Here is a 250,549-nt window from a genome sequence, read left to right as displayed (position 1 = left end):
CATTTTCCATTAAGCCAGTGATAGGCACACATGGACCATTCTGTTCTTACAGTTACAAGCACATACTATATACATGCATGTGTCTGTATTCATATAATTGGTTAATATCAAGTTCTGGGACTGTTAATGGGTGTGTTCTATTTTTAAGGTGGAGCACAACCTCCAATGACTTTGCTCATGTGCATTTACACACCAAGAACAGGAGGCACTTTTTTACACCATGTGCTGTGGGTAAATGGAGAAAGCTACCCAGCCAGTTGTTTAAACTGATACCTTTGTCTTTGTTCAAGAAACGGCTGAATAAAACCCTTTGATCAATTAGCTACTAGCAGCCAAACAAATTAAATAGACTAAATGACCTTCTCTCATTTGTAACCTATCTAATGTTCTATGTTTTGAGCAGAAAGCTGTCATTAAATTACTCACAAAGGAGTGCGAGAACATTGTAAAATTTCACAAAGTAATGATGGATGACTTATAGTGGTTATCCCTCTCCATTGTGCAGAATTGTGTAAGGTTTAAAGAGAGACAAACGAGCCCTCATGCTCTGGGAATCCATGTATGACAGGGAATGCTGAAACCACTGAACATGTTTGACAGGATCATTCAAGCAGATGGGCCTCAAGTTGCAGGCTTTGCAAGTGACCTAGAAATTAGCCCATAACTGTTTTAAAAATCACCCTATTGATCACCCTGTTTGCATAATATGAAACCCACAGAGAGTTTGATATATTCATAACTTAGCATAACAGGTACTGACAATTAAAATTGAAAATAACACTTTAATATTGCTTATGTGCCTTCATGTGTCACAAGTGCAGTTCATTCGCAGTGTGATTTAATCCATAATCCCTCTGCAAACCTCCACACAGGCAGGCATACACTTCAAGTGATCCAAAAGATGTAGCAAGTGAAAAACTGGGTTTGCTGTACCTTTGAAGTTCCAAAAGAATACGTAATTGTACCAGACTCATAATGAATGAGCCCTGCTACACATGGGCAGCATGACATGCCTTTAACTGATAACTTCTGGAATCAAATGGCTTTTGAAATAAACCTTTCTTGATGTTGCCACTAGGATGTTAGCTGTCTCTTCCACTGTCACACTCAATGACATATTAAATGTAAAAGTGAAAAGTATTATAAACAGGCAGAATGAACATCACAAAATGTAGAATGTGTATTTTATGTGTTTATGTTGAATAATTATTTTCCTCACTGTGAGAAAATAATAAACAGGTTAGAAAAATACTAGATATATGGGCAAATGTATAGAATTTACACATAAAAAGCACTTCCACAAAGTGTTTGTTAGTGTTCTGTGGTTCGCATCTCATTCTGTTGATTCCAAGGAAGTCCACACAGTTAGCTTTGCCAACATCTTGAAGGACTTTGAATATTTTGCTCAGGTCCTATCTTGTTTGTTCAAGACTAAGTTCTTTTAGGCTCTCAGTGTAGTACATTCATTTTTACAAGGCATTTTCCCATGAAACCTTATTACAACAGTCTCACATTTCAACATGTTTAACATCTATCATTGAACTGAGTTTCTTGATTCTTTCTGGTGCCTCTGTGTCTTTTATTCATTTCAGTATTTGGATGGACAAAGCTAAACCTAATGTAAATTATATTAAAGATATGATAGTTTCTGTCAGTTTGTGAAAATATTGTTGTGACCAGCTAAGCAACCATCTTATTACAACCTGGTAAAGCTAAAGGTATTTCACAATACTAAAAATGATTTATGTTTTTATAACCTGGGGAAATTAAGAAATAACTGTCAGAAAAATGCACTATCTATAATGTGGGAGCTAAATTTATTTCAGAGCTAAGCTGGGGAACTACAGGGCTGGTCTTTTGTGTTACATGTAGAAATGAAGAGCCTGTCATTAAAATGGTAAGGTCAAGAGGGAACAGTAAACAGTGCAAACTGCAGCTGGATGGAGCTCATGTTCGGAACCACATTTTAGCCTGTGGTTAAAATACTTGTAGATTATTTACCTATTTGTTTTACCTTGTATATTTATTTTTTTTAATAAATAAATGCCTTATTTCCAAACTGGCTGTGGAAAAAAATGGAAAATGAAAAATAAGCCTCATAAGTGGCATCATTTCTTTTTGAGCTTTGGACTCGGATAAAGTAATTCTGCAGGAACATTCCAATACAACACTCAAATAAAATAATATTTTACCTGGACAAAATTCTTAAATATTATATTCCTTATTTTATTTTTCTCCAATAAATAATATTTGTTTGTTTATGAAAACAAAACTTGGGACAACTGTGTTCTACAAAGGTTTGGGATTTTCTCATGTTTTTGCTGTCCATTTTATAATTTATTAAGATTGGCCTGGTACTAACATGCATCACAGTTCTATTATATAACACATCAATTTCCCTACGGGATTAATAAAGTATTATCTATCTATATAAAGACTTTTTGCAATCATCACACATACCTTACATATAAAAGTATTTCCCTTTTAGTAATATGCAGTATACTAATAGTCAAGCAATCTTGCATGAAGAGTATAATTGTTTAAGAACAAGAGCAGCATGACACAAAATATCGCATCTGATAAGGTTGCAAACTGTATAGTATTTTTTTAACAGAGAACATAAGTATTATGTAGCAATATGAACCATATATTGAAATTTGAAATATATTAGAAATATCGCAATACTACGCCCTATGCTATCATTAACTGTGGCTGAAAAGCTGATCAACATATTTGTATTCTCTCGAATTGACTACTGCAATGCTCTGCTCCCTGGGGTATCTAAATCTACTCTGAACAAGCTGCAGTATGTCCAAAATTCAGCAGCCAGAATCCTGACCAGGTCTAGTGCAAGTGATCACATCACTCCTATCCTGGAGTCCTTGCACTGGCTTCCGGTCAAATTCCGCGTAGACTTTAAAATCCTCATGCTCACCTACAAGGCTTTACATGGCTTGGCACCTCAATACCTGTCTGAACTTTTATCGCCCTACTCCCCACCTCGCAACCTCCGCTCTTCAAATTCTGCCCTCCTTACTGTCCCCCAAGCCCGTCTACATTGTATGGGCGACAGGGCCTTCTCCTGCTATGCCCCCAAGCTCTGGAACTCTTTGCCCAAGGATATTAGAGAGTCACCTTCTCTAAACTCCTTCAAATCCAGACTCAAAACCTTCTTCTTCAGAAAAGCCTTTACTTAACTGGTTCCATTCTTCACCCCTCTGCTCTTCTTAATACCATCTTCCACGGTCTCCTCTATTGTTATTGTTGTATTGTTGTAATTATAATTGTGTCCTGTCTTGTGAAATTTTCTTATTTATTGTTGTAGTCTTCTTATTTATTGTTATTGTCATCCTGTAAAGTGCTTTGAGAAGCCACCTTTAAAGGCGCTATATAAAATAAAGTTTATTATTATTATTATTATTATTATTATTATTATTATTATTATATATAATTATTATAGCCTGTTGGTGAAAATCGTTGTGTTTTTGCTTTAATTGCAATGGATATGTTTGGATTTTTATAATTTTTCTTATTCTGTTGAGGCCATTCACAGCGAATATATTTGTTTTTGGTTGCATGACGGAAAGATGCAGATTTCAGTGTTTTTAAGAGAATGGTCGACTCGAACTTCACTTTATTGTGAAAATTGCTGCAAGGAGCAATTGCATTTTGTTACAATTAAATTCAAACAACACCAAGAACACCTCGCACCCGGGACGAACAGCAGGCAGCCCTCTTACTGCCGACCATGTAGTACAACGCACTACCATTCATGCAAACCGTTCAGAACACAGACGTGGGTCACACTGAACCGGGTAGCGCCCTCTGGTGTGCGATACGTGCCCTCCGATGTTCCCTTCTGTATGTGTGGGCTACCAAATTTCAGTACCCCATGGTACAATTTTCACGATGATTGCTGAATTATGTAATTTCACTTTATAACCACCCCCCACAATTAAATTTCAATTATGCCCTTATGCTACTGGTATATGTATCAGGACAATACAATAATGTAGTACTACCAGAAATATCCCGTGATACATTATCGTAGCGATACCTTAGGAATCCTGCGGTATTGCTCTGTTACAATAACTACATGCTATGCTGTGTCGTGACGTCAGAGCCCACTTCTGTGCGCCTCAGCATGATTACTTCCAGACTACCTTAAATGTTGAAGGTTGCCAGTTGAGCGCAGCTCTTGTGCGGCGCCAGTGGGGAATCTGCTAACAATGGGACTGAACCATTGACTGGCGGCGCCTCCCAAGCACACATCTCCCATCATCATTATCATCCATCCCTCTGCCCTGCAGCGACACTGACTGGCACCCATATTAACATACTGCACCTCCCCTACTGTCTAGGACACAATTACGTCGGCATTCTTAACTCACACAAGATCTCTGTCCACCCAGCCGCCGAGGCCGCTTAAAGGGCCAGTTTAATCATCCCGAATGAATACACTCTACACTTCGCACTCAGTTATGAAAAACCTTATACATACAATTTCGTTCCAGCCGTTATTATTTAGGGAAAAAACACATTAGAATTTCGGCTGTATCCATTTCTTTATAAAACACTGTAAAACGAGCCATTAAAATTGTGATCGCATATCTGTAAGCTAAATCTCTCGATTTGTTCGAAAATGTAAACCGGCCAGAAGTATCTTTTCAATGTGCCTACTCTGCTGTGCTACTTTGTTACTTTTTATCTGGGCGAGTTGCTGCATGGCGAAGGCTAGGTTACATATTATTATGAATCAGAATTATGTATTCCACCACTATGCAATTACTGGTATTTCGTTAAATTTCTGGTCTAGATATTATAGTTAAAAACGTGATCATTTTCAGAGGTCCAGAACACAGACGACTACTGTACAAAGAAGTAATCACGATTTTTGTCCAATTCAAACACATTTCAGGGCAGAAAATCTTCTTCGCACCAGTTTCAGTGTTCTTACGCTTTATCATACAGCACCTTCACACGACATGAAGTGAAAATACGTGAAATGCGTGTTGTGAATTAATGTGCGTCGATAGAATTTCTAAATTTTTGACAGTAGAAGTATTGTCTCTATGCATACGATCGCAAAATACTTATTCGTGGAAATACTCGGTAAACCACCTCGCACCTTCACTATAGCCCAATACAGCTAGACAATTACTAAGACGCAGAAAAAGAAGTACATGTGTAAAATACCCTCGCTCATCAGTAGCTGCTTCAGAGATGCGGTTTTCCAACATCTTGCGTATTAACAATTTCTGTAGCCTAGTTTCTCGAGTACACTATATCTGAAGTGCAGTTCAGCTTAAAGCGGTAAGGTAACGGCTACAGAAACGATTACCCACAAAGTTTCTATTCGTCTCTACAGTATCTCTCTCACTCTGGTGCAGTGAAATAGGTTAATGCATGCCGTCTTCGACTGTCTGTCACGGCACAATGCCAACTGTTCTGTGCATTCTGCTTTTTAAACCGTAGTTCATTTAAACTAGTCTCACAACCACATCATTTAAGTAGATAGTTTAGGTAAGAAGCGCGGGGGATGTCCCACAAACACGTCAGCTTTCGAGTACCAGAATAAGAACTGATGATTGCAAATTGATCTATGCGTTCGTTAACTATACACTGTAAATATACAGATACACAATTAATGAAGGGTGACATGGAGCCGATTGCATACACAGGAAATGGTTAAAAATGCTACATTTCATTGTTATAAGTGTAAACTAACGCATCGAATACTATACCAAATACAATCAGAAGTTGATATATATAAAATAACAATAAGAAATTAGCGAAACATGCTTCACTAAAATGAAATGTGTGTATCTTAAATTTGAAAGGCCGAAATTGATCCAGTTAAATAATTCTTCATTAATTTGATCAACACCTCTTTGTTATTAACCATGTATTGTCTATTATTAACCAGGTTTCAGAATCGCGTTTGCTATTGAAAAGTAACCTTGCTGTGGTGTTATTAATGTTTTCCAATTTAACTGCCCTATCTGCCACCTCGGGTTAAACCGTATCTGGGATTCGGGGCCGAGTAAGCCAAGTACAGACACACACTCGTCTTTCCGTTTATTATAACTTAGAAATTGACCCATTTTACATTCTCAGAGTTATAGTAAATATCAATTTACTTGACATAATAAGTCTCATCAACCTCAATGCAATTATACTGTATACTCTGATGGTATATATACACTGTCTATTGCTTAGAATCGGTCATTCTGAATGTATAGACGTTTCAAGAAATGCTAATAATGGTAACATTTTTAAAATGCGTGAACAGGACGAATATTAATTCCAAAGCCTAAATTACATCAAAAGTGTCATGTTAAACGATCCCACAATCATACCTATATTCAATCCCTCTCACACACTAAACATTTTTTAATATCTTGGTTAGCGAGAAAATGCAATACATGAATACATGGAAAAGCGGACACAATGTCTTCCTTTTGCTTGTCAACTTTCATTTTCCCAGTCAAACGATTTTTCATCAGCCCTGAGAATATGCAACTTTTTTTTCTTCCTAAGAACGATTTCTCTGGCTTTAAGTTACTTGATCTCTTGTTTGCGCAACACAATCACTTTTTTTTTAAAGCGACAGGGTGTCTAGACACCCACGTGATGGGGCGCGCCAATGCGCACTGGAGACAGAGCTTAGATCGGAGAGAGTCGGGGAGAGAGATAAGCAAGCGAGAGAAGGCAAGGGCACTTTGGGCAATTCACGTCACTTTCAGCCCTCTCTCCCGAAGATCGCATCACCTCTGTGCAGACTTACAATTTGGAGTCTCCTTCTTTGACGAGACGGAAACTTCTGCTTAAAAGAGGTCGGATAACGGAGAATAAGGAAATATAAAAGATACGGTGCTCGTAAAAAAGGGACGAAACCGAAGGGTCTGCACAGTATTATACTGGCAAAGCAAGTGTTCAGTACAAGACATTGCAAATTTGGACTGCCACTTCACCAGGTCACTCACGGATTTGCTAGAGTTCAGACCGGTTTGGATCTTTGGAAAAACAAACAAAAGCTTATGATTTCTTAAAATTAATAAACCTAATGTATGACCAAGAGTGCAGAACAGACAGGCGGATATAATCTTTGAAAGAAGAGAAGGGGGAAAGACAGTCTCAGCTAGTCCTGTTATTTAGCAATCGGATCAAGGATTGTGTGGATTAAATCTTAAGAAAACCAGGACAAGATTGGCTTTGGATGTATTTTCTCTCTGCATTTTCTACTTTTCGTAACATTTTTATTATCGTTACCATTGGCCACTGTAGTTTGTGGTTTATTTTTTTCACGTACTGTTTTATATTACGCTTTAAATATTGAAGGAACTATTAATGTAACGATTTTTGATTATTTCCTAACATTACCAATACCGATGAGTCCAGGTACTCCAGTTCGGCTGCTATTTTTGTGTTTTTGCTTGGTTGCATTGAATAGTATTACGCTAACATAACCTACTCTAGTTTCAGTTTTCAGTATTTATCATTGAAGAGCTAAATTGATTAGGTGCTCCTGACTTTTGTACCCCCAATATAAAGCTAATGTGAACGGGGGTTACACGGAAAGTCGTGCGCCTTTTTAATTGGATATTTTTTGTGGAATTTTGGTTTAGAAATAAAAGAGACTGGCGTATGCTACAGATTGCCTTTGCTGCTCCAAATCCTACGTTTTCCGTAATATTATTTCAGGCTGCTTGTCGTTGCCTGGACTCGGATCCCGGATTCTTCATGATTTGCGGACATCATGCTCGTTTTTTAGCCGGGAAACCCTATTTTCGTCCCGCATGTTCAGGACCAAACGATCGGGGCTCGTCCGGCGACTCTGGAGGAGCCGTGCGCCCGTGGAGGGCGACGGGGAGGCGGATACTCGAACGCATGGAACCGGGGGCTGCTGCATGGGGAAATCGGCTAAGGTTTCCAAATCTAACCGCGGAACGGAGGCTGAATTGAAAGCATTGACCCATTCGATACTGAAGAAAATCAAAGAGAAACAATTAGAGGCGCTTTTGCAGGCGGTGGAGTCAAAAGGGGGTGCCAGGAGCCCCTGTCTTCTCCTGCCGAGCAAAGTGGACTCCAAACTGGGTCAGCACACGTACTCCCTTCCTTTGCTGCTCTACAAAGTATTCAGGTGGCCGGATCTCAGGCATTCCTCGGAATTAAAGAGGCTATCTTGCTGTGAATCTTATGGGAAAATTAACCCAGAGCTTGTTTGCTGCAATCCTCACCATATGAGCAGGCTTTGTGAATTAGGTAAGTTGGTATTTTCTTTCTCCGGTATTTTTAAATAACGTGACAAAAGATAACAGGCATGCTAAATTTTAACTCAAGAGTCGAAAAATGTCTGGCCAGGCAATTTGGCGACAGTATTCGGACATTTTTAAGGGACAACTGAAAACCGTAATGCAAAGTTTTTGTTACCTAAAATCTAATCGATAACTTTGTGTGTTAGCGGTGGCAACCTGAAACGACCCAGTTAATTAAAATTTAAGACAGTAGGTAAACGCAAAGAAGCATTGTACCAATGTATGACAGACTTGTAATGTCTTTGTAACAGATATATCTGTACAAGAATCTGTAATACATATGCTTTGATCTCCTTTGTAAGTTTAATAAACTGCATTCTAGACCAAAAGGTAACATTTTTTCCGTGTGTAGTAAACGAAAAGGTGTGGTAAGAATATATAGAATTAACTGCATTTTGTCACGTTTTCAGTGCATTAAATTGTAAAATAAGTAAGGTGTCTACCTTTTTATTTTGATCGCCTATGTCTGTTGCATTTTTGACGTTCCCTGGAGCCAAAATTTTCAACACACTTATCAGATGTAACGAAGTGTAAATCGGATTATGGCTAAATTAAACGAGGCAGGATTGAGATTTTTTAAGTTACTTTTGATGGTCCTGAGAGAGGTCATTTTATATATATATATAAATTACACTAAAAACTCCAATCCGATAAAATCAGTTTTTAAGAATTAAATACACGAGGTGCTACAGGATAACCGGACAGTCGGGATCAAGTTGGTAGTTTCCAGAGACTGGAGAGTTTTCAGTTGAGCCAAAAGAGGCCCGTATCACACAGCCTGAGTCGCAGATAGCAAGGAGACTGGCGCCAGGCGGCCCCCTTTGTTTATCTGACTGCTAAATATCAAGGCAATCACCGCCTCGCTGCCCTGCCTCCAACCCTCGCAGCTAAGACAAACAGTTTTCTAAAAGAATGCCACTGTTATCATAAGTTTCTGTCTCCCCTTTCTCATGGCTCTGTCTTTTCTCTGCCGTTTTTCATTTCAGAGTCTCCCCCTCCTCCTTACTCCAGATACCCAATGGACTTTCTTAAACCACCTGGTGAGTTAAACTTGGTTTATTTTGCAATTTGTTTTACCTTAACAGTAATGGCTGGAGGTATATGTGAACCTGTCACAGCAGATTTATGTTTTGTTAATGGTTTGATTTTTAATGAACGTGTGACATTGTTTCATATGACTTTTAAGTAGTTGCTGAAATATTAATTGTACTTTATTTTGTTATTGATGTTGATTCACCACTGCTACGACTGATGATAGGCATTTCAAAGGCAGCACAAGGTGACAAGCAGAAATAATGATTCGATTGTTATAAGACAGCAAGGTCTACCTGTGACATGTAATGTACATATGGCTCTGTGGGGTATGAAGGATCTTTTGCCTCTTTTGCAAAATCAAGAGTCTCCATCAGATGTTTTGATTTATGGCAGGGCAATCAGAATGCATTTGTGTATGCCAGGCCCCTGTAATAGGATGGCCTGCAGCCAAGACTCAAGCCCATTCCAGGCTGGCACCAGCTCTGTAGTGGTTGTCTGCACAAACTTTTGGCTGGCGGGTGACCTGGCAGGCCAGATAAACAGCACTGGCAGCAGAGCACAGCGGGCTGGGGGCAAGAGGGGGGTGGGAGGGGGGCAGCGCTTGAGAGGAAATCGGAAATGCGGATTACTTGGTGGGGAGGGGGCAAGATATTTGGAGCCACATCTAATCTGGGGAAGGGATCTGCTGATTGTAGTAGACAGACACGGAGACACCTTGGGATGAGTTGCCAGTGCAGCCTTTGATGCAGCTTTGTTGTTTTCAAGTGAAAAGAGAAAAGAAGTCGGTCTTAGTGTCTAAACATGAGTTTGGCAAGTGTATTCTATTGCCTGTGCCATTACAGCTGGATTAGCTGGACATGAAATGCTGCTGTGTAGTTCACAGTTTGATAACGCATGAATTATCCACATTTTGTAAAGTTTGCCCTTTGTTGTACTGTAGTCTTAGTTCAGACTGGTATGTATTTGGCGCCAACTTTGTTTCCCAGCTAGCACTGGCATTCCGACCTCCCTGCTGGTCTGTTGTGACACAGATAATCTAATGTGTCTCGAGTTGGAAAAATAAAAGCACACCTCTAGCACTTTCACCCACTTCGTATTGGATGTTCAGTACTTTTCCACTGAATGTATCAGAGTTAAATATTTCACGTTTTGTGTATGTTTTTTTTCTCCACCACAAGATATCTTCCAACATGGTTTTAAGAAAAAAAGTATCTAAAACTAATACATATATTTAACCCTTCAGTATGGTTTTATTTACAAAAGTTGACTGGCTAGCCATATGTGCTGTTTTATATCTACTAATGCTAATTTGAAAGAATGTTTGAGTTGGGTCAGGAGAGATAAGAGTCATTTGTCCAAGGCTGCCTGGACAGTCAGAAAGGCAGGTTTGGATTCATATCCAGATACAAGCTCGGATCCTCCCAGGTCTAAGGTTATGCACTTTTATAGTGAGTCATAAAATAATTGGCGCTGGAGGATCTGAATTTGCAGTGAGCTTTTTGAAAAAGTATTTTCGAAGTGTAAAGGAATTTTTTTCTAGTGGCAGTGTATACAGTACGTTCTTATTTAGTGCTGTTTTAACTTTTATTTTAGAGTTATTTTTTTTTCTCCTGGTAGCTGCTTTTAAAGCTCTGGTACATTGTGAATGGGGACTGTGTGGCCACATTGCCTAGATAGGAAAACATATTTTGGGAAACTGCTTCCTTCAAGGATGCTTATCAGGGCCTCATTAACCTTTTACTACTCTTCCGGTGAGCTTGGCAGAGTCTCCTTTTTCTCCTGCATTCCCAATGAGTGATGCGGATTAATTAGCGCGTGCTGACCCTGACGGGTGGTAGCTGAGCATCAATAAACACAAAAAAGTCAGCAAATAAATGCACTGTGAAAATAAAAGTTCCCCACCATCAGCTGTGAGGAAGTGATTAATCCAAACATCTGTATAACTTGTAGAAAGGCTTTTTGGAGCTCTTTTGAAGGAAAAGCAGGAAAACTTCACATTGGGACAATGGGGTGTGGAGAGAAAGGACTCATTTATGGGGCTTTCGTTTTCGGCCTTGCCTCACAGATGTCATAACAATATCAGGTGAGCTTATCTGAAAGCATGTTTCGAGTTGGGTCAGGAGAAACACAACTTTTCCCAAGAGATTTCTGTTAGAAATGTCAGTCTCCACTATTGGAAAATTTGATTGCATTTTCTAAGTATTTTAGAAGCACAGTGGACAAAATTTTGAAAGCACTTTCACTATGTTCACATTTTTTTTCAAGGGCAGTCCTTGCAGTTTGACGCAAGGAATTCAAAGCTTCAGGCCTGGTAAAACGCATCCTTTAGGTGTTAAATTCTAGTCTGGTGAAAAAATTCGTAGCACCTCAGCTTTGTGGAGTCCTTATCAGAGCAAACCTATGGAGTTTGGTCAGAAAGTTGTTTAGTATGTGAAGCATTTTGTTGTTACTTGAAAACGGAATATGGGTTGGATAATAGCCAAAGAAACCCATCCTGTAGTTGGTTCACTGCTGTACCTTCAATGTAGTGTCTGCAGCCCCACTGTCAAGTGGATCAAAATTTTCTAGACAACTTCCAAAACTTTGTTTTGCTGTTTTCTGTTCCTTGATCTCCAAATAAAATACAAAACTTTGTATCTCACCAGATTTTTTAACTTTCTTAAGAAATCTGGGATCCAGTTTTGCTCTAGAATGTAAAGTTTTATCAGTCACCCTGAGCTTAACATAGATGCACAGCTGAAATGTCTGTCATTGTTTTAAGGAAAACAATACCAACATTCCTAACCACAAAACCCATGTATAGTTTGCTTTTGTGAGATTTGTTTTCATTTTATGTCTCGTTCTTTTCTCTAGAAAGTGTTCATTTCAATTTAATGGACTACTCCCTAGAGATGTAGGTGGAGGTGCAGATTTCTGGGCAAGTTGACTAGATTGTCATACTGAAGCATCTGTTGAGTGGAAAAAATAATTCTAGTGACATTAAGGTCTTTTTGCAAATTAAGGTGAAGCTAAAAACTAAAACAGTATTTAAATAGCAATATAAAGATAAATATTCAAATGGTGTCCAGCAATAAAGTATGATGAACTATGATTTATCTTGTATGTGTTCACTGTTATTTTGTTATTTCATTTTCCTCAAATGAAATAACAAATGTCAGGATGAATATTGTACCTGTGCTTACTGAGTTGAGCCCTTCAGGGATGAGAGGGGTGCATAAAGTGCCCCTATATCTCTTTGAGTCTGTAAAGGTAAAGAAATTAGCGTTTTGGTTCTCTACCAAATGAATTGTGGAGTGTTAGAAGTTAAGGATATGGTTCCTCAGCCTGCAAATTTTCTAGGACATTTTGGCTCAAAGATGGCATCACAGAGTTGTGGTCACTGATCTAGCCCTCAAAACCCAGCCTTAGACCCTGGAACCCAATCAAAGCGCACTGTATATGACCATGCATCTAGTTAAAGTAACCACCAGACGGCACAGGTACAACCACTCATCCAGATGTTAGAAATTCCAGCCTTGCCAATATGGCAAAAAGTTGTGTAAACAATAATGAGTAGTGAAAAGTTCACTCTGTCTTACATATACTTTATGGAAATCTTGTTTAGACTTTATTAAAAAACATTTTTTAATTAAGCCTGAGATTATTGAGCAAGTTTTAAAGCTTGCAGATTTGTTTAAACCTTAAGCAGTGAACTGTATTTAGTCCATCACACATCCAGATCCTCTATCATCCAGAAAGAGCATTTTATTGCTAAGGTAATTCTCTTGAAGAATCCACTTGAACCTCACTTTACTGTTGCTACAGTTTAAGACCTAAAAGGCTGTAATTTATCAGAACCCTTACTATGGCATCTTAAAATCTGATGCTGCAAAAGTGCAAGAAGTTATAAACTCTTCCAAATGTGCATGAAGCCACAGTATTTGCCAGAGAAAATCTCCACAGACATAATTGTTGTTTCTTTTGAAACACACTTAATTGTTTTCATTCTAAATCATCTAACAGAGCTGAAAACATGTACCAGAACAATTTAAACTGATTAGGCTACAGGGATATATAGAGAGAGAGCAAGCATACTTCCTTAGTTCACTAGAGTGCCATTAAGAAAATGTACTGTATACAGTTTTCAAGACTGAGGCCATTTCCGGTCTCCTTCATTGTTTTTGGTTTGATTAAGTGTATCCTGTTAAACTGTGTATTCCTATTATGGGCCGCACGCTGCGCTGATAAGTTCACAACGACATGTTTTAGGCATTCCCTTTTCTGTTACTTGTTTGTGTATTTTATGCTTCCATCTTGGAAGGAAATGTTACCATGTGAGAGTGCCCTAACCTGGAGAGTTCTGGGGAGAAAATATGCAGCATCGCCTCTCTGTTCTAGGTTCAGTAGAGTGAGTCTGGGTATTGTTCAAAAGGCAAGCTTGGTAGGTGGTAGGAGATGCTTAAAGTTTTGATGGTAGGGTTGTGGGCTCCATGGTCTTTTCACGCATAATACTAGAACAATTGTATCAGAGACATTGGGATCTTGTACACAGAAATAATTTTGTTTATGTTGTTCTCTTTTTTGTTTAAAGTAGCTTTTTTAGAAAGTGTATCAGAATGAAAGGGTAGAGCCGTAGATCCTGTTGAATGTATAGCTAGACATTTTGCCTTCCAGTAACAGTGGTTACCCTAAGTAAGGAAGGGTTAAGGCATCTGTGGTTATTCTTTTCAGGATCTGCTCAGAGGTTACGGTGAATTAACTTAGAGTTCAGCATCTTCATGCAGCATTGATTTCATACAGTGATTAATAGGCACACAGCTGCTTAAATGATGTTACTTTTCTCTCTCTCTGCAGATTCTCCAGACTCTGTGCCTTCCTCCACTGAAACTGGGGGAACTAACTTTTTAGCCCCTGGGGGGCTCTCAGGTAGGCCATGCTCTATTACATTGCTGCTTCACAGCATTCGTTCACATTAAGCATTTTAGTTTGGAGTTGTCACAAACCAGTTTTTCACAAAAGCACACAAGTTTATGATGCGGACCTACACATAATCGGTTTAAACTAAAAACAATGTGCACTGTTTTGCATGAATAAAGTAAAAACAAATGCTTTTGCAAAAAATACAGCATTTGCTTGTGAAACCAACATGGAGTCTTGTTACAAGATTGGGTTTTCTTAGAAAATGTGAAGGATACATTGCTAAATACTGAAGCTTACACGGGCACATTGTGTGCAATTTAAATATGATAATGAACTGAGCACTGTATTTAAGAGGGGAAAATAATTGGTCAGTTCGGGCAGAGTACAAGCACTTCGTTTAAATTTGCATATTTTAGTCCCCACAATATGAGACTGTACTTTCTCTGATGCAACAAGGATAGCGTTCAGTAAAACATCAAAGCTTCCTGCATCCCTAATGTGAGGGGAAAATATTTGGAACATATGGTACAGTTGTGAAGGAAATGTATTACAGCATTTAGTTTTCTGGCGTTTCTTACTGTTTTTCTTTCTTTAATGGTAGTCTAGCGTCAGTAATTGATGCCAACACAGAAAATTGTTGTTGCTTGTTGTTTGTTTCTGTGTTGCATGTGCAGGTCAGTTTTCCTTAGAAGCCTGTACGTGAACGGCAAGCTTCTGATTCTGTTACCTGAATTCTTGTAGACGGCTTACTGGCAGTTACCATTGTCTCACTTTTGCTATAATAAAGGCATGAAGCCCCCACCTTCCCATATGGGATGGGTCTCAGAGCTGTGACACCCTTAAGTGGATTTAGTTTTGTTTGTCTTCCACTACTGTGCACTGTTTTGCCTGTCAGAGATACAGTGACGTGTTTGTTCAAGAAGAAAGGACTGATCAACCAAACATAACCAGTATCTACCTGCTCTCTTTTTAAAAAATGTATGTGCAGTTTACTGTACACAGAGAACATTAATTACAAAATTACACATATTCAGCCCTTTGATGCTTTGTAATGGCTAGCACTGCTCAGTGAAACAGCCTGTAATGTATTTTGCCTCTCTTTTAGATTTGAGGGTACTTAGGAAGATATGTATTATGTCAAAGATGCATGTGCCCATTACTGTCGTCTCAATGAAGTGGTAAGGGAGTTAAAATCTGTTATTTTTTGAAAGTGTAGTCAGATACAGGTTTTTCACCGCTGCTGATAACTGTTGATGAGGATGTTGTGGAGAAGGTTTCTGGGGGTCAGGTTGAGAGATATCAGGGAGGTGGGGACTGAGTTCCTCAGGATACCGCAGCAAGGAAGCTGGAGCTATTAAAAGAGAGCGCTCTGAAAGTTTTCAGTTACTGATAACATCTCGATGTCTGGGCTGCTTGGAGAGGGAGGAGGGGGTGGGCGTGGTGGCGGTGTTCTGGAGGGAGGTGAGGGGGGTACAGGAAATCACAGTTCTTGTAGGAGTGACTGCCCAAGGGCCCTAGCTTGGGGAGCAGTTCAGCTAATAATCAAAAAGTATGGCAAGAGATTTAAAAAAAAAACAGTTACCTGACTGCTCCTTTAACGGGCCATGGTAGTCCCTTTAGCCTTGGGGCTTAAGTGTCTGTGTGTGCACTTCATTGGGCCTGTCTTTTTAACCCCTTTCTATAGGTTCAGAAGGAGCTGATAAGAAAGTATTTATGATGAGACCAGGTCAGGAGAAAAGTGGCACTGTTAACAGAAATTCAGCAAGGCCCCTCTCTCTCTGTTCATATTACAGATGCTTCTCATTACTGCACTTTAAAGTTTTTTATGGCAGTTGGTAAGCACAACCCTTTTTTCCCCTTTTGTTAAGGGAAGGGGGTGGGGTGCGCTTGGGGGGGTCAACAGTCTGGTATGTCTGACGTTTAAGATAAGGCCCATTTCTTTATACACATGTCAGTGGCATATTGAAATATATTGAAATAGTGCTGGAACTGGAAAGGGGAATTTGTTGGGTTGAGCTACTGTTTTTCACAGAAGAGAAAGACACAGGGTAGTGGCATTTCTGAAGAACATGAGGGGCAGATTTGAATTTTTAGAAAAAGTGGCTAAAAACCCGATCTGTCCATTGCAGACAATGTTCCATTGCAGTCCTGTTGGCTTTTTAGAGAAAGAGTGCCAAGTCTGTGGGCATTAACCTAAAACAGCCCCTCTCGGCTACACCCTGCTCTGTAATGAGCAGTTTATGAAGTCTGTAGTATTAACAAAACACACATTTTAGACCAAGTGCAAACTGTGAAATACTAAACTGGAGACTATCTGCACCCCCCCGCCTGCCATCCCCCCAAACATGCACACACCCCCCTGTTTTCCTTCCTGGCTGGGCCCGCGCCACACTGAGTCTGAGTAATGAATGAGGCTCAGTGAGGGGAGGGAGGAAGGCCTGGAGCCAGGGACTTGATTTCTCTGGCAGGGGAAGAAAACTTTAATCCCTCAGGGGCTCTCACAAAAGAAACAGGCTCCTCCTGGAGGCACCGTGTTGACCTTTTAATTCACTCACTCTGCCCTTTTTATGTTGCGCTCTAGACTTTGTATTTAGAGAAGAGAAGGGGAGGGTGGGTGAGGGGCTGGGGGTGTGTGTGTGGGGGGTGTACAGCACTCTTTCATGTCTCACAGGAGGAAAGGGAATTGGTGGACTTCTTTTTAAGAACAGATTTAAGAGTTTTGAATGAGTGTTATGTAGCTTAGTTATGTTACTTTGTTAGCATTGAGTATTTTCAGGGGAAAGTATTGGAAACGTTACAGATTCTACTCACTTCTGTTGTTGGTAGTGGAAACTTTAGTCTCCCTTGTTTTTGTTTCTCTCATTTTAGAAATGTGTTTTCATTTTGCGGATTTCTGTGTATCTTTTATGTTTATGTATAAAATGTACTTGTAAGTTGTGTTGATCATGGGAGAAACTCCAGGGAACTTTACAGACAAATGAACAAGATGGATATTTATTACGCAAAACATTTCTTAATGATATTTCTTCTTCACTATTAGACAACCAAGTGAAAACTTCTATTCCTTGATCTCATCCATCTGTGATGCAGAGTTCAAGGAAAAGAATGCCTTTTTTTAAATTACTTTTAACGCTGTGACCATAGTGAAATCTGAACTTAGGGATTTTAGTTGAACAATGGGTTGGCAGAGCTGTGAATCAAATATTTCAAACTAATAAGCTTTTAAAATGTAATTTGCCCCCCGCCCTTCAACTGTAGCCGGTATGTAAACAAGGAAATGAGGTTTTGGTCAGCCTAGGATTATTTTGTGCTGTGTTAAGAATCTCCTGTCTGTCTGTGCTGCTGCTGTTGTCCTGGAAAGCGAGGTTATTAAGAGTTAACCTCAATATGACAGTGAAAGGCTTTAATGCAAACTAGGCCGCCTGCCAGACTGGGAGCATTAAAGCTCTCCTCACACATCATCTGACTGGAGCAGAATGCAGCCTGGCCAGTGAAGTGGATAGAGACTGCGACTTGGCAGTATCTCCCTGTAGCTTTTGGCCTCTGACACTCTGTTCCAGTTCCTCCTTTTTTTTGAGTTAGGTCTTTCCTGGCAGACACTTTCTTCTTCAGCCAGGGTGGGCTGGCTCATGCAGGCTGAGGAATGGAAGGCTCTTATAAGACCATGGGTGTGGGGGGTTTATGTTCTCAGAAATACTAGGAATAAGATTTTCCTTTTTTCTTTAAACTTTTAAAAACTTTTTTTTTTCTATCCATGTTATGGTTGTGCATTTCAATAATACAGTTATTTTGTTTATGCCAGCGGAGAGAAAAATATTTTTTCATATATAGGATTCAATGCCAGACATCCATTCTAATTTCTATCTCCGCCAGATAAGTGCACATCTTTTTCCACTTACTGGAGCATGTAAATATTTAGGCCTTTGTTATTGTGCATGCTAGCCAGTGGGATCTGTGTCACAGGATTTTAATGATTCTGGAAGTGACAGTCCAGTTTTTAAAGCAGAATGGTATTTTTTGGATAGCCAAAGCTTGGAGAGTTGGGGAGAAAGGGTGATTGAGGTTGACATTTTAAAGTGGCACAGTGATGTGTGGCTTAATGTAAAGTTAATTTTTAAGGCCCCCTTTTTAATTTACTAGTGTTAAGTACTTACTTTTTGCTGTTAAAGGTAGTTACACTGTGAGCTGGTTTAACGGGATGTATCGGAGAAGGGGCAAATGGCGATCAGTCTTCTTCGTATGGTGGTGTGTGCGTGGAGGGGGGTGTTCAAAGACGTAGGTGGAATGCCTGTTGGTGCCGACTTGAAGTGACCCTGGAGTGGCTGTGTAAAAGAATACCATAAAATTGGTGCTGACAGCCAGTACCCACTTTCTCAAGCAGGATTGAATGACCTGCACAGGGACCTGGCTGCCTGCCTACTGTCACAGAGTAGCTTCCTCTGTGGGTTAAATTTAGGCTGAGGTGTATTATTAAACTGTGAGCTCCAGGCCTCAGGGTAGCTCCAATCTTCCTAGTCATTTGAGCTTGCGTTAATACATGGTTCATCATGTAACCTTTCGAGAGATTCTCTCACAGTTTTCTTGATGTGTAATTTCAGACGCTTCAGTGGTGCCCTGCTGGTGTTTCACTGCGTGTTAGATTTATTTATTTGTTTTGAAGTTACCAGTACTACAAGACCTGCTCTAATTTCTATAAAGGGCATTCCTTCTGAGACTGTCTGCTTGCTGGGGTTAGACTACGCCAAACTGGACAGCTGTCTTTCGTGGGTTACATCTCTATCAGCACACATCTGTCTTAAAGATAACATTTTAAAAAATGGAGAAAAACATATCCATTCAGCCCCATTACATTCTTGGATTATTTGGGTTAACAGGAAAAGAAAGGACAACACAGGAAATGACATCATGTCTTTGAGGAAAAGGGCTAAATGGTGTAGCTGTGGGCCTCCTCAAAATGTAAAACAATCTCAGAGAATGAAAGATGATTCAGTTAGAGGGCAGTAGTAGACAGCTTGAGAGTTTTTTATTCAGTTTTTTATGTAATAGTGCCTCTTTTTATTGAAGGAAAAAAAATGCCGGGTCAGCGGCAGTTCTCTTTAATTTTATTGCAGCCGTGTTGCTCAATTGACTGAGTGGGGATCTTTCATTACTTTCCACTTCCTCTCCAAAATATGCAGCCAAGGAGGCTTTTTGGCTGGGAGTTAATTTTGGTTTTGGCCTTCCACTGTTCCCCACCCAGTGTCATTATAATGCTTGAAATTTTGCAAAACAGCAAAAGAACGAAGGGAAAAGGGCAGGAAAGGCTGTTATCCATATATAATACTTGATGTTAATTTGTGATTATGTGCGTCTGAAAATATTGGGGGTCTTTTTTAGGGTATGTCTTGAAGCAAAACTAAACTGAGCCTTGCTCCAGGAGAAACTGTAAATAAGCTTCTTCAAACTTGACTACAGCCTCTAAAAATCAATTTGGAAACCTAGCTTTCTTAATATCATTAAAGAAGTGATGGCCAGGCACCTACTGGCTTGAGGAAGGAAGGTATGAGAGTTCTGTGACTGTGCTAGTCAACGAGCTTGACATTTGTTGTATAAATTTATCCTGACTACATTGTCTTGTTTGGGTTAATCTAAGCACCTCAAGGGTGACCAATGATGCCAGTTGGATAATGGATCTCTAGGCTGACAACTGCTGATCTGTAAGAATTTCCAGTTTATGCTCCTGTTGTCTAATCATTCTGGACATAATGTTCAAATACCAAAGATTAATATGGTTTTAGTGCTGTCTACACAGTTAAATTTGTCGCACCTTTGCTATTCATTTATATAGATTGCAAATGCATAATATGTACTTGTTAATCTGACACTGTAATGTATTACAGTACCTTGCATGTTGTCTAGGTTTAAAATAAAGTTGATATTTAATAATAATAATTTTAAAAGCCAAAAAGAGCTCTGCCAAGCATACTGAATTGGTTGTTTTGAAATTGCTAATGCAAGGTTCCCACGGAGATCCCTGACATTCTCGGGACAAAAACAATGAAGCCAGTTGTTCAGTCGGAGATGTGCTGTACCACTGTGGTTGGCTTTTGTGGACTGGAGATTGGTGGCTGTTTGCTGGGTAGAATGGTGTATGACATCACTGACTTTTTTTTTCACTGTTTTACTTATATTCATTCTTTCTGTTACTCCGGAGGAAACACTGAGCCTGAGGGTCTGGCCAAAATGAGTCTGTGTTAAAATAATAACATGGTGAGGTAGGGAGAGCCAGTGACCTGTGGAGTAAACTTTGTTTACTGTTCTGCACTGCACAGAGGAGTCAAACCATCCTAATGCTAATGGGAGAGTTCACAACTGGTGTGTGTAGCGGCGCAGACCCAGTTCAGATTCAGGTCATGCCAAGTTATTCAGACCAGGAGCTCCAGTAGAGAAGCTCAGGATTGGCAAAGCACTTTTAGAGTTACGGAGAGAGAGACTGAATTGAATCCTGAATCCTGGGTTGTCACACACAATGTTTTTTTCTTGCTATCGGGGTAACCATTGCAGTTATTTCTTTCTGAGATGCTAGGCTTAAGCGTAGGAAAAAAAAGTTTAAAAACAACATTTCAGAGTCTCAGTCTCAATAAAATACGAAACTTTTATGATAATTTTATAATTTGTAGATCCAAAGAACTGTGGTGTATGGAATAATCAATGCAACAACAGAAAATATTATTTTTCTAACCTTTGACCTGAAACTGGTCATTGAGTCACCTTGTCCTGTGTTGAATGGGCTTTTGGAAACTATTAAAAAATACTCTGAGGACACATTGACAGTCCTCAGGAATTACTTGGGTCACACTGCTTCTTGTATGGAATCCCAGTTCTAAAGGATAACATACTGCCAACAAAAAACAGTTTCTATCTTGATACAAAATTTTGTGCTTTTTAATATTGATTGATTCTCCTTGTTTGCTTACTCCAGAGTAGCATCACCTTATTTCCCATGTATTTCAATTGAGAAGCAAAATTGGGAATTTGCATTTCATTTTTAAGACACGTCTCCAAATTGGAATTGCCAGTTGCTAGATTAGACCAGCACAGGAAGAATGAGGACTTTATATCATTTGTCATGGGTCAAGTCCCAGAGAGCCTTCAGTAGTATTGGCTGTGGCTGGCAGACTGATGCAGCTCTCGCTGGTAGCACTACAAGCTCACCAGCTCACAGCAAGTTACAGGGGACAACTAGGTCATCTCAAGCTCACTCAGTTCCAGCTGTGCAATAACAATTGTGCATGTAGTCTTGGAGAATCCTAGCAATGGCAGCATAAATACTGTAGTCCAAGAACCTGGATGAAGAGACTCACTCTGTGCTTTGGGCAGGTGCTTTTACTTGTTGAATCACTCAGGATTCCAATTTTGTCCTGTTTTCCCCTTACCTCTGAACCTTTATGAAACTCTGTTAGCTTTGACAATTAGCCTGCCTTGTTTATTTCAATCAAAATATTCTAAGCCTTTTTCATTGTTTTGTTAGAAAATAAATATTTCTGATTTCTGTTTCTCATTGTATAATTAAAGCAGTCTTATATGCATGTTTTCCAAGCTCGGTTTCGTGGTTTGTTAACTTGGCCATCAGGTTAAAGTCGTTCTGTCTTTTCAGATTGCTGAAAACACAATAATGTGCTTGCAATGAAAGAAATTATTTAACATCATGAAGCATAGGTTCCAAAGTTCTTACGTGAATGGTATTCTGTTAAGTAAAAATTATTTGTTTGCTTGGTGTAGTTCAAAATATATTTTATGCATAATTGATTTTTGTTTTTTTATGACGTTGCCTATAAAATTTATTTTTGGAAAGGAAACTTGGTGTTATTTAAGAAAGCTAAAATCTTCAATTCATAATGTACTAAGTAGTTAATTTTGTTCATGATGTTTCAGAACTACATAGATATTCCTTTAGCAGTATGTTCTTAACACATTGGAAAAAGCAGTAAATAGGTTCTGCATTTAGTGACACTAATCTTTCGTTAGTGACCTCTAGACTCTGTACACAATTTCCCTCTATAATTCCAGTCAGCCGTAATGCCTTCAGTATTGGTTCCAGTCTGGTACTTTGCATAACCTGAGTTGTTTACAGTAAAACATCACAGTTCAACCTGAAAGTTCTGTTGGCCTTATTAAAATACGATTAAAAATTTTTTATAAAGTAACAATACAACTAGTTTAATTTCTAATCTGTCTGTCTGACTCTGTGTTGCGTAAGCTCTCATACAGAAACAAAAAAAAACTTTTTAGTCAGAAAAAAAATCAAAAAAGTTCCTTTTCCCCTTCAAAACTTCGACATTGAAGTTGGTAAGGGAAGTGTTTAAACCTTATTTTCTTCTAGCACTTTATTGTAAGGTAATGGACCAGACCAGGCAGGAGTGTGTGTGTGAGTGCGGTTCAATGAAGTGTGTGATAGCATGTTCAGAGCCTGTCTATGCCAATGTGTGTGTCCAGGAATAGAAACAATCAGATTATGAAGGCAGACAGTAGTAATCATTAACTTCTTCAGGCTACTAGCTGTCTCCAGTCTGGCGCACCATGCCCCCACTCTGCTAAACTCCCCCCCAGTAGAAGAGTCTGCAACTAGAGCCAGAATAACAGCTATCATGGATGGTTGTGGGGTCGTCACAACAGAACATCTAATTGGTGTAATACTTTTTTGCACAGTGAGTCAGTAAAAATTCCTTCATATTCCTCTGATATTCTGCTATCTCCTTAACATTCAGTTTAAACTTTGTTTTTATTTAAAAAAAATAACCAAAATCACACACATGAGTGGCAATATTGTGTGTCTCCATCCCAGTATTATTAAAATATACAGAATTTAATTTGTGTGGTCCTGAGTATTATCATGTCATATCTCGAACGTTGGTTTTTGACCAAGTGAGAAAGTCCTTGTTACTTCAGCTTACGTTTCGTGAATGTAAAGAGGAATTGATGGGCTTTACAAAGATCTATTTGAAGTAGAATAAGGGAAGATGGTATTGATTTGCTGTGAGGACACAATTAGTGTAAACTGTGTGAGGCTGGAAGGCAGAGGCCTGCCCCACCCTTGCCTGAAGCTTCACTACTGGGGTAACGATGTGGAATGAGGTCTGTAGCCGGAATGCAGCACTGTAATTCGCATGGACAATGAGGCCTAATGACTGGGGCCAAACTAAAACAAGATCACTACCCATCTCCAGAGATCAAAAAGTCTCATCACACGTAACGTACAAGGGACAGAGAGACACACACAACCAAGACTGAAAAAAACAGCTCCCCACAGGCTTCATGCATATTCTAAGCACTGAGCGACAACATAATCTTAGAGAGAGACAGACACACGGCAGAAATCAGAAATGTATTCTTGACATTTTTACTGACAGATGTCCTAGATGTGTATATAAACCAAGGCATGGACAAAGCACATGTGCGAGTTGTGTGGGAAGTCTGTCAGTTGCAGACATGCTGATACAACATGCACTAGGCAGGCATAGACAATGCATACATTAGCTCAAGTAAAGGAATATGAGCAGTTTTGTTGAGGAAAACAAGGGCATTCAGATGTTCACCAGCATCCTCAGGCACAGGAACATGTACTGTGTTTTGGCTTTGGTTGGGACTGAGAACCAATCTCAAAAGAGAATATGCTTCTTTCTACTGAACATATATTCTGAGTGTGTTTCCAGTAATGCACATGTGGACTCTTAATTCCACCTAAAGCCTGATACTGTATCGTGCTGTGATAACTGATATTTAGTATATATCATGACCAGGTGTTTCAGTTTACAGTGCCAATTTCAAGATTTTTATTGGTCTAGCAGATCTGGGAGCAGTATAGTGAAGTGGATAAGTCTGGCCTTTTTATAGACAGGTTGTGGATTCAAGTCCTCACTGCAGACACTGCTGTTGTACCTTGAGTGAGGTACTTTACCCAAGTTGCTCCAGTTGCTTGCTCCACCCAGCTGTATAAGTGGGGACCAGGATTGCTAGGGGTAATATTGTGATGGACTAGCATCCCATCTAGGCAGAGAGTCATATGCTCTCTAGTCTGTTAAACACTACAGAAACCAAGATAAATCTCTGGTCTGAAGAGTTGCTGTGGAAATTACCTACCAGTTGTGAGAGAAGACTGTAAATTGTCTTCCAGTTAAACCTGGTGAGTTGGAGGTGTTGAATAAGCACATGATAATCATATACTTTGGATTGCTATTTTTAGGAGGTAAAGCATACATGAAAAAGTTTGAAAGAAGAAAAAGGTACCTTTCTTGCATAGATTTAAAACCTTGTAGCTTAGCTCGGAGCCTAGCGATTTCTAGAATCTCATTTTAATCTTCACATTTTCTCTCTCTTCTTGTTAAGAATAATCTAATACTGTTACTCTGGAATGTGTTCTGGTGTTTCTGTCAAAGTTGCCTGCAGTGAACTCCTCCAAGCTTTCAGCCAGCCAAGTTGCATAGTCGTGGTTTTGAGATGAGACAAAACCACCAACAGCAAATGCTTGGGAGCGGTGTAAGTTTCTGCACTCTGCAATTGAAGTCTCTCCCTCAATCCACGCCAGCCTACCTAATTGTCATGTGAGGGTTCGAAATTGGCAGTGGTCTGACAACCCGGCCTTGGGATGGAGACCAGCCTGAGTGGGGGGTGATTATTAAACCACCAGGTACAGTGAGAGAGAGTCGAGCAATCAGACCTCTGCTCTTAAACAGGCACCGAACTGGCTGACTAATTCTTTCCTCCCTTCAGCTGCCTTGACAAGTCCCTGCAGGTAACCAATTAATGACCCACAGGCTTGGCGACACCTATTACTGTGCAAATAACACCCTGCAGTTCAAGAATCACTGGTGACCTCCAACATAAGACTTGATTAGGCTCCCGAAACAATAATCTTCTTGTAGCCAGATGAGCAAAATGGCAGAAACGGCTTGTTGTTCTTGGTAGACTCCATGTTCTTCTGTTCTCAGCCATGACAGCTAAGCAACATTTGTTCTGAAACTCAAGAAAATGAGGTGTGAGATAATTCCAAAACACACACACACATAGTGAGTGATTATGTGTGGGCTGCTGTATCCTAGTAGATTGCGATGACATGAAAGGAAAGGCTTCTTCAGTTACATTATGGAAAGAAGGTTTTGTTTTTAAAAAATATCATTCTCGTCACCATAAATGAACACTGGCTCATTTCCTAATAACAGGCTGCTTTTGCTTTAAGAGTTTTTTTTTCAGAGGTACTGCACAATTAACATAACTGAACAGTTCCCTCTGCCGATGTCTGCTTGAAAATTACTGGGTATGCTTGGTGTCCCATAAAGATGAAAGAGAAAAAGACGGGAAAAGGGAAAAAAAGCTACAATGCCGGTCTAAGGGATTTTGTTTGGAAAAAAACTTTTTTGGGGGGGCAACAGTGTGAAATGTTGAAGAAAATCAAACCAGGACTGAGTGAAAACTGCTTTTCTCTTTATGTGAAAAGTCTTCTTCACAGCAGTTCTCTGCTTGTCATTGTTATTCGATGCATCAAATGACAAAAGATTTAGGAGGTGGGGTAAACTGAAGAATTGAGATATAAATATAATCGAGTCCAGAGGTCTGTAGTCCCCTTCTCCCTTTCCACCAGTGTTCTGTGCAGTTCAGTTTCTTCTAATCCTCAAGGCAGCTTTAAGTGAAGGCAGATCTTAAGTGAAACTGTAGATATTCATACTGCACTGTACATGCAGTTATGCACAGAGAGAGAAGTTGTGTGAGTATATCATTTTGTACTTTATTTTTCACCTATCCTTTTTTGCGGGGGAGGGGTCTTTGGTCCAGAAAAGAGGTCAATCAACAAAACCTTTTGAGGCAAGCCAGCCAGCTATGAGTTCACTGTGGGTACATTCTGCCACTTTACAGAGCCATTATTCTCAGGAATGTGGCTTTTTCTTTCCTGTCATTAGGCAGTGGTGTTTGAGTTTGGGCCTTTTATTGGATTTTAGGATATAGAAAATCAAGGATGTCATGACTAATGCTGTCCGTATTTGTTGAACCATTTTGGGGTTTTTTTGCAGAGAAATAAACTTTGAACATTTTGTTAGAAAGGGGAGGCAATAAGACTTTCACAGTATACAAATTCCCATGTTCCCCCCTCAAAAATAATTAGACTGTTACAGACAATAGCTTCCTATTGTAAGATGAGGCAACCTATTATAAAACAATGATTGGGACAGATTTATAGCACACTTTGCGTCAGAACTTCAACTGGCCTGCAACAAAAATAAGAAACTCAGACAGCAGATAAGTACTAATGCTTATGTAAACAATGCTGTGTGGCTGTTTGATTTCCAGGGAGTTGGACTGCTTTCCTTGTTAGAATTCCAGGAATTCTTCTATATTTTTTTCAACATTAGGGATGCAAACGTTTATCCATGTAAGCGAAGGTCTTCGTTTGCCTGGATTTTGACGTGCACAGTGCCAAAACTAGCCTTTATCGAATATAGGGAAAATTTTGGTGTAAAATGTTTAATAAAATGTAGATCTGTTGTGAATAATTCTCAGTTAGCGCAGAAAAAAAAGCTTCTCATAACTTTCTAGGTTTTTAATACTCTAATATCTAATATTTGTTTGTGTCAAAAAATCTACTTCAAAAGTCAATTTCAGAAACTATCACTGACACGCCTGTATCATTGAATCAGATATACCATTTTGTGCTATTAGTAAAATCATGCATGTGTCCATGTGAAAGCTTGGCATAATTAAATAGGCATTTGCTTCTGGACTATATACCTTTTCAGTCTGGAGCATTGTGGTACTTTCTGTATATTATACTTCAAGGCATTTCTCTTTGTGCCTTGAATAGCTGCAGTACACTTCCACATTGTGGGGATGAGATTAGCAAGTAGAGGCGCCGTTCATTCCTGGCATGGAATACATATTCCGGGGTTCCAGGAAGTGAATGTAATGGAATATTTTCAAAGTATTTGTTCAGTATGTGCTCATAGTGTTTATGTCCTGTGAGCACTTTTACTATTTCACCACGGACCAACCTCCACATGTACAAAATCTGAATTAAGTGTTCCTTCACATTTGTTCGCTGGTCCAGTTTGGCAGTATCATTAACCAGCTCTCTAATTTCTTTGTCCCTCCAGATTCCCAGGCTCTGCAGGGGCAGGGGGATCGTGCGCACTGGTGCGTCGTGGCGTACTGGGAGGAGAAGACACGCGTGGGCCGCCTCTACTCGGTCCAGGAGCCTTCCCTGGATATCTTCTACGACCTACCTCAGGGGAACGGCTTCTGCCTCGGTCAGCTCAACTCGGACAACAAGAGTCAGCTGGTGCAGAAAGTGCGCAGCAAGATCGGCTACGGGATTCAGCTGACGAAAGAGATGGACGGGGTGTGGGTGTACAACCGCAGCTGCTATCCCATCTTCATCAAGTCTGCCACACTGGACAATCCAGACTCTCGGACGTTGCTGGTTCACAAAGTATTCCCCGGTTTCTCCATCAAGGCCTTTGACTACGAGAAGGCCTATAGCTTGCAAAGGCCCAACGACCACGAATTCACACAACAGCCATGGACCGGCTTTACTGTACAGATCAGCTTTGTGAAGGGCTGGGGCCAGTGCTACACCAGACAGTTCATCAGTAGCTGCCCTTGCTGGCTGGAAGTTATTTTCAATAACCGATAGCAGCAGATTTCCTACTCCGCGGAACAGGACTAAACCCCCCCTTTGTTGGGGGTGTAAAAAGAAGAAGAAGAAAAGAAAAAACTGAGGACTTGTTTAATAAATGAGTAAGATTTAATTAAAAAAAAACGAAAGTGTATTTTATGTTATATATAAATATATTATTACTTGTAAATATGAAGACGTTTTATAAGCATCATTATTTATGTATTGTGCAATGTGTTAACAAGAAAAAGAAAATAAGATGCACTTTGCTTAATATAAATGCAAAACAAAGAAATGCCAAAATTAAAAATAATAATAATAATGAAACACAAGATTGGTGTTTTTTTTTCTATGGGTGATGTCACCCAGTTGAATGTTTTTTAAAAGGAGTTAATGTTCTATTAAAAATAAAACTACACCTTTAAATGTATGTCCTGTATAGTTTTCTTTGTTAATGAGTAGTGGTGTAATTTCCACTCGTCTATTCTTTAAGCATTGTACACTATAGCCTTTTAACTTGATTCTTATTGACAACACACTACAAGCTAAAAAGACCAGCCTTTTAGCTTTAGACTGATGAGGGAGGAGTCGAGCACTCTCAGTCTGTTTAATGTTACAGAAACAGGGATTCACTCCTCCCTTATCAGCATCTAGAACTGAGTTTAGATTTTAGTCCAAACATTTACTTTTCAGACTGAAAAGTACCAGAGGTTATCAGCCTAAAATGTTATTTTTTATATTTTTGAGACATTTTATAGTTAATAACATATAAGTAGCATACTTTCTGCTATCCATGTGTTTCAGCACTATAGTTGTTTCTATGGAGATAACTTTCATTCTATATGAACACACTAGTATTTTACGGTTCTACAGGTAGACATTTTAGCAAGTTCATTTTTCAGTGTGAATCAGGGAATACCAATCCTGGTCCCTGGGAACCACACACCAGCTGGTTCTTGTTCCAGTTAAATAATTGAGGCCTTAATAGAGCTAATGGGAACTCTCTAATTGTGTTCAGTTTTTCAACCTGTTGGAGATTGTCTTTTAACTGCCGCTGTTCATAAGTAACTTAAGAACGCCAGTCTCTGCGTAGAAAGCTGGAGCAGTGGTTAGCTTTGCTGTCTCGTTGCTGGGGTCCTGGGTTCAATTCCTGGGGTGCTTTCTGTATGGAGTTTGTATCTTCTTCACGTGTTCATGTGGCTTTCTCTGGTCCCCAGCACAGTCCAAAGACATACTGGTAGGTTAATTGGATTCTGGGAAAGTGGGCCCTGATGTGTCTGTGTGTCTTTGTGTATCCTGCCTTGTGTCCATTGCTTACTGGGATAGATTTGACCCTGTAATGGATGAAGCAATTAGAAAGTGGATGTATCTCTGTATAGAATTTAAAAAAAAACTTGCAGATGTTCCAACCAACTAACTTCATTGGTTCAATTAAGGTTGATCTAAATCAAGAGCTCAGTTACAGTCAAAACCAGCAGGTGTGTGTCCAAGAATAGGACTGGGAACCTTTTGGTGAAACATTTTGCATTGGTAACACAGCCATAAGAAAGGTTGCAGATAACAGGAGGTTTTGTTTGGGCTTTAAATGCTTGCTATCGCACAATTCAATAGGAGACTGCAAGAAATTGTCCTGTACAAGGTTTACACTTTTCATTACTGTCTCAGGGCTCCCATCAATGAAGATTACTCATTTTATTCATAAAGAAACCAACAACTTTATTGTAAAACTATACATGAATGAGTTACAAGAAATGTTACAAGGGTTGAAACAGAGAGAGGTAAATAGAATAATGATGAAATCATTAGTAACAGCCTCTGTCCGTCCAGGGGAAGAATACTCAATTTTCCAGGTAATTATTTCTTATAAAGGGTATGAAAACTGGTTGAGGACAAAATGAGATGATTTAGATCCATTGCTCTGAAACACAAATTCCTTAATGTAGCTACAAAAAATACTATGGTTATAATCCATCTATCATTTGTCTCGAGATTTCAGAGTCTAAGGTGCTGATCAGTATCAAATGTCTGTATTGACCTAGATGACCTAATGACTACAAAGTGAGAGTCTGCAACCCACAGATTTCTGTGGCTTTTATTTTCAGATAGTTTTGATTTTAAGTGTTGTATCGAACCTGTAAGATGTCGTTTTTTTTTTACAGGAAGAGAAAAACAAAATGTCTTATAATATTCATGTTCCTTACTCAGCTACCTGTTGCTGGTTTAAAAGCACATTTTAAATACATACCTTCTTGAAGCGCAATATCCACTATACAGCATCTAATTCAACAGTGGATTTTTGTATCCATATTATTTCAAAACTGGAAAATTTAAAGAAACAAATCATTTGAATTATAGAAACTCCTTAGATTAAATTCATATGATAATTTGTACCTTCAGAGATGGTGTCCTCAATCAAAAATAAAAGCTTATAGATGCATTCCTAAAGGCTGTTTTAATGATGTTAAATTGCTGTGATGGCTTTTGTTTAGAGACAGAAGCTTTCAAAGGGGGTGGCAGATAATCTGTTTAGGTTCTGGTTTTGCTTCTTTCTTTACTGCCATTTCTACTACTTATCCCCTGAATGAATTTAACTAACTTAGCTAGGTGACAGCATTTATTATACAGTATGTGCCATATTGCTTGTGATTAAAGTTTAAAAAGGAGACAACAGTGCTCTAATTATGTGTTCAGGTGATTGCAGAAGAAGGCACTGGAAATGACAAGTTTGGTCAAAAGCACCTAGCTGCCAACACCTCTAGTATTTTGCGCAGAGTATCCCGTTCCTTTTCAAACAACAATTATTTTGCTCCTTGTCTCTTATTTGCAATAACTATTTTGGGAATATTTTCTCCTTCCTCCCACATTAACAGCCCCTGACATCACAGGAAGGAAGCCATAATAATGGCATTCAGCAGCCTATAAAATCAACAGGCCATTAAAACTTCAGAAGGTCCTGCAATACACAGACCCTGACAGACTGACAATTGCGCAACAATAAGCAGATGGTGTCTCCAGTCTAGAGGAGTTGAGGAGGGAAGTGAGGGCTGGCGCTGGAGAAATTAAGCACTTCAAAACTAGAAAGAGGTTTGAGAGCCCACTGTACCTTGTGTTTGACTGTCAGCTGTAACTTGAAAGAGAACTGGATTGTTCAGGTAAATAAAGGAGGAAGAAAGTCTGAGCAGGTATTGTAATTGTTTTTCACAACAGGAACAAGGGTTGCTGTGAAGTGAACTGGTACCCTTCATGTGAAGTAATGGAATTAATTGTTTCTTAGTGTACAGTTGCTTATCAATGACATAAAGTTTAATTGATTCATTCTAATGAGTGGTAAGAAAGAGATTCCAGATTTTACCTACAATGAAGTGTATTTTTTTTAATAAAAAGAAAAAACCTAAGTAGGAAAATTTGTCTAACGGTGCTGACATGGCAGTGTGATTCCCCACTGGACATGTACAAGTATAGTAGCCACATGGCAAAGAGGACATTTCTTCTGTGGAATCAAAGAACAACAACATGGATAATTCCTGGGTTTAAAGAAAAGTTTGCAGTACATTCTCTGAATCCTTCAAGAAATGGCTGTACAAGATCTTTGGGCATATAAACAATTATCATCCAAATAAGAATGGAGGGTTGAATGGCTTTTTTATTAAATGAGAATCACCAGATTAGATAGAATTTGTGTTCTATCTAAATGATTTGGAAAAAGCCAATTATGTGTCTGTCATGCCATGGCTGTTAGCTATGATCTCCATGACCACAAACTGGAAAATTAGGAAATGTAGGCCAACTACTCTGACCTGCCCTTCTTTAAGACACTCATCTCTTAACACGTCATAGTTTTTTTTAAAGACTACACAAGGTAAAGGTGTAAATGTAAAATTTTCAGATTGAGAACCAGAGGTGGTGGTGTTAATCACATTCTTAACAAGACCAAAGAGGACGGAGGACGGCAGCTGAAACAAATCAGTAACAGAGGCCTTTATTTATGTTCACAAAAAGATTTTAAAACACTGCTGTTTCCTCTTTAACCAACAATATTATTCTAAACATTTAATTGCAACATGAGGGTCATATGATAACAAAGGCTTTAAAAATGAATGGAAAATAAATTCACAGAGGGCTTCTTTGGTGGCTCAAACAGTATAGGTGGCACACAGGCTGAGACCTACGATCTAGACATCCTGGGTTAAGCCTTGGTCCTGTTACTAGCTGACTGGGACTGACATTCCCCTAGTACCCTAACAGCTAAATATTGCTGAGCATAGAGTTTGAGTAGAGTTAGCCAGAGCTCTCTGAACACACTTCCAACTCAGGTGAACATCACAAAAAATTAACATTCTACCTTTAAAACAAAAACATTTTTATATCAAATCCTCTGCTTTGTAAAGTTAAGTTACAGTATACAGAAAAAAGTGATATACAATGTTTAGGTGCACATTAAAAAGATGGCCTGCACTGAAGTTTGGGCAATTTCTGTCCTTAATTTATTAAGGATGTGGAGTAAAATATATTGTTTTCTTCTATATTAGGATCTTAACTTTCCACACCCGCCTCATGGAAAAGATGACAGAAGTGATGAAGGTGATAGAAAATGTTTCTACAGAGTTCTGTGTGTCTTTGTACTTTGGAATTGTGTGAGAATATTGAGTTTGAGGGGAAACTGACTTTAAATTGGGTCATGAAAGAAATAACACATGATCAGAACAGTGCTGATATGCTCAAAGCTGAATTTACTAAATATCTTTCAAATACTAATGTAGACTGACTTCTAGGTCTAACGGATCCAGACAAATGTGAGTTATGAATCTCATACAGATATATGGTTCTAGATTTCTAAAAAAAAATCTTTCACTGTTTCTATTGACCATTCTGGCCATACAACCATTCTGAGACGAGGAACCTTCGAATAATTATTTTCATAATGTTCATGAATAGACACAACTATATCCAGTCATGGGACATCTCTTTTTGAGTTTAAAACTAAAGAACCTTATGAGAGACCCTTTATCTTTTCTTGTCTGGCAAAAAGTGCCTTTAGGCATCTCTCTTCCAATTTCTTTCACATCCTTGGAAGTGCAAGTGGAACCACAGCAAAACAATTAACCTTCACTGGATACTCTGGAAATATCTGATATGAAAAATAGTTTTGGCTGTGACAAATACAGTATAGCTATCATTTTTTCTTATTATCAATCTTTCTATTCTGTGGGTAAAAAACATAAAGACATAATTATCTCACAACATCTTGATCACAACACAACAGTACATTCTATCCGAGCACAACACTGCCACATGACGAGGTATATCTGATGACTTTGAAAAACACAATTAAGTCCCCTCTGAGAGGAAATTAGGTACAGGCACATACCTTTGGGGATCAAAGCTTTATTTTATCTGTACTGTATATGTTGTATATATGTCTCATCTGTGTTCTTTGCTGTACTGAAAGCAAATTCCACCAACTATTGTTGTGTGGCAATAAAGAATAATCTAATCTATTATCTTCCAGGAGCAAAGCAGGACAGCCCAGATACAAGCTGTGAGCACCCATTTCCTTATGTTCACCTTTGGCACACCTTAGTGATTCATTCTCCAGAATGCAATCCTGAGGATAAGGGACATGTCCCTTCTTCCTCATGGAAATAGTTGTGATTCCATTCCTAGTGAAAGCTGAATTCCTAATACAGCTGGAATGGGTTGTGATCCAGAAATGAAAAAGCATCTTATGATGGTCTCCAAAAATCTGAGGACACAGAGTTGCAATGTTTGCATAACATTTGGTGTTTCATATCATTTTTAGAGAATCCATTAATTCTGAGAAATGGTCGTGAAAATATCAAGTAAGTCTTAATATAATATTAAACACAGTATTACCTTTCCCTTCTGAGATTTGATATGTTGAATCCCTCAGAAGTCAGAGCAGCAGTCATTACCACCTGAGTTCTCTTTGTGTAATGTCGCCAAACCGCTTTATACTGTTCCATATGGTGTCACAGGAAGCTGGAGCCTACCTGGCAAGCAACAAGCGCAAGGCAGTGTACACCCTGTACGGGGCGCCAGTCCATCGCAGGGCAAGTGCAAGCCAATCTGACATGGGGACAATTTGGAGGCCACGGTAAAGGCCGAGGGGGGGAAATTTGGCTCCTACACAGGGATAACTCCCTACTCTTATAAAGAAATGCCTGGGGATCTTTAATGACCATTGAGAGTCAGGACCTCGGTTTAACGTCTCATCCGAAAGACAGATCTCAATATGAAATTTAGATTTGCTAAAGAGAGGTCACAGCCAAGCTCACCGTGTCTGTTTTGCTGAGTAATTTGGGCTCCTCTAAGTGAGACCTATACTGTTTACAGATAAACCACACAGACCTTTGAACTCTTCTATAGGCTCCTACAGAAGGGTGATGAATCTGTTTTCTTTTCAATGTTATAGTACAAAGTTATATACCAAAAACACATGCAGTATAGGTCTACACATTTCCTTTTCCCAATGTTTCAACCAGGTTTTCTTTTTTGATTTATATATGATTCATCTCAGCTTTAGTATACATTCACCAGTCACAGTCTGTGAAGTACTATACAGTATGTCTTTGGCGGTTGTGGGTCAAGGTTTCGCTATCTCCCTCCCGACCTTTGGAATTGGAAGTTGCTGGAAGTCGGATGTTACTGAAATAACTACCCCATGTTAGTATCCAACTGAAAAAATGGGAACATGTACTCTGCTTGTATATCTGTAGTTCAATGTAAGAAGCCATTAGCATGGTCTCTTTTTAAGGTTTCTCAGCAGGCCAATTTGACCCATTTTGACAGAGTGCATGTGTGTGAGGGAAGGATATATGTACTGTAAAATCTGCAAACCAATTGGAAACGACAACAGAAATACGCTTGAAATACCATGTTTTAGGGAAACGAAGAGTCTGTGTTAAAATGAAGCATCACTGAAAAATGCAGAGGATTGATTTTGATATGTTCAAGCCTCCACAGCTTGGCTAAATTCTGATGCAGTTCCTTTATGAGAGATGCATCAAAGGCACCTTGAAGTCAGGTTTGACCCAGAGACTAATTTAATTCACAGCAACTTGTGTGCAATATACTTCTTGATGATGAAGGATGGATCGATGAATTTCTGCAGGTTTTCTTTGTACACAACAATACCAAATACACTTGAAATACTGGACATCATATGTCATGGTTGCCTTAGGTATTTTAGGCCTTAAGTCATTTGCAAATATTCCACTATTTTCATATACCCGAAAGAAACAGAGATTTTTAAAAATATTCTCCTGTAAGTGAATCTCAGGAATGGAATTGAGGTTTTTAATCTGTTTATGTAACAGATTCCACTATTTTCAATGTGTCTTAATTGAATGGATGTTTTGAAAGTTACTTTTTAACTTCAAGTACAAGTGAATGAGACATCATTACTCATTATGTAAATAAGCATGAAATAATAAGCTTGTTAAAAATTAAATAAAAGTGGCCAGGGATTTTCAATATTTTTATTATCAAGGCCATTTTTTCTGCTTGTAAATGCATGTCTTGTAAGGAAAGGGTGTTTGTTAGTTCACTAAATCTTAAAATGAGGAAAAAAAATAAACATGGCACCATTTAACATGTACAATGTACTGGAGACAGTAAATGCATGACATAATGTACTTATGCAAAATATTTTTTGTTGCATTAGGAGCAGAGACTGCACTATAATACAACTTTGACATTCATGCAGAAATCACATCTTACATTTTACATTTAATTGGTAACCTAAAATTCCTATTTCAAAATGCTGCTGTTTAGTAGGCATTGTAACACAGACAAACAATAACAACAGACAAATAATCAAATCCAACTTTAAAATTAAAAAGCCTACACAATTTACCATTTTATATATGCAATATAAATTAATGCATATTGTGTGTATTCAGGAATTTCACAGATTATATAGAATTGTGGATTCTATGTTATCACAGTATTTTAAACGTACAATGAACACAGGGATTAGGTTTTTTATTTCTGCAGTTTATATGTAAAGTACGTTTCAGAGGTTAAAATCTAAAACTATGTTTCATGTACAAAAAGCAATCATCTGTGTCTCTTTGTGAATCTAAACTGTATGATTATACTCAGCTGAGCTTTGTTGATGGTGTATCTGAGAAGAAAATTGTACATTCATGGTTGAAATATGTGCACTACCAGAAGGTATCACCTCAATGCAAAGTCAGTGGACATCCTTATCATATGAATAATGCAGATGATGATAAACGTTCCCTTGCAAATACTGAACGTTTTGTGCCATTATGTTAGGAGCTAGTTTAAAAGGTTGATATCCTTAATAGCTTATCATTTTTTCACTAATGAAAGAGGAGGGTATAGAAATGCTATTGTGCGAGTAGTAACAGAGAAATGAACCTTTAAAAAAAGGAGCTTTGTTGAAATTTCAAACTTCCCTTACAACAGCTTTTCCAAGACAGGAAGCACCACCCTGTATAATACCACAGACTGCAAACTATGGCGAATGAGAGCGAGTTTATTTAACAAGACTCGACACCATTGCTCCCCAGCAAGTCTTCTAGCCTTTTGCCTGGGCGGACAACACAAACTGAAAATGTCAGAGAAAACAACAAAAAATGCAATAGTAATGCATTAACAAAAATAACCTTGTTAATACATTAGTATGTGACAGGGCAAAGAAAATCAGTATCCACAATCAACACGGGTGTACTGTATATTGTGCTTTAAACATTTCACCTGGCATCTCTGCCCATGGACCTCATCCTTGGAAGTTGGAAGTTTCCTTGCCCTCTGTGCAACACTTCAAAGCCCAGCAATCTCCAGAAAGGGGCGGCTTATGTGCTACCCCCACCCAAGAAAACTGATGTACCCTGGGAAGGAGGGTGCAAGATCAAATACACAGCAAAACTGATTTTGAAGAGGCTATTCAACAATCTCTTATTTGCTATTTCCTGGGACAGTTTGTTTATTAAGTAATGAATGGCTGCTTGTTATTAATTCTCTGGGGGTTGATGCAGCTCTTTGAAGTTGGCCCCCCTGTACATGTGGTAAAGTGAACATACTGGCACAAGGAGGACATTGCTAACTAAACTTCTGCTTGATTTAATCAATTACTGGGGCTTTTATTTTAAGAATGTATTTTAAATGTGTGTTTTACCTTTACCTTGAAGTTAAATATAAGTACACAGCTTTAAACAGTATTCCATAATTTATGGTTATATAAATACATAACAAGTAATGAAACAGACATAACATGGCAATAATGGCACCTGTGTATGTGAGAAAACACTTGTATAGTATATACTATATATATATATTCATATAGGCGGCATTACACCTGTGCTGTGTCACATGTCTCATATTGTTCAGTAAATAAACTGCTAAAGATTCAATATTTCACTCTGGAAGATGTTTAGGATTATTTACAACCTTGTGTTAATTGTAAAGGTTTATGGGCTATTTTTCCAGAATCCACTTGTGTTTACTTTTTTACAGAAACAGACAAAGATTCTCTTGAGTTCTTAATTGCAAGGAATCTGGAATACCTTGCCTCTTGTTCAGCCATCCAGGCACAACAGGCCAATTAAGAGAGAAATACAATTATCACTGTATTGCTGATATGTTAACCAAACCGCGTTCCTTTAATCCGGAGATTTCTGGTTCAAATCCCAGCTATGCTACAACTGTGGTAGGAAGCTCCCAGGCACAAACAGCCCAAGTGTTGCCAGAGCTGGTTAGAGTGGATCCTGTTGATGGATTGTTGGCTTAACACACAACAAAAACTCTTCGTGATAGTCAGGCAAGTGCAAGTGGAGGGCAAGTGTAGGTTGTCTCATCTCTCTTGGGGAGCTGGGGGTGGATTGTAGCTGAACAATGATCAGCTGTTCCAAACTGGAAGGCATGAGAAGGAGAAAGGCAATTTCCAACTCGAAACAAAAAAAGAACAAGGTGGATAAAATCAAAATAAAAACTGCTGGAATGTCCCAATAAGTGTCCTTTCTCCAAGGAAGGGAGTTACTTAATTAAGAGACATTTGTATATGATATTGCTAATTACCACTGCATACCAATGAAGGTACATTCCACTGAAAAAGGGGGGCGGTTTGGCATGTTCAGTCAATGTGGGTAGGATTCCCCTGCTAAATTAGTCTCTGTGATTTGGTTTGTGTGTTCCAATTTGTTCTGGGAACACTTGGGGAGGGAAAGCACAAGGATTAAAAATTGAATTGCTGAGATAACTCACACTGGAATGGCTTTAATGATAATGAGCTGGGGTACAGTTAAATACAACAGCTCAGCTGAAAAGTGACGTGAGTCCAGTGTTGGGTGGGAATGGGTACCTCTCTATCTCAAAAGGTACGAGGAGTAGATTGAATTTGTCATGTTCTGTCAGGAATTAAGGAAACTTTCCAGTGTAAAGGGGAAATGTATAGCTACACTTTTTTTATTTTTACTTATTATTTTTTTACTTATTGTTATTACAAGTGAAAGCAGCACAAACATACCTTTATTTTCTGTAATGATGTCATGCCCTATGGCTCTGCCTTGTACAGGCCCATAAGGAATCAGATACTTCACCATAACCCAATCAGTTCACTATCACCATAAACAGACCAAACCACCATAAACAGACTAATAACTACAATTAAGAAAAAGTTACATAAAATAATCTTCATTCATGTAAGAATCACCACAAAGACAAGATAAAAGGCAAGAAAACAGTTAAAGTAATCTCTTATAAAATTCCAAATTATAGTCTAATCTCAAGAAAAGAAGAAATGACAGTGTTTAAACTTCTAACAACTGCTCTAATTCTCTGAGGCAGGGAATTTTATAGCTAAGTGTTAGTGAAAAAAGATACATTCCAATCATAAGGTCTTTGAAACATAATTGTAAAAATAAATGTTTCTCTCAGAATTAGGGAAGTACATTTATGTGCTTGTTAGTAATGTAGTCCTTTTTCCAACCATTGTATCTTTTGTAACTAATCTCACATAACTCTATATTGCCTGATTTCAGTAAGTGTGGACTATTCAGTTATACCTTCAGCTGGACAAAAACCCATCATATACAGGTAGGAATGGACAAACCTTCCCTTTATATATATATGTGAGTCATAGTATTATGTGAAGGCCTTTCAGGTCTTGAGTGCAAGAACACTCAGCATTACACCTTGACATTCATGGTGTATAGTTTGTTTTGATCAATTAAAAATAGAAAATTATTAGAAAAGGTAGAACCTTTTGTAATGTAAAGTGCCAGAACATATTAATGACACGATACTTTAGAATACACAGCCCAAAGGAAAGAACCAGGAGAGTTAGGCGACATGTTTTTCGGTTCATCACCTCTTAGAATCAAGCATTTTAGTTATATGTTTACCCTGTAAATATACCGGGCTCTCTCTTGACTCTCATAAGTTTCACAGTAAGTAATGGTAAACTACGCTTATTATTCCTTATATTTGTATACAATGTTCACCCCATACACACAGCAGCCAGTGTAAGCCAATGTAAGATAGATTACCTACTACACAGCACATCAGATAGATAAGTGAGAATTTGCTTCACCTGTTGAACTTAAGGGCAACTTGAAGTACTATCGAGGTTCAGGGAGAAGAAATGTAGGCTAAAACCATTTAGAGCAGCAACCTAGATTTTGTAGAGGTACAGCTTACGCACACTGTTGTGCAGGTATTTAAACACCTAAGTATTTTGAATAGAGGGCCCTGTGAGCAATATACTGTCAACCTACAACCTACATATTGCAGAGAATGGTATATAAAATAGATCTGCCTATAATCATTTTAGTCACATTAAGCACAATATTTTTTCAAATCACATATGCACCTGAGAGTCATTAAAAAGAACTTGTACATTGGTTGTCCCTCTCTGATCCTTATTTGTATTACAAACAATTGTGGAGTACTCTAGGATGTTCACATTATTTTTAACTTTGCTTTTCACATGTAATAAATATTTTACTAAGCTCAGGCCCAGCTTATGCACATTTAAGTGTTTCTTACAAATTTGTTGACAGTGTGAATTTCACAAGAGTCCACTTTTTACTCACTATTCTCACCACTGAATTCCAGATGTATGCTTCGAAATGGTAAAAACCACTTCTTTGAACAACTCTTGCAAGCTCCAGCAAGCTCCAGCTGTATTGATCTGTTCACACTCGCATTGTTGTTCTGATACAGTTATCTGGCATCTTATGATGAAATACAAATAAGCAAATTTAATAAAAAGTATAGCAGGACATTACATTTAAAACGTGATGCATTGCAGGTACAAGTTACATGCATAGATTATTATTTTTTCATCTTAAAATTTTATTATAATAATTTTATAAACAACAAGTTGAGGGTAAATAATAAAAAAAGAATCAGATACATTTATCTACATGGTATGGTTATACTTATAGTAATATGGGTAAAGTAATTTCCTCTTAAAAACAATTTTCCCTATCTTCTTAGTAATGTAAGAAGTAATAGCTCATAATGGGAATTGTAAATGTATTCAATTTTTTTTCTAATATGTAAACAAGTGCATTATTACATGCATTTTTATAGATCTGTATTGAAAAGACAGCATCAAATAGGCCTGGAGAGGGAGAGCACATTCTGGGAGCAACCAGAAGAGGAAATAAGAAAACACAATGGGAGATTTGTGAAATGGGTCTTAGTGTCCAGCTATTAAGGAGTATGTGCCTCTAAAGTCACCTGACCAAGTATTATTAATCATTAACCTGTTTCAGCATTTATTACAACATCATAATTCTCAAAAGTTTGTAATAGTTTTTGTTAAAGCAAGAATGTAGCAAATGTAGGAAAACATAAAGTACCAAACATATTTCACTATATATATGGTTACCTTTGTGGGAGCTGTGATATGAGTAATTTGAAGCATAATAACAACAGTTAAATGTTCTTCTATTTACTTTTAGCATTTTGTGTTGCTTCTAGAATTTTTGTTCCAAGGGAAAACATAGTCTGCTTAAGGTCAGAAAAGGCCTAAGTTCACTTTTTTCTTTTCCCCAGATTTTCCTTAGTAAATCTAGGTAGTGTGAAATGCTCTTTGAACAGTTTTTAAGTGAAGAAGAAAAGGAAGAAACACATTGCCAGAGTTAAAGAAAGTCACATACTTCAATTGGATTAGGAATGACTTGCACCCTGAAATACCTCTTCTCATTCTTAAGGAAGAAAGTTGCCATTCTAGGCACTGAAGGTTGATCAGTGGTTTAAATCAGACTTTCTGTTACATTATAAAATAAACAGCCCAATAATAGACTATTGCTTCAAAGTTAATCCTGATTAAATTATCAGTAAAGTACAGTTTTGACAGATTTAATATATTGTCTGAAGGAGTACATGCAAAGAAAAAATATTACAATAAATACTGTATATAAAACTATATATATAAGTTTCTAAAACCATTTTATTTCTTGTTTTTCTACTGTAACTTGTTTGTGCATTCCATAACAATTATGGGTAAGTGGTGTTTTTCATAATCTTGTGGCAGATTAACAGACAATTATCATCTGATCGATGGGTGTGGTTATTACAGAACTTGAACTGAAAATAAGTAAGACTGGAATCCATAAAAGTAAAGTTTGAACTACAGCCTGAATTGCCAGCTGACTCAATTTCTGCCAAAAACATGTACTGTAAATGTTGTTGGGGGTCAAAGAGATGGATGCAATTTGTCGTCTGTGGTTTATGAATACAGGTTACTAAAGGGCCAGCCTCTTTTGAGCTCCATTTCCTTGAAATACTTACTGTCAGACTTGTCCTTTTTATATTAATGAGTCCACAAAAGCTACCAACAGCAATATAAAACTAAACATTCCCCTCAATGTGGTTAATGATGTGGGGATCTGCAGTGAGGAAAACAGGTCACCAGAGCTTTGTATAAGTGCCAGATTTCTGTCTCAACACCTCTGTTTAGAATCTTTTAAACCTCAAGAAATAAGCACATGTTCAATGAAAAGGACCCGTTCCTTCTGTTTCTTTGAAGTCAGCCACCGTGCTGACTTAAGGAAAGTCAGCTGAGGTCAGGGGGCCTAATACTCACAAGAACTGACCATGGAAGACAGGTTTGTGGGCCTTAGTTTTGATTTGTTATTCTGACTTCAATGAGTATTTTTTTGCCCCTGGTTTGTTTGCAATGGCTGCAGAGTTTTCTTGAAATCAACCCAGCTTTTTTTTGTACTGTAGATTGGTTCAGAAGGAAAAGCTTAGAAACAGCCTTCCCAAGCCACCACAGAATTTATGTTGCTGTAATCTCTGCCAGGTAGGTACTGTATTTTGGAGGAGCAGGGACAGCAGAAGACTGTAGCAGAGCAGATATAGATTTATACAAGACTTGCATTTTTTATAGCTTGCTCCCATTTTTCAAAAGTCAGCTGTGCACCGTAGTAAATTAAGGGGAGAATGCTATAAGCCAATGTAAAAAAACAAAACAAAAATATGCTATCTCAGCACAAAAACACAACAGATAACAGCCATGCAAACAAAACCATACAAGATAAAACTGAGGAAAATATAACACTATTGAAATATCTGACCTGAAATGCACGTCCATATGGGGCTGTGAGGAAGTGGTTACAGTAGACATGAGGAAGGATCTGCTGTTGCACAAGGCCCCATGGGAGCTTCCAAACAGTATTTGAAGTTATGGAAAAAAATGAATCAATCCTCTCAAGTCGGACATTTTCCAGTTCAGCCATGATTGAGGTCACTTCTAGTTGTCTAGAACTTATAAGGAGCACTTTCAGGGATATGGTGCTTTTAGGAGCAAGCAGACGTCACTGTAAATTATGGAATATTTGTTTAAGAATCGGCTTTGACCATTTCCTAAAGTTAGGAAGCAGAGACAATATATTAATATATACTGTATGAAACAAATCTTCAGATACCACATGTCTGTTTTATAGTTAAATTGTTAAATGACCAGTGCTAATTAATACTCAAATTATCTATCATGGCTATAGAATATCAAATGCTATAAAACTTTAATTTGTAGACTTCGTGTTACAGTCTGCCAGATGTACATTTTTTCTGGAAAAAAACAAAAATAATTGTTGCATTGTTTTTACTACAGTAATGATGAAATTACAATTCACCTGAATATTTGAATACCTAATATTTCCTAATATTGAAGTATTACATCAAGCTGTATGAGCACATATTAGAAATCTCCAGACCCTTATAGCCACTTCGGTGGGGTGTCTTGAAAATGCTTTGCATGAAAAGGGTACATGCATGAGATGCTGCATATAGAACCTCAGCTATTAGATTCAATACAACATACTGTATGAGAGACAGATGAAAGGACTTACACAATTGTATTGTGATTCATTAATTGATTAATGTAGAAATGTATGATTTGCCAACTGACTGATTGCCAAGATCAGAGTTATGAGTAAGTCAAATAGCTGAGAAAGCTTAAACCCAGCGGGAAGCACACAACTGTACAAAACAGCAGAAATTTCCATTCCAAGAAAGTGAAGTCCTTGGAATGATATTCACCGAGAAATTTAGAGACCTCCCACGTTTCAAACAAAAGCACATTGGAAACGATAAAAAAAAGTTTTTTCACTGTTAATTTACTCTTAAGTGTTGATGTGGTTGCAATAGGATCACAGAGCTTTCCTTGAGCTTAGCCTAGTATGACCTTGGTGGCTGATGTACTTGTAAGAGAGGTATATTACAAAATGTTTAATTAGTGGCAGTATAATATCCCGTTATGTGCATTCCATGATACGTTTAACTGAAGTTTTATTTAATCATTATTTTTTATGCTTAATTCTGTCCCCAAAGAGAAATTGAGAATTATTTAATTAAGCATGACTGTAAAACTAAAATATTTAATCAAAGAAGGAAGGAGAACAATATACACTAGCATAATAATAACTGATTCAGTACTATTAACCCAAAGTCAAGTCATACTTCATTTGCAGTGTCAATTAATCAATCGATAAATGTACTGAACTCATCTCAACTCTACATAACTTCACATCATCATAAATGGAAGCTATTCACTGATTTGGGGAGGATAATAACGACAAGTTAATCACACAACTGTACCTACTGTAACTATCACTATGGAAATTAGCTATAGATATCAAACACAAAACACCTCCCTTCACATTCATCTCAAGGCTCTTCCATCCCATCTGTATCTCGCAGCTGCCCCTTGGCTTACTTTTTCTGAATAGGGTTCAAGTGTTCTCGTCCTATGGCCAGGAGGCTACCCATTAACCAAGCGGGATAAGCCAACTCTACAGTATCTCACCAAGTATTCCAAACATTCACAAAGCATTCACTTCTTGAACTTCTTGTCATTTAAGATCCCAGGGCGTTTCTTGAAGAGAGTAGCATTGTTACCCATGTGTCCTAGCCAAATTTTCCATTGGCCTTTACCAATCATTGTCTCCTAATGGAACAAGTAATAGGTTTATTCCATGCTGAAAAAGAAGAAAGAGAACACAACGTTTCGGCCGTGGAGCCTTCTTCAGGTGTCAACCAGGCTCCACGGCCGAAACGTTGTGTTCTCTTTCTTCTTTTTCAGCATGGAATAAACCTATTACTTGTTCCTTTGCAGCCTAAGCATGCTGACGCAGCTACCCACCTGGACTACTATTGTCTCCTAATAATCCCCATCTCTGAAATGGTTTCACCACTCTATTCTCCTCCCCACTGATAGCTGATGTGTGGTGAGCATACTGGCACGCGTGGTTGCTGTTCCATCTTCCATTTGGGGGCTTCACACTAGTGGTGGTGGAGGGGAGTCCCCATTACCTGTAAAGCGCTTTAAGCGGAGTATCGAGAAAAGCGCTATATAAGTGTAAGGAATTATTATCATAGAACAAATGCCCTAAAAACTTATTTGACAATGAAATCAAAGTATAATGATTTTATAATATAACTTTTAAAATGTAAAATGTAATTAGCAAACCTTATTCATGACCTATTAAGCATTAATAAAGCATTAGTTCATGTTTATTACAATATACATTAGTAAAGTACATTACTTGGTTATATAGCTTTACCACAATTCCTAAGGATATATATCTCAAGCATTGGGCAAAGCAGCTCTCTGACTCCTTGAAGACAGAGCTGGTTCCCTGGCAATACTGCATATGGTTGTAATATATGATCGAGAAGTTGGTTCACCCTTTGAATGGAAGGGAAAGTTTAGGAAGGCCAGATCGAACAAACCCCGAGTGGAATTTAGCCAGCAAGGACACCATCTTAGCCTTTTAAAGAGTGGGGATTTTTAATGACCAAATATTAAGAACCTTAGTTTAATATGTCTCCCAGAGGGTGGTACCCCCCGGAGCATGGTGCCCCCAGTCATCGTACTGGGGCCTTGGTTTGGAAATTGGTTCAGAGGGAAGAGCGCCACCTACTGCGGTGTCCCGGCCAAATTTCCAATTGGCCCTTACTAATCATGGCCTCCTAATAATCCCCCTCTATGAATTGGCTACATTACTCTGCTCTCCTCCCCACTGATAGCTGATGTGTGGTGAGCGTTCTGGCGCACTATGGCTGCCGTCGCATCATCCAGGTGGATGCTGCACATTGGTGGTGGTGGAGGGGAGTCCCCATTACCTGTAAAGCGCTTTGAGTGGAGTGTCCAGAAAAAGCGCTATATAAGTGTAAGCAATTATTATTATTATTACTGCCTAGAGCAGTGATTCTCAGATGCTTTGAAATGATGCCCCCCTTTTGGTTTTTACCAAAAACTACTCCCTCCTTCCCACCACATACAGCTTTTTTTGATTGAAATGGAACCCTTTGCACACATATTTATATTAGATTACTAAAGTTCATTTGCAGTTAGTTATTATGTGGTACTCTTTATTATATATAATCTAAAATAGATTTTGGATTATGTTTTATTGTGGGTTTTGTAATGCATTTTGTAAAATTTGTTCCTATATATTTTGTAACAGATTTGCAATATAGATCATATTGATCAGCTAACTATTTTACCAATGTAAATGGTGCAATTTATATAATGAGGAGATCAAATCCGCCGAGTGTACTTGTACACTCCATGGATACAGCAGTGCCCTTGCTATAATTATTAGTTTGTTGTTTTTTTTATTTGGATTGCATAATAGTAGTCCCTGACAGGTCATTGGGTACATATATATTAGGCTAAAATCTGGTGCCAGTCTGGCTCTGAGCTGTCAATTCCAATCCAACAAATCAAAAGCTATCTTTTCAGTCAGGCTGAGTCTCGCAGACACTAGATCCCCTGTCTCTGGGACTGATAAACAAGATAAAAGGCTGCAAAAAATTCAATTTTTAAGATAAAAACTTCCTTTTGCTTGTGGGTGGACTGTAGGAGTCTCTGCAGAATAGATATAACAGCCTGTTAGGAAAGAGTCCTCTGGGAATTTTACCACCACAGACTGAAGCAGCTGAGGAAAACCAAGGCATTTTTGTTTTTAAGGGGGAATAAACGAATCTTTGACCATGTCAAAACACTAAAGCGTAAATTTGAAATAAAACTTGGACATGTTTTATGGCCATGGGAGTTTTGAAATTGTGCATATAATTCTTATAACCACTGGAATAATGAAAATGCTGAATGAAGAATTGATCTGTGGGGATACATCCACTTTCACCCTTATTCATACAGTACTTATTTTGGATCATGATAATAGATGATCATAATAGAATACATGACATAATTTACTCAACAATTTCAACAAACCCTTTGAGCACAGCAGGAGAGTTTTAGACCTTAAACCTTGTTTGGAGATAGAATCCAGCCACACCTCTTGATATAACAACAGTATTTTGATTAATCTGTACAATTAATTTTATGACATTATAATATGATACAACATTTGATATGCATACAGTTAATCTTTATAAAGAACTAAATGTACTAAAATGTACAAAAAGATTAATATTTTGGTTGCATGTCCTTCTTATTTCTCCACACCCTTGATGAGGACATAGAGGAATTTATGTAAATACTCATATCCCTTTCATGTAGCAATATGTTCAGTTTATTTCTACATCCTTTACACATATCATTTTTAAATTGTTTGTCAAGCATCTGCTAAATCCATTAGTCAAAGTGTTTTTATACTTCCTTTGCGTGTTCTGTGTTTGCCACACCCTGTTTTTGTATCATTTGCAAATTGAACTAGTTTGATATATATCAGGCAGAACAAATGGATCCCAAAATGAATCCTTGCTGTACGCTGCCTACATCTGCCAAGTAAGAGGTGACACTCTTTAAGATTTCAAGTCACTGTATTATGTTAATTTCTTGTGTAACTGAATTATTTTGCTTGTATCACTTTATGCATTTTGCACGTTATAGTATAGTGTAGTATAGTTCTTTAGTAGCACCTGAATAGTAATTAGCAGATGTAATTATTGGTCAAATGTTTGAAAATAGGTGTTTATCAATAAAATAGCAACTGGCATTAGCAATGGTCACTTAGCAACTACATAAAAATGTTCATTATAGCAAGTTAAAAAAATTATGAGTTCTGTTTACCAAAAATAGAACCTCTTTTCCATGGTAACACTTAGAATCAGTCTCCAAAACTTGTAAGATGCATTTTATTGCTACTTGTTTTCTGAAATTAAACAAGTATCAGCCACATTTATCAATCAGGTATCAGAAGCACAGAATCAGAAATCCAGAAGCACTTTTTATGTCTTCATAAGTAACATTTTTTGTTAAACTAGCTGGGAGCACAGCTTATACATTATTATGCTCAACTGGGAATCGATTACCAGAAGCTTTTTTTTCCATTACTAACTTTACATGAATTTGAAAAATAAGGTAGCAGCCTCTCAAGATTTCAATTGTGGTGACTCATTATAATCTGTTCTGCACTAAGAACAGCCAGAGATGTGGTAGAAACTTAGACTCACACAGTTTCTGTTTTTTGTTTTGTAGAAAAAAACTTACAACAACACAATTTGTTTGGATATCATCAACTAAATGTTTCTTCATGTCTTTGCTATGAACCCTGCAATTGCACACAGGGGAGAAGACGATACTCAACCCTCCCATCTTAAGTGACCCAGCCAATTGTCTTTTAATACATCATATACACTATACAGTCCCATACTGGAGATTCAATGCTGATTGGAGGAGAGAAGCATCCATCACCGGCAGCATGGTGTGCCTGCAAGCACCCAGAGGGCTGCAGGAGTCATTGTGTTTGCTGAGAACCAAGAGAGCCCTGGTCAACTGATCTCACACTGGTCTTGACAAACCTGGGCAAGAGCTTTTATCACTTGAGCCATTTAGGGTGGTTATTGGCACTCTGTGAAATTAATTTCTATTACAATACAGGATCTTCAAATGGATGTTTAACATTAATACTGTTGGTTAAAGAGAAAACTGCGGTGTTTAAAATCCTTAATGAGGATAAGGATAAATGAGGCCATAAAACTTGGGTTTTTACTTTGCAAAGATTTTAAAATTAACTCTTTTGATTTCAGTGAAAACAAATTAGGTTAACAGAAATAAAAAGGGGTGTCACTTGAATTAAAAACAATATATACTTTACTCAGCCATAAATGCAGATGCACTGCCCTAATCTCCACTTCTTTTATGTCTTTAGAGAAAATGCCATTCAGATCACTGAGAAATATAATTTTTACTCTTTGTTGCTTTATTAAAAAAAAGTGTTTAATACCCCAGCTACTGTTCACCTCTGGCAAGACTGATGTAGACTTTGCTCTGAGTGTGTGTGTTTTGCTTGTGTTAATCTTGGATCCTTCCTCACACTGTATTATATTGTTGTGTCAGGAAGGAGAATCAGCAGGGGGTCTAGGGGGATACTGTCTCTCCCCAGTTAGTGCTGCTTGCTACTGCTGTTAATACACCATAAATCAATTTTCCACGGAGCCGGATTGGGGTTTCTTCAAGGAACTTCCTTTAATCCTGGTCTTTTATCTAATTAAACTGTCTGACAGAAGAGCAGCAGGGAGTCAGAAACATACCCCAGCCCTCCTCCTCTAAAAACACACACACACTTATCAGCATCACAGACCAACTCACTTTTACCACGTCTTCCCTTCTGTTTTAAAAAATTGTTATTGTGAATCTCTAAATTGTATTAGGTACTTTTCAAATGAATTAAAATGTTTATAGGAAGGATAACAGAGTTGTGAATGTTTCATGAAAACTGAGAGAAAATCACAAAAAATAAAAAAACACTCAGTTTCGCTTCATAATGAAATGCCAAAGCAAGTACAGAGATCAAAAAGGTCAGGCAACACGTGATCTCCAAAACAGGAGTGTTTTTTAAAAACAACTGTCTATGTTCTTATAGTTTTATCAGATAGTTTGGATGCTTTGTAAAAGTCTGATCCAGGAGATGTTTGAGAAAGTATCACACAATTGCTTGTGAGAACTTGTTGATCAAAATATATGGAAACAGGTCTCTTGATCAAAGGAAGTCTTAATCTGTGTTCGTCTGTACTGATAAGATGAATAGTTATATTCTGAATATAGAAAAAGCAATCAAAATATATTTTTTCTACCAAACATATAGAAGCATACAGTACCTAAATCCCTGAAATGGTTGTTGCCATCTTGCTTTATCCAAATGAACCAATAAAGTAAGAAGTGTATGACTCCAGCAATGCTACTGAACACATCGGCATGGTATGCAGGTGTAAAAAAGGTATTTTGGAAGCACTCAGTGATTTAACTTATCTCAATGATGTCTGTAGTCTTAATCACAGACTCTAAAGGCCTATCTTGGCTGTTGCCTCAAAAGTTTCGTCAAACAATTATGGCATTTGATTACGTTCAACACAGAAGTCTTCCATCAGCTTACGCTATTGTCAGCTTTGCAAGCCCTTACTTGCAAAAATCATCATTGAATAGATTGTTTTATTCTAACAGTATAAGATTTTTCAAGCAACAAAGTCAAACAAATGATATGAGGCAGTCTACCGATCTTTTGCCAGAACAGTAAAATACTTTTGAACATTCTATTTGAAGAGCTAATGGTTTTGTGCAGAATTTCATTGCAATAGATCAACTAATCAAAATTAGTATATTGTTTTTTTTAAAAACAATCTCAGTCTTGCCAAACAAGTTCTTAGTAAGAAGCGATTCCTCAAAAGGACAAGATCATCTCTACACTATACACTTATCTATGTTTTCCTTCTTTTGCCACTATAAAAGCAGAGAACTGTAAAACACTAGAATTTAAGGTTCCTATTCACGGAATCAATGGAAAACCACAACAAAGTATAGTAAAAGAATGTAAGAATGGTTTAAAAAGAGGGGTCTATTTTGGCCTATTTAACTTTGTTTAGTTACAAGTAGTTATATGATCCAAAGATATGATTCAACTGATTTTTGAAAGAGGCCAGAGTTTTAGTTTTATTAACATGGCTCAGTAGCTTGTTTCTACAAACCATTGTATAAAGAAATGTCTCCTTTTCTCAGTTTTAGGTGTACTATCTTTTCCATCATTTACACTTGGTTTGGAAGTAAGACCATTGGGTTGATTTTGTCATATCCAGTTGAGGATTTTAAATACTTGGTTCCCTTCATGGTTGTCACCTTTTAAGACTAAAAAAGGCAAATGGTGTAAGGATTGATAAACCATGTGAATCTTCATAAAGGATAGCCTTCACCTCTCTTAAGGCACTACTGTGCTTGTAACTATGTGCTGTTGAGAACGTGTTTGGATATTGTGAGGAGTTTGTTTAGAGGAAAGGACTATGTGTTCTGCCAGTGTACTGGTTTAGAGCACAATGCTTCTCGTCTTTGCTGCTCATTGTGAATATGTCTGGGTGACCTAAGGGGAACATACTGGCAAATTCAACTAAACATTTCTTCCTAATGAGGTTATAGTGTTGTGGGAATTGCTGGGTGTGTCTGGCTGTGTGAGCTGGGGCATTGTTATCCTGCTTACATAGGCATCTCAGATAGGTGCCAATGAATGACATGACCTTTACCTTTTGTCTTTTTCAAAACAGTTCTTGTAGTGGTCTTATAAATTGGACATAACATAACCAGATTGAATGCAATTATGGACACCACCAGCTGGTTTTTTAGAACTGTAACAGCCATTGTGCTGTATTAGGAACCATGCTATTTTGCAGGAGTGTCCATAAACATGCCAGTCATCTATATCTCCAATGCATTGTTTAATTTAATTGCAGTTGATGTTCTATAACTCCAGAATCGCTCTGCACTCCACTGGAATAGGTGATTTAAGAGCTGTCTCCATATACAGTTTCAACATTGGGTGAATACATGTTCAACCAGTGTTATGAATAGCTGTCTAGCCATGAATGAATCAGTAGTTGTTTAAATACTTCTGCTGGGAAACGTATTTTTGCATTATTTTTTCTTATGGATACACAACTACTCTCGCAAAATGTGTGCTCTGTCAAGTGACCTGCCACTGTCATTGTTTTCTGGAATGTGAGTCAAGGATACAAACAGCACATATTTTATTCCAGGGAAAGAAAAGTCACGGATCTCTCTGACAGCACCACAACCCCATCTTCTGATCAGTGATAAGAGAATTATTGTGCTGTCACTTGAGGGTCATCCAGCTGAGTTCCACTATAGAACAGCAATCAATTAGTGGCATAGTGGAATTGAACCAGCAGCTACCAATTTGAAAGTTCATCCTGTACTCTGAATAGGTGCTCTTAAAAGACACTACTCAGGAAAGCTAGTACCCTCTTTCGTCCTGCCATTGAATGCCACAGAAATGGTCATTGTACAGTCTGGAACAAAGGTTTGCCCAATAATGGGACTGCAATAAGTCTCCTGCAATCCTGTTCTGTTACATGATATTTAAGTACGCACAAATGCTTTGTTTATTTCAGACTCTTTATTTTTGGGAAATCTAGGTACAATAAACTAATTAACTTTTATCAAGTGTGTCGTTTTGACTATATGCACAGAATATGTGTGGCTGGGGTTTTTCTGTTAAATGTGTCTGTTGTCTGTTAACTGAAAGCTAAGTAACCATCTGCTTTAACTAACAGCTTTTGAAAAAGATGAAGGGGCAGCAAAACTATTACGTATAAAATACTGTGTGTTAAAGGTTAGGACTGTTGAGTCAGATCTTTAAAGAGCTAAAAACCACACCATGGTGCTGACACCAAACACAGTACATTTTAATTGAACTGGACACATCATCAAAATATTACACATACATCATATTTATGTCATCAAATCAATTTTCCTATACATGTGATTCACAGTGTATAGAAACCTTTAACGTGCAGGAAAATTTCAAGCCCTGATGGACTGAATGTACTGTTTTTGTAAAAAACAAATATTGTATATCTGGGTCATCAATCAGCAGGAGAATGGAGATGAAATCAACACTCGCTGGACTTGGTTACCAACATAAAACGAATGTTGTGCTTTCTGAAGGTATAAGAAAAAACACACCTCCTTGCTTTAATATCTTTCTATGCCTTGCTGTTCCCACTTTTGTACTTCTGAACAGTACTGCACTGAGGGCGTTGTAGTATGAGGGCATTTTTATGATACATTCAAAAACTGTGAGGTAATCTTAGGATCTGTTATGTCTGTTTTCCCCGGCTGAGTCAAGAGATTTGATTTCACCTCCTTTCCTCAAGTGACTTACAACCTAGGGTATGTACATTAAAATAACAAAGCAATTCTGATTATGTTGGCTATGATATTTAGAGAGAAGAAACAGCACATGAACAAATATGGTATGTGTTTTATTTGTTGTTAACTGGGCAGGGTATTTCAAACTCCATTAATTGATTCCACAGTTGTTGATAGACAAGTATACGTTGGGTTGCTAATTTAATTCTAAGCAAAGGATCTATAGAGTATTGAGCTGACATTATACAAAAAGAAATAGCTTTAATGATGGTTATATGCTGAATAGAAAGTGGGTGTCAGTACAGCTGAAGTTACAAACCACAAACTAATTGGAACGGAATGCTGAGAGACTCTGTGAATTTTTATTTCCATAAATCTCAGAAAATATTAGCCAGTTTTCTATAGTTCAAAGGATGATCTTGGATGTTGATATTAAGGAGAACTTCCTAAGAAGCTGTTTAATTTTTCCTTGTATGAGAAGTTCAATACCCTGGAGCCTCATTCATTTTATTTTGTTTGTTAAATCATTCAGCATGAAACAGAAAAGAATAACTAAAAAATGAAAAATAATAAAACAAATGCTTTTCTTAAAGTCTTTTCTATTATAAAGAACAGAACCATGTGCAAATTGTGCACGCTTTGGGTGTTATTTTGCTTCTTTAAAATCTATGTCAAGAAAGTATGACTTTGTACTTGCTGTAAGCTGTTGGAAATTACAAGGTCCAGACCCTTACTGTGATTCCTTGTCATTAGATGGTAGAACTACAGAGGTTCTTGTTATATTTTTTTTCTAATGCCTCAACTGTTTCTTGAAAGAAAGAATTGGTGATACTACAAGAGCATAGAGGTTCAAAAGTCACTGAACAGCAGGGTAATAGCAAGGCAGAGGTCACAGACAGACAATATATGTACAATGGTGCCGTAAAATTTAAGTGCTGTTAAGAATCAGTGAACGTCTCCCTCCCATCCCCTCCACCCCTCCTGCCAACCAAACATTCTCACGTTTTCTGAAACTGAGTACATATTTCCTGAAGTCTCTCACTACGGATGGAGACAGAGGAGAAGAAAAATGCTCTCTGACGTCTTTCCATGTTTTCTTCATTCCTGAGCACAAACACACCCCACTCCCTACAAACTAGGATAATTAGCTGCTTTACTCAAGTGAATCTAAAAGTCATGCTTATATCCAATCTTACAAACACAATGCGAGAAAAGCATGTTAACACCATCCTCCATCACTCCACAAGTACTCAAAGCAATGGTTCACCAGTTCTTTTGTGCAACTAAAGAAAATAATACACTGTTCTTTTCACTCACAGCTTTGTTATCTCGCCATCTTGCCTCCATCGTCCCGCTTTTCCCTCTAACTACAGCATTTCTCATCTCACACCTTGCTGCTTGCCATTTCTGCTGTGTTCTCTCTTACCTGATCATAGGATATGCTTGTTGATTAAAGTCTGTGTTAATTTCAGCACAGCAAAACAATGGTTTACTAGAAAACCTGCCCAAATCTATTGCTTTCAAAAGCAGAGCACTCAAAAATTATTCATTCATTTTCTAATCACTTCATTCAATTCAGGGTCACAGGGGAGCCAGAGACCGTCCCGGCAAGCAATGGGCACAGGGCGGAATATAGCCCTGAACTGTCACTCACTACATATTCCAGTCCATTGCAGGGCACATACAGATAAAAAAAAAGAAAATAACAACAATACAAGCTTTGAATGGGACATAACATTTTGGTTTTGTTCCTGGCTAAAGTTTGCAACCATCAGCTGACAATTTCAGCTGACCACCTGAGCTTGTGAATGTAAAGAAAATAAGCAGATGATCATGCGTGCAAACAAAAAGTGATCATGATAGGAAAGACAGAAGTAGACTGTCTTCAGGATTGTACCACTGCCAGTATTTGTGACACTAGACCCTGTGAGCAATAGGACACTATCACACTCACAAGGTATGAAAGAGCACAGTCATTATTCACATTAAAGCTTCTCAGTTACATGATGCCAAGAACACAGCAAAATTGAACAGGCGGTAAAGGTCTTGTAGAAAAAGTCTGGTCTGTAGAATGTGGGAAGACATCATAGCATCTGAAAAGAACACACATTCACATAGAGAAATGCTATACAAAAGATGTCCAAGACTGGACTTGAACCCACAATATGACTAAAAAAAGTAGAAGTATTTTTTAATGATTTTGCTTAAAGGAGTTTTTACACAGTTCTGGTGGAGTTCTGGTGTTCCAGTCAGTATTGGAAAAATTACTGCAGAAACTGCAGAAAATGATTTGTTCCATTGTAATGCATTGACCACACTGAGCATTGTATCATTTAACTCTAAAACTCTTTCAAAAATCAGAATGTACTGAAACCTGAGAAACAGAAGTTAAGATGTCAGTTCCTTTCTGAAACAAAAAATTAAGTTAAACAGATTTTCAAAAAAACAGTATCCATCTTTAATTTTATGGCACATTGATTAGTACAAATTGCACAAATTATTTTGATGTCAGGAAAACAGCATATGGCGAAACTATTGTTGAAGGCATATTCATTGAGAATTAGGAACTAACAGCTGTATTAAACATTAGATCAAAAATGTTTTGCAGGTCTCTGAAATGTTGTAATATGACTCTTATGTGGTCTAACTAGTATAAACTTGCCTAATTGTTGGTTAGAACTTCTGCCATCAAGACAGTTATTATGTAACCATGGCAACCCACCAACAAGTTTAAATATGGAGAGGGCATGAGGGTATCGGAAAGTCTGTGGCCAAAGTTCTATGCAATGACTGAAAATTCCTTCCATTTTCAGTAACTGATTAATTCTTAGAGGGTCATGCAGAGCTGGAAGCTTACCTGGGAAAGAATACAATGTAAAGTAAGATGACTGCTTGACTGGGATGCCAGTCCATCAAATGACACACACACAGTGTATATATATATGGGGTATATAATATATATATATATATGGGGCAATTAACCTACCCAACTGAGATCCAAAACCAATCAAACAAAAGCTCCTGCACCATAAGCTCTGTCAATGAAGAACTCTGCATTGATGTTATGGGCTATGGGTTCCCTGAGCCTCTGTTGGAGTCCTGTCAGCCTCACCTTTATGGTCAGTTGAGTTACTACAGACAACTCATCCAAGCGAGATATGCAAAATAAGTGCTAAGCCTATAGACATTTTATATAATTTGCAATAATTATATTTTGACCATAACATTGAAAGAGCTCTTAAAAGTCAATAATTCAATTAAAAAAATTAAATTCACTACAATGTTTGACTATTACTGTTGTTATCATAATCATAATATGTTTTAATAGTTGGAGCTCATAAAATCGGGGAGGAGAGTTCAAACATTCCTTCCCAGCATTCCTTGCTCAAAAGCAGTTCTGGTTTGTGAAAGGGGGTTTGAGTGCCTGATCTACTTGGCCAGGCCTTCATCCCTCAAGTCAAGCAGACTCAATTCCAAATACGTCGTAAACCTTTACCCATTTAATGTACTGTAAAGGCATTCACTTGTAGATGTCTGTATCTCCTGAATTTAATGTAGAATGTAAATAAATTCATATTTGCAAACTTCTGATTTGTTTAAACACAATTAGACATACAGCATTTAAAAATGCTTTCAATCTTGGCAAGGTAAGTGTGATTAGAAACTAGACAGGGTTTCACTTGTGTGATCAGTGACACTTAATAAATCTGACTGGGTCTTGGTGTCCTGTTACCTCCTTTTGAGGCAGCAGCTTGATGGAAGTGGGCATCTGTGCGCCAGATGAATTAATCTACCTGATGGATAGCTTAGATTGCCCAGTCTCTTTAAGCTGTGTTCCCTGCCAGTGTTTTACTCTCTCTCCTCAGTTGCATATCTCCTCACTCTTGCAGATATTAATTTGGCGTGGATTGCTTATACACCCAATAAACACTTAATGTGGCAACATTTTTGTTAATCAGTTTGGGGTTTACAACGCATCTTTAGGAAGAGGACAAGCTCCTGATTCTCCCTCCTCTACATAAATTAGAGACATCAGACTTCTTGGTTCTCTGATCAGTAGCCCTCTGCCATTCCCATCTTTGACACCATTGTAGCTTCCTTTGGCTTATATCATCAGGACAGTCAGATTGTGCCCATATAGTGTCAGCCATATAGTCAAGTGGGTTAAAAGCAAAGCTAAACACAGTAACTCCATGGTAATCATCTATATGGCTGAACATATGTTTTTGTCTATGAGGCCTTTATCCGTGATATACAGTAAGTGGTGTAGTGCCTTTACCTTTAGTATTCTTAGTGGTTCTCAGGAATCCTTTATTTAGGTTTCCTAGTGATTCTCAGCTAGAAGCAGTGGTTCTCCTGGAAGACAGACGCTGTATCTTCCGGTATTCTTAATCACCGAGCCTAATCGATCCCTTTATAATTGCATGAATAGATTTTGAACCAATTTCTGCACTCAGTTTCAAAAGTACTCAGAAACAGAACTGTTGTTGCAAATATATTTGCAATTCAATTCCATTCTCTTCTTGATTTGCTTATTAAGTGTTGTTGCCTTATTTCTGTCTAGACGACTTTTAATAGGTGCCCAATTAATGGTGTTGAGTCACTGTTCTAACCAACCAACCAAGTGGTGGTACAGTATTCTACATCTCTGAATAAGGGTCACATTCAATTTAAGATTCTTAGTAATCTCTTAGCTAGAGATCAGGAACTCATTTTAAATAACAGGCATACTCAAGAACAGAAGTTGAGAACCACTCCTTTAAACAATTGAAATACATCAAAATGTGACAGGAATAATGGGTCAGAACAGCCCTAACATTCAATCTCTCAATAGCCTTCATAAAACAGTCTCACATGTGTCTCTCTGCAGTTTAAACCCCTTGTTCTACTAGTCCCTGGACTACTCTGTCTTACTCCCTCATTTGGTTGAGGCTGGGGATTCCTCTTGTCCAAATAGTCAACCAGTTCTGTCTCACTGCCTGACCCATTCCCTATTGGTATGCTGTAATAGTCTGTCCCTGCACCCTGCCTTTATTCAACACGACCCAAATATCCAGGTGGCATGCACAGAACTGCACATCCTCAAAGACACCCATCTGTCAAGGTACCCCTGATACAACAGTAACACGACGTTGACACCCTTCTTAGGAAGCACATTCCTTCCTTGACATATCACAAGATCAATGAAAAGAGGTCCAGTTAAATGAAAAAAGAAAAACATTGACCTATACCATCTCATTATGCAGTACGTAAGTCAAGGCTTCCAACACCAAATCAAACATACTAGCACTGGTTTAACCTTGTCTTTGAAAAAACTGTCCCCTTTATTAACAGTATGGAGTTCAGCTTTTATAAATGCACCCTGACACTCAAAGAAGCTAAAGAAACAATGAAGATCATGCAATGGACTGCATGTTTTTTGTGACAGCTTTAAACATTGGAACGTGCTAATCCTTCGGTTGCCCCTGGGGATTTTGGCATGTGCTGAAAATCATGTTGATGTTGTGACAATAATTAAAGTGATTTAAACACCACAGACTGAAATTTAATCTCATTAGCTCAGATCACAAATTCCTAATAGTCACTTGAGATCAATCTTAAATTTGGGAAGAGCACTTTTTTTGTGAAACTGAAGAAGGGTACAGTTCGAAAACAATAATGCTATATACTGTAATTGAAGTGAAAATATTAAATCTAGTTAAGCATTGTACATTTCAGTTACACAGCGATTTATCATGTTGACAAATGTTTCTGATGATATTTTAAATTTATGGTGCAGTAAAAATTAAACTTTTGACTTTGAACTTAAAAAATCTGTCCATTTCATTCCTTTAAATATAAGAAGTTCAAACAGGTATATTGTATTGGAAAACTGATAGCAGACTGTTTAACTGCCTAACAGGATTATGTTCTTTTGTAGCAGGAGAATGACTTTCTGTTTAAAAATAAAGGACTTTTGTAGTATTCTTGCATCTCTTCCATATTGTTTTTCATAATAAGCTTGTCTCAAAATATGACTATTTTCTTGTTAAAAGAAAATATCCTCTTCGATGTTACTATTTAGATACTTACTTACATCTTTGTTTTGACTATATTTCACAGCCTTGCGCTGTTATGGATAATATAATGCATTTAGAAAGAGTATATGTCATAACAACTAAACTAATCCCTGTGTAATAGTTTTTAATGTAAAATTAAGTTAAGATGACATTTCCCTTTTTAAATACAATTAAGTGCAGTTTCTTCATTCCTTATTTTCTTCACATTGAACATTGAAAAGTAACCAATATCACTTATAAAAAAATAATACATTGTACTGTGCTTGAGGCTTTTTCTTGTAAAAGAAAAACAAATATATTTTTCAATATCAACTGAATGATCATCAGCCCCTGATGATTATTCTTTTCAGTCCATGTTGTTTGAAAACAGTGGACACTTCTCAGAATACAGCTGAGTTTAATTAGATATTCAGAAATGCTTAAGAGAGAAAAATGCATGAAGGTTTTCCAGTTGCCAAGCAACTGCTACTCTGAAAGTCTGTTTGGAGCTAAGAAGGGGAAGAAGGCCCATGTTTTAGTGCTGCCTCTAAGCATTTTTGTTCTGTGGTTTCCTGCAGTAGCACAAGTCAGAGACTGACCCTTCAAGGTCATGACCTTTGCTAGCACCTCAGTTTCTCCACTAGTGGGTGCATCTTACTGATATACTATTTGGACAAATTGGACTCTCTAAAGGTCCTGCAGGTGGTGTCTGATGAGGAAGACACCTATGGTGTAATGACTTCAGAACAACACTCACTCCACATTTGGACTATGTGCAGCTGCAAATTTAAAACAGCATAGATTCTCTGTATTGGTCTAGGCATGGTACGAATCTAATTTGATGTATTTGGAAAGCAATTAAGGTTTTGTTTCCAAATGTCAACCAGTCCATGATACATAGGGAAGATGGAAGACAGTATTATGTGAACTGCCAAAAAGCTACAGCTCCAATTTGTATGGTCATCACTGTCCTTTGGTCAAGGGATTGAGGTGGAAAGGTGAGTTGGGAATTATCCAGCTTACTCTAGTCTAATATATCCTGTCTCTGTGGCACCAGTGGGGACTCAGTCACAGGACTGTGTTTCAACATGCAACATCCAGACTTAAATACTCATGATAATACTCAACTTGTCAGTTTTGGAGGATTTTACTACAGGAACTGCTAAACCAACACCATTAAAACTTTAATTATCACTACCCTAGGCTTCAGCACTAGGATGCATAATCGTGGGGGAGCTAGTTTCTTTACATGATCTTATTGCACTGAGTTACAGGTTTAAAAAATACTCTGATTTCAAGAATATTGTGATGGCATTTTCTAGCTTTGAACAAATAAAAAAAAACTTTACGAACCTTTTATGGTGACATAACCCACAGTAGCTTGAAAGGCATTTCAAAACCCTTGACTGGTCTTTTGGCACATTGGATTAAGAAGACACATGAGAGAATGGCAAGTCAAATTATAAAATTAAATGATAAAGAATAAGTAGATTCCTGATCTTAAATTAAGAGCAATTTTAAATTTTAAAACTATTTATTTCATTTCATTCTTTTAGACACCCTTTTCAAAAATTAAGGGAGAATAAGCGTTAGCAGTCTCTTTCAGCTAAGAACATTACTTCTATTGCAGAAATGTTACATGACTATTGTACAGTAAATGTAGACCGAGCTTCTCGTTAACATTTTAAAAGATACTCTGCCTAGTCAATTAGCAAATAGGTAACTGAAGGTTTCAATAGTTCATTAAGGTTGAATTAAGGCATTTAGGCTAGTATCATAACCACTACGACTGTTGTGATGACCAAAGCTTCATTAGCTTCAATTAAAAAAGTATTTATTTTTTAGGTATGCAAGACAAATAGTTCCAATTTTTTGGTTGACAGCATTATAGCACTGTGTAAAAGCAACCTTTATCATAGTATTTATACATCTGTATCACCTTGTCGAGCATTTTGTTATAGTATTTCTGCATATAGTGAAAGAAATTGTCTTCTTAAGTCTTCCATGTCCTGTTCAAATCTGGCAGAGCCATGAGCATACAGTACCTGTACATCACATTAGTAATTTCTCATTTAAGCCTGGTTGTTGAAAGAACCAAACTGGATGTACCCCACTAAACCTCACATCTTTTTTTCTAACAGTTGCTTTGTTTGAAGGAGCAGTTTTTCACTGTATAAAAATCACATACAGGGACGTACAAAGTTAAAAGAGGCTGTGTGGTCTGGGATAGCTGTGCCAACAATCTGTCTCTCACAAAGGCAGAAAACCCTTATTCCTGTTGAAACCTGAGCAGAACTGCTGTCGTCTAAAAGTGAACCAAAGGACACTATTATCATTATAATAAAGATGAAATGTGAATGTGACAGCAGCATTCAACAGTATTCTGTGCTTCTAAGACTGAGAATACCCAGACAGAGAGGGAATTATTTAAATGTCTAGTTTTTTTTTGTTCTTTATTCTTATGCCAGCTTGTCCAACTATCCACCATCCAGCAGCCGTTAACCCAAAAGTGTAATTACTGTGCATAAAGTACACAGAACGTGGCAACTGACAATAAATCAAGAGCTTAAATTAAGTATAAGCTGAAACTTCATTTTAATTGCTAGTAAAATTAAAATACATTTAATTGCTTTTTTTGGCATGAATGGCAGAATTTTACTTCAGCAATTCATTACTCAGTTGTAGCAATACAGTTTAAAAGATGAGGGCAAAATTTCTTTTCCAAAGTCCAACAACCAAGAACTTATCAATAGACCTTGTCTGCAGGTAAAAGCAAGACTTGCTGTCTGTGTTCAAAGTTTGTCAGAGGTTTCTCATAAAGTTGTAAGACGGTGGAGGGTTAAAGGTGGAGTAGCTTATATCTTTCACACAATAATTGCCTTAGCCTTTGAAAGACCTCTATTATGAAGTCTGTACCAGAATCTAAGGCCAAGCTTTACCTTGGCTTCTAAGTCAGCGTTATATCTGGTTAAAGTCACCTTCATTAAGTCTTACACCTCATTAAAAACTTCAAATCAATACTGTCCCAGAGGAGGTGTTAACTGTGGGTGGAGTATCTGGCAACTCATTTAAAAAGAAAAAGAAAAAATATATTGGACCCCCTTTCATACCTAGTGAGTATTTTTTGAAAAGCAAATTTGGGTTTCTCTTTTAAAAGAAGGTCTGTAAAAACAAAGTTATTAAAGTGTGTCCGATGAATGACTTTTCTGTATTAAGTAATGCGAGCACATTAAACTGCAAAAGATCAAAGGCACAGCAGTGAAACGATTTCCCTATTTTCTGCTTCTCTCTCCTTGACTCGCTGCCATAGCCAGCGGAGGGGAGTATGTAGACATTTTCCTGTAATGAAATGTAATGAAGCCGAGAACTTCTATCAGTCTTTTGCGGTTTCCACGGTCACCCATCCAGGAAGGCAAGCTGCAGGGCTGCGACGCAGATAAACATTTGTATTTAATTAAGATGTTCCGCTTAAACTGCCACTGAACACAAGTGCTGATAAGTGTGCATAGTCTTACACTTGTGGGATAGCCCCTGCAGTCATTGTTATTGCTGAAAGATTGCTATGGCCAAAACATAATAATAAAAATACAATTTTGCCAGACATAAATGTGCCTAATTCTTAACAGTGGTAATGCAATGATTATATTTCTGCATTATCACCGAAGGTATTTATTCTTTTTTAAAATATAAACCAAATATAAACCAAAAATATCTGTGTAACAAAACCAACAGCAGAAACTCACAATGTAATCCATAGAATCCTGCACAAATGTGTCCTGGTGGCAGAATTCTGACTTACAGTATGTCTGAAAAAACTCACAGATGTCAAGACTTTTGCTAACATTTATTTCTGCAGCTGCAGCACTTCCACATTTGTGTTAAATTTGTGTTAAACCAAACTTGGCCGATTAAAAAAAGCAAACAGCCACCTCTCCTCCCCAAAAAGAAACAACAACTTTTTAAGCATGAGAATATTAAGGTTTTAATAGTCATAGACATGTTTGATGATTTCTATGACATTATATCATGATATAATTCTAGTAATTTTATCATGATTATTGAATAAATATGGATTCAGATATATTTGATGCATTTATATGAGAATGAAAGAAGGAAAATTTGAAAGCACTAATGTTACCATTCTGGAAAAAATATTCTGGAAAAAATAGAATAATTCAAATTCTTGATGTATTTGGCATTCAAAGAAGGATTTGACATTGAACATCTTTCATAATCTGATTTTTATTAAAATTCAGATCCATCAATTTCTCTGTCCTCCCTCCATCCCCCCACACGCAGACTTTTATGAGGAATAGTCAGTTATTATTCAAACCAATTTACTGCCGAGACCCCACTCCAGCTGGTGGAGATGAAGACAAAATGCATGTGTCTCCAGAGACCTATGCTTCATCAACATATCAAGCCTTCCTGCACTGAGCACAGACAGCAGACCATTAATGTTAACTGGACAGCAGGCGCAGACCTCAATACTTGGCCTATCTCAGGGGTCTCTTATTTGTGGTAAACTGTGAATGTCCCAACTCCATTCCGTTCATGCTTGGCAGCACTCAATCAATTGTGCCCCTTCAAAAACAATAGCCTAAATTTCATTAAGCACCCTTCAGGCACGCGGTGTAATTCTGTAGTCTGTTTTTTACCAGAGGAGCCACTTGTGTAGTGTTGTTAACCTTGCCTTAGGTTTAAAGAGGTCCATGAAAATAAAAACACAGTAATGTGAAAAGAGCCACACAGGCAACATCACACCTGCTTCTGAAAAATGATGTTCTTTCTTGCCTTTTCTAATGTTGAGTAGCACCTGTGAAGATTATTTTATATAGAGAGAAAATATCAAGATAGATAAACATATTTGCAGAACTAAATGGAGACTCAGCGAGAAACAAAGTTCTAAATTGTGAGAGCTGCAGTGAAGCAGAATATTTAACATGCGGTCCAGTTGAACAGCTCTGTATGGAGTCCCATGTGTGTGGGGGAGGTAGTGTGGGTGTGTGTGTGTGCGAGGGAGAGACATAGAAAGAAAGAGAGGTTGCTTCAGCACTAATTAGCATGGGAGCATTAAAGCAGCAATGGGACACTTCCTCAGTGCTGGCGACAGTGGTAGCATGTGGGGCCAAAGCCAGACGCGGCATCTGTTGGGTTCTGCTTTTTTTGTGTTGCAGATTTATTTCCCCTCCTTTCTCTCCCTTCATGGTTAGCCTTAAGTCTGGCTGTGACAGGCAATGTTTGTAAAATTTTAAATGACATGACCCTTGAAAGAAAGAAAAAGTGGGAATAATCCAGCTGGAATATGCTCATTAGATTACTTTTATTTTTTTTTCAATTTCTCCCATCTTTACCAGTAAAGGTGTAAAAGTATTGCAACTGTACTACAATATCTAAAGCCTTACCATTATATCAAATTTCTCTAACCTACCTACAGTAGATTCTAATATAGCTGTATGAATAATTCGCAATTTTGTTGCAGTATTGAGCAAATTGTGTGCATTATTTGTTGTAGAAATTAATAGCAAAGTATTGGATGAAACCTTTACTGAATGCTAATGGGTAGAAAGATATTAACAGGTATTTATTTGTCATTCTTGTTCCTGCTTTAAATGAATCATATGCAGTTTTTTGCACCTCATCAAAATGTAATATGTTTCGATATTCTTCCAGTACCATCTCTTTGATAGAATTGGAAGTGTGAAGAAATGTTTGCTACTAATCAATATCTAATCTAAACATTTCTCAGACATTGTTTCAATAGCTTGACAGATCGGTTTGGTTTAGATACCTATAACCCTTTGTGTTTCAATAAATCTTCTGTTTGTAATTCTGCATCCTATTTTTGCAATCAGCCCATATTTTTAAAGAGAGTTCTCCAGCCTGGTCATTTACTGTGCAGCAGGCTGTAATTATTCCTAGTATTCATTTGTATCTTAATGACTGATAACAGCAACTGCAATGGCCTCATATTGCCAGGTTATTTTTTGTTTTGCAAAGGGAGTGCACAGTGTTTCCAAAGTCAATAAAGCACACAAAATCATAAAATATGATGTGTTTAAACAGACAAAACGTTGATTCCATGCTTATTGAAGTTACATTCAACTGCTAAGAACTGGTGTCTCAAGAGGTTGCATTATGTATCGCTTTTAACACTTTTTGTGTGATACTAAAGCTTTAGTAAAACTGTAAAACTGTGTGTCTTTGTCCCTTGAGATATTTTGAATTTGTCAGTAACTGTAACTGCCTAGCATCATGTTTTCATGCATTTAGAAGTAAGTTAAGAAGTTGGTAAAACATAATGCTTAGAGATAATGCTTTTGCTTTTGTGTTTGCTTTTCTTGGAAAACATGCAAACGGCCCTCTGACCTTTTTGGTCTAGGGCGAAATTTGTGACTGCAGATAAACTTTACAATGATGGGGGGAAGGGGTGTCTGTTATTGCCGAATGTCTATCAAATCATGTATGACATGATTATATATACAATATGTCTGCCTTCTAGATTTTTCCCTAATGTTGCAATCAACACAGGCAATGAAAGTTGTTCCTGAACCTTTTTTATAGTAAATATACAAGTTCTTCATTGCATGTGTCATGAATATACTGTATAAAATTTTCTTAAGCATATAAAACACAGACAACACCCATCTTCATCAGTTGACCTACCCCTATAGGTCACCATTGATATTCCTGAATTTTAAACATATGTTGAATTTAATTCTACCTTGTTTATTATTTGTGGATTTCCCTGTTATTGTGAGGAAAGTCTGGTATTTCAGATTGTACACACAAAATTCAGCAGATTCAGTCCATTAAATCCAAAGTCCATTAAAGCGAGTCCATTTAAATGAGGGCTTTCTGTGCTTAGACTGTAAGAGTTTCTTACTAGATCTGCACCTTGAAACTTTTAAAAATATGTTCCAAAACTAGGAAGTAAATGTTTCTCTGGATTACAGTTTTTACAATCCTACTGTTTATCTCTTTCCTTTCAGAGGCTGACAAACAGAAAGATAAAGCGATCTTTTTTTCATTCAAATTGTCGGTAAAATGCAACATTTTTGGAGAAAGGGAGTTGAGTGTCACAAAAAGCTTGACGCAAACACCAGAGACACATCTGGCATCAATTACCACCTAATTTCGGAAGTCTGAGCTCAGACGACTTAAAGGGTTTAAGACAGGGAGATAAAGGAGAGATGTCTTGCTACAGCTTTAATACTTAAAGTAGTAATGGAATGTTACAGTGTGGAGGACTCAGTTCTTTTACTGTAGCCGACTTCTAGAACAGCTTCAGTTTTTGTAGAAAAACGTCAATAGTACTTTGCGGTCATCTCCAGTAGACTCAACTGCAACAAAAATTGTTTTCTTTGGAAAAAAGAGCTACACTGCAGTACAGAACCACAGTGAAACATTGGAATTCTTGTACTTTTCCCTTTAAGACATGATGTCTTGACCAGATATTGTGGTTCAAGAATCTCTATTTTATCATTTCTACAATAACACCCATGATTTATGCACATACTGTTGATTTTTCTTTTTCAGTGACTTGATATTGTGTGAATCAGTATTATTTGCAATGTTGTTACATTTTCTCAGTTTTCCAAGGGTGTGCAGTCAAGGCAAAACACTGTGGTCAGAGTAATCCAAAACATTCTGGTAGGTGCTGTTTGGTTAGAAATCACAGGGATGACTCAATATCCTCAACAATGCAGAGCTAGGGCTTTGTGGTTCAAGCCTCATTGAATGCTTCTTCGACAGGACTGACTTCAGAGCTAAACTTCCTTTTGGTAAACCACAGCAAGAGGGGGATATACCTCAAACCAAGGAATAATAGTGTTGTATGCAAGAACTTAACCCTCTGAGAACCAGAAAAATCAAAATCAATGAGTGAAACCCGAAAGAAAAACAAAATTACATTTAGAAGTATCCCTTGAAAAATTATCTAGCCAGATTCATTGATTCATAAGCTATCCCTTGTGGTTGAGGCTGATTGCCTGTCTCTGAATCAAAAGGTGAGTGATAAGCAGGGTCAGAAATGGGTGAAACTCATGCCTGGGCCCAAACTTTTAGGTTAGGTTTTTATTTAAAATATATTTTTATATTTAACAGAAAATACAAGATGCTTTTATGCATTCTACTTAAAAAACTAGAACTGATTTAGCATGGTATTAATACCGAGTTGTAATTTATTTATGCACATACTCTACTGGTGAAGCGCGCCAAGATGGTTACACAAGTTCTGGTTAGTTACTGCTTTTAGCTGCAAAAAAAACTTTGTATTAGCTAAATTTGCTCACTTTGTGCTACCACTAAGCAAAGTCTCTTTTGGAAACAAAGAGACAAAAATGAAGTCTATGGAACTCACTGAATTCTCTGAGAAATTTTAATGCCATCTGTGACTGCCTAATAATTGAAATGCAACGAAAGCACATAAAAAAAGAGTAAAAAATGAATGTTGCAAACAACTTAATTCTTTCAATGCTTGTGATGCTGTGTAGCTGCAGAAGATTTAAAATGACGCGTCATTTTGAAAAGCAGAAACTATAGCAATGACTACAGGTATGTATACTCTTAAGTATGGAGGACGCATGAGGGCACACGCCTTTGAATGGATGCAGAATTTCTCTAGATTTGTCACTCTACCTGTTTGGAGTGTTGTCATTAACTGTATTGTATTGTGTGCAAAATTGCCTCAGATCAACAGCAAAAAATAGAAAACATAATGTGTTGGCATTATTAGAGAATACGTTTCTGGAGAGTTTGCCAGAAACAGGCTTTATTAATGGATTATTGTGTATTTTAAGTGTCAGACTTATATTCTCCTTCATACTAAATTCAGTTCTTGCGAACAGTTATAGTAGGCTACACCATTGCTTGAGCACTGTTGTTTATTTCAACTTGGAGATTGAAAAGTGTTGTTAAAAGACAATTGTGCTACATTAATATTCCAACAGCTGTCTATCCTGGGAAGTAATGCATTAACTGAGAATTTTAAATGTGGTGTAATAAGCTGTATTAGTTGTAGAGTGTTCAGATTTATGGGGGATTTATGTTTGTGTAGCTCCTGACAGAGCCAGTAGGGGATCCACACACAATGGCAGGTTGGGCAGTTGTTGTCTTGGGGGATATCAGGTTGAGTCTATCCCTCTCATCCACTCTTTTATGTTTTCACTTGCTTCCTCATTTTGACAAGGATAAGGAGAGATATTGATGTTTCGTTTCTCCAGGTTTGCTTTCACAACATCTTTGATGGTAGCCAGGTTATAACCAATATTATATGCTGTCGATATTCTTTATATAACAGGGGCCATACTGTATCTTTTGTCCTGAGAGTTTCACTTGTCTCTGTCACTTTTTTTCCTCCCGACTCCTGCACATTACAGTATACCGTATATCAATCATACAACTTTAATTACAATCACCAATTTAAAAGATTTGTGTTATTTTTACTGAAGTCTGTCAATAATACAAACTAAGGAGGCTACGTGACTAAGAAAACACAACAGATGTGGCAGTAAGACTTCCTGTTTATCAGTCTTTTAGTCAGTGTTTTATGTTTAATTAAAAAATGCAAGCAATCATAGTCAGCCCTGCTATGACAAAAAAGTCTGGAAACTCTGCCACCCTAATCCACTGTGTAGTAGCATTTGGATTTGCTTTACCAGGGATTATTCTAGGCCCCCAGCATCCCTGACTTTAATGCTTTTCAGCTCCTGTTTGTTTTCTAAAGGAATTACAGTATTGACTCTAAGGGTGAGACCATTGTTTATGGATGCCATCTTAACCTTTAAGTGTCTAGAAAGTGCATCAAAACCATGGAGCTGAGTGGCTCCCTGTCTGAAGAAAGCAAAATGAGACTTATTTATTTCAAACTCACACCGTGAAGTGAGTATTTTAAATTTTCAATTAATTGTCTGAATGTTCCAAGATTGATTAAAATAGTAAAGGAGGGGTAATGTCATAGGGGTATCTTTGACATTTTTAAAATATTAATTGTAGAACATGAAACTCAGTCTCTTTTTTTAGTGTACAACTAGAACAAAAGGATACCTACAGAATAAACACACGTAAATAAAAGTACTTGCAAAACCAAGAGATGTAAGAAAGAATACATGTAAACGAACAAATGAAAAGGAATCAATAAAGAAACATTTTTGAAGCTTCAGAATAAAATACAGGAAGAGATTTTCGAAAGGCATAATTACACTAATGTACCTAACTGATTGCTTTGTGTTTACCTGAAATACCATAAGCAGAGCTGTTAAATAGCTTTGTTCATCCATTCTAACATGATTCACTTTAACCATTAAGATGCAAGTCCATTGTAGGACTCAAATGTACATTTGAATAACCCTTGAAACCTCAAGATTCCAATCAAACAATAAAATGAATCAAAAGGATTCAATACTTGAACATACTTACTGGCTAAATGTATAACTTGTATGTAATGTATGACTTGTCAATATGAGACAACTGTTACAATTCAAAACTGGATATCACTACAATAAATACATTTTAAAAATGAGCATCATGAAAAGGTGATGCTTATGCAATATCTTCACTGAAAAATAAATACATGTGAGAGAGAAAATAAAAGAGCCTGGAATATGTATTATTTACCTTGAAAGAGGAATTTGTCTGTTCAGTTATCTCACTGAAAAACTATATAACCGTGGCTATTTAAATCCCTAAGAAAACATAAGCTAAGAAGAATAGATCATTAGATGTGAATTTTAATAATGTCACTGTTTGTGTCTGATAACATGGACTGCATTAACATTAATTCAAGCTTATTGTCAGAATAAGTCCTTTTGAAATGTAATACTAAAATACGGTACTTTTTTCTATCTATAGTAGTAATATACTATCTACTATCTTGCTTTTTAATGTGTGAGGAGAAGTATACAGGTTAAACATATTTTACTGTAAATGCACTGTAAAGGTAAAGATTAACAGAAGTGATATCAACAGATTTCACAAGTTTTTGTTGTTTAAGTAATGAGTATATAGTAAGAAATGGCACAAGGCGTATGGATCCAAATGCTATCAAACTACTTAATTCATTCCTTTGAAGGATAAATTAGTATTACTACAGAAAAATGGTGGACTTCTTCCACATTCCAACTAAAAGTTTGTCTTGATAGCAGTGTTACCACCTTATAGCCCGATCTTGTCAAACTTTGAGTAGCTTAACAAGGCTTTTTCTGGTCAGTGAAGGGATGGAAAACCTCCAAGGAATTTCAGGTTCCTGCTGTAAGTAGTGCTAGTAGACAACTAGGAGACTTTTATTATTTTATTATACTTAGATTATTTGTTTCAAAAGAGAATTTCTAAACCAATGCCCAAGTATAGTGACCAGGGATACTGTGCTAAGGATGAAATATTAAACTCTGCTCTTTTTTGCCATTAAGTATCCCATGGCTCTATTTGAAAGAGTAGCAAACCATCCTTGCTAAATTGTACTTTGGGCTTGCACAACAAAACATACTGTACCTAAAGCCACCCCTTAATTAATTTGGTGTGTAAGTAATTCTCTATTTCTCACTCCAGCTATTATGGAGTATGTAATTCTAGTCCTGAGTTAAATAAAGATAATTGCTGAACAGTAGAAAATAGATGACTTCAGATGGATGTTCACCAAGAAAAATAAGGAATGCTTCATTACAATTCTGAAAGTGTCTACATTAACTTTACTCAGTAAAACAAATGACCGATTCATAAAGATGTAGTTGGTAGAATATAATTTGTACATGCTCATATGTAGTCACAGATAGCTATTTACAGGTAATGTGATGTGCAGAGGTGTCTTTATCAAAATTATACTTCCATTGTTTGACAGTAGTTTACTAAAAGCTTACATATTTTATTTTCCATCTCCTCATCTTGATATTGCTTAATGCTAATGAGTATACAACAGTTACAAGATTCTGCATCATTTTGAAGGAGACCTGAACTTCAGACACTCACCTCAAGAAAATTGCTGCATACTGTTACATTTGCTCTTGAATAAAAAAAAACAGTGCAAACCCAAATGTTGAAAATTTTTCTGTCTTCAGTACAGAGAGGCTTGAACGTCATATAATGTCAGCAGTATCTTTGTAATCCAAGCCACGCCTGAGAGTGTAGAGTAGAACAGAGGACATCTGTGTTGTCCCATCTGAGTGAAATACTGTACTCATGAAAATGGAAGTCTTCTTAAGACATCAGCCAAACCAGAGCTCCAGATAATTTGGTTAAATCCAAATTAATGTGATGTAGTGACAAAGTGAAAGTTTATTTCATTAGGAATTTCAGATAATGTAGTGTATTGAAAATATTTATTGAGTGTTTGAGTTTGAGTTTGAATTGATTTGACTTAGCCTCCTGGCCATGTAGAGATTGCGACAGTTGCTGCAAAGGTGGAGATGGGGTGGGGGAGAGATGAAAAAGAGGAGCATGATGGAGAGAAATCTTCCATGTATTTATAATTTTTAATGTGAGAAAATGATGACAGGATTGATTACGAATTAGGACTGTTGAGGCCGACTGAACTTAGCTGTTATCACCCCTGCTGACTTTAGTCATAAACTCCATTTGGTATAACTCACCTATCTGAGGGAATGACAAATGTACAGTAAGGCAAGACCTGACAGGACCCCTCCTGCATCATGAGGAATGAGCCAGGGAGCTGCTGCAAGGGTGAAAGTGAGGTAGAAGGAGGGGCGCGAGGGTACAAATGAACAGGATTACAAAATGACCTCCTTCTAAACTTATAAACATACCTTAGACTATTTTACATGAAAAAAGGAGAGTTGATATGAATGCATTTTGGAGTTGTAGGTTTAGGAGCCAAAAAAAAAATTACAATTGTTTCCTGGTAGAACAAGTTTAGATAATAACTGGAACCTGCTCATGATCTTAATAAGCATTCAGGGTTTGCCTAGCTGTACTGTATAATTATCATACCCATTCAGACCCATTTGAACTCACTGCACCCCTTCCACAATGCTGTTATAGAAAATTGTAAATAGTCTCTATCCTTTTACATTCAAATTCTGCTTTCATGTTTGAGTTTGAAGATTACTAATCCCAAATTATCTGCTTTCTGTCATTAAGTTCATTGTAAACAAATGTTTTTGGAAGCTTTTCTGTGATAGTTTAAGCAAGGGTTTTAGTCTTTTGACCTTTATAGAACAACACCTCAAAAACCTAACAGGAAATGTATTTATTTTTGTTCAGTGCAGTTTTTCACTGGATAAAATATTCCTGTTGTATGACATTGATATCATTGATTATCAAGCTAAGGCGTCTTCAGTAAATGACTTCAACAGATAATGCTGCTGTTCTTAATACAGTTTTCCAATATTTTATTGTATGATACATAAATACAACAGGAATTAAACAAATCTTGTCTATAACACATTAAATAAAAAAATCGCACACCCTTCTTCGAACATGGAAAGAAAATTGATGACTTAATCAGGTCTCACTGACGGTATATCAAAGAAATTCTGTTGCAGTACCAAGAAATGATCATGTCTGCTTTCAGATTGTCTAAACCTGTTTCTTTTTTAATCTGTTCATACCCAATGTCAACCACAAAGGAGGATGTAGTGGTTGATTTATCCTGCTCCTTCACCAGCTGTGTGATTGAGTGCGTTTGTGTGTTGGTGTGAGAAGTGCCCTTTGTGTCACTGGAGCACAAAGCATGACGCTGATCTTTTCAGCTGTTTCTATCTGTTTATAATTGGAAGAAAATGTCACATATTGTACAAAAGTGATACCAGCCAGACTTCAAGATGTCTCTACTATCCTCCTGTTATCATGTTGATATTTTTCTGTGACAAGAGCAAAAAATAGTTTGTTATTATTACATGGACATATACATACACTGCTATGAAAAAGCAGCAACCAAACACTGGCTTTATGACAGCATGTGAGGCACACTTTGGAAGCCTGTCTGGCTTTGTTACATCTTATTGCTGGGATTTACTTGATTGTATTTTCATTTGTTAAGGAATTTACACACTTTTTAAAAATGCATTTGTTTTAAATATAGCAGCCGTTTTTTGTTGAGTTGGCTTTGTGCATTTTGCACAGGTTGGATTGTCTGAGATGGCAGAGAGCTGCTGGTGTTCTGTAGGTGGCACAAACAGCATAGGAGAATGTACAGTAAGTGAGTTTGTAGATAATCTTAACAATGACATTCTAACTGCTTTTTTGTTTTTTTGTTTTGGTCATTTTGTCTCACATCAAACAAGCAGGTGACGTGGCAATCTAACACTTATTAGATCATATAGAACTGCTAGAACTTATTGATAGAATTAACACTTCCCAGTCCTCAAATCCCAGTCACCTACAATCTATAATTTGGCATTTTACTTTGCTTGTAATCAAAGGAGATTGCTGTCAAGAAATGCAAGAGGATGGTTTCTTACATGTCAGAAGGTTATAGAGGGAACATAAAATTAATGCTGCACCATGTTTAAATAGTTACACCTTCACAATACTGACTAGAACACCACAGTTTCATGGTATAAGTTGGACCATTTGGTTGAAACATGATACTGGCAGATGTTGCCGAATCGTAGACATAACTGAGTATGTAACCTATATAAACAAAACCAGACAGCAGTAACTATGTATTTTGTCCTTGAATGTCTCTCAAAGTGCCTCTTTAGACTTTTAGTCTGATCTGTGTTATTTGTATATTGAAAGCAGGATGCATACACTGTGAAACCTTTCAGTGAGTAGATAACATCACAGTGTTAACATAAAGCTCTGAAGAACAAGAAAAGCCTCCCATCTTCTGAAAGATTATGTGCTTTCATTGCAGCCACAGCAGCACATCAGGATTAAACCTCACCTCTAAAAGTTAACAGAGTCTGATTCAGATCCCCCACAAGCATTTCAATTAACAGAATGGCTCCCCAGCATACATTTCTGAACTATGTGTTAATAATTCTGAACACATTGACTGTCCTGGACTCTACTTGGTACTAATGTACTGTCACAGCAGGGTCTAAACATGCATGGAAGAATGATGTTGAACGGCTAATTATGTATTAATTTTAAAAACTGCATTAGTGTGCTGGGTCTGAAGACGCTCTTTGTAATCAGATTTCAAAGAAAATGTAGTCTTACTGGTATGTCCCAGCCTGCAATTTTTAACATGGGGTTAGTTCTTGTTTTCACCACTAAAATAGATGACAATCAGTAGCGTGGTTATCAAAATAGAAGTAATTTCAGGATTGTACCAATAATTCCACATTGAGTTCTTTCTTAACCATTTTGCAATTTTTACATTTTGGGGTTCGGGTGGGAAGCATGCAAAAAAAAAATTTCAGAAAACCTAAAAAACAACTACAGATTGATCTTTAGACAACTGCCATAATTATCCAATAATTTTGATGTAAACATAAAGTTTGAGTCAAGGTTAAGTTGTGCTCTCACTCTTCTTCGCTCTTAATTAAAAATACTTGCTGCTGTGCACCATTTTGCTGTCATCTTTTCCAGCATCTGTCCATCCACTCCATCTTCACCATTACAGCTGCCTCCCGGGTTCATTCTTGACCTTACTGCCATGTCACGATTGTAAACCCCTCCTCTTAAGGGTGCTCCAGCCTTTTCTTGTTTTGTACTCATCTCCTGCACCTGCTCCCTGTACCAGCCCCCTTTTCAGTTTCCCTTAAAAGCCAGATGCTGACGCTATTCCGGGCTCTGCATTGGTTTTCGTCCCAGGCGAGTCCGGGACCTGGCAGCGCCTGATCCCATTAAGGTTTTAGTTCCTGTATTTGTTCCTGTTCCCGTTCCCGTGCCAGTTCCGACCCGGTTCTTGTTTTTATCTTGTTGTCTTGGATGGATCGCCTGGCTTTGGACTTTTGCCCTGTTTTTGGATTCCCCTTTTGGACTCAGCTCCGGACTGTTTGCCTCAGCCACACCTCCCCTGACCACCAGCACATCATGGTCCCGCCCCCCTGTCTTCATTCCCGACTCCCTTTTTTCCCCGTGTTTCCTCACTCTACCCCAGATTGTGTCGTCTGCTTAGGGTCTGGTAAGAACGCCTTCCTGACAGGCCAGGGCGGTCATTTCTTCAGTCAGGTGAGTTAATGCTAAACGTTAAAATATTAAGCAGTTTTAAGCAATATTATCCTTTTACATTTGTTGTCTCTAGACATAATTAGAACTTGACCAGCCTACTGAAATACATGATGCCATGACCATTAGGTCTAATAGGTGAGGTCAGGAAACATGCTAGCCTTTAATTTGGGTGTTTATAGAACAGCATAGAAAAATATACAAAAAGGCAACCTTGGAGAATGATGTGTACTGTAGGTAAACTGTTATACTTTTTTTGCCTTCTTACCTGCAATGTAAACATCCCTCCATATTTAATGCAAAATAAAAATCTAAACAAATACACAAAGCCAGGAAGTGTTAACACAAGAATTCATGAAAAGCACACATTTTCTGTTGCTATGAACAATGGTACAATTGCAACAGAAATGTTAATTAGGCCACTGAGTCTAATTCATTAAACTTGTACACCATTACAGACTGCTATGACAAAACACATTTGACAAATTACTGTATACAGCAGCTCTGGCATGCAGCAGTATTATGAACCTCATGCAAACTCAGTCTGTATAATTCCCTGAAGACAACATTTGAATGGCTTTTGTACAAAGGCACTAGTCCATGGGTCATCAAATCACAATGAAACCTTAATTCTCCCATGAGTTTCTATGTAGTTTCCCATTTCTTTATGGTAAATGTCTCCACTAGTTAATCCTTGAATAATTCCTGCAGTAAATAAAATTTAGCCAGGAACCACCAATCTATTCTCCAGCCAGGAACATGTGTTTTCCATTAGTCATCAAGTACCTATACCATTGGTGATGCCATAGCTTAAGGGTAATCTGGTTCTGGAGTGTTACACAACAGAGGGCTTCATAGGCAAAAATTGTCATGGGCTAATGACCTGAAAACAAAGTAAATTTTAATGTGTCAATAATTTAAAAAAATCAGCTTCATAATTTGATATATTTTTTATATTATGATAATTATATCATATTAGATTTTTCACTTATTCATAATAGGTCCCTTTAATCTTCAACTACCTAATTTTAAGGAATAAAAACATATAAATAAATGATCCAGTATATTTAAAACTTTCAATAAGATAGCCTGGGGATTTTTGCACATTCATTGTTATATAAGTGAAGCAACTGGCATCACTAGGAAGACTCTTGGAGAATTCCTGTAGATTTGTTGCCAAGAACAAAACTTCAGGCTTTTGCCTGATGGGTTTCATCAACAAATTTTGTTTTTGATAAAAGAGCTAAAACTCAAACTAGAACTATTTCAGGAACCCTGCAATTCCAGCCCACATCTCTGAAACTAAATTCTCTCATTTTGGTCTCCTCACCACCCAGTGAAAATTAGCCTTTTAAAAATACCAAAAATCCAATCTAAAACGAATAATAAATTAAAGTCAGCAATAAACACAGTTGGGCAGTGGTTAGTATTGCTGCCTTTCTGTGCTAGGGCCATGGGTTAAATTCTGGACCTGGGGTACTATCCGCAGGGAGTTTGTGTGGGTCTCCCCCAAGGTGCTCTGAGTTTACTCCCACAGTCCAGAAATATACTGGTAGGTTAATTAGCTTCTGGGAAAATTGGCCTGGTGTTGTTTGCCTGTGTGAAACCTGCAATGGACTGGCACCCTGTCCATTCACTTGTTAGTGACAGTTTGATCCAAGAATCTCATTTGATTATTTTTGGAGAGACTTCAGGAAGAAAACTATAATAATATTGTGGAATATGCTGAAACAGTACTTTTAATGAATCTCTACAACTCATGTAATGGGAGGTGGCCTATTTTACGAACAGATTGAAAGACACTCAGCAAAAAAAGATATGGTTAATTTGTACTTCCTACAAAGAGCACTGTAGCTACCAGCCAGGTTCCCACCACATCATGCTTGTTTCTTTCCTGTATACAGTACATGACCAAACAACTCAAATGTAATTACATAGCCTAATTGAATGCCAGAGTCCCAGACTAATTCAATTGCTAAAGTTGCTTCTTTTCAGTTTACATTTGTTTGTTTGATGGTTTTGGTCACTGGAACTTCCATCAACAAAGATTTGACATTGCCTGAGAGCAGTAACCTAATGGTAGTTTTGAGCTTTATGAACGTAGCTAAAACAAATACAAATCTGATTCCAAACTGCATGCGTAGGAGCTATAGGTGGGATCCTTCTATTAATTCTTTAGGTTTGGGGTGATCTAATTAATGAAGTATCATAAGGATCTGTACTATGACCACTGCTCTTCTTAATTTATATCATTTATATAGATTCTGACAGTTTACTAGTTAGTAAGTTAGAATGTTTTAGTGAGTGTGCCATGTCAGACTCATTCATTTGCTTGTTAAAAGTGTATTTTAAGTTTATTTTTCAAATAAAAGGCACAATTCATTAAGGTCCTATGAGAATAACCAGGAGGAAATTACATTATATTGTATGTCTGAGAGTTTTCAAAATCTGAAAGGAAAGAAACAAGAGCAATGGCAATTAACCTCAGTAAGCAGATGCGGAGACCCTACTGGAAAAATAAGTACTGCACTACTAATATTTTTATACACAAAGAATTACTAAAGCCTGTAACTGATTACTATGCAGAGGTGTTGTAGGTATCTGGGTTAGCTGGATACACAATGATTTTTCATGATTTACTTTTTTGCTTGTTTTTTATTGAAAATTATTTTCTGAGACAATTAAAGGTGGTTGAAGGCAATAAACCAAGTATTGATGCAGTGAATGGGCTCTTTGCTTTTAAATATCATATTGGTCAAGGGAGATATGTAAAAAATATTAAGATGTAAGAAACTATAAGTTATTTCAAATGCTATATAGACTGTATATATTGTATCTCGTATGATGCATGCAAATGGGTAAGCTCATCCGCTGTTAATAGGAATTCTCCACACAAACGGTCTCACCCCAATCAAACACCAGGCAATCCCCTCAAACGTCACTGATCTACCCTTCTTCCAATCAGAGCGCCTCACTTGCTAACACACCCTCCACTTCCAAACCTACTTAAGCCTTCTCTGTTTCATTAAACATTGCTCGGTATTGTTAGCTTCCTCGGAATTTCTTGCCTCGATTGGACAAACCTTTGGATCTTGCTTTTAGATATTTGAACCCTGAACTCACCTTCGACCTTGACCTCGTCTAGCACTTTGGATCTGTCTGCCTTTCTCCTTTTGGATAACCTTTGGTATCGAACCCGGAATTCGCCATCGACTACGTCTCTGCCTAACGTTTTGGGATCACCAGAAATCTTTCCTGACTCGGCTCCCCCACCTCGGCATAGGGTTCTTCATTCGAACAACAACAACGCGCCGTGTTACAGCAACATTTGTTTTTGGCACTTCAATCATTGAACATGGAAAGATTTTGCTAGGAAATTAGGCGCTGTGGTTAGGTTTATAAGGCTGCTTCTAGCGTCTCATTAAAAAAGCACATATGCTGGACAACTTCTTGTTCTGACATTTGCTGAAACACGATGCTTGTCTAAGCCAGTGATTGACTATAACTTTAAATGTTATTCATCTACCCCCCATGTACTGTATATTTACTAGATAAATAGTTCAGGCCTGTTTTTTATTTTAAATTAACTTAACAAAACAGATATTTGGGTGGCACTGGGGAGCAGTGGTTAGAAGTGCTGCCATGCCGTGCTGGGGCCCTGTCTTTAATTCCTGTGGTGCTATCTGTGTGGAGCTTGTAAGTTCTTCCTGTATTTGTATCAGACAGTTCTTCTGGGTGCCCTCTTCTGCTCATACTGTCCAAAAACATACTTGTAGATACATTGGCTTCTGGGAAAATTGGCCCTGGGTGTGAGCGTGTGTTTGTGTGTGACCTGCAATGACCTGGTGTTGCGTCCAGGGTGTATCCTGCATGGTGTCCATTGCTTGCCAGAATAGGTTCCGGCACCCCCATGATCCTGTATTGGATATAGTGGTTAGAAAATGGATAGATGAAAACCATTATTTATCCACCTCAGAATGAAATGTTTATTTATCCTTTTCTTTAAGAGAAAATAACGATAGCCTTCTTATCTGTTTTATGGTTTGAGACCCTAAAGGGTTTTAGATTAGATCGTAATAAATCAAAAAAATGCCATGATATGGCATCATTTTATAACAAGCTGATAAAGTAATTAGAATGCGATAGAAAGAGATGAAAATGAAAAGGTCTGGAGTAAGATTCCATTTGCAGATCTATGAAGTTGTAAGCAACTGCCTTACAACTGTAATGTAACAAGTGCAAAAAACAATGTGAATTTCAAAGCTCCTACAAAGATTCCTTCTGCTCATGGAAATTCTGAATGTCCTGAGCTAGTTTTCTGTTTCTCAGATTGAGGCCATGTCTGATACTATACACACTCATAATTTTCTTTCTAGTAATAACCTTGAGCTGAAATTCAATTAATTTCCACAGAACAAGGTTTTCATAACATCAATAAAAATGAAAAAAAAAAAACTCTTCTGTGGAAATGCAATTTGAATTCAGCACAAGGCATTTGCCATGTTGTTTCTATTATTTCATTTTTTAAGGTCATTGTGAAAATTGCTGGATAAGGAGCACACCAACAAGCATTCCAGACTCAGTCATGCTGTATGCTGATTATTTAGTATGTTGTGAACAAAAGGTAAGTTCTGGCCATGTGTTTGTTTGTTTTCCCTAACCTCCAAGGGAAAAAAAGATCCCCAAAGACTTCCCATTCAGCCTGCTGTGCATCATAACCCCTGATTTAAGCTGTATTTTTTGGAATGTATGGGCTTTATTTACATCTTTACACCATACAGGACAATAAAACTCGTGATCATTCCTTTAGAAAGGATTTAACTAAATGCCGAGAAGTGAAGATTTGATGAGCTAAAATGTCTGCTTTATTCTTGTCCTTTCAGTCTGATGTTATTTTTATCTGTGTAGCCTAGGTGGGTGTGTTACAACGAACAAGGAAAAAGAACGTGGAAAAGGGAAGCTCCGAGATGTTTGTGCTAATTGTGGTGATGCTGATTGAGAATATACTTCCTCCCTCATCCCTTCTGTGTTCTGCACAGGAACCAATTCCTATGGTTACAGTGCTTTTTAATTGCCTGGCTGACAGATTTTGAAAATCTGCTTCACCTATAATTTTTACCTTGACAGAACACATTTATTTTCTGGGATCTTCAGATATTTAAAGTATTTTTCATTACCCCCAAAAGCTAGCTTTCATAATCAGATTTCTTAACTGGGAATTAAGAGGGATCCCACTGCAGCAGACCTGAAAGCATTTGTTTTTTTTTAAGCTTTACACAAATAAAGTCGAAGCTAGGTCATAAAGCATAAACATACAATCTTTGCAGAACTGTGCTTGACTATATAGCTGAGCTCTCTCAGCTCCTATTCATACAATATATGATACTTATTGATATTAACTACTTCCATTCATCAAGAGAATAAGTCCCTGCAAAAAAAGAGGAGAATGAAACACAATTGCCCACACACAGAGTCCCACACCATCACTGAATCATCCCCACAGTTGACAGCAGGAATTTGGCGCTTTGTATCATATTTCTAATGTGGTTTTTCACAACACCCACCACTTTAAAATATTATTGACTAAGATCTCTCCCCTCCATATTAGTCAAGAGCAGTACTTCATTGCTATCAGAGGAGCGGCAGTCCTCTCACTAATGTCAGAACCAGTTTTTTTCTGAATTTGCAATCATTGGCAATTAAAGCTAACGATATGTAACCCTCAGCTCAGATTCCTGAGGTTACAAGATTCCTTTTTTACGCTCTGGTCTAAAAGTAGCTTATTTCAGATAGAAAAAAGATTAAAGCTATACAAAATTCCCAGCCAAATAAGAATGTTTTGATAATGTTGCAAAAAAAAATAGAAATGCTTCACATGCTATAAACTGTGATTCACATCCCATTTCGTGTTAAAAACCATCATTATTTTTGGCAAGGACTTAAAGATACTGACTGACAAGAAGAGCTCTATAGTAGAGAATCTTTCCATTTTGAAATGATAGCTTTGGAAAATGGTAAACAAAGTACCAATAATCACAAGACACTTTGCACTAAAGTGGCTGCTTTCTGAATCAATGTGTTGGTACATGTATTGTAGCTAAAACATTTGGAAGGAATAAATAGGAACAAGGATGAGAATGATATGGTTCAGTTTTACTCACTAATCCTTGGCTCTTACTAACATCTTGGCATCCCTCAACAGAGAGCTGTCTCTTACTTAAATATATTCTTAAGACATTAATGAATGACAATATAAGATCTTTTTTAGGACAGATTTACAAGTGGGGAGGGGATATGTCAAACCCAATAAATCTACAGAAAATACATTAAATTAAATGCAGTATTGTGGTTTCTCTTCTCAGATAAATGTTTCCTGTTTTCATGATCTATCTTTCCCATTTGCACGTTAACATCCCACATACCATGCCATTAGTACCAATGCAAAATTACTGTATTACATTTTTATTTTTATTTTTTTATCACAAACAAGGATCAGGCAAATGGAGAAAGTCTTAGTCACTGCAATCCTTGTGGTATAATATAACGTTATTTGCTGAAACTGTTAAATGAAACAGTCATACTATAATACCAGTAAAATAATTAAATTCCAGGTACTGCAATTTTGGAGAAACCATACTCTACTCTAAGTCAAAATAAAGCCAGTGCTGTTTTCAGTAAATTCCTGTCTATGATTGACATCAATGCTTAGTTTTTGTTTCCACCTGTCATTAGGAAAAGCACACTTTTCTAAACTGTTGAGTTCTAATATTGAACATTGATACGGAAATAAAACAAATGAGAAGACATGGTACGAATTTACTTCAATTGTTACAGCTCTGAGACACATATGAGACATTGGTTACATAGTAAGGACATGAAAATGGCACTGGAAAGCTTAATATAATGGAAAAAACCCAATGTTGTCTTTAACTTTCTGTATTAAATGGAAACTTCAGTACTATCTCCTACATAAAGAGTCCATACCAGCCTGACCAGATACTGGAACAGTCTTGATTTCTTGGGATGATATTAAAAAAAAAGGCAAATCCTGTGATCTTTTATAAACAACTGTGGATCAGGGACTAAAAAGCCCCTATTTGTGCTTCTACTGAACAGGAAGCAAATTAGGGAATGGACTCATCAGTGCCACTACTTATTTATCCTGTAGTTGCCAGGGAGTGCTTCTGAAGTTCACTGACCACTTTGGAAGTGATTGTGAAAATGCTTTGCTCTGATTAAATGGTCCTGGGCAAGTGTCACAACTCTCAGCCATCTGCTCTGTGGAAAGTCACATGCTCGCCCCAGCTGCTTGTAAGTGTCTTTTGAGATCATAAACATTGAAATGTTTTGCAGTATGCAAAGTAATGAGTCTTACTGTATGCATCTTCAGATTCCTCTTAGCTCCAAACAACTGTGTCACTGGAATAATACAATTAACATTAACATCAGGTTTAGACTATTTACTGTTTTTATATCTTATATATCTCTAATCAAACAGAAAATATTTAACCCTAAACCTAGGAAACTTCAGCTGACGCAAGAGTGCCTAATGGCACATGCTGCACGTTCAAATGAAAGACTTAAAATGTCCAAATATAAAGTTATTCACAAGCTTTCAAACCCATTTTATTGACACAATGTTTAGTTAAAATACTGTCTTAAGGACATTCAAATATACTGGGACTTTTTGTTGGAGTTTATATGGCAGAAAATAGCATTTAAGGAACCTTTATTTTGCTTAAATTATACTTTATCTATTATGATCCCATTTTGTCAAGTCAGAAGGGGATCTGAGTTGTCAGTTCATCAGGATGGTGCTAGGCACTCTTTGTGGCAAATAAACAGTAACAGTATTAAATAGTATTACATTTTAAATAGGTGCAGACATAACATAAAATAGCTATGCTTTTGAGTTAAGCATGGTATTGTAACTTGTTGGATTTATATGGAAATACAAAAAATTGAGAAAAGTTTGTATTGAAGCAGAGCTACATAGTCCTGGTACTTAAGTCATATACTAAGAGCTGCTCTTGATGGAATATTTAGTATTCATACTCTATTTAGTAGAATAGTATTCTATTTAAGATGACCAGAAATAAAAAAACACAAGATATGAAGATAATCATCTGAGCTTATTAATATTAATTCTTATTAATATTTGTTCCCAGGATTTATAAAGACAACAATTTGTGTTTTAGTATGTGATCAGCAATTATATATCTCAATATTTTTATTTTAGCCTAGTTAACAAGAAGTAAAACAAACATTTTATTTCCTGACTTTTTAAAATAAGCAGATTTACTATACATTGCTCTGTGAAATAATTATATTTTGTTAATTTACTTACTTTATTTCCAATTCTGTATGCTACACTAGCAAATAGAAAAAAAGATTGCTGCAGTTCATAAACATATTATCCTCTTTTATGTTCATGTAATAATGAGGAAATATATTTATTGCACTGTAGTAATGCATATTTCCATAACATAAAGACCTTCATATTTTTTTCTTTCAAACTACACTTTTCATCACACATCATAAATATTTTGGCTGCCAGCCAGAAAATAGATACTTGTAGTTTCACAGCTTCTATCACACCTAATAATTGTCTCCAGATAAACAAAAAGCTCTATATTTTATCTGTATGTTTGAGTATTCTGGGTTATGAATATCCACCACCATTATTTTTTCTCCTCAGGATAATCAATGTAGTATTATTTTAGCAGAAACATACACTATACCCTGCAAGATCCAAGGACAACTGGCAGGTGTTAGAGTATTTGTGGAAACCTGAGGAAACATTTAAAAATTGTTTAGTTTTGTCATCACATGTTAACAGTAATGAATAAATTAAATATATCTACCTAGATTTAAATCATAAAAGGATTTGTCACATTAACTGAGTACAGAAAATGGTAAATAACCTTCACAAAGTATAATAACACCCAGTTAGAAAGGTGTTGTTAAGCAGATGTTCATGAGGAAATCAAAGTGTTTTATATTCATATCTTCCTTACTATATTTATAGTATTTATATTTATAAATTTATATTTATATTTATAGTACCCCAACAGCACCCTTGTGGCGGTCTCCCTGGTTCATTCTTCACCAGTGATTGGGATTTTGGTAGCTTTGATCTTATAGAAAGGGCTATAATTTCCTCAGCCAAGCAAGTTATTACCAAACAATAAACTATTAAGCATGCTACCCCTTTATATCCATTGGCTTGTTTTGTCATATTTCCAGTTTGACCAAACAACCAAAAGTGCCTTAAGTCAGGCAAATAGCGGTTTGGCTTAACCTGCTTGACTGAGGGTCAACCACCTGGCTGTAGGACAGGGAAGCTAGGATGCCCATTCAGAGTGAGCAGTTATTCAAGGAAAAGCTGAAAATGTGGAGATGGGTTGAAGTGTGATGTGGAGAGACAAATGAAAGGAAGAGAGGGGGATTTACTTTTACTTATAGCTTTTCAAGAAATTACTACATGGAGGATTAAGAGTAGGAGTAGCAGAGAAGAAGGAGAATTTGCTTGCTGTGTTCCCTGCTGAACATTTGTTAAAAGCTATATTTAAACATATATCAAAGAGTTGTGTGACAAAGATAAGGAACGCTATATATTTAAATTGGTCTTCTAAATGTCTTACAGCCCGATATATGAAAATTGTTGCAATAATTGGTAATTGTGGAATAATCATGATCAAATTTGGTAAAGACCGAAGTTCACCACACATTAATTAGATGCTGCTGCTCTGAAATGTTTTACATGCACAATATAGCTATAAAACCTGCACATTTTGTACACGGTAAGCTAGAGTTAGACTTAGTCTAAAATCTTGACTTTCGTTGATCTCTGTGGCCAGCCGGCTTTTTCATCCTTTGCACAGTGTCTCACAGATGGATTCCTTTTTCCCTCAGGCAGCCGCAAGCTATTCTAGACCAGGCCGTGGCATAACACTTAATATTTTATTAAGTAAATAAATTACATAAATTGAAGTGCTGCTTCAATTTATCATTGGAACCAGTTCCCTGATTCGTGCTAAATTCCTTAACAAACTTTTGACCCCATTATGTACTTCTCTGCTTGTCTGACACCATGTTTCTAGACAATGCAACTCTGTCCTTTTTGAAAATTGGTTTGCTACACATCATTAGCATCATTTTAGAAAGAAATGTAACAGAAACTAAATATAATTCATACATGATATGCAGCAGATCATTTCACAACACAATGAATCTGTCACAGTCTTTGTGGAGCATGGAGGAGGATCTGTTATGCTCATAGACTTGTTTGGATAGAAGGTGGAATTGATTCCAGAACTCTGAAAGTCCAAGGACCATTGGGATGATGACCTTTGGTGACAAATTGTTCTTTTCGCAGGATGTGAAAAATGTGAAGCAAACGTCCAGTTCTACAGCCAACTGGATTAAAAGAGAACAAGATTCAATGTCTGGAATAGCATTCAGAATAATCTGACTTTAGCCCAAAAGATAAAACTGTTATATAAACAGAAATTTGATCAACTCCCATGGAGAAGTGCCTGGACCTAGTAAGGAGATCTAAGCAGCATCTTTTAGAAGTTAAAAGACAAAAGAAGAACTACATTGCACTTTTGTATGAGGTTCTGGGGGGGATAAAATGCCTCCATTGTGTTTATTTTTATGCCTTAGCCCACCATTTAAGGCAAAAAGAGAGTATTCAGTTGCGAAAAACCCTTGTGCAGTTGGGTAACTGCATTATTAAATATGACTCCTTTATCACATTTACAGAAATTTCAGAACACAGTAAAAGTGTTTCAAATACTTTTCAATCAAATCTATTGTAAAACCCGCCATACTCATTACTAATATGTGTATGGATGTACATGACTGCACATGTATGACATTCTGGAGGGACTCTCCTTCATATTGGCAGTGATCATTAAGTGTTGAGTGTGGTGAGCTCATTTAAGAAAAAAACCCAACCGTAACCACAGTGACAATGAAAGGGGCAATGCCATTCACCTTCCACTCCCTCTTTCCTTTCAGCTTCTGATGACCAACCTGGATATTCACAGCCAGTCAAGCCACTGAGAATCCTAAAGCAGCTTAACAGTACTCTAAAAACACAGTGATTTACTGCAATAAAACTCAGGCCACAACAAAAACAAGACTGCCTTTCCAGCAGATGTAATCTGCATATAGTGTGATATTTAATGAACTCACAGTTATTATCCTGACAAATTTACAGTTAACACTTTGATTGGATCAAGTTTTAATTTTGTTTTGTGATTTCAGCTTTTTCTTGGTAAACATCTGGTTCTGTTTGTGGTAAGCTGATGTTCACAACATAATAGAATTGCTGTTTTTTTTCTTGGTGTACTTTAAACAGGACCATGTTCAACCAAACCTCATTTTAATCACTTACACACACACAACTGTCTATGCTTGTGGGCAGTGTGCAAAATATTCAGCTGCTTCAATGAGCATTGGGTGTTCTTCAAAACACCTACTTGTATACTACTTTAATGACTCCACTGGTCTAAGTCCTGGGACTGCATCACTTGTATTTATCATGTTTGTTTTTTGCTATCCTGGCACAGACCAAGTGGCCTGCAGAAACTAATCACATGCTTAGCAGGACACACACACAGGCAGACATGTCTATGTAGGCTGATCCCCCTGTGCTTTCCATCTGTCCCTGTGTGCTGAAGTCAGCAGTCCCAAGCCTAGCTCTCTGCCGTCTGTCACTTCAAGACCTGTGGAGCCGAGGTCATATCACCCCCGTTATGTGGTGCACAGCCGTTACCAGGCTGAGATTTTGAAAAATTGCTGGAATGGTAAATCAGCATCCCTGAACTGAAGCCTGTGACTTGGAAGTGTACAGTCATGAAAAGAGAGAGGTACAGTGAGGCTAAATGAATGAGCTAAGACTCTTTGAACAACACCACCCAAAAATATGAATATTTATCCTCAGTCAACAGTCAAAAAGTGTTTATTTATTTTGTATATCTATTAATATATTAAATATTTAATTGCCATTTATAGAGTAATAGTTCAGGTGGGTAGCTGCGTCAGCATGCGTAGGCTGCAAAGGAACAAGTAATAGGTTTATTCCATGCTGAAAAAAAGAAGAAAGAGAACACAACGTTTCGGCCGTGGAGCCTTCTTCAGGTGTGAGAGAGACAGGGCAGTAGGCAAAGGTAAAGTAGCAGGAGAACAAAGGTTGGGAGGGAGGAGGAGTGAAAGGCGGGAGCAGGGGACAGAAAGAGAGGCCAATCAAGAGGTGTGAAGTCAGAATGGGTGCAGAGAGGTGTGAAATGAAACTTCCAATGAATGGAGAAAATTTAAAAGAACAGTAATCTGTCGTTAAGGGAAGGGAGAATGTGTGATCCTAACTGCAGAATAATTTTAGTTTCGGTGGTCTTTCTGATGTATGAGTTCGGAAAACCGTCTTTGAGAACACAGACGGAGAGATTATAGTGGTCGTGGCCGTCAGAGGTGAAATGAGAAACAATGGGCTTGGAGAGATCTTTAATCTTCACAGGCCTGACGTGTTCTCTGAAGCGGTCTCCGAGTCTCCTTCCTGTTTCTCCAATGTAGATGGCTGGGCATTTGCAGCAAGAGATACAGTAAATAAGGTTGCTGGAGGTACAAGATGCTGTCTGGGTGATCCGGAATTGTCCTGAGGGGCCTTGAATGAGTGTGGTGGTGGCTGTGTACTTGCAGGTGATACAGCGAGCTCTGTTACATTTATAGAGTAATGTTTTTTAATTGTCATTGCCTATTGTTCTATTTAGGTCCTTTTTGCTAAAACGTGAGAGCAAAAATGACTGTGACAGCACTATGGAACTGCAGTAGTCTGTTGGCCATTTTTTAGCACCAGACATGGTGCCAGCTGTCAGAAATTCGTGAGGGCATATGTATGCGCATTTGGGGTTCAAAATTGACCAGTTCAAACCAGGTTATTTCTGAACACAGGGATGGGGTACAAACAAATGAGCTCAGAGATGAGGCAGCATCAGAAATTACAGCTAGAGGACAGAAGGAAGATTGGAAGAGGTGACTGATTTAGACTTCTGGGAAAAGATTAAGCTCCTAGCTCTGCGTGTGTTAGAGCACAGCAGCTAAGATCTGCAAAGTGATTCAGGATGAACCTCTGAGAGGGATAGAATAAACATTATGTCCCAAGATAGTAGAGTATAATGTCTTCCAACTTTCAGTAAGAAATGTATAATACGGCATTGATATACTGTACCTATTAAATAATTCATAAAACTGACAAATTATTAATTTTAGATCAAGTGTATTTCACAAGTCTTTTTTATCTATTTAAAAAAAAACAACTAAACCTATGCTAATTCTCAAATCCCCAGTCTTAGTAAAGGGCAGCAAGCAATGATGCCTGATTCCTAGGGAATGCCATTAACATCTGACTCACGAAATACTTGTAAAAGATACATATTTCTCATTTGCCTTTTGTATTTTTTACAGCCATTTCAACAACACTTCAAGAAAGTGTTTGTATTGAAGTAGATCACACAAAGTAGATTTAAAAAAATGTAGATTTTGCACAGAGCTCTACTTATATCCCACACCAATGCCTAAGTGACTTGAGTTAGAGATTAGGGACTGTGCTCTGTCTTGCCAGATTCAAAGTAGAAATGGTGGAGCATAACAGTTAACAATAAAATCTGGTTTTTGGAGTACATCAGTGGTTGTATTAAGGGGAGTCCCATGAAAAGCTTTATGTTAAATCTGCATTTACCATGATTACTCCACACATTTTATGCTCTTGTGCTATATTTTATCATTCTGGAACAACCCTTTACGTACAGTCTACTACTAAAGCAGTCATTCAAAATGGAACACTCTTTTTGTGTGGTGTAAAATATTAAACATCACAACAGATTTTCATGTCATAGCTGCTGTGAATGGGAGTTTGCTTCTGTCAAGACAGAAAAGAATGCTCTGTGAAAAAAACATCCAAATAGCACCACAAAATTGATTTGAAAAGCTGTCCATTTTTCAGGTAATTACAATATTCTTAACAACCAGTTTCACAAACTGCCAGTGTTCGTTATTTCAGAGACATACACACACAAAAATGGCTGTAATGACATGGGGTTTGGAGGGTTATGCTAATAAAACAAATGCATAAAGCAATCTAAGCCACACACCACATACCGTTTAAATTTAATCCTTCAGTGTTCCTGGTGTGCAGGACTGAATAGCTCGTACAGCAACTATGGATCATTTATGTGAATGGGACAGTAGGAGTGTGATAAATGAGTCATTGTTCATGTAGATGTCTGTTGTATTCAGTGCTTGGCTGTCAAGACTGCAGGGAGGACCTTGTGGTGGCAACTGACATGGTAAAAAATACAAAATGTAAGGTTTTGACCTTGGAATGCTATAATAGACTAACTTACAGAGAGATAGTAAACCACTGGGTAGTAGATCATTAGCTAAAATGGAGAATTCACAAATAGTTCATCCTTGTATTATTTTGTAAATGTTGGATTGTTTTGTGCTGTTTTCAAAAATTCCATTTTTTATATCTCAGGAGATGCAAAATATTGTTTCCAATAACAAAAGGAACATATCATTGTCACAGAAGATGCTGGAAATAGTAAAAACCAAGCTACACTAAGTTAAACTCATGGAAAAATATTCCAGCCACCCACCCTCTGAAATGTGCCTACACTATCTTGCATCCTAAGAGGGATCCTATTCAAGTCAATTCTTGGTGTGTCTACATCACCTTATCTTAAAAGGATGCCGAGTTGCATGAAGTCATGTCAGACGTGTAGGATAGAGACAGAGGAAACCATGTCAATTGTATTAAAATCCATCTTTAGCCCACCCACCATTGTCTTACAATGACAACACTTGTTCCCTTTGGCTCATAGCTGATTATATAACTAGGAGTGACTTTCTGGCTGTTGTGTAGATTCTAAATCATTACAGCAAACAGCTTTAAAAAGAACAGCAAATTAGATAATAAATTCAATAATAACTCACATAATTAACTGTTTAAACCCATATATGAAGCAAAGCACAATACAGCACTATACAGTACATTAAGGATTTTGGCCTTGTCTTCAAGGTGCCCTAGGCCAGAGCAACTCATCAATGCCTGACCAGACCAAGGTATGGCGACAATATAGCTGTCATCCCCTCTTAAAGATGAAGCCATTAAGCTGATGGGTAGTCCTGGGGGGAAACAGGATGTTAGAAAACAAAAGCTATTATACACATAATTACCCAAGCTTAATCACTATACAGTTCAAATGTAAACCTACATAGCTTCCAAATTATGTAGCATATATTCAACAGTTTAGATTTTTGGGGCTTTAAGCTAAATTACATGTATTATGCCGAACATACTGTACAAGCCACACTTTTTAAAAACGGTGAAAAACGGCATTGGTTTGCTAGCAAGAGGAAAACTGGTTAAAATCAAAACAATGTTTAGCCCTAAATATAAAAGGCAGAAAATGATAATAAGCACCCGCAACAATGAGAAGGTCAGGGACGAGAAATCTCTTTGCCTTTGTATGTCATAATTGCTGTTTTCAGAAGCACCACAAAAGAGCATTTTAGTTTTTTAGAAACAATCAGAGCACTGATGGTGCCCTTCACCAGTTCACCAGCACTGAGAACAGTTTGGGGTAGAAATGATGTCAGAATTTTGAGGCAGAATGTCAGGAAAGATTGTTGGTAAAAAGTTAGGTGGAAAAGTTAGTGTTAGCCTGTTAGTGTGTTACTGCTGTTTTTGAAATGTTAGGAACTGTAGACATAAAAATGTAATGGACAGAAGTCACGAAAATCAAAGAATACTTCTCGATCCTAAAACAGCAGAGTAGAGCTGAACACCTGAATATTAACAAGGGCTTCTTTCAGGTTGATTCTGCCCCTAGGAAACCCCCCATCTAAATCTGATGAGCACTGAAATAAAAAAATGGCAAAAAGGCATAAAAACATACTTGGTCGATGCATTTAAAATACAGTATAAACAATACAGTATAATTTAAACATTCTAATAAAAACATAAAAACTAATTTTCCATAAGAATGCATCTAAATTAATATAGGCGCTCAAAGTTAGCTTAATGAGTCACATAATTAGTGGAGTAGCCTCTGTCTGTCTATAATAATAGTGGTTCTCATGACTTTAGAATGATTGAGGTAGTGAATTTCAAGACGATACTCAACCTTTGAAAACTAAAGAGCTTTCAAATCAAGTCAGGTATAAAGTCATTGAAAAGCACTGTTCAGGAAAAGGGGACAAAAATATTGATGACTCCTCAAACAGAGTAACTTGGCAAGGTGGAAACCAGTTGAGCATGCAACTGTGAGGCCAACGATAACTTTAAAAGAGTTACAGGGTTTACTGGCTCATATCAGAGAAAATGTGCATTAGTCAACAGTATCCGGAACACTTCCTAAAACTATCCTGTATGGCAGAGATGCAAGAAGGAAGTCATTACTACAAATAAGTCATTTCAAAACCCGCTGGGAGTTTGCGAGAAAGCACCTGAGTAATCCTGAAAAACTGGGGTAAAGGGCGTTGAAGTCAGATGAGACAATCAAAATGGTCAATTTCAGCACAGCACAGCTCCCAGTCAACATCTTATACAGTCTAAGCATGGCGGTGGCAGCATTACACTATGGGGATGTTTGTCATCAGCAGCAACTGGAAAGCTTGTTAGGATTAAATGAAAAATGGACAGAGCAAGATACAGACAAATACCAGAAGAAAAACTGTTTAAGTTAAAGTTGTGACAAAAAATCACCCTTTAGCAGGACAAAGATCCAAAGTTATACTGGAATGGTTTAAGAATATGAAAGTGAATGCACTTAAGTCATAGTCATAGTCCTAACGTGAAGCTGTGGATAGACTGGAAAACTGCTGTCCATATGAGGGCTGAATACTTATGCAATCAGAGTATTTCCTTTTTTTCTTTTTAGGTTTTGCTGACAGTTACTTTAATTTATCTTGGAGCATGCTGGTTTCGAGTAAATACAAAAATTATAATTTCACTAAATGGGACACCAAAAGAAGTGTCTGAATACTTTTGCAGGGTACTTTAAATATGAAGGGAAGTCTATTGTTTGTGGAGGGTGGTAAACTCTGTGGAAAACGCATGAGTCACGAGGCCAAAGATTCACCAGAACTGCACAACAACAGTAGCTTTGGTCCTTTTACTCTTAATGAGCCTTTTAAATGTTATTTATTTTAAAGTCCCATAAGTAATATTCCAAGTAATGTCTTCCTTAATTATTAATGGTTTTTAAGCCATTATTAATTGTAGACTTTTATTTGTTTTATTTATTTGAATGATAAGGTTTAAAGTTCATGAAGAAGCCTGTGTGTCACTCACAGAGATGACATCCTGTATCCTATTCATTATTCATCCTGTAGTGCAACTAAGTATGCATATATTGTCACGAACACTCTGTCAGGTTGTGCTAATTAAGAAGCTGTGTTAATTTAGCCCCAGAAGAAGTGGTATATTATCTTGAGGTGCATTACATTTTTACCTGCATTAGTATTTTCTTAGGTATCAGATGTCTTTTTGCCACTGATAGTGTTTTGTGCTTGAAGTTTTTTTAGAGGTATTGCTACACAATGCATCCTACCATGGTGAAATATTTAAGAAAGAAAAACGAGTAGAGACTCAGTCAGAAGACAACAAAACTAACAAATAAAATGCCCTAACAGTTTAACATTAGTGATTTACATTAATAAAACAGAATAGAAAATAAAAGAAACACTGATGAAAAGTATGTAAAAAGTGACTGATGAGTATTTAGATAAGTACAGCAAATATTATTCGCCTGAAAGTGTCAGTGGTTCTGCAGGTGGATTTTTCAAATTGCAAAGCTTTTTCATATCTCTTAAGATTAGGTTGTTTTTTTTTACGTTTATGGAGTTTAGAAAACTCTGGAGTGGTTTTATAGTTTGGGGATAGGGTGAGAGTGCCTTAGGTGAGGCATTGTTGCTAAGCAACAGGCTTAGATTGTTCTTGAAGGCTGCTTGGGTTTAGTCCAATAACAGGGCGCTGTGCACCTACTGATCAATGCTAACGCACACTCTTCCTCATTGCTGTGTTGTGTGTCTCTTTGTAATCTACAGTTACACTAATGAGATACACATAAAACATGTTAGTATTTCAAAATTCTATAGCCCTCTTTTGTTTTTCTATTAACTGAATCACAGTTACCAATGGATTTCAACACAGTGTCCTGCTTTAAGGGCTGTGGAGTAGTTTTTTCCTTTCTGTCACCATCATTACTTCCCAGTGTTAAATAAACAAGGAAAAATAAACCAGGACATTCCTATAAATCTGACAAAAATCCACATGGTCGAAATCTGTTAGTGAAGGTGAAACGTTCAAATGAGATGTAAATATTCCACACTCCAGTAACATTAAGTATACAGTCAGTACAGGCATTTGGTGCAGTAGTACGGAACAGATATTAGAATTAAAGAATATTTGAATACAGTAAAGAAACTTCATAGAATACAAGGGATACAAATTATTTCACTGCCACATCTTGGAAGCGTGGCAACTAAAAGTCTTGGTCACAACTGTTTTGATGGTAGGACACAACTTCAGAACAATCACAAAATTAACCAATTTGAGGTCACAGACAAACAAATGAGAAAATAACTTCTGGACCAGAAATGTTATGCGTATGTGCAGCCTCTCTGTTATGCCCATTTTTAAAGTATTTTCAGAAGATGCTGATAATGAAAATTGTTCACTAAGCAGAACATGTCAGAAAATATACCAGCTTGCCTATGTGTTGAGCAGAAATGAAGAGGTAAAAGACTTTCTAGGAATGAGAACATTTTATTTTGTGAAACAAAGGTGATTTTTTAGTCTAACAGTTTTCAACTACTTTTTCTTTAGATCCAACTTTATGGAAAAAATACTTGTCTCTTCCATAAGATTAAAATAAAGGAATGAGGTTTACAAAATATGCTGTGCTGTGTGACATTGTTTTTTAATTTGTCACATAAATTCTAATATAATGCAAAAGTAACTGAACAATGCATATTTTTCTTAATTAAAGGTAGAAATATGGTATAACACTGAAAGGTAAGCAGGAAAGGTGGATAATTCAATATATTTTTATGTTTTTACTTAAGAAGTAAAAGTCCTTAAGAGTTTGGGAACTAAGTTCTGTTGAAACTACAATTTCTTTCCTTTTCTGCAGTTCGGAAATGGGCTCTTGGATGTGCTGACAGAGTTTCTGTAAGCCAGTATGAGTGTGGTTACTAGGAGACAGGAAGTAATTATTTACAGCATGCTAGTTCATGCGGTTGAGAGCCTGCTTGCATCACTTTGAATGCAACAGCAGAAATCATATCTGACAATATGGCAGCACATGAAAAGAAAGTAGTTTTGAAAACATGATTGCTATCTGTGTGGATTTAATGTCTTACGGAGACTAGTACATGTGCATTTTTCGCTAATAAAATCACTTTCATTTTAGTTTGAAATATCTTACTCTCACGACAGGTAGGAGGCAGTTGAAGACCTTAACATTTGATAAAAAGGAACATTTTCATTTTCTTTTATCTTATACAGAAATAGAATTAGGTTTTAAACACACAAAAGCTCAAAATGAAACAAAAGATAAAACTTGTAAAAAATACACAAGTACAATTACAAATAAAGGTCTTCAACATTATCAGCTTCTGTTTTCAGGAAAGTAAATAGGAATGGAAGGAATATAGGACAAAAAAGATGATGACTCATAGACCAAATCGCCTATTATTCAGTTGTTCCCTGTTATGGGACTTAAAACATTTCATTGCTCAACAGACTCACAATACAGGCTCTCCGGTTGGATATTTTAATTTCATGTTCTTAATTATTAAACAGTTTGTTTTTCCCCACAGGAAATCAAAGCAATTTTTTCCCAGTTGTTACATTTTCTTATTTTCATTTAGGCCTTGTGGTTTTATAGCTAAATCCACTCTGTAAATTAAACAATTTGCCATGCTGTTGGAGAAGCAACCCTGGCTTCTCTCAAGTAATGGCTGGATTTGCAGAATATAGCAGCTTTCTACCAAACAGGTTAAATGGGCGGAATGGCTTCCTTTCATTTTGTAACTATCCTTACTTTCAATGCAGGAACACTCCTGCGACCCCCTCAGGGCTAAAGCTGTGATGTGGGGTCAGGCTGTTCAGTGGAATTACAGCTCAATTACATTGATCAAGCACTTGCAAATAACTGGGATTCAGCCAGAGCAGCATATGCAGGAGCACTTAACCACTGCTTAATGAACACGAACAGGTGAAAAGCAAAAAGAAAACCTTGTGTTCTTTTTTAGAAAAAACATAGAATACTCAGAACCCAGATTGTGACTAAGAACGAGCATTGACCTTAAACCGTAGTGCCAGCTATAATGAAGTCCAACCAAACTGTCCACGTCAACGTGTGAAAGGTGATGTACATAAGCATTGGCTCTTCACCTTCAACAGCATGGACGTAGTGTTTGTTCCACACTGTTCCAGGAGGACAACAGTTCTGATTCTACATATATTATGAGGCATTAACTAAAGAAGGTAGTGGGGACGTCTGATTTTTGACAAAAATCTTGGCTTCATCTTCATCATTGCCATCACTCATTGAGAACAAATTGTACTGTTTTGAAGAATTCCATTGAGGAATGGATCTAATTACATTTGAACGAACCATAAAACAATATTACAAAGGTACTGTGATGGTACAAGGGTGGTTGTTTTGGATGCAGAATATCTCCATCTTCTTTTGTCCAAACGTTTGCTTTATTGGGAAAAAAAAGATTTTGATCTAAAAGATTTAAGCTGATTTCCACCCACCAATGGAAAATGATAGCATAGAAGGTAATGCTTGAAAAACAGAGCCAAAAAACAGTACTTATATGGAATGGTTGTCAATATGAAGATGCTTTTGTTATGAGTGTGGCTCACATTTTGATTGGTATTCCAGAGCCAGCTTAAGTGTCCATCTTTCTTCCAACAACCAGCACCAGCATTAGCATTTAGCCTCAGAGGATGTGCAGGCAGGCTCACAGTTAAAGACCTCTTTGTCAGTCGACCCTTTTAAAAGATGTAAAGAAATGGCCACACAAACGCTTGTGTAAGTAAACTGACGGAGCAAAAAGCACATTCTGTGCAGCTGACTCTCTGTGCCCACCAAAATTCCAGCCATCTCTTGAGAAACAATGTCAAACTGTGCAAAATGGAGACAGTACAGATTAGCGTATATGAGTAATATACATAAAAGACGCGAGTTAGAGCAGCAGAAGGCGGGACTGTGGTGAACCCCTGGCTCCAGACTTCTGGTCTTCAGAAAGGAAGAAGTACTGTGCAGTTTCAGCAGGAAAAAGGGGATGTGGAGTAGTAGACAAATCTGCACATACGATTTCGCTCATTGTTCTTTCCTTGTCTTCATCATGGGGTTTTTCATAGTCTGGTGGATGTCCTTACAGTACAGTCTTTCAGAAAGGAGAAGTCCAGACATGTATGCAGTGGTAAGAGCCTTTACACACGTTTTTAAGCCACAACAGTACTGCTGCGAATAATTCTGACATTTTGTGTATGCGGCAATTTTCAGCAAAACAGCTAAAGATGTGTAAATGTGTGGCTGGTGGCATGTGGCAAATTGAAGGTAAATTCTTATGACACAATAAAAGAACATTATGTGGAGCATTGATTTAAGACCTACAGCAACATAACATACAGCAATTATCTTTGGACTGGACATTTACCATACCACATTGCTTTGTGCTTTGACTTTGACTTGAAAGTTCTCAGACAGAAATAAAAACAAGAGCTCGCAGCTCATTGCTATATGCACAACTCTTAATAAGATCAAAAGCCATTAGATTTTGGGACTGAATCAAATGTTCAAAACATAATAGAAGGACAGATCAGAGCAAGAATATCAATGTTTTTTATTGATAGTTTTCTCCTGATTAGGTCATCCACTATTATTCTCCGAGGTTTGAGAACAGCTACCTCACTGATTTTTCACCATTCTTCTATATAGAACCACGTCCGCTCCTTCAGATTGTACAATCTGTACAAATAAACAGCTTTCTTTAGCTCTTACCAGATGTTCTGAAAACTGTGATTGCCAATCAAGAAAATTGATTTTTTCCTCCTAAATCATTTGGCAGTAGATATTATTTAAATGTACTTTATGTCCTTATCCTGCTGGAAAGTCCTTTTGCAATCACATTTCAACTACTCAGCAAGACCTTTGGATAAATTATTCCAATACACTTGGAAGCCACCCTTCCAGCTTATGTTAGGTTAAGTTCACCTCGGACGGTTTTGATTTTCTGTCTATATCTGGATTCTTGCAGATTAATACTTTGCTAAGTTCTTCTAAATTTTAGTGCTGTTGTAAATTTAGCCTGCAGATTCAGACGGTGTTTGAATTAGGGATAGAAATGGGCTAAAACACGATTTTAAAGTTTCCATGGCACAAACATTCTCATTATAAAAATAATTAACTAATGAGTATGTTTATATGGCTCTTGTGTCAGAACGGGTTTAGCTTCAATTTTTTTATGGTGGAACAGTGTTTTTAAGATCTGAGAGTATGCAGAAAGTGACGAGTTACACAGCTGAGACATGGCCATAATATTATAAGTGTTACAAGTTGTCTGCAGTAAAATTTCCACTTTATTTGCAAAAAGTAAAGTGAGGGTTTGTAACTGGCTGATGGATGTACAAAACAAGAGATACTACAAAAGTGCCATTTCTTTCTTCCAATTCCAAATAATAAGTAGAATATTAGCAATAATAAGTAATAGTAGCTCAGGTGGGTAGCTGCGTCAGCATGCGTAGGCTGCAAAGGAACAAGTAATAGGTTTATTCCATGCTGAAAAAAAGAAGAAAGAAAACAACGTTTCGGCAGTGGAGCCTTCTTCAGGTGTGAGAAGAAGGCCCCCGAAGAAGACTCCACCGCTGAAACATTGTGTTTTCTTTCTTCTTTTTTTCAGCATGGAATAAACCTATTACTTGTTCCATAATAAGTAATAGGTGGCTTGTAGATGAAGCATTTATTTTCCTATCCAATAATGATCTTAAAAGCACTGGCAGAGTAAATTTAATGAATAGCAAAATGTTAATATAATTGTTGTCTTAAACAATCTAGTAATGAAATAATAATGCATGTTATTGAAGAAGTGCTTTACCAACATCACTTGTACAATACACAAGAATCAAAAATTAGAAAATGAAGGGTCTATTGTTATATATGACTGGAGAGATTGGAGTAAAAGCCTTCTCAGCAATATTTCGAATCAAAGTCAAATTGCCAACAGACCTAAGGATCAAATAACTAAAAAAAAACCCTGCTCCTCCTGAGTGGCTCAACAGACTTCAAGCACTCAACTTGGACCTTAGGCTGACCACAACAGTCCAGACACTGACCTCTTGAACCTGAGCTATTTTATTGACTGTAGCCCATGTTTCTGAGCTTTGGCACACAAATATCTGTGCAGATCAGATCCAAATTATCTGTGTGTGCTTTAGGAGGAGAGGGGTTCATGTTGGAAAACATGTATAGTTAGCTAATGAAAAATAAAGCACTGTTCTTCCTTTTTCCAAACAAAAATGTATAAAACACTCCAAATCAACGGACACAAAACACTTTTTTTTCATGGCTGAATTGAATTTTAATATATGAAAGTTGTGGTCACCTTCACAACAATCCTCATAAATGGTAGCACTATTCAGCATCAGTCCATACGAAAACAAAAAAATGATAACTTTAAGCAATTTCATTATTTTGCATATATTAAAATGCATACATTTACAATAGCAAGATACATACAAATGAAAAATGTGCAAAAAATTAAAAACATTTCTTTTGTATACTGAGGTATTTAGTCATGCTATTAATGACGTCACGGAAAGCAAAAGAAAATGAGGGAAAACCCCAAACAAAACAGGAGGGAAGAAATGAATAAAAACTGGGTTCACTGAGTTCATCCTTTCATGAGTTCTTCAGCAGTAAAATGAGCTGGTTATGCTGCAAGCTTTTCTGCTGACTGTTTACTTTTGCATGTTGTTATAGCAAAATCAGGGCTGTCCAAACATTCTTAAGGGAAGAGCCACTTTGTCATCAAGTTGGCCTGATAGCCACAGAATAACAGGCATGGTGACATTTTTCTACGTTAAAGCAGAATTTTTGTCTAATTTTTTTTTGCAATCAAATTTGAAAATCTTTATAATAGTGGGGACAACAGATAATGGATTTGTGCCCTGTCTTGGAATGTTTCTTCATCATTAATAAACTGTCCTGCCTTTTTGATGACAACGTTTTGTCTCAGAATTTGCCCCACGCTGTTAAGCCTTGCACAACTAAAATAAAATGAATGAGGATCTGGACTTGATTAAATATGTACTGTAAATGAAACATATTTAGCAAAAATGATGTTAGGACAGCCCTGACCTGAAATCACTGATTAAATAAATTAGAACAAATTTTAATAACAGTAATTAAGATAATTTTGGAAATGGCTATAATTGAAATATGCTTAAAACCTTTGCACCACATATTGATGTATTTGTAAAGTAATAAGAGAAAAAAAAACATCTGCATTTGAAACTCTAAATATTGATTTTATTGCATCAAAAAAGTCTGTGAAGATGATGACAAAGACAAATTGTAGCCACATCATTATTTATTTGTACCATGAGGTGTCATTGGGGGTACAATTTCAACACAAACAAGGACATACCTTGTAAATAGCGAAGACACATTCACCTCTAGTGGCATGCAGTAGCATGGAGGTTTAAATACATTTGCACACGCAAAGCAGCATACCTCACACTGCACCCTGCTTTGTCAATCAGATGTATCCATTCGTATTATCCATGATGTTCTGTCAACACATCCTAAACTCTCAGTGAAGCCCAAGGTTTTAACTGAAAGCTAAAATCATACAATCTATTGTGCTTAACAGGCACATATCCTCAAGCAGCTCAGCACCTCACCAGTGTATGCTTCAATCCAGACAAAATAATCAACTTTTTTCCACCAACATTAATATTTACTAAGTATTTATTCAGGAAAATGTGTATTTTAACAAAACAAAACGTTTCACAGTGCATAAACTCTGCATGGATTTCTTGCTTGTATGCATTGAATGATTTTAATTGTTGTGTGCAAAAAATAGCCAGAATTATGCAATGTGTCAGACACACAAGTTTTACATTTTCATCTCTCAACAAAGGCTTGAAGAGACATTACTGCTGTAGTATGATTTTTTTACAATGAAAGTCTGGTAACAAATGACACCAAATAGTGACATTAACTGAAGTTACCACTTGTCTGGAGCTGAGCTTGCCATCATATATAAAGATGATTATTGGGACACCTTTTTTTTTTAAGGTTACTGTGCTTAATGTATGAAGCCCTGCAAAATCAGCCTTGTACAGCACTGTCTGCAATTACGTTAGCATGGGGATAAAGACAGATTTATGAAATAACGGCAGTGAGGGTACTCCAAGTGAAGTCCACTTGAGGGACTACTAGGCTGCCATTTTAGTAAGTAAGCATTTGTACAAACTCAGCGGGTTCCAAAAATGTTGTTCTATTGAATCTGGTAATTCTTTAAAAAAGTTATTTGTGATGCTTAACAATATCTGTAGAGCTCAGACAGAAGACAAAAAAGACTGAAGGGAGCCCCCTTTTAACCCATTTTACATTTCTTTATATGTGACAATAGTTAGCTCCACATTCAATAAACTCAATTAGTGTTTACAGGCATTTTCAATTTCTTCTTAAAATTGAACAACCTTAAAAAAAATAAAAACAAACCTGCCAATAATAGTGTCCCAATAATAGTTCAGAGGCCACTATGAAGTGCATCTACATGTTTTGCACTCCACTTCAGCTGACTGATATTCAAAGAGACACTTTAACCTGAAAAGAGAATGGCTTTAGAGTTACTCTCTTAATTTAGAAAATAACAATTTCAGGAGCAGCACCTCTAAAAACAGTGGTCTCTTTTTCCTCCACAAAATTTGAATTCCTGTTTTCCCCTTTTCCCAGCCTTCATTTTGGAAATAGATCACAGTCAACGGTGACTTCTGACTTCAGACTTTCATTGTCTGATCATGTCCTATATTTAAAAAAATGAACCAAAAGAGTAACACAAATTTGTCAGTTGTTGTGCTAATCTTCTAGATTATGATGAGGAAAATCCTGCCTTCTAAATTACAAAGCAAAACAAGCCACCTTATTTTTTAAAGCAACCATAGATCCAACTTAAAAAAAGATTGTTATTTTAATGTGAAAGAATACATTACATTGCTGTCCTCTTTCAAAACTGTAAATCTGGATTTTGATAACCTAATAGATAATTTTTGTGTACAAAAAGTGCCATATTTATCAAGTCTTTTGACCCATGGATAATGCAATGTTTGGAATCAAACAGCACTCCATGAGTCAACTTTATGCACTTCAATTTAAAGCAAATCTGAAAACTCCTTGTTTAAAACATTATGATGTGAATTTTGCCTGAAAATTGCACTTACAGTATTTTTAAAAATTCCCAAACTGACCATAATGTTAAAAAAAACCCAACATACTGCTCCCAAAACTGCAAAGTTACACTGAGTATGCACAAATAACTGGCAATTTCTAGCAAGGCCAAAAGAGACAAGCTAAAGATTGTCACTGAAGTTCATGTTGCCAAGCAACAGAGACAGTCAGGAAGTAGGGCAGAATGCTACAAGTGCTAGACAAGTACTAAAGTGTAGCAACCAACCCATCAGGTGTTACTTCCTGCTGTTAGTCTTAGAACACCTCAAACATTTCTCACTCTCATTGCAAACTGTATAAAGAAGACATGCTAATGCCATGATACAGAAATCATTTAATATAAATTTTGATTTGCTAAAAAAAAGACTGGATGGCTACCTTAGAGCTTCCAATATATGTATTGGAAAACCAAGTAATATAGCCACCAGTTTGTTACTGCTTAGTACATTTCCTAGTAATGTAGTCCCCATTTGTTACTGCATTTTTCTCTTTACTGTGCTTTAGCTGCTGGCTAGCACGGCGATTGGAGGTTGTTCTTCGAGGTCTCATTATGCAATGTATGGGTGGCAATGGCAAGTGTTACAGCAAGATTAAATTAACATTGACTTCCATCTCTAAAAAAAAAACTCAATGTTTATTTAGACATTAGACCACACATTTGGACACCCTGAATGGAAAACAGAACATTTGGTATGTTGTACCTACACACAGAGTGTATGGAATGGACCATAGTCTTCAAAGCTGCCAGTCCTGTACTTTCAGATACCTATATTCATAACCATCAAACTTTAATTCCATTGTTTAATAAATAATATACACATATTCCAGAAGGAGGGAAATTCTCTAACTGCAAGCTTTGAAGACCAGAACAGGATGAGGCATACATCCAGCTCAAAGCACCAGGGAACTCTCTTGCAACATCTATGTTAAACCTGGTGCTGCGTGCTGATAGTTTCCATAGTATAAAAGGACACATAATACAACGATATTATAGATGCATAACTTAAATGATGAAAAAAGTATTTAAAAAAACAAATCACTTAACGTTATACTCGCAACAAGAAGTGGGCCACGAGAAAACAGAAAACATTTCAACCTCCATTAAAATGTGTTATTAATTACTCTGAAAATGACCAATTTTCACAACATGCTGCAGATGAAGGGCTCACATTCAAACCAATTTGTAGTCCAAGCCAGTTGAACCAGAGGGTTTACTATAGGAATCCCTTTTGTCAGTGTTAGATGGCATAACATGAACTGGATACACTCTGCAGATGACACCTTTGGAGTTAAAAGGCCCTGCATTATGCTAGTCTGAAACCTAGGCATTGTAGTCCTTTGTTTCTATTAATTAGAATCTTTTGAGTCTGGCAAAGTAGGCAGACTTCAAACCTAACTTTCCACCACTGGAAAACACTCAACACATTCAGGTGCTCAACGCATATCTCAACATGGAAGAGACTTCACTGTGTGAAGTTCAGCTTTAGTCAGCAACTGAAACCCAAAGAATCATTAAACAGTTAATTCAGGAAGTTAACAGGTCATGACATCATTTCCTAGTTGCCATTCCAGGATGTGAGAATATGACTTTCTGGTTCCCTTATACTGTACATAAAAGCTCAGCTTACTTAATGAAATATTGAAATTGTTTTTGAAACAGAAATCATGTTTGCTGTCTTAACTAATATTACCTTGTAATTTACAATAATAGTAAGACTTTTGCCTTCGACATTACATTTCCCGGAATTTTTCTCTGGCAGCAAAAATAAAGAAAAATAAAAACTACTATTAAAAGGCTACAATCTTACTGTAACTGAAGAAAAGCAAAACCTTGAAGTCTAATGCTAAAAGGATTGCATATCCTGGTTTATCTGTCTTGGATAAGAACAAGGTTCTTGGTAGATATTAAAATGTCTTTCAGGTATACCATAAATGGCTTTAAAACTGTTTTAAATTATGTTCTTTCCATTTTTTTTTCTTATGCTTAAATGCAAGGCATCAAATTCAATTGATTTTGGATGCAACTTCATAATTGTCAAAAATGAAAAAGCAAACTACTACCAACTAGATTGTAGATAAAATAAAGAGCAAATTATTTTAGAATTTGAAATAATGGCTTTGATGATAAACGCAAGGAGAACTGATCCACCATCAGAAAGCTGATCCAAAGCACAAGGACAATTCAGAGACGGCAATCAATTCAACCAAAATGTCTTTGGAAGGTGAGGGGAAAAATGGAGTAACTGGCAAAAAACATACCAATCTCACCCAACATATATGCAATGGCAGGATGATAGCTTTTGTATGCATATAATTATTCCCTGGATTCTCTCAGACAATTCTCTCAGGGCTCCAAATATGTTTTAAAAACTGCTCCCTGCCTTACACATGTCAACACAATTACTCAGTTACTGTAGGTTAAAACCCTTTTTTACAAACCAAGAGGCTTGTGAGGGCCATCCTGGTTTCAGCAGGTTTAAGTGACTTTGACGTTATTAGATTCCTCTGAGGTAGGATAATAGTCAGTCACAGGTTGGCTGCATATTATTGGCTTTAATACATTCTTAATGATAGATTTCACTACCTTCTCCAATAATAAAAGTGATTGAATATAAAATGTCCTACCAGGAATGAACGTGAACTATCTGTGTGTATTTAAATATATTTGTTAGGTTCCATACAAGCTTCAGCATGCAAGACAATTAATCGAACCTCTAATTCCTAACTTTTAAAAATGAACAACAAAAATATATCTGACCAACATTCATTTGCTACACAGCTAAGCCAGTCGGGAATGATTCAAGTTCTGGGCTTTATGCTCCTGATGCAAAGACACAGTCCACCTGATATGGCACTTTAAACATAAAATGTGATTCAGTGAATACACAAACAAGCAAAATACATTCTCCTCTCATTGCTCAAACCCAATCCAAGTAGGTATTTCCATATCAGTTGAAATGGCTTCATTAAGCAATTGGGTAAAATATGATCTAGAAATAATTGCTAACTGGCCTTTAAGCTGTGAACTACACATCATGGTAGCTTTAATCAACGAGTCAGCATTGTAAGAACCTGTTGTGTGTTTTAAACCTTGAATATTCCTGAAGGAAAATCTTGGGAAAAAGTAAGAATGGTGAATGTGTATGAACATTTGGAAACTGAAAATACTTTTAGGGGATGCAAGATTTAGCACAGAGAAAACATTATGAAGCTTAAAAATACAAACTTGCAGTTGGTCTTGTGTCTGTTCTAGCCAGTCTACAGCGATAATTAACGGTTCACTCTGAAGTGCTAAAAGCCCAATTAAATATACAAAGTACTTTCAAAAAGGCAGAGAAAAGCCAAATGCTCTGATAAACATGAAGGAATAATGCATATGGCAAGGAAAAGCAATGTCTCTTTCGATGGTGATCAGAATTCACTGCTTAATATTGATGTCCATACTTTTAACTTGCATTTCACAACAGTTTGATATGCTGTCATACTGTATAGCTAACTAATTTTGAATTGTCAAATGTGTGGTGCTCATGAGTCGGCTCACATATATGAATCCTGCAGTTGCAGATGAGGGGAGATGTAAGCCGACTCCTCTGACCCTTTAACTTCGAGCCCATTTATCTTTTGACACGTGACCCACTAGCTGCCTCGTACGGACTGAAGGAGAGACATGCCCCCTTTGTTGATGGCACCCCAAGCCTGCTGGTGCCTGGAACGTCGCAGGGGTTGCTGTGCTGCCTGAAGGCCTGAGTTCTCACAAACCTACCCTGCACAACACTGAGGAATCATGGTCACAGCAGACTACCAACCCAGGCTTGAGCCCACAATGCCTGTATCGAAGATGGGCTCAGCCTGTGCTAGGCTGAACTCCTTCACTACATGAGTCCACCATGTAGCTCCTCCGTAATGCTGGAAGAATATTTTTCCTATCTGCTTAAATGAATCAGACTGCCAGAGAAGCCTGCTGGATCCTTCCATACTCATGTACCAAATTCTCCCTTAGACAGTCACATTAATAAAATACTGCTATTATCAAAAGCGTGAGAAAACAAAGATTTCTGCTGTTAGGTTTTCTCTTGTATTCTTATATGTGACAAATTTAACACATTTATATTATATAGTGTATTATGTCTTAGACACACATGGAACTCATAAGTAATTTAAACACAAAGATGGAAAAGATTATTAGGCATTGGTTCTTTCCATGTTTTTCACACAGTGTAAGCCATGTGTATTCATTTTACCTGGCATATTGTATATTAAACCAAACAGAAAATATCTAGTCAGATAAATCTTTGGTCAGCAGATGATCAGTGCTGTTTCTCCACAATTAAGGGATTAGGCTTTGGTAACTTTAAAATGGTTTCCCAGATAATCCTTCAGTGAAAACTACAGAGGACAGATAAATGTCTTGCTGTTGGCAGCTCTGTAAAAAAACATAAACGTCTTAACTAAATTTATTTCTTACTATTTAGGCATGTATTCATGCTAGCCAATCCTTAATCCTGTGATGAAAACACAGTCTGGACCATCTGAGTCAAAAGGAATCTCCTCACACAGGCTGTTTGTGTCATCCTGTGGCAGTGTAAAAGGCACTGCATTTCAGACTTGTTCTCACTTAACCTTGCCCCGAAAGAAAGCAGCAAAACATAAATGCCTTTTTACAGTGCAGCAATGAATTAAACCACTAGTTTATGTTCTGCTCATTAACTGGTTTCATTGATCTTTTTTTTATTCAATTATTTAGCATACAATATATATTTTAGATATGCAACTAGGTAGTGACACGTCAATGCTCTTAGAAATACTAATATTAAAACCACACAGCAATTGTTCTGCTGTCGTTTTTTTGACTGCACCTCAACTGTTAGTGTTATAGTTAGTCTCTATGACTGAAGCACTTTCAATTACATTCAAATCTGATATATTTCACCTGCTACACTGTACTCTTCCTTTGCAAAAGATGTGCCCTCTGTCTGCATTCTAACCACCATTGCCACCAGAAGCAGTGTGGCCAGCTTGTCTCTTTCAAATACATATACAGAAAAACCAGCATTTACAAAGTTTAAAATTAAAAAGAAAAAAGCTTCTTAAAGCAACACAAAAGTCTGATACTGAATATGTTCAGATGAGCCATCATGTACATTGTGGATTTCTTACTTTATAGTTTTTAAAACAGTTTATGTTGCTTCACTAATATTTCAGTAACAAATACAGGAGTGAAATGGCTGAGGTGTTCAAGGAATTTTTCTCACTTTAAGCTATGACTTTGGCTCTTTGTGCTTCCTAAACAAGGAGAACCCTTAGAGATTTTTGTTACTGTACCAGTGAGGGAGTGTATTGGTTGGTTTACAACTGCAGGCTTGCCTGCGGCACAGGTTTATGCTGCAATGAAAACACTATTCTAACAAGGACACCTCTTTGAAACCAAAAAACAAACAAACAAGCAGCAGAGTCTTAGACAAAACATCACTGAATTTCCTTAGCCAGACATAATGGTGACACTTTTTATTCAATTTAAAGGGATGACTAATCAAGATGTAAAGGTTCTACTGTCATATTTAATCCATAGCTTAATATTATAAAATAACTTTTTTTTTATTTCAATAATGCTGCATTTACTAAATAAATGAAGAAAGAGCAAAGGCATTTAACAACTGCAGTGTTGGAATTTTAATTGGTTACTGCTATGAAAGTGATGTTTCTCTCATTTAATGACAAACACTTAAACCTTTAAGGGAGAATTGTTTGAATTTTGATTTAATTAGACAACTCGCCTTTTGTTTCATTTTTGCAGTGGTGGCAGCACATAGCCAGAGTTGCTTTAACTAATCAGGAGTTTTCTCTCACCTAAGACAGGAGATATTCTGACCATTATAAGAAAACCCAGTAAAGGTTTACTCATGGAAAGAAATGAAGGAGCTACATCTAAAAGGAGGTTGTGTGTCCTACAATGCTTGCTAACATTTAAATGGCTTTCACAGACAAGTTTCAGATGAATTTTAAGGACTTTTCTTGATAGATCTCAGTGATTCTAAAAGCCACCAATACCTCAGTGTAAACAGAGGCTTCAGAGTAGACCAGACCAGAGAGCACTGATCAAAGGCAACTTCATGTGAAAGAACATTCTACATAACCAACTGTCCACAGATGAGCTGTATTTAGAAATGGGCTGCAGCAGAGGTCACTGCATTCAAAAGTTATGGGAGACTATGTTCTTACAACAACACAACCTTCTGGAACCTCTCTTTATGATTTAAAAAAAGATATTTTGTTGCCTCTCGAAGTGACAGATGAAACTCAAAATGTACAAATATCACACTGTGATGTTAAGTGTCCATGTGTATCAGTAAAATGACATCAAAACCACATCATATAAAATCTCTAAAAAGAAAAGAATGCTATGTTAAAATATCACTTCAAGGCTTGTACTCTTGTTGATAGAGAAAATGACATGACTATCCACCCATAATGCACTATAAAACTAAGAATGCACCCCGAGTGCGGTTCTAAAATTGCTAATGCAAATTTAAATTTGGTAGGATGGTCACAGGCACCCCAGAATACTTCTTAAATAATGAGAATGTTCCACAATATTTTGAGATACATATCCACCCTGCTTGAAAACCATGACAATATTTTAGATAATTTTATAAAGATGTCTTTAAATCATAAATAATTGTTTTGACTTGCCTGATGTATACACATTTGCTCAAGCTGGGATAATGGAAAATACTACATGGTAAATGATTTTAATCACCTGCAAATAAAGAAACAAATCTGAAATATATATATATACATACATGTGTGTATATATAAAAACTTGCAAAGACATCCACTGCAAATTGGTTAAATTACGTCCCACGCTTAGGAAGGCTTTTCAGCTACTAGAGAAAGCTTAATTTCATGCTTGCTTTTTATGTTTTTCAAGTCTTTTTTGTAAGCTGCAATTTGCAGGGAATAGTCCATTTCTATTACAGTATGTACATTCAGTGACGGTAAACTACAAAATGTAGCAGTTGACAAGGCCTCTGGTCTCTCCAATTCTTTGACTAGTCTCAAATGATTCTTCTAGTCAAAAGCCTTCCCTATAGTCCAACCCTTTATTCTTTAGCTATTGAAGCTTCTGACACTACCCCATATGACTGATCAGTTTTTTTTCCTTTTAAAGCAATCGCCTTAAAACAGTGCAAAATAAATTAAACCCGTGCAATAGGTCTACCCTAGAATTTCAAATCATTTTCGAAACATGATTTAAAATAATAATAATAATAATAATAATAATAATAATATCATAATATCAATAACAACAATGACATCATAATGGACGAGCCCGGTTTGATGTAGACAGAAAGACAAAAGCAAGCGGCTTGCTGCTCTCTCTTGTTTGTTCAGCTCGAAAGATCTAACTCGGAACGTGCCTTCCCATTGTCACTCCTGAAGCCATCTGCTGCTGGCAGCCAGTCTGTGGGCCAGAGAGGCCCGCACACAATGGCACAGAGAAACAATGCCATCCCCGGCTTTCGCCTTCTCTCTCCAGTCTAACTCCTTTGACCTCTCTGACAGCAGACACCCCTGGCTTGTGAAAAGGGTCTCTACGAAACAATACGCAAGTGTTTGTGCTGGAGGATGGTGACGGGGGTGTCTGAAAAAAGGGGAGGCTGGTTGGCACGCGAACACAAAAGAGCAAAGAGAATCCCCCCCTCCCACCCCAAGTCACATCCCCAAATCTGTCCCCTGCTCGTTTTCTCCCTCACAGCATGCTGGGACATCGCCCCGCACTCCTCTTTTTTTGTTCTCAGTCTGATGAGCTTCACTGTGTCTCATTATCAACGGTGTGTGAATGACGAGCCCACCCTTCAGCACAGACGGTGGCGATGGTAACCCTGACATGCCTTCCTGTCTGTCCAACCACCCGCCCCACCCCCACCAACCCACCCACCCACATATCCCATCACCCCCGCCCGCAGCCTGGCTTCCTCTTCTGATGCGGGGTCTCAAGCTGTGAGTTTCTGGATGGTCCTGTTGTAGTACTGGGTGGTGAGGGCCTCCAGTGGGTTCCAGTGATAGGCATGCAGCTCTATGACCTCCATCAGCAGGGAGCGCGTCAGCTGGGACTCAGAAGGGCACAACATCTTGTCTCGCGCCACTGCCAGGAGGTCTGTCATCATCTCGGGCAGCTGCTCCTCCAGCAGTTTGCCAGTGCTCTGCAGCTGTCGGCAAACACAGAGATGGACGAAGAGAGGAAAGAAAGAAGAGAGGTGGAGCGAGGAAGACTTGAGGTCAGCGCTTGCAAACGCACGCTCTGAAATTCTAATTTGTCAAGGGAAAAAGAAGACTTCAAAGCAGGCATCTTCTACAGAGACAAAATAAAGCCCTGAAAGGTCTCAATTGACTGCAGGCTGGCTTCCAAGCAGTTCTTTTTACCATACAATGAAATCTCTTTAAGAATAGAAATTAAAAGCGAAGTAACATTATTGTTTCTTTTAGGATTCCAAATGTGTCTTGCTGGTATATTTCAAAAAAGGTCACTGAGCATTCTATTTCAGAGTGCTTTCACCTAAAATGTTACTGCAACATAAAATAAAAAATAATCTCACTCCTTTATTTTGAAAAACTAGCTAATCTGAACCCAACTCGTGTAACTGTTGTGAGCCTATGCTTCAATATACAGTACACATTTCTTAAATAAGGTAGCAGATAATACATAGCTAAAAAAATCTGTTAATATAATATTTTATTACTTATACTATAACCCTGTGTAATTTGCAAGGTTTTGTGCAACTCATGATCACTCATTGTAAGGTTTAGGTTTAGGTCAAAAGAGGTCACAATATTGCATCCATCATAGCACCAGTAGTATTAGAATGGTAGTATTCTATGTAAACTGAATGACACTGTTCAAGAGCTACAGTAATATTTATGTAATACAGTATGAGCAATAACAGTTTACAGGATGTGGTATAAGATTTACTAGGTTCAAGAATTACTAATGTTTTATACTGTAAAGTATAATTAAAGTTAAAACATGACTACATAATTCATATTTTAGAGGGTATAGGATTAATACTATACTGGGTATACTATTCATAATTTTATATGGATTGTATTAATTCTGTGCAGTGTGCAGCTTGTTGTTGGGGAGCTGGAGCTTGTTCCAGGTAGTAAAGGACACAAGGCAGGATACACCCTGGATGTGATGCCAGTTCATTGCAGGGCACACACAAACACACACACTCACACTCAGGACCAGAAGACAATTAATTTACCAAGTATGTTTTGGATTGTAGGTGGAAAACAGAGCACTTTGACGATTCCCGAGCACACATGGGGAAAACACCAAAACTCTGCAAAGATAGCAGACCAAATACTCAACCCAGGACCCCAGTGCTGCGAGGCAGCAATGTATCCACTGTGCCTCCATGTCACCCTAATATCTGTTTGGTTGATAATTAAAAATGAAAACTAAACCTGAACCATTTATCTAGTAAATATACAAGGAGAGTATGCAAATAACATTTGTTAGAAATTATAGTCTACCACTGGCTTAGACAAGCAGTGTATTTCAGCAAATGTCAAAACAAGATGACAGCCATATGCGATTTGCTCACATATGCGATGTCCATTAGTCTTCTAATGAAGAGTAAATGTTAGGAAACATAATTATAATACAGCCTTGTCAGAACTGAGGATGCGATCAACTGAAGCATCAGTAATATGAAACAATCTGGATTGCCCAATAGACTATGTTACATATTTTTTTAGGCTCAAGAAGCAGTTACCCTGACAGAAGCGTAGCTGGTTGCAAAGAGTCAGAGATGCCTGCTTCTTCCCAGGGTAAACCACCTCAGCCACTCAGCCATGCTTAAAGAACATGCTTGGGAATAATTTAATAGGCATTTGGGCTTGACTGACCTTACGGAAGGGGCTCTTTATCTCATGTACAGCATAATCTCTGAATCAGGGCAGTCAATCCCTGAGTAATCCTTACTCACTACAGCAGTAGTCACCCTACTAGGTACACATTCTTTGTTCTCTACATGCTGTTGATTGTACAGAACTTTATAAAATTTTGGGTTACATTAGTTTTATTAATTTATTCTGAATAAATTCAAGCACTCTCAAACCTATAGAGGGCTCCAAAGCGTAAATACAAACGTCTAAAAAAACGTTCTACTTTTTGGCACGGGATAAAAAAAAAGGTTTCCTCCAATCTTGTTTTTGGAACAAGGGCAAGCTGTAAAATAGTGATAATAGTACACATTCAGTTATTGTTAAAAAAAGGGCCAGTTTCAGAGTGCAAAAATGAATTCATTTCACAAAGTTCATAATTATGTCACCAATGTATAATAAAGTGAATCAGAATGGATTTTGCAAAGGGATTAATAAAAGCCTTCTTTTAAAAATGCAATCCCATAGCAAAAGATTTGGACATCTTTGTATTAACAAACACATAACATGCCTCCATCTACTTCATATTAATGTGGGGCCACTACGTTTTTTCCTTGTGCAATGATAATTGAAATGACACAGTATGGCACTTACATCATGAGTAGATAAGTGGTGAGTTTTACTGTACATTAACAGTGTCGTTGCGATACTGCTGCTGACTTGTCATTTTGTAAATGAAAGGTACATTGCCTATGGTGCTCATAAAATTATCATACAGGACATCATGCCCTTAAGTTCACCTCCCTAAGACTATGTCTGATCTTAACAAACCGGCCTAGAGAAGAGGGACTTAGGAGTGATAAGCCACACTTTAAACTTGCTCAAGCCAAGATTCATAATTTATGAGATTCTTCCAGGAAAACCCCCCATCTTCATCAAACTCCTACAGCTTAGTCCTGACTGTCCCGCTGAATTTACATTAAGTGCATGACCTTAATGTTGATTTGTGTCTCCAAATTAATGACACTGCAGTTCTTATACTATACATTAGATGGATGGCACTGTGGAATGATGGCACAGTGATTAGTAATGGTGCCTTGCAACTGTTGCCAGTTCTAAGACCCTAGAGCCCTTTTCCTGGGGTGCAATCTGCATGGAGCTTGTATCTTTTCCCTCAGTTTTTTTGTGGGTTTCCTCCAGGTACTCTGGTTTCTTACCACAGTTCAAAGACATACTTGGCTTTTTCATAATTGACTTCTGAGAAAAGTGTCCCTGATTTAAGTGTGTGTGTGTGCGTGTCTGTGACGTACTGGCATCCTGTCCAGAGTGTATCTTGCCTTGTGCCTGATGCTTGCCAGGACAGGCTCAAGTTCCCCCTCGACTGTATTGGACAAAATGTCTAAAAAATGGATGGATGTACTGTATTATCTTACTTGTAAAATCCGATAAGAGCATTAGAAACTGCTGGCAACCAATGCTGATGTAGACTGCAAATGATTTATTCTCCAAAAACAGATCAAGTTAAACCTTTGACTGTTCATTTTTCCATGGCTGAAAAGTTTATACTGCTACATTTGTTTTACAAACTTTTTATTGTACCTTAAGAAAAAAAAAAGATTTTTCTTCTGGCTCTTTCATTTGGTAGTTCAGCTTTCTAATGTTTACTAGTCTCCTTCAAGACTTAATTGTATTTTTATGAGGCAAATAACACTGGCCAGACAAGAGCAATCTGTGAAGTACAAAACAAGCAAGCCTTTCTGTTGTTGTGAAAAATACTGCAGAACGTTAGTTCCCTTTTCACATTGCACAAAGAACCATCAACAACATTTGTGCTTATCATACAAATACATATCAAATTTTGTATATTCACAATTAACAATAAAGCATTAAGCTTTGGTTAGGACAAAATTTAATTTAATTAAATAGTTCCTTGTGGTAGATGAATAAATTGTTATATTCATAAAAGCTTCAGTAAAGGTTTAGATTTTGAAGAAACATTTTTCTTCTTGCCTGTCACTGTCCAGTACCGTTATTAGTAAAAGAAAGCAATGCTTAACCTTCAAAGAAAAAATCTACAGAAATATTTATCTCTGACTAAAATAGAATATTACTGGCAAAGTCCTAGAAATGGGTTCGAACTAGGCCCATTGAGGTATAAATTAGTTTGCGTTGCCTTCAATAATGTCTCATTACAGAATCCTGAATGTAAAGCAGATGATGATTCTCACATAAGACCTGATATCAGGCTACAGTATGGGCTTCTTCATCAGCATCTTGGATTATTTCCAGAGTGTTTTACATGATTGCTTTTTGACATCTTCAAGATTCTTTAAAAGACAGGCATTCCCTGTTTCACAGATAAAATTAGTAAAATTAAAGTAAAATAACTTTAAAGTAAATCTCTCTCAGAACCGCATGCACTGAGAGAATCATGGCTCAATTTTAGCTTGAACAAGAGAACAGAATGTACGAATGAACAGAAGGAACCAAGAGACACCTAAAACACAGAAAAAGTATGGGAGGAATTTCATATTTCATATTTTATACTCTTACCTCCATGGAGCAACATAAGACAGCATCTTCTTTTACATCTTGTGATTCTAGCAACTGCAAAGAACAAAAAGCAAAACACATTTATATAACTGTCAGCTTAACTAAACAAAAGAGGCATATAGCAATATACTGCCATTATATATTACACCTGCTGTCTTATGTACGTAACACAGCAGGTGTATGCACCAGTCACTGTTAATGAATTATTAGTGAGAAATTCTTAATCCTCAAACATTTGAAAATTTCTATTCTTTCACAAAAATACACTTTTTTTAGTGTAAGAGAAGTTCACTTGTCATTTATTTCCAAGACTCAAACTCACCATAGAAACCAAATAATGAAGTAATAATCACTTGTTCCAGCTAGGATAACTTGTTTTTAAAATGGCTCTTGTTGATTAAAACCAAAAGGTGTTTTTAGTTCAGATGGAAAATCAAATATATTGTCCAGGCTAGACTTAAGTTTTCACCACATGAACAATGTCAGTGGTTCACTTTACTGCTCCTCCATCATCCAAAGGTGAAGCTCACATGGCTTCTCCAAGAAAAGGAGCACAAAGACTGACAGACCTGTGTTCCTATCATGAGATCATTTGGGAGAATCTGTGAGAAAAAAACGGGAACAGCAGTTTTCATTCCTGTTCCTTCTGTAAGGCATGTCCTCATGGGCAGTTTTTTTATTTAATTACAACCACATAAACCAAATGAGAACCATTTCTCATCATTGTTATGACAACATGGTTGGTATCCATTTATGTAGCAGGGCATTTACGGGACCAATCTGTGTAAATACCTTTCACAAGTGTACAACAGCAGAGTCCCATCAGGAATTTAAACCCTCAACCCTTCAGTCTACTCTATGCCAAGCCACTGCTACAGACTGCTGCCACTCATAAGTCACATCCTAAGGGCCTACCTAGTTTCTTATATACTTGGGGGAAGGGTTGCTGGAGGGGCAACTCTGACTTGGTTTACTAGTTTACATCAGTGATGACCTGTGAGCTCCCCAGGCTGGTCCCAAGAGCAAGATGGGTTCTACTTTTCATCTCATTTTTACACTCTTCCTTTCTTATTTAGACTTGATCAGTAGGTTGTCATTTGTTGCCAAGTTTTTAAATATCAAAGAGCAAGAAGCACAAGGATTGTGCATCTCCAAGGTTGGAATAATCTACAACTAGTTCCTGCGCAGGTTATTTGATGCTCCCAGTAACAACATGAGCAACTGTATTTAATATAAGATCCTTGTGACCACTGGTTCCTGGTGCTGGTGATAATTCATGATGGACTATTTTCTGAAGTGCTTTAGAAGTAATAAATTGGAAAAAGTGCATTATAGGATAGAATAATTTTTTATTAGGTGTTTAAGGTCTGATTTATGCTTAATGTACGACCAGTACAGAGTAGTTTTCATAGTTAAAGCAACTGCAAAGAGTAGAAATAAACAGACCAGGTCCAAATTTGGGAATTTCAAATGACCAAGATGCAGGCTTTATATAAAACTTCTTTATACTCCCAAGCTCTCCCATGTTCCACCTCCTGATGTCAGATGAAAACATAAATAATTAACATCATGACGCACTTAATTTCTGGTAAAGTTTCAGAGTAAAGACTGGTGGTCAGGCTCTAGAAAATGGACATTTCAAGCACTGTTTAATGTTTCTCAGTAAACGTAATTCAGGCTGACACGGAGGAAGCTTAGGAGTTGACGTGGTTGCCTCAGGCTGTTCTGGGTTCCCCTGCAGTGTATTGTATTATTTAAAAAATGTACAGTGAAAGCATATGACATGTTTCCTCAGACATTCAGTACATTTCATAGTTTATAAAGCAGAGCACACTGCTGGAACAGATACTTTGTCGATAAATATCAGGCATTGACCTTTCCTGAAATTTTGCAGCTCTCTAACTCACAGAAAAGATTGAAATCCTCTGGTGTACAGAGAGCAGAGCTTTAAGAGAAATAATTTGAACTCCAAGCATTCATATAGATAGAAGAAAGGAAAAACACTCATATTGACTAAAGAGGTGGATTGCATTGAACTTTCTACAATATATAAACTCTGCCAATTTAGGATCTGCGAACTGGCAGTTGAGTATTCTGCTCATCACGACGCATTTTGGCGATTATGATATACTGTAGATAAGTCAAGTCTAGGAAAATTCCCTGTGCGTCCCACACGTTTTATGAGGGAGTACTATTACATCCCTTTAGTACTTTTGTTTCCCAATTCACTTGTTAAAAGCACAAAATCATCTGTAATTTAACATTCTAATAAACTAAGAGTTTCATAGCAGCAATCCAATATGGGATTAAATTTACTCATGATTTTAATATGGAAGATATGAAAGAAGTTTAAATAGAAGTTAAGGTTCCATCACTGTGGAGACTATAGCACACATGATATATTTTAGTACCTAACATGTCCATTAATAAGCGTATCAGCTTTGCCTCTAAATTTGTTTTGCCCACTAAATTATTTTTCCTCTGCCACAAAGACAAGGCAGCACTCCTTCGGGAGTGGTATCTTCTGAAAAATCTCATTATGAATGGAGGAAGACCACCAATTACGTTAGTTTAGGAGACAGCAACCTGTAACCTCATGTGTCCTGCAGAACACTTGAGACAGATTTTCAGCTTTGCCTTTTGGATCAGTCCAGAGGGAAGATTTACCTGCACCAGATGGACTGAGCTCATGTGGCTAAACCGATTTTAAAAGTCCTTTGGATCAAACACTGGGGTCAGTCTGACCTCCCTGAGGCTAGGAGGTGACTGAATGTCAGAAAGAGCTGACCAGGATTCACTGAACCTATATACTTCATTTACATCTTCAAACGCCAATGAGAAATGAGACACTCAAGCTTGAGTAAAGAAAGAAAAGAAACCAAATGAAGCAGAATACGACGTTTATGCCAACCCTTTCAAAATAAACTTTTCTGAAGGCATTATTTAGAGCACCTAAACACAGCCAATCCCTTCTTACCTTGTTTAATAAATAGCGGGCAATACTCTAACCATGCTAAACATTAAATTTAGGGCAGGGCAGTAACACAAGCACCTCTTTGTTAAAGGTGGAGGACTTTGTGAAAGAGACGATCAAAAGCAGTGCAGAGCAGGTCTGGACACTGTCTCAGAAATGGCTGACAAGTGAGGGCTATAAAGGTAGCGAACCTTAGCCTGTACCAACTGCCCTCCACACCACAGGAAACTAAGGAGAACAGGCATGCAGGGATTTGTTAGTATTTGATGTTTGATGTGATCTTAAGCAACATGGTGATGTGATGAGAAAAAAAGGCAATCCAAATATTACTGATTCTAACTGATACATTAATTTCCTTTTCAACAGTAATGTGAAACCTCAAATTATGTTTCTATGTTCGCTACAGTTTACTGAGAAAATTAAGCAGCTACATTCTTTTGCCATTATATCATACATGGATGTGATTATTCCTTTATAGACTTACAGAAAAATACATACAGGTGATGTTTGCTTTATTTGGATGTCATTGAATACCAACTCCTTCTCCAGAAATCTTAATGTTATCACACAGATATCATGTTTATCTATGCTACAGTATATGCCGGAACTGTACAGAGAAAGTAATTGATACAGTAGTTTACAGTTTGCTGCTCTATGAAACCAACCTTTGTAGAATGAATATTTCAGAGCTGAGTAGAACAGAAACAATTATAATAACGTATCAGATTTTGGTACCATGTTAGTTTAGGGGTTGCAAATGACTTTATGATTACATAAATGATTAATCCTCAAGGATACATTGATAAAGCATCTAAAAATCAGAAGAATCTGAGTTTTGTTAATAAACATCCACTTATTAAAAGGAACAAGTTCCTAGCATGTTAAAACTAAGTGGTTATTTATTATTGTTTAGAATAATTTACCAATGGAATTGATGATTCCTGAAATGTGTCTTGTACTTCAGTAGTGTTTAATGAATTAGAATCAGTTAATAAAGGAAATTATAAATTTAATGCACACTAGATACTTACACTCTTTTCCACTGTGCACTTTATTTCCTGTACACAGAAACAAGTTATAGACATAAGACCTTTTTATCCCTTTTGTGCTCTTTAATATTGTTGTCAGAATATTTTTGTATGTTAATCCAACGTAAGTATTTTCAGTTATGCAAATTAATCAAAATGAGTTAATAAAGAGAATCACAAAAGAAAAATAAAGAAAATAGAAAGAAATCTATTTTTTTCCTAAATGTCACCCCAGTCAGGCTTCAGGTACTTTTAAGATACATTTATCAGATGGTTTTCATGTTGTTTCTTAGCTGGTTTAGTGCAGTAAAAACAGAACTACACAGCCATTCTAATCCGCCTCTGTGGTGCAGTGAAGACTCAAATCAACCTTACAAAAGCTCATAGGAGGAGGAATATTTTAAGAGAATGTGTGTAGCACAAACTCAATCCTAACTGAAAACAGTAACAGCCAATCACAACAAAATCATCTGTATCTGTCACTTAAGATATTACTAATCTACAATGCAATACAAAGCTTTCAAAACAGTACTTAAGTTTCACTTTTGGCCTAATTTAACAATTTATTAAAAGCAATTGCACATCCTCAATGAAAATGTGAGCCACAAGCATGACTGTTGGGATCATTTTTGGTTACAATCCCATGTGCTAAACAAAGGGATCAATAAAAAACACATTCGTAACACAGTGTGTCCACTATTTATGAGAACAGAACATTTCTTACATTTAGATTTTATTCTGTAAAACTGCAACGTTTTTGAAACATTTCAAAATGTCAGTTCTAAAATAAATATTATCTTTTGTTATCAGCGTTTTGCCACCCCCCTGTTGCAAAACATGAAAGACACAAGAAAGAGTGATACATGAACAGGAATATTCTTGATATTGTTAAATTAAAATGCACATTAAACTAGCTTTCCCTGTACCAAAAATATTGAAGTCTGCCTTCATAGAATGATATGCTGAAAGCAGAAAATGCTGTTTTGGCAGCATTTCAGAATAATTTTTCACTTGATGAAATTCGGAAAGTCTAAAATTCAGAAACTTGTCAGTGAGTTTTCACTTCGTACTGACACAAAATTTCACAGACATTGTGTGTACGTGTGTGTGTGTCAGGGGGTGCAACTGGAAATGCAGTAAGAAATATATTTGTTCATCAGTACACCTGAAAGAATCTAGAGACACATTTTGGGTTACCATTGCTTCATACTCTATGATGTACTAGATTATGGTCCATATAGCCCAAACGAAGTCAGTTGTGCATTATATTAAGGAATTTCATAAGAAATGTATGAGTCTTTTGTAGCCCTAAATCTTTAATTTCTTTCCCTTTTTTCTTTTGTCTTAAGAAAGGAAAAATTATTAGTTTGTATTTTGTCAGTCTAAGATGTACATTTTTAAACCATTTCAGAATAACACTAAATAAAATGCTTTAATATATGACACCAACAGAATATCTTCTTAAGGAACACACAATGTAAAACATTATTTGTAAAACTGTCATTTTGTACAGTACTGCTTTTTTTATTTCCCCTCCAGATGCACCAGTTTCAACACCAAAAAAACTACAAGAGCAGTTGTAGAAAAGATCTAAAGACAGTCATGTAGTCCTACTGTACATTTACCCAAAACAACACTAGATATTTATTAATCTCTTAATAAGGCTGAAGCAATTATCTAGACTTGTTCCACCAGGAAACAACAGAGTTCTGGTGCGGTTCTCTTGACACTAAAGGAAAAAAATGGTGAAAGCCATGCAAATAGGACCGCCTCTATTGTTTCATGTGCTTATTCTGTCAATGAAAGCAGGTTGAGGCAAGACATCTAAATAGGGACTCTGGGTTCAAATCTGGCATGGTGCCTAGATGGAAGTACTTAAAGTGATAGGCAACATATATCCAAATGGCAAAACACTGTATTCCAGTGATAGACTTTTCCTTTTTGCCAACCAGCAGCATTGATTTTAAAATATTCATACAAATATTCTTTGAAGACATCTGTACTTACAATTTGTTGCTCAAAATCATGCTTTGAATGATTGTTCAGAATAAACATACAGTATAAATAAAGAATGTAGAACAACTACTGTTAGAGAATGTGCCATTTTACCTCATAACTTAATTTACAATAAACATATTTCATACATAAATTCCACATCTTAGGAATTGGCTTAATGTTTATCTTATCAAAGGTTTATCAAAATTCTGTAATAAAACATGAACATTTAATATATAGTGTAGCATTGTAACATTGTTACATTTAACTAAATCATGTGAGCACATCAATTTAAAACATATGTCTCCACTTTGTAAAAACTAATAACCCAGCCATGACAGTCTCAAATTCCTGAAAATACTTTCTGCAAAGCTTCAGAGTGATTAATGAATCCCACCCCACCCATTTCTAAAGACTAAAAGGACATGTATGTCTCACTGTAAATAACTTGAGGTAGGTTGAAGTTTATAATGAATTCCAAACAGCTTAATAGTCATCACTCCAAGCAGAGAAGCAGAGTTCAAATCAAGAAAGTAAATGACATGTGTCATTCGGTTTCCATAAAACAGTTAACTTTGAAATATATGAATTTTGTTCTGCTGTGCAACAAACAAAAATCACATACTGTAGATAAGCAAGTCTAATTCTAATTAAAATGCTGGTTTGGGCATACTGTTGGTTGGTACAGAAATTCACATAGTACTGTGCTGTGTTTGAATGGGTTTTTAGGTTGTTGGTGTCTATACTAAATTTTCTGCATATGGAGATTTCTTCAAAATCCTCAGCTCTATTAGTTTTGGCTACAGTGGTTTTGAACCAATCACCAGAAAGAAAAATTGCATTTTCACAATGTACAATTCATCTACATTACGGATTTCACCTTTATAAACGTGTGAAACAATGTATCTGCTGCAACTGAAAATTTGAGGATAGGCAAACTAACTTCAATAAAAATCATCCTTATTTACTAAAATAAACAATCTCTTACCAGGAAAATCCTTAAGGGATGAAACATGTCAATTTCGTAATGACATGGTTACGATTTATGTTAAAAGCATCCCTTTAACTCCATTATGAAAGAAGTTTCTGCTGTAAACAGCGACATTTGTCATTTGTCTGACACAAATGACATTTCCCTCAAAAGGCATGTATGTGAAATAGGTTACTAAGTAAAACTAGGCGTATCCTAGCCCTTTCAAGAAAGAATTGCGTGGTTTGATGATGGTAAAAACAAAGTAACCTTTAAAGCAGGTTTGGCTTCCTAATCTACCAGCACTAAATATAAGCCCCTTTAGTAAACAGCCTGTTATATTTGGTCATAGATCCAGTTACAGCACAGTACATATTTGTTGTATTGTGCATTATCAGAAGTTACTTCCCAATATGATAAACAGTTATTGGGAGCTGAGATATTTAGACTTTTTTTTAAATAGGGTGAATGAATGCAAAAAAGTAAACATGTTACTCTAGATCTGGACAAAAACAAGAAAATTGGATGTGTCCACGTATTTAAAACCCTCAAAACTTTTGACAACTCAATGTACTTCCTCAGACATTAGTAAAATATTAAATGGTGCAAAATGGAAATAATGGGGAAGTGCTTTTAAAAGTGAGAAAAAAGGAGCCATGGGATTATGGAACTAGCTACCCGACCATGTTGTTGAGAAGCCACTTCTTCATTTCAAGAAACGGCTGGATAAGATTTCCAGAACAATTTAGCTACTAAACCCCAGATGAAATAAATGAGCCAAATAGCCTTGTCTCATTTGCAAACATGCCAATGTAAATAATGAAATCTGTTTAGTCTGTTCCTGGGATTGAGGGGCAGTCATATGATCGGCGTGGCAGTGTTCGTTTGACCTGAGTATGGGTGCGTTTCATTCCTGTGAAATGGAACAAAATATTAAAAATATAAAGGACAGTAAAAAATCAGAAAAGCCCTGACCACATTAGTGCATCTATTATGCATTTTATCCGAGCTTTGGCCTTTTTGATGGGGCAAGTTTAGAAAATTGGTATATTTGTGATAATACTTTGATTAAAACACCACAGAGTTTATCAATTAAATACTTTTTTGTAAAGTGACTGTTCTACACAAGTCCTAGTGACTATCGTTCTATTATTAAGTGAATGTTACTTGAATTCTTCTGTGTGTAGTGTTCCACATGCCTACACCATAAACACAAAGATTGTTTCTCAAGAGACCAAAAAGTGTTAATATTGCTGTCACACCCCTAAAGAATACTGCAGAACTAAACTGAGACTGAACTCGCACTGACTCTTCCAAAAATATCTTTCATTTCAGTCCTTGAAATAAAGGCATATTTATGAATTAGATTCTATAATGCACAAACAATAGTTGTACAGGACCCACAGCTGGTGACCCATAAAATAATTATTGTTTAAGTTAAAAATGGAAACATCTACGCATTGTTAGGATGTGAAGAAAGAATAACAAATGCTTGCACATTAGTAGAAACGTGAATATAAGTAAATATAAAAGCATGTCATGCTATATCAGTAAAATACTGCAGGGCATAAATGGTAATTATGTTTAGCTAAATTCAAGACTGACTAGAGGATAATATAGGATAGTTCATTAAGGTCTTTTCACACTTTAGTATTAAGATGCAGTCACATACATGAACTTGTGCTTCTCACAGAAGAAAACAACAATTGAAAAAAATACCATGTTCATGAATCAGTCGGAAAAAAGTACCGAAGTGCTACAGTTAAATTCGCAAACCCCATACTGTTATTTTATACTAATTTCTAGAAAGAAGTCTGTTCTGTGAAAAAAGATGGTTCTGAATTTTATACAGTCAGAGTAAAGTATATTAAGACTCTGGTGTGATGTATGTATACCACAATATGAAGCGTCGACTACAAATGCTTTTAAGAAGTAAGAGAAAGAGTCAAGAAATGCGTCTATTTCTAAGAAAATGTTTTACAATGATTCTCTTACACACAGCAGACGACTAATAAAAGCTGGGGTGAACAGTCTAAGTACGAATACTGCAGCTAAAATGGGAGCTAAATGGAATTAGTCATGGGAGAGTTTAATGCAATCAGCCCACAATAGGTATGGCTGGGAGTGAATGGAAGAAACTCCTAAGTCATGTTTAGTCCTGGAAAAGATCTTAGATCATTTAGCCACTAACAATAGGATGGGCCAAATGGCCTCCTATCATCAGAAAGTTTGCTCATTTCCTTAATGTATTTACACTGGACTCTAAGAGATTAGAACTACCTATTTAGCTACACAGCTTTTAGATCCATGCTTTGTGTGCTTTAAAAATTTTTTCATTGGAAAACAATATTAACATGCCCTTACTGAGTTACAGTTACTAAGCCTGTCTCACCTGAGCCTGTAGTGGCATTTTTAAAAGTCAGATTGTGGCATAAGGTCTTGCAAAAGCATTGTTTCACCTAGGAGTGGCTACTGTGACAAATCAGTTTAATTAGGATTAGAACACATAATATGGTGAGATGTAAATTGGTTAATTTATACAGTCGATCACAATCTTCGTCTTAACAAAACACAGCGATGGGGAAAAAATGATCTGTGCTAAATTCTGAACTTTCTATTAAAAGCTGCAAGCTAAGTACTGTATAAGAAATGAATAATTACTGGATTAATACCATTATCTCATTTAAGAGAGCAACACTACATGCTAATTCACTCTGGCCTGCTGCTGTACATGCATGAAAGCAAGCTAACTAACCAGAAGCACCTGGCTGGATGCAGGGAGTCCAATCCTATAGGGGACTGCACTGTGCAATTCAGTAGCAATATTCTGCTATCAGACAGCACTCTGCTATCTGGAACTCATTATGGCTTATCCTGTGCAGAAGAATATATTGAGGGGACTCTGGTGAAGCGGGTGGGAGTGGACAGTTACAGCACACAGTTTGAACTGCACAGAAGATACTGCTGTTGCTCTGGTATTTATCCCAGTTTCAAACAGAGAGGCAGAGAACCTGGAGGAATACCCACCCCCCTCCTCCCCCCTACATCATCTGCCAATTAAAGAACTCAATGCAACCAGAATGTCAGGTGCTGGAGGAATGGAAATATCCTGAGGCGCAAGACTACTGTTAAGTCTGTAATTAGAATGCTAACAGCAGGATCAAGCTGGGGAGGGTGACTGCGTCTGCATCCGCGGTTTGAACATAGAGGTATGGGGGTGGGAGTGGCTGGCAGAGGGAGTGACTGCCAAATGTGCAGAAGGCAAGAGGGAGACTGATTGGTGCGTGGGTGGCCAGTGGTAGCAATCTTTAACCATCGTCAGCTTCAATGTGCCTTCAATTAAAAGCAGAATGCCGCAGAAGATTTTTTGGGCCACTTATTCTGAAAAGAATGAAGAAGTCAGTTATCATTTCCAATCCCATATGATTTTCCACCATGTGAAAATATAACGGAACTATCCAGGTTTCTCACACTACCATGTGCGTCTACAGTAGAAAGGATTAGCCTACTGTGCGACGCTCAAGGGGAAGATATGGAGATACCAGTTAGTTTTTGCCTCCTGTTTTTATGCCAGGTGTTGATATGCACACACACATACAACTTCTTTTTCAATGGTAACCCATCTGAACACAGCAGAGCTCTGCATCATCTGCATAAGAGAAGAATATCACCCTTCAAGGGAAGGATCAGGATACAGAGACAGTATTAGGATCATTAAAACATGACAGAGATCGTCCCTCCAATGGTAGAGCAGTTATTTTTCATGACACTGAAACTATGCCCGTGCAAGTAAGATTTTTCAACATTTTTACTCCATTAATAAACTCCAGAGAGTGAACGCGACGTCTCACAAATCAGTGCAACAGATTTGTCCTACTCATCCACTTGAAAATATATTTTTTTGACAAACTCATATCCAGAATCCCATCTTCTGTACATCTCCTGAAAGGAGAACATGCTGTAAAGGTTTGAAAACGTGAAAATGTGGGTATTTGATTGAAAAAACTGAACATTGAAGGGACAAAACATCTTAACATTTGTAGAACAGAAAGGGATACGGTAAAGGCATAAGAATGACACAGGCTGCATGCTGCACACTATTAGAAAAAACAGCTTCCCGTTCAAATGTTGTTTATAATTCAAAGTCATTTACTGGACACTTCCTGTCTGTCCCTTTTGAGTGTTTGAATAGACATTAAAGAAAAAGTACAGGAATCTTTTATATTCATCTGATGCCAGTAGAATACTCGCTGAGATCAGTGTCTGTGTGGAGGAGGTAAGCTTGTTACAATCTGTGAGTGGGCGTATTAGTGTGTCGATAGGCCCAGTAGACTTTACGTGGCAACAGAGCTTGTGAGTAGGTGGGTGTCACTTAGATTTCACACTTTCGGCTGAGAGTTCCTTCTACAAGTATTGAGAAGTAGTCCACAGAGAATGTACTGCTTCAGTTTATAAAAAAAAGTGTAGGATAATTTAAATAGCTGTGTGCAAGTGTAAATGTATGTGTGTGTGTGGGGGGGAGGGTGCTGTCAGATGTTTAATTTGTACAATAATCTGTATATTTTATAAATTAACCAATGAAGAGTGGAAACACTTGTCTAAATCAAACTTAATTCTCAGCGTGAGCTCTACTATGAGAACCTAACAACTATTGGGAAGGTTACAAAAAAGAAAAGGGAACTTGTAGCTTATTTCAGCCTTTTCTTCTGAATATTTGTTATGGCCTCTCTATATGAACATTTAAATTTTTAAGGAAGTGAAATCTTTTTTATAATTCAGGACCCATAGTCATACAGGGTATATTCTATACAGCTCTTTAAATATAAAAGAACATGATCCCCCACAGATACTACATCGCTTTTCCACTAATCCAAGACAATAAGGGTGAAAGGAAAAAAAATCTCCTTGTTTCTATTGTGGTTCCAGTAAAAGTCTCTAGCAGGAGTATGGGGTGAGCCAATGACTTGATACAGGCTATACAACTTTGCCCATGCCTGAATGCCCAGTGGAGGCCCAAAACTGATTGAATTGCTTTTGGGTGACTTAGTTTAGGGATCCCTGTGTGTAATGCAAAACTGACCCCACAAATTTATTGGTGGAAGCTGCACTGACCCTGGCCCTGGCTTCTTCTGCCTGGAGTCTGGAACATTGAGTAGCAGGGTTGACTCCAGTTGGATAGTACAATATTTGAAAAGTGGCATATGAAAAGTGAAACATAGCAATTGTAACCAAAAAAAGACCCTATCAGGAAGATGAAAAAGAGCATTCCCTTGGCATACTGCTATTTATATGACCGGTGGTCAAAATTATGATGTCACCCTGAAAAGCAGACATAAACAGCTTTTTGCATCACTGGAACTACCCTCCCTGAGAAAATGAAATCCACCTAATACTCCTTATTTTGCTGTATAATGCTCAAATTTTAGTAAAGTGCCAGCAATCATGAAAAATAGAAGGTTAATTATGCTAATGTATTTCATTATTATGTTGAGATATGTGTCTGATTTGAGATATGTGTTTAACTTGAACAGCTCCTGCCCTTTTACTGCAGTTAGACTGTATATACAGTAGTATGTGTATAACCTCTTTTGTTACAAAAGCACAACGGTGCTGCTCACCTACCATAAGGGCCTTGTGTAGTGAAAAACTGAGTAATACCCTTATTTGTCAGCTGATCTTACTTGGGCCTGGAACAGATGTGGTGGTAAAGTGTGTGAGGAAGAGATCCTCACTCCTGCTAACTTGTGAGACACAATGGCAGTTGGCTTTGACCATCACATCAGTTATTGACTTCATTGATTTGAAGTTATGGTGGCATGGTGGCACACTCTGGGGCCCTGGGTTCAATTCTGGAGGTGCTATGTGTGTGGACCTCCCACAGTCCAAAAACATACTGGTAGGTTAACAAGCTTTGAAGAAAAGTGTCCCTGGTGTGAGTGCCCATTAGTGTCTGTATGTGCCCTGCAATGGACTGGTTAAAATGGTTAGAAAACTGATGGATGAATAGATTTGAAGGCTCTAGTCATGGTGGATTTTAAACTGCAGGGTTTTTCAGGATCAGGAGATAGTAACACTGGTCAGCTGAGACAGGTGTGTAAACTGGCTACACTCACCTCCCTGAGACACGTATAGATGGGGCAGACCAGTACCCTGAAGGGCTCCCCTGCGCTGCTCCGCATGGTCCCGAAGACCTCGCACAGGAAGGTGATGAAGCCCAGCCAGCGTTCCACGTCTGACTGCTGCAGCTCGTCCCGGCGGCTGAAGTCCTTCTGGAGACGGACAGACAAGACAGTACAGTCAGCCGTGCAGCAAGATCATAGAGCAACAGGCCGGAGGAGTTGGCAGAACCTCTGCACCTCCCCCACCCTGGCCTTTTGGATCATGCTTGCTTTAGTATTTCTGTCACTGCTCAAGCCTTTCTTATTGCATTTCAATACACTGTCACCACAGATGGGAGCTTTAAGATGAAAGAATCTAAGAAGCTGACTGTAATCAGGTTTCCCAAGCAGTGGTGCACAGTTGTTTTGCGCTGTCAGGATACTACAGGTTAGTCATCTAGGTTAATGTTAGGTAAGTGCAACAGCTCCTATGACGTCAACAGGACCGCAGTGCATTTGTTGCTCCTCCGATCAGTGTTAACTCTCCTCACAGGCACTGTGGGGCCTGGAGTGTGTGAAAAGGTCAATGGCTCTGAAATACGAGCCATTATGTCTGAGAAGCACATCTGCCTGTTCTTGTTATACCCTAGTAGATACAGGAAAGCAAACTCTTCCAAATTCAAATTATTTTATAAATCACTGGAGATTAAAAAAAATAAGACAGGAACAAAGAACTGATGCTGATCAAAGTTTCTGCTGAGGAGTGAATAGGTAACTGCTCTTTCTTAGTGCTCATTACATCTGTTCTGAGTTAAAAACCATAAACATAAACCATAAAACTTCCTATCGTCATTGCCAGGCTTTGGACCGGTCAGTCTGGCCTGAAGTAAAGCACTGTCCTAAATGCCTTTTGCATACTCTCAAAACACGTTTGTGGAGTATGGTCAACCACATCTACTAAAGTGTGAATATAGCCTCCTTTTAACTATGAGGTGAAATAAAACAGGGGTATTAAGTGTTGTTTATCAAATGTGCTCATAAAAAAATAGAGAAGCAAAGCTATTTAAAGAGGCACCAGACCTGAGGATCAATCAGATAATCAGAAAAGGCTTTTCAAAACTCAGTTAACTCAGGTGACGAGGAAAAGAAAAAAAACAATTGTTATTACTAAAAAATGGACAAAGAAAACAGAAAAAAAAACAATTAAAACGGGTTGCTTTTGCCATATGACTCCACACTCACTACTCCATGGAGATGTATTTTGAACACTGCTGTTATGACAGAATACTATATTTTTCTGCACATGGATTTTGATTTCAAATCTTAAAAGTTTCAATATATTGCAAAGGAACAAGTAATAGGTTTATTCCATGCTGAAAAGAGAAGAAAGAAAACAACGTTTCGGCCGTGGAACCATCATCAGTACTTGCCCTCACAACCTGAAGAAGGATCCATGGCCGAAACGTTGTGTTTTCTTTCTTCTCTTTTCAGCATGGAATAAACCTATTACTTGTTCCTTTGCAGCCTACGCATTCTGACGCAGCTACCCACCTGAACTGTTTCAATATATTGTTCACTTTGAGAAATTCATGGAAATTAAGAATTGGTGGTGTGATGAACTATTATCTGAAGACAGGCTCAGCTCTAACAAGTGACAGACAGAAAATGGGTTTTGGCCACAGGATGTCTAGTTTAGTTTAGGGCAACATACTGTGTATGTAGTGGTGGTTTCTTCTGCTAGCTAGTCTGCACGCAATGTGAAGAAATGCATGCAATGAGCAAGACTGATCCAAATTAGATCAGTACTTTCAATCACCAAACAGACTGAGATTTGAGATATGTTTTTCTTTTTGTTTCCGTTACTTAACCTCAATTTATGTCTGACCTAGTGTCCACAGCTGCATTGTGCAAATATTGGGAGTTTTTCTATTCATCTTTATTCATTAACAAATAGCAAGAGATATGCAGTGAATTTGAAAAAGGGAAGGAATTACTGATCTGCCAAATTTAATCTAAATTTGAGCAGATTTTAATTTTTTTTAACCTTAAAGAATGTTTCAAAGAAACAGCTATAACATATACTGCCTATTACCATGAAACTGAAAGTTCTTTGATTGTCTGAGGCTGACTATACTGTACATTAATTTAATAATGTAACAAGATATACTTTTATTTTCATTTGTCTTTTTACTGAATATAACCGGAAAAGACAAATCATTTTTATAAATAACATTTGCATGTACAATAGATTCGACAGCAGATCCCTGTGATATCTGTGAAGTTTCTCCCAACATTTCAGGATGAGGCTTCAATGTTTCAGTTGCCATTAGAATATCTCAGGCTTAATCTCCAGTTATCAAGCAGAAATCATCCAATCATGAGTAAGAAAGCTGAAGCCTATTGTGGTCATCCCAAAAGCTTGCTGACATTAACTGAGCAGGTGCACTGGGCAGAAAGCCTCTGGAGTAACATGGCAGGTGAGGAACATATTTGGTCTGTCTCTTTTGCTTCGGATGATGTTCCAGTAGTACAATTAGGCTCTTCAGTGAAAGAAGTCATAAGCAAAAACATATTACTTTAGTGCTATAACAGGGTCAATGAACTACCCAAGGGTCTACTTTGTAAACAATACCAGCAACAACAAAAATGTAGTATACAGCTCCCTTTGTCACTTCACAAAAAAGCTGAACCAAGTACAACCTTTTCCAAGTATGGCATTTCTGCCACAGGACACAGGACTACAATAACAGTGAACAAATGGGGGTTAAGACGTGGGATAGCATTTAACTAGGGCACATTTTAATGAAAGTACTTGCCTCTGTTTTAAGATGATGAGTGTTAAGAGGGAACAGAAGCAAAGCAAAGAAAAGGGACAGATTATTCACTTTGAAAAGAATCCAAGGAAATGCACCCCCAAAACGTATGAATGTGGTAAATATTTTATCCACCAGTTAAAACAAAATATTAAATTACTTCTTCACTGTGTGGTCTGCATAAAGGACATGGATGCAGAGACAAATCTCTACTTCAACCCACTTTAGGTGCTTAAGCTCATGCGCTGAAGGAACTGGACCAGTGAAAAACCTAGTTCTGCTGTGACAGACCTCCCCTGTGGAGTGTGGAATTCAGTGGGTGTTTTTCTGTGCTTAGCTACACTCTCTCTCACCACATCCGGAGAACACAGGCTCACAGCAATGGGGAGAAATCCCGCCGACAGCCCTGTGAACCTTTCGTGTTAAGAAAAAAAAAGTACAGAAAAGAGAGACAAAAAAGAATGGAGAAACAAAAACACACTGCGTAGCCAGCCACATGCAGCCACAAGTGCTACATTGTCAGTCTGGAACAACTTTAGTCAAAGAGGGAGGTTCAAAAGCTATTGTTTCATCTCCTTGAACAGATCTGAACAGCAGTCCCACTGGGCACTGGAGTACACAAGGACTGACTCAAAGCCTACCTGTGCTGGACGCTCAAAGAGCAGCAAAATTCCAGAAAACACGTACAGGAGTAACGAAACTTGGTGGCAACTGTCTTGTGAGCTTCCTTTCAAGGCAATCTGAAGCGAAGCTTTTCATTTGCTGCTGTCAATATCCTGCATTCTGAAACTGTACAGCATCTGTATTCTTAACATTAGTTTTATCAGCTTGTTCCTCCTACACATCCTGTGTTACAGATCAGCACAAGTATCTGAAAACCTGTCTACCTGCCAGCTTTTTCATAATTTGTTTTATAAATCAGTTATTATTAATGAGAGAAATTAAAATATAGCTAAAAGGCCAACGAAGCATCTGCTGAAATGGATGGTTTTTTTTTCTCAATCCAAGTATGTTTTTAATTATTCTGTTATGGATTATACAAGTTATATTACCTAACAAAACAGACAAATATACTCTTAAACATGTAGATAATTTTTTTCAGGTCCACTATTAGAAAAATAACACAAAACAGTGGTGAAAATGCATTTCTAAAGCTTGTTATACTTATGTATTGCCAAGCTGACCAACCTTCTTAAGAATGTTTCAGTTTCATTCTTCTTTGCTCGTTATACCTCTACCACTCACTATACCTCTCTTGTTACTTAGGAAAGATATCAGGCTTTGTGTAGCTAAAGAATGGATTTCTGTGGGCATTTAATTACTGTACAGGCCAAAGAATATAGTACTATCTGAACAGAAAAGGTTGAACTGAGGTGGTGTAGGTTAATTATTAACACTCACAATTTTGCTAGCTAACTTGTTTCCTTGTTTTTCACCAAAAAGGAGTAATTCAACTATTCTGGATCTTTAGAAACTGGTGATTTAAATTGATTTCCATTTCATACCACACCCCCACAGTGATACAGGCGATTCAAGACCTGCTAGAGCACATGCTGTGAGCCTCTTCTAACTCTACAGAATCAAAATGTAAACCAGAGTGTTTTTCGGGCTCTGGTGGAGGAGCTCGCGCAACACAACAACTTGGCCATATCTTTGCAGCAGATTCATGTTCTTGAGCAAGTGACACAGCCAAGAGTTGAACTGGAGATTCCCAATCTGTAGGACTGTGCCATTAAGGAGCATTATACCTGTAGGCTTCTCTAGAATATCAACCTCTGTAGATATGGGAACAGCTTACTTTCTCAAAAAATTTTATTATTAGTTTACCTAACAGAGATAGAAAACAAAACAAGTTGCTGTAGCCCTTGAGGAACTTGAGGTGATGAACAGTTATAAGAAATGAGGAATCATGTGGCAAATTTCCAAGTAATACAATTAAGTTTCAAAAATACAATTTTGTATCTTGCAAAGGAACAAGTAAAGATTTATTCCATGCTGAAAAGAGAAAAAAAGAAACATAACATTTTGGCTCTGGAGCTGCCTTCTTGACCTGAAGAAGACTCTACAGCCAAAACGTTATGTTTCTTTTTTTCTCTTTACAGCATAGAATAAACCTTTACTTGTTCCTTTGCATCCTACGCATGCTGACACAGCTACCTACTTGAACTAATTTCATATCTTGTTGTTAAACTGTACACTTAATGCAGTTTGTTTAAAATTACCTTGCAGATATCACTGAAGCTTTTTGTTATGATTTCCAAAAACTCCAGTTGAATAAAGCAACTTGCATCCCTTTATTAAAGCATTCAGCTCCTTTTTTGCTCCTCAATTCCTTTATCTTGTGAAGTCATTAACAACTGATTAAAAAATAAGCAGGAAAAACATAAGACTCCAAATACAGTACTTCATGTTTAATGAACTGCATGCAACTAGGAGAATAAAGACAGAAGTTTCACATTTATTGGATGAAGTAGGAAAAACAAAACTTTTAACAAATAAAACACTGTACCACATCCCCATGAACCAAATCCAAAGTCTCTAGTTTGGCATGGAGCTGTACTGCCCTACTGCATTGTTGTAAAATGAAATCAAATCCCTTCCAGTTCCCAAGAGACAAAATTCAAACTGCCCACAGACGCTTCCCTAATTCTGATAAACAAGTGTCATGAAGGATAAATTAGAACTGAGCTATTTGCCCTACAGGTTGGAAGAAAGAGGCCAGAAACAGAAAATAAAAAACCCTTACAGCGAATAGAAATTAAGATACATCTGTATGAAGGCCAAAATCAATCAAGTAACACTGAGGAAAGACAGAAGACTGGCTATCAAACACTATAAAAAGCATCTTTAAACCATAGTCCGGTATTAATGTTTTAATTTTCCATTGTTTACTACTTTGTGCAATACAGAAGACAAAGTTTCTCCACTACAATTAACTGTGTGCACTGGTAGAAAAACATATCTGGGTTTATCAATATTAGTAACTGCTCCATAATGTGTTAACTTGCAGTCCTGAAGAACTATAGAATCAAATAAAACTAAAGCACGGATGCTTGAAACATTTGTGAAAATTAAGAAAAGCAATTGAATAATACATACAGTACATCGTCTCCAAAACAAGAAAACCCTTCACAATAAAACAGACTAGACAGTTTTCTTTAATACTTTGTAACAAGTCCTTCCCCTTCAATATTATGCAGCAATAGTAATGTTGCTGGTGGTGACAGCAATGGGGGAAAGAAACACAACTTTTCTTTAAATCAAAAGAAGTTTGAAAACATTTTATCTTTACAGTCTAGGGTTGAGGCTGCTTTGTGGCTGAACAAATTTGCTTTTTATTGTGTCAAGAAAATTGTGATTAGAAAATGTGAATCATAAAGCAAAAGGAGATTTTAAGACGTTACAGCTGAAGTGAAAGGGAAGAGCTTCTTTGTAATATTGTTACAAGCAAGAGTCACAGGCAGACTCCAATGGATTAAAAAAGAAATGGAAAAAAAGAAATGAAAGCAAGCCTGTTGCCTCCATTAACAGAACAATGGAAGTCCATTCACATTACAAAAAGGCTGTCAAAACTTAGATCTCCATACAATATAACTCTCCAAATACTGAGCCTGTTTTAAAATTTCTTTAAAACACCACAACCTGAAGATTTAAGAAATTGTTAATCTGGTTCAATTAAGACAGGAGTAAGGTGATTTAAGATGTTAAGGGCAGGGCTGGGATGACCACAGGGTCTTTCACAACTAGGACTGAGGCCCTGGTCATTCCGGAACATCAGAGCAATCACAATTTGCCAACATGGCATAAAGCTGGCAGAGAAGAACACTTCGGCAGTGTTTCCACAACTCATGAAACTGAAATGATGTTCATATTACTTAAGTAAAATGTCCCCTAAATATCGGAAGCCGTCTGCTAGGTAATCTGTGTAAGTGAAGATACATTTACAAACTAAACTGCACGTTATTTATTCCCAACCTGAAGTCCAGCCAACACTTCAAGCTATTTTTATATGTAATAAAATTATCAGAGTAGTTCTCCTCTATTGGTGTCATATTATAGACAGGTAGGATGCTTCTATAGCTTTTTGCTGAACTGTGTACTCCATCATTTCCAACTCTAAACCTAAACTGCTTTGATGGACTTTATTTCCACAGTTTTTATCAGTATTCCATTGTAACCTTCTTGTTTGTAGGGATTATATCTTTAATGCTTTGGAAAACTTGAGTTAATTTTGCTGTAGAGTAGAGCACTTGAAAATGGGCCTATAAATGGACAAATAACAGAATCCCAGAATTTAAGGCTTATTTTAAAATGTTTTCAAGGCAGAGTTCACTCTGTGCACACAAAGAGGGAAGAGCCAGCTGGCTCCGCAATGAGGATAATAATTGCACCCATCAGAATGCAACACTTCCTGTGAGCTCCACATTCTGTACGCCAAGATACAACAGTGTAGAGGAATGATGGAAATAAGAACAGCGAATTACAAATAACTGCGCTTGCATCAGCAGAGAAAAAAGAATGTGACTGCACTTGCTCCCACTGCCATACTGTCACCTTAGCAGCTCCAGCAATATACCTTGGACATACTTCAGTGAAGTGGTCTGTGTGGTATACATAGAAAAAAACATTTTACACAAAGCATTAAAAGCCAATGTATTTCTATAGAAAATGTATGTAAATGTACCTATTTGGACTACTGAATTATATCACTGACAGCGATAAACATGAGAGTAACTGAATGATGCATGATTACTTAACCATCTCAGTAGTGAACAAGTTGAATGGACATAGGGGAAAAGGTGATTTAACCTGTTGAATGTTAAACTTGGTGAAAATCAAAACAACACAGAAAGGAATCAATATGCTTCACATATCAAATGAACAATGGACTGTATCACCCCTATTCTGGACAGATTTATTTTAATAAACCCAAAACTAAGGTTAACTTTCCTCTAAAATAGATCTCCACAAAAATCTTATTCACACTATTTCCTTGCCTTTAAAGAAGGATTTACTTGGTGGTATTTCCAGTTTTTATCTGTGGACTAATAATTGTACATAAAGGTATTATCATTCCCATCAGTAACAATTTCTCCAAATGACCGCAGCAAGGACAATTAACCACAGCATCAACATTAACATCGACCCAACCTATAGCTGAAAAATACTTCTTGCAGTGAAAACACAATGAAATATCTAAATGTAAATGTTTAGTCTCGCAGCAATATTACCTTGATCCCAATACGAACCCTATTGTGGTAGAGATTTTGATTTCAATATTTCCAGATTTGCTTTAGCTATTGTCTTAAATTAGTTCTCACTTGAAAACACAAAATCAAAACAACATCAATGTTTTATTATAATACCATGCTTATCCTAATAAAAAATCCTAATTTGGACAGATTTCTATTTGAATAAGACCACCATTAGAGTTAGTGTGAGCTTTCCTCTCAAATTAAAAAGATTGGATTCACATCATTTCATAACCTTTAAAGAAGCTTTTAATACTTAGTTAGTGCTGTTTTATTTTTTTATTGTTGACCAATATTGAACATAGTTATAGTAGTATTACTCCCATAAGTAGCAACTCCTCCAAATGAACTCAAAAGTATCAATTTGAACTTTAACCCATCTACAGCAGAAGTGACAACTTATCTGCACAGTACTACGCTGGTCAAGTGCTGGGAAATCACTGCTGCCCTTCCTGCTGTTTCATCCTGACATGACAAACTACAGATGAAAAATACTTAATTATCACTTGGAAAACATGACCACAACGCCAAACAAAATCAATGTTTCATAGTAAGATGACTCTGATCCTAATTGCAGCAGGAAAACATGCTTGTGTAACAACAGCCTTCTTGCAAGATGAGAAGCTGATAGTTTAACAGTGAGTGCCACTATCGCCACACCTAAACCCCATTGAAGATGTGTGGGATGAGCTAGGATAACGTGCAACATCTAGGGCTCAGGTATGAGTGACCAACCACATGCTTGTCCAGTCTCTACAAGAGGAATGGGACAGAATGCCAGAAGACTGCATCTGCAAACTATTGCAATTTTAAAAGTGATAAGCTTCATTTGATGCTCAGTATAGTTCCAAGAGGAATGAAAGCAACCAATTAAATTAAGTCAACTAATTAAAGTAATACAGGACTTGGAGAGGGAAAAACACTTCCTTGGAAGAACAGACAGTAACTGCGTATGGAGAACATTACACAAACTCCAGAGAGCATTTTACTCCATTTCTAGTTCATCTAGAGTCACATGAGCTGAAAGCTGACAATACAACATGAGCCCCTAGCAGATTCAGAGACAACTAGAGAGACAACTGAATCGACACATCAGGTCCTTGCATCTAGAAAAGAATTCTGCACACAGCCAGCCAAAGAATCTGAGAATTTTTTAATATTTAAAAAAATATAGTAGGTTTTGCTGCAAAGAAGCATGACGACTGTTTAGGGGTTATTTTATTTACTTGGATATAATGGCATAACTAAGAATAGAGAAGATAAATAGATTTGGCAGACTAAAGAGAAGCAGAGATAAAGTGTTAAGCTGTTGATGTGCAACTGATGTGTATGGTAAACGTTTAACCCAAAAGGGTTCAATTCACGTTTACGTGCTTTAAGCAGTTTCATGTTTTTGTTGCAATTATTTTTGCAGGGCCTCTGGTCTTTTCTGCGGGCATCACTGCTGTGACTGTCACTGCATATGCTCGCTGGCTGTGCAGTCGTATCTGCTCATGTCCTTGAGAAAAAAAGAAACACAAATCGCACAATTGTGAAATAATCAAACAGCCATTAAGAGACGTATAAAAAGGGAAACAAGCAAAAAAAAAGTTAATCTATATTCAAGTTGCTTTAGCGCAATAAAATGCATACTCTATTATCTGCACAAATGTGAGCAAACATTTAGTCTTGCTTGTTTACTAGCCGCTGCTTAATTCAACACAGAGAGCAGTGTAAGAACAGAGAAACTGAGATAAAAAGCACCAGCTCTGCTGTTTACGTGCTTTCTGACACCACAGTACTGGCCGCGACAGATTCAAGTGCGAGTCTGTGAGGGGGTGCGAATGCAGAGCCTGGTGCCAGACAGGGAGGAAGTGCAGAGCACCACTGGGGAAAACTGACAACGTGACACAACAGTGAGAAACAAGCGCCGCACTCACTTCCTAATAGACACCGACAGCACTTTGCAGGGAGCTGTGAAACTTCAGCGGTGTAGACAGACAGGCTAACCGCAGACAGGAGGTCACAGATGGGGTGAGCAAGAGAGAGTAAAAAAAAAAGTCTAAACATAACTGCTGTGTTTGCTTGTGTGATTTCTCATTTCTATGGCGATAAGCGTTAGAGTGTGAAAGACAAACCACAAGACACTTCTAGCCGACTCATCTTCAGAGGTTCACTATTTTACAAAATTAGCCATTGCGCCTATAATTAAGTGATTTTTAAAATAATACAAAAATGACTTTTTATTGGTTTATTTTACACCACTTAAAATCAACAAAAATTATTAAAGCATGCCTTGTTTTTTTCCCCCAATCAGAAACACTGCACAAAAACACTAGTGGATCAGTACTTGGAGTATTTGGAGACCATAATTCACAGAAATCACACAAGTTACCTTGCAGCATAATGTCTATGGCTTGTCTGCCAAAGTTAAACAGCTTGTTAAAGTACTGCCATATCTGTTGAAATTTACACATACATGTGAAAAAATAGACTTTCAAATAAAACAAATTGGTCTTTCATGGTTCATGGCTTCATATCCAGTAAATTTGAAAATAAATTACCAAAATTCTTTATGAAGTAAATATCACCACAATATTGTCTAATCCTTCCTGGAATTAGCTAGTTTTATTGTTCCAAAGTACTTTTCTCTGTCAAATCTATACTAGATGTTTTCCATTAAATGCTCTGATATTTGAAAAACCTTTAAATAAACCATAACAGTTTAATGTTTTAATTTCACTTTGGTTAAAATGTGCCGTTTATCACCATTGTTAATAATGACCAGTCCTTTAAACAACAAATACTAATTTTAACCAATTAATAAAGAGCAAATATCATCAACTGATAAGGAGACATAAATAAAGCCTAACAGCTGAAACCGGAGTAGCTACTGTCTGTTTCAGATTACCATTAGCTTGAACTCTTAGTTTGATCAAGAGGCTGATCTGTGTTCTAAAATGGCACTACAGTAGCTACGAAAACCTGTTTATGACAAGATTACACAAAATCACAATCATTAAATCATGTACTGTTTTTTTAGAAAAAGGATTTATTTTTTACGCATTTAAAACTCCATATGTTGCTACCTTTAGTGAAATTATAATGCTCTACTGGCATGAGAAGATGGAAACTATCAGCCAAAACAGCAACAGTATTTGTTAACCCTTAAGTTTTTACATACAGTAGCACTGAGTAGCACAAGAATGACCTACACCTAAATAAAACACAAAATGAGCATTACATGAGTACACCTGCTGTGATATACAGAGAGCTCATATTAACATGAACACTTAACTGTAACTGAAAGCTTTACCTCTGAAACAGGTGAACAAAGTTACCATGCTGTCTACAGATGGTTTGAGGCAAGAGGTCAATAACAGAAAACATAAGATTTACTGTTTGTAAAGCACTGTAAAATCACATGGTTGAAGATTCAACCTCTTCAAAGGAAAACCCTTACCATCATACAGATATTACTAGAGTCCTAATATTAAAATGACCATAATCCCACCCAGCCGATCCTTGTATTATTTTGCTATTTAAGTAAAGCTGTAAATTAGAGAGTGAAACCTATTGCCAGGGCAACCAACTCAAGTCTTTCCTTAGTTACGTACTGTTGACTTCTCCCTTTTTGTGTTTTTTTTTTTTTGTCTCTACAGTGAAACATACTTCATAAGAAACAAAATGAAATATAGATTTCACATGAATCACCAATTTTTCATATATTTGTTTCTTTCAGGGAAGAGTTCTTAGGTAAGTAACTTTCCAAAATATGTTACACCCACAAAAGACCCCACACTAAAGTGCAAAAATGAAAGTGGGCACACAGGCATTTTTTGGTATTATGTGCATTTTCTATCAGAAACAAAATATACAGAACTCCAAACACACAAAAAGCAAGATGGAATAGGTACTGTAAGAACACCCTTCTTTCATAGTTTGAACTTGGAATGTATATTGACCTCACTTCTTGTATTTCTAAAAAAGGAAATACATAAAAGATAGTGCAGCTGTGTTTTTTAATAGAATAAAGTTAATTTTCTGAGGGTTAATTACTTAGTGCTATTCAAGGTTAATATACTAGTGTTTGGATATTATTTTTGTTCTGTGTTCTAAGAGAGAGGTTATTTTAATGTTCAATTATCTCATGTACTACGCAAACATCCTTCACTCTTTTCAAGGAAACAAATGCCCTAATTAATTTCCAAATTACTTCCTTATTCTTTGGTACACTTTTCTTGAACCTATCACTGACAGGAACAGAGGAAACTGAACTGTACAGCAATCAGGTGTAGTGAGGTACTCTTAAATAAAATCATTTCTACTCAAATCATAGAAGAGGTGGACACATACAGTATTTGGTGACAGCTTCAGCTACTGTATATCAATGTGCTCATAAGCTCTTCAAAAGACTAACGAGAAAAGCTATTATAAGCTGGATGGATCAGACTTATTGTACAGTACATATCACACCACCTACAGGTAGCTACCATTAACAAACAATTATAAAAATATCACATTCCTCTTACACTCTAGGAATACAAGCTTTAGCATTTTTTTTATTTCTTTGTACACAATGTAATTGTGCTTCTTTAACGTGTGCAAGCTATCAACACGAGATAATTTCTTTTTCAGGCATTATGCTGAAGCCACCTACGAAGAAGGCCTTGGTCTAAGGAAGGGGTTCCCTAGGTTTTGCAATACTCACTTCACCTACAATGGTGGAACAGCAACCCTCAGAAAATAAGAAAAAGTATATTAACTTTTTTAGATGTATAATCATACTAATACCACAATAGTTTAACTATCCGGGCACATACAGGCTCCTTCACCCACAAATATCTAAATAAATTGAAATGTCTGATTAGAAAATATTTCCTGATTACAGGGAAACAATACAACTGTGTGCAAATACATTTTATGTATCCCATAGTTAATTTTAGTAAGCGTCTAACTATTGTCTTGTCTGCTTATTTGGATTTGAGCGTTATAGGTGTTGTTGTTTTTTGGAACTAACATTTGCCATTAGATCATATAATGGTTTCCTGCTTACAATAAACCAGATATGGAATGATGATATATGATCAACAAACAGGAGAAGAATTTCTAAGATAGATTTCATGGAGAAATGCAAGCCTCAATCTCATATATCTAATTCTATGACATTTTTATTGACATTTTATATTATCTATTTTTTAGGGAAGTAACTTTCCAAAATATGTAACACTGTATGTAAACATGCCAGAAATACAACAACAATAATAACAACAATTAATATATTTATACCTGTTGAGGTTCATTCTTTAAGGAAATAATTCACAAGTGATTTTCATATGTTGATTTGATATATAGATTTCTATGACTACTACAAATGTCATAGAATTAGATATGTGAGATTGAGGCTTGCATTTCTTCATGAAATCTATCATAGAAATTCTTCTGCTGTTTGTTGATCATATATCATCATTCCATATCTAGTTTATTGTAAGCAGCAAACCATTATATGATCTAATGCCAGCAGCCATATCACCCTGCAACTCACAACTGGCAACCCACTGAAGCTAAGAAGTGTGAGCCTGGTCAGTACCTGGATGAGACACCTCCTGGGAAAAACTTAGGTTGCTGCTGGAAGAGGTGTTAGTGGGGCCAGCAGGGGGCGCTCACCCTGTGGTCCATGTGGGTCCTAATGCCCCAGTATAGTGACGGGGACACTATACTGTAAACAGGCGCCGTCCTTCGGATGAGACGTAAAACTGAGGTCCTGACTCTCTGTGGTCATTAAAAATCCCAGGGCGTTTCTCGAAAAGAGTAGGGGTGCAACCCTGGCGTCCTGGCCAAATTTCCCATTGGCCCTTACCAATCATGGCCCCCTAATAATCCCCATCTATGAATTGGCTTCATTACTCTGCTCTCCTCCCCACTAATAGCTGATGTGTGGCGAGCGTTCTGGCACACTATGGCTGCTGTCGCATCATCCAGGTGGATGCTGCACATCGGTGGTGGTGGAGGGGATCCCCCTTACCTGTAAAGCGCTTTGTGTGGAGTGTCCAGAAAAGCACTATATAAGTGTAAGCAATTATTATTATTATTATTATTATTATTATTATTATTATTATTATTAGCAACAGATGAATAAACACATAAAAATAATGCATATGACGTACTGTTTAAAAACCATCAATGCACGGCAACAAAAGTCATTCATAGTTGATGAGGCAAAGTCTAAATTAAAGTAACCCAATGGAATGAATGTTCAATTTCTACTCATTACATGACTTAACAGATAAAAGATTATTGATGTCTTGAAGCTAGCAGCACGACTCAAACGACTGGTTACAAAAACATGTCATAAAATGGCACAGCCCCAATTACAGGGTGGTCACTACACTGGCCTTTTAAATTTAAGGAGCCTTTGCTAGGATATTTTTACTCCCTGCACTAAACAAATGAAATAAGTATGTTGATGTGATATATAGATTTCAAAGACTACTACAAAATGCCTTTTTTTTAGTTTGGTAAAAGTTAAATCACAAAGAGGTAGAAATTGACTCGGCTCCTAAGCAAATGATGTTCTTTGGTAGTTTGTTTTTAGGACTTTATGCAGAAAAGTATTTTGTGCGGTCTCCAAAAAAAACAACCTTATAATCTTCTTTAACAAAGTAAACTCACATGCCTAGTGGATCACCAGAGTGTGCCATTTTATTCAGTGTCTGGGCTTGTCTGTTAAATGACAAGTTCATTTAAGACAGTTACTCATTAAGGCCCCTATTCAATATGGCAAATCAATTTCTCAGATGTTTAGTTCTAATGAAGTACTATTATGTCAGGTAAGTCATTCTGGGTGGTGTTTGAAGGATCATTGTCAACATGAGCTTATATTTCAATATTTGTAAAAAGTAAACTTAACATTAGGCTTAAGATGGTATAAAATGCTGTATGAGAATGCCACTAAATGTCTATGCCTCTATATTTATATAACCATAATTAACTTCTTGGTTTTGTAGACACATCCTTCTCCTGAAAGCACATAACTTAAAAAAAAAAACACTAAGCTTTAAATTCGGTTCATCAGCCCTTAAACAAAACAATCTTTTATCTTCTTCTCTGCGTACACTTGCTGACAAGAAAAGGAAAAAAACAAGAAAATGTCATACGCAGGTAGTTTGACATTTAGTTAAGCACGCAAGCCAAACCTGATTGAGACCTCTGAGATTACGATGATCATATAGGTTGATGATGTCAACCAAGCCTTTCTTCTTGTGGGTACGCTTCCAGTAAAATTACATTCAAATCCATATCACTCGCAAACAAAAAGCCATCAGCAAATAATCAAATACTCAGGAGATTCCCAATGGCTTTCTGGGTCAGCAGACAGATTAGTTGCAGGGTCAGACACCATGTTCTTGCCTCCTGCTTTTTTAGATACTGACTGCCACACCGTTTTCTTGCAACTGAGAGACATTTTCCCTACAAGCTCTATTAGGAAAAGGAGTAATTGACGTCAGCTAAGAATGAAAGACAAACTAGCAAACATTGCTGTAACCAGCAAACTGGACAAACCGTGTTGGAAGTTTCAATGTTGTATGAACAAGACTATGCCAGTGAACGCAAAGGTAGGATGAAAGGCAGAAGTGCTCTGAAAAGATTGGTACCAGTACAGATATGAATGAGGTTCAAGACTTTAACTTCCTTTTCACCATCTAACCCAAGACAAAAAGAGCATCTCTAGAATTAGCAACTCCTTTAAAAATCTTGTTTTTAAACAAAGTGTTAAATGATTTTTGAGCCTAAAGATCCTATCAAAAGTTTAGTGGTCAAGTAAGCATAACAAGTCAACAAGATTATCCATGTGACAAATATGATGTGAATTGTGGACAAAAGACACGAATTCAATTTTTTTAACATTCCATTACAAGTTAAATGTATTATACAGACAGGGTGTAAGGGCTACATGTGACCCATCCGAGGATGTTTCCTAGCAAAACTACCCATACAATTTCACCTTGTAGAAACTGAAGAAAGACTGTTCACATTACAGATTCCCTTGCAATGTGCAATCCTTCCACAGTCTGACCCAATGATCTCCAGTATTGAGGATTTACCATACACTTGGATTATCTAATGAAAAACAAAGAATCCAAAATATATACAGTGTATTTAGATTTTAAACCATGTGTGTGCTTGAGCAGCACTACACAACTCAAATGGAGAGATGTAATAATCTTCTGACTTTAAATGAGCATTCACTGTCAGAACAAGGCAGAATCACTTCAATCACTTATTTGAATCATTTATTTCTAATGTACATACTAGGATTATCATTCCAACACTATTAATAAACAAATAAAAACCTTAAAATTAACATTTTCTACTTCCCAGGGAACAGACAAGAAAACCATGAGAGTCCTACATACTGTACTGCACTACCCAAGCACATCTTCCTGACAGATCACTATCACTAAAGTGTAATCAAAGCAGCAAATTGTGAAAGCATTTGTGTGACGTTTTTAAAAAAGTACCAAAATGTTTGTACTGTGTGTTGAAGTCACAACTTCAAAACCTTGATGACGAATGGTTCAATGCAGGATTGAACAGAAGAACTGGAGTAAAATAGAGGACATATGACACTATTTTTCTATTAAATCATTTTCTAGTAACACAACCCCAGTTGTTCTTCTGACTTATATGTCATGATGTGAAATGTCTTGACAGTAGCAAAAGCAGTTTTTGATTACCTATGTCAACCACATGAGGTGACACATTTAATCCAATAAAACTATTACTACAGTCAGGTCTCTTATGGTCCAAAAAATACTTCAGGCCTCTTCAGGTCCTTGGGCATTCCTTATTCGCAGTATTCATATGTGTGAGTTTAAAACTGTGTCCTCTGTTTATCCAATTAACCATCCACCCCATCAGTCCTTTCTCAGTTTATCCAGTTCATCATCCACCATCATCAATCCTTCTCTAGCACTGCTAACAGGCACTTGGATCTGCCTCATGTTGCAATGAGACCTGCTGTTCTGGCCTTGTGTTGCCATGACACCTTTAATCCTGTCCTAGAACTGGCCCTGGCTGCAGCCCTACAGTTTCATTCACTACAGAATTGCAGCAGTGACATCATGCTAAGGCAGATCTTGTTTACAGTTTGCTGAAGACAGTTCATGCTTAAATACAGTAGCTCAGAATATAATTTTTAAGATTAAACAGTGGGGTATGTGATTATGCCTCCAAAACAAAATTAATCCTCAGTTCTGCTTTAAACCAACAGTATAACACCATGAGTTTTTTTTTGTTTAGGGTTTGTTGTGTAGGGAAAAAAAATAATAGTGAAATGTCCTACTTTGTTGCAAATGTGAGGCAAGTATAAATATAGCCCTTTAGCTCCATGTCCATAATCACAAAGATGACTATGTCGGAGACCAAGAAACACAGACCCTGCTGCATCATTCCCGTGATGCTCTAAGGCACCTGTGGGCAAACTATGGCCCGCCAGCCAGTTTTAACCGGCCCATAAATTACTCAATGTGTGCCATATTCATTAGTAACTTTGTTTGGTGCTGTTTATTCTTACATTTTATTATTTGTGCCATTAGATGGTGCATGAACGCTTTACCATAGTAATTCTAAACTGTGTATCGCACTACCTTGGGGAGGCGCCATTATCGGTCAGGGGCATCTCAGGTATCCTCAGTCAAAGAAAATTTTATTACGAGCAAAACCCGCTGTTCGTGCACACAGAATGTACGAGTCGCGCGCTACCTAGCTGGATTGTGTCACATGACACTGGCCATGAGTGTCGGCCGTATGTAAGCAGTGTACCAGTGAACTGCGGCTTCGGTGTTTCATGTTTCTATGAGTGGTCATTTTGTGAGTTTTTTGTTACACGATCGCAATTGAGAGGTTTTTAAATATGAATACAAAACGTGACACGGAGCCTAGTTCTAAAGAGAAACGGAAATGCAAATACAGAACGTATGACGACAGTTTCTTGAATTTCGGTTTCACGTGCACAATTATGGACGCTGAAGAATGTCCTCAGTGTGTTGTCTGCCTTAAAGTGTTGGCTGCTGAGAGCATGCTCCCCAATAAATCGAAACGTCATTTAGGAACTGTTCAAAGTAGTTTGATAAGTAAGCCCCGTGAGTATTTTTCGCGCAAGTTAAATGAATGAACAGAAAGCTGCTTTTTCTAACCAAACTACAGTCTCCAGCAAAGTTCTTCTTTCATCATACAAAGTTGCGTACCGAGTAGCACAATGCAAAAAAAACTGATACTATTGGAGTACCAAGGAATAAACAACAGAGCTCTATTAATTCTGCTTCCCTTTGCAATTTCCTGCCTTTATGAAGCTGGGTTTTCAGCACTTGCGGTTATCAAATCCAAGTTCAGATCAGATCAGAGTCAATGTTGAGAAGGAGATGCACTTTGCCATTTCAAGAATACTACCCAGTATTTTTGGTGAATTATGTTAACATTAGTAAACAAGCCCACTTACCCATTAAGAGGCACAAACAAAAAGACATTGTATTTCTCCCCCTTTTAAAAAAATGTTGAATATTTACTTTTTCTAAGTCATTTTATTTGCATTTTACAAGGATGTTGACTTTATTTTTTTTCAAATTGTCTTCACATTTAAATAATTTCAATAAAATGTGTTGTCAGGTATTTTTAAAATTTTGATCAAGTATTTTTGGTTTTGAAAATAATTAAAAAGAATAAAAATTGGATCAACTTTGTTTTTATTTTGACCCATCATTTCCTTTTCAAATTTATAATCTTTTGTAAAATATCACACTGCCATAGAACTTATAAAAAAAATTTGGGAACCCCTGCTTTACCAATTTGATTCACCAGTTAGAGTGGGTCCATCAAACTGTGAGGGAACCTGCGCCAAAATGAGCTGAGTGAAGAAGCAGAAAGTTGACAGTGAATGCAGAGTGTTCAACAAAGAAGGGACTGCAAAATACTTTTTCACAGAGGTTGGAACAAAGGCTATATGTTAAATTATTAAGGAAAGTGTCGCAGTGTTCAAAGAATACAACCTCAGTTGGCGTTTTTCTACCAAACATGCTAACTATGCTAGCAATCTGTCATGCGAGGAGCGGGCTAATAGAGCTTCCAAACTAGCCTCTAGTTTACAGGCTCAGCAAAATGGATTTTCCCGCCCTTCCACTATCCAGTAGAGGCCAGCAAAAAGGCAAGCTACCTGCCTTCATATAAAATTGCTAAACAAAGCAAGCTGTTTTCCAAAGGGGAGCTTTTGAAGGAGTGTATGAACCGTAGATATTTTTTGTCCAGAGAGCAAATTTGAGAAAATAAGTTTATCACGTAGAACAGTTACCCGTTGGGTCGAGGTAATCGGTGATCACTGGGTTGTGAGTCAAATGTCAAGTTTTATTCAATTTTTTTTTTAATATTTATTTATTTTTTTCTCTCAGGTTATTGTTAACCTTGAACTAATAAGCCTATGTTGGACTTTAAACTTATATAGGGCTATCTGTAACAGCAGCCTGAAGTGGCCCTCTAGACAGTTTCAAACGTTTATGTGGTCCTTGGTCCAAAAAAGGTCTCTTCCTTAAAAGCACTGGGCTTCCTCAACCTACCTGTAACATGTTGAGTAGGAGGCTCCTGAACTTTGTCCCCTGCACCATGAACAGGGCCATCTTATCACATAGCTTGGCAGCCGTGGAAGCAAAGCTGCGATCGCTCACAGCCTTTTGGTAGATGGTCCTGACAATTTCCGTGAGCATCTCCTCCGAGTTGGTGGAGTTCTGCGCCTCCTCCATGAAGGTGGTGAGCTGGGAGTCTACGTCGCTGCTGTTGTTGCGCATGCTGTTAAGGATCTCGATCAGCTTGTCCATGCGGCTCCTATGAGGGTTTGTGGTCTCCACAGGGATTTCGTCCTGCGAAAAGAGTTGAGCTCATTCAGCCTTTTTCCTCCCCACATGCTACACATTTTGGTCAGACAACCATAATTCCAAGAGCGATCTTAATATATGTTTCAGTGGTAGAGCAAGTTTCACAAAATTATTTATTGGCACACACAGCGGCCTAAGAGCAATTAATCATGAGACTGAAGACATCTTATTTGCAACTCAAAAGATAATGTAGAAAAGAAACTACATACAAAATTCCAAGATAAATTACCCTGCTCTGAGGAAGGCAACTCACGATGCCTTTAGGTCTTAATCCCAAAGCAGTCTGCATGTTTGCAGTTCACATGATGAAGTACCTTTTTATGATTGCCACCTCATTCATCCCTGAATTCATAAACGACTTTATAGTAATGTTCCACAGCAGCAAGACTCTTTAATAATCCTGTGCAAATTGAATTAAACCTGCTGAACTGATAACAAGTAGAGCAGATACATTTCTCATCCAAGTGCAACATAAAACATGCAAAATGCAAAGGGCAGCAGTTCTCAGCCTGTGCCGAGTCAAGCCACTCTGCCCGGCATGGCTTCGTTATTATTTATTCCTTTTCATTTACAGGTAGCACAACCTGAATGGTGAAAAAAAAACAAACTTAATCACTGTCATTGGATTTTGTCTCTAGTGAAGCCAAAGGGAAATTATAAGGGTGTGTTATAATTGTTCCAGACTGTGGCAACAATTTCATGAAACCACATTGCTGGTTTGTCTTGATTTTCTGCATGCATTATGGTCTATTTGTTTTAATCTATAAAAGATAAAGCAGCATTAGGGGAAATCGGCAACCTAGAATAATGTAACCTGGATGTTTCTTTCAGCATGGACTGTGGGAAAGCTGAAATAGCTGTGGTCTTTGATGTTTCTTTCTATATGATGTAAAGCTCTGAATTCTTCAAACCGCCCTAATCTAGGCAAAAGGTTGAGGCAGTTGGCTGTGCATAAAGGGAAAGGGATCACCTTCTCTTTTAGCCTTCTCCTCAATCTCTCCTTGGAGGACTGAAGTAGATTGACTTTCGGTCTGTCTGGATGGCTGTCCTTGCGCCTTCCCTCTGACTGCTGGGGCTGACTGGGACCCTCAGTGTGACCACTGTCAAACTCTGGTTCTGGCTTGGAGAGGACGGGCTCCTCAGGTTTCGTGCTCTCAGTCTCTTTGGTGTTTCTGATGCTGCTCGAGGGCATCTCCTTGTCACCAGCTACCCCAAGTCCCACTGCGTGCTTCTGGTTGTGGTGCCAGCGGCGGTTCTGGCTGTAGCCGTGGTGACCGGGGCCCTGCCTCCCTGAGGAGTGAGAGCCTGGCCCCTGATACTGGCGGGTGTGTTTCGTGTTGCTCTGAGGGTGCTCTGCAATCTGCTGCTGCTGTTGCGGGACTTGTTGCTGATGCTGCTGCGATGGCGCCTGTTGTTGCTGTTGCGGCTGCGGCTGAGGATTCTGGGATTTGCCCCCTCCTGGTGGCCTCTGCTGTCTCCTGGAATGAGAAGAAGTTCAATTGACCAAAAGCTACACCACAATGAACGAGCACCTTAAACATAATTCTCATATAACTCATGTATCATGTCATGTCATTTGCCAAATCACTTTTTACCATACGGTGTCGCGAGAAGCCGGAGCCTACCCGGCAAGCAACGAACACAAGGCAGGATACACCCTTGATGTGGCGGGGCGTCAGTCCATCACAGGGCAAGTGCAAGCCAATCATACATGGGGACAATTTGGAGGCTACGGTAAAGGCCGATGGGGGAAATTTGGCCCTGACACCGGGATAACTCCCTACTCTTATCGAGAGATGCCTGGGGATCTTTAATGACCACTGAGAGTCAGGACCTTGGTCTAACGTCTCATCTGAAAGATGGCGCCATCTACAGTATAGTGTCCCAGCCACTATACCCACTGGTCCCACTAACACCAACTCCAGCAGCAACCATAGCTTCCCAGGAGATCTCCCATCCAGGTACTGACCAGGCTCAACCCTGCTTAGCTTCAGTGGATCATATAACTCACCTACTAGATAAATGAACTAGAAGAAACCAATGTCTGAGCAGTCTGCTCACAAAAAAAAATTACATAATGTAAAGGCCCCCTGTTCTGTTCACATTTTCTTAATACATCAAGATCTGATACCAAACTCACAATATGTGAAAAAAAAAGATTGCAACAGCTTTCTTATTAAAAGCTTCATCCTAAATTCACAACCAGGCCATACAAAGCAACTGAATAATCACCTTATGCTGTCTGGACTTTTTTCCAGTGGAAACAAAGTTAAAGGTGCAGGTGGTAAGAGGGTAATTCTAATATAATAAAAAGATGTGTAACATTCCTTAGCCGTGTTGCGAAAAGCCATCTGAATTTCAAACAGTTAATGAGCAGAACTACACAACTGATTACGTTAAATTAAATTTAAAAATTAAAATAAAAACGACATTATATAAATATATAAATACATTTTAGCTCTGTTTTATTCTCCAGTTGATTTTTGTTACTTGTATGAAGCAAACTGAGATGTTGCATTTTTATAGCAATGCCAAGAAGGAAAACAAATGCCAAATATTCCTTGTTTTCATTTAACAGCTCTTCACTAACTTCAGAATTCTACGACCAGAAGGAAACTAGAAAACCAAATGTTTCTACTTTCATGATGCAAATTTTAAAGAATTTCAAGAATTTCAAATGTTCCTTTTCTTAATTAGTTCAATATTTGTATAACCACTGCATCTTCTCAGGACAACTGCTTGCCTTGAGCACAATTTATAACACTACAAAGATATCGCCAAGATGTCTCCAAGTTTGTTAGACATTTATGTACAGAACCAGATTCTCAAGAACAGCTCTCACTCCACTTTCTCAACACATTTCATAGTGACCCTGTGTTTTTCTGAGAAAATACATCCATTTTATAGGGTGCCTTTTAATGGTAACAGTCCTCTCAAAATGCTTTACAAATTCCTGTTTTTAAAAGTAAAGTTGAACAATACTACAGAAAAATAAACAACGTTTCATAATGCTTTTGACTACCTCTTTGAAGAAGATACTGTTCCAAGGTCAATTAAGAAATCCACAATAAATACAGTCAAAATGAAATCCTTTAGCAAACGCTACAAGGTCAACCTCAAAACATCCAATGGTTTGGTTTCACATTTTTATTTCCTTTTCTTAGATGCTTTCATCTTTTTCAGTTTGAGCTTTCATATTTGTTTTATATGATACTGACCGAAACGCAGTGGGAAACATAAAACATAGAATCAACCAACACTGTAGGAAGCACAGCTGTGAATGTGTTGTTTTCTTTTCGTGGAAACAGAAGGCAGAACCAGTGCAGGCACAACTGACAGGGTAAAGGGGACTGGAAGGAAGCAATTCCTCAAGGCTTCTTCCCATTCGAAGAATCCTGCCTGTCGGGAGTCAGACGTTGACCTCCTGACTCCACAGATAACGGAATTCACCTGGGCTTGATGGAGAGGCTGAGAAAATTAACACATCATTGGAAACGTCCAGGAATACCACAGTCAAAGGCCATTACTAATGTCGTTTTCACACTCTTTCACTCCGCAAGGCAGTATCTCACATATGGACTGCTTGAGGAATAATTGTTGCTTGTTGACTTGAGTGAAGTGAGCTCACTAAGAACTCAATGGGGAGTAAGAAATAACTTTTCTGTGCAGATGGAATGCACGGAAATTAATCAACCGCTGTTCCTACAAGAAGGTCCTATAATTAAGTGATAATTTGAAAATGCGTTCTCATACCATGCTTTTATCACTTACAGTGTTCAGTTCTTCACTTATGAACACTTATTTTTCAAAGAGTAGTCTTCACTGAACAGTAAATGTAGAAATTTTGACAGCAAACCACATCAAGAAAAAACCTGACATCAGTATCCATTTATTATGATATTTTCTGACATTCTATGGTTCTCTTGGCCTCTTCATGTGCATGTGTTCTGTAAACTGAAAGTCAATTTGTGGTTAATGGATGCCATAAATAAAACTTGGTATTTATGTTGAAAGATTGCGAGCAAAGGTCAGAAGCTACAAGATTTTTATCCATGTCCCAATGCTAGATATTTGTATGGACAAATGAAATGAAAAATATTAGAAAAAAAACATCTAAAGCAATTTAATTTGATAAAGTGCTTTCATCAGCTTTGGAAATCAGTGAAATTTAAAGACTTTAAGATTGCCTTACCTTTAAAAACAAACGTTGTTGCTTACAGGCTGAAATATTCATGTAGTTCCAGTTGTTGTATATTACAATGAACCCATTTCTGATAAAAAAAAATGTTCACTTCACTTCACAATGTTAACTTCAATGGAATGCATTTATTTACAAAGTGCTCTGAAGATGGTATTTACATAATACATACAGAAAACAGATACTTCTGGGTATCTGCAAGAAGCAAAACAGTTTGGACAGAATACAAAATATATTCTACAGGGGTCTGAAATGTTTGCAGGATCACCTTAAGTGATCCATGTGTCCCACCAGGTTTCAATACAATTGGGATTCGGGGATTGAGCCAAAAATGGCAGTTTAATAACACAGCTGAAGGTGTAAGTACAGGTGTGTGTAAGAACAGAAGAATTCTGTTATTCTACAATTTGCTTTTATGCTGGGATGCACTGAAATTGATTGATCACCCAGATCACCCAGAAAACTTTGGTATGAATAGCGATATATAAGAATAAAGCACTACTTTTCTACATACTTTCTTGAGGGAGATTACCTGGCTAAAGCCTAGTACTCTCGGTTTGTCATTTGCAACATTCCAAGTACTATACTGTAGAAAGTAAAACTACAGTTTTGCTTGTGTTCAATACTTGGGAAGATATTGATGACAGAGAGTTAAGGATTATTTATTGTGGAACTCTCATCTGATGAAACAACAACAAAACCAGAGATGATTTCCTCCCATAAAAACTCCAGAGGAATTTTTCCATTCTCTCCCAGGAAAGCACAACATTTATTCAGAAGGTATATTTATATTTCTGATTGACAAGCCCAAAATAAGATGTCCTAAAAGTCTGAACAAGGTATTCAACAACTTCATGCATGTTAACCCTTCCTGACCCTAACAATCAATCTCAGAGAACATCTTTCAGGCAGATGTTATATGAATGAGTTTACCTACCCACAGTCTTATGGTTTTTAACAAGGGATTTACAGAAAACTCAGCTGAAAGAGCTGTATAGAAAAATGTTAGCAAAACCAGAAAATTTGGTTAACTTAAGATAAGTACCACAGAACGTTAAACAAAAAAATGGCTATAAGCATGGTGCCAGATTCAGTGAGATCAATAAATACTGCTTCTAACAAGAAGGTTCAGAATACCTAACAAAGGATTTAAATAATCCCTTGATGACACTGTATGATCTGAAGAAACCTTTCTTAATGCCATTCAGTGGTAACCAGATTTAAATTAAAAGGCCTTCCGAATAATTCTTGCTTCACATATTTCCAGCTGGTCAAAGAGAAGCAAGGACAAAGGGATCTAGCAAATGTAATAATAAACATTATAAAGACACATTTCAAACAGATGTGATAACTGAATCTCAAACACTATTCATGTGCTGTTGTATTTAATCCAGGAAAGAAAAAATAACATTAATGTATAATGTATAATGTTAAAAGAGAAAGATGATTGTAGGCACTGACAACACAAAATAACATACTGCCAAATATAAAAATTGGAATGGGAATTCTGAGTATTATTAGTCTATAAAATCTATAAAATATGGCACTTAGAAAGTGGCTTATATGCACAGTCCTTAATATTAACTCTTCTCGTACTTTGGAGAATCAAGGTCATTATATAAATACCCAAAAGATTTAATATCATAGCCTTGTTGTCAGTCTGTCTCCTCCAGAGTGTTTTATAACATCTTTTAAAGCAATATAGTCATATCACTGCAGTGTCGTGTCATTTTGCATATAAAAAGGCAGCAGTAACCTTTAGTCATAGACCTCAACCACATTTTTATTCAAATAAAGCATTTTTTAATAATTCAAAAGAAGACTGTTCTTTTGCAAACTGCTCAGAACTGTAGGTATTGTAACAATAGTGTATTGGCTATGCGGTAGTCGATTAATTAAAAAGTTAACTTTTTAAATACCAACCTTGCACTGTGCAGAAGCTTCATTGTACTCAAAGGAGTATTTTACTCCATTTGAAGGATAGTAACTATTGTGTATCTGAAAAAAAAAAACCCATCTCGCCAGGAAGCAAGCCAAGATTTGTAAGTCAGTATGGTGTATAACAGCCATGATATTAATAATGCAACAGAAACAGAGTAATAAACTGTACAAAATGAGCTGTTACACTAATCAAACGCACATAATGTACTTGTACATTCATTTTGAGAAAGTTGGAGAACTGCAACCACAAGCATACAGTATGTCTCTCAAATAAAAATATATTGTATTTAACAGATTTGACAAATAGACTATGTGTCTTTAGAAAAAAAAAAGCAGGATATTTTCCTATTCTTTCCGCCCTGTCACAACAAGCTGCAGACAACAACTTTTTTTCAGCACGTTGTACTTTCTGTAATTTCAGGCACTCTGTAAGTTTAGGAAAAAAAAACAGGAGCCAAAGATGGAATATCACTGACTAAAATCTGGCCCCCAGCAAATACACTCTTTAACTGTACTAAGGAACAATTTGGTCTTGTTTTCCATCAAGCTTTAAGTGTAACGACAGGGTTTCAAACTGACTACATGACTCAGGCAGTCCTGTAGGCAGTGTGGGTTGGTGTTTTGCACTTGAATTGGGAAGGTTATGAGCTGAGATCCTAGGTGGGCACTGCTGTTGTACCCTTAAGCAAATGTATTTCACTCAGATTTCTCCTTACTTTAAAAGTTTCTGCTGTATAAATGAGCACTGCAAATTATCACCCATTTTCATCTTATTTACCTGGTTAAGGTTTATTGGTTTATTACAACTTTATCTCTGCTGAAATCCTCAGGTTTTTACAGTAGTTCCTTGTTTTAAATCCTCAACACCTTCTTGATCCTGCTTTCCTTGTCCCTTTTTTTATTTGAGAACTTACAGAAAAGCGGAGATGAAATGGCTACTTCCAGGTTTTAACTGTGCCCTAGTATATATTAATTCAGCACTATTGATTGACTGCTTTGCACACATTACTAGAGATGTCGAATGCATTTGAGATTCTGGAGATTGTTCATTCTGGGTTAGAGATCTTGTTAAGCTTATGGAACATAAGAAAGGTTATTAATGTGAAGTAGCCATTCATTATATCTAGCTCATTTGGTTGGGTGATTAAACTGAGGATCTTGTCTGTTTTATGGAGAAATCTAGGTTGTCAAACTGCTTGTGAAAAAAGAACAAGTTTTTCAATCCCACTTGTAACTCCTAATATTAAGAACAAGAAGTAGACCCTTGCAGAAAAAATACAGGCTTATGATAAGTATGCAAAAAACAGGAACATGGAATATGGAAGGATATTTAAAATTACTGAGTAGTCATATATTTTGATGGTTAAGTACACGTTATAAAAGAGGTTTTAGTGTTTGTTATGAATTATGCAAAACAGGTTTTCAAGGAAAAGCCCTGAAAGGCTTTGATTTACAGGTTTCTCATCAGAAAAACTGTTAGTGACTCATTTTTGGGGTTGTATAAGTAGGTTATTCATGACATTCACTACATATTAATGGTTGCAGGCCAATAAAGCCAATTTTTGTGAGAATGAAAACAGTATATCACAGTGATCGTATATTTTATCAGTTATTTTTATTAAATAATTTTAAAACAGCCAATTTAAATTTAAAACCCAATTTAAAACAGCCAAGTGTGTTAAAACTCCATTACAGAGGAACATATGAGAGGAATGAAGAAGTGCAAACAGGATCCTTATTGAGCCATTCATTTTTTGGCACACCAGAAATCCTGCAGCAATGTCCAGGAGGTTCAGCAGTGACTGCACGTTCCACTGACATCACCGTGAGTCCACCACTGGACAGTGATATGACCCAGGCTTTCAACTGCTGGATGTTAGAGCTCAACCAAGGCTTGAAACAAACACCTTTACCAGCTGAATCACCTGTTAGCCACTCCAGTGATGACATTTTTTTTAAAAAGGTTGCAAAGTTAACCATTATAATTAAGTCTATAACAATTATACTACCTTAAATAAATCGTAAGTAACTAACTCTACTGAACACAGGATTCCCACCACAGTGAATTACAAAACACCCAGCACACCAGGTTCAATGATAAAATATTTGTGTGTTAACCTAATGCTATGAACCAATCCTCTTGTAGAAAAGCTGGAATGTGTTGACAGTGTAAATACAGACCTTACTTAAAATAAGAACTGGTGCTATGGCCCTTTTCTGAATTATGCCCTGCTGCACACTTGTTAATGAGCACTTAAAAATAAAGTGCCACCCCAGAGAGTAAGAATCACAGCCTGGGGCACACATGCTGGGAATGCTCTGCCTGCCAGGCCAAAGAAAAGCAACAAGAGGCTCACTGTCTCTGCTCAGGCTGCAGGCCATAAAAACCCTGCAGCGTGGAGTAAGCTGGAGTCCAGCGTGCAACTGTAGGGATCATAACACTGCTATCCCTGGAGCATGAACATAACTGCTGAGTGACCTGGACAACTGATGAACTATGAGACCTTGTGTGTTTTTCCTCCTTTAAGCGGGCATGAGCAGCTAGGTCTTGCCATGCCTATGCTCAGAGAAACACCATCCTGTTTGGATCAGTGATTCCTGCAGGAGGCAGTCAACATAACCTTTTGCTGTCAATGTGCCAGCTGCATTTTAAAGAGACATCACAGGAACTCAACTATGAAAATTCAGCTGTCCAACACCATGTCTACTGACAGCACACTGGCCAAACACACAACGACATAACCACAGATGGTCTCCTGTGGCTCGCTGAGAGATCTTTGGAAGAGTTTGGTTCGTTGTTGATCACTCCCTCAGGAACAATGTGGAAATAAGTATTTGAGGAGTGCCAAGCAGAAAACCGAGATCAGGAATAAGCTGAGAAACAGATGAACATCTGCTCCACATGAAGAACAGAGCACATCAACAACAGAACTGAAAATGACTGCATTTTTCCTACATTACACAGTCCTATAATGAAATTGGATTGATTTGAAACTGGCCAGGATTTTATTGTTGAGAAAGCCATAAAATACGGTATTCACTACAATTCATGTAGCTTGGTTTTGTCAGTCTTGTCTTCTCACAACAGTTAAATAAGTAAATGAGCAAATACGTAACAATCAGACTATGGGCACTAAAATCTCAGGACTGTTTTCAGAAAGAGAACACTGTGTTCTGCATGAAAAAAATTGCCTTACAGTGCAACCATGCTTTTACCAATCATAAAGCACATAAATCCGTTACTGCACATGCATGACCATATTTATGTTTATGCCACTGTCTGCAGAGGTTGCACTGTGTCATGTATACAATATAACAACTAATAGGTTTATTCCATGCTGAAAAGAGAAGAAAACACAATGTTTCGGCCACGGAGCCTTCTTCAGGTGTGTTCTTTCTTCTCTTTTCAGCATGGAATAAACCTATAACTTGTTCCTTTTCAGCCTATGCATGTTGACACAGCTACCCACCTGAACTACATGTATACAATATACCACTTACCTTTAATTTCCTCTCCATAAAGGACATAGAAGAGCTCCTCTTTAATCTTGGTCAATCAAGATCTTAGTAAGAGTAGGAATGTTAATCTCTGTGTCCTGGCTAAACTCCACATTGGACTTCATGTCCTACAGTATAAGTTACCCTTGAATTCAAGTGACAAAGCAATTCCATACCTCACTTCTCTACCTGATCTAATGTGTAGTGGGCCAGCTGACACACAATGGCTGCCAAACATCTTCCAGGTGGGTGTTGTAGTTCAGTACTGGATGAAATGTGTCCTATCCTTAGGGATGAAAAGCGTTCAATAATTGTCTCACACCAAAAACTGATATTACATCTCAAAATCAATCATTTTGTAGAAGGTTGTTAACCCCATAAAAAATCAGTTGTAAAGTTGTACACAGTGCATTCTATTGTATGTTAGGAACTCATCACACAAAGAAAGAAACTTTGTCTTTTTGCATTTGTGAAGTTTGTTACTTGCCAGGCATAATGAAAGCCAATTCTTACAGCACAACCAAAGTGAATGTTTGCCCCTAGCATCATGCTAAACTGTAGAAGAACATCCAATGATTACTGATTATGTACCAAATCTGAGAGACTTACTTTAAGCATTTATTCACTGATTTGCTTTTTGTTTTCCTATTCGAGCAAACCCCTTGCTTGGTAGCCAGTAACTAGCACAGGCCATGCAAAATGAAGAGGAAAAGAAATATTTAAACAAAGAGAGGTTGAGGTTTGTATCATGGTAGGAAGCAAATGAGAAACTGTATTTCCATCTGAGAAATGATTGATGCTGGATCTTCAACTGACATGCCCCATGAAGATTTGCCCTTTGTTATTAGTATGAGATATGCTTTCTTTCAGCTTTACCAGGGTACCACATGAGATCTAAGAACAAGATAAAAAGCATTTCAGAAGGAATAACATCAGGCATAAGCAGCTTTGACTTAACCTGCTTAACTGGAGCTCAACCACCTGGCTGTAGGATGAAGATGTTAGGACCCCCATGCAGAGTGAAGAATCAAGCACAAGTTGCCAAGGTGGAGATGGGGCGGAGAAGGGATGCAGAAAGACAAATGCAGGTGAAAGAGAGGGGGGGTTTCTATGATATTGATAGCTTTCTGGGAAATGATGTTATGAAGGTTTAAGTGTTAAGAGTAGCCGAGGTGAAGGAAGTCTGGGTTCTGGTCAAACCCTCCCAAACTTTCTTTAAAAATATAAAACAAAAAGCATATATATTACGGCTCTCATGATCAAAATTATTGAACATTATTTCTTTAGCACAAATAATTATTTTTAACTTCTCTCATTAGTTCAGTCAGTAGTGACCATGCAGCCTTTTTTTGTATATCTTCTAGTACATTTCTGAATGCCAAGAGCTAGCCTTTAAAATAATTTTAAAATAAGAAAAAAAAAGATTTCTGTGGACAAGTGTACAGTCCCTCCATTGGGAACTGAAAAACGGTAATCTAATTTAATCTATTTATCCTTACAAATGGGTGAAGAAACCTTTCACACGCAGTCAATAACATAATATTCCAGACAATACTCTTTTTGTACAAAAGTTCAAATATTTTATTAGGACACAAATTCTAATAACTTCAGATCAGCAGATGTATGATATAGACGTGTCTTCTGATGAGCTCTTTGGGACCTGGAACACAGCTTTTACAGGGGCAGGACTTGGTGATCTCCTTTCCCAATTTCTGCTGAACTCTCCCCTGTCATAAAAAGTAGGAAGGTTGTGCTACAATGCTGCTGCCTTCCAATCCTGACTCAAAGGAAAGAACAGTATAACTCTCAATTGACTAGGTGGAGCAGACGGGCTTGAATGATCACTGACTAGTTTTTGCAGCGTTCTAAAGAACTCTGACAGGTGGAGTTCAGATTTGGAGGAGGAGTGACCAGCATGTGCATCTTAAAACACATCTTATTGCAACACTTTGTTACCCTCAATTTTTGAATCATTTAGTTAAATATGCAAATAAAGACTGACTGGAATGGCAGTAGTATGGCAGAGAATGTGGAGGTTTGCGCAATCATCTGAAGATGTATTACTGGACACTGTGCATCATGACCTGCATGTGGGACATTAAATCATGGAGCCTTTTTGGTTATTATTCACTTACTCACATCTTGAATTTTGACAGCCTATCTACTCAAGCCACTACCAGAACTTTACTTTCACTCAACCTAAGTGTTGCTCACCTAGTCATGGGTCCAAGTGTGCACCTCAACTTGCGGTATAGCAGTGGTATTGATTGTGGTCTCATATTAGCTGTGCTGATTGGTAAAATCCCAATCGTGCACTGCAGAAGTCAGTGTCACAGCTTCCACGAAATGCCCAGCCCCATGAGGGCTCCCAGTTGACTCCCAGGAGAAGAAATCGTGGTCGTTGAGTGATTTTCACAGTTAAGGTTCCCCTGAAACTTATGTTTCTTAGAGCGCTAAGCTCTCCACGTGAATGAAAGCCTTTTTCTCAATTTGGAGAGATTAGAAAACCACCTCCTTCAAAAATGCAGAAGTGGAAGACCCACACTGGTAAAAAGCCGCCTCACGACCAGGGTTGCCCAGTTTTTCCCACCACTAGGGTCAGACTAACCTCTCGCCTTTTGTTTTTCCACCGGCTGTCAGCACCACCGTTAACTTCTCCTGGTTGAGATGAACATGTCTAAAAGCAGGAGAGCATGAGGTACTGAGAGGAGGCTTGAGGGAGAACAACAAACGAAAAGGCAGAAGCAGGGAGCACGTACAAACAACGGTAGGAGATGCGGGGGGCAGCACACAAAATAAAACAGAACAACGTAAAATGGATAAACTGTAGTGTAGGAATGCATCAGTGGCTCAGAGTGGAACCAAATGATAACTTGCAGATCCCTTATTGATCAGGCTGACTCCCCTTTAATTTCCGATAACCTGACAACTTAAGTCTTTGAAGTAAAAAAAACAAACAGCTCTGATCCTCAAGATCCACTGAGACTTCCATCAAAGAAAGGATTTCAAAGTCCGATTTGTGCGCAGGGATCAACAGAAAGCATCAAGACTCAGATCAGGAAGTGAAGCCACGTTTTCTGTCATGGATACCAGGAACAGGAAGCTAACGCCTCATGAACATCCAGTGCTTTGCAAAAGTTTATGAAAGCAATCACAGCAGCATTTCCACTGTGCGGCTTCTTCCAATGAAAACTCCCTTATTTCCACAACTTACCCCTATTTTTCCTTGAAAAAGTGAACATGGTTCCCTAAATTCTCACATTTTATTTTAACAGAGATTAATAAAGACTGTATTAATCCAAAAGGGAATGAACACTGTTTCTCAGGGAGTAAAAAATACACAGGCAACAAACACCTTTATTAAGTGTGAAATGTTTTAGATTAAAACAACAATAAACATATGCTTATACAGTAGGTGGTATAAAAAGGACTGGCATAGCCAAGCTCTTGTACAACCTGTACAGTGATCAAACCCATGACCTTAGCATTATTAACACTGCTCTGTAACCAACTGTGCTCACTGGCCATATGACTTTATGGAGGGGATATGACGCGTCATTGACAACATTTTATTAAGAATTTATAAAGTTGTCTCTATTCAACAAAAGTAAAATAGCAAAAAATAATAATAATTTTGTACCAATAAACCATCTCGAACAGTAGAAAAGCTTCATATTACAAGAGGATACCGTCATGAATTTCTTTAAACAAACTTTCACGGTTATACCAGTTTTATTTACAGTATAAAATTCACTATGGCTCCTCATGGTCCTGTATGGTAGGTGTAAGAACAAAACAATCCTTCATTTCTAAGGGAAACTATTTGAGTTGAGGCTCCTGAATACTAGTGCAAGTGTTACACACCAAATGCTACAGTACATCCTGTGTGCTGTCCAGTCTTCTGCCACTGGTAGTGAGATACAAGATTAAATTTACGAACAGGGAAACACAGAAATGTGGTATCACAGGAAGTATGACTTCACTTAGTTCAATAAGACAACCAACCATTAATGGAAATTAGTACCTTTGTAGCTAATCATAGTATTTTAATACTAATAGACATGCCTACACAAGTTCTTTTAAAGTTAGCCTCCAGATTATGTAAAACCTGTTTGTCATACACAAAAATACCACACCCCTCAACATGAAAAACACAAAATACCAACCATGTAGTTGTGAACCATAACTGTATTTCAATTTTAAGAACAGCTCAGTATGGTACAGATAGACTAAAATGTCATACCCGAACTTCTACTAGACTTTGTCCCAACAGTTTAAAATTAATTTTAAGTTATTTGCCCTGTGTTGTCCACCTTTTATTTCTGCGAGGGCAGGTTATGCACATTTACAGTGAAATGATTTTTAGATGGGCAATAGTCTGAGACGGTATGTATATCACTGACACAAATCAACCTCTTCACAACATATGCAGTACTTGTGGTGATTCTATTTTTTCTCTACCTGTGCTGTTGCTCAGATGAGCTACAGTGTATGTCGGTCATGTGCCTTACAGAGTAATATCCCCACCTAAATTATATTACTGTGCAGATGCCCCAAAACCACCAACTGGACAAATGGCAACAAATCTGTCTCCACTGCTGTTTAAAGGAAACCAGTTTGTCTGCATGAAACTTAAAAGTTAAAGCTGAGCTTCCACACAATAGAAGGCTACACTGGGGACTGTAATGTATTTCTTCCTGGTCTTTGCAGAGATGCAGTTACAAACTTCAAGTCTAACCTGAGCCACAGTGAAAGTATCTGACATTACATACTGTAAATGGCAGCCCTTACATGTGGTTCTTTATTGTGAAAAAACTGATTATTGACCCCATGTCTGCTCTTTCAAAGAGTTTGTCTTTACTCCAAAGCTCATACTTCACTCTTCAGCCAGGGCTTCTCTTTAAAGAAAGGTACTTGAGTCTGTCTGTTCAAGGAGAATCTCAGGATCAAAAGTTGCTTTTTCTCTGGCTAAATCTTATTTGCATTGCTTCAATACGCTGTGTACAACGGACCCAGAATGTACTGAAGGAGAACGGCCTGGAGGGTTTTGTTTTAAGCTATTCAAATAATTAAATGTGCTTGTGTTTATAGTATATAATTTGATTTCATGTATTGAGGACAGACTTAACAAAGGTAACCTTAAAATTTTCTCAAACACTAGCAGTTCCACACTGTGTAATCAAAGGGAACTACAGCACCAATAATCCCTTGTTTTGCACACTGGAACAGTGACACACCAAAAATACAGTCTATAGTTTCATATATCAAGACATAGCAAAAAATCATCTGGTCCTTACCAGGTCCTAGAATTAGGTAAATCTAACCTCAGGTGACAAACAACACATAACAGATTACTATATCATTATTTATTTAACAATAAATAAGCCAACAAACTGGCAGAAACCAAGTGTGAAAAAATTCAGTAGCTTGTAGAACCACCTTTAGCAGCAATACCTTGAAGTAATCGTTTTCTGTATGAGTTTATCAGTCTCTCACATCGTTTTGGAGGAGTTCTGGCCCACTCTTCTTTACAACATTGCTTCAGTTCATTGATTTTTGAGGGTAATCATTTATGCACAGCAATCTTAAGGTCCCACCACAGCAATTCAATGGGGTTGAGGTCTGGACTTTGACTTGGCCATTCCATCACCTTGATTCTTTTCTTTTTCAGCCATTCATTTGTAGATTGTCTGGTGTGCTTGGGATCATTGTTCTATTGCATGACCCAATTTTGACCAAGCTTTAGCTGTTGGACATTTGTGTCTAGAATACTTTGTTATAAAGAAGTGTCCATGCTCGACTCGATGACTGCAAGGTGCCCAGGTCCCGTGGCTGCAAAACTAGCCCAAATCATCACCCCGCGTTTGTGGTGATACGCTGTGCTTGGTTTTCGCCAAACATGGCGTTGTGCATAATGACCAAACATCTCCACTTCGGACATCCAAAGGACATTGTTCCAGAAATCTTGTGGTTTGTTCAGATGCAACTTTGCAAACCTAAGCCGTGCTGCAATGTTCTTTTTGGAGAGAAGGGGCTTTCTAATGACTACCCTTCCATGAAAGCCATACTTGTTCTGTCTTTTTCTGATCGTACTGTCATGAACTTTAACATGTTAACCGAGGCCTGTAGATCCCTAGATGTAGCTCTTGGGTTCTTTGCAATTTCTCTGAGCATTATTAGGTATGGTCTGACCTTGGGGTGAATTTGCTGAGACGCCAACTACTGGTAAGATAGGCAACTGTCTTGAATGTTCTCCATTTGTAAATAATCCTTCTCACTGTAGAATGATGGATTACAAATTGTTTGGAAATGGCCTTATAACCCTTCCCACATTGATGAGCAGCAACAATTGCTTTTCTGAGTTCCTTGCAGATGTATTTTATCCTTGGCATTGTGTTAACAAACACCTGAATGATCCAGACCACCAAACTGCCAAAAGTTCTGCTTTTACTTCCTCATGATCAACTAATCGAGTGCATTTGATAAGCAGCACCTGGCTGCTAATTACCTTCTTAATTCCTATGGAAGCAGTAAGGGTGTACTTAATTTTTCCCACATGGTTTCTCCATTTTGGCTTAATTTGTTGAATATATAATGGCAGTGAAATCTGTTGTGTTGTCTGAGGGAGGCTAGATTTGCCCCGTTATTTATGCCCCGATATGTAAAACCATTGAATTGAAAGAGGGTATACTTTCTTTTTCACATGACTGTAAATTTCTTCCAATCTATAAATGCTAATATGAGCTGATAAGAAAAAAACTTCATGATTGCATCAGGATAAAATAAATGGTACCATTAAATAACTAAATTGGGAATTTGAGCAGTAACACCCTGATGGCAGTGACGATTCACTTTCAGATTACTGTCTGATCGATCCGAGACAGCGACAACAGTGCTAAGAAAGTCCTTATTAATAATACAACAGGTACTTTGTTGTTTTACAGTTGTTTTAGATCCAGGTTTGGTTGGTTTTGAAGTCAGTGATCACAAGATACAGTGACCAGTTCATCCAAGCTAGTCTTACACTACTTACAATGACTTGTTGTCTTAAGTCTGACTGATCCAAAGTTACACTGTAGCTATTCACTCAGTAGCGAGAGACTGTTACTTCAAATGTCAATGTCAAGTCATATGTGTGGGTAAATGCAAAACATAGCTGTGCATGTTGTAATTTTGCAATATGACGTGTGTTTCATCATACAGCCCTTGATGTCTGCCACTTCACATGAGTCACACGACACAATGGTGGCAGCACTATAGTCGTGGAACCTGAACCCACCCTTTTCCAGCACGGTCTCCATACTGTGGGTTATTTCTTATTTCTATTATCAGGCATTGATTAAAGGAAAACATCCTGAACATTATATGCTATCACGAGAGTCTATGTAGAAAACCAAGTCAAACAAAGGTTAAGCAGGAATTAAGCCCTCTAGAATATAAAATATCATTTTTGAAACACTGAAGGAAAAAAAGAAAGAAACATGTTTCCTGAATCGAGGCAGTAAGAAGCACATTCCTGTAAATCAAGCCTAATTTCAAACCAGCTGACATGTCGGCTAAATTCAAAACATATGTGTGCTTCCAAAAACAGCCATTCCTCTCTGGGGCTAAACTTCAGTTATGCTTTGCTCTCAGTTGCAGTTCTATATTAAACAAACCAAGGAATAAAGCAGTTTTACATAGTGTTTTTTATGCAAGGGGTGTTTTTTTAGAGGGGTTTGTGGGTGGGAGGGGTGGATTTATTACTACTATGTAATTCTCCTTTTTCTATTCATGTATTTCGAATACCGGCAGGTTTGGAGCACAAACTCACATTCTGTAAATGTTTTTTTATGCGCTTTAACACAGCCTAAACAAACCCTACCACTCATCTCATCTGCCGTCAGTGCTCTGTACCCGTTTACTAGCAGCGTAATCCAATAACCTGTACTGACAGCATGGCTACCTCACCTTGACACAACCTGACAATACATGTTCAATTTTTAATGTTTCATTTCTTAACTAAAAGAAGAACTGCTGACTCTTCTAAAAGTCAAGTAGGTAACAGAACCCACAGTATTTTTCTTCACCTGAGCATTTTTTACCCTAAAACAACATATTCCCAAAATAAACAGGAACCAAGTATGCACTGTGAACTTAACAAGCCATGTTCAGACATCAATGGGTTGTAATCACTTTTGGTCGTGGCTTTGGTGAAAAATATTAATATAGGCACAAAAAGAAAAAAACCCATCAGTTAAAGTAATAACTACATGTTAAAACAAGACAATAAGATAAAAGAAGACCAACTTCTTTTACTGACAGACCTGACCATGCAACCCATAAACCTGTAACAGGAACACAAAAAAGTCCTCCAGAATGACAAACTACACTGTTACCACAAGGTCACAGGGTTCTGGGCATTTGTACTATATTGCTACAGCACTGAAAAAAAACTTACTGGGTACGGCTTAGAGGTCAGTGTTCCCAGAACATTTCAGTGTGCTTCACAGATATTGCAACAGCATTGCATCTCTTCTTTGTGTTTAATCTTTCCCTCTCAGACAGTCTCCTGAATAGTTTTACAATGGCACACTAGATTTCTTAAACGTGTACATTATCTATCACACCCTGACCAGGAACAATGTGCACTAGACATAAGTTTCCCGGAAACACAGCAGATCAGAGGGAGGAAATACTGTATGGTTGCTTTATTGGTATTGTTTCAGTGATTCTGCAGTTGCGCCATCTACTGATATATGTCTGCTAAAGCCCATGCAAAGGTAATGAAAAATGTTTTACTCTGAGCACAGTGCACTAGAACACAGAGAGAAGTCATTAACACTGACAACCATAAAAAAAAATACTGTTCTAGGCAAAATGTAGCATGTTGTTGAGGTTTCCGTTTTTCCTTGCCAATTCACAAACTGAATTGTAAACTTCCAAATGTTTTGATTTCACAGACATTTTTGCATTTTTATACATATTAACTTTGTGTAGCTAGTTAATAAATTGAACAGTCCCAGATTCTTTTTAATCTTGCCTCAACCTTTTTTGTCACCTTTGGCTTGTTTGATATCAAATTTTTCAATTACATTGCATGATTTTGTGACTGTACTTGGATGTTTTGAGAACAAGCTGTCTAGCTGGTTCTTTTTACTGTTTAACAAAATCAGAACACCAATTACTACATTCTCTTAAGAACTGGTTTAAATGCAAAATGCCATTGCTTCCAACTGTATCAGCCACTGACAATTACAGTATCAAGCTGGGAACCTTCCAAGAACTCCTTGCTAAACTGTTTATGTCATTCTTTTCACCCTAATCACTGAATTACAATTAGGAGAGGTCCTCACACCACATCAGGAGTGACCAGCACAGACTCTGAATATGCACTATTTTGCTTTGCCATCGTACATGTATTCATTGAGCTCTGCATCCAAGATTAACACCTGCTGCCAGACAGTGTCAGCGCTCAAAAATCCAAAGGCAGAACACTGGCTATGGACAATTTTCTCAAGACGTCAATAGCTTGACCTGGAGAAACACTGACCTTCTTGAGTTTTCCCCCCATAAATCTTTGCAAAACAGAACTAAATTTCTAACATTCAGGCCATTCCTTCAGGAGAGATATAATAAAAGAAAATGCCAAACAATCCAAAAAAGGAGTTGAAAAACAGAATGAGAGCACAATTACATCCAAGAATGGGAGGGCTGGTTTGAGCTTTTTCCTCTTGATAAAAGAGGCTACACAAGTGAAGGGTGATATGGGCCAAAGGGAGGCCTGGAACCAGCCTCCCCTCCAAGCAGGATTAGTGCAGACTTCCATTACCGCAGCTGGGGACTGTATTCACACCAGAGGCACAAGACAGGGACACAGCAGGAGCATTCATCAGGCACATCGGTCTTCTTTTGACTCTGATACCCGGCCACACTCTTTATGAAGTCGTTAGGAGAATGGGGTGCTATTGTCCTGGCTGCTGATCGCTAAAGCAAGCATGACTGGTTTTTGAAGAGGTGTTAGAGGCGGCTTCATCATAATTTACATTCTGCTTTTCTCTAGAGCTAGAAAACTATGACTCAACAGAGGGTGAAAGAAATCCATGGCCCTTAGTTAGGACCTGCGTGCTAAATCTGGGGAGCTATTAGCTAATAGCTTGATTGGCTTGAGAGTCTATTGGTACACATAATAAAATCCCCAAACAAAGAAGCAGCCATTCAGCGCTTTTTTTTAAAGCAAAACTAAACTGACCATGAACAGCATGAAAAGGCTTCATGCAGTCCTTAGAAACCACACTTTGCAGTTTATAACATCGCAACCCGCAGAGGATGTGACAACCAGCCTCCAACTACAAGCAGGTGAAATTCACGTGAAAACTGCTTTAGAAATGCAAATTTTATTTTAATCAATTCATTAAATTCAATGCTTAATATAAACACAGATCAGGTATGTAATTAACTGTGCCCTTGCCATATAGCATAGGACACCTGTGCATACCCTACTGAATCTCCACAGATTCTTATACTGTTTAACAAGACGAAAAGACCTTCCTGTAATAATGACCATATGAATGCCATTCAGAAAATACAAACATCACAGGAAAAGAAGTTTAAAATGTTAAGACCAGAAGCTTGAGATTTACAGCACATAATTCAAACTATTAACTATGGAGGTATTGAAACAATAAAACAAAGAAAAAAATTGTTACTATCATGGCTATATGGAGCAAAACATCCAATAAAACATATCAAATGTAACTGGGTCTTGTTGTACTGTAGAAGTCCACTGTAACATTTCTAAAAGAAACTGGGAGTTATGTTACCAAATGAAGGTGAAGATCAGGTCTACTTAGTGCAAGTTTTTTTACACAATGAGTCATATCTGTTGGGACAAAGTGCCCAGTAATGTTTTCCAAGGCAACTCTGGGATGCCTCAAGAAACAGATGGCTGAGATTCTACCACAGCAGCAACCAGTAGAGTACGATGGGCCAAATGCTCCTTTTGCATTTATAGCTATGGTGTTCTAAAGCTCTGCTATAAAGAGTCTGGCAATATTTCACATTACTTCATGTTCACACAGTAAGAATGCTTTACTCATCAGCATTACAGTTATTTGGAACATGATGGTATTTTTGTCCTCATAATAAAAACAGCAATGCGAAAAAATAGAACAGCAGAATGAGCAGAGTTTTCCAAAAAAAAAAAATCAGGTTAGTGCCATGGACAAAACTACATCATAGCTGTGTATTATAAGAAGGAAAAAGTGTCAGAGAAAAAAAAACAGAACAGGCTTTATATCAATGGACAACTGGAGTAAACTGGATTTATAAATTAAAAATAAAATGGGACACTTTTTATATACATTACATTTTTGAAAAATTAGAATTTTATTGACTTTGTCAAAAATGACCAAAATGTTACAGTATATGACAATGAGTGCAATGAACATCCAGAGCCTATTTTATCATTAAATCCATGTTTCATTGGTCAGGAGTTTTCACAGTTTGCCCTTTTCACAACGGTTTGCTCTTCTAATTTATGAGGCATGACAGATTTCAGAGTGGATATGGTGGGACAACTCCAGACTGATAAAAGCAACGTGTTAAAATGATTCTGCTGTACTGGGTGTCATTAAAGAGGAAAGAGATAAGGTTGTGGAGTGCTCAAAATTAATAAGCATTTAAACTGCAATGTCTGTGTTATACTGTATATCCTGACTCAAACAACTACCTACTCACAGTTACTTGAGATTAGAAATTTCCAGGATGTCATTTTGCAGAAGTTCCCCCCCCACTTCACGCCGTTCCCACACTTATCTCTGAAGTCCTTTAGGGGCCATTTGAAAAATCAATGCCCCGTAGTGTATTCTGCACTGTCCTTCATGGTCAATAAAAAGAGAAGAGTCGAATCGTTTGACGTCACGGCATGTCCTGTGCAAAGGGTAAAGATTTGTCCTTTGTTAAGCCCTTCTAACAAACAAGCCCAAAAGCAAAAGCAGACTAGCTGGCATAACTCAGATGTTAGGAGCTTGAACACCTTAGGGTAGATGTCTTTAAAATGCTTACCAATCCCATTGCATTGGTGTGGTTTCCATATAATTCAGACTGCGACCCAAGGGAAAAATTATGGCATGATTTATTAACAGCAGATAAAGAAGACTATTTTCTGAAAAGATGACCGAAACCCAAATACAGTATGCTATAGAGCAGTGAGCCTGGCTGTGTCCAGGGATTTGAATTTAAAGTTACAAATGTCTTCGAGAATCAGGATACAAAGTCAAACTAAAATCTGCTGCCACGATGAAAACTTCACAACCACTTCTACTGAATGTGATCTTAAAGAATTTGAGGGTTTACATAGTTTATTATTTTAGGATGGAATTAAAGAAGGTTAATGTTCTGCTGTCACTCTAGAGATCTGACTGCATACATATTCAGCCTGGGTGGGTCTATGTTATTCTGTTATTCTGGTCAGACACTAGTTTTCTTTTTCAGTATATGCACTGACATAATGATGCATGGTATACGGGTGTAATTGTCTGACTGTGAGTGCACCTGAGACGCTTCTAGCTGACTAGGCTCACCTCTGTCATGTCGGGACTTTTGGGCTGGTAGCTTCTCTTTAACCGATTAATTGTGCTCTGTTGTGATTCTAAGTCTTCCTGCAGAACAATCATGTCCTCTTGTCTGTGACTCAAGAAACGTTATAGGTGAGTGGGGGCCATTCATCTCATCTAAATTATTTAGCTGCTAGTAGCTAATTGATTCGAAGAACACAACCAGCCATTTCCTGAAGGAAGCTAGGGTAGCGGCTTCAACAAGATTCAGTAGAACATGATTGATCTACTCCCTCCTGTTCCAATAATAAATCTACTACCTCTTAGACTGCACTCATAATCACATCTCCTTATTCCACAGTCCTTGTTTCACTATTGTTCCTGAAAAGGTGCACAGAGTATAGACTGGCAATACCTTTGAGGGTTCTGAAAAGTTTAATCAAACCTACGCTGTTCAATATTAAAGTGATTAAGTAGATCTGTCTATGTGACTCAAATTTAACTGTTTATTCTACCTCCAGAACTGAAATGCTACCATTATTTTCACCGTTTGCATGTGGATCACATAAAAACATCTACCAAATTAATACATGTACAGTAAATGCCATTCAAGATCTTCTTTATGACATGGGAACTAAAATTGAACATAACATTCAAGATAAGATCTTAGTAATAGTCTGTACAATTTTAACTTTACTTGATTTATATTCTACACTCTTTATCCTTATTTGCTTTTTTCTTTCATACAAAGTATAAAAAAAAGCAAAAGAATGTCTGCAAATACCAAAATCCATTTCATAGGTAGCATTTTCAAGCTTGTTTCTGCTCTTGCATTAAAGGTTTACTCTTCTATAGAGTTTTCTAGTCCTGTTTTGGTATTTTCTAAAATGTGACAAATCTGCTCAGTCGATGCTTTTCCTTTGTTAAGTAGTTCACTATAAACAGATGTGACATTACTTTGGCTATAAAGTTAACTCTGTAAGCCAAAGTAGTAGCAGTTTAGTGTTAAAAACAGAGGTTAACTAATTTCGTTTTATAACATTCTTTGTCTTCTTCTTCACTGCCTCTTAGTCAACACATTTACTGTACTTCTTTTCCCTTACACTGCTCCAGACATCTAAATAAATCTGTTAACATTCAGATTGGACTACATACAGGTTTAATATTTTATGAAATGCCAACTTACAGTACTGCTCCATAATGATCTCAGGAAAACTAAAGTACTACAAGCCAGTTTTTACATAGATGACAAGGCCACAAACAGAATGACATTTTACGGCATTTTTTTTTAATTGAGAATTGCCAATTATTTTGTTATACCCAGCGATTTGGTATTGCCAACTATTTTTGACATATCAGCTCATGGAAACGAACCCTGTAAACGCACACGGGGAGAATAAAGAAGTGTAGGCAGACTCCGATTTGCCCACCTTGAAGCCACTCAGGCATACACAGTCTTATACCAGAGGTTCATAGCTGATTGCAGGAGAGGCATGACCCTCCCTGACAAGCCTGCAAGCGGTCTGGAAGTCTCAGGTTTCAATTTGTTGCCATTAGCCAAAAAGAGCCCTTCCGACCCTCGGCACCCCTCAGACTGTTTGGCAAAGTCCTGGTCACTGTCGGCTAGAGATATGATCCAGACTCAAACCTGCTACAGTACATCTGGATTATAGAGCTCAATCGTAACTCAGGAGAATCCCATTCTGGTTGTGCCACAGTACCAACACATACCCAACCCTGTCTTGTTGTATTTTAATACACTTGAAACTATGCATACAGAGCAGGAACATATAAATATTTGATTAAAATAAATTTTAAGAGAACCTTTCAAAGCCACCGAAGGGCACCGGTGTAAAAACTGCAACTGAATTGGTCCTACTTAGTTCACTAATAGATGAGCAGCAGAAAAAGAAAAACAGGGTGTAGAGGACAGTGTGAATTCCTCTGAAGCCCTTGAAGGCTGGATGAATACAGCTTTTGTGTGGCGAACTGCTACACATCCATTCTGCTTTGAAGTTCCATCCAATCAAGCCACTTCCACCCCCACCTTTCTCCAAAGAAAAAAAATGACAGCGAGAAAGAGAGGATAAAAATCCCAAATGTTTTGTCCGCGGGACTGAGCACATGCTTTTGAAGTGTGAATGTTTGGGAAGGAAACTAGCAGGAGCTGCCTGAGTAATCATGGGCTTTAACACAGACCCCACCTCGCGAATGGGCCTTCTGTCACTTCTAGGTCTGTGGCTGAAGCAATTACATGGCTCTCTTTGTGCTGCCTGCTGCAAGCTTTGCAAGTCTTAGGTCCAGGACTCAGGGGAGCCTTGATTTCACACGTTTAAGAGTGTTTTATTTTTTAATTACTATTTAATTATTTCCATAGTGAGGGCAACTTTAGCATAGTTTGTATAAGTTATCGCTCACATCAGGAAAATAACACTGCAATAATGTCATCAATTCTCAAAAAAAAACTTTTAAAGGAGATAAAGGAGATTGAAAAACAAGCTACAACCTCAATGAGCCTTATCAAACCCTCGTCCCGCCTCAACTTGAGCCTATGTGTTACATCTGGTCTACATGAGTTGCAAGCCAACCTAAGCACACATAAGGATAAATGGCGCTTCCATTTAGATCCCCGCAACCTGGATGTAGGTGATCCTTTCACAAAAACACATTGAGGGTTTATTGGGGATTTCAATTCTGCAAACAGAGTATTTAAAAACTGCATCGACACTCTATGCTCACATTTGGCACATGTAAATGAACTTATTTCAGTTGCTGTCCATGATATCTGCTAACTTTTCTACGTCTAGTGTAGACCACACATCTTATAACTGACTTTAAATTTGAGCAAAATTCAAGAAAACTTACATTATGGTAGAAACAAAAACATTTTCTTTTCAGATGCTACCTAGCGATCATGAAACATTTTCCACTAGAATAATTTATCAAGATGTTTTCTGTCTTAAGAACATTGAATCTTGTACATATAAAGGAAAATATAAGACCAAAAATAAAACAAAACATAAACCGAAGAGAAAAAGATAATTATTAAGATTTGAATTTGACTGCACATCAAATTGCTGACAACTTAAGTTGTAAAAAGGCTACGGGGAGTAAGTCCTTTAGTAAAATGCATAGTCTTTCTCTGTATATATTTTTTTCATATTCAGCACTCTGAAGCCAGCATTCCAAGTCTGTAGCACATTTGACAAAAGATTAGAACAAAAAAAACATTGTGTTCTGAGGGTGTCAAGAGACTGCACTCACTTTTAAAATTGTTGTACAAAGTTAATAGCGGCAAATTTCATTCACCATCTTTACTGGTGCTAGATGAGATCTATGCGCATCTCAAACCGAGGTTACAAGGGAAAACTGAGAAGGAAAAGGATGAAAACTGTAGTATGAAATACTTCTGCTTACCGTCTGTCAACCCTCTTCCTTCGGAACAGTTTTTTGGTGTGGGCTATTTCAGCTTCATTGGACAATGGCGGATATACCTAAGGAAGGGAAAGGAGCATATACCGAAATTACATAAATTCAGGCTCATTACACACAGAATAATTAAAGTAAAAAGCAAAGCCAAATGGTTGATGTCAACAGAAAGCATAAAAAGTTACAGATTCAGCAAATCTCATTCCCACCTGCCACATTACCTCAAGTGGTTCATGAAAACACATACAGTGAAAAGAAAATAATTTCATGTTTGGGGTGTGTGGAAAAGGTGAAATCATGAAATCCCTCAAAAGAAGAAAATGGAAAGGGTTCAAGTTCCTAACCACCTACATTTCAGCCAGTATCTTGTGTGGAACAGTCTTTTTTCGGTTTTCTGACTCAACCATTCATCTTGAATGGAGTTTGTGCTTGTGAAACGTCAAAATGTCAGTTTAGTTTTTTAAAAACTTACATTTCACATTATGTGTGATTTTCAACATGTCCTTATTTGCTGTCCGTTTGCCATGTTAACACAACATGTCAGCAAATAGGAAATTTAACAGTGGCGTATTAGCTCAAGTGTTTAAACAGTTCCCCAGCAGGCTCCCAATATCAAGCAGATATCTATGAGATAGCTCTGAAGACCTGAAGGAATCAGTGAATGGATCATTTCTCATGCAGAGGTATTTTAAACCTTTTCACCATGTCTGATGGTGACAAAATCTGACCTCAGTTTTTTTCTAATCATAAGACTGTATTAAAAAAGTATTATTGATGGATGTATCACTAAATGGTACATACATGAGGGGAGTATTCACTCGACACTTATTATATCATGAAACACCCACTGTGACTGGACACACCTATTCTCAACAAAAATAAAGACATAGGAAATAAGCTATTTGGAATGATTAATTTTACATTGAAAGGGACATTTGCAAAAACAAATAGTATATTAGCTTTGCTTGTTCTGATTTTTAGACCAGAAATATCATGAATACTATTACTTTCCCTTTGCCCTTTGTTGAAAGAATGTTAACTGTTAGCAATTTAATACTGTTGAAAACAAAATGGAGCATTGGCATTCTTTAATCGAAAAAAAAAAAGCATGGTTCCCCAAATAGACATTAAAAGGCTTTGAAGTCAAAATTCAAAAAGGTGTTCTTAAGGTACTACACCCTCTGTTAAATTTATCTAAAAGGCTTGACAGACAGATCCTGTCTTGCTATAAACCGCTAACCCTGGTTGCCATGGTTACAGATGCACTACAGACATACTATCAGAGAGGAAGGGGAAAGAAGGTTTTTTCTCAAACAGCTCTGGTGGAGCTCGTGGTTCAAACACTTACTGGCTTCATTATCTCCAGATCAGAAAAGTCTGCACAGGAAGCCATATAAAACCTACTGCTCTGTGGCAGCCTGCTTCCCTCTAATCCCAAATCCCAAATCAACTAAAATCGACTGCAGTACAGATCTCCTTAAGAACCACAATGCCCTTTGCCTGGTTTCTCTTTTGCATGTGTCTTTTGCAGCCCTAGGTACGGCATTCTCAGCCTAGGAACAATACTGGTTCTCCACTCTTTAAAATATAAGGTAGAAGATGGAAGTTTAGTTGCACTACAGCTAAGATCATTAAAATAACTGAATTGCAAAAACAGAAAAAAGTTTCAAAGTAATGTTAACTTGATTAAGAATTTTTTTGGAAGAGGTGTTAGTGGGGCCAGCAGGGGGCGCTCACCCTGCGGTCCATGTGGGTCCTAATGCCCCAGTATAGTGATGGGGACACTATACTGTAAACAGGCGCCGTCCTTCGGATGAGACGTAAAACCGAGGTCCTGACTCTCTGTGGTCATTAAAAATCCCAGGGTGCTTCTCGAAAAGAGTAGGGGTGTAACCCCGGTGTCCTGGCCAAATTTCCAAATTGGCCCTTACCAATCATGGCCTCCTAATAATCCCTCTCTACGAATTGGCTACATTGCTCTGCTCTCCTCCCCACTGACAGCTGATGTGTGGTGAGCGTTCTGGCGCACTATGGCTGCCGTCGCATCATCCAGGTGGATTCTGCACATTGGTGGTGGTGGAGGGGAGTCCCCATTACCTGTAAAGCGCTTTGAGTGGTGTGTCCAGAAAAGTGCTATATAAGTGTAAGCAATTATTATTATTATTATTATAAAATTCAGATATAACACTCATTGTACAACAGTGTAGTCATCAATGGGGGGGGGGGGGGTCAGAACTAAACACACCCTGTAAAGCAAATATTGGGTTGTCTTCCATTAATCTAAAAGAAAATAGCTTTTTTTTTAGCAAGATCAGCCATATGAAAGTTTTCCCAGTATTTAAGTTTGAACGCTGTCCAATAATTCAGAAAACCCCAAATAAATCCCAAGAAATAGAGCAAAACCATTTAATAAGATTATCTCTCAGGACAAATCAGGTAGTAAAACTGGGCACCTTAGACAGGAAGCAGGGTTTCTGAGGGAGAGAGTGCATTACTAGAAAGATCCTTCACCTTAAAATTCACACAGAAAAGCAGTAAGACAGGCAGAAACGTTGAAACACTACCTCAGGACAGCAGCTTACCACTTGATAGAAGTGACCTTAAATGCAAAAGCATTCCATCCATTTGTTGTTAAAGATTACAAGGTTTCTGTAGGCGCTGAGAGTTGGTGTGCTTAAGTGCAAATGCATTTCTTTTCTACATTTTAAGTCAAGGGCTTTTGCTGAAAAAAGAAGAACAGATTTTCAAACTTCTTTCAAATTTTCAAAAGAAGAAAATGCTGTTGCATCTGTACTACTTAATTGCATATTTTTGTAGATTTCTGAGGAGCTTCAGAACACAATATTCAATAGATGCTGAATATTTCTGAGGTTAAGAATGCAACAATTGATATACTTAAATGCTTAAAACAACTGTTGAATTATGATGAAAAATAAATTTAACCTCAAGCATTGTAAATTCAAATATAAAAAAGATTAAGCTCAAAAGAAACAATATGCATTCAATTAATAATTTGTCTTCCTGTTATTCTGTACATTTAAAAGGCCAAAAAGAGAGAACATAAGCTATATATCTACTGCTATACAGTATAAGTATATCTATAATAGCTACTGTTGCTTTGTTCACGGATATCAGTTGTTGTAACATTGTAACCAGATGGCCATCTGATTTCCAGATGGATTTTTAATGGAGACCTGAAAAATTGAAATAATCTAAATGTTTATATGCCAGCTACTTGTAAATTTGAAAAAATAAAATATTTAAAAAACAGAACAATGAAGAGTGAACTCTGAACATATGTTATCAGGAATGAAATAAATGAATTTTATTTGGTTTAATCTCCAGCCGTGAGCTAATTAAGTCCCAGTCCAAATTAAAAATGCTGGTCTAAAAAGATAGACTCCGAGTTGAAAATACACATAGCCCAGGAAGTTAGATGAACATAAAAATGCAGAATGTTAAGAAGATATAACCGATTCGTCCATTTTCCCAGTCTTTAGAAAAATATTAAGAGCTACTTCACTGTTTCACTAACGAAATGTGTGATACCTTTTTTATAGAAAATTCCTTCATTGGATGTATATCTGACAAATAAACCTCTAGGCTCTTAAACACATCAATAAACCCTTCATTCACTCCCTAACAAAATGAAAGCAGTCCCCTTTCCTAGTTTAGCCCAACTTGTTCACCCGTTAATGCTTTTTTTACTTTAACTCTAATCCACTGTGGTAAACCTTTCAGAGAAGGACTTCAGGTTTTACCAATGGGCTTCTGAACATTGTGCAATGGCACTTTTTAATATCTGCAGCGTCTTTACCGACTAACCGTCTGACCGATGACAGCGTCCACATGGAGCCCAACTGGTAAGAGAGAGACTAATAGAAAGCCAACCATGACATGAAAAAAAAATGAAAAGTGAATAGAAACATGCATTTTAAAACTGAAAGGGTGCCCTTTCACACAGAAGTTGACAGAAACCTGAACTGACTGCAGACGTGACAGAAGAGACGTTGAGAGTTTTGACCAGGAAATCCACATAGACTAATTCTGCTCCGCTACTCGGCAACAGCGACAATACAGGACACGAGCCAAAGGGCTGGAGGTGAATTGGGGGGGGCGAGGGAGTTCCGTCAGAGTTAACTGCCTGATGTCCAATGGCCATGACTCCAAATGGTTCTAATCAGGAGCCGATTTTATCGCATTTCCTTAGAGACAATTTCACTAAATAAATGTTTCACTGTTTGCGGCTTTCGGTTTACTATGAACACAAAAACTACAGTTCTGCATTGAAAGTTAAACCTACACAACACATTTAAAGACATAGTCAAGAAAAAACGTATGACCACAAGTTCATGTCATACAGAAAACAGCTGGCAAACAAAGACGTACAGTATAAAATAAGCGCAACTGGGTCTAAAGCATCCGCAGCATGATGACCCTTAATATAAGGACAAGTACAAATAAGAGGAGGCTATTCTGTCCATCAAGTCCATTTGGTATTTAGAAGCTAACAGATTCAAGGATCTCAACTAGCTATTTCTTGAAAGAAGCCAGGTTATCAGTTTCAACATCATGGCTGGGTAGCTTGATCCATGTTCCCACAACTCTTTACCACATACATCAGTAAAAGTGAGGTGAGTTTTGTACTACAATACCTGCTGATTTTAACATGTATCATTATATGTTTAATGCATGGCAGAAGACTCACTTGTAAAAAAAGTGCAGGCCACTCTTTTAAAGTGGAAGTATGTGCATAGAAAAGGGACTCTGTATAAATGCCCACGCATGACTCTTAGTAGTTCAGCAAGATTTGCCTTGTTCAATCCCTTTCTCAACTGAGAACAAAAAACTCCACGGTTTGAAAAACATCTTCCTACATTGCATAAAATGGAAGGCTGAGCTAGATGCTATTAAGACATTTGCAGAACCAGAATGTCAGTCTCTGGGGCCCTTTCTAAACAGGAGCAAGATGTCCTCCCATTTCTTTGACAGGTTCATCTGTTCATCCAGGTAAAGGAGCCAAAAATGAGTCATTTCTGTTTAGCAAGTTAAAGGGTTCAAATGCCTGGCTGCATAAAAAAGAAGCCTTGCAATAGCCGTTTTAATCTAACGGAAAGTACTACTTGCAGGTTTGCTCGTAGCTGGTTAGGAAGACACTAGTTACACACTGATTGGTAGAGGATTCATGTCAGAATTTTGCTACTGTTTGAGCGAGTTGTAATAGATTTAACACTAGTTTTAACATTCTGCTGTATCTTGCCACATCATAAAAATAGAACTGTTCATGCTTTTGTTCCCGGATTTTATTCTTTTGTCAGGATTTTTTATTTTTGTGACAGAATTGGAATCTTAGAACTTACACATTACCTTGGATACCGTTCTAAATTCAATATTGTTCCACTCAGTGGACTTGGTTTGGAGAAAGAATTTGGGACTGGTAAGTTCATAAATACAGGGGAAAATGTTTTATATGTTCACATCTCAGTTAGTTCTAGCTGTTTTTTGGCCAATTATTTTTATGTCACATACTGAGGTTTGTAAATTGGTTTTGAGGTGTGATTGAACACAAATTCTGAACACAGTCTCCCTAGAAGCACAAAAACAGTGCTAACCCGAATCCAAGGTGACGGTATAATCTAGCTCAGGATTAGGTATGGGGAGGGAAAAAACAGAAAAAATATCATTTGAAAAAAGTTGTTAAGACCTACAAATCTCCTTGAAGTGCAGGTTCTCTCTCAAAGATGAATTACCAGGTAAGCTTCTCTCTCTCATGTTTTCCTGACGTTTTGGGGCTTCTTGTGTGAACTTTTTAAATGAAGACACTTTGATATTCTAAATCAGCCTACAGTCATCTGCTCAGAAAGGCTAAGACCCAAGATGCAAATTGCAACCCTAGCTAAGTTCTGCATGACACTACTTTCAATCTACAGTGATTAGCAAAACTGTACTGGGACTCATCAAAACCAATTAAAGGGTATGATGCCTAATGATAAGATCGCATACTGCATCTAATGAGTTCAATTCCTGAAACGTTTGCAAAGATCATATAAGAGCAAAGTTCTTAAATACACAGTCTAGCAATACACCCTTCCCTTACCAACCACAGGGGTTATGATCTAGAATACCACTGTGACTGATAAAACCGCAGTGTGTCAATATGTGAGTATATGGTAAATATGGCATCAATGAAAACCTTTGAGATTTTGCCCTTAAAAATTACTAATACAATAAAATGAAACTTTGTTTTTGTAAAATAAACATTTTGCAAATTTATGAAAGTAATAAAATGCTATAATCATTACAGCAGGAATGATCAAATATAGCAAAATAATTTAATATACTTAAGAGAACACTGAAATTATGTGTGCAAGATATTGTAAAAAAAATACACAACAGACATGAAATAATACACAACAGCTTGTTGTGAGAACACAACGAAGATGTGTGAGGGAAGTAAAATGACAACACAGAACCAAAAGATGGTGGAGAAGCCAGGTGCTTTTTAAACGTTTCAGTGGGCCAAATGTACCGTATGAGCTAGTGGTCCAGAGGTTGGGAAGACAGGAACTCACTTTGTAAAATATGTGTGAGAGAGTCCTGGGGATGGCTAAACCATGGTTGGTTAGGGAAGGCTATACTATTTAGGGGCAGATCACACCCAGGTAAGGGCTAAGATGCCTGACAGTCCAATCATATTCTGTATCTAGGAAGTTTTAATTTCTAAAACCTGCACAACAATTGATACAGAACAATTTTTACAAATACCACATACCGGGAAAGGTAGACGCCATTAGTGTTAGTGTGATGTAACATAGCTGTAGACTAATTCCAGTTTATTTACCAAAAAATGCAATCAAATAAAAAACATCAAATCTTCTTTAAAATCTCCTCTAGATTATTTTCCCCACAGTCTGTGAAGAGGCTCAATGTCACCTTGACAGAAGACAGGTTAATATAATGTCAGGGAGAATGGGTCATACACAAGAAGTGGATAGTAAGCTGGATTTCCTGTGTTTGGTCATTCAGAGCTGAAAGATCAATGGCCATGAGGAACTGGAAGTTAGTGCTTCACTTTACTTCCTTTAACCACTTCCATACTCAGAACCTGCAGATTTCAGCACACCAACAGTGTATTTTTTATCAAGCTTTCAGTGGATCTCATTAAGTCATTTCTTGAAGGTTACCAGCCAATCAGCTTCAGCAGTATGCCATGGTGTCTTGTTTCAGATACCCAACACCCTTTCAGTCAAAAAAGTGTCTCCTGCTCTCAGTCCAAAATTAAGTTCCTTGTCACTTCTACCTTAATAGGCCCTCTTGTTTTTTTTCCCCACTTTTGAACATAAGTAATTCATTGGCTGGACTCTATACATACATTATGTCTGAGGATTTGTAAGCAATCCCTTCAGTCTCATCAGCTTGAAACTGAAGAGATTTTGTTCTTTTTTAATACTATCTGAGCACAACACTTTTTCAGATCTAGAATTTTTCTCCTTTTAATTCAGTTTTACAGTACAATGACCAGAACTATACACAATATTCTCAGTGAGGTTTCACTAGAGCGTTTGTGTGGTAATTGAAGATCCTACAGTGCTACTGAAATTATCAGGGATACCCACCAGTGCTCAGGTTATTTCAGTTGTTCTCCTCTTGTTTATAAGTGGAATTAATTCCTTATATCATGATATCTAGTTGTGCAGAGAACTGCTGGTACAAAATGGCTGCCACATGCTAACAAGTACTAAACTTCAGTTAGTGAAGAGCCAACTTCACGTAAGGCTCTTTGGAACCCAAAGTGTTTTAAAAATTAAAAACTTTATGCTGATTATTAAGAGCTGTAAAATCTACTGATTGATTAGCACTCAAAGAAAAACACCCCACTTGTTTAGAACTCTCTACCATTCCAGTTTTCACTAGAATAAAATTATCAGTCTGCAGCCAGCCAATGAGGGAAACGTCATCCAAAGAAAACAAACTAGGGCTTAATCCACATCATGATCTCTTCACGTATCCAGGCAGCCAAATCTTTCATGTTTATTCGACTCTTTTCGAAACACATTCCTGGCTGGCCAGTTTCATGGATTAATTCATCTTGTCAGGAGCTGGGTACTTGGTCCGAATCGAGATCCAACAAATCTGCCGATTGATATTCTTTGAACTCGCAGGCATCTTCCCTGCGGAGAATGAGCGAACCTTCATTTAATGCTCAATAGTGTAGGGGTGGGGAATGGAGGCTTTGAGAGTATGTTACAAACAATAAATTATAATTATGCTGTGTTAAAAGAGGGGTAAAACACTGGTTCCAGAAATCAGTTTTTGAGAAAGCAGAAATTAGCAAGTTCCCAGTATTTTGTAAAAAAAAAAATCATAAACAGAAAAGGGAATCAATGACAATCCAAGTCAACCAACCTATGTAACATCGCTGAGAAACACAGTTTATGTATACATGTAAGAAGCATTCGCTGGTGATCACCTCAAGCTACAGAAGCTTGAGATAATATCTCATGTCCTCATATCTTAATTAAGTGTAGGGTATGTATGGAAACATACTAGTCTTAAAAGCCATAGAGGACTGCAATATACTATCTGAAAGCATTTGTTGATGATTCGGGCCTCAACTGTGAGGACAATTTAGGCATCTTTTAGTGTAAAACACAAGTTAAAGCAAACCTGAATGCTGTATGAATCAAATAAATATTTTAAAAACTGGGTTTGCTGACTGAGGATGTCTTGAGAAAAGTCGGCGAGAACCAAGTTCTACTTTCCAGTTTGATATCTGTCTCATTTAAAGAACAAATGAGGCAGTGTGTCATAAAGAGCTTTTCACCACAGATGATAAAGTCCAAGCTGTTAGCCAGTGCTAGCAGACTAGTTCATTTTCGGAAAAGGAGGATGGGAAACTTTATAACTAAGTGTAACATAGATTTAGCAAGAATGATGCAATGTTGTTACAGATTTGTGTTCCTGAGCAAACTGTGTACTGTATATAGTGTAGCTAATTAGAAAAGCTATTACATGCATCTCCAGCTGAGAAATTAGTTGTGTACTCTCATCACGAATAGTGCCATAGACATGTAATAGATGCCAGTTTACCTTGGCAACTTACAGGCGTCGACAGCTTTCTGCTATCTTTTGCCCATAATAAAGGCAGCTCAGCTCTACATTTCATTATCCATTTCAAAACAAAACATTCCTCCATCTGAAAACATGTACAAGTCAGCTGGTAAATGGCACTGAGGCAAGTTTGACATTTTTCTTACCACATGCAGCTAACAAAATATTTCAATACATCAACACATCCTGTATTCAAAAAATGAAATATAATTAGCAATATACATTTCAGCAAGGGAGCATATTGACCTTTCACAGATCAGTGAAAATGTTTATATTCGAAAGGTGAATGATGAGCTGTTTAAGTACTCAGAGAAAGTCCATTATGACACAGGATGGTTATGTTAAACTCATCCTTTTGCCCTTGGAGAGAAAAAAGAAACCCTAAGAGATTAGAGGAGTGGGAGAAAACGTTTGTGCACAAATTAATGCAGAGATATGTGAACCTTTACATATATGGTAGCACAGTGCAACTCTCTTAATAAAGAGCATACTGTACCATCATCTTAAGTTTTGTAATGTGTCCTCTGAAGAAAATATTATGCTTAAGTTACTGATGTCTTCTGAGCAGAGGGAGCCCCCTGTGTGTTGTTAGCTGACTGTTGCTTATGTCACCAAGCAACAGTAATGCTGTTGCTAACATAACCTGACTTCATAGCTATTTATATTGGAAGGATATTCTGTTTAGAAAAGCTACATCTCTTCTTCTCTGGGCCTAATTAGGCTGCGGCCCAAAACTGTAGGGATCACCTTGCATTAGATCTCTGCTCCACTGTGGGAAATTAATTCTAATCATCAATATTTCTTAATTAGATTTCCCCAAAAACGTGTCATGCACAGAATGCATGCTATCACTTCCCCCTCCCCATCCTCAACTCCTTTATTTTTTCCTTACATCTGCACAGAAACGAGCCAACTGACTCGAAATTTGACAGATCATGTTGTGACTTAACAACCACAGCCAACTGGCTTTTACCTAAACATTAGCTTTCCCACTCAAAAATAAAATCCTTCCAAGTTTCCTTGCTGACTTCAAGATTAATATATTTTAGCAGAAGAGGTACACTAGAAAACGAAAATAAAAACAGGAAATCTTAGTGAATGTCTTTCCAGAGTGCATAAAAAGTTCCAGTCCTTGCTCAGTATTATAAAAGCAAGCTTTGACTAAAGACAACCCCCTTGAGAGTGTGAAGATCCAATATTGATTATCCCTTTTCTTCTTTGTCATTGTAAGTCAGTCACATTTCCTTGCCAACCTTGGCATACAGAAAACTGCAATTCAGAAAGTGACAGGGATGCTTTTGGTAGCTAAAATACTTTGGTAAAGTGTCATTGCTCATCAAGAAAGAACAATGTCAGTTTGATGTTTTTTATAATAGCATCATTCATCGTCACAAAATCTGTTGAACAATGAGTAAAAATTCCATATCTTTTCCAGAGTAATGATGCATACTCTTACTGCGATGCTCAGAAATTCCTTTATAATTTCCACCTGAAGAAAAGGAACAGTGGAGAAGTGAAGACATAGACATAACCAGAGTACGTAGAGCAACCTTCACCCTACAGGATAACGAAATAATAAATGCGCTTGCCTCGGATAGGCTGATACATGACAGCAGAAATTCAGCGATATTCAGAGCTTGCAATGCAACTCATATCCCACTACCAGCTATAAACATAAAGAAAAAATGTTGAAACACTGCATGTAATAAGACTTCTAAAATACAGAATACTTGCCAAGTTCATTACACTCTTCACCTTATGAGGATATTATGTGGACGGTTATGAAACCACAATGGCAGTCTTCAGAAAAAAATTAAATTATGATGTACAGTAATGATGTAATGGAATGTTAAATTGAGCAATAACTTTTTAGAAAAAAAAATATACAGAAACTTAACACACCCATTACCACTATGACTATTTTATTATCTGTACCTTCGTAAGAATCTCTTCATGACAGCATTTTGACATTTTTAAAATCTGATTTTCACCAACACAACATTACTCATGACGTCTGCTTGGAATAAAATAGGTATCCACCATCAGATTACCAATATACAAGATGGGGAGGGTTTGTTAAAGAAACATTGGGCTCTCTGTCTAAATATTCCTCTGATCCCAGTAGAAACACATACACAAGGAAGGCAAAGCAATGGCTTAACTGTAGGAAAGGTTGTGTGAAGGGTCAAATCTTCTGCGACTTCGACAGTTTCACCATCAAACCCCTGTAATGCTGCACCCTAATGTGACAAAAGCATGCCATTTCTAAGCATTTTTGAAACCACTGCTCTGCTTTCTAAGCCAATACAGCGAACACCAGTGGGGCTTCCTAAAACAAACTAATTTTTTTGCTCATGAAAAACATGCACCGGGAGAATTCTATGTCAAATAGCTCCATTCCTCCTTTATGTTTTCCTTTCAAATCCATTCTAATGGCCCAGTAATGAGCACTTCAAAAGCTCAGCATGAAACTTCATATGGCCATGTCTGTATGCTCACAATATCTAAAAATATGTATGGAAACAGAGAATAAGGAATTCTTAGTTATTTATCCCAAAGCAGTAATTTACATTTTCTTTCTTTTGGAATTCATGAATGCAGAAGAGTTTGACAAAAGATGCAACCAGCCATTTATGCTAAGATTTTGGCTTTCATCCTGCTCTATAATTGGGCAGGAGGAAGTTGTAGGATAAATAAAGACTTCTCCAGCAGTCCCACATATACCCAGTGAATTAATGCCCAGCACAATAAGGTTTGCACTAAGGCTTACCCTGGGCAGCCTGGTAAGCACACCTACTGTACAACCCAATTCAATAGATCGTCTCTTTTAATTTTCCAGGGTTTTATGGATTTTGAAGTCTGCAGCCTGTTTTACAGCAATGTATAGGTTTTGTTTTGCCAGTTTCAATGGATCTTTGAAGGATATGAAGACAATTCTTAGATTAGTTTGATGCTTTTTAATTGCAAACACTGATGCAGACCCATCTGTCTGGAGGTTGTCTATTCTAGCCATTCACTTCTTTTCACTGACTTTTTTTTCCAAATGATAGGCCATATTATGTTTGGAGTGCTATCCCAAGTGAAAGCTATTTCCTGCTTTGTTGCCATAAGAAAAACAGTGTGTAAGCATAGATTAAGTCATTTTAACCTGCCTGTGGAGGACAAACTTTTAAGTACAGTAATCATTCTGTTTACCCGTCTCCAAAACATCTCCAAGCAGCAGAGTGTCTTTTGTAATATGCCTCATGAAAAGCAGCAATGTATTCTGTCATACTGCTTTAGCATTGCCTTCCAGGACAAGAAACCAAAACATTTCCTGATATACAACATGTACAGACAGTGTATATTTAAGCATATGATATATGGCACTCTGCACATCTGCACACCTGTACATCATTTGCATACATGTTGTCCCTGCTTTTCCGAATGTTGGAGATATTCGGAAAGCTGGGATGGAAGATCCCATAAACTGTAAAAGTGATTTCTCCCAGCAACTAAAGTGAAACATACTTTCCTTAAATCTTAAAGCCTGCATTATAAACCTGATGCATTAAAACTAACATAGCACATAGTGTTTCAGCCACAACACTAATATCTTTTATTCAAGGGTCCTGAGTGGTTGAACCAGTAAAGGCGCTCAGAGCAGTTTGACCTCTAGGATCCAAAGTTCACATCACTAGCTGACTGCGACTGGAATTCCTCAAAAAGGAGCAAACAGTTGATCCTTCTGCAGATATGTTACAATTCTTAGCAGGCTGAATATAACAGGTTGAACAGAATAAAGACTCAAGTTTTTGCAGTATCTATTTTACATGTAAAGCAATAATGAGGTTATTACTTCCAATTAGGGCTTGAGATGAGAAGTGGTTTGCAGATGTACAGTAAAAAATGCACTGTTCACTCTATTCTGCTACAGGGCAATAAAAATTATATATGGTTCTGCGTATTCTTTACATGAGATAGGGTGACCATTACTCATTGCACTGTAATAAAAAAAAAAAAAAGCTACACTGCCCCTGCTCTGGGCAAGCCCTGTTTAAGAGTACAAAACATTACATAAAATAGGTTAGAAACTCATAGTGGGTTACACTGTGTGCATATACAGTACATGACCTTAAAAAAAGAAAGCAGGGATTTCACTAAATCCCTGCAAATTTAGCCAGATATTTTGCACAATTATATAAACATTTAGGGATTTCCTAGTTAAATATTTAGGGATTTTTATGAAATCCCTGGTTTTTACATTCTTACTGTAGCATATGCATCTTTTGGCCTTTCTCCAAAACAGACTTGTTGCTCAATGACAAAAGTGACTCATTTAAAGACGTAATTTCCCTTTTCTTCTTGTCCCATTTCAAACTAATCGTGTCTTGTGTTTTTTTTAAGTTGAAACCATTGCATGAACTAAAATCAAATTCTACTTTCTATGTATCTGTTAACAGGCATATACAGTCCTATATAACTCATCCAACTTCTGCATCACCTTGGAAACGGAAGAGGCTTAAATTGACAAATTCAGCAATACATGTTGACAATGGCAATATATTTATCAATAAAATATTTCTGTACATGAACCAATTCGTCATCCATATGCCAATTGCCCTTTAAAGCTGAATCTAGCATACTCTTACCCTTCTTTAATATGAACATTGAGATAGAATTTTACTTTTTTTACACACTAGCTCAAGATCTACATTCATACTATTTGCAAACAGGTTATCGGTTTAACTCTAGAATTACCCTATTTGTGGGCAATTTTCCCAATCAGCAGGCACAACACACTGTATACTGAAAAACCCCTTTTGTTAACAGTGAAGGTCACAATAACCTTGGCTGAAGAAAGCCAAAAAATTATCATGAAAAACTATAGAAAATATCAAAAGGCAGTCACAAAAAGAGATTCATTTTTCAGTGGTTACTGATAACCGAACACTGATTAAAAGCAGTTGCCTAGAGCTGTGCAACAGTTTCCAACTTCACTGTTCTCAAGGGCACAAAGCCAAAAAAATCTTGAAAAGTACTTTTCCTTTCCTTTCATTTATATTTTACCACGTTTTCCACACCTATTCACCATGTCTCCAACAAGCTCCCTGGGAGAGGAATAACAATACATAAAACATTAAAAAAAGAAAAGTTAAAGCTCAACACAATTTCAACTGAAATCCAGGAAGCTTGGAACACACATTATATGGGAATAATAAAGAACAGGCTGGAGACTGCAGTGCCTTACCATAATAATCATGAATATACCTCATGCACTACTCATGAATAATATATCACAGGGTTATTATACAATTACCCTCAGCTGGAACAGTAACTGAAGGCAGAACGATGCAGTCCTGCAGTTCCAGGGTCACCATGAATTTTATGCTAAAATTTATTTTCCACTTACAAAATCTTATAAAATCATTTTGCAGATTTCAGAGAAAATAATTGCTCTTAATCTTCAGTTCAAAACATTATGCATGCACAAAATGTTGACTGACTGACAATCAACTTAATTTTCAAACCTACACTGTTTTGTGATTGGTCCTTTTGATCTTCCACAAAAAACACATTTACCTTAACTAGACAGATTGTTAATGCAATAACTAGAGAAAATCTAACAAAATATTCAGTTTGCTTACATTATATTTTCTAGAAAGATTCAAATAAAATCTCAATGTTGTCAGGATCAAAATGACCTTGTTATTGTGGAAAAAAGTAATTTTGATCACCTGTGATTTCTAATGAAGTTCAAATATTCAGTCTGGGCAGCAGTGATCCTGCTCTCATTATGAAATTTTGAAAACCTCAATGTACAAAATATGATCCCATTCACATTTTTCCCAACCCTGGTAACTGGGGTACAACTTTTCATTGTTTTCTCCAGCATGGGGTGTAAGTACAGGTAGGGGAGAGATAGTTGATACGAAAGGTTTTGTTCAGAAATGTCTCACAATAATTAAAGTACTCGCTGTTGTGCATATATGGGGTAAAAGCCGTGATCTGATATTTGCTTAAGGTTCCAAGAAGCCCAGGGTTTATCTTCTTTGTAGCATGGGGTATCATCAGAGACTGAGCACTATTATAACAATTATTGAAACATTTTAAAATGAAGGATCTCTAATTGAATCAGTGAATGCGTAAATGTTTCGAATTTTTTGGCTGTGCTAATTTCAGACCTTACAGAGATGTGAATGCAAGAAAAGATTTACTTCTTAATCACCTCCACCCCTCATCGCCCAACTCGGCTTGAGTCTGTGAAGAGGTTAGGTCGTCATGCTTTCTTTTCACTGACTGTCTGATTCCAAGATGTCTGCACACCGTACGGCCAACACCAGCGGCCGATGGCACAGTTCTGCTGCAAAAACATATTTGCTGTATGCCAGTAGGATCCCTCTGAACAGTTGCTCTGAACAGCGCAGCACGGTGATGTAACAGAAAGTGGAGAGTTGACAGGAGGAGAGCGGCCCGGGTCTTTTCAGGATTTCTGTGTGTATTTTCAGGCAGACAATGAGCTGTTTCTGGTGCCCGCGTTCCTCACTAGTCAGTCACAGCCGTGACAATGGAAGGAAAAGGGTGTAGGAGGGGGAGGCGCAGCACGTTGACCCTTTTATTGTTCTCCGGCGAGGGGGAGAACTTCCTTCTGTCCAGGAGTCAGTTTGCTTCGCAACGTTTCCAGTCAGCCCAAGACGCGCGGTCATATTTGTGGGAGGAGGCGGGGAAGCGGCAGTCACAGAGTTTGGGCTCCACACAGTTACGCCTGCTCTGATGCACGTAGGCTTCTGGGTTCTGGAGCCGGGCGGCACTTCGATTTCAACTTGGAGCCAACGTCGAGGCGCCTTGCTCGCTGACCCTCGATTAAACCCTTCCTCCAGCCCTTAATGTGTTTCTACATAGGTCAGAATTTAACGGTGAAAGCAAACAGGAGAATTTGTCAAAATGGAGGAACATGGAGCACCACTCTCCATTTTTTATTTCTGAGAAACCCAGTGTTTAAGAAAACATGTTTCACAACAGCCCAAAGATATGAACTAGTAATCAAGTCTCATGACTGGAATCTTTTGGGAGCTGTCTCCGGAAGAGAAGCCCTAGGATTAATCATTATGTGTGCCTACAACTGCTTTGCTTTTGCTTCTACCCTTATTTTGCTCCTCAATCCTTATCTACAGCAATACAGACTGTAACTGGCAAAGGTGTCAATTTTGTTTTGGAAAGGCTTAAGACTAACAGCATCTCTTTAAATTAACCCCTTTGCAGCATTCCTTCACAAAGATGGACACCTTAAGTCACAAACAAATTCTACCTGAATTTATCAAGATAGGAAAGAGAAGGAAAGAAAATAGGCAAGTTTTGGTCATAAAAAAAATCTCCTACTTTCAAACCACATACACCTTTGTCAACCACATTGCCTCTGTCACAGAGTAGACAAAAAGCTCAAGGAGGAAAAGATGTGTTTGCAGCTCACATTACTGTCAAGTTGTCAGATTGTTTTTATAAAATCTTTTTTAAAAATCTCAAATGTAAAGAAAAAAGGAACTTGTGAAACTCTTTCTCACGGCGAGATGACAACGTGATGAAATGCAAGCAATCCCCATCTAAATGCTGTTTTGACGACTTCCGGAAATACTAGCCAAATCTCACAAAAGAGCCAAGTGGGTATTACCCTATTAAAACAAAGCCTGTTCCAGCTATGCCACACAATCAACAGAAAACGTTACAAAAACACAATAATAAATTATCACAACCACATTACAGCTCACTGTATTAACTGGATAGATCAAAACTGCTTCATAGAACGGTCATAACTAAAACAAATGTTTCATAAAAAGAACATACAGATTATCCAATACTCACAAATGCATGACAACTATTAAGCGCTATCTTGACTATTTGCATATAAAATACATATTACGGACATCTCCACTAATGCCAGAGCACTTGGCCAAGCTACAGTAGCTAAGGTGTAGGTGTCCATACTGAATTGCCAAGGCTTTGAATCTTATAGAATTTTGGCTATTGCCTGCAGCAATCCCAGTGGATGGAGAAAAAAAGACTTTGCCAGTGAAAGACTGTCAAAAGGTTCAGTGCTAACAGGGAGTGGAACAAAAGAAAGGTGAGAATTAAAATGCAAAACATGTTTTATTTTTTTCTTAGAGCCAGCATGCAATGCAGATCTTAAAGCCGTGGTCTGCGGTATTTTAAAGTAAAGAAAAATTTTAAGACAGCCAAAGACATAGAAGCCCTGTTGATACTAGGAAAAAGAGTTTGGAGCTTCAAAGCAGGACAGCAGAAAGGAGCAAATTTTACCTAAGCACAATCTGCTTCACCATTCTTTTAAACGTTTAATTTCCAGAAAGCCTCAAGCATCCTGACTGAACTTCATGGACGGCATTATGGGTGACATTCACATTGGGTGCGGCAAATGTATAACCCCAAGATACTGCTACATGCACATATGGATTCCCATATAAAAGGGCTAAGGACTCCTCTAATATCTCTTTAACAACAACCAACTCTGTAAATGGTTGGGACATTTCACAAAGTTTAAAATTGTCCAAGCAGATTATGTAGCAGAAATTTAAAGTTAAACCGTAGAATAATGAAAGAAGTAGTTGAAGCAGGTAAAATCATCCCATCACCTATAGTTAACTACACCTCGGGAGGAAACCATAAACCACAATCTGGTCTCACCTCTATAGTCTGGCAGAGAGTACCACAGCATCAAAACATAGAACACCAGGTCCAGATACTTGAATAGCTACCTGCGAACTGCAAAGTGATCAACTGACTACCAGCCACTGCCGCCAACTGTTGAATGTTGCACTTTTGCACTGCATACTGCTCTTTTATTTACGATTGTATATTGGAAAATCTATACCGTATGTTGTATTGTGTACTGGAAGGTACAATATTTTCACTACTCGCCTACCTCTTTTATTTGTTGTAGTATTCACCTGTCTGTATGCTGAGAGAACAAGTGTGAATAAGGATTCCAATGTACTTGTTACAAATGGCAAAAAAACCTTGAACTTGGAAACATAATACCAAAAACCATACTCATCACAGCATTAACATTAATTCCATTCATTAGTATGAAGTTTGCATTTTATAAGGAAAAAAAAGATTAAATCGGTGGTAATTTGCTTCCCTAACCATAAACTGACTCATACACATGGCAAAGCAAAAAGAAAGTGCACCTTTTTAGGCTTCTGTAGCTTTGTGTGTTACATCTCCTATTCAACTAAAGGACCTCTTTATTTTCCCAGTACTTCATGACTGACAAAATGCGCTACTAATATGGAATAAAAGGGGAAAAATTCATCTTGTACTTTTTTTTCCCCATCATGTACCTGGGTGGCTGGCAACAGTTGTCTAGCTGTCTGGCAGATGTGGAAATTACTTGAAATTTGTAGCTAATTCAACACCTGCCCACAGCAGATGGTATTCTGCCAAGTGGCAGGACATTATGGCAAGTGTCTGACTTGACAACTGCTGTCCATCGGCTATCGCCAACAAACTTGTCAGAACTGGAGCAATTTCTCCAGGAAGAATAGACTAAACTAAGCCTTTCTACTGTGCAAAGCTGGTAGAGGCCTATCCAAAAATACTGATGCAGTGATTTCTACCAATGTTGCTTCTACCTGGAACTGACTTAGGCTGAGCTGAATACTTATTCAATTTACTTATATCTCCGTTAAAGTTTCAATGACATTTGCTTACTTCGCACATAACAGTCCTCAGTCTATAATTTATCAATGCACAGGCCGGGGTGGAGAATTTTGAAAGACAATGCAAGATCCTTGGAGATTTACATTCCAGTAATTTTTAAACTTAGTTGTCATAGTTTTTATTTACCGAGTTAGACTATTAATAAACTGATTAATTAGAGTGATCAAAGAGCACTCCAGCAAGGATCTGGAATCCATCAGCTTTCAGTTCTCAGCAGTAACTGTTTTGCCTGTTGGGTATTACCCCAGAACTTGGAAAGCACAGGAGTGAATTCCACTGTAGAATTCATTACTGTACATGACATGTTAGCAGGAAAGTCCAGTTTGCAAAAAAATAAAATGAAAATCTGGGAAAAAGTCTGCCCAGTGAGTTCCAGGAAAAGGCCCAATGTAGGAAGATTCTCAATAAATAAGGGCGAGTACACATCCCAGCATACCACATGGCAAAACAGGTGGTTCGCTACACCACAGGAAGCGAAATATCGCCAGTGAGAACGGCCAACACAAATCAAGCCAGTTAAGAAACTAATTTGTATCCTTTTAAAAATAATCGTTAAATTATTCAGTGGTTAAAAGAAACTGACGTCAAAAGAAAAAACTCTTTGATGAAGGGTTGGATATGCTTAGATTGTTTCATGTTGCTGGCTCGCAAGCAAGTGTTTTTTAACTTGAAATGTGTGAATGTCTGGAACCCCTTGCTAAATGTGCTTTAGTAAGTCATTTTGGGATTTATTGGGCATTTACCATCACCAGTTACTCCTTCTATGCCTCCAGTTTGGAACTGACAACCCGCTTGGTTCACCGCAATGATCTTTGTACCAGCTCATGTTAATGAGGACCACACTCATTTTCCTCCAGAAACCTTATTTTCTGTCAGTTCGTTATGTCACTTTGCAGGCTGCGCTTCCTACAGTGCCTCGGATAGAGAAGTGATGCATTTCTTGCTGACAAATGCAGAGCCTCATAAGCCTCCTTGTGCATCCCTGGGACTGCTGCAGGAGGGCATAAGTTTGGCAACTCCAGCCCACCCGGCTAAACTGCACGTCACTGCCTGCCGAATCCCAGTCATGGTTGGAAACTGACACAGCCCAAACTCACACCAGCGATACCCGGCATGCTGCGGTAGCAACTTCAGCAACAGAGCCTGCTGCAAGCCCCCAGGATTTTCTTTAAGCAGCTAAATTCGAAAGGCACTTGTTTCCCTATCTGTCAACATTCACAAGCTACGGGAGGAAATAAGTGCAACATTCCTCAACAGCCCACAGTCAACACTCGCAAGACAATACCTGGCTGAGGCAACCCCAGCTTGTATACAGGAAACTCGCTTTCCCTAAGAATTTCCTGCTCAGGTATTTACAGTTTATGCTGCTATTCCCAGAGCAGTGAGGAAAGGCTAAAATGGGGTGTCTTTTTCCCCACATACACACACATGAATGCGTTCCTAGAACTCCTGCAGTCTGAGACAGGATGCTGTATAAACAATTCTCTATCTCACACTTCAGTTTATAGGGGGGGGGAACTGGGGTGAGAGAGGAGTGCTGGAAAAATGCTGGAAAACAGTCGAGTTCAGTGCATTTTCATAGGTTCTGCTTAAAAATCAGCCTCTCTTAGAACACTGTATATATACCATCCTGTAACCAGCCAAGCAGAAAGCAGGTGAACCGTGAAAATTTTACACTTTCTTCAAAAACAACACACTTAACATAATTTAAATGTCTAGCCATTAACTCTTGGCAGTGTGTCCACTATGTCCGTATGGTTATTTTACACACGTCTTGGAAGTACTATTAATGCCATACTTAATTATTTTTAATATGAACATGAAAATCACTGTATATCCAAGACAATGGGTAATATTTCTCCTTAAGGGAAAGGCAGAAACCAGTGCATTTGAGTGCAGACTCCTTAATCCTTCTTCAAAGAGAACGACGAGCAAAAAGAAAAGCAAGTTGTTTACCTGTTATTAAAAGGCAAACAAAGTGCCTGGGTGGAGGGAAGGATGTGAAAATTGAAATAAAAGTAAAATGTCAGTGTCATGTCTTGGAGGTGCCAGTCCACTGCTTCTTTCCTCTCCTGGCCCGGGTACATACACACACAGATGGAAGGTGGCACTATATAGCACTTTTGACCTCAGTGTGCTTTACAGCTAGTTCTCTGCCAAGCAGCTGCTTGGGGATCATGGCAATGTCAGTGCTGATGTGTGTGCATGCCAGCTAGGCATCAACAGTGAGAGCTGTTCTTCCTGTGCTCGCTTGTACACTTCCATCCAAACTCTGCTCTTGGGCCCTGGCAGCCTTGAGAATTCATTCCGCCACTCAGCCGCTAGGGGGAGACAACGATCTTAAAATAAGACCAGGTAAAGCAAACATCAAAAACCCCAGCCAGGCAACAGGTGGTTCAGAAATGAAGTAGTCTGGGTTAATTTTTCAATCTACATGTTCAAGCACTACAGAACACTACATGCAGAATTTAACATGTTTGATCCCTGGATGTCCTGAAACGCAGTTTCATCTGGACGTACACCCTGAAATGTCAACGTAAAATTTAAATTCCAAACATTTGGTCAGGCTCTCTATTTTGCTCATTTCAAAACAATTTGCAGTTGACTAGTGGGGTTTATAAACAGGACTAAAGGAAAGAAGCAGAAAACAGCAAGCAGGCTGGCAATCAGGACAGAATCCTATTGCCTAAGGGTGTTAAAGCACATTAGCATACCCTTCAAGGGGAGAAAAAGCCTCACTCATTTATGAACTGCAGCGGGCTTCTTATATACTGTAAAGACGAACTTCAGCTTTCAAACACTCTTTGAGGGAGGTGTAGGTTCAATTTAACAAATAATGTTACAATGTTACTTCTCTTCTTGGCTAGTGCAAGAAGATATAGTAAAGTAGAAAGCTGTGATCTAAAATCTGATTTTGTAAAGAAAAGCATACAGCACAGTTTTTTTTTCCCCATGAGTCATTAGAAAGTCCAGTTTAGCTGTGGTGGTAACTATTTCATTGACCACTGACATTTCTCACCAGTAACCTTGGAGAAATAACCATAAAGGATTTATTTTTAATGGGTTGTCTTGGCGTTTGTACTCCCTGTATTGCCTTCTGGCTGACGGGTCTTTTCTGGGTTGCAAGAATCCTGCTTTGAAATCTTCTTGAGTTATTCTGAACTTTGGCCCAGGAAGCCACAGAAATCTGTAGCCTGAGAAGTTTCTCATTTGTTGTAACATCACTTTCATGCGTTAAAAATAAATGTACGCCACTGTCAGGACCACATCTATTCAGACACGCAAATGAATCCAAAACAGTGGAGAGATATGTCCAGGTTTTTGATAACATTAAAGCTGCCCATCACTCTTTGTATGTCCTATGACTACGACACAATCACAGGGAAATTCTTGCATTAAGAGCAAATTTGAAATTCACATTGATTTTATCAATATAGCTGTCGGCCTGAGAACTATCCATCTGTTTGCATCGCCAAATTAGGATTTATTTAAGGATCAGTTTAGCCCACGACCAATCGGCCCTGCCTCTACTATAACATGAACACCAACCACATCCCTTCAGTACCAAAATCATCTAGAAGACAGCCAAGGGAAGCATGGAACAGGGCCTGCTTAGAACAGCAGAAAGAGATGGAAAAAACAACAAGCTGGGGGAACTTTTATTAGAGTGAAGGAATTTGCCTGGCAGAGGAAAGTACAGGCAGGTAAGAAAAAAAACGGATCAACCTCGGACTATAAAACGCCACTTGGGAAGATCAAACAAAACAATCCAGAAAACAGTCTTCAGAGGATGACAACCACAAACACATGCTTGCGGAGGACATTCCATTCAGCAAGAACTGCTGTTAAGGACAAATTTTAAATCTGAAAACATTGTGAGATTACATATGCAGTATTTAATTAAGCAAATGCAGAATATATATTAAATCCAAATGAGAGAATAAGAAAATGTATAATTCTCCATCAACTATAGCAACTGCCAACGACGGGTCGCAAACTGTCATTGCTTTCTTATGGGTTATGTTCAATAACTGTTATCATCAGTTATGTAAACGACATAGAAGCAAACATGAAGCAAACAATTAGTTAAATTCAGTAATTAATTAACAGAGCAAAAGGAAAAGCAAAAGAAGCAGGACTACTCAATAATCAAAGGCCTACTTTGAGATACTGTCAACTATAATAAGAATGCCTTGATCAAAAATGTCCACTAGATGTCAGTGCACAGCTGCTGGATTGAGAGCACACTTTTCTGGTAACAGATCAAAATATTAATACAACAGGGAGTTTTAACTTCTTCAGATTGAGCAATTGAATGAAGCACAACGAAGCACTGTAAGGGGTCTTGCAAAATATATGTTATTATTCAACAGTATGTTATTATTCAATTGTATGCTATTATTCAACAGTATTAGCTCTACATGGGCTATGTAGTGTGAACCACAAAATAGACTGTGGTTAAAATACTGTACTTGTGGTATAATTAAGAAATAAAATTACTAGCTGACCACATAGCAGGACCATTCACAAAATGAGGCCCAGTTATTAGTTGAGATTAATCAATTAAAATAGCTCATTCTAATGAGTTTTCTTTCCAGAAATGAGAAAATAAATCATAGAACATAATATATAAGACATTCTATACTTAAATATATCCAGAAATACCAACAACACTATAAATCAGCACATAAGTTAAATAAAGGTATACAATATAATCTTAATATTTAAAATAATTAGAAAACATACAGGCCTTGGATGAAGACTATGATCGATCATTTACACAAAAAAGAGAAACCAAGACAATAACAAGTACAGAATAGTGAATTACTTGTGAAATGTTACTTTTCCTAAAGAGAAACTGAAAAGACACTAAAAAGCTCATAGAGCAGTAAGGCAGAAATACTATTATGAATATTGGAATATGTGAAGATTTTCTCATCACTTTGCACTAAACTCGTAAGACTTAAATCAGTGATGTACTTGACATTTTTATGAATAAAAGTGTCAAGACTTCATATTACTAGAGTGAAAACAAATTATTATTTTTTTTACATAAAAATCCTCTATAAATTCAGGGACAAGTGAACTCTTTATTTCACCAGAGGGCGCTTGTTACCAACTTAAAAGTTTGTAGTAGCACATGGTATGTATGGTTTTATAACTTGCTGCCAGCAATCTGAGTAAGGTTTCCTGAGTGCAATATACAAGCATTTGCCACAAGATGTCTCCAATAAGATGTGGTTTTCTTCTCTGCTGAGTTCCATGAAACAGTGACCTAAAGAAAAAAGACTCCTTTCGAAACGAGTAATAGTGTCAAAATGACCCTAACAACTGTTTTTATATTTTTGGTGGACTTACACGTTTGTTTATGTACCAAGTCTGCCATACCATGATGATTGTTCACATTTGTTCATTTTTGTATATAATACCACATAATATTCTTTTTCCTGAAAAACCAACACACAAATTGAACATAAAATGAAGCCCACTGAAGAAAAAAGACACACGAAATATGATCCTGCAAAATTCACTCAGCAAAGAAAAAATTGAAATATTTTATCAATGTGCAAAACAACATATTGAACACATCACAGTATGAAACTCTTAAAAGCTCTAGGGCAGGGGTGAATTGCTTCACTTGAAACTGAATATTCATGTAATGTAATTACACAAGTCATGTCAGTTATATGAATCATGGACAAATGGGTTAATGAAAATAGTTTAACTGTACATTACTAAGATTTAAACAAATTATCTAATGTGTAACTTTGTTTTATGTCTCTTATTATGCTGCTACTTTATTGTCAAATCTCTATTTTTGAATAAACCCTGTAGTTTAAGAAAATGTAGAGAAAGGGATATTATTAATCCCAATATAATTTGTACAAAATTTGTACGGTAGAAATAGAATGTCATTTCTAAATGGAATAGGGACCACAACACAAGACAAAAGACATAGCTGACATTTTAGAAACCCACAATCAGTTATAACTTGACCAGAATCTAAGGTACACAATATAATGATGAGGAATATTCAAAATGCCTTTAAATCAAAGACAGATACCTTCTCTGCAGAGACTTTTCTACTACTTTCAAGCTGTCACAGATATGTTCTTAAACAGCTCTTGAGATGAGTCCTAGCTACTTATTCAAAATCATATAAGACTATGAACATGGCATCAAGCAGTGCCCCATCCCCGGAGACAACCTGTTTGTGGAAGATCTAAAGACTGAGCAGACACACCTTGAATGCTGGCAGGAACTTCTCCATGTCATTCAAGTTGATGCCGTCTTCATCTTCAAACTTGCCCTTCACCATCCTACAAGAGCAGGAGCCCAATTGGTAAGGCAGGACAGTTTAACCCACAACACCCTTGTGCAATGTCACGCTCAAAGACTTTTTTTTGTCAGTTTTTTATATGCATGTTATGACATTTCACGAAAAACACACATGCTGTACACAAGTACACGCAATCAAAAGGATGCTTTTGAACTACTAAAGCAGAGGTATTGGATAAATAAACTTAATGACAAAATGTCTATTTCCTCAATTTTTCTCTAAAGCATAAATTAACTCAAAAACAGATCCTCTTGTCACAAAAGTCTTTAGGTTTTGAAATTGAACTTTTTTATGCATTTCCTCTTTTGATCAAATGTTAACGTTTTTTATCAGCGCTGGTGTGTTCTGAACCTGCCAGTGTTCTGAACCTGTGTTTCTTCCAGTAATCTGTGCTTTTATCTGAATTTACACCAATGAAATACAACACTAACATTACAGTAATTCTACTCAGTACTGTCCTTGATTTGTCATGAGAAAGGTGTTTTTTGCTGATTACATATGCTCTGTTATTTTTGAGTTTTGAAAACAGCTGCTATTGTGATTTCCTTATTCAAACCCATCTTAAGAATTTCATCACTGGTACTAGAAAATCTGTATCCCCTTCTACTTTGTGTGCCACTATTACTATTAAGTGACTTAATCTTCCAGCCTAAGAAATATTTATTTATATAGATGTTCTCATTAAACCTGTCAGCACTGGATTACAGTACAAACTGATTAAAATTCTCAGGATATCCCCAGGTTGACTGGGAAACTTCTAAAAGAAAAGCCAATTTGCTGGATCTGAAATGGACTGTACAAAATCCAGGTGAGTTTCAGACCTACTACAAGCAAGCAGGATAAATAAATTCTGCTGTGATCAACAGGACAGTCAGTTAAGACACATTTTCCTCAAAAGGAAATGGTTCATCTTGTATAGTGTATATTCCCCTGGCATTCTGTGTTTTGATTTGTTTCTCCTTTCAGTTTTGCATTGCTTTCCATCATTTTAAAACCAGTTGAGCAGTCATAAGGGAAGAACACCACCCTCGATCCCACAGCCCCTCCCAGTGAAGCCCAGGAAGCAGTGTCTTACCCCTCACGGTCGATGTGAGGGAGGTGTTTTGGCGTGCCACGGAAGGGCTTTCGATGAAACTGTGTGAAGTCCAGCTTCTCAGGCTGAAGATCCCATGTAGCTCCCCTGTTCAAAATAAACAAATTCCTAAGGCTCAACATCTGCTATCTTGGGAGATCTTTTCTGCCTCAGGATCTGTATCCATGATAAATCTCAGATAAAACTGAATCCTCATTGTTACTTACTAACCTTAACTGAAAGAACCTTGTTTCTGAAAGCTACACAAACACACTGCTGGAAATCAGAGGCTTGATTTATATTTTATCAAAGTGCTTTAAGATGATTTTTTAGGAACCATATGGGTATGCTGCTCCCATTACCAGGAGTGCAGAAATCACAATTGAAACTACTAGAAACTGTTAAGAGCAATTGCGTTCTGCAATTTTAAAGAGGAAAATCGAAAAGCTTAAGAAAGAGCCACTGATTAATTTGATGCATTAGAAAAAACAATCACACACAGGCTTCAACAATCTAGAGGACTTTTAAGGAAGCAAACTGTACAGAAAAGACAGAACTGGCACATCTCCGGGTTTGTCTCTGGGTCATAACGCTAGTCAGTCCGGGCAAAAAAAATGACTTATCAGTTAACCTGCTTAATGGCACTTCACCATCTAGAAGAAACTGAGCTATCAGAAAAAGGTAATGGGGTTTGGAGCACAGATGTTTCACTGGAATACCCTAAATTTTTTCTTCAGCCATGTCCTTGACTTTAAAACCTATTGATTGCATATTAAAAAGCCTCAGTACAAGACCAATCAATTTAGAGAGTTTGGCAGTAACTTTAGGAGGGTGTCCCATCTTCTTCACTCTAAGACAATATAATGTGTAACCTCAGTTATACAATGGCATACAAACAACAGCAATACCAGTCCAGCTCAGAAACAAAAAGCTTCCTTTCACCATCAAGAAATTAATACACAAAAATACAGGGTCAATACTCCTCCATCAATGCTTCAGTTATAATATGAACAATTCTAATTACTACAATTTTTCCATTTGATTTAGTTACGTCACGCACAGTATCTAATTGGGACTGTTTTTCTTCATAGTTCTGAGGAACAAACATGCACTGTGCCATGTTCTAATTTTAGCAACGTAATTATACCAAGACATAATTTCACAATAATACCTCTAGTCCCCAGTATTTTCTATAAGGCTTGATAAGAGGTTCATTTTCCTTTCAATTAGCAATGGAGGGTGTAAATTTCTATTAAAAATGAAGATCACTACAGATTAATGCACAGCTTCCATTTCATTATATTTAGCCCAAGGCTTAGCTGTTTCCTAATTTAGACTTTTGATTCCCATGCACAGCAAAACCACACTGTCATTAGATTATAACCAGAAACAAGCCAGTGAAAACAAAAAATAATTTCCTTCAGTGGCCACTGATGATATGCCCCCACAATTATCCAGTTTGTGAATTACTGTTGATTTTATTTTGTCTTTATGAAGTTGTTTTATCTCCACTGACCAAGAGTTAATTTTCAGAGCTGTCACTTATCTATGAATATGTAAGAGGATGGTAAAATCTAACAGTGTCTTCTTACTTCTCCAGTAATGCTTAGGACGAGCCTGGCGGTAGGCTAGGTCTGACTTCTGCAGATGTGGACAGATTTCAAAAGGCTCCTGGCAACAGGAAAAGTCGGCCATGTATTATCAGAGGTTGTACCTCTTAGAAGCCATAACTGAGAAAACTAGAGTCATGGAGTAAAGAAGGTTCTTACCCATGAGACTCCAGCGTGTTGGCAGCCCAGATATCAGTTCCCAGGATGTCGAAAGAAGCCTCCCTGTTTCCATTCTGTTTTTAAAAAAGAAATTGCAAAAATTGTCCAAAAAGAAAACTCATCCACACCTTTCCACTCATCACTGTGTTACCAATTTAATGCCAAACTGTGAGAAACGGCAACTGAAGTAAATAACGTAATTTAATTATTATTGTTCCTCTCATCAAAGTCTAGAAAAGCCTTACTGGAAAGTGAACAAATATAAGAGAAAATCATTATTTTGTAGGCATCAAATCATGATTTAATTGTTATATGTGTGAACTGGAGTATTTTAAAGGGGGGAAACTGCAAATGCAGCTAAAAATATTTAATGAAGCCACTAAACACATTAACGGAGGAACAAATTAATGCAGGGTTGCATAGAGAAAAGTCTCTTTTTTTACCATATTAGATCTACTGGGTAATTAACAATGGAATTAAAACTTCCATTTCTAGGTTTATTTTCTACTTTGAAAATTAATATACATACAAATTACTCACATACAAAACCTATGGGTGTTTTTTTAAGATAATCAAACAGCAAAAACATACTTCCTAAAGGGGTCTAAGATTCACAAATATTTCCAGCTTGAACATGAACAGCATACAGTAACGAGTAACTGCATTGTTTTTGCCACCAACTGTACCAGGGATTTCAAAGGCAGTACTTTTTTTAAAAGCACATTTTTCCATAATGAAAGACTTTATTAATGAATGAATAAGGGAGAGAGGCATTAAAAAAGGGACAAATGCCTACAACAACAAAGGATTACAAATAAAATCAGGTCCATACACCTCCCTGATTCAGGGTTGGGATCTTAAAAGCAATGATGCATTTAAAACGACAAAACACAGCATATTTAATACAAATTACTCATAAAAATGTATAATAAATAAATTAAATATACATTCCTATCAATAGTGTCTAAAGGAAAGGCTAAAGACAGTCCTGTCCTATGCTAACAGTGCATCAGTCCCCAAGGACCCCGTACCTTTCCAGAGCCCCTTAACTGATTGTTCCTTCCTCGGCTTCCAGACCGCGATCCAGACCCAGGCCTTGATCCAGAGCTGGGCCTCGAGCCAGTGCTGCCGTTGCTGCTGTGCTCCCATTCGTCCTGACAGGAAAAGAAACAAAATACAATATCTTACTACACAAGGACAGGAACGAAAAAGTTCAGTCATTCATCAAGAGGTACACTGCTGGGAAACGTCTGCTGTTTAGGGACATCATTTAATGCTACAGGAAGAAAAAGGAGCTGTTTCTAAAGAAAAAGTATTATGCTGCTCTTAAAGACTTTCTTAATACTTGCTAGAGAGAACATGCAACTCTCTAACTCCTGCATGTAAAAATCTGTACAATTGGCTATTGCACCTGCATTAATGAGTGGAATTGTACAACATCACTGTTAAATGTAATAGAAATCAAGACCATATTTAAATCTATCTAGTGTATATGGATGGATACATCCTCATGGCACTGATCTAAAGTTTTGAATTTTGATGCTGTAATTTATTGAGCTTGATTTGTGACTTATTTTCACTTTGTAAAAAAACCTTATCTTAAAAATGTGGATTTGGAGATGTATTACAGAATACTGTACAAAATGATTCAAACAAATTTAAATATTAAAGATTACGCAATTTTTAAACATCACAACATTTCTTTGCAAAATGTAAAGAAAACAAATTTCAGCTGAGCACCCTGATGAATCACCGGACACATCAAATCCACAAAGCTTTGTGAGGGAAACATGAGAGATAAAAGCAATTAGTGGTGAAATAATCAAATCATAAAAATATTAACCGCTAATAGGGTAGTACTTAAGTGAATTATATAGGGCACAATTCCAGATTCACATTCTGAATTTCTGATTGTGAGCCTTCAAATTCGTAATTATAGGCAGACTAGAACATTCCAAAGAATCAACTAAGAGGAAAAAAAAAACATTCCATTGAAGCAGGCATAAGTAATGTCAAATGTTTGCTGCATTTGGAAAAAAGAAGTACAGCATTGCCCAATTGTGTGTTCGGGCACTGACAAATGATAAAAACATATGAAAAGCTTACAGACATTTGTTCGTTAATTCGGTCCATCTTCCTTGGTTGATTGTTAATGGTAAATGATCTAGGAATTTTTTTCAAGCCATTACTTAAAGTCTAACTCATTTGCTGTCGTTGGCCGGATTTGATTTAAATGCGTTTCAAGTGGGCCATTCGTTCTATATTAGACTCCACCATTCCACAGATTTTAGATATTTCTAGCGTTTTAAATTTTAGACATTTATATTACAACAATATACTTCCTATTAAATTTTACTTTAAAATTAAAGTACAACAAGCAATCATTGCACTTTCACGACAAACCTATTTAACAAAATAATCACTATGCTCAAAACTACTCACTATGTATGGGATATCCATAGCATTTTTAACCTTAATGGTTTAAAATACTGAAGTTAGCATTATTGGATTCTATGAAAAGATATGTTATATCCAAAATACAGTCATAACGGTTTATTCAACAAAGGGCAAAACTAAACGAGTAACTATAAACATCCACCCCGTTATCTGAATGCTCAATTTACAGGTTTTTTTACAGCCAATTCCCTTTTGATCTCAGTTACTTACATTTAGTCATTTTAAGTTCCGTCAGTTTTAGTCATTAGTTGAACATACTACTTATTTTTAACATCCATCCACCTTCTAACTATTCCATCCAATTCAGGGGAGCTGGAGACTATCTTAGCATGCAATAGTCGCAAGGTGGGACAGGAGTCCATCGCAGGGCATATTTTTAACTACAGTACGTTGACATAACGTGTTGCCAGTGCTTCAGGTTATGCAAAAGCAAAGAAAGGAAAGAATTTCCGCTTGCTGAAATATGTGAAGTGATAGGATTGAAAAAGACAGTGGGAAGGTATTTGCATTCCTTTGGACTAAGCCATACTGTTATCAGTTGAAAGATTTCTCACATTTTATTTGTCTGTACCAAGTGAAATCTGATCATTATCACAGACATGCAAAAATGTTCTTATTTTCACAACACAATATTCTTAATATAACAAGTGATACTATGTAATTTTCTAGATCTCAGGAATGTGTTGTAAGCTTTTACATGTGAAACAATGGGAATTTGATTTTCAATTTAAGAACTATCAAATTATGAACAGTTCTGAGGAACAAACTTCCTTTGCAAACGGAGGGATGGATACATATCAAATGATAACAGCAGGATAGAAATATGAGTTACTTATATGGGCTCCAGCTATAATGATCAGCATCACCTGTCAACTCTGCTTGAAAGACTATAGTACTACAACAGTACCTGTGATGTTAAATGAGAAAGTTTGCCAAATAATTAAAATGTTTTTGAACTGGGAAGAAATCAGCAAAAAGCAAAGTTAAAGGGATGTTGCATGAAAAAAGTAAATGCTGAATACTATTTTTAATGCTCTTTTGAAAGTACCAGTTATATACAGTAAATCGAGCATGTCAACTTTACTTCATGATAGAAATAGAATGTTCTCTACTTCTTTTTAATTACAGGGAAGTATTACAGCCGGTGACAACTTTATCAGTACTATACACAAAGATTTTCCTTTTCTTGATTTAATGATTTAGTCATGTTAACAGCTCTTTAATGATGAAGCTCTAAAATGTCAGTTTGTATTACGTCTGATGATAATGTGAACACTAGGGACATTTTAAGGCACATAAGCAGATCTTTATAGTTTGATTCTGAAGGTTTGACAATTCCCTCTCAAGTTTTACACTGCAAATTATTGAATTAAATTTATGCTTGCATTACATAATTCATTTTGTGAATGTGAATCATGACATACTTTACTAGGATAATTACCCTAAACTTTAAAAGGAGCCCATGTCACCCTTACAAACCACTGAAATACCCATGAAGATTCAAGATTACACAAAAAAGCCCTGCCCAGTTGCCTTAGTGAGCAGGTCTTGCTTCTCATAAAACTGTGTTTTGCATTTGTTTAGTTCACCTGCTACTTCAATTCACACTGAATACTGTTTACACACAAATGCTGATGAAATAAATGTCTTGATTTGGTGATGCTATTATAAAGAGTTAATCTGTGCTGTGATACTTCTGAGATTTCTGAGTTTAGGTAACCCTGTGCTGTAATTGTTCATCCCTATTTCTATAAGACTGCAAGAAACTGCAAAAATATTAACTCAAATCAGTACAAAAACAGACTAGCAAGTTCTGGAAAGAGACCATAAATTGTTTCTGTAATCCCAGCTGTGAAAAGCAAAATTACATCGACACACATCTTTATACATAGACAGAACCAGAGAAAGATCTGGTGCCTGAATAAAATCAGTCCTATGAAATATGCTGATAGCTCCGGGTGAAGTAGCTTACCTGATGAAGGTGTAACCGTGCCATGGTAAATAATACTGCACTAATAAAGAGGATTCACCCGCTTCCCAATCCTGCAAACCAACCTGCCAAGCTACTGCTCAAGAGGGTAGATCACAACGCTCAGGTCGGGTCCTTAACTATTAAGTGCAGAACAGCACAAGCCTTGGATTTTGGTCTGTCAGCCTGAGAGAGCAGAGCTGCACGGGAAAACGAAAGTGAAGCAGCATCAATCTGCCTCGAACAAAGAGCACACACATGCGCAGCCTCACCTACTACACAAACAAGCCACTCAGTCTGAACTGTGCTCTCTACCCTGTTCCCAGCGGGGAAGGAGAAGGGATGGAAAATAGCCAAAGGGTAGAGAAAAGACTCCCTTCTTTCTGTAGGTTTTGTTCTAAAGGAGGTTCACCCAAGGGAAAACTGTCCACATGGTGTGTATCAGTGCAGGTAATTTTGATCTTTGGATATGAAAAGCGAGACGCCACACTTGGTTTCCTCCTTTAGATGGTAAGTTACTGGCACACAGATAGCACAACTTGTGGAAACCACATCAGACAGAAAAGAGCCACAGACTTATGTCTGATGCTTTTACAGTACTTTAACTGTAAAGGGCTTAATGGTTTAGGTGAAAACCAGCAGAAGTAAATGTTCTACAAATCACTAATGTGTAACATACAAAAGAACTACAGCACAAAAGAGGCAGCTCATACAAGTGTCGAATTGTGTTTGTATAAAATCCATTTTTCAAACCATTTCAAAACTACTGTACATAAAATTAAGTTTTATAATAATGTATACCATCTGGCTTAGATGCTGCGTTGACAGTAAAAATGAAAAAAAAAACAAGACTTATTTTACTGTGAGCAAGAAATTGCAGAGAGGCTTAACTTAAAATTTGTTAATAAAATTCAAGTTGTAAATGACTATCAGGGCAGCGGGTATCGTGAAAAGCAAGTTGAATTATTTTGACATTATTCCCCTTTCACTGGGGTTCCTACATATGAGACAACAGACTTGTATTTATGATCTCCAGTTGATCACCTTTAGTTTGAGGTAAAAACTTCACTTATCCTCTTTTAGATCAGTCCTAAGGAGAAGACAATGCAGAATTAGCATCCATATTCCGTAAAAATCTCAAAGTAATTATATCTATTGTTTTTCTGCTGGCAAATGTCATAAAATAAGAATACACAGTAAACTGGAAAATACTGTTCTTAAACAGCAAACCTTTGAATCTAGAAATCATCAAATGACTGAATTTATGTTGAAACAATACAGTATGTTCTAAGAAAAGGACCATTTGCTGCCATCTTTTAAGTCTTTGCAAAATGCTCCTAAAGCAAAAAAGACGGGGAAGAAACTTTATCCACAATAAGGCAAATACTGCTTAGCGCACACATCGAAAAAACATTTAAGAAAAGGCTGCAAGAACAATTTCATGGCCTGTTATCAACAGAAATGGACAAGTGTCTCTCTAAAGCCTAACACTGTTTTTCTATGAATCTAGCCAAGGCCTTTGCTACTACTGTAGAAAACAATATTCTGCAAAAAATTTGTAGAAACAAGGAATGTAGACAATTCATCGCATGCTGCGTGCCTGCCACACACACTCTCCACACAACGGACCACAAACCAAACACAAACAAGCAACCAGGACAACTGCTGGTCATCGGCTCAGAAGTATTTGAGAGGCAAGCGGTCTGTGCCAGGACACCATGGGCAAACAGTTAAAGCAGGGGCACTCTTAGCCCACTTTGATTAAGAGCCAGGAGACCATGGGGAGGACAGTTCAGTGCCTTTCGCTGACACAGAATCTCTCCCTATCGCATCCATATCTTTTTCTTGTGTGCATATGAGCACATAAACACATTTGCTTTCTCATACACTTTCAAACCTGCAAATGGCCCTCTCACATATTAATTTACTTGTGTTCAGTCTCACACATTGACATAAACCTTATGTGTATAATTAACTGCTCTTGAAATGCAATATTGTTTTAAGTGGCATGATTAATAGAAAGTTTGTCTCCCTATGGCACCACCAATATTAAAGTGCAGAAAATATCAGATATTTTCCATGTTTACTGTTGATGACCTGAGTACACTGTGCACTGCAGTAATTATGTTTTTGCTCGGTAACCTTGCACAATATCTCATCTGTGCTGTGCGTTTTGATATCATATATCGATTTATTGTATAAAATATTCTCAGATGAAAGCTGCTCAAAATGAATTGAAATCTGTGATTTTACCGACAGCCAGAGCTTTGTTTTGATCCATCAGTTATACATTATTTAGGAAAAAATTAGAAGCCTACAATTAATCCAAGTAAACCACAACCAAAACTATTATTTAAAGGCATAACTGCAACTACCACAACCACATTGACTCAAATAATAAACAAAATAATTTGTCATGCTTGGCACATGAACGGAATGAGAACATGTGTTTGCATAACAAGGACAGCATCCATTATGTTAATAAACTTAAATCATAATCTGCGGTTTTAGCAGTTTTTTTTATGTGGCTTTTGCAGCTTGACCACTCTGGTTTTTACGTGCCAAGCAATATTTAACTAAGCATGATCACACTTGAGTATAGCATGTGTCTAGAAACTCCTGTCTCTTGTGCCCTCAGGTGTCAGGCACAGAGGCATGCTACTGCTGCTTTCTGGAGACACGCTGTGCCTTTTACCTGGTTGTTTGGTTTGGAAGAGCCCCTTCCCCTTGATGAGGACCAGCTTCCATCAATCCTATCACTGCAGTCTTCAGTCCACTGGATCAGAAAAAGAAAGAGAAAGAAATGTAGATATTGTTCATCTGCACCACGGATGAAGGATGATGATCTGTATTTGACATAGCTCCTTTTACGAGTTACTTCTCAATTTTTACTAAGAAAACCTTTACTTTCAAATTTAGCAAGACATTAAACTAAGAAGAGGCAACAAAATAACAATTAAAAACAACTGCACAATTAAAAACAAGGGCTCAGAATGTGGAAGAAGATGCAAGACAAAGAAGTGATTAAGTAAAAGCCCATTTAAGGAAGAAGGTTTAGAGGGTGGATTTAAAGGTGCACAGGGAAGGTTACTGTCCTTAGGGATAGAATTCCAGAGCACTGGGGCATAGTAAGAGAAGGCCATGTCTCCCAGAGAGCATAGACAGGATTGGAGGACAGACAGAAAACCAGAATTAGACGAATGAAGGTTAAAATGTGGGGAGTAGGGTGATAGTCAAACAGGTATTGAGGTGCCAAGCCATGAAGAGCCTAATAGGTGAGCATGAGGATTTTTGAAGTCGACAAAACCTGATAGAAAGTAACTGCAAGGACTCCAAGACAGGAGGGGGCCGTGACTTATGTACTGTGTGTCAAGCTATGTCTAGCTTTTCGGACAGCTGAGCTCACAGTGACCGGAGTCAGGTCATTACAGGTTTAACTGGACCAGTTTAACAGTTTCCCATGAAGGAGATTGGGGTCCCCTGTCATTCACTAACTAGTTAGTTTCATGCATTCCTCACTAAAAACAGTGTATTTCAGGTGTTCACAGTCTACATGATTTAGAAATGGAGGTAAGAAGGCCATGTATTCTGTATAACTGATCCCCCTGTCCAAAACACTTAATCTACATCCAACATTACCATGAGCCTTTTAAAGCTGAGAACAGATGAGTCAACAACTCTTTGCTGGTTCACAATTATCTGACATCTTTGAAGCTGTGTTTCAAAAGGATATTCCAAAATGTGCACTTTTGTTTTCACTCTGTAAAATGAAATGGAGAAAAACCTCAGGCAATCCCAACTCCAGTGTCATGTACTCTTGAATGGATTTTGCTACCTTCTGCTCACTAGGCATTTTAAATACCATCTCACAACTCACAACAGCAGAATACCAAGCAAGTAAATACCAATGTGACATCCACCACAACTGACCAGATGGAACAAAAAGGTATCTGTACATCACTGAAGCATAATAGTTCAGATTTACAGTATACTGAAGTTTTTTTCTGCGTGAGCCAATGAGCTTTATGCTGCAACTCTGATGCAGGAGGAGAGAAAATACCCTTGTGAGACAGGGAACCTCATTCATAACATTCAACATAGCAGGTGACAATCGGCTTATTGTGGTAAAATCTGACCTTTTTTATACCTAGAAAGGTTTAGCTAAGCAGGAAAACAAGTTTCTGAGCAGACAAAAATACACTTAAAATATACAGTTTCCCAACAAGTAAGGAATTTAATGATTAGGGGTCTTAAAAGACATGTACTATATCACAGAAAAGCTTCTGGTCAGAAAGCAAGCTGGATACTGAGGCCTAGAGATTTTTGTTCAGAGCCCAGGGTGTGATAAAGGCTGACTGGACTTGGTAAAAAGAATGGTCTTATACTATAAGTAGATAACGCATAAAGTGAGAAAACAGAACCCTACCTGGCTTTTTAATAGGCATAACAGGCTTTCAAAATATACTATATCCTTCAGTGGCTTAATTGGTCCATAAATTGGTCTGATTCACACAACATTTGTACTTTACTTATAAAATAGAATAGCATTTATTATTATTAAACCTTGCTATTTAGTGTGCAACTAGAGAAGAGAGCATCAATGAAGACAGACATCCACAGGTGTCCAGTGTTCCCCTTTTCTCAACAGCCATCCCCTTCAGTAAAGTGCTGTAACACCAGACATTTGGAATTCTTATTCCAATATTAACAGTAAAAAGTGAACCTCTCAAAAATAAAATATTATTATAATATTATTATATTAGGCAGAGGGAAGAGTTAAGACAATAGACAAGGACGATGTAGGACTTTCCCCTTCTGCTTTACAAGATTAGCTAATCAAGGCGACCAAACAGAGCAAGTACGTCCAAATTTGGAATTACGTTATAAATCCCCTAAGCAGCTTTCCAAACATGAAGTAACAGGGTACTAGGTTCAGCTGCCCAGACAGGTAGAAGATGGCAGCAATAGAGCAGATGATTTGCCATTTTCACTTTCGAGTCTCAAATACAGCTCATCTTGCAAAGGCTGAGCCCATTCTTTACTACTTCACTAAAGGTTTACACTGCTTTTTTACACAGAGACAGCCAGCATATCTACATAACTGAGAGGAACGGCCTTTAATCTGCTCTTCTTTCTGCATGTGTTCCACATTAGCCACTTTTGCCATTTTTGTTTGAAATGAGCTGCTTATTTATCATGATAGCCATGAAAAAGGAGTAAAAATAGTTGGAGATGGTTGGAGAACAATAATGAAACACATAATAAATTTTCATCACTAGTTATTAATTATGTAACGTTAATATACTACACTGATGGTGTTATGATATTGTGAGAGGCTGTGCTTTAAGAGATGCCCTTCTTCTGATGTCCCTGCTAGCTCCAGGGTATTATGACAAAAAAACATGACCACATGCATTGTAAGAAATGTGTTTATGATTCTGTTCCTCCCAATGTCATATCTGCACATGTATTGTATAAGAGGCATAGTCTATACTGTATATACAACAATTATAATATATTAATGATTAGAATATCTAATAATACATTGCTGCATTATAATGTTGCAGCATCTTTTATTTAACCATATAAGAAACTGAAGAGGTTCAATTTGATATAATTACTACATCATACATTTACAAATAAAGATTTATTCCATGCTGAAAGGAAAAGAAAAATAGACACAAAGTTATTAAGTTTTAGCTGTGAACTACATCATAAATGTAACATGGCACAGAGAACTATAGTACATTATGATAACAAGAAGGTATTTCCCAACTAAAGGCTGGTAGTATGCAGAGAAGACCATTTAATCAAAGAATACAGACTGAAATCAGGAGTGCCATAGGGGTCGCCAGTGATAATTATAATGGCAGAGTGGTATAAGACATACATTTTTTCACGAACTGCTTTACAGGCCATTGCCATTGCTGCAATCAAAACTCCAAGATTTGCTTAAATTAAAGAAAACAAGCAACTTTAGCTTGAACTTTATCAACATAGCTTTTGAAGGTTAAAGAACTATCTGTACAGATTTGCATAATTGAAGTCTTAAAGCACAAATCACCAAATAACCTCTCTGTCAGAGTATGCTATACCCTCTGCCAGTCGATATTCAGGCTGAGAGCCGACAATAGTTAACACCTGGTATTCATCTTTTATATTAAGGATCCTGACCATATCTACATGGCTTTTAAGCGTTCTTGTCAAGAATGTGATTACAAATGATGACATGGTAAACCTATCTAAACTGAGGTAGGTAATCTTATCTCATCTTGAATCTGAGGTTAAATTTCAAAAAGTTTATTTAGCAAATCCCGATACATTTAGCAAATAACATACACTTGAAATCTATAAATCTAAATAAGTAAATAAATCTGCACTCAAGTATGTCTGAACACTGCATGCTTTTAACATTCCTCATGCAATGCTAATACTAACCATTCACAACTTTGTCATTAATTCTGTGTGAGATGCTGCATCAGACTGGTCAGATATACCAGCCACAAAGAGGCTTTCTGGCTAGGAAAAGAAAGAACAGGGCAGTGTAGCCGCAGTGAAGACTGACCTGGGAAATGTTAGACTGCATCTTCTCCCCGTCTCCATCCCCCTCTATCTTGTCAGTCAGCAGCCCCTGCACCTGGTACTCCAGCACGTAGCTGTCGATGAAACGCTCCAGCTCCTCGATCTCCTGGGAGCGCGTGCTGCCAGCCTCGGAGGAAGCCGAGGCCACTGATGAATTCTCCATGGCAACCTGCCGCTGGTGGGGAAGGGAGGGAGGGGCAGGACCTGCCAGACAGAGAAACACATCACAGGTCACCCAACCCGCAATGGGACATACTGTACAAATACCCAGCACACACAGATACCCACACGTTTCCTCGCGTAGGTATCGATGGCGAAGTGTAGACAAGCACGGGAATGTGCCAGCTTCTCACTGAAACCTAAACATCAGCACTATATTATACTGATCATTTCAAACAGATGGCTGGAAGCTCAATCTAGTTTCTCTTGCACGCTTGTAAACGTGCCTCTGTATACGATACATGGAAACACAAATACGTCACATTACTGGCTTATAATAAACGTCAATTACCTTACAAAGCACCTACGAGAAGACACTCTTTTACTGACACAAAACATCTTAAGAGATTAAGCTGAGGAAAAATAGATAAATATCAAAGTGTAATTGTACAAATGAAAGAAAACACAATGGAGGAACTGGAGGGAGCAGTGTCCTGCCCAGTGGGTTGTGGATTTACAGTGAACAACCCACGCAGGTGGGATGGTCATGCTGTACCCTTGAGCAAGGTTTTTTTTACTCAGACTGTTTCATTAAATGCCCAGCTATACACAATGTGTCTGGATCTTAACTGTATCAGGGTATATAAAGGATTAAATTCATAAAATGAATTATTTTTTAATCCCACCTTCTCAAAAACTCTGAAATATAAAAATGTTCATGTTTTCTGCTATGGTCAAAAGTGCACTTTATTTTAAGAATAACAGGCTAGTATCTTTAAATCGGTTAAAAAAGGTGAGCTTTGACAAATGATCAAGACCACATACAGCACCAAAAAATACTGTAGTCCCTAGCCACATTCTTCTTGCCTTCTCCTATTTTTAACACCTAATTCAAATCAACAATGTTATTCTACTGCACATCATGCACCAGTTTTGACGCTGGGAAGCTACAATCAATAGCTTGATACGCCTTAATGATCCTTATAAAGTTTTTACAGAACTGGAATCAATGTACCTTTTTAAAAAAAGCTCAACAGGAATTCCTTCACTTTTTCAGCAGTACACACCAAACCTTAATTAATTAAACAATTAAAACCTATAGAGTATAAAGGTCAGTTTTAATATAGGATTTGAATGTGCTGATTGACATGCAAGATCTTATACGGGCTTGATGATCATCCACAGTATTAGCAACAAAGAAGATACACAGCACAAATGAAGTATAGGTGAATACTAGGTTAACACGTTATATGTAACAGAAGCCAAACTGTTTAAATCCTTAAAAGTGAGCATGAGTATTTGTTACCTGTGTTCTGAAATCTAGAGAGAGGCAGTGCAAGGAAGCCAAAACATTAAAAACCCTTGTGTATTTTAGTTTTGGTTCAGCTTTACACAGCTTGTTCTAAACATGTGTCAGCTTAAATACATTTGCATACACCACCATGCACCAGGTTACAATAATCAAGACTGGTATAAACCAAGATGTAAGTGCTTCTGGATAGGAACTCTCCAGAACTGCTGTTGTGAACAATAGCCACTGAGGAACACTTACTGTATCTTTCAAAAAAAGGGTCAATGTGGTGAGGGGTATCATAAGAATATAGACTAGTTTCCTTGTTCTTCGTTTTACTTCAAGTATATGATGCTTTCAGTGGTTTAAAATCCTAGGCTGCAGTGCAAACTAACTGTGTGCAATGCCAACTAATTTAGCCACCAGTTTTCCATTTCTAGTTTGGTTTAGAAATCAGATAAGTCTAGCATAATGATGCACAATGAGAACCCAACAAAGTTTTACATTAATAGGTCCATTCAGCCCAACGTCATTTAAAAAGGGAACAGGTATGTGTATTTTTTCCCACCTGGAACTTGATTTTGAGTAATTTTAAAGTGCAATGGAGAACATCCAAGTGAAAATAACCTTCGGAATACTCATTCTGCTGAATCTCACCAGATTTATGAAAAAGAAATGCATACTCAAAGGCAGTTCAACATGATGATAGCTGATCTATGGCTCATCTAAGACAATAGCTGAGAGTGGTAGAGTCCTCTTGTTACTAATACTGTTGTGCCCTTGATAGATCTGAGGGGAGACAACGCATGTGAAGATGTTGCTGGTTAAGTCAATACTGCCTGAATTGTTTTAGTGCTCAATGCTGGCTGAAATGCTCATTTCTGAAACTTACTTCTAACAGGTTTTTATTTGAAGAGTCTATCATATTTCTTAATAAAAACATTTCTTGTTTCTTCTAGTTTTTTCACTGTCAGCAATTTTGTTGGATATCCAAGTTTAAAATATTTGGTTAAATCCATTAGGCCTGAGTGTTCCCTTTCTTTTGTGCATCAGTACATATATCATCAAAAACAGCAAATTAAAATGTGATTAAGACTTTTTTAAAAAAAAGATAAATCTGAGTTGTCAAACTGTTGTAGCTAATGCTCCTTGCTAAAAGAGAATGTTGTACTCTTTATAACAAATATCATTCAATTATGGCAAAAATAAATTTATTAAAGTGAATTCAGTTTAGGGGACAGACCACATAATTGAATACTCAAACATTTTCATATATACTATTTGGTTGCTTAGATAAGTATTCAAATACTTGTTAATTCCAAAAACGGAAAGAGCTTGTGTAATACTTTTAAGGGAGGAATACGTGAAAATGACTCCACTTACAATTACCAGGCTAAGAATGAATAGAGCCACGTGCCACAATAAGAAATTAAATTCCAACAGTTTAATTCAAAACTTCTAGTACGTATGACTGTCATGAGGCACACGTTCTGTAAAAAGCAGAAGAAACTGCAGTAAATGAAGGCAGACATAAGTACTAAAAGCCAGCATAGTAAAGAGCAGCCTGCAAACAGCTGTGCAGCAACCTTGGACATACAGACTGTACCGCTGACAACTGAGCAACAAACAGGGACAACTTACAGAGTGCCCTCCAAGTATTGGGACAGTTAGGCTTAACTTGATTTTCACTAGAAACTTTAAACATTTCAAATGGAAAAAATTGCTGATGGGCACAACTGAAAGTATTTTTTTCATGAATTTGATTCCGTTCTACTGTCTTGAGCCAGTTAAACAAATTCATAGCGTGAAGTCTCTCTGTTGAAAGAGCCACGGTATTGAGACAGCTGGTTGACAGGTGTCTTTTGTTGGTCAAGCATTTGTTGTTGGGTCATTAAGACTTTAAAGAGCTGTGGACATCATTTCACCTTGCCTCAGTGGCTTCAGTGTTCGGTTTCTGTCATTGGGAGTCAAAACTTTCTATTAAAGAAAAGCAAGCAGTTTTGAAACTGAAAAAAATCAAGAACTAAAGCAGAAAAAGAGCACAGAAACTGGGCATACCAAAATCAACAACTTGAAATACACTTAAGAAGAAACAAACTGCAGTTATCATTATCTATAAATAAACACCAGGTCGGTGAAGAAAAATATCGGAAATTGCTGACACAAAAACTCTCAACTGTCAAGTAAACAACTAAAACAACTGTGAGCGATATGTTGAAAGGCTAGAATACAAGGGTGAAGAAATCAAAACCAAAGTTTCCAGAAAAGTGCAGTATAAGTTATTGCAAGGGCTACTTCCGAAGATAGACTTCTCTCTTCAGCACCAAGAACAGAAATGTCAGGTGAGAATGTCCTCAAAAATACATAGATAAACCAAGAGAGTGGAATAACATTTTATGGACAGATGAGACCAAGATATGCCTTAACCACAGTGATGGAAAGGTTAAAATATAGAGAAAGAAGGTCATTCTACATGCTCCAAAAAACACCACGTCATTTGTGAAGCATGGTGGAGGTCATGTCATGGCATTGACATGTATAGAGGTTTCTGAAGCTGGCTCACTTAACTTTATTGATGATATAACAAATCATGGCAGTAGCAAACTGAATTCATAAGTTACAGAAAGTTACAGAAAGGAAAAGCTCAGGGTCAAAAAAGGAGGTTTTGATCCCACTCTGCTGGAGGGCTTTCCAAAGTGGTTATGACACCAAAACCACCAGCAGAGACAGCAAGCAGCTGTGGTGTCCACACCCTACACAGGCAAACACAAACTCCTCATTACTTTTTCACACTGGAAGTGGATGTCCATAAGGTGTTACAACCACAATTGTGCTACTTCAACTAAGAGCAGTCAGAGAAAAAGGACAGCACTCCTGACCTCTCCACCCTTTGCCCAAACTCATCTTTGTGGTCCCCTGGGCACAATTCTAGCCCCCTTAATGGTCATATGATATGACAACTAGACCTCCAACTAATCCCTTTTAAATCAGTGCCTGAACACTAATCAGGAAAAGAGGATTTGTGGTTGTAGTAGCAGGCGTCTTGCTAATATTTATAGCAGCTTGGCTCATCTCTCTAGCCAAAGGCTGGGGAGTTTGGCAAGCACCTAGTCTCTCCACACTCTTACTGCCTTTACGAGACAAGAATATTATAAGGAGTCTGAAAGCTTTCTTGTAACCCTTGGTAACCCTGTGAGTGTAATGAGTGTGTAACCTTTTTTTAAAGCTCTGACTTGGACATTTCCCAAATACTATACTTCAGAATTAGCAATCTTGTGCTCTCGACTAGAAAATATCCAAACAAGGTTCTTCAACATTCAGGGGTAACTGACAGTTTGGAGGGAGTAAAATGCTCTTTAGTGATATACATGATTTTGAAATAAAGCAGTTTTTTTACAGATTGTTCCATGTTGGGTACTTCATACGTCTTTCAAAGCAAAAACAAAAGCTTCCCTCAAGGAAAGGAGTTGCACAGAATTTAAGGCATAGCAACCAACAACAGAATCACAAGCTTTGCTGAAGGGTTACTGAACTTAAAATTAAAAAGACATTTTAGAAACCATAGAAGCAATAGAAGTTTTAGATCTGCTCACTTGGTCATTCAACTCAAAGAAATAATAACTCAAGAAACTATTAACTATTTTAACTGTTAAAATGAACACAAAACAGGGCAAAACAGTTATATTGAACTTATACATGCTCTCAGTTGTCTCAGTTGAAATTACAATTAAAAATTTCAGTTAAAATGTTCATTTTAAAACTAAAACACCAATAATTGAAAATAAATAATAACTTAAATTAATTAGATTTTTTCCATTTGTCTCCATACTACAATCAAGTATGATTTAGGCAAGGCAAGATTTATGGTCTACAATGAAGAGAAACAATGCAAGTGTAGTTTGGGTTAGCAAAGGGTTACCCAAAACATTCAGCAATGCAGGTGACTCATAGTTTTTACAACAAAAGGCCACTTTACATTCGAAACTAAGAGAAACTCCATAATTTCATTTGCAGAACATCTAAGTAATGATTCGGCACTACAAGAATGTCAGGCCAACCAGTCCAAGACATCTTTAAATGGCATATGCTCCAAAAGCCCTGTTATAGCATGTCATACCTGGCATACACATTTTTGATACCACTGCTCTCTTTGATACTATATTGCACCTTATGTGCATGGCATTTGTACAGCAAGCTTTTTATTCATTTTGAAGAGATCTCTTTGTTAATATTGTTGATCTCTTCATGTTTTTACTCACATCCTTTGTGTTTCAAAAACAAAACATTTCCAGGTCTAAAGCTCCGGTCTGTACGTTAGTGAATCCATGCATTCAGAAAGAAGCTGCCAGAAATGAGGTCAAGGGACAACCCATCAGGCAATAACCATGACTATGGAGAAAGGGTTTATTCAAATGCTGTACGTTGATATGGATTTACAAACTCCCCTGAACTACTGTTTGTGGAATGGGAAGAGTTGTTAGCCATCACAGAACAGAGATAAATAGTATTATATCCATGTTGAAAGTTATAGAGAAAGAAACCAGGTGTGTAATGCATTTAACTTGTTGTTCAAACATTTACGGATAAAACACTGGTAACAACTAAAATGTATTTTAATCTTTTGGTGGTTTCATTATTAGAGAGATTTGGAATGAATGTTACTAAGAGTTAATTACTTATGATACATCTGTGAGGTTAATGAATGTAATGGAGCCAGTTGTCCATAAATGTAGTTCAAAACTTACAATATGTAAAATACTGAGGATAGCTGTGAGGGTTGCAACATTTGTTTCCTTTTTAACCTCCAAAACCCATAGAAAAAAAAAGGAACATAGGAATATTCAAGTTAAACTTGTATTTATCTAATTATTAACGTCTCAAAAAGTAGTTGGCTTTTGTATAACTGTGATGCTTATATAAAAGAATGTGTGAAATGAAGCAGTCTCCATATTAAAAACTGAGACTGTTATAATTCCATACAAATACAGCCACGAAATACTAGTGTCTATTATATGAAGCATGCCTCCTTCAGGCTCTCTTGTAAATTACAGTACAGCCAAGCAAACAACAAAAACAACTGGTGCAGGAGCCACTGAAAGATTGATGGGTTTGGTGTCGGAAACATGTTTTGAGACTCTGCTACAGGAAATATTACATCACAGTCTAATTGGTGTACACAATAGACTTGGCAAATTTACAAACACATTTACTATTACAGCAGATTCAGGAACCAGTGGCAATGAGCTCAATAAATCTTTTTTAACTTGACTTGCACTGATTTACTAAAGTGTCATTTGATTTATCCCCTCTAGTTTTTATAAAATGTTGCAATCATTTTGGGGAGACTTAAATTGATTAAAAAGTACTTTAATTAGAAAATCAGAGTCCAATCTTATAGATTCCTTTCAATTCAATTAAATTTATTTTTATATAGCGCCTTTCACAACAAGGTTGCCCCAAGGTGCTTAACAATGCAAGTAACCATACATTTTATGAATACTGGATCCTAATGTTTGTCTCGTACTGAATACGACTAAAAAAATTGACTATTTTGATACAGGGGTGTATACTGTGCAGAAGATAAACCTGACAGCAAAGTGTGATAAATAATAGGTTCTGCTAGAGACGTAAAGCTTTCATTAAACAATAATACAATGAACATCTCAATAAAGTATAAGAGATACCAAATTAGATCACCACTCCTTCAGAGCTGCACTTCATTATAAACACATCCTTTTTAATCATAGACCTGTGTTGCCTGTGACTGCTTAACCACAATGCTTGTGTACTCTCACTGCTTTTTTTGAGAGATTAACACAGATCCTTAAATTTAAGCATTGGTTCAATCAGTTATTCACACCTCCAGAGATGAAATACTACATATGACTTGACAGCCTAAAATATAAGCCATGAAAACATTTCAAAACATACCCATTTTCTTCTAAGGCCAGTATACACATGAAAACATGTACTGACCAGGAATAGTCTGAATAATTAATGAAATACACCTGGATAAACTCTACATACTAATTTTAAAACAAATATGACAAGATAGAAAATCTCCAAAACAGTAAAAAAAAGTAAAACCACTACTTGTTACTTTTCATGTGTGAACTCGTCTCCAACATCATGTAGGATATTTTTACTTTGCAGCTGTACAGTTCCTCTTTCCCTGAGGACACCAGGAGCCTCTCGGATGCCTCAACCCTCAACCACACTGGAGTTTAGTTCACACTGCTTCTTCCATCAAACTCTTCCATCAGCAGAAGCAGCCATATTTCTTTTTTTAGTTAACAGATGTATGTCTGTTTTATTTTCCCCAATGCCATTGACATCTTTGAGTATCAAACAGGGCTGTACAGTCCTTGTCCTGGGGGGCCAGTATGTCAGCAGTTTTAATTCCAACGTTTACCAATGCAAATCAAATCAATATTGGCTTAACGGGACCTATTTAACGGCTTTTCAGATGCTGATCTAGAAAAACTACATAACCAGCCCTCCAGCACCAAGATTGGGCTGCTGTACAACACAGTACATCCAAGGAGAACAATAAGAGGTACAATTGTTTGTGTGTTATTAGTTTAAGCAGATTGTGGTTGTCTATTATGGTGACTTAGTTGAAAATCAGACCACATTTTTATGAGTAATGAATGCAGAAATCAAGGTAATTCTAAAGGGTTCACAAACTTTTTCTTGCAGCTGTAAAATAAAGATTTCAAAAGTAAAGTTTAGATGGAAAAAGCGAACCTTTAAAATAAAGACTGATTCAAGGTGCTCTTCATCCATGAGAAAACTTTTCAAGCTGCTGTACTGTAGCTCAGCCCAGTGAGAGAACCTACAGACAACCAGCTCACGAATCTGAAAATACAAAATCAGGTTCACAAAGTTCAAATGATAATATTCTTTATTTAGAATTCTAATGCTTCTAATATAAAAAAATACGTCCTTGCAGGACAGGTTGTAAAATAATAAAAATCCTAACACTCACTGTTACACTATTTTATGGTAGTGAGCACATAACAAATGTGAGGAGGTCATTTGCTCCAACCTGTACATTTCGGAGTTAGTAATAATATAATAGAGGTTTCAAGTTTTCTAAGTAAATGAAGGATCAGTCCATTCAAAGAATCATTGTAAGAATTCTTGCATGAGTTTGATTTACTTGTATCTGGTGTTGTTTGTTTGGGGGGTGGGGGGTTATTTCTAAAACACATAAAAGGATTACTGCCAAGTTTTCTATTGCTGGCTAGAATTCAAATCTTCTCAGCAAAAAGCCCTTTGCTGCCATTAGAGAAGAGATAAGGAAGGCTTCAATGACTATAATAACATTAAGACATTCGATAAAGCTAGTTAATAAAGACAGCCCACATATTAAAATCTAATAAGGACAGCATCTAATATTAACAGGACCAGATTTATGAACTCCGATCAAGAGTCTTAAATGCAGCATCAGGTGAAACATGACATTAAGCCACAATCTAGAAGACTTATTTAGCTAAAACTTTGATTTCTATGTTCGTCAAGTGAGATTTCCTTCTCAGTGCCACAAGGCTCACCACATTTTGTACAATGGTACCGCTGCCTGTATCTATATATGCCTTGAAGCTGATGGCTTGTTTGACAACCAATAACACTGTATCGTCAATTTAACTGCATAACTGAAAAAAATAATAGGAAGGAAGAGTATTCTTAAAGCACTGTTGGCTTATATAAAACCATGAATGCCTGGTGGTTTTAAGCTAAACATTGTGTATTGTACCACATAACTGATTACTGCACGTTACATGTAATTTGGTTTAGCAGATGGATTTTTCAAAACACTGAATATGTAGGCCTACATTTTAACTCATATGATCCTAAAAGTTTAAAGTTATATTATAAAAATGTTTTTCAGACTATTGTGATTAGAACTGCATTGCTCACAAATTCTCATTTTCAAAATTTAATTTAATTCACTACTCTTTATTGGGTGCAATGGTCTAAAATACCAAAGGTCAAGCCCTCTGAGAAGTGAACTATAATGACTATGAATGTAAAACTGGTAGCAAAGTAACTTCCTTACAATTAATGTGGACAATAGGTCCTGAATTAACCGATTCATTTTAGAAAACCTGCAAAACAGTCAGAAGAAATTGTGCCACACTGCAATATATCTGGCTAAAGCAGAACAGCTGGAAAAAGAAATAAGGCAAGCTTAAAATGTAAAATGCTGTGAACTACAACAAGCCTGCTTCTTTGATGTATCAGTAATGGCAATGTTATGAGAACAGCCCCAGTACTTGTGAGGACCTTCCTCCTGACAGCCATCTGGACAGGCTATTCAAATCTGAAAAGATCTGTTTAAGACTTTTCTATGGCCTCTGTTGGTTTACTACTTATTTCAAATGCTGTATGCTGGGTTTCTAGGTTTAATTTGGTAACTGCATGCTTTTTATTAACTCATAATAGAGAAGTAATAGCTCTTGACTCCTTTGTCCCATCTTTAGCAAGTTCAATTCCTAACAGGATCCTTGTCCACTCCTCTTAACACAGGTACTTGTTTCTAAACCCAGACATTCCGTACAGATACTACAAGTGCAACACAAATGTAGGGGTTCTCTAATGGGTGTCTCATCTACTGTCCTGAATTCACAAGTCCATAAAATCTGCACGACTGGGGGATCCCTTTGTTTAGCACAACTATAAATATATGGTCAAACCCCTTCATTAAAAAAGTTTTTCCTTTATCAGACCTAGGCCTGGAATGCGATATAATTTTCATATTTTATTACCTTACCTCATTCAGAAACAAATCACTCAATTTAAAAAATCCAAGCTGCCCCTAACTTTTTGACTTCAGTATAAAATCTCCAGCTGCTAATCAACCAGTATTCCCACTTAATCCCCATACTTACCTAGCTGAAACCTCTTACTTTTGTTCACATACAGTATTAGATATACAGCATAATTGCTGATGAAGAAGATTACTCCTCCGATCCAACAGGTACATGCAGTATCTTTCTTACAGGAAAGACTGTACCTGGCTAATTGATTACACATTTCGTTTACAGTACTACATCTGTAAATGTGCATGACGTAACAGAGGAATATCTAATAATGCAATCATACATTACATTTATTCATTTGGCAGGTGCCCTTATCCATGTGACTTACAGTCCTGACACGCCAAGATGTAAAAGATGCATATGAAAGCAGAATAAAACAACAATAAAGCACAGAAAACAAAAAGCACAGTGTTAATTAAGTGTTAGGATACTGCACAGATTAAGGTCCTCAAAGAAGCTCTCTAGAGCTGCCTGTGTAAATTTTAATTGTTTGGGAAAACTCACATCTCACTTAATAAGCTGCTTAAACTCCCCAGCAAAACTGCTTTAACTTTAATATTAGCACTGGAATAACAATAAAGCAAGCCTTCCCTTCATGTCAGTTTTAAGTGCATATCTCCAGCAACAGCCACACTTTGAATTTAAAACAATTTCAAAACATGCATTTTAACAGAAGAGACCAGATCCTTTATCAATTGCACAAATCTCACAAGCAGGCCACACAAGAGTCAGAGAGTACTTATTGATTTCACTGGACACTCACTGAAGCATCCTATTATCCTCACTCACAGACCACAATGCATAAGTCCAATTGCTGAAGACCACTTATGAGTTCATTGCCTAGTGAGATTCAGCCTATTGAGTATCGGTGTAGCTCTTCAGTCCTCAGAACTCCGAAAACCACAGCTACAAAATGCACTGCAACAGTATGTTTGTGAAGTAAAGTTTGATTTAACAATTTATTTATTAATCCTGCAATGCACAGTTTATTACATTTACAGCAGTATTGGAGGCAGTCAATGGCAGCTGGTCAAAAGGCATGGCATGTAGTACTTTATGTACAGTATGTACTTAAACACTCCCCTTCCAGGCAGGAGCTACAACAGTTGTGCACAAGAAAACAGCCAAAAGGCAAACATCTATCATTGGTGACCAGGGAAGTTAGAACAGCTCTAGTGTTATTTGAAAATAATACATTTCTGTTATCATAGAATGTTAACTATCTAACAGATGGAAAACTCTGCTAGATATTTACAAACTTCATCCATTACCCAGGCTAATCATCCTTCAGTTGTTTGACTTTCCAGTTTTTTTTTTTACCATTTGTTTTATAAAACCAAGTCTTGCTACTGTAGAATGAAAGATTGGGAACCCTAAAGTACGGGGTATAAATTCACATACTGTTGTTTTCAGCTCAGGTGCTCAGGAGAGACTGAGGGAGTGACATGGAGAACTAGAAGAACAAAAGTATACACAGGGACCATCATCTCAAACTCAATAATTTAATGGCATGGCCGCAGTCACTGGTAATTCACTGACCCTTAGCCCACCTAGCACTGCCAACTCTCATTTAGTGACCGTGCAGTCCTCGAGGAGCACTACTAGACAGGAGAAACAGATTGGCCTTGTTCACCCTGTAAGATAGAGACTTTCAAGATTAAGGCTAAAGTTCAACTGCAAACAACTTGTAATAGCATTAGCCACAGTCTAGTAATGCTGCAAACATTCATGAACTGCATTTGAATGCTTCACACCATGCATTTTGTGAAAGTACCAAAGCAGTGTTCATTAATAGCATCTGCACATTATCATTAAGATAGGCCATGTGGAAAAATGGGTCCACCTGGATAACCTCACCACAATAAAAAAAGAAGAATGATCCTAAATTAGCACTGTCACATCAGAAGATGTTCATCATCACTAAATCTTGGAATGTAAACTGACACACTCACCACTTCTTCTAAAAAGTTCTACTAAAGTAATGTTCTGCACAGGACTATACTTTAGTATACGAAGAACTATGCCGGCTGTTCTAACATTGCAGACATGCACATTTTAGGAAATGGTTTTCATACCATGAGAAGCCCCGCAAATGAAAAACTGACTTCTGAAGAGATTTTCCTACCATCTGTTTAAACGGGAGCCTGCAGCCCTGAGGGTACACAGAACAGCCACTGTGCCACTCTGTGAATAATTGACAGACTTACTTGCTGCTCCCAGGATGCAATGTGAAAGGTATCCAACCCCCGGTCACAGAGCTACTGGAATCGGTCCCTAGCTGTGACAAATTGCGCTACCTCTGTGTTCACAAGTTGCCCTGGCACATGCTAATAGAAAATCGTTAGTTTGTAAGTCGCACAAATTTTAAAACGTTGCATTATCAGCACCTAACAGTAAAGCCTTTTTAAAATATTTCCCATCGCAGTGCCTGACAAACTAATATCTTGATGTACATAGGTTTCTACAAGCATTCCCCTGGGGACCAACACCACTTCACAAGATGTTAGTGGACACTTGTCAAGATCCTTTAATAGGGTTAGGATTACAGGGTTACCTCATTTTGTTATCCCATCTATCTCTTTCACTATTGCGAATACTATCCAATTGCCCATCGACGGAGAAGTTTTGGTGCAAGGATGCTGTACAGTTAAAGATTTGTTTGGGCTTGTTTTTAAACACTGCTAAGACCTCTGATGTCGGTTCAAGTTCCTACTATGGACATGACCATTTTTTTTATTCTTTCATGCAACTGTGTAGCCGTGTGTCTGTACTTGTTTCACATACAAATTAGACAGCTGTGGATAAAATTCTGAACCATTCAAGTGGTAGACTTTATTTACCAAATAGCGACTGTGAATATATTTTGTTTTCTAAGAACCTACAGTCATCAATTAAGATGAGAATTAATGAATAGTATAATAATTTGACTACATTTTATCAAAAGTTACACTTAGTAATCTTATCATGTCAATAATAGCATTCAGCAAATGAGAAAATTGTATTTGAAACGACTGAAAGTTGTTTTTTTTTACATTCACACTTCATGTTTTAATTTCAAAATCAGGCTTACTGTACTTGGAACAGAGAAATTAACTGAAAACTGCTCTCATCATTATTTTATTTTAATAGCAAAAAAGTTTTTCTAGTGTCCCATTCTTTATGTACAGTATTACTAAAATTCAGGATATTTTTTGGAACAATGCACAAATCATTAAGTGTAACACGGTGGCATTTAGAAAGGTTAGAACAGTCTTATTGTACTGTAATACATCAATGGCTTGGTGGGTCAGCAATACTGCAAACATACTTTGACTATTCATCTCTTCGATAATCACAAACTATTAATCAGCAAATATCTTACTAGTCACAAAGGAAAAGTTTTATTTTATAGGCAACCTAAACCAATGAGCAAATGGTGTCCTATTTCACAAAAATGCAATGCAATGAAGCTGGTAGCCAAAGAAAATCTGTTCTTATGTTCTAAGCTGGAGTCTCAGTCTTAGACTGTCGCTGTCAGAGACCTCACTAAGGAGTGTGATGTGTCCAGTTGTTAGGATTCCCAATGGATGAACAGCAGATGCAGGACAAGATTCCCAGAAAACTCCACAAATGCTTGTCTTTCACAATTCAGCAGCGCTGGGAATGGCACAATGCATCTAGAAAGTGCTGTGTTTGTATTTTGCAGCTGAGAGCTTGTTACTAAGTAATAGCATGTACAGTAATTGTTAAAAAACACAACCCTGTAAAAATTTACAACTGCTTTAACAAAGACCATGGTAATGGCGGAGGTTTAGCTTTGTCCCACAGGAACAGGACAGGAGAGCATATCACAAGCAATTATGATAAATCTACAGGTGAGCTATTGTCTCTTCTTGTTTTTTGCACATTCATTACTACTACAGGTATGTGCATTTTTTGTTGATTTTGTGTTTGGGGTGTTAAGGTATTTGGCATGAACTTTACCTCCTAAAGAAAGTGAAGGGGACCTCAAATGAGGCAGAGATGTAAATCTATTCCAATACAATCTTCGCTTTGTTACACAGACAAACTCCCCAAAACAGACAAACAGACAAAGAAGTTGCCTGCTAGCTCAGTGTTACTACACTGCTCATTACGAGAAGCACACAACATTTGTAGACATTACCCCCTCAAAACTGCAGGACACTTTAAAGGCAGAATTTATCAAATGCTAGAGAACCATATAATTCAAAATTTTCAGAGACAATGTATAGAGCTGATATCATATGCCATAATGACAAACAGGTACAGGCCTTTTCCTCATTAGCAACACAATCCTAAAAATCAAATGACTCAGCATTTCAACAAAAGTAATTGTAACACTCTAGTGAGACGAGCAAAAAAATAACATTCATGTAACAGTTATCAGGAATTATAAGTACACAAGAAATACTGGACACCTCCTGAGAAATAAAAATAAATGAGTAATTCTCAGCCCTCCTTGAATACAATTTCACCTTTTACCAGCCAGAGACAAGCTGAGGGCTGTTGCCTGGCAACATCCACAGAAAAGGTTTGAGTGAAAAACCGATATCGAGGAGAAAAACAGGATTTCTCACTATTCTACGTTCCCTTGCGAGAGCTCACAAGCAAGACTATGTTTATGTGGGAACCTAACTGTTCTTAAACAGCACTAAGTCACCATCTCACAACTGAAAGGCATGAGACAGATGAAGAGGAAGAGGTACCCTAAGGTTTCTCAGCTGTGTGCTTTCCTTAACACACAGAGGAGTCAGATTACTTCTCCAGAGATCTCTCCTAACAAACCTGGGATATACTCCTTAAAATGTACAGAACACTCACTGAGACAGCTGGTGTAAAACGTAATTAATACCACTTTGTCCCAGAAGAAGAAAATCATCATTTTTAATTAAAGGCAAAACAACAACAAATAAATGCTACGACCGAGGTATTCCCACTTCTGAATAGCAAGAACATTCTAATAAATGCCTTGGGTACAAGGCATTTTAAAGCAGGCTACAATACAGGCTTGACTATATTGTTTGATCCACGTACCAACACAAAAATTAAAGGCTGGTTTTTAAATAGACAAATCAAAATATCCACTGGCAAACAATGAACCATCTTCATAAGTGCAGTTTTGACTCAATCCAGACCTGTTTCTATAAAATGTATAAACATCTGCGCTATCCATTAATAAAGCTTCATCCTGAATGAATCCCAGTTTGCTTCCTAAATTCGACTCCAGCTGTTTCCATAGTCACCCATTAATGTGTTCTGGCGCAAAATGGCTGCTGCACTGTAATGGCTGGGGCCCACCACAGCTGTTCAATAATATTTTTCTTCAAAACTAATGATTCACAATTAAAGGTTAGGGGTAGGTTTGAATTCACAGTGAAGCATAACAATATTTAGATATAGTTTCAACCTGAGGTGTAAAAGTGTTCTGATAACACTCAGACTCAAGTACATCCTCTTGAGCGTTTCCATGGCAAAAGAGCCCCCCTCCCCTCAAATTACACAGCAGCTTCCTATGGCTCATCAGAAAAAAGTCCACCAGGAGTTTGTCAAAACCACCTTTCTTCCACCAAGAGCCTCAATTTCCAGCTTTTCACTTCTTTTCCGAAACCAGAATTCAAACTCTCGCTCCCACTCCTCTATCCTCAAGCTTGGGAGAGGACTATACAGTAGCAGTGGTGGGGAGAGTCACTAATCAAATCTATAACAATTTTATCATATATAAAATATAAATATATAAATAATATATAAAAATCGAACAAGAATTATAAGAATCGAATGAACTATAATGCATCTCATAAATGCTTTGCAGCAAAAATATTGAGGTTTTGGCACACTCCAAAACAGCTGTGGGACTACGGTAGTGGTGGAAACAGTCACTTATCAAATGTATAAACAAATATATAAAACTCATATTATATTTAACATATTTTAACTGGGCCCATGTTTGGATTGAGAGAAAGAGGGTGCAGAGGTTGCAAAACAGTCCTTGACACTCCTGCTTATTGCTTTATTCACAGCTCAGACTAATGTGATTCCCCGGAGACATCACAGGAAGAAAAAGTGATGGGGAGCGCGGTGTCCATTCATCTTCTAACCCCTTTATCCAACACGGGGTCAAGGGGGAGCTGGAGCCTATCCTAGCAAACAAAGCATTTCAAGCAGGCTACACCCTGGGTGGGACACCAGTCCATCGCAGTGTACACACAAATGAACACACTTAACCAAGGACAAGTCTCCCAAAAGCCAATGAACCTACCAGTATGTCTTTGGACTGTGGGAGGAAATTGGTGCACCTGGAGTGAACCCACGTGAACAGAGAGAGAACGTACAAACTCCACTCAGACAGCACCCTGTGATTTTAACCCAGGGCCCCAGCGCTGCAAGGCAGCAATGCAAACCACTGTGCCAATGTACTGCCTAAGCTCTCTATCATGTAACCTAAACTGTTTAAGCACTGAAAGTGCTCACTCATATGTATTCATCATTAATAATTTTATATAGTGTATAGTCTGTACTGAATTCCTGGTTGTCACTGAGGCGGAATTAACTACTTTTCAGCTTTTTTAATGAGCCAATATTACAAGGTTCATCTAAAACTATTAATATAATATTAAATACCTTCTCTTGCCACAAAAAAAACCTAAGAAAGATCTGGTCGTTTTCTAAAAAATGTTATTTTTACAACAATGCAAACTAATTCGTAAATGTAAAGCAGTCAGTTCAGAGCCTGAAGAAACACTTGTTCTCCCTGAAAAGACATACAGGATGTGACCTTGTGAACACCAGAACAGACTCGCCCAATCTAATTGTACGGCTGTTCAGAAAATGAATATTTGCTCAACAAAGAAAAGACATGACAACAATAAAGTACCATACATTTCCTGGCGTGGGACGCCAATCCGTCGCAGGGCACAGACGCACTAGGGCCAACTTTCTCAGCAGTCAATTAACCTACCAGCATGTCTCTGGATTGTAGCAAGAACCTGGAGCACCCAGACGAAAGCCACGTAAACACGCAGATAGCACCCCAGGTCCAGAATTGAACCCAGGGCCCAAGCACCACAAGGCAGTTCACAAACATTCATATTTCTTGTTTCTCTATTGGTTTATTTCTTTGTTTCATTGCTCAGCTGCTGAACACACAGTATGATCAGGGTTTATAGCTCAGATGTGTTTGGCTGTTTCAGGAAGAGCTGTTGTCTTCTGCCTCAGAAGAGGAAGTTCCCCATCACAGTTTATATATTTAGACCATTTACAACTAGCCTGCAGAATGTATATGTATGGAAAAGGACCACAACGGGATAAAACAGATGAGATCCCACCAAGTATTAAGTACAATATTGTTAAAGCTTATATGAGATCTTTAAATTGCATTTTAAAATACAAGTACAGCAAACCTCTTAGCATTCCTATAATATGGCAGTACTCTGTACCCCAAAACAAGGTGTTCTGATTAAAAAAAAACCACTAGTATTACAATTTAAGTGTACTTTAACATGCAAAGCAAAAGCTTATATAATTGTTTTATATACTTTCAGAAGATGGAAAACAACTGCAAGTGAAGCTACTATACTGTACAAAAGAGGCTTGATATTCTAATCCAATTACCCAGTAGAACCAAAGCACAATGTAGAAACAGAGAGGATTATTCTATAGCTTTTATCTCTGGTATGGAAATGTAGCATCTGAACTGGAGAAGCTCTGTGGTTTCTTCCATTAATGTAAGTGTGAATTCTACACTAAATCAAATCAAGACCTCCTTGGAAAAACAAAACAAATTGTATTTATCTCACTTGACTGTGTTTATTATCTGGTGAAGTCAAAAGTACTGCATTATCGAATCCCAAAAGAAAAAGGATAATTATGGAACAAGACATTAGCTATGATTCAAATTACACTATAATGATTTATAATATAGTCAAGAGCTGATCATACACATGGTATTACACCTCTTGGCAAATCATACAACTTAAACTATTCTATTATGACACTCCACGAATATTAAACATTTTGAAATCCTTTACTGAATGACAGTCATCATCTCCAATTTCAGCAGTAACTCTTTGCAGAAAGTGCATGTGAAACGAAAGAGCAAATGACGATATAAAGGCAGATTGTGTTCCGGTAGGCCACTCCGGCACAAGACCACAAAGATGTCATCCACTCCATCATGAAAGGGGTGAAGATGACAATGGGCCAATTGTTAGCCAGCTTTGACCTGGTTGGGCACAGAGTGGGAAGCATGGGCCAGCGCTGGCCGCCTGAACTGCACAGCTGCCTTCATTGTTACACGCACGTTTGCTATTGCGCAGGCCTGCGCTGGTAGAATTTTCCAGGCTCTCACATTGGTATTTACCCAGCATTCTCAACAGCCCTCAACTGGGGGAAACAGCTGAGACGAATTCTGTATTTGGCCACACTTCATGTTTTTAAAAACAGAACTATGCCAACTGTGGCTTTAAAAACGAGATTTTTGAGCGAGAAAAGGGTTTCCAGGGTATTTAAAGTGCTCCCTAAATCACTTTTAAGGATAAACGCTGCTCAATGGCAGCAATGGAGAGAGAGCACGAAGGCACAAACTTCACTGTAAAAACTAATGATGACAATTACTCCAGTTAGTGTACTTGAAAGTCTTTAAGCAGTCAAGTTCCTGATGTCACCTACACAGGCATTACAATCTTTCAACATGGGTCAAACTAATAAAGATCAGCAAATTCATGCTTTAAATCTGTTAAAAGCAGGTGGTTTGCTTCACCCACTCACAGATTAAATATATGAAGGTAGACCTTTTTGTTTCCTTCATGCTTTATGCTTACATTACACTTGCCTCTTGCCAACATTAATTACAGTTTATACAAGAACAAATGTTGATTTGCAATTACGTGCTCCATCAGCACTTTTCTTCTTTCAGGCTCCAGTATTGATGGCTGAAGTGCAGTACAGGCCCTAAGAATCAACCTTTTTGCAGCCTCCCTGCCACATCAGCTCACACACCAAATGCAATGCTGGCTCCAGGGGTCAACCAAGGGCTGACGCACAGGCTCTGCAGCGCATTAGCATGAGAACCATATGCTGGGCTCCAATAAATGGGCACCTCCTTTCATTAGAAAAGCTTGCAATGAGATGTTTCACTGATCATTTTCAGCTTTTATACCTCATGGAGCATGAATTTGTCTGGCATAATTTTTCTTCTTTTGGGTATCCTCCAGATATGGAATGGCCAAATGTTAACACATGCAGCACGGTGCATGGTGCCACAGTGGTCAGCGATATTCCCTTCCACTCAATGCCTGTCCTGGTCTCAATTCCATCTTGGGGTGTCTGTCTATTGGAACTTTATAATAATTAATAATAATTGCTTACACTTATATAGCGCTTTTCTGGACACTCCACTCAAAGCACTTTACAGGTAATGGGGACTCCCCTCCACCACCACCAATGTGCAGCATCCACCTGGATGATGCGACGGCAGCCATAGTGCGCCAGAACGCTCACCACACATCAGCTATCAGTGGGGAGGAGAGCAGAGTAATGTAGCCAATTCATAGAAGGGGATTATTAGGAGGCCATGATTGATAAGGGCCAATTGGAAATTTGGCCAGGACACCGGGGTTACACCCCTACTCTTTTCGAGAAGCGCCCTGGGATTTTTAATGACCACAGAGAGTCAGGACCTCGGTTTTACGTCTCATCTGAAGGACAGCGCCTGTTTACAGTATAGTGTCCCCATCACTATACTGGGGCATTAGGACCCACATGGACCACAGGGTGAGCGCCCCCTGCTGGCCCCACTAACACCTCTTCCAGCAGCAACCTTAGTTTTTCCCAGGAGGTCTCCCATCCAGGTACTGACCAGGCTCACACCTGCTTAGCTTCAGTGGGTTGCTAGTTGTGAGTTGCAGGGTGATATGGCTGCTGGCTTACTTTGCATGATCCCTGTATGCACAAGGATTTTTCACCAGGTGTTCAAGTTTCCGGCCATCTCCCATTATACAGAATTAGAATTAAATGAGAACACTGAAATGAGAAGAAAGGCCATCTCTCTACTGTGACCTTTCTGAGCCTCTACGACTCTTGTACCAGTAAAGGAGGACTGAAAACTATATATGCTTCCCTTTAAAACACAAAGGTCGGACCCTTTTTAAATACTGCAAGCCAGACACTGACTGGAGGAAAACTTCAGCTCTCAGACTCTTACACAACCTACAGAAGTTGCTGATCCCCATCAAATCAAGTAGAATTGGCCCACTGAAGCCCATCCAACCCCTGGCAGTACTTGAATTTTTCCACAGATCTGGTCACAATGACTGCAACCAGCAATATCTAGTCTATAGGACTCAACCTGCACTCTAATGTTTTCATGTGTGTCCGTTTTGGCTTGGCATACAACATATAAACATCAAGTTTATATGTTGTTAAAAGTTAAAAGTTTTAAAAAACTAAGATCTGCAGTACAGGTGTGAAAATCACTGACTTATTGGGCGTGTCTCTAGAAGAGCCTTCAAGTGGAGTGATGACCAAAGATAACTTTGAGCCCTATATCATTCGTAACCTAAAAAAAGGGTTCAAATGAAAAGATGGTCTTCAGCCCACCTGGCCTGTTTGTTAGCATTCTATATGCGTCAGGAGCCCAATTATGGGCAACTTGAATGTGAGTTTAGTCAGGAAGGGATGTGTGCGACTGGTTTACACAGTTTATGGTTAACTGAACCATTGTTTGTGATTCAGACGAGTTCTAGAACAAAACTTTGATCCTTTCTAATTAGAATTAGACACGATCATTTTTTTTTTTACCAAGACACAAAGTATGAATAAATTCCACAAACATGCTACATCGAAGGGTGCAGAAAGGGTTTCTTGCAAACACATATCAATGCCAATGGAATACCGGAGAAAACAGCACAGCTATACACAACGCCATGAGAACAAGATTTCCTCTAGATCTCTAGCTATAAACAAAAGCACTGGCCAAACCTGACAGACAAGCAGAAGACGGTACAGAGAAGCTTCTTTGCTTGACACACCACCGAAATTACAGAGGAGTCTGCCTCCATTTATCTTCAAATGCCAACAAATCATTCAGCAGCAAAGGCATGCTTTTGTTTCAGCATCAGGCTGATTCCAATCAAAAGCCAACCCCTTCTTTCTGTAACTGTGTTTAGTCAAGATAACCTTTATCACTCACCGGCTTTGCATTGAAGGGTAAACATAGTTCCAATAAGCAATGATTTAATCAATGGGGTGCAAATCTTAATTAATTAACCTCTGTATGAGGTGAACACTGAAAGAAAATACTACTTCTATTACAGTTTAGACTAACAACTGAAAGAGTGCTTATAATTAGACAGGTTTGCCACAGATAACCAAGATAACTACATAAATGATCAACCCAATGGTCAGGAATACAGAACTGAACCAAACTGCATTTACTAAACAGGCAATGAATCCCTCCAACAAAAGAAAACTGCTGTTACATCCAGAAAGGTAGTAAGATTCATAATCAGTGATTTCATCACTGCATAACAATAGTTCTGCTCTTACCCATACCCCAGGAATCTCAAGTCTAAGGTGCAGGTGCACAAGAGAGCCCCCAGCCCCCAGAGACAGTATATTGCACTCCTTCCTTGATGTAGCATTAATGTTATTATACTGCAGTTACTTTGCAGCACATCTTAAAAGACACTGAAAAGTTTCCATTTCTTAAAAATCATGGTGGCAGGGCCTTGCAAGCAAACAACTTTTGAAAAGGTCAGATAAAGGGTTTGTTCAATAAAACATAGGGGAAAAAACTGTGACATTACCAGCTTTTAAAAAAGCAAAAGCAATATTTCTAGCACAGGCTGGTTAACAGTGTGACCAAGCTGGAAGAACACAAGATTTGGGAACCTTCTCCTGATGAGCTACTGCACAATCCTGGTACTCAAGGGCCTAGTATCTTGTGTTTTTGTGTTGAGACTGAGCTGGAGTGCAGATAAAAATATATACTTAATAGGACCAAACTGAACATCGATTCCCCCACGGGTACTAAACGGTTATTTTATAGAGAGAGTGTTGGCCGTAATATGACTGTTGAAGACAGAAGATTTGTGCATCATTTCATTAGTTCCCCTTCAGCTTACTTACTGCCACTAGTTTAATCGCACAGATTTTCAAGGAACAGTGATTTAGTTGCCACTCTCCCCTTAAAACCTGTTTCTAAGTGTTATTTCACAATTTCTCCTTTAAAATGTTTGAAACTTCCATGCGCTACTTTGAAAGAACACAAACCAATAAAGATTTTTTAACTACCATTCTGAGAAGGCTTTCCCCCAACCCCCAATTCAAGGTTCAGAACAAATGCTATATTTCCCCAATAGGAAAATATGTACTTTAGCATCTCCTAAAAATATGTGCTACATAAAAGGATAAAAATAGAACCACCAAACTATTGTCCCCCTCTCTAGACCTGGGATGGCCAATCCTGGCCCTGAAGGTCCAGTGTGTTTGGAGGGTTTTAATTAAAGCTCAGCTTTTAATGGGCTGGACCAGTTTAACAGCTTTTCCAAATTTCCAAATTCTTCAAGTGCTGCCTTTAAAAGTAACCCCTGCCCTAGACAGCAACTGTCTACTGTTTTAATATAGTAAAAGTCTTCAAAAAACAGCTTTTTATTTATGCTTTTAAACAATGTTGATGACCATCTCTAAAAGAAACAAATACATTTCCTTACTTTGAATGTTTCTAATACATTCCAAAAATATTTAACTCGACTCCAGACTTACCAGGACAAATCTGTCATGACTGTAGCTTTAACATGACATTATATCCACACCAGACAAAGGTTTTTTAATTGCAATCAACAGTAACCTGCTAAGACATGCCTATGCATGGTATTCAGGATGTTGTTGAGTATTTTATTTTTAAGAACCAATTACCAACAAAAGACAAACTTGTTCTTTGCACCAAAGCAACGTCCATCCATTTTCGAATCACTGTATCCAACAAAGGGTCGCAAGGGAGCTGGAGACTATCCTTGCAAACAATGGGCACAAGGCAGAATACACCTTGGATGGGACACCAGTCCATCGCAGGATGCACACACAGGCATGAGAAATTAACATCAGGGCCAAAAAGGCAACATTAAAAAACCCCAAAACTACAAAGTTTTAAAGGGGAACTGCAATGCTATTTTTATATATTTTTCATATTTTTACATATTTCGGGGTTAGAAATTAACAGCCTTGATGAGTGAATCTCCACAATAAAATGTCTGCAATTCCAAAAGAGGCAACAAAACTTGTTTGTTGAGGTGAAGTGGCCCTATTACATCGTAAACAAGCAGGCTTGTGAACATATCTTTTAATCCAATAGAAATATTGCTCTCAAACTGCAAGACGGTTTTACCAACAATTACTAATTACTTGTTAATTCTGCATTCAGATCACGTTGGAAGATTTCTGTGATGAAATGTCTGCTGCACAACCTGTACTTATTTGCATCACATTATATTAGTTATTACAGTGACTAGTGAGCAGGAAGGGCCAAATCAAGTCACAATTCATGCAAACTCTCACCCGTGCCGAGACCAGGAGTTTGCAACAACAATTGTGACCATACAGTATTTTTATGCAAAGTTTATGATTTTTTTCTATATTGTCAGGATTTTATTTTGTTGCTGAGATTTAATAATCGGTCTGAGAAACTTGCACTGCAATTCCCCTTTAAATATCAAGTCTTCAGCTGGTGAGTTGATTTCTGCTGGGCTCTGCACTCTGGTACCACAAACAAAAATGCTGAACTACAGTGCCTTGCGAAAGTATTCGGCCCCCTTGAACTTTTCAACCTTTTGCCACATTTCAGGCTTCAAACATAAAGATATAAATTTTTTATTTTATGTGAAGAATCACCAACAAGTGGGACACAATTGTGAAGTGGAACGAAATCTATTGGATTTTTGAAACTTTTTTAACTAATAAAAAAATGAAAAGTGGGGCGTGCAAAATTATTCGGCCCCTTTACTTTCAGTGCAGCAAACTCACTCCAGAAGTTCAGCGAGGATCTCTGAATGATCCAATGTTGTCCTAAATGACTGATGGTGATAAATAGAATCCACCTGTGTGTAATCAAGTCTCTGTATAAATGCACCTGCTCTGTGATAGTCTCAAGGTTCTGTAGAAAGCGCAGAGAGCATCATGAAGACCAAGGAACACACCAGGCAGGTCCGTAATACTGTTGTGGAGAAGTTTAAAGCCGGATTTGGATACAAAAAGATTTCCCAAGCTTCAAACATCCCAAGGAGCACTGTGCAAGCGATCATCTTGAAATGGAAGGAGTATCAGACCACTGCAAATCTACCAAGACCTGGCCGTCCCTCTAAACTTTCAGCTCAGACAAGGAGAAGACTGATCAGAGATGCAGCCAAGAGGCCCATGATCACTCTGGATGAACTGCAGAGAACTACAGCTGAGGTGGGAGAGTCTGTCCATAGGACAACAATCAGTCTTACACTGCACAAATCTGGCCTTTATGGAAGAGTGGCAAGAAGAAAGCCATTTCTCAAAGATATCCATAAAAAGTCTCGTCTAAAGTTTGCCACAAGCCACCTGGGAGACACCCCAAACATGTGGAAGAAGGTGCTCTGGTCAGATGAAACCAAAATCGAACTTTTTGGCCACAATGCAAAACGATATGTTTGGCGTAAAAGCAACACAGCTCATCACCCTCAACACACCATCCCCACTGTCAAACATGGTGGTGGCAGCATCATGGTTTGGGCCTGCTTTTCTTCAGCAGGGACAGGGAAGATGGTTAAAATTGAGGGGAAGATGGATGCAGCCAAATACAGGACCATTCTGGATGAAAACCTGTTGGAGTCTGCAAAAGACCTGAAACTGGGACGGAGATTTATCTTCCAACAAGACAATGATCCCAAACATACAGCAAAATCTACAAAGGAATGGTTCACAAATAAACGTATCCAGGTGTTTGAATGGCCAAGTCAAAGTCCAGACCTGAATCCAATCGAGAATCTGTGGAAAGAGCTGAAAACTGCTGTTCACAAACGCTCTCCATCCAACCTCACTGAGCTCGAGCTGTTTTGCAAGGAAGAATGGGCAAGAATTTCAGTCTCTCGATGTGCAAAACTGATAGAGACATACCCCAAGCGACTTGCAGCTGTAATCGCAGCAAAAGGTGGCTCTACAAAGTATTAACGCAAGGGGGCCGAATAATTTTGCACGCCCCACTTTTCATTTTTTTATTAGTTAAAAAAGTTTCAAAAATCCAATAGATTTCGTTCCACTTCACAATTGTGTCCCACTTGTTGGTGATTCTTCACATAAAATAAAAAATTTATATCTTTATGTTTGAAGCCTGAAATGTGGCAAAAGGTTGAAAAGTTCAAGGGGGCCGAATACTTTCGCAAGGCACTGTATATAGAGAATATAGTGACTTCTGGGTCTCTCCATTGACAACATTCAAAATTAGTCTGATTTGCATCCCCCTTATTTGATAATGATCTCAAAATAAATACATTGTGCCAACAGAGACTTTTCTCAGGTTGAAACCTAGATATTCACAGCATTCAAGGACAGGGACAATGACAGTTCAACACAGCATGTGGTTTGCGTCCATGTTTTACTTCAGCAAAAGAAAAGTATCACAAATCAGCAAGATTGCACTAACACTGCAGAATTAAAACGTAATCACCAGGTTATGTAATGCTTAAGATAATTAACTGCACCCGGAGCTGATTCAAATTCAATTCAAGGTTCAAATAAAAAAATAAAAGGAGGACAACAGTCGCTATACTTTTGTCCTTATAAGAAACTGCAGATCAATAAATGGACTGTAATGGGGATGCGTGTCTGAAAGCTTGCTGAACGGGCCCGAAGGGATGGCTGCTCGGTTGCGCATGAAGGAGAAACAGCGGATGGATCAATGCAGTTCATGAATGATGCGACTGCATGGAGGTATTGATGCAATCTGGGGAACTTGGTCCAAATTAACATCGCTCTATTCACCTATTCATCATCCCATGTGCTCCCTCGTACGTGGCACACGGACACCATACTCCAGACAGCTCTGCAGCCCATTTCTTTTCCCGTTGTGTACACCGCTATTCCTATTGTCGAATGACTGGATAGAACCTTCCACCGGGCAGACACGGAAAATAATTCCACATGCATTTGTTGGGAATGCTGCTGTAAAACACGATCGAGACTGATGTTTATTACGTGAACCACGCCCGTTTTTTTAAACGTGACAAATGGTTCGACAAATTAACCAGACAACGACAATGCTTCCACAACAGACGTTGTAATTTCCACACAAACATTAAATATTAAATATTAAATATTCCTTGTTTAAAAAAAAAGGAATAAAGGCGTGCATATATGATTACTTTTTAATAACTGTCAGAATAAATAATTTCCCATTGTTCGCTTCAAGATGCATTTTGAAGAACAACTCGGCGATGAACAGTCGATGACCATATTACAGATGATCGCCTGCTTTGCTGTTCAGCAGCCGGAAAAGTGTGGACGCATTTAAGCATCGAAACCATTTGTACAGCACAGTCAGTCATTTAAGGAATGTATTGTGACCAAATTGTGTGAACTGGCAGGTATGACACAGCTGCCTGGTTTCACACATTGGCATTTCTTTGAAAAGAGGTAGTCTTTAAGAATTGAAATAAAAAGAATAATGACGAGTATGTAGCAATTGTAGGGAACATTAGGATATCCATAACAAAAGTATTAATTCGGACATTCGTCAAAAAGCTTTGACCACTTCTACGCCTGGCCTACCATAAATGCCTGCTTCCCCGCCCTGACATTGTGTAGTCTGTATGGACAGACAAAACCGTAAGTCTCTTCTGATTTAAATCGTGGAATTTTTTAAGTAAAGCTCCTTCCTGGGAAAGACTGATCATGCTTTACTTACAATTACTGCGGTACACAAGCTTGACATCCAAATTTAAACTAAGTGAAATAGTGAGGCTGTTGTTTTCCCAAAACAAAACTTGCAAGCAATCAAATTAACATTTCAACAGGTTAACATAATAATACAACTTTTTTTGCCATCCCCGAAAAGCGTGCAAATCAAATGTATGCAAGAAAACAACACTCTCTTGGATACAAATAAATTAAATGTCCAGACTGGTAATATTTATCGAGCCCATCTGGCAGCAAATCGCAACTGCAAGTTGCACAAAATCCAACCCACTTGTCTAGTACTGAGTTTAACCACACCGTAAACACTCTAAACAGCCGGCAAGGAGGCTTAAAACTTGCAGAACTTCATTTATAAAAACATGGATTCTCACCCAATTCCAGAATTCAGGATGATGGGGAGTCCGTGATTACCTCCTGGTTTTAAATCCCTTGTTGCAGTGTCATGGCTCTTCGCATGGGTGTATTTTTGTGGAGAGAAACGTGTAAAGGAGGAAAGATTATGTCCCTGACACACTGGGGGAGAATGCAGGAATGTGACGTAGAGTCCGGTTGCCGACAGGACATGTGCACGGGGAAGCGGGAATTCTGGGAGGTGGAGTTTTGTCTTCGACTGTATTTCTACATCACAGTGACGTGCGCAGGGAGCCGAAATCCTTTGGAGACGATTCTCCTGGAAAGGTGCGGCTTTGCAGTGCGGTATCGATAAGCGCATGGTAATGTTTAGTTTGAATCTATAAAACGTGGGTTCGAAGGTTCCTAAAATAGCCTTCCATTTATTTACTTTTAAAGACATTTCCAGGACTGTAAGCGTTCTCTTTACAGCATGGAATAAACCTATTACTTGTTCCTTTGAAAAAAAGTACCGTTCTCTGATTTTGGAAGACCGTCCATCTCAAGATTATCCAGTATTACCGGTCAACAGACGTGAAATACAGGATAATTTGTGCTTGCTTGTTCTGTAGCATGGTCGCCTCTGCTTCGAGCATTATTTTCAGCCAATTCAAAAATAAAGGTCGGTTGCTATAGAAAAGACAGGTGGCATGCCTAGTGCAGTCTCCGCTCGTGTTGCATGAGCTGTCTGATCTCGCTGTCCAAGACAAGTGAAACACAAGGTGATCGGAGTGGGTTTTTTTTCCTATTTTTAAGGTATTTTCGTTTCGCCGGATGTGTTGCACATCATTAGACCTGCTTGGCTTGGATTAAAAATCACAAGCATTAGAGAAATTAGTCCCAGCCTGTTTCTGTATATTTTAGTTAATGATTACAGTAGGACAAATTACTCCCGTCTGTGTGAAATTGGTGTCAAATTGTGCATTTCAATGAATAGATTAAACGTGGAGTAGCAAAACTTCCATAAAATAATACAAGTCTTAACTCCACTACTGAAACGTCGAGTTTTAAATGTAAAACTCCCTATGATTTCACGCCTGGGCAAAAATGTGTATTTTGTTCAGTGACAGCCGGTGTCGGGAAGATTTGTCTTTGGCTTCTTCCTGTACAATCTACTTTCTCTAATTCATAATACTTGGTTTGTTTTGAAGTAGCAAAACGATATTGATGAATATCCAGCTACTTAACACTGCCTCGGTCTCAATGAAACTTACACATGTAGTGAAACATTAGCACAGAACGGTTACATTAAGACAGTAAAGTATTTTTTTCACGCAAAACACTAACATTGTAAAGATCCATCATTAGATAATAATAATAATAATAATAATAATAATAATAATAATAATAATAATAATAATAATAATTGCTTACACTTATATAGCGCTTTTCTGGACACTCCACTCAAAGCGCTTTACAGGTAATGGGGACTCCCCTCCACCACCACCAATGTGCAGCATCCACCTGGATGATGCGACGGCAGCCATAGTGCGCCAGAACGCTCACCACACATCAGCTGTCAGTGGGGAGGAGAGCAGAGCAATGTAGCCAATTCGTAGAGAGGGATTATTAGGAGGCCATGATTGGTAAGGGCCAATTTGGAAATTTGGCCAGGACACCGGGGTTACACCCCTACTCTTTTCGAGAAGCGCCCTGGGATTTTTAATGACCACAGAGAGTCAGGACCTCGGTTTTACGTCTCATCCGAAGGACGGCGCCTGTTTACAGTATAGTGTCCCCATCACTATACTGGGGCATTAGGACCCACATGGACCGCAGGGTGAGCGCCCCCTGCTGGCCCCACTAACACCTCTTCCAGATGATTAATTTAGAGATCTACGCGTCTAACCCTAAATGTATATCTGATAAATGTTTTTTTACCAACATCTTCTATTGAAATAGAATGTATTCGATCACGCAAAATAATATTTCAAGACAACAGCACTTACAAAGTCTATTTTTTAAACAAAGTTACTTAGGTTAGAATGAAACGCACTTGGATCGATGTCGTGTTCTCTTCTTGCTGTCATTAAGATAAAAAATAACATGTCTGAGCAGACCCAATATCACAAGGTATACAGAAATACACGAGATACATCATTCGGCTGTGAGAGTACTGTAGATTAGAACCTCTTTGCTTAATTATTTTTGATTAATTGTTTTTTTCTTTTTAAAAATGACCCATTCACAAACTGAAGTATGGCTTTATTTTAAAATATGTGTATCCGTGTAATTTGCATACGTTTCCTCCGTTTATTAAAAGGCCGCTTACGCTTACGAGAAAGCGTTGACACTTATTTGAGAAATCCAGTGAGACAGAGGAGACGTCCATAGTATGCGCTCATGTAGTCGCACAATGATGTAATCTTCCACCATGGCCAACATGTGTGGCAAAACGCCCGTGACAGAAGAAAAAAGAACTCGTTTTAAAATAATAACTGAAACTTATAGCGTCACATTACAATGTAAATTCTAATGTAGCCCAAGCACTCGTATGTGTGCACAATATTTAAAGTAATTCAGAATGCGCTTCCTGTGTGCAACACATAATAGCAGACTAATCTTCAGCCTACTGATTGTAGTAGGAAAAAGTTTTTTTCCTTGGCATGGTTGAACACATTCCTTCAAACCAAGCTCCCCCACGTGGCTAGTTTTGTTATAGCGAAATAATTTACTTTGTGTAAGTATAACCAGATAGCATAACTCTTCAACACAGACTACATTCACTATTCGTAAATTTTCAAAACTGGAAGGTGAGATTTTCGCCATTATAAGAGAGAGGATACTAGAATCCTCGTGTCAGTTACTGATTATATATCTTGCAAATTATCAGTAAAGGTATGTACTGTATATAGTCTGACATAAACTAAATTATATGTCCCTACCAAATACTTTGGAGCGGGAAGTATTTTAAAATTAACAGTAAGATGCTTAATAAAATAGTAAATTAAGTTTTACATTATATTTGGTACAAAACTGAAATTTATTATAGAATCAAAAATGTAACAATAACTCCTTCAGTTTGGAAAACAAAGATAAATTGTTATATATTTTTAGGATTTTTTTATAAACGTGAAAGCATTTTCTATTACCTAATTCTTCAGTATATTTATATAAATGTATATGTCTCTTCCGTATGAGTATATTAATTGAAGCACCAGCATATGGCTAATAAAGTGATCTCTCCCTGTACCAAGAAACTATTCATTTACCTGTACCTTCCATAGAATACCAAAACTCTATTGATTAAATGACTGCCAGCCCATGACATAGCAGGTATGAAAACTGTTTTGTTAAAAACCGTTTTTAGGACTTCCATGGTTTTTTGTTTTACTTTGCAGCTTCCACAATGTCACTAGAGCTAACAAGAAAAGAGGCTGCAAAGGACTGGAGGCTCACTGACAAACTGGAAGAACTGAACCTTTTTAGTCTTGAACAGAAAAACAACAACACATGGGACCTGCTAAGTATCCACAACCTCCAAAGTCAATGTACTATTCTTCCTTAGAACGAACAGTGAAACAGGAACCAGAGGACACGTGTGCAAAATAAGAACAAGAGGTACTTCGTAACCCAAAGAGTTGTGGCACCATGGAACAAGTTACCCAGCCATGTGGTTGAAGCTGATACCCTGAAGTCTTTCAAAACATGGTTGGATGAGATCCTTACACCAATAAGCTACTAACTACCACACAGGTCAGATAGGCCGCCTCTCCTGTTCTTCTTGTGTTCTTATGGAGCGGAGATGCTGCTCTCACTGACAAAAGTGCAAGATCAAAGCTGCCCAGCAAACCAAAGAGGTCACTGCTGTTGAAAAAATCAAGACGCTAAAATCCGCCCAGTCCTAGTCCTGGAGCTTTAAGTGTGTTTGTAGGTTCTGTAAAGTCTCTTAAAAGCAGTAGCATCTGAAGAGCTGTTAAATATAAAATGCTACTTGATCATTAAAGACGTGGGGAATGTGTTATATGCGTAATAAATGAATTACGTACTTGTTTACGTTCTTTGCCTACATGTACACATACGCCCTAAATGTTATAAATTCAAAAAGAAAATTACTTTGCCAAAAACAGACTTAGATTTGCATTCTGAAAAATTCAAATTACGTCTTGCCTCTTCACTTTAATCCACCTAATCATCAACCAGCAATCCACTTGTCTTGTTGTGTATTGAGACAATTTAATATTGATGTTAAGGAACGGAATGCGTCATTATTTCAGACGCTTTATCTTACCCAAAACAGTCAAAGGGGATCATTAAAATAATAAACATTTTCAGTTTAAAAATTAAATACGTCAACTTTCTATTGAAAAATGATATGCGTGGCAGTCAACAAAGTATCTTCAACTTTGAAAAAACTAGAATTCCGCAAAACGCGCAGTTCACTTCATCAGCTAGTTTCTATAAAATTCATGTGCGACCTCTCATGGAAATTTAGGGAATCGTTTTACTGTCTGCTAAATACACGAAGGCTTTTCAAGTAAGAAACTGAGGCACGACACACTGATTAACAAATAAAGCAATTACATACCAGATACAAGCTTTTTTTCAGCCCAATCTGTTTCTTTGTAGATTGCATTTCAGAGAAGTTTCATTGAGTTAAATCAGTGTTCTCCTGATTGCAGTGAGGATGCAGTTAACAAGGTTAAGTAACATTGCAAGGTGTGTGGTTGTACAAGAATCTTATAATGGTTTAGTAATATTATATATAAAACTGAAAACCTCCTATGGCTCCAGAACCAGCTCAAGGTTCGACTACCAGGAAGCCTGACGGCAGTACAAGATTTTTACTCAGTTTTGGAAAGGTCAAGGATTACCTCCCATTGGATTCCTATCTCAGGTTTACTATCTGCTTTTAAATAAAATATGGATTGATATTTTTTACATGCCAAAGGAAAATCGCTGACTGGGTTTGTACTTATAATGACACACTGTTCCCTTTTGATAGTAAATTATGCCTGGAGAGACCCCTATGTCAACGTGAGATAAAAAGTTTCTGAAATGAGCGAAGAAAACTGGCTAAATGCAAATTGAAATATGTTTTTCCCACTTTTTGAATTGTCTGTATCGACATAAGTATTGAATTAAAAATACCAGCAGGTATATACAGAATTTTAACAATCCGATTGACCGTGGACGGGAACAGGATGATCAATTCATTACCAGTGAATGTTTTTTTTAAAAAGGTGATAAAATGGGGGAGTAAGATGTCCAGTATGAAATAAAAGTTTTTAAATAACCTTTGAATTCTGCTGAATTATACTGAATTCAAGATGCATTTAAACTAAGATTTTTAATACTATAGCTCTTTGCCATCCCAGTAAGCAATCCCTTTAAATGAGAAGCAAAGATTAAAACACATGGGGGTCTGGAGTCATCAAGAAAATTCATTTAAAAATATAAAAATGAAATGAAATAGATAGAACAGTCGTTCTGCATTGGCATTTGGGCACCAAGTTTATAATTGTAATTTAAGTCAGTGTATATTTTGCATTGCACCGAGGGAGCTGCCTGGACAGATACCCGTTTTGAATTCCATGGTATAAAGCAGGGAAGTCTCGATGTATAAATAAGGATGGACGCAGCTCCGATGCTCTCCAGTGGTTTTTGTACAGCAATTAGTGGCGGCCATGATTTGGAAGCTACTGCACGGCCCAGGAGTGACGGGTTCCACATTTGGCTTTAATGTGGCTCCTCAAAAGGCACACCAAAAGAGCCTGGTTGAACTGAGAAGGGTAAAGAAAGCCACACTGGATGCAGAAGATCCATGAGGGAGAACAGAATGCTTGAGTGCAGTTTTATGATAGTCACGATATTGCTAAGTATAGCGCTGCATCCCATGGGATTACCTCCAACAGTCAACACCCAGGTTATTTTCTGAAACTCCAGAGTCACGACAGTGACCTTCGTTCACTTTGTCTGGCTTGCCTTTATGGTGTCTGGGTAATTTACCATGACCTGACAATGGTTTCCTCCATTTATTCTCAAATTAAGGTGTCAGATTTGGTCGTGCTATATTCGTCCAGAAGCCAGTCAGAGAGCAAGCTCTTAAATTAAAATATCTGGGCTCACATTAAGCTTCTCTAATTTTTTATCGTTCATTCATTTTCTTAGCACTTTATCCAATACAGAGTCACAGGAGAGCCAGAGCCTATTCCGGGAAGCAGCAGGGAAAAGGTGGGATAAACACTGGATGGGACGCCAGTCCATCACAGAGCATGCGCAAACACAAATACACACACTCACACAAGAGCCAATTTTCCCATAAGCCAATTAACCTGCAGGTATATGGAGGAAGTCAGAGGAATCAAAGGAAAGCTGTTTGAACTTGGGGAGAACATGCAAACTCCTCACAGATAGTACCCCAGAAATTGAACCCAGGTCCCTGGTATTGCAAGGCAGCAATACTAGCCACTGCATCTCCGAGCTGCCCTTTATTTATCAAAGAAGTTAAAAGTGCAAATTCATTAAAACAATTGAATTTGAGTTCTGTAATACTATTTCCTGTTAATTGGATTCAAAAACTTATGTTAGTTTAAAGCCTTGATGATTGTACATATCGCACTTTGAGTTTAAGGATTGTATTTTAGCAGTGGAGGCACCTGTTGTTATGGAAGCAGTGCAGTAGTCCACTGGACTCTGACCCTACTGTATATCTGCAAAATGATGGGTTTGTGAAGTAGAAATTTTGTATCCTTGAATAATGTACTTAGCCTCACTAGAATGCCAAATTCTATATGTATACAAAGGTACAAATGTAAGTTGCTTTAAAAACATCAACCCAAAAATTCATGGTCCTATTAATTAATAATACATGGCAGTAAAAGATTTTTCTTCAGTTCTGTATATTCCATAATATTTCAGAGAGTGATCCTTTTGAGTTTTTTTTTAAGTACAGTATTCTCCTTTATATAAAATGCCACCCAATTTTAATGATTACATGGCAAAATTGTTTTATGGTGGGAATCAATATATTGAGGCAACAAGATCCTTAAAATGTTATACAAATACAATCTAAATTTATTGTCCAGAAAAATCATCGGATAAAACTTTCATGAAAATCTAATGAGTCTAAATCCAATTAAATCACCCCAGTGGTCAGGAGCTTTTTAAAATAAATATTATTACTTCAAGGATAATAAAAGGGCACAATTACAAAGGATGCAAAAGTTAAGATCAGAAATAAGTGTCAACATGTATGTCACTGCCTTTCTTCTAAACTGCAAATATATATACAGAACCGAGACTTAACATCAATAGGCCGTACAGGTGTTTCAATGTACTATAGATATTTGACACAAGAAAGCTCACCATACATTAAAGTATGCATGTGAGGCATTAAAAAAATATTGTTTCTCTATGTTTAAATCCACCCATAACATCAAAGCATGCTTCAACTCGTCCATGCGTGCAGTTATAATTGTAGACAATACTAGCAGTCTTTCATTTGACACAGAATCTCCTTCCAAAGCGTAGGTTATCTGACCAGTTCAGCTTTATTATTAAGTATATATAAGCATTTTTATAAATATAAAACTTGGGAGGAGGGTTTGGCACTGCTGTTTGAAGCAAGAACGGACAGCTGACAACAGGATGGTACCAAGGCATCAATTTGGAGGACGACGAGGACCTTAATGACCTTTCTTCTGCCTGTGACCACACATCACAGATTGTGGCGGACAGTGTGATAAAAAGGGAATCCATAAACATGGAATTAGAAGGTGGAACATTTTCACATGTCGCAAATTGGCTCTCCCCACCAGTGACCAAACTGAGCTAGAAATGCAAAACTGCTGCGTTAACATCGCTCATTCTCCATCTATCATTATGTCCTGGGTGAGCTGAGTTAGGAGTGGTAGATGTGGTACAGCCATAGTAACACATTCTTTATGAAGCTAAACCAGATAATTTATTTGATCTTCATTGGTTCAGTGGCAGGTATTGCTGCCTTGCAGTGGTGGGGTCTGGGGTTCAAATCCACGTGTCTATATACGTGGAGTTTGTATGTTCGCCCCCTGTTTGACTAGGTTTCCTCTGGGTTTCTGCTCTGGTTTACTCCCAAAGACATACTGGTAGGTTAATTGGTTTCTGGGAAAACTGGCCCTGGTATCAGTTTGTGCATGTTTGTGTCTGTGTCTGCCCTGTAATGGACTAACATCCCATGCAGGCTGTATCCTTCCTTGCACCTGTTGCTTGCAGGGGTTATACTCTGGCTCCCTGTGACCCTGAACTGGATAAAGTGGCTAGAAAATGGGTGAGACTGAAATGACAAGTTCAGTTGACAGAGCCTTGCTCCTGTTGCAGTTTTCATCAAGTTCAATATTTCATGAGATGTGGTGTATGCAGTCTGTTCTGAACTCTATATACATGAAATGCTAGTTGCTCATTTTGACTTACTCTTCAGTCCTGCAGATGGCCATCTGGAATTTGCAACACCATAGCTCTTACATTCTTATTTTGGGTTCTTTCTTGTAAGACAATTTGCACGCAATAGGAATCCATTTGACCCACTTACTTTGTTTACATCTTGTGTTTTATTCATCTGAAGATTGCATCCTGCCATTTCCTTAAAGAAGTCAGAGCATTATCTTTCAAAATGTAATCAGGTAACTTGTTCCAGACTAACTCAAACCTTTGATTTCATATCTATAATTTCGGGATAAGGTCCCTTGACTTAAATTCTACATTTTTAACTATAGATCCTAACATTCCATTTACCTCTTGTGACAGACTCTCCCTGTAGCCAGGGCAGTCCCAATAGTCTGAATATATAAAACTCACAATAGCAAAGAGAAGAACAGTTCAGGATGCTTTATAGCAGTCATTTTCAGTATTTATAACATAAAGCACTCCAAAAAAACAAACACCACTAGCACTGTGCACAATCTTTAAATATCAATTTACCAGTCTAATTACACACATAGGGAGAATGTGCAGTTCTAAACCATTTACCACTTAACCAATAATTAACTCAGTCACCTCTGGTGTGGCTGCTATAACAAATTAGAGGCTCAATAGTACCCTCTAGTGGCAGATCAGTTGTAGCTGCAGGCCCTTCTTAAAGGGGCCTGGCACACATTTTATTTTCCCAAAGCCCAGCGCACTTTCTATAACAGCGGTTCCCACATTTGCTTCTGAAGGCCCGCAGGCTACAGGTTTTTATTCCAGCCAAGTTGTTAGTTATATAATTAAATTCTTATTTGAATTACTAACAGGATTTGTTTGAACTGTTTTGTGTTCACCCCTTGAATATGCTGGAGATTGTCTTTTTACTATTGCACTTCATTAGCAAACGTAAATCCCAAACTTTTGAATGCAACAAAAATCACAAATATTCCAAATCAAGTAAGTTGTTAATCCAATTAAGGCTTCAATTAGGTAATTAAGATCAGATAGAATGAAAACCTGCAGGAGTGTGGGCCTCCAGGACTAGGAGTAAGAACCCCTGTTCTGAAATATTTGCTATTTTGGTATCATTCATAGCCTTGTCTAGTTTACTAATTACAGTCTGGGAATCAGTCTGTTATGAGGAACTTTATTAAAGTTTATTAAAGCCTTCAGAAAATCTAAAGTTGCCAGGTCGTGTGTGATTGTTCCTGTTGCTTGTCCAAAGAACCAGAACAATTCATATTTTATTGGTCCACACAGACTATCTTCTTGGAAGTTCTTTCTAATTATCACTTCCATAATTTGAAGACATATAAAAAAGACTTATTGCTCTGTAATTGCTTGATATGTTGCCCTTTTGGGTGATGGGTGATGTATTAGCACATGTTTACAAAATATTACTATTTGTAAAATGTAGATTAAAGAATGTACATTTAAGAATGTAATGTTTAATGAATGTTTTAAATATACTGTACTTTTGCTCCCTCTTTTTGTTCTTACATTCATTAGATGCTTTTCTGATATTTGTGCCAGAAACCTGGCGGAAAATCAGGTCATTTTTTCTGTTCTTTTGTTTTGCTCTATATCTTACTTTATGTTTTCCAGTTACTCAGCCTGAGATGCAGGACAGGAAATGATACTTTAGAAATAAAATGTGATGGGGATAAAACTAACTGAAGTACTTGCCCAAGTGAGGAAAGAGAGGGAGAAATCCATGCTGATCCATGATTGTTCTCTAAAATGAGTGTTGTTTTGTCAAATGAAATGGGACAAAACGCCCTAATACCCTCACATATGGCTCTTCCACGTGTACATCCAAGCACGGCAGAAACTATTGAATCTCTTTGTCCTGAGGTCATTCTAGAAAGATATATCCATCTATGTAGGCCAGGCTTAATGAATGACTTATTTTTAAACATGTCCAGGCCTTTTTAATACTTAAAGAAAATGAATCATTTCACTCTGGTGCCCCACATTAAAAAAGGCCACCCACTGAACTGCAGGTGCCTCCCTGGTGGAACATGGCTGTCTTTCAACCCTAATACCAACCACAGAAGCCTGCCGTGCCCACTGTAACTTTCAGAAGGCCAGTGGAGTTAGCAACAGACTTTATGAAATAGATGCGAAGGGATGACACGTCTCAGCTCATGTCTCGATAAGGTTTTTTTTTTTTGCAATAGTGGGGTTAACTAATTAAAAACCTTAAAAAAAGTGTGGTAGAATAATTACTTATTATCCTCTTCCATTAGCTTTGCAGACTATATTCCTTCTGGGCAGTGTCATAGCTGGAATTCAACATCATCTAGGAAGAAGTCTGAAAATGGATTACATATTGCATGATTCTGTAAATGTATCATGTTTATTGTTGTGTGTAATATGTGTTGTTGGAATATTTACAGGTAACACTTTGTATTTCAGATCATTGTAAGACTGTAAAATGGTTTCTAACATTATTTTGTAAATACTACAAGTCTCCAGTCAGATGTCGAGACACCTCAAATATGTGTTTACTTGACACTTTGAAGTCACATAATCTTGTTCTCAAATAAAGATATAAGCAATATATATAAGCAATATATTAAATGTAATCAGTCTAATGCTTATATATAAACTATAGACTGGTTGCATTTAATGGTTATTTGTTATAAGGGTGAGACACAAACATAAATGTATAGGTTGAGGAGACATATTATGTTTTAATGTGTGTGCATGCGTTGGGATTCCTATTAAACATTTATAGATGACAAATGTTTCATCCCTCCATATTTTGGAACTCGTCCACCGGACTTGAAATAAAGACATTGTCCTACTAAAATCTAAAATAGTCAAATTATTACAGTACCTGGCTTTTCAGTAAGTTTTAAAAACTCCACCTATGGCGAGATTTTATAGAGCTTTAAAAAGTCCAATTGTATGAACTTAATTGGTGATTTGTTTTCTGTTCAAATTATTCACACCTAACAAATTAACGTACGTATACTGTACCTCAAACGGCAAAAACTGTTATCTATAAAGATTAGTTATTAAATTGGTTAAATAAATAAATATCCGCTCAAGCGCTAGGTGATGTCAAATGTTCTGTTTCATAATCCAAAATCAAATTATACGCTTATTGAGCTCACTACAGTTCAAAATCCTGCCATAAACTGTTCAAATGTTCTGTTATCCATTTGCTCACTTGGCCGAAATGCTGCTGTGAGAGTGATTGTAAAGAAACGATGATTGGCTACAGTTCAGTATTCCTGCCCCCACTACCTTTTGCTATTCGCTATTACCGCTGGTCTTTGCTCGAAAGGGGCG

General features: G+C 37.6%; 2 protein-coding genes and 1 long non-coding RNA gene across 6 annotated transcripts; 2 read left to right on the top strand and 1 right to left on the bottom strand.

Moving 5' to 3' along the window:
- The first annotated feature begins 6,663 nt into the window (after window positions 1-6,663).
- On the top strand, window positions 6,664-28,324 carry smad7 (SMAD family member 7). Of its 2 annotated transcripts, XM_088628997.1 has the most exons (4): window positions 6,666-8,265; window positions 9,305-9,358; window positions 14,187-14,258; window positions 27,374-28,324. In XM_088628997.1, exons 1-4 carry the CDS (start codon window positions 7,800-7,802, stop codon window positions 27,910-27,912), a joined length of 1,131 nt encoding a protein of 376 aa, XP_088485123.1. In that variant the 5' UTR covers window positions 6,666-7,799; the 3' UTR covers window positions 27,913-28,324. The 2 variants fall into 2 exon arrangements, with proteins under 2 accessions (XP_088485124.1, XP_088485123.1); XM_088628998.1 differs by lacking the exon at window positions 14,187-14,258 and having other exon boundaries at window positions 6,664-8,265.
- A 69,952-nt stretch (window positions 28,325-98,276) lies between these two features.
- ctif (CBP80/20-dependent translation initiation factor) lies at window positions 98,277-239,001 on the bottom strand. 3 transcript variants are annotated; one of them, XM_088628981.1, is made up of 14 exons: window positions 238,846-239,001; window positions 211,251-211,471; window positions 207,381-207,461; window positions 201,291-201,413; window positions 200,260-200,333; window positions 198,494-198,598; window positions 197,323-197,398; window positions 172,242-172,318; window positions 158,897-158,965; window positions 147,622-148,129; window positions 146,337-146,636; window positions 126,699-126,854; window positions 113,619-113,672; window positions 98,277-109,387 (listed from the first exon to the last, which is right to left on the bottom strand). In XM_088628981.1, the coding sequence occupies exons 2-14, from the start codon at window positions 211,428-211,430 to the stop codon at window positions 109,172-109,174; spliced, it is 2,019 nt and encodes a 672-aa protein (XP_088485107.1). In that variant the 5' UTR covers window positions 211,431-211,471; window positions 238,846-239,001; the 3' UTR covers window positions 98,277-109,171. The 3 variants fall into 3 exon arrangements, with proteins under 3 accessions (XP_088485107.1, XP_088485108.1, XP_088485109.1); XM_088628982.1 differs by lacking the exon at window positions 158,897-158,965; XM_088628983.1 differs by lacking the exons at window positions 207,381-207,461; window positions 211,251-211,471; window positions 238,846-239,001 and adding an exon at window positions 204,689-204,868.
- Window positions 239,002-239,078: 77 nt separating this feature from the next.
- Window positions 239,079-242,860, top strand: LOC148672939 (uncharacterized). The gene is made up of 2 exons (XR_015935898.1): window positions 239,079-239,187; window positions 242,206-242,860. It is a non-coding gene; the product is annotated as an uncharacterized LOC148672939 (long non-coding RNA).
- Window positions 242,861-250,549: the final 7,689 nt, after the last annotated feature.

This window comes from Lepisosteus platostomus, chromosome 4 (genome assembly GCF_059453375.1).
Source record: "Lepisosteus platostomus isolate fLepPlt1 chromosome 4, fLepPlt1.hap1, whole genome shotgun sequence".
In the NCBI taxonomy this organism is placed as follows: domain Eukaryota; kingdom Metazoa; phylum Chordata; class Actinopteri; order Semionotiformes; family Lepisosteidae; genus Lepisosteus; species Lepisosteus platostomus.
This window is presented reverse-complemented; position numbering and strand designations above follow the sequence as displayed.

What these genes read in the sequence shown, in the direction of transcription:
- smad7 (XM_088628997.1), top strand. Translation starts at nt 7,800, where the DNA reads ATGTTCAGGACCAAACGATCGGGGCTCGTCCGGCGACTCTGGAGGAGC. An exon ending in GGACTTTCTTAAACCACCTG is followed by an intron (nt 9,359 to 14,186) that starts GTGAGTTAAACT and finishes CTCTCTCTGCAG; the next exon opens with ATTCTCCAGACTCTGTGCCT. An exon ending in AGCCCCTGGGGGGCTCTCAG is followed by an intron (nt 14,259 to 27,373) that starts GTAGGCCATGCT and finishes TTGTCCCTCCAG; the next exon opens with ATTCCCAGGCTCTGCAGGGG.
- ctif (XM_088628981.1), bottom strand. Translation starts at nt 211,430, where the DNA reads ATGGAGAATTCATCAGTGGCCTCGGCTTCCTCCGAGGCTGGCAGCACG. An exon ending in AACACGCTGGAGTCTCATGG is followed by an intron (nt 198,599 to 200,259) that starts GTAAGAACCTTC and finishes TATTTTGAACAG; the next exon opens with GGGAGCTACATGGGATCTTC. An exon ending in TCCTACTCAACATGTTACAG is followed by an intron (nt 126,855 to 146,336) that starts GTAGGTTGAGGA and finishes GTCCGTCTCCAG; the next exon opens with AAGGACTTCAGCCGCCGGGA.